Raw genomic sequence first — 278,871 nt, 5'->3', positions numbered from 1 at the left:
CTGGGACAACGCCACAGACGACCCCCGCGTCGCGCACCCCCGCGTCGCGCACCCACGCGGGCACACGTGCACACAGACACGCGCTCACCCACGCGCCATGTGCACGCACGTGCACGCACCTATGTCTACGTACACACGCACCCCGCCCTCTCGGAGACCAGGGGCTCACGTGGGACAGACGGCAGTGGACAGACAGTCTCCGGGGAGGCTGGACGGCACCACCACCCGGCCACCGTGGCCGTGGTCACCCAGCAGCTGCGGAGCTCGGGCCACGGGGCTGCTCAGGGGCGCTCTGCCCTGGCCCAGCCCAGGCTCAGTGCCCCCAGCCGGGCCAGAAGCTGGGTCTCCTGACACCCCCCTGACCTCACCCTCTTCACAAGTCCCCGTCTGGCCTGACTAGCTCGGCCATAAGAAATACCACAGATCCAGAGGTTTAAACAAGAGACATCCACGTTCCCTCCGTCCTGCGGGCTGCACGGCCGGGATCGAGATTCCGGGGGGGATTCTCCAGGGGCCTCTCTCCACGGCGTGTGGACCGCTGCTTCTCACTGTGCTCCCTCACGGACGTCCCTCTGTGCCTGTCTGTGTCCTGATCTCCTCTTCTTACAAAGACACCGGTTGGATTCGATGAGGGCCACCCTCGTGACCCCATCTTCCCTCAGGTACCTCCTGAACGGCCAGTCTCCAACAAGTCACACCAGATTAGGGCATCGCCTATCAATTTCGGGGCCACTCAGTTCAGCCTGACATCATCCTTTCCATTCCAGTGAAAGGAGTAGCCCGTCCAGCACAGCCAGGCACGGCGTGTCCACGGGCTCCGGGCATCCTGCTTGGCAAGGTCCATGGTCACAGTGGGCACCGTGCCCCCGGTTCTCCGGGAGGGCCCTGGAGGAGACGACTCTGTGCTCAGAGGCTCCAGGTAAAGGGGGTACAGGTGCCATTGCCCTCCTCGTCCTGCCCCACCGCGTCCACAAATGGGGCCGGAGGGAGAGGACGCTCGGGAACGGGTGGGGGGTGCTCACCCAGGTGCGGCCTCCCCAGGGAAAAGGCAGAGGCGGAGACCCTCCCCAGACGGTCCGGGCGGGTGGGCGCCGGGTGAGCAAAGATGTGAGAGCCGCAGCTACGGGGATTCCGGACCCTCCAGATCCAGTGCCCAAGGCCCCAGACCAGTGAGCTCGGGTCTGCCGGGAAATCCTGGGGGATCTGACACCAGAAAGGCCTGTGGGGCTTCAGGAAACACAGAGGAAATAGTGGCCCATGAGAAGCGGGGGACAGAGGCAAAGGGCCCAGAGCCTCCCTCCAGGATGTGACAGGCTGTGGACCAGCCCGTGGACCCCCGCCCTCGTGCCCCCCACAGCCGGTTCCATTCCAGCGACCAGGCGGAGGCCAGGGCCCCCTCCGTGCTAGCCGGGAGATCAGAGCGTGTGCCTCATAGTTAAAGAGACGCGACACGAGCCAGACGCGGCCCGGCCACAGGCCCAGACACAGCACCAAACATTTCCCGTGGAACGACACGTGCAGACATAGCCAGCTTGCCGCCCGCCCGCCCTCAGTCTGGTGCCCGTCCTCACCCGGGAGCCCAGAGGGCTGGGCACTGGGCACAGGAGTTCTCTCCCCGCCCCCGCCCAACCCCCTGCCCCGGGCGCGGACCACCGTCCTTGCCGGTGGCCGGGGCTCCCTCGGACCTCATGGTCTGTGACCTGCCACGCCTGGGGACACGGAGCGCCACCACAGGGTGCACTCGGGGCCGAGCCACATGCATCTGGCACTGGCAGTGAGGCGGGGGAGCGGGGTCTCAGGGGCACTGGGTGGGGCATCCTTTCTTTTTTTCCAGCGGAGGTGAGATTCACGCAGATAAAAGCAGTCGCTCTCAAGCGAGCAACTGCGTGGCATTTAGCGTGTCCGCAGTGTGGCGCAGCCACCACCTCTGTCTAGTTCTGGAACGTTCCACCCCACCCTCCCCAGGAAGGAGCCCTGGGAGTTGATCCCCAACCCTCCTCCCACCCCCAAAATCACGGACTTGTGTTCCATCACTGAATTTACTTAGTGTGGACACTTCATGTCAAAAGAATCAGCACGTGACCTCCGTGTCTGGCCCCTCGCACGTGTGTGGTCTGCAGGACATCAACACTGTGGCACCCACCACGGCTGCACCGCCCCTTACGGCAGATGGTGCCCCACGATACATCGTGGGTGATACGGCCACAGACAGACAGACGCCGGCAGCCGCTTACCCAACCTCCGTCGATGGACAGATACACACTCATTCGAGACTCCGTATTCAGTCCTCCCGGGTCTAGCCCTATGAGTGCGCCCACTGGGCCACACGCTAACCCCACTTAGCCTTTGAGGCCCCCCCAGCCTGCTTTCCACCGTGGCCGCCCCCTCACCTTCTCCCCTGTGGTGCATGAGGGCTCCACGTCCCTGGGCGGGGGTCTTCTGGCTATAAGCTGGCCACGTGTGGCGGGGGCTCCAGCGGGACAATTCAGGAGGTGGGAATCCAGGGAAGGGAAGGCTGAGTCCTGGGCAGGGTCCTCCGTGGGGTCCAGCGCCGTGGGTGTGGGGTCCGCCTACAGGCTCAGCTGTGGGACCCGGACCACAGCTGTGTCTGCGTTGGGACTGAACAGCCCCGCTGACGCCCCAGGCCAAGCCTGGCCATCCCGGCTGACGCCCTGGCCTCCGATGACACTCCCGGTCCCTGCTGATGCCCCCGGTCCCCAATAATGCCCCAGTCTCCACTGACGCCCCAGTCCCCGCTGATGCCCCCGGTCCCCACCGACGCCCCTGCTGGCCTGACCCGGCCAATGGACCTGCGCTCAGGCCCTGCTGGTCTAACGGGCCATCGGATGGACCTCCCTGCAGGAGGGACGAGGTGCCTTCGTGCTGCTCTGGCCCGACCCAAGCTCATTACCGTGGCCGTGGAGGGTTCCCCGGGTTGTTAGGCGGCCTCTCTGAGGGTGGTCACTGAGGTCTGGGCAGCGGCACGGAGCCCCACCCCCACCCCCACCCCCCGCCCGCACGTCAGGAACAAGGAGGCAGATTTCGTGGGTCTCGCCCATCAGGGGCAGGTCCCTGAGCTGGTGGGGGATGTGCTCGCCACTCAGTGCCGGCTGCCCACAGGCTCGATGCCACCCCCACTCCTGGCTGGGAACCCGGTTCCTCCCTGGGACGGCGAGCTCAGAGGCCCCCGTGCCGAGGGGCCCAGCTCCAGCCCAGACAGCACACGCTGCTGCAGGCAGACCGCTGTCCTGTCCCCTTCCCCAGGCCCGCGGGGCTTTCTGTGGCTGTCGGCTTCCCGGTCACCCCTCTGAGCGTCTGAGCTGATGCTGGACAACCAGCGGGGAGGAGTCCGGTTCACGCTCCAGCCTCCAAGCCCAAACGTGGGCACCGTTCCCCGATTTAACACGCACACCCACCCCCTGGCTCCCGTCACCCCATCGGGCTTCTTACCTGCACGCCTCGGCGCGGCTGGACGGGCCCCCGTGCCCACCGCCACGTGGGTGGTCCGCAGGAACCCAGACACCCCTTCCCGAGTCTCTGCGGCCACCTGCACGGCCCCCACCAGGTCAGGGACCTGCCCCCGGCATCACGGGCGAGACCCACGAAATCCGGGCAAGCAGCTAAAAACGCGCACGTGCTTCCACATTTCCGCGGTCCTTCCTGCCGTGGTCCTGGCTCGTCATCCCGAGGCCCTCGCCAGGTGCAGGTAGGTCCTCCCCCCCGCTCACAGCCCGGGGGCCACGGAAGCTCCAGAAGCTCGTGATGGACGCTTCTAGTTCCGCACAAACCCCAGCGAAGCCGCCCCCGCCGCCCGCGGCTCGGTCGGCTCCCGAGGTTGGTCCGGTGCAGCTTCTGTCCGCCCGAGATTCCATTTCCGCCGTTTTGCCGCTGCCCGATGGGGGTTTTCCATCATTTCTTCTCACTCCCAACCAAAATGTCATCCTTGGCAAACAGACACCTGTTTTTCTGCTTCAGAAGAAAGAAAAAATTTAAGGCTGCCCTTTCAAGCCATCTGATTTTTCAGAATTTTAATCAACATTCGGCGTGTAGGACGCGGCGCCTTTTTTGAAAAAAGCCGTATTTTCTCCTTGTTGAGAGAGCTTGCACTTCCTGTTCATCGGTGATGCCACGCTAAATCAACTTTGCATATTCCGTTTACCTGTGTATTTTATTTTATTTTATTTTATTTTATTTTATTTTATTTATGCATATAAATTATTATGTACCTAGAAACCTAACGGATTTAATTAGGCATGAGTCTCCAATTCAATCAAGACTTTTTTTCTTAAAATTGTCCTATCGCCCTTCTAACCCGGCGGCACGGGAGGAAGCCACCGCTCTGGGAGCACGAAGACTCTTAAACTGTGTGGACCTCATCCTGCCGTGATCGTGTGCAAGTGAACAGAAACTGAATTTTAGGGACTAACAAATAACGGGAAAGCTTGCTTTTTCCCTAGGGATCCGAGCACGCAGAAGACACCTGACCCTGAAACAGCCTGGGGCGGGCCTCCGGGTCTGCGCGTTGGGCTCCAACCTGTGATTTCTCACTGACGTGCAGGACTGATCCTGGGCACGTGTCCTGGGAGGGGCGGGGACGATTCCGACTCCGGTCCTCTGTGGTCCCAGCACACCTGGACTGCAGACAACGGCGGAGAACCCAGCGGACCGTCCAGCCCTTCTTCCTCCAGCTCAGAAGCAGGGCAGCCGAGACGCCCAGGTTCCCGACCTGTCTGCAGAGCGAGTGGCCACGTGACCCGGTTCTGGCCTGCTGGGAGGGAGCAGAATTGTCCTCGGGGCCGTAGGAGTCAGACTTCTCCAGAGAACCAGAGCCGACAGCGTGCACGTTGGTTTTTGTAAATACGCACACGGGTAGACCGATTTCGAGCAGCTGGCTCACGTGATTACGGGGGTGGGTCTGAGATCTGTAGATCAGGCCAGCAAGCTGGAAATTCGAGGAAGAATGGAGGTTGCAGTCTTGACTCTAAACGTGTAGGGCAGGCTGGTGGGCCAGAAACTCAGGCAGACCTTCTATGTTACAGTCCTGAGGAGAAACCTGTGTTTGCTCTTAAGGGCTTCAACTGATTGGATGAGGCCCACCGCATTATGAAGGCTAATGTGTTTTCTCAAAATCTACTGGGTTAAATGCTAATCACATCTAAAAAGAAATTACCTTCGTGGCAACATCCGCACTGACGTCTGACTCAACAAATGGGCACCGTGACCTACCTGAGTTAACGCATAAATTGGCCATCAAGGGGCAACGTGGCCACACCTGCAGCTACAGAAGCCATCTTGCAACCATGAGGAACCAAGGACGAGGGAAAGACTGAGAGATGGAGAGAGGTGGCCTTTAAGTCACTGAGCACAGGAACCGGCTTACGGGTCCTGTGTGTCCAGAACGTTCTGCTTGATCAGTCACGGGGGGTCTTTCACACACCAGAGTCAGCGAAAGGTGGCGAAAGCACCGATCTTCCTCACTCCCGAGATGGCGAGGCAACAGGCTGGAGCAAGGGCTCCGGGGTGAGGTCTGCTGGTCCTTGTCCAGCCGTCAGCCCGATGTGACGCCCGGAAGGCGCCCCTGACCCAGCGGTGTCTCCCTGACCTGTCCCGGCCACGGACAAGGAGAATGAGCCCACGTGGATGCACGTGGCACCTGTGTCGGGAGGCGAGGGGGCCGTGCCGTGGCCTCACCGAGTTTCGCTCTGTTCCTCCGTGGGACCTGCTCCCCGTAAAGACAGCAAACCACGCAGGCCCGTGTACGGAAATGCCGAAAGCTCGTTCATCCATTCCGCGATTTATTCCTCCTTCTGTGAACCGGTCAGGCCCCGGGTGTCTGGTCGGACGCGGACGGGACGAGAGCCCAGGGCCCGTAGGGGAAGAAGGACGAGGACACACGTCCCTCCGACTGAGCACAGAGAAGCGGGACGCGCCCGGAGGGGAGGGCCCCCAGGAAGCCTCTTGAGAGGACTCAGGCAGATGATGGCCGCAGACAGACGGGCCCAGGGCCGGACTCCGAACAAGCAGCCGACCCTCTGACCCGCACCTGTGACTCTGGGGCAAAATCTGCGTTGATAACGGATACGAACGTGGCAGTGACGCTGGCCAGGTGGAGAGCCCGAGCGGGAAGGTGGCCGGGCGGGGAGCGGTCCAGGAAAGACGCCAGCGACTCTGGGGCCGCAGCAGAGCTCAGAAACCCAGCAGCCAGACAGCGAGGGTCCCGCAGAGGCCGCAGGAGCCCGAGGAGGCAGCCCCGGTGCCTTGTAGCTTCCCGGCTGAGAGCATCTTCCTTCCCGTTTCGCACGCTTCTGTCTGGCACCTCAACTTCCTGTAAAAGACTAAGCTGACGTGGCGGGTCTGATGCGGTTTTCGGTGAACGGACTGGCCCACGACACCTGCAGAGCCGCCGACGCCCTCACAGCGGACACCGCGGTCGGGGCCGTGCCTACCGCACGCTCGCCTCAGCCCGGGGTGGCCCGGTGGCCGCGGTGGCATGGGGGGGGGGGGGGGGGAAGGACGGGCTGGCACGCGGCACCGCCACAGGGCCCCCGCCACGGCCGCCCCTCCGCCTCCGTCGGTCCCGCGTGTGCGTCACGGCTCTCCCGCCCGCCAGCATGGCTCAACCTTTCAGCCACTCGGTCTCGTCGCAAACACGCTCTTCCTGCGGCGAGGAGCGGGTGTTGTTTGTTCTAAGAGAGGCCGCACACAGAGCTGTGACATAAACACTAATAATTGGCTCTGTGACATTCTTAATAAAAAAGACACGTTGATTTCGTTGTAGTGGCAAATTTATGGCATAGTTTTCTGCTAAGTAAGAACAAACGTGATTCTGGGCCGCAGCCTCCCGTCAGTATACCGACACTGCCCTCTACGGACACCGGGGTTCCCCGGGGGCCCCGCGGCGCGTGAGCCTGGGGACGGGATCTTCCTCCCGGAGCCGCCTGGCGCAGGGGAGTCCCCGCGAGGGCCCGGCTGCCCCCCGTCCTCCCTCCTCGCCTCGTCCCCCGGGGGCGAGCGCGCCGTCCCCCACTAGAGCTGGGCTCCGGGGTCCAGGCCTCACCCGTGGCCCCGTGTCGTGGCCCCCAGACGTCGGTTCCGCTCCTCAGGGCAGGGGCTACGGGCTCTCAGCAAGCAGCAGATCCAGAAGTGCCCACGCCTGCAGAAAGAGCCGTGTGCACCCCGTCCACGTGCGGAGGAGAGCGGGCCTCGGCGCCCGGCGCCCACAGAGGTCTCCACCGTCAGGGACATGGTGCAAGGAAACGGGAGAGGGCCGGGTGACAGCTGGGTGACCCCCTTCCCAGAGGAGCCGTGTGCTGCCCTTCACCAGCTCTCGGGGTCAGAGGCCGGGACGGACGTGCAGGTAGCTGGTGACGGTCCCCACACGGGCCTGCGGCCAGCAAGGGGCTCAGGGGGCCGAAGACGTGCCCGCCGGGCCACTGTCCAAGAGACAAAACCAGGACTGCAGCTCCGGGCGTCACGTCCACACCTGAGGCTCCAGCACCTGCAGGGAGGACCAGCCTGGCTGGCCCGTCCAACTCGGGCCTCCCTCCCCGGGCCCCAAACCTCCCGACAGAGTGGTTCCCGGATATTCGAGGCTGGTCAGGTGGAAGTCCCCGCCGGGCCCCAAGCGCTGGCGCCACGGGCAGCCTGTCAGCCACTGGGAGCGGGGGCGGCCGCCCTGGACGCGGGCAGGCTGGTAGCCGGCCGTGTCCACCGCCTGCCACGCGGGGACCACCTGCTTGGGGATCCTCAACAGGGAAGGTCCTGCTGAATTCCCACCTGACGAGGTCTTCGTGCAGGAAATGAACACACAGGAGGCCGGCGCCCTGCTCTGCTCCACACTCAACCCTTCACACCCGCACCCCTGCGGTCGGCAGGGAGGGCCCTCTCCGCATGCTTCCGGCTCACCCGGCGGCCCCTCCGCTGCGGCAACGCCCCTTCCCCCACTCCGGGGCCGCCCAGACCCACCGCACCTGCACCCCCAGGCTGCTGCTGATCAGCGGGCCAGGGCAGAGGTCACAGCCTGGGACGTTCCGAGGCCTGCGTGACCCCCGGGGTGAGCGCCCTGGAGGGCCAGTCGTGGGGGACGCGGGGCAGGGCGTTTCCACCGTGACCTCACCACGTGCGCCGCGCTCAGTGCCGGCCTCCCCCGGGGCCCACGAGGGTTCGGGGCGCCCCGTCTGACCCCCACAGGCTGCGAGGCTGAAGCCAGGTTTGCCTCCCCACGCCCTGCGCACCCCTTCCTTCCTGGGCTCATTTCTTTTGTTTCCTAAATGCCACATGTGAGTCAGATCAGATGGGGTGTGTCCTCCTCTGACTTATTTCACTTTGCAGAACGTTCTGTAGCCCCACCCACATCGTGGCAAATGGCAAGATTGCATCCTTTTTCATCGCCGAGTAGTATTCCGTTGTGTAGATATACATCTTCTTCATCCATTCATCAGTCAGTGGACACGTGGGCTCCTTCCCTAATTTGGCTACTGTCGACCATGCTGCTATAAACATTGGGGTGCACATGTCCCTGCAAATCGGTATTTTTGCATCCTTTGCGTAAATATCCAGTAGGGCAATTGCTGGGTCCTAGAGTAGTTCTTTTTTTTTTTTTTTTAACATTCTTATTTATTTTTTAGAGACAGAGAGAGACAGAGAACAAGTGGGGGAGGAGCAGAGAGAGAATGAGACACAGAATCCGAAGCAGGTTCCAGGCTCCAAGCTGTCAGCACAGAGCCCGACGCGGGGCTCGAACTCACGGACTGCGAGATCATGACCTGAGCCGAAGTCGGCCGCCCAACCGACTGAGCCACCCAGGCGCCCCGAGTAGTTCTATCTTTAACTTTTTACGGACCCACCACACTCTTCTCCACAATCTCTGCACCAGTCTGCATTCCCACCAACAGTACAGGACGGTCCCCTTTCTCCTCATCCTCGCCAGCACCTGTTGTCTCCTGTGCTGAAGGATCCCTCTGATGCGGTTTGGAGCCACGTCCACACTGCTGACTTGCCTTGTGTTACGTGCCTTGTTGGGACCGCGTGGAGGGCGTGGAGGGCACGGAGGGCGGCAATCATAGTTTTAGTTTCTAGTAGGTTTCTTCTTTTTCTCTTCCTTTTTAGAAAATCGTTCTCTGTTTCTTTTTGCTGGGAACTGGCTTTTAAAAAACTTTTATAAATGTATAAACTGTAGATACTAATTAAAACACTCTTAGTAACGTTTCAGACCTGGGAATTATTTGTTCTCTAGAGTCACCTGCTACTGGTTTAACACATCCTACCCTCTACACGGCTGGTTTCCTGAGAGCCGGGGGTCCAGGTGCCGTGTGTGCACGTGGGAAGGGGGGGCCTGCAGGCACATACACGGTCTCCCAGCACGCTGGGGACGAGGGTCCGTCAGGCTGAGTGTCTGGGCCCGGGAGGGGGTGGCAGTGCCCGCCTGAGCTCCTCTCCGGGAGAAAACGGGCACCAGCCTTCACACAGTCTCTACGGGGAAGACGGGGCCACCGAAAGATTACGTTACAGATAAAACAATAAAATCATTAGAAGGAAATTTGATGGTAATTTTTTTTTTTTAATTTTTTTTTTTTCAACGTTTTTTATTTATTTTGGGGACAGAGAGAGACAGAGCATGAACGGGGGAGGGTCAGAGAGAGAGGGAGACACAGAATCGGAAACAGGCTCCAGGCTCCGAGCCGTCAGCCCAGAGCCTGACGCGGGGCTCGAACTCACAGACCGCGAGATCGTGACCTGGCTGAAGTCGGACGCTTAACCGACTGCGCCACCCAGGCGCCCCGATGGTAATTTTTTATAAGCTGGAATTTGGGAGAATTTTTCTTAAGACCCCAACTCTTAAAGGGACGTCAGATACCGTTTACTTTAACAAGTTGTGTGTTTCTGCACGGCACGGCCACGCTGCAGAAACACGGGTAGTGAGGGGACCGGAGGGCCGCGTGACGGACAAAGGGTCGCTCTCCCTCCTAGACAAGCCCTCGCCCTTCTTCCTTAGGAAGAGCCGAGCAATCGGTGGGAGAACAGTGAAGACGGGAGCCCGCCACTGGCGAGGGGGGCCCCCAGAGCCGAGGAGGGGGTGAGGGGAAGCAGACGGTGGCGGAAGCAGAGACCCCCTCCTGCTTTGGCGATCGGCCGCCCGACCGCACACTTGCTCACGGGCGCCGAGGGCGCAGGGGGATCGGTGCCCTTCACGCCTCTGGCCGAGGCGCGAATCCAAACCACCTTCGAGAAAGCTGTGTCTGCTGAGAAGTGAATGTGCTTCACGCCCGCTCACGCTCTGGGGGGATCCATCACGCGGAAAGACTAACTTATAAACGCGACATCTTCAAATGTTTTATTTATTGAGGGAGCGGCAAAGAGGGAGAGAGAGACTCCCAGGCAGGCTCCCCACGCTCAGCACAGATGCGGGGCTCGATCCCACGACCCCGAGACCGTGACCCGAGCCAAAACCCAGAGTCGGACACTCAACCGACCGAGCCGCTCAGGGGCCCCAAGCGATGACACACAGTCAAGGGTTTGAACTGGTGACAACTTGAAGCCCCGGCCTACGCTCCCGTGGCGGAAGGCGAGTAGAACACGGTGCGCGTCCCCTGCAGAGGCGAACGGCTCCTGACACGGCCGTTCCATTCCCGCAGAGCGTCAGGCCAGCGCGAGCAGTCCTCTCTCCGGAGGCTTTGGTAAAGCACACGCAATGGCTGTTCCCGTGTTTGTGACACGCGGACAGGCCCCCTAGTGTGTTAGCTGTGTGGTGGGGGGGGGGGGGGTCCAACTCAGAAGCAGCCTGCCAGGTGCATTAAGAGAGAGGGACTTTGCTGAGCAGTGGGCGTGGTAAGCCTCTGGTTCTGTTTAAAAGTGACAAGACAGGGGCGCCTGGGTGGCTCAGTCGGTTAAGCATCTCTCAGGTCGTGACAGATGCTTCAGCTCAGGTCATGATCTGACGGGTCTGTGAGTTCGAGCCCCGCGTCAGGCTCTGTGCTGACAACTCAGAGCCTGGAACCTGCTTTGGATTCTGTGTCTCCCTCTCTCTCTGCCCCTCCCCTGCTCGTGCTCTGTCTCCCTCTCTCAAAAATAAACATTTAAAAAAATAAAAATAAAAGTAACAAGACAGCCAATGCTCGCTTGTGTAATTTGAAGTGCACGTTTGCACAAGCGTAGACAGGTAATAACCCGACTCCTAACATCGCACCTCTGGAGGCTGGGAGGGAGGGCTAACGTTCTCATTACGCAGTTCGACTTGCCACGAGGGACACGCCCTGCTTTGGTAATTAAAACAGCGAACAAAAGCAAAACAAAAATTAAATGGAGTGAGAAAACCAGGTCAGAAGCAGACTTCTCTCTCAAGGAAAACACAGTCCTCTCTCCCTGGGGGACACTAGCCCGACTTGGGACGGACCCCTCAGGCGGGAGAGAGGAGAGCCAGGTGGCACGAGGGGGAGGGGTCTGCAGCAGAGAGGAGCTGGGAAAACCACGCGGGCACGTGTGTGCCAGGGGCCAGGCTCTGTCTGCTGTTTGAAAAGCAAGCTAGCCAAGTGGCCATCCACAGGTTGGCACGGCATGGGGACCCATGGCCGGGAGAAGCAAGGGGCACCTGTGGTGACGCTGCCCCGAGCTCCCTGTGTCCGGGTGGGTCCCGAGAGCTACCCCAGGATGGGGTGGGCACGTGGCCCACGGCGCCCAGGCCTGCGGCCCCCTCCGCTTGCACCCAGCGGAAGGTTCTGGGGACCTCATCCCCAGCTGCAAGTGCCATCGACGGTTCACCGACAGCAGGACCGGGCACGGCCTCTCTGGGTGGTCCCCACATCCAAGGCAAGGGGGACACGGCCCCGAACCTTCCGGCTTCTCTCGGTGACCAGCCCCCCAGAAACAGCAACACTCAGCACTCGGGCCCCCCTAGCCAATGGGATCTCGGTGACAGGGTGCCTGTCATGCTTCTCTGGCCCCCACGCCCTCTAGACACGGCGCAGCTTTCCGGAGGAGACCCCTCCGGCGCCCACAGCTCGCAGCACCGCTGGAGTTTCCAGACTGTCGCGTCCCCAGCCTGTCCTCCCGCCTGCTGCGGCCACCTGGGCCGATGCTGCTGCCGTGGAAGGGTGGTCGCGCCTAGGACCGAACGGACAGTGAGACTTCAGGGAGCCTGGTTTCCATTTTCAGGGGTTGGACTGTTAGGTTTCCTTAGAATTCGGTAAATATCTTCAAGATGTCTCAGCCCCATCTAAAAGGGCAAAGAAAAGCCCCGGGCCCCGGCTTCGCCCCATCCCCTCCCCGACCCGGCTCCCCTCCGAGGTCACGGACACCGATTACAGCCGCCCCTTCACCTAGAAACCACACACTGCGCACGCGCAAATCCCGTGGGGCGGACACCTGCCGCAGCCCCGCCCCCTCGGGCCCCGGGGTCCCGCTGGCCTTCAGAGGAACGGACCCCGACCCCCCACGTCCTGCGGGGCGGCCAGCGCCCTCGGCCGACCGCGGGGTGTCAGGCCCCTGAAAGAGGCCCCCAAGGGCCCTGGGCACCCTCCCCGTGAGGCCCTTCCCTCCCCCCCTGCGCCCGTTGTCCGCACCCACGCGGCTCCTCGCCCAGGGGCCCCTGTGCCCTCGCGGCTTCCCACGTCCCTGGGCCACCAGGGCAGGGGCCGCAGGTGGTGGCGCCGGGAGGGGGAGGCGTGGAGAGGCGGAGGCAGACACCGCCAGGGCCACAACGGGGCCTCCTGGAAGCACACTAGCGCCTCCTGCTTTCCCCCCAGCTCCATTACCCTCCCCCACCTCCTCTCCTCCTTAGCCTCCTCCCTCCCCCTGCTCTCCCTGCCCTTTCCCTCCCCTCTCTTCCTCCCCCCACCCCCTCTCCTCCTTAGCCTCCTCCCTCCCCCTGCCCTCCCTGCCCTTTCCCTCCCCTCTCTTCCTCCCCCCCACCTCCTCTCCTCTTTAGCCAGCTCCCTACCCTCCCCCTACTCTCCCTGCCCTCCCCCTACCCTCCTTCTCTCCTTCCCCTCCCCCACCTCCTCTCCTTAACCCCCTCCCTCCCCTCCTCCCTCCCCCCCATCCTCTCCCCCATTTCTGAAGGGCTGGCTGGCCTCTCTTGCTCCTTCCCTAAGATAATCTCCCTACAATATTTCCCACGGAGAATGAACAAAGTACTGTGTTCTCAAGTCTTGAAATAATGCTTTTCTCCCTGGGGTTTTGTCACCAACTTGATACATAATTAGGTTCTTTTGTTTTAGCTTGTTTTCAATTTTCGGGATTGCATTTTCTTCATTTTGCTTTAATTTTACTCTTTGTACAAAGCACAAATGATTCCGGAGCCAACCGTCTAATAGGACGTCCCAAACCCCCTAGGGGACCGTTCCTGATCTTTGTTTCAGCCTCCCCATGTTCCCTCTTGCATCGTGCGTGTGAAGGCGTGTGCACGGCGTGAAGGCGTGTGCACGGCGTGTGAAGTGTGTGCACCGCGTGTGAAGGCTTGTGCACAGCCTACGGCTATCACCCAGGACTTGGTTCCCCTCGGAGTGGGCACCGTGGACCAGGCGGGTGACACTGTGAGTCTTCGGGATGGCTTTTGTCACCTAGCTTTGGTGACCGCCACCCCCGCCCAGCAGGGGCCTGTCCAGAAGCTTCAGGGCGGGGGTGGGGGCTGGGGGGAGGGCCTGGACCTCCCCTCCAGGCAGGGTGTGTGACCCCGTATTGATGCAGAATCGTGCTGATGCCCAGCTTCACACCTGGGGGACGTGTTGCACAGCTGGCTCCACGCCTACGTCCTCCTGCCACCTGCTGGCTCTGTGTCAACCCAAGAGCAGCCTGGCACCACTCCCCGTCCCGCTGGCGGGGCCCACAGCTCCCCGTGATACTGATCTGCGTCTCCCGGTGGCTCGTGAGGGCGCTCTGCTTTCTGGGCCGCTGCCGTCCTGCCCTGGGAGCCGTCCTGTGAGTCTGTGGCGCATTTTCTCCTGGGCCGTCCGCCTCCTTCCTTCACGTTCTAACAAGTCATTCGTCAGCAGTCTGCGTGCAGCGTGTCCCCGTGCTCCCGTGTTTCCTGTCCCGTCCGCAGGCCCCAGACAGCAATGAGGCAAAGCCAGGCCCGGTCTCCAGACAGATGACAAGCGTGGGGTGTGAAACGAGGAGGCGCTGGCCTCGTTCTCGCCGTCCTGCAGCGGCCCAGGGAAGCAGCGCGCCCCGTGTGTCCAAGAAGCCGACCCCCTTCGGCTTTAACCGCGAAGGCCGAGCACGTCCTGAGTGAGCGCCTGGCCGCAGGGCCCTGGGACCCGCATGACTTATACATGCCTTGTCCACAGCAGAGCATAAATACTGCACCGTTGCCTGCATCTGTCGTTGTGCAGAACACCCTGAACTTGTGCAATATGAATTACGTTTTGTAATGGCCTTCGTGCCAGGGTCTTTGGGGACCATACTGTTTCTAGCAAGACAAAGCAAATGGCAAGATTCCTAAAGGGGCCCAACTCTTGCACACAGAAGCACATTCAATCTGACATCGTTACTCTAATGATCTCTTGTGTCGTCTTTTATTGAACACGAAGCGAGTTCTGCCCACCAAAGCCGTGTGTGTGGCTGAGCGTCCTCGAACGGAAACGCCAGGCCACGGTGGCCTCGTTCCCAGTTCCGGGAGAAGCCGGGGCCACGGGTGGGACCGTCTGTGGGGCCACCAGCCCGCACGCAGGTCACGGGTGGACACGAAGGCCTCCCTGTCCACTGCCCACCCCAACAGCACCTGCTCTGGGCAAGCCCCCCGCTGGCGAGGGGCAGTCAGTGTGGAGCTGAGCCCCGCAGCCCAGGCGTGTGCCCAAGGAGGCGGAGGAGGGAGGTCCTGCCCGGCGAGCCTGTGGGCGGAGGGAGCGGACACCCAGATGCTGGAGTGAGCAGAAGGCCGGCAGCCGGGGAGGGACCCTGTCCCCAAGGTGGCGGCTCCCCAAACCTGGCGTGAGGGACACTGACACTGGCAGAGACTGGATCACGAAAGACGCCACACCCGATCCGGCCTGGCCCCGCCGCCCCGCACCCACAGTCGTTCGTCCCAGCGCCCCACGCGCGCTCCCAGAGCCGCTGCCCGGACACCCCCCACGCGCCACCACCGGGAAGGGCCCAGGAAGACGGCAGGGTCACAACGCAGCCTGGATTCTCCTCAAAGGAGCAAACTGGACCAGATTTGGCCGGTGTCCAGACACCAGGGCAGTGGCGACAGGAAAGGGGGAGCAGGGTGGGCAGAAGGGCCTGCGTGGCTGTATCGCGTATGTGTGCCGTAGACGTAAACCCTACGCGCCCAGTGCGTGTGAGATGCGTGTGGTCACAGCGGCCCGCAGGGCGCCGTGGGAGTCTGTCTGTCCGTTGGCGCTCCTTGTCTTCCCTTATCTGCCAGTAGCTGTCTTAACTCTTCCCGGGACACGGACGGACCAGCAGGTCGACTGCCGGGAGGGCCTCGGGGATGCCCCCCGCCCCGGGACGGCACCTTCCGGGTCCTCCTCGCAGAGAAGACCGAGGTGAGTGGGGCCCAGCCAGCCAGGGGAAGCGGGGCTCGGAGAGGTCGCTCGCACGCCTCCCACACGGATACGCGGGCCACGGGACCACGATCTGTATCCGGCCTGTGACTCCTGGCGTGTCCCCCAAACATGTCCCCTCGTGCGGTTTCCACGTACAAAGCGGGAAATAAAACAGGGCCGCGTGTTGTGGCCACAGTGACCACCGGAGCAGGACGGATACCCCGGGCCTGTAAAACACAAGGCTTCAGTCACCTGGTGCTGCCGGATAAGTCACTCCAGAACTGGGTGGCTTCCGGCAGGCTGCCCTTCTGTGGTCCAGAAGCAGTGTGGCTTCACCAGGCCCGCCAGCCCAGGGTCCCCACTGACCGCGGGGGCCAGGCCGCGTCCTGGGAGGTTCTGCAGGCAGGAGTCGCTTCCAAGCTCCGGCCGTAGCTGCCGGAGGGGCTCACAGATCCGTGGTGGGTGGGCCTGACCTCTTGTCCTCCATACGTGGCCTGTCCACAGGGCATCTGGCAGAGCGGGGAGGGAGAGCTTCCTCCGCGGAGCCTCCAGGACGCGGCAGCTCGGGGGTGGCAGGCAGGGGCACCTGCCCCCGAGCTGACCTTCTTGGGGATCCCACGGTGTCTCGGGGACAGACGGTAGCCAGGGGTGCGCGGCATTACCTTGGACAGCGAGAGCCGCAAACCCAAAGGCCCACGGGACCCAAGGGGCCGGGACGCGGTCCTGTTGGCGGTGCGGCCGGGAGGGGCTCCCCGCTGGGTGAGCTGACAGCTGAGGGGAAGCGCTGAGGGCCCGGAAGTCACCCAGAGACGACCTGGGTTGGTAGAGTGTTGGGACGAGAAAGGGCCCCAATCCTGCTTCGTTACTGCCGGTGCTCAGTTTGGCCAGAGTGTAAACTCGGTGTCCCAATAGCAGGGGTGACGGTCACAAGTCCGCAGGCCCACGGCCAGCACCAGAAGCAGAGGCCAGTGCCCTTAAAGCATTGCAGTGGGCTGAGTCGTGTCCCCAAAAACACGTGTTCAAGTCCCAACGCCCTGTGAACGTGGCCTTGTTGGGAAATACGGTCTTTCCAGACGTGATTGAGGTAAGAAGTTAGAAATGAGATCGGTTTCGGGTAGGCCTTAAATCCAACGATGGTGTCTTTGCGAGGCTCCGAAAAGGGGAGACGCAGGCCCACGGGGGAAGGCCCGTGAGGACGGAGGCAGAGCGGGGGTGCGGGAGGCCGCCCGCTACTCAACACGGGGAGAAAACACGGCCCGTTCTTCCCGGCCCACGGCCCCCAGGGTGCCCACGGGCGTCAGACTGACCGTCCTCCCCTTGCCGGGCCACTCAGCCACGCTTCCCTCCCAAGGCCTGTGCCGCCACCTCCCGGGACACGCGGCTCCTTTCCCTGACCCCCCAGGCGCCGGGGCCGCGGGGAGTCGCACGTCCTAATGCGCTGTCAGCAGCGGCGCCCGGGGATGGATCGCGCGACACGCGGGGGCCGCACACCGCGGGCCGGGATGGCCGTTCCCCGCCCTCCAGAGGGAGATACGGCTGCGTGTGGATACCCCGCTAATGGGCCAGGAGAATCGCGCCCCAGCAGGGAGCCCCGCGCGTTCATACATCTTGTAAGGAGCCGAGATCCTAATCTGGGCAGCCTGCTCCCGCACATCCCCCACCGGGGGGAGGGGAAGGGCGGGGGGGACAGGGACGGGCGCCAGCCTCCCACCGGCCGCCGCTCACTGCGGGCCTGCTCTGTGCAGACGCGGGACGCGGCCGGCCCGGCCGGGAATGGTTGGGAGGGGCCGGGACCATCCGTCCGAGTCACTGCCCTCGAGGCCCAGGGGCTTCTTCCTGGAAGAGGAAGGCCTGCCCGGGGGCTGCTTCCACGACCCGTGCCCCGTGGCAGCCCGAGGGGTGGTGGTCTGGAGGAGAGGTGGGCAGGAAAGCCCTCTCTCCCCCAAGTGCCCCCCAGGTCGCTCTCCCTGGGGCCGTTAGTCCGGGGGGGCGCCTGAGATGTGTCTCCGGACCCGGCCTTCGGTAAGCGTCCCCTCAGGTGGGCAACGGTGACCCTTACCTGGCTCCACTCTGGAGGAGACACCTGTTCCCACCCGCCTCGATCCGGGAGGGACAGTGCAGTCTTCCTGCTGGGAGTCACTGGCAGGGCTTTCCTTTCCAGATTTGGCCGACTCTGACTGATACACAGTCCCTGGGGCTTTGCCTGGAGGATGGGGTCAGTGAGACTCCCGGTGGGACACAGGATGGGCCCAGAGCCACAGCTGCGGGGCGGGGGGGGGGGGGGGGGGGGCGGGGCTTTCCAGGGACCCCCCCCCCCACTCCTCCCTCAGCCATTTCCAGAAGAACGGCAATGGGAAATCGGCTCATTTACCAGAATTTCCATAACGAGCACGCAAACTTCGGGTCTGACTCTTCAGCAGGTCCGGAGACCCTCCTCGTGTTAAGCGTCTTCCCCTTTCCCGCACTCTGACTGCGGTCAGGCAGGTGGGGCGGCCGCACAAAGCAAGTCTGTCCTCTCCGGCGTGGCCGTGAGGCAGGGTCGGTCCCCACGGCGGGGAGGGGACTCTGGTCCTTGCGTCTCTCCGGCTCAGTGTCCCCACCTCTGCCCCCACATCACGGGGCGCCTCCCACGTGAGCCTGCCCCAGACTTGCCCTTCTTATGAGGTCACCGGCCCTGTTGGGTTAGGGCCCACCTGCTGCAGTGCGACCCCATCTTCTCCTGAAAGCACCCTGCTTCCAAAAAAGTAAAAGACGCCAACAGGTGCATTTCGGGGGACCCAGTCCAGACCCCCACTCTCACTGGCTTTCTCGAAGGCGGTGCCTCTCAGCCTCCCGCTGCCCTGGTGGGAGGCTGTGGTAGCTGCCTCAACAGATCCCATTTTCGGGCTGCCTCGGCCACCGAGGCTTCCTGCACCGTCCACAGGGGACATTCGGGGAACTTCTGGGCACCCAGGAGCTTCTTGTGCGCAGCAGTCCCTCCGGGGGCCCCGGGGCCTCTGTCCTTGTCTGCTGGGTCCCTCGCCCCTTGGACCACGTCAGGTCCTCAACCCCATGGGGGCAGGCCCTTCTTGGCCTCGTTCACCCCGTACCCTCACTGCCGTGTGCACAAGTCCTAATCAGTGGGTGCTCACGGAGGGAATGTTTGCTGGATGAAATAGCCAGGCGGTGACTGGGTCAGCAAATCGTTTTGCCGAACCTCATTGAAAATCAGAGAAAGCGCCCAGCTCAAGGACACGGTGAATGTGTAAACAGAGTTAGAAGCTTTCTGAAAACAGCAGACGTCTTGATGACAAAACCAGCTGTCCCCAAGCCCAGAAGAGCCAGATCTCCGGGAAAGGATGGTCTGCTGGATGTAACTCTGCGGCAGCTCAGGCCCCGGGCCGGCTGAGGACAGACTTCCGGAGCCGACCACGGGGAGGGCGCAGCGGGCCTGGCCGCCCAGCGTCAGCCCAGGAGGGACCCAGAACCGGGAGACAGGACACAGCGCCGTGCCCCAAGTCCTGTCCGGAAGGGACGGACGGCAGGGGAGGGGCCCTCCCCGGCCAGAGAGCAGGTGCCCGATCCCGGTGCTCACTCCGGCCCTGGGGCCGACGACCTTCTCTGTGCCTCTCAGCCGCCGGGTCAGGAGGGCCCAGAGCTGGACACTCGCACCAAACCCTGCTGGTGAGTCTATGATGCCGGGCCTCAGGAAAACTTCTCCGCCGCCCGGGCTGATTGCTGCTCAGGTCCATCAGGGGACGAAGGGGCCTCGCCTTTCGGTTTCCTCCAGAAAAGATCACGGCGGACTTCTCATGGGACCACTGTCTCTCCGGCAAGGGAGGCTCCCTCAGGGTGGCCGATGCTACATCTTTGTCTTTTTGGGGTGGTCACCATGTACCGGGAAGGGCCTGGCGTCCCCACGGCTTCATCTGTAAACATGGCCACACAGAGCACAGAGCACGGGCGGGCAGAAGTCTTGTCTCCTTGAGCACCTGAGGACCTGCCCAGCACGGGGACACACACGGACGCGGTGTCCCCAGACTGCAGCCCCACGGCCAGAGTGTCCTGGGTGCACAGCACCATGGCTCAGCAGTCCAAGACCAAGGTGTCACAGATCTGTGCCACGAGGGAGAATCTCCCCCAGACTGGGGGGGGTCCCGGCAACCCCAGGCCTTCCTGGGCGTGTAGACACTTCACCGTGTTACTGTCGCGTCTTCTCCGTGTGTGTGTGTCTCTGGGTCAGTCGTATTGGATCAAGACCCACCCCATGACCTTACTTTGACTTGATTACCTCTGTGAAGACCCTCATTCCAAGTGAGGTCACAGTCAGCTGTCCTGGAGGTTAGGACTGTGGCACGAATTTCCGGGAGGACAAAATTCCGCCCAGAACACAGGGCTTCCTCGCTGGGCGGTGCTAATGGCAGTGTGGGCACGAGAAGGGGGACGGGGTCCAGACAGCAGGACCACCCCGAGCCCTCGCCCCCATCGCTCACTAGTCCGGCCCCCCAACCCCTGTCAGCCTCAGGAACCTGCCGCGGCTTGGCCAGCACGCGACCCTTCCCTGCCGCGGGGCCCGGGTCGCTTCTGTGTGGCCCTGAAAGGCATCCAGGTTTCCTCCAGGAGTCACAGCTCTGCTCGGGCCAGGGCCCACCATCCTCCCCACATGGACGCCTACCCACGGCCGGGACATACAAGTATTTCAGCACTTGGGTCTCTCTGGTGACAGTCACCAGTGAGCCCCACTCGGGCTGCACATCAGGCCTCCTTTTGGTCTGAACAGAGTTTGGAGAAGGAGAGGTGCGCCCCTTCTGCTGGGGTGGATCCCTAAAGGCTGCCGAGCCAGGGCCAGCGAGGGCCACGTCCCCCAGGCCGCAGGAGCACGCCGCCGCGGTCCCGTCCCGCCGGCCGCTGTCTGTCACGTGGCCGGACGTCCCAGGATGAGCTGCATCCGTCTCCGGGACGAAAGGACAGGCGGAAGGGGGAACTGACCAGTCCCGTCCGTGAGGACGCTTGCTGGAATCAGGGAACACGTAACTGAGGAGAACTCGTAACCCTCTGCTACGTGCAGGGAGCACAAAACCCTCGGTGTGGCTGAGGGAAATAAAACCCAAAGGGAAAGGAGAAATCTTCAGATACTGAGTGTAAAAATCTTCTTGCTTCTGGAATACAAAAGAAGCACGGCTCAGTGTCAGTCTGTTCCAGGGACCCTCGTGTCTACGTTAGAGGCGCCAGAAGCACACGTTCGCCTGGAAACGAAAGCCGGGGACACGGGAACCGGGTCACTGACCGAACCCGAACCAGTGAGAAGCCGTGACTTATCCTCACTGTGCTTGGGTGTTAGAAGCCACAGTGCAGTGCAGCCAACCGGAAGAAACTCGGGTCCCTCGCAGCCACGACGAGCGCAAACACGCCTGCCTGGGCCACGAGAACATCGCCATTTCCCTAAACAGCACCTCTGATGAAAGTCCCCTTACACGGGACATCAGAGAACACACGGGGCTATCACAGGTCACCCGACCGGCCTCTCCCTTTTCAGGTGAGGCCCGGGAGGGGCCAGGTCGAGGTCACGGAGAGAGGGTGAGCACAAGGGCACGGGGACCGCACGCTGGTTTCCCAGGACCAACCGCTGCGTCCAGCGGGTCGGCCACGGAGGGGTGCAGGGGCCGGCCCCGCGGGTGATCGCACACACTCATCCCTGCACCCACAGTTGTCTAGTGAGACCCTGGGCCTTCTTAACAGCACTTCTAAGTTGTCAGCCCGTGGCCTGGAGGAATGCTGTGCACCCTGGGCACATGGCCCCTCTCGGTGCTGAATGCCCCACAACAGGGCTCCCCAAGCTGTTCCTCTGCAACGATAGGGCAGAGGAGTGCAGGCTCCCTCTCCACTCGTGTGTGTGTGTGTGTGTGTGTGAGAGAGAGACTTGCCAGCTGTAGAGAAACCAAAAGCAGCAAGAAGACGGGCCCCAGATAAACAGCAAATGATTTTTTGGTATCCGTGTGTCCCAAATACTGCATGGGACATACTTATACTAAAAAAAAAAAAATTCATTAGCTGAAACTCAAACTCAACCACGTGTTCTGTATCTTACCCAACACCCATACATGAGATGGCCCTGCAGATGGCAGAACAAGGAGAAGATAACCAGTTATGAACAGTTCCTGAGCTGGGCACCCCTCTTCCCATGAGGGCCGTGGCTCACAGCCCCGGATGTGGGGAGGCCAGAGGCCAGGGGACCTGCACTCACCTGGCCACCGTCCCCCAAGCCGCGCCGCAGGAATGGTCGGGGAGCCGGGTGCCAATGGACGTGTCAAAGCGCACCCCGTCCAGCGCCCAGGCTGTCCGGGGAACACACTCTGGGTACAAGATGGACTGTTGCTACTTTGACTTTCTGTGCCCTAACACACAGCTTTTATAACAATTTTCTCAGGACCCAGGGAGGATAGTTCAGGGGATCAGAAAGTGCCTCACTGGGACTTAGAGACCGTGCACAGTGGTGCCCGGATGGCTGCAGGGTTGACCAGTTGTCCTTGCAGCATGACAAATTACCCAGAACTTGTCAACATGAAGCCTGTAACTTCCTCACATCATTTCTCTGGGTCCGGATGTGGAGACAGCCAGGCTGGCAGGGTCTGTCTCGGGCCCCTCGTGAGGCTGCAGATGAGACGTGGGGGCTGCGGTCCCTCTAGGTCTTGACGGGTCTGGAGGACCCACATCCAGGGGCGTTCACTCACATGCCTCAAAAGTTGATGCTGGATGTGGACCGGAGGCCTCTGTTCCCGCCCCATGGCCTCAGGCTGCTTGCATGTCCTCATGACCTGCAGCCCACCACCAGCAGGGAGGCCCCCTGCGTTCCAGGAGAAGGGGCAGAAATCTCAAGGGCCTCCCTCCGGAAATCTCTCGCGATCAGAAGCCACACGCCCAGGGCCTGGCCAGCTGGGTGTGCCAGCCAGGGCCCCAAACCCACAAGCTCAGCCACAACTGGAACTCGCACCCACACCAGGACTCCCCTGAGCCCCACGGAGTCCAGACCAACATGGCATCCAGGGAATCACGAGTGACGAATGGGCGTGGTTTTGCAGATTCACCGAGGTGTGACTGACAAATACACATTGTACATACTTGAGGTGTAATGTGATGATTTGGCCTATGTATATATGGTGATGTGATTACCGTGACCCAGTTAATTTACACACCCACCACCTCGCCCAGTTACCGTGGTGCATGTGTGGGGGGAACACTGAAGATCTACTGCTAAGACCAAGGTCAAGGAGCTTTTCCCCTAAGCTTTCTTTTAGGAGTTTTATGGTTTCAGGCCTTACATTTCAATCTTTAATCGATTTTGAATTAATTTTTATGAATGGCATAAGATAAGGATACAATTCCATTCTTCTGCATGTAGACATTCAGTTTTCCCAGCACCATTTATTGAAAAGACTGTCCTTTCCCCATGGAGAGCTCTTGGGTCTCTTGTCAAAGATTAGTTGCCTATTGTGTGTGTGTGTTGGGGGGGGGGGGTGGTTATTTCTGAGCTCTCTGTTCCGTTGGTCTACGTGGTTGTTTTTATGCCAGCATCACACTGTTTTGATTACTATAGACTTGAAATATGGTTCAAGAAATCAAGAGCTGTGGTGCCCCCAATTCTGTTCTTTCTCAATATGGTTTTGCCTATGTGAGTTCTTTTGAGGTTACCTACAAATTTTAGGATTTCTTTTTCTATTCCTATGAAAAGACTGCTTTGGGTAGGATGGATCGTCTAACAATATTAATTCTTCCAATCCATGAACATGGGATATCCCTCCATTCATTCATTCTTCCATCCATGTCTTATAGCTTTCAGTGTTCAGATCTTTTACCTCCTTGGCTAAATGTTTTCCTAAGTATTTTGTTCATTTTGATGCTATTGTAAATGGTATCATTTTCTTAATTTCTTTTTCAGATGGTTTGTTCTTACTGTATATAAACACAACTGATTTTATGGGTTCGTTTTGTGTCCTGCAACTTCATAGGATCGGTTTATTAGAGGATTTTCTATATGTAAGGCAATGTCATCTACAAATAGTGACGTATTCCTTTTTCCTTTCTGATTTTACTTTTTCTTGCCTAATTGCTGTAGCTAGGACTTCCAGTACTGTGTTGAATGAAAGTGGTGAGAGTGGGCATCCTTGCCTTGTTCCTGATTCTAGAGCAAAAGCTTCCAACTTGTCATTATTGAGGATGATGTAGGTTGTGGGCTGTCATCTCTGTGTTTATTATATTGGGGTACATTCTTTCTATACCTAATTTGTGGAGTTTTTATCATGAAAGGATGTTTAATTTTGTCAAATGCTTTTTATAAGTGTTTCATTCTGCCAATGTCGTGGATCACCTTGATTGATTTCTGCATGTTGAACCCATCTTCGCATCCCAGGGATGAATCCCACTTGATCATGGTGTATGATCCCTTGTATGTCCTATTAGTCTTGATTTGCTAGTATTTAGTTGAGGATTTTTGCATCCATTACAGGGATATTGCCCTATAATTCTCTTTCCTTGTAGTGTCCTTGTCTGGCTAGGAATGAGCATAATGCGGGTCTCATAAAGTAAGTTTGGAAGTGTTCACTCCTCTTCAATTATTTGGAAGAGTTTGAGAGTGATTGGCATGAACTCTTCTTTAAATGTTTGGTGCAACATGAAGCCATCCATGTCCTGGGTTTTCCTGGCTGGGAGGTTTTTGATTACTGCTCCAATCTCCTTGCCTTCTATTTGTTCAGATTTTCTAGTCCTTTCTGATCCAGTCTTGGTAGGTTGTGTGTTTCTAGGAATTTATCCATTTATTTTAGGTTATTTGATTTGTTGGCATATAATTGTTCATAGTTGTCTCTTATGATCCTTTGTATTTCTGTGGTATCTGTTGTAATGACTCCTCTTCCATGTTTGTCACCAGAGACTAGGGAGGGTAGGGACCCTCTCTGGTCCCAGGGTGAACAGAACTGCCTCCAGGTCCTCGGTCAGCAGGGCTGTTGCTGGGACAAGTGTCTACTTCAATCTCAAGTTTGGTCTGTGAACAACAGGCCTGTTACCATGCTTATGGAAGAAGTGGCTCCCACCTGGTCCCTTGAAGGAATCCTGTCACGTCCTTGGGCAGGTTCCTACGCAGACCAAGGACTGCCCTTGGATCGTGGCTGAGCTGCCTCCAGGGCCACGGACGGGAACACTTCCCAGCAGGTCCCTAGGTGGAGAGGACCGTTCCTGGACTGCCACTGGGAGGAGCAGGAGGCAGGCTCGGGACTTCGGGCAGGTACAACTGCCCCCAGGGCCCTGGTCAAATGTAGCTGATCTCCAAAGGGGATGGGGCGGTTCCCAGGCTTGGGGCTGGGACTGCCATCCAAGAGTAGACATCCCTTCTCAAAACAACTTTACCTGGTCTGGGGTTTCTCGGGTCCCAACCTTGATCCTGAAGTGTGCTCAGAGGCACTTCTGTCCACAGGTGGCTGCCAAATTATTGCTGTGGGGACTCGAGTGTGGGAACTCCTACCCCTCCAGCCACCTGCTGACACCCAGATCCCAGTGGTGGTTGTCTGCAGCCCCCAGACTCGGCGATCTGTTACAGGGCGAGAGCCATCGGATACTCGGCCCTGCTGGGGGCTGTCGTTCCCCTGAGTAGAGGTGTCCTGTTCTGCTCACCTCCGAGCGCCCCTGCCCGGAACGCATCTGACACACAGTGGGTAGCACACGCCGGAAGCACCCTGCCTTCTGCAGCAGCCCCTCCCCCGAACAGCCCCAGATGCATGGAGCTGTGAGTGGCGCGCGTGCTTGCACACACACAGGCCACGTGTCTGCGCGAGGGCAGAGACCACGGGAGGCTGAGGCTGTCATTCTCGTCACACAGAGAACAAAGCCCTCGGGCTTGAGGAGCCGACCGTAAATACCTCATACGGTCAGTTGGAGGGGGCACCCTCTCATCTCTACCCGCCCTGCGCGCTTTCCAGTAGCGGCCCCTTGGCCACCCGTGTGTGGCATCTGACGCCCACGGTCCACCAGACCAGCCACTCCCGAGGCCAGCAGGGGGCTAATGCCCCGCCGCCGTCGTAGACGGCTAGAGGACTCTGGCCCGCACCCGTGTTCCTGCACCCACGACCAACATCACGGTAACGAGCCTTCCCGGGCTCCAGATCTCGGCCTCTCCCTCTGCTGGATTTCACTCACGCTCTACCCCCTGCCCGGCTACGGGCAGGCTGCAGCCTTTCTCCCCACGCTCCAGCCAGCACGGTCCCCACGAGCAACACCAGGCACGGCCTTCAGGGCCTTCTTGACCCGGGTATCACTGCAGAGAACCCTGAAATCCAGGCCCGGCCCCCTCCCCAGGTCCCACCAGAACCCCCAGGCCCCACGCCCACTCTCTGGCTCCTGGTTTAGACTGGGGCGTCCACTGTGGACCTACGGCCCTTCGCATGAGGACCTGGAAGGCCTTCTTCAGGCAAGCTCGGGTCCCGCCAGCTGCCACCTGTCTGATTCCAGGGGCTCCAGAGACCCGGGCCCCACATCCCCACCCCCACCAGAGGGCTGGCCGTGGCCGAGGATGTGGCTCACCCCGAGCCTGCAGCAGCCCAAGGGGGCCTATCAGCTTTCCTCCCAGCCAACCCCCACCCCAGGGCCCCTAACCCCTCATCTCTAGCACCAGGGCCCCAGATGGCAGTGGGACCTCCAAGCTCAAACTGAGAACATCATCTTTCAGGAACATGTGGTCCAGGGAGACTCCACGTCCCAGGGACTTGGCCCAGGACAAGAAACTCAAAACAGGCCAAGGCATCCCCCACCTGTGCCCTCTCCACCACCGCCTTCTGCAGGGGACCCGCAGGCTCTGGGAAGCCCCGCGAGAGCACGTCTATGGGACTCCCCCATGCAGGTCCGGGGGAAGCAGGTGCGGGGGCCCTGTTGTAGAAGGGCCTCGGGCATCTTGGACTCTCTCACCCAGGTCAGCTTGATCGGCAGGTGCAAATTCCACCCATGGTTCGTGCAGTAAGGCTTCCCCACAAAAGGATGTTCATTCCTCGGCGTGTGCTTTTGGGGTGCTAACTCTGTGCAGGAACACCGCCAAGAGCCAGGTGTCTGAGCCCCTCCTCACCCCCAGGGTGCAGACATGAGCAAGAAAGTCACAAGACGTGGGAAGGAAAGGTTGGGAGTGACAAGCATATGATGTGTGGCGGGGGACGGTGAGGGGTGCTCGGACCGTGGTCCCTCCACGAAGAGTCAGGGGAGACCTGAGCGGGAGGAAGGCGGGGTGTGCCGGTCTGGGTGGGAGAGCACACCAGGCAGTGGCCAAGCAGAGGCCCTGGGGCTGCCGAGGGGGCCACAAAGCAGGGGGGGAGGGCAGAGGGCGACGGGGACTGCGGGTCAGTGGGGCCTGGGAGACCCCGTGGGCCGGGGCAAGGGGTGTGGATTTTATCCCAGGTGCGTGGGAGCCTCTGCAGCGCTCGGCAAGGGAGTGACCAGCTCTGGGGTGGATCGGCCAGCATCCCTCCAGCTGCTGTGGGGACCGGCAGGAGGCTCCCAGGCAGGAGTAGAAGCAGGAGGCCAGTGGGCAGGGCACTCTGCCTGGATGGCAGGTCACCGAGGGGACCCTCCAATGGTGGGGCAGGGTCTGAGCAGGACGAGTAAGAGAGTTGGAGGTGCCGCACCTGGGGAGAAGGGCAAATGATGGGGCCGCGACGGCCATCCTGGGGCCGTGCTGTCTGTCCAGTGACCAGGGAAGCCGGTGCCATCACCCCATGACCCGGCAGGCCGGGCTGGGGTACGGGGTCTCCAGCAGGGCCAACCCACCTTGAGATAGGGCCGGGAGGGTGACCAGGTCAGGCCACCGTGGACCTTGGACTTGGCTGGGGGCCACGGGGGCAGACTCCAGGTGGTTCCAGTGGGGGGTGCTGACGGCCCCTCCTCTCTCCCCCTCTCCCCCCTCCCCTCTCCCTCCTCCTCTCCTCTCCCCTCCCCCGTCTTCCCCTCCCTTCTTCCCCCCTTCCCTCCTCCCCTGCCCTCCCTGGCCTCTGGGGCCTCCCTTCTCTAGGGGTGTCTTCCAAACATGCCTTTTACATCTGTCGCTTTTGCAGCCCACATGTTCACTGAAAGTAGATAGTATCAACCCCATTTTACATCCGAGAAAATGGGAAATCAGAGAAATTAACTGACTTGCTCAGGGCCGTGACCGGATGAAGATAGACCAGGCCTCGACAAGTTCAGGTGCGTGGGCGGGTGACACGCTCAGGGCTTCCTGGGGGGGCCCCCCGCGGCCCCCAGCCCCGCCCGGAGCTCCGGGTGTGGCTCCGCCCGGGGCCTGCACACGCTCGGAAGGCTGCGGGGCCGCGGGGCCGGGCGTCAGCAGGGGCACAGCTGCGGGGCCGCTCCGGCGCCCTCCACGCGCGCCCCTGCGCCGCCGCATCCGTCTTCCCTCGCTCCGTTTTTTTTTTTTTTTTTAAGAGAGAATGGAAAGGAATTTTGAAAACGAGAAAAGGGGGCGAAAGACGAAGGAGATGCAGGAGATAGAAGGCACACGTGGCGACAAAGAGACTATGACATAGTCAAATTTTATTAATGGCTCGCCCATATGCATTCGGAGGATAATTAACTATGCACAGGTGAAATTAGCTGATAGGAGTGGCTGTCTTGAGCAAATCGAATGAGCTCCGATTATATCAATAGTTTTCAACCAGTGTCCCTGGTTATCAAACCATCAAATAAATTTGTCCACTCTCTTCCTTTGGGGGGAAAAACTTTAATTATCCAGCCCTGGCGTATGGCAGGTCATTAATAAAACCTGTTATCAGGCTGCAGGTTCCCGAGTTTTACTGTTACCCATCTTTTATCTAAATAAACATTTGGGAAATGTCCTTAAAATTATTATAGATACTTTGCCCCTGCCCCGCAATAGGAATTTCTAAATGGAAGCCGGCTGCATTTGACTGCACAACGCATGGGTCCCACCTGCCCACGGCCCCCGGGACCGGGACCCAGAGCCGGGCTGCACCCGTATTGATGGATCTGGCGACCCTGCAAATGCAGATAAGGGAACCGCTTCTCCTTAATGTATATTTACGCAGCCTTTATGTTATGCATGCGTTCTGTATTTTCATGCCACATAGATCAATGACAAATGGAAGAACCGACCGGCCCGTGTAACACGGAAGGGGTCTCCCGGTCCTGCCTCCAAAGGTGCACGTCTACACAGTGTTCTTTTATTTAAAAAAAAAAAAAAATCCTTTAAAAAGTCTTTTTTTTATTCATCTCCAATAAAGTGACGGTCGCTCTAGAGAGGCCGTTCCGACTCATCTATTCCCATCACTACGCACAGAGCGGGTCACAGCTGTGACAGGGCTTTGCCCTTGGGCACTGGGCGTTCCAGAGGGGACTGCCAGCCCAGACTAGGCCAGGAAGCAGGCACACCGCGCCCACGGCGCCCCCCGCCCTGGCCTGGCACTCAGTGCCTAGTTCATGTCCACGGCAGCCACGGGGTTCCGCCACGAGTGAGTGCAGGCACCCCACTCCCTGTGCACGCGCCAAGATTTTACAGAACCTGTGGCCTGTCCAGCACATTGGCTGGGGACCGAGCAGCACAGGCCACATGAATCAAATGGCAAGAAGAGCGTGGCCCCCAGCGGGGGTGGAGGTTTGGGGAGACCAACCGCTTGACAGACCAGAGCAGTGAGCTCCGTGCAGGCCCGGGAAGGACGGGCACCTGCAGTGGCCGTGGTGACGCCTCCGCTTTTTCCGTCCGGCCCGGGGCTGCGTGCGGGGAACTCAGCTGTTGGGTTCCATCCCTCCCGCTGGAGCTCAGACTGTAAAGCGTCCAAATAAATTTCCCAGAACCAAACAGGTTCAGTCAGGACACGTGCGATAGGCACAGAGTTTACAGCGCATGCTTCAGAGTAATTTTCAGTTTTTCACCCCACCCTGGTAGGAAAGCTCCTCAAAAGTCCAAGCTGTCTCCCAGAGTTACTTCTTTCTTGCCTCTGGAAAGGGCCCCTGTCGTGGAATGTTTGCCGGCCTCGAAGGGCGGGGTAGATGTAGTCTCAGGATCTGAAGCACCCGGACCTCTGTGGGCCGAGCTCTCCCCGGAGTCCCGGCCGCCCCGTCGTGGTCCCCTGAGCCTGGGCCTCGGCCGCCGCGGCGCCCTGTCCTGAGAGAGGCCCGCAGAGCCGGGAGGCGGCTGCATCTGGAACCCCAAGGTGGAGCCTGGGGCTGGCCCCACACGGGATGTGAGGAGAACAGAGGCAGGGCCCCGTATCCTGATGCAAACTGCTCTTCCGTGGGAAGTGCTGGACCAGAGAAGTTCATTTTCCTCCCCTTGATCCTGACCTCAAACCCTGCCCAGCTCAACCCTGAATATACCTAATTACCCAGGCGCTTCAGCAACAGAGACCCCCTGCTTCTCCGGGTTCTGGAGGCTGGGAGTCCCGGACCCAGGGGTCAGGATCCGATGCCGTTGCCGGCTACACAGCGGCCATGCTTCGGACCCAGGGGTCAGGATCCGATGCCGTTGCCGGCTACACAGCGGCCATGCTTGGACCCAGGGGTCAGGATCCGATGCCGTTGCCGGCTACACAGCGGCCATGCTTCGGACCCAGGGGTCAGGATCCGATGCCGTTGCCGGCTACACAGCGGCCATGCTTCGGACCCAGGGGTCAGGATCCGATGCCGTTGCCGGCTACACAGCGGCCATGCTTCGGACCCAGGGGTCAGGATCCGATGCCGTTGCCGGCTACACAGCGGCCATGCTTACACGTTTTCCTGCAAAACCTCGGGCTCACATCCCCCCGACGGAGAGAGAGGCCTTTGGGGGAGCGAGGGGCTGGGGTGGAGTCCACGGATCATTTCAGTCCCGTCTTGCTTGATTACAGCCTGATTTTCCTCCCCGAGGTTCTGGGGCTCCACCTCCAGCGTGACCCCCACCAGCCACCTTCGCCCACCTCCCGGTGAGCAGACACTTCTCAGTAGGAACGGAACGGGAAAGCCTTGCTGAGGGCCCCCTGCGCATTCCCCCCTCCCCCTAGCCTTCCAGACCGTCTTGCTGCCCCGGGGCGGGTCTGGGTGGGGCGGGAGGAGTCAGGCAGGCAGGTGAGCAAAGCCCTGGGGTCTGGGGGCGGAGCCAGGCAGAAGGTCAGCGGAGCCTGCACCCCGAGGTGCCCCGAGCCCCGAGAGGGGAAGTGAGTGGGGCTGGGAAGCACAGCGTGCACCTGCCGAGGGGCTCCAGGATGGGGGAGGGTCGGCGGGCCCCTCCCCGCCCCGCCCCCGCAGGCGGGGTCAGGCTTGTAGAGTGAGGTGGAGGGGTCTCCAGCAGGATGAAATCGGACCAGTCCTGACCCCCCTTCCCCCCGCCCCCACCCCGGGGGACCCTCACCCAGACCCTCGCGCAGGGCACATGAGCTCCACACCCAAACCACGAGGGTCACAAGGGTGCCTGCCTGCCTCGCTGGGAAATCGTCTGCTGTGGGTCCCATTTACTCAACCGGCTCGGGGTTGGTCTGAAGCAACTTCAGTCTGAAGCATCTGCAGCTCCCGGGTCTAGACCGGCACCATCAATATGGCAGCGGGAGCCCACGCTCCCTGGACCCTTCGAAACACACCTGGTCCGAACCCAGAGGTGCCGGCTCCGACCTCAGGCAGGAAAGAACGGAAGTAAACTCTCTCAGCAGTGGTTGTCTAGTCAGTATGTGCCGAATACTTTGGATGCACTGGGTGATATAAAATGTATTATACAATGACTTCGCCCGTTTCTTCTGGCTCAAGTTGCACACGTGGCTCACACCATGTTTCCCCTGGACTGCGGGGGGCGTCTACGCCCTGGGACACAGGACACCTCCCACTCAGCGAGCAGAGGAACCAGAGCCCAGTCGCCAGGGCGAAACCGCCGTGGGGAACCTAGCCCAGGACTCGGTGGGCAAACCAGGAAAACTGCAAACTTCCCAACATGGTACCCAAATGAGGGGGAAGGGAAAAGTGGGGTCGATAGAAACAGACACAGAGAGACTGAGAAGTTGCACAAAACTCATCAGGGGGGTCAGCAAGGCTTTCTCAGGCTCCTTACTCCCTTCCCCTTAGTCTGTGTCCCTAGAGGAGGATGCCAGTGGGAGGGGGAGCACACAGGTTTATGCAAATTTATCTTCCCATAATTCCCTAGGAGGCCTGGGGGTAGCTGCAGGCCACAGGTGATCTCCCATCACTGCACTCAGGACAGGGGACAGGGGAGGGCACAGGAGATCTCCATCACTGCACTCAGGGCAGGAGACAGGGGGACAGGGGGCAGGGGGAGGGCACAGGAGATCTCCATCACTGCACTCAGGGCAGGGGACAGAGGGAGGGCACAGGCGACCTCCCATCACTGCACTCGGGACTGGGGACAGGGGGCAGGGGGAGGGCACAGGAGATCTCCATCACTGCACTCAGGGCAGGGGACAGGGGGACAGGGGGCAGGGGGAGGGCACAGGCGACCTCCCATCACTGCACTCGGGACCGGGGACAGGGGAGGGCACAGGCGACCGGCCATCACTGCACTCAGGTCTGGCACGTGATCTATCCCAGAAGCCCAGAATGTGTGAGCGCTTTCGACATCGCCAAACAGAAATAACCCTCTGGCCCGGCCCTGTGGATGTGGCTCCTTTTGGTTAGGGGCCACTCCTTCTAGAATTCCGTCTCCCTCATAACACTCCCTTTTTAATCAATTTGACGCAATCACGGCAGCTTGTGAACGCGGAGTCTACACATTTTGCTCCAGGCTCCACCCGCTATAACCTGGGCACTTACATGTTTACACTTAAGGTCTCGGCTGTGTTCTGAGGCCAATCGTTTTGTATTTTGCAATTATTTTGCTCTGCTCACTGCATGCTGTCTTTGGTGGTTATATAATTAAAGGGCAGAGATTTTTTTTTTCCCTTGGCTGCACAAGGTGAAAAATGTTAGCTATTTCCACACTTCAGAGAGCCAGCTGCTACAAGCATTAAAAATTACTTAAAACATAAAATTTATGGCATTGTGATCACAATGGATTGTGTCGTTGTAAATGAATTTCACTGTAAATTGCCATTTTAAATTAAAATATAGCTTATTAGGAATGGCAGGAGAGTAATACAGAAGGAAGTAAGGTTTTATATAATTGTCCCCAAAAGTCTGTCCCTCCAATAAGTGATGGCAAAGGATACGCCAGAAGCAGCTACTGCCTCTCAGCTGAATCGGGTTTGCTGTTGCACGCTGGGGCTCGCGGATTTCTCTTCCCCTCCCCCAACTCCGCTCCCCTCCCAGCCCAGGATTTATGGAGGGTCCACGATGTGCCTCGCTCTGAGGCAGGCAGTGGACCTACAAAAATGAGTAAGACACAACAAGGGGTCTAAAGGAGGGCCAGACACCACGTGGCAGACGGCGGGGGAGGGGCGGTGATGGCGGTGCATCCGGGGCTTTCTTTGAGCAACGGAGAAGGAGCTGGCACACTCGAGGAGACACACACGAGACGGCAACCTGATTGACCTACGGCAGCAGGTGTCTAAACCAACTGGAACTCAGAATCTTGGCAGTAGGAGGGGTTGGCACGAGGTCAAACACCCTTCTCTCAAGCACTTAGGGAAAATGGCTGCCTATTCCCTACTTGGACACTTCCGGTCGTGGGGAACTTGCCACTTTGTAAAACATCCCCTTTCATTTGGGGACACATTCAAGTCTCCTCCCAGCTAAAGAGCCTGAACATCAAGTCTCCAATTTGCATCCTTCCCCCGGACATCCCTGGATGAGTTCCAAGCAAAGCTCCATAATGGACGAGGCACGTCCCACAGGGTCAGGGCAGCCAGAAGGCGTGGGCACAGGGGCAGGGGACCCAGCAGGACCGGCTCCTGCGCCAGTGATGGGGTGAGGCCGACCCGACGGAGGGCCTTCACGAAAGGGGCTTCGTTAGAAAGGCCCTGCAGCCTTCCTGGAGGGCTACGAGCAGTGGACGGAACAAGTGCTGGAAGCATCCGGTAACATTCATCCACTCTCGTCTTGGGTGGAGGCCTCAGAAGCCATCCAATCCACCGTGGCAGGCTAACAGCTCCGACCCGACTCCTGCCGAGACACCGCACGAATGCTCACACCCCCAGTGACGTCCCACCAGAATCCGAGCAAGGCTCGCCAGCCACCCGGAGCTCTCTTCGTCCGAAGCAGCCCCAGCATCGTGTCCTCCCTGGATGGAGTCTCCTGTTCCGTCCATACCCTCTCACACCCTGGTCCGGGAGCCTCATCACACATCAGTACAGAAACTTAGATGTAAGTAATCCAGGGGGAAATGCTCATTAACCTATCCCCACGTTCCCCGGACATCTAGTTAGTAACCAATCAATGTCAGACGTCGTGTGAGGCATCCAGGATGCAGAGAAAAGCACGCGGTTCTTGTCCAAAGGAAGCCTCGACCGGCTGAGCTGAACGGACAGACGAGCAAAGGTACGCACGTAGATAGGAGCATAGAAGCCGCGACCCAGGTCTGCACAGGGGCAGTGGGTCCACAGTGTAGACACCATTCCAGCCTAAGGGGAGATGCTCCAAAAGCCGTGATGGGAAAATGGACCCTGAGAAGTAGTCTTGAAAGATGTGTAGGGCTTGACCGAGAAGACAGGAGCAGGAAAATCTCTAGAGGTAGAGGGAGAGGTGGGACTTCTGTCCCGAGAGAGAGGTTGGAAATACAGGAGACAAGGAGGAGTATGTGTGAGGAAAGGAGATGCCAGCCTTAAACACATTTTGCAACTCTTTCTCTGAACTCAGAAGAAAGGGTGCAAACAGATGGAAAACAATTTGGGTGCATTTAGCACATCTGGGGGGATTAAGGGAGTCCCATTTTGATACCCTTAATTTTCCCTAGGGGGGGGGGGGAATGTTTCTCTAAGACACGGAAGTACTGAGGTAGAGGGTCCGGGAAGAACACTCACAATATCTAGCACATTCTTGAAATACTCCTCTCTTTTCATTCTTTACCCACAGATGATGCAAGTGAGACACATCAAGGAGTTCAGAGTGTAAGGTCTCTGGGGTGCACCGTATTAGGGAAGAAGGAAAAAGAGATACCAAGCAACACTGGGGGACTGAACGATGGTACAGCAACGGTGAACGTGGAGACTGAGAAAACCACCTCCAGGAAGGCAACTCGGGCTTTCACCTCTTTACTCACATTTGTCTGAAAACATTTCTTACCCTTAAGATGAAACTTGAAAACTTCTTGAAAAGTTGTTCTTCTGGGTATACAAGAAAAGGCGACAATTATTTAGTGTCAGCACTTTGAAGATGTAGTTCCATTGTCTCCTGGCTTCCGTATTTACTGCGGAGAAGTCAGGTGTCGGCCTCGCTCTTTGGTTTCTAGCAGGTCAATTATGATAGGTCAATAGATCTTGAAAGTATTTGTCGTTGAAGATCTACTTGTCTTCAAATGTCACTGTATTACATTTACCTGCAGGGTTCTTTTTAGACACTTTGCTTTGAATTTGTGCTTCCTGTGCTAAGGATTCATGATTTTCACCAAGTTTAGATAATTCTCCTCTATTAACCCTCTGCATACTGACTCTCCCTCATCCTGTCGGTGATCAATGATCTACTTTGTGAACTCCAACCAGGTAACATATCAGGCCTTCTTACCCCAGCTTCAACATCTGCCAAACTCTATTCCACATCTTTTTATTTATTTGACTCTGTTGGCCTCTAGGTAATTTTTTCAGATTTGTCTTCTACTATTTCTTTATCTGTGTCTTCTCTGCTACTTAATTCACCTATCAAGGTTTTCTATCTACTGTTACATTTCAACGTTTATAGAAGTATATATGGCTGTTTTGTTTCCAGTACACTTGTTGCTTTCAGTTTTTGTCCATAAAAATAAGCTTCGTGCTATGTTTTATCTTATAGCAGCTTTACTGAAAAATAATTGACCTATGATAAACTGTATGTATTTAAGTGTACGATTTGCATGGTTTGACAGAAGAATGGGACCATGAAACCATTATCACAATCAAGATGATGACATATCCTCGGTTTGTGTGTGCCTTCACTTACTGATGGACATTTGGTGTGTTTCCAGTTCGGTCTACACAGATAAAGTTGTTCAGAATACTTACATACAAGTTTTTGTACGGACTTATGCTCTAGTTTCTCTGGGATAAATACCTAGAAATGAAATGATTGGATAAGTTGGTGGGTATATGTTTAACTTCTTAATAAACTTCCACGGTCTTCCGGAATGGCTTCATTGGTGACTTCTATCAAGTCTTTAGGAAAGAAATTACACTATTTCTACACAAATTCTTTCAGAAAATTGAAGAGGAGAGAATTTTTCCCCAGCTCATCTCAGAGGCTTGTCATTACCCCGATCCTAAAACCACACAAAGCCTTACGAGAAAACTACAGAAAAAGGTTTCTCATTAACCTGGATGTAAAACTTCTAAACAAAATTTTAGCAAGTTAACCTCAGCAATATATAAAAGAGATAAAATGTCATAATGACCAAGTTCACGTCAGTATCACAAGATCGGTCTCCCATTAGAAATGCACCTAAGTCACCATATTCACAACAAAAAGAAACCACAGAAGTTCAACGTATCAATTTTTAGGGACCCAATTCAATCCATAGTAGGATACCACTAGTTGAGAATTTTATTTTCTTGGGTGCCAAATATTTTTGTTTTTCTATAGATATTCTTGAGCGGTGTTCAAGACGAAGTTAAGTTGACACAGACTGATCCTTCTGGGTTCCGTGTTTAGGAAGAGTGAGGCAGGACCTGTGCCGTGCGCCGAGGGTCCGTTATTCCCGGCTACCAAGGAAACACTCCTCCATGAGCTCTGCTTGATGCACCACGAACCAGGAGTTTCCTCTCTGCCCGGCAGGAACGGGCAGTCTCCCTGGCCCTGCAGCATGTCGGACACTTTACGTCTGATCCCCTCGGAAGTTCTTCCTCTGGCCTCGCGCGGTCTCCTCACGCCCACGAGCTGATCAGCACTCTGCTGGACACCAGTGCCGACTGGAGACGACCTGCAGGCTCGGTGCTTGCGCCCGTGTGGACGCTCAGCTCCGTGCCTCCCGCCAGCCGCCCGTGGAGCCCCCTCCCCGCATCTCGGCTTGGAAGCCGTCTCAGGGTGGTAAGCTGGAGGGGTCTGTCTTCCCTCCCCGACGTCCAGTGCCCCGTACACCATTGCTCTGTGTACACGGTCGGGTTTTGTTGTTTCCATCTTAACCTCCTTCTTGTTACTCTGTGTTGGCCAGAATCAGTAGTCTCTGTTTAGTGATTTTAAACATCGTTTTTGTGGTGACTTTTTCTTTTTCACATCTGCAAATCGTCTTTTATTTACAACACTTGATGTTAGCCAAAAGGCCGAGAAGCGATTGTCTTTTATTTACGTAAACATGTCACACCCATGCGTTCTGATAATTCAGTATCTGTACCCTGCTTCTCTAATTCTGCTTCTCCATGCTGGCGATGCCTCTGTTATGTGCTTCCTTTCTATCGTGAGCTCGTGACAGACAGAATTTTCCTGGGAGGCATGAGCTGAAGGTGCATTCCTCGGGAGTATTTTCCTTTGTTTGTACCAGGCTCCTGGGGGTGCTAACAGCCCACGACCACTTTAACTTCCAAGCTTGCAATTTTTAAAACACACATGTATAAGAATTCAAGTCACAAACTTGCATGAGTATTAGCATCTGGTTTAAAATTCCAACGGTGTCCTGGGGCGCCTGGGTGGCTCAGTCGGTTGAGTGTCCGACTTCGGCTCAGGTCATGATCTCACACTCTGTGGGTTCGAGCCCCACGTCGGGCTCTGCGCTAACAGCTCAGAGCCTGGAGCCTGTTTCAGATTCTGTGTCTCCCTCCCTCTCTGCCCCTCCCCCACCTGTGCTCTGTCGCTCTCTCAAAAATAAACAGTTAAAAATAAATAAATAAATAAATAAATAAATAAATAAATAAAATGCCAAGGGTGTCTTGCTTCCCCAACACCAAGGTCAAGCCTGCAAATTGCCTCGTGGGACAACTTTTTCATCGGGTTCTCCCTCTTACTGGGGTGTCACCTTCCAGGCTCTCACTCCTGGCCTCTCACGCCACACGGCCATCAAAACGGAAGTTCCAGACCATGTAAGACACACGGATGCCTCAGGGCGGCCGCTAAATCAGACCGGCTTACCTCTCAGAGGATTGATTCATCCTGCATTTGGCTGCTGAGGATTTTCCTTCTTTTCTCACCAGTCTTATAAGTTGGCTGTTTGCAGATTAGTTGGCTGAAAGTAGGAAAGTGTATCAATTTATGTCGTCTTTCAAACTGTCGCAAGTAGAATGTCTACTACTTGGTCTTCACAGGTGACCCAGAACAGCCTGCCTGCCCTTGAACTCCGGTCTCTCTCCGTCTTACGCTCCTTCTTTAGGAGCAGCATGCGAGCGAGCACCAACACGTTTCGGTCAGTGGTCTTCGCCAGAAAATTAACTACCGTGGCCACTCGGCCGCCGGATGCCACTGTTTGCAGCCATGGCTACCGTACCCCTTAACCCCTCTGAACATCTCAACATTTGAAGCACATGGAGGGGCGCCTGGGTGGCGCAGTCGGTTAAGCGTCCGACTTCAGCCAGGTCACGATCTCGCGGTCCGTGAGTTCGAGCCCCGCGTCAGGCTCTGGGCTGATGGCTCAGAGCCTGGAGCCTGTTTCCGATTCTGTGTCTCCCTCTCTCTCTGTCCCTCCCCCGTTCATGCTCTGTCTCTCTCTGTCCCAAAAATAAATAAACGTTGAAGCACATGGAGTTTCCCAGAAGCACGTCAAGACCTACTTGTTCGGTAGGGCGGTTCAGTGGAACAAGTGTGTGTTGTGACATTCGCGCACTCTCCCTCCAAAGGAAGCAAGAGGTTCATTTCCAGCTGTACGGGACTCGCTTGTGTAGAACCAGTCCTTCTTCAGGGTTTTCCGTTGCTAAGTCGTTACTGTAGTTATTCTACTGTCAAAAGTCTTTTTGGAATTCTGCCCGGTACGTCTACTAGTAAATAGAATAAGTAGATAAAAGTGGCTAGAGGCACGCTGACACAACATTCCTTCTGACTCTGGGTGTGAGATCTGGTGCCAGTTTTCACGGTTATCTTTGGAAATCTTCTGTCTTCCCTGCAGAGCAACGACAAGGACCTCTGTTCCCGGTTTATCTGGCAGTGACATGGACGTGGCCAGTGTGGCCGTCGTGCGCCTCAGCGGAGGAGCCAGGTTGGCGGAATGAAGAAAGGACAGCAGACGAACTGCTCCGCAAAGGCGCTGGATGACCGGGGGTCGCCTCCCCGGGACAGGGGACGTCCACCCTACTGCACTTGCCTGGGCTCTCACAGCCTCGAGGGGCCAGAAGGTCCTCCGGTTGGGGCCGCCAGAGTGAACCCGGGGGGACGCCAGGGCTGCCGTCACCACCGTGGCACACGAGCAAGACGAGTTCTGGACTGACTCCTGTGTTACTCGCCTGACGCTCCTAGGGGCATTGTCAGTAGGTGGGAGTCTTGAGCTGTCCCTGAGCTGTCCCTGAGAGTGAGGACTGGAAGGGGAGGCTCTTCCCTCTCCCTCGTCTGGGGGCCCCTCTCGCCCGCCGCAGAGGACAAAGGGCTTTGACCGGCAGGTCCTCACCAGGCTTTTGGCAGAGGAGACCGTGAGCCGGGTGCGCGGCCGCCCCCGCCGCCCCGCTGTCCTCTGCCGACCCTCCGGTGCCCCGGCCCCCCCCCCACCGCCTGCCCAGATGCAGCCGCCCCCGCGTGGGGCTCAGAGACGGCAGGGCTGGACCTGACGAGCACGGATGGATGACGCGACTCCACCTGACTCGGCCCTCCCTCCAGACGCGCATCGGCCTGTGCAGAGAAGCTGCCGAGTGCGGAACGGCCCTCCGAGGAGGACGGGGAGCCGCGGTTATGTTAGAACAACCAACAACAGGAGACGAACCTACCAAGCGCCGCGAGCCTTTTGCTGACTTGGATTTCGTGCCTGAAGGACTCAGCCGAAACCACACGCCCAGCTCGTCCGCCAGCCGGCGAGGACCTGGGCAGAACCCAGCCGGGCCTTCACGGCTCACTTCCCCACTGGCAGAAAGTTCTGGTTGCCCTTCGGCGATGAGAGACACCAGGTTAGCCTGGCCCTTTAGATCCCTGCCCAACTCCACACTCTGGCACACCGCACACGCACACAGCACGCCTCGCACACACAAGCCACACAGACTGCACGGACACACAGCGTGCACATAACACACAACAGGGGGACGCGTGACACAGGCAACCCATACGTGTAACACATGCGGAATATGCACACGCGCTATCCACACGGAGACGTGATGAGACACACGACTGACACACGCGCCACACAGAAAGACATGACACGCAGTTACCCTGACACGCCCCACACACGCACTCACACACACGCACACATGCGCACGCACATGCACGCATGCTCACACGCGCACACACATGCACACACGCACACGCACGCGTATACACCCTCACGCACACATGCACACACACATACCCACACGTGCGCACACACATGCATACACGCACATGCACGCATATACACCCTCACGCACACATGTACACACACATACCCACACGTACGCACCCACATGCACCCACGCGCACGCACATGCACGCATATATGCACGCACACATGCACACACACGCGCGCACGCACGCATATACACCCGCATGCACACATGTACACACGCCCACATGCACGCACACACATGTACACGCACATGCACGCATATACACCCGCACGCATGCATGCACACACGCCCACCTGCACGCACACACATGCACACACGCACGTGCACGCATATACACCTGCACTCACGCATGCACACACACGCCCACCCGCAGGCACACACATGCACACACGCGCACGCACATGCACGTATATACGCACGCACACACACGCCCACACGCACGCACACACATGCACATATGCACGTGCATTCACACGCAACCAAGAAACTGAGCCACGGGCATTAGCCCTCCAACGTTTGTTTTCCAAAACAATTTCCCATGAGTTCTCTTAACGTAACGTATCGTTCTCTTGGTAAAGAGAAGAAAATAATGTCACCAGCGGTTAGGTGCCCCTCCTGAGGCAGGAGAAAGGGTGCTGAGATCGGGGGCGCCCTGGGCCCCCTGTGTGGACAGCAGGTGCCTGGGGCAAGGGGCCCCAGCGTGCTGGGCACGCCCCTGCCGCCCTGCGCACCCAGACAGGGGTGCCATCGCACAGGGCGTGGGGCCCTGGGACCAGCACACAGCCCCCGGAGATGCCCCCTTCCCCTTCCAGCACATGGCACTGGTCACGCCCCCCAGACTGCCTGTCACCTTTGCCAGCTTCCCTCCCGCACCCTGCACCGGAGAGAGCCCCCCTTTCACGTGAGAGGTTCCGGCCTGTGAGGGGCTGGTCCCCATCTCCGAGTCTGCAGACCCGGCAGGACGGGCGACCCGGAGTGAGTGTTCCCCAGCTTCCCGGGCACAGCCCACGCTGCCGGCCAGGTTTCAACCACACCCGCTGTGCTCTGAACTCCCATTTACAATCAGCCGCGAGGGAAGAAAGGACACTCGCGGCAACACCAGGGTAAGTCAAAGGTGCGGCTAGCGCGTCTCTAGACCTTCCGCAGCTTCTGCAGAGTCGCGCTCGGTCAGGCCAGGCGGCTTGTGTTGGGGCCGCGGGGCCTCCGGCCGCCTGCCGCAGGGGCGTCTCCCTGTGGTGCCACCCCGGGGGCGCTGGCTTAGGGGGTGGCCCCCGGCTTCTCCCAGCACGTGGCCGCCCTTGGCTGAGGCGCAGCCCGTGGCCTCCCGCGCACGCTGACCCCACCGGCAGCGGCCCCGGACCTCGCTGCCGGCATCCCAGGGCTCCACGGGGCCCCGCGGCGAAAACCAGTGTTTCCAGCCCCTGTGTTCCGAAGCTCCCAGGGGACCTTCCTCTGCAGTGTCCTCATTTACACGCCCGTAACAGCTGAGCAACATTTGGCTTTGCAGATGCACGGCCTGGAGTGAGAGAGTGAGCATTTCTCCGGACAGCTCGGAATCGGGGAGTCTGCTCTGCACCGCACGCCACGGGGGGTAAACGGGGGCCACCTGCATCGTTTCCCATCGACAGCGAGGACCATGCAGGGGAAACCTGCTAAGACTGTTCGCAAACACGTAGATAGAGCGTGCATCCCCGATCACCGATTAAGCGAGCTTAGGGACCATCGATGCGTGTCACTTCCCTGGGAAACTCCGGAGAGAGCCACGGGAAGGAAATCTTTCTTACTGGCCATCTTATCAACACGGGCCCAGTCAAACTGCACATCGCGGAATGTGCTGGAACCCACTTGCACGTGCCTGGGAAAGGGGCGTGTGTGAGAAACAGGCCCCTGTTTTTCTAGAAACGGCTGGCCTCACTTAGCGCCCGGCCTTCGCTTCTGGCTGGCAACAGAGGGGGCTCCGCCGGGTTCACTTTATTTCTGCAGACTTGGGGGGCGGGTATTTGGGGGTTCGTGTGCAGGTGTCTCCAAGACCACTGTCTTTGTGGAATTTATACATCAACCAAACGCCATGTACCTGCCAGCTAAGCTAAAACAGCGGAAAATTGGCACAGCCCTGGACATACTTTCCTACTCTCCTCTAACCGCCTGTGTGGGCATCTCCAAACCTAAATCGTTTCATTTTGAGTCAGTGAGCAGCAAGCAGGCATCCCGCCGTCCATGGCCAGGCTGAAGCTCCTTGCAAGACAAGGTACAGAGAAGGGCAGCTGACCGCCTGGGTCCACGTGCCCCGGCGTGGCTTCCCTGAGGGCTGGTCAGAGCAGGTCCCGAGAGCACGAGGCAGAGACAGGACCTATGGGCACTGAACTCTCACAAGCTGGGGTGCTTTCTTTCAGAAAGCAAACAAAAACCTCCCTTTTGGAATTGGTACAGAAACACACAAGAATGTGCACCTGCTTCTAGGCTCTTAAAGGGACCCACGACAGTGAGAGGGTCCTGTCTCCACAGCAGTGGAGTGCACAGATCTGTGCAGTGTGGTTTGTACAAGCACGGGGTTCGAGTGCGTCCTGTTTACTGTTGTGAGGTCAGGACCCAGTCCACACGAACTGTGGTGATTCGACGACGCTCATCAAGGCCCCAGAGGAGGCGCGGCTCCCGTGGCAAAGCCACGCTTCGCGGGGAGAGCCAGGACGCGGCTCCCAGAGCAGCACGCGACGAAACGGAACAGGGCTCGCGTGGAAGGGTTCCCAGGCCAGAAACACTCGCCCGTCTCCGTGCGCAACATTGCCCCCGCTTGGTCCAACTCACGACCAGAGTGTGCGAAGCATTCGAGGGGTCCGGCGTGCTCACAGTAAAAAGCCACAGAAAGGCGGGTCCCGCTGCCCCTGCTGAGGGCAAGTCAGGGGATCTTAACCGAAGGGGCCCCACAGGGCTCCCCAGATGGGGGCTGCTTTGTCTGTAACCCTCTCGAGAAGGACACAGCCAGGTCCCTAAATCGTGGGCACAGCCCCGCTCAAGGTCTCCCTCACCTCCGAGCATCAGAGTGCAGCTGGGGGCTCCCTGCCCCTCCCCAGCTGCTGTGTGGACAGGAGAGGGCCTTTGTTTTCCCCCTGCACTGGTCAGCATTCCACTTTCCCAAGCCTCCGACACACCTTTGGGATCAAAGAAATCTGATGTCAATCAGCCCCGTCATCCAGTCCCGCGGATTTGATGTGCTTTTAGATCCCATAACAGCCTCTGGATTCGGGCTTCTCATTCGGTTCCAGGCTGCAGAGCTCAGAGCCACGATGCCGGCTTGCCTCACCCAGGAGAGCCCAGAGCGTGGCAGTGGGAATGAGCACATCCGTGCACTCCCGAGGGGTGTGAGCCCGCCCTGCTGCACAGGCGTCTCTGAGTGGCCGTGGATGCTTTCAGCTGCTGCAGTCACAGAGCCTACTGGAGGGCCGGTGGTGGGACCCCGTGGCAGATACTAATAGCAACAGACGATTTTCATTTCTCAAGCCCATTTCAAATTAATAAGAATGTCCCTCTTCTGTTTTTCATCCACAAAGAGACTCCCTTTGCATATTCATTTAATGTTAAATTGATGGATTAAATTATACCAAGCTCAAAATCAATCCCGCACATATCCATTAGAATGGACTGAATCCCCCCGTGGGGACAGAGCACAGAAAACGCATTCAGAGACACTGATAAGTCCAGGCCCATTATATGTCATTTTAAACAAAGAGCGAAAAAAAGCCCTTTGGAGACGCTCTATCAGCTATTAAACAGAGACACCGCATGCACGGGGAGATTGATGGTTAGCATTTCCATCCTCCAAACGGTTCTCCCCGGGCTGATGATTACAGGGAACTGCTTCTCCGTGTCTCTGTCACAGTTCACAGGCAAACAGACGCCTGAGTGCTGAGCTCTGCCTTTGTCTTCCCAAGGCGCAGTCGGCTAACAGGTGCCAGGCGGGGACCTCCCACTCTGCACCCGCTTAGCAAGGAGATACACACGGCGTGTGGGAGAATCTTGTCTTTCCGTCTCGGGAGGCACCACGGCAGAACGTGCAGATCAGCGGCTGCCTGCCCCGACGGCCCGGGATGGGCGTGCTCAGGCTGCGGGCAGAGCAAGGGGACCACGGTCAGTGTCACGGCGGGGGGGGGGGGGGGGGTGGCTCTCGGGACTTCAGAGGCTGGAGGGACACCGCAGCTTCTATTCGGAGACACTGATTCTGAGTCTAGCTCTAGTGGTGAGAACACTCCGGCATCTCATCACCTCTTCCTCGTTCCCCATTTGGAATCCGCCACCATCGTCTTCCCAGACTTTCTCCCGCCCGCAGCTGGACACAGGGTTTTAGCCATCGGGTGATCCCACCGATTGGCTGCAAGCAATGCTCTCCATCAGGAGAAGTCGATATGTCTAGAATAAGGTATATTTCTTAAAACATCATTGGGACTTTTACTCCCAAGTGAGATGTGGTAAATAATCAGCAGGGTGGGGCGCCTGGGGGCTCAGTCAGTTAAGCATCTGACTTCTGCTCAGGTCATGATCCGACGGTTTGTGAGTTCAAGCCCTGCGTCAGACTCTGTGCTGACAGCTCAGGGCCTGGAGCCTGCTTCGGATTCTGTGTCTCTTTCTCTCTCTCCCTCTCTCTCTCTCTGCCCCTCATCTGCTCGAACTCTGTCTCTCTCTCTCTCAAAAATAAGTAAAAACACTAAAAAAAAAAAATTTTTTTAATATAAGCAGGGTACATACCACTGTAAGTCTAGAAGGAAAAAAAACTGGACTAAATGACAAAAATCAGATTTAAAGATTTTAGAGGGCAGTAGAAGCACTTAGAAGCAGATGAACTAGAACTTCGGTGCTAGGCCGGACAGGTAAACTGAAATGCCCTGTATTTGCACAGCACTTAGGAGAAAAAGTCGCAGTAAAGTGGGGGCACTGCAGCTCACATGGTTGTTCTCCTTTTGAAAACGTTCCCCAGATTTCGAGATCCCAGGAATCTAGATGACACAACGAGCACTGAGTGGCTGTCCTGAAATGGCCAGGACATGTCCTGAAATGGCCAAGCCCATGTCCCGTTAATTCCCGGCTGGATGGATGCAATCAGCCTTTACCCTATTTGCCTAATATGAAAGCGGATGAACCACCTGCAGGAGAAGTAACATCCATTTAGACTTGGTAGTTCTTTTCACCATGTGGCCCAGCACACAATCAAAGTTTGTGATCAATGCAGAGAAGCAGAAAAAAAAATAATAAATTAATAGATACAATAAAAAGTAGAAACATATTTACAGATTATTCAGATTTGGAAGTTATTAAACAAAACCTTAAAAATAACTCCAGGGGCGCCTGGGTGGCTCAGTCGGTTGAGTGTCCGACTTCGGCTCAGGTCACGATCTCGTGGTTCGTGAGTTTGAGCCCCACACCGGGCTCTGTGCTGACAGCTCAATCTGGGGCCTGCTTCGGATTCTGTGTCTCCCTCACTCTCTGCCCCTCCCCTGCTCCCTCTCTCTCTCTCTCTCTCTCTCTCTCTCTCTGTCTCTCTCTCAAAAATAAACATTAAAAATTTTTTTTAAATAACTCTAATAAAAATAATAAAGAAAACAGCCAAATAGATAATATGAGTTAGATACAGGATATTTCAACAGAAAATAGGAATCTATACAAAAGTATCTAGTTGGCATTCTACAAATGAAAACTGAAATATCTGAATTTAAGAATTAATTAGGAGGGCTTGATAATAGACTGAATATAGATAAATACACGATTAATTTAATTAAAAGACAGGTCAATAAAAAATACCATAACTTAAACTCAAGAGACAAGAAATAACAAAAAGAACAGAGCAGAGTATAAAGGACAGTAAAGTGTGTTAAAATGGCTACTTATCAAGTAATCCCAATTCACATGGAGAAAGGGACAAAATGGAATTATATTTAAAGGTACAGTGGTTGAGATTTTTTCAAAATGAATGATGCCAACATACAGATACGAGAAATCCCATGAACATAAATATAATAAGTAAAAAGAAACCCTGGGTGCCTGGCTGGGTGAGCTGGTGGAACATGCAAGCTTGATCCTGGGGTTGTAAGTTCAAGCCCCACATTTGGGTGTAGAGATCACTTAAAGATAAAAATCTTAAAAAAAAAAGAGAGAGAGAGAGAAAGAAAAGGAGAAAATCAAATCTGGACACATTACAGTCAAACTACTGAAAAACACTATACACTAACTAATTTGGATGTAAGTTTTAATAAATAAAATTTAAAAAAACTGTTAAAAATCAAATACAAAGGAAAAAAATCTAAAAATCAGCCAGAGAAAACTGACATGGTACTTTCAAAGAAGAAAAATAAGACTAATGAATGACTTTTCACCCCAAACTATGGAAGTCACGAAACAATGGAATGCCATCTATTTAAGTCTTGAATGGAAACGAGAAAAATGACCTATAATTCCATACCCAACAAAATATTCTTTAAATAGTGGAGACAAAATAAATATGTGGTCATACAAAAAATTCCAGAAAACTCATCTCCTACAGACATGTATTACAAAGCATAATAAAGCAAAATTCAGGGCTGAAGGAAAGGAAAGGGATTATCAAAATACATGAAGCAATGAAGAGCACCAAAAAGGATAAATTTCAGGGTAGGAATCGATCGTTTACAGCAACAACAGTAAAGACATTTTGCAGTGTTTCTAACAAAGGAGGAAGTAAAATGCAACACCAATGGCAAAAAGGCAAGAGGGGAAACATGATAGAGATCCTTTGTGAGATTCCTCAATTGCTGAGAAAGTTGTAAAAGTACTAATTTACGGTAATCTTTTATAAATCAACTATATATATTTTAAACTATTGGGAAATGAAAATTATATAACCATAAAGTCAGTAGAGGAGGGGAGGGAAAGGAAGTAGTAAAATACTTGCTTAATACAAAAGCAGGAAAGAAGGAACAAAGAATAGACAGCATGAACAGAAAGCAAATCACAAAATATTAGACAAACCACCCAACTATGAATGTAGTTAAATTAAATATTAATGGACTAAATATTTCAATTATGACAAAGTTTGTCAAACTGATTTTAAAAAACTTTTAATGCTTTTATTTATTTTTGAGAGAGAGAGAGAGGGAGAGAGCATGAACAGGAGAGGGGCAGAGAGAGAGAGGGAGACAGAGAATCCCAAGCAGGCTCCAGGCTCCGAGCTGTCAGTACGGAGCCCGATGTGGAGCTTGAACTCATGAACCGCAAGATCATGACCTGAGCTAAAGTCGGCCGCTTAATCGACTGAGCCACCCAGGCGTCCCTATCAGACTGTTCTTTTTAAAAGAAAAAAATCCCAATATGTGCTCTTTAAAAGGGACATATTGTAAATACAATAACATAGATGGGTTGATGTAAAACTCTGGGGAATAAGAAACACTAAAAAAAAAGAAAGGCACGGAGACTATATTAGTATATGATTAAAATATGATCTAAGGTAAAAGTTATTGTTAGAAGTAAAGGGAGAGGGGCACCTGGGTGCCTCAGTCAGTTGAGCGTCCAGCTTTGGCTCAGGTCATGATCCTGTAGTCTGTGAGTTTGAGCCCTGTGTCAGGCTCTGTGCTGACAGCTCAGGGCCCAGAGCCTGCTTCAGATTCTGTGTCTCCCTCTCTCTCTGCCCCTCCCCTGCTCTCTCTCTCTCTCTCTCTTTCAAAAACTGAATAAACATTTAAAAAAAAAACTTAAGAGAAAGTAAAAGGAGATATTTCATAATAATAAATGAGGATATAACAGGGAGATATTAAAAAAAACCTTAACGTGTATGCATAGATTAAAATATGAAAAGAAAATATACAAATGAAGAAATACACCAATCTACAATCATGGGTAGAAGTTTTAAGGCATATGTCTCAATAACTTATTGGAAAAAAAGACCAAAAATCAGTGAAAGTGCAGATTATAAATACACAACCAGCCAAGAACACAGAACAGACATATATTGGACATTTTACCCAATGACTTCAGAATATAGATTTTGTAAGCAGTGTAAATGGGACAGTTGCTCAGACTGACCACATGTGGCCATTAAGTAAGTCTCAAGCTGTATTTACAAATTGAATGCACACAGAGTATGTTCTCTGCTTGGTATAAGTAAACCAGGAATCCTAACAGCAACATACGGGTCAAAAGAGAAATCACAATGAAAATTCGAATATCGTTTCAATTGAAAGATAATTTTAAAAAGACACATTGGCGTTTGAGATGCAGCGAAAATACTACCTAAAAAAGGTATTTAAGTTTTAAATACATGTATTAAAAAATAGGAAAGAGTAAGAATCCATTAACTAAGATTCTTCCTAATAAAACTAGGGAAAAAACCTGAAAAATAACCCTAAGAAAATAATAGAAGAAAGCAAATAATAAAATGAGTAGTACAGATCAATGACACAGAAAACAGATATGCAACAAGAAAAAATAAAAGTCAGAAATTGATTCTGTAAAAAGATTTACAAAATTAATAAAACTTATAAAGAGTGGACAAGAAAGAAGAAATCACAAATTAGAAAGCTTGAAAGGGAAAAAAAACCTGTATCACTATGGACCCTACAGACTTTAAGAAGCTAGCATAAAGACATTACGAACAAGTTTATACCACTAATTTTGCAGCTTAGAAGTAAACAGATTGCTTAAAATCACTAACCAAAAGAGACAGACAAAATAGAAAATACCAAAAAACTTCTATCTATCAAAGGTGTTAAACAGTTATTTTTCTTTAACAGAATTACTCCAGATCCAGATAACTTCACTGGTAAATTCCTCCAAACAATCTAGACAGAAATAATAACATAATACGCAAACTTCTGCAGAGAATACAGACAGAAAAAAACATTTCCAACCCATTTTATGAAGCCGGGACAATCTGAATACCATACCCTGACAAAGAATAATACAAGAAAAGGAAACCTAAAAGACCAGTATGCCTCATAAACAAGTTATTAGCCAATCAAATCTAGCAAAGTATAAAGGATATACCAGGAAGGATCGATTTAACAGCAACATTAACACACCATGATCAAGAGGTTACTAGAAATGTAAGATGTTTAACATTTAAGATTCAACTAACTTGATTCACCATATTAGCACACCAGAAAAGAAAAAACATATTATCGTTTTGGTAATAAAATAAAAGGCATTTGACAAAATTCTCCTTAAGTTCAGAAACAAGGCAAAGACATTTATCCTCAACACTTGTATTCAACATTATGTATTATTGTTCAAACAACCACTAGAAATTATAGGTGAACTTAGGATACAAGGTCAAAATACAGAATCAACTGTGTTTTTATACGCTAGCAGCAATTAGAAAATAAAATTTTTAAATTTCCATTTATAATAGCATCAAAAATCCCCAAAATACTAGGAATGTGTCTATTTTATTTTATTTTATTTTATTTTATTTTATTTTATTTTATTTTTTTAACGTTTATTCATCTTTGAGAGACAGAGACAGAGCATGGGCAGGGAAGGGGCAGAGAGAGGGAGACACAGAACCCGAAGCAGGCTCCAGGCTCTGAGCTGTCAGCACAGAGCCCGACGCGGGGCTTGAACTCACGGACCACAAGATCATGACCTGAGCCAAAGTCGGAGGCTCAACCGACTGAGCCACCCAGGCACTCTGGTATGTGTCTTTTTTAATGTGCAAAACTTCCACATTGTAAACTATAAAACGTTTCTGAGACAAATTCAAGGAGACTCAAACAAATGGAGAGATAAGGAATATTTTAGATAGGAAATTCAACATAACTAAGATGTGATTCTCCCCAAATATATCCATATTTTAAATACAGCCCTTTTGGGGGTGCCTTGCTGGCTCTATCAGTTAAGCGTCTGACTCTTGATCTCAGCACAGATCTTGATCTCAGGGTTGTGAGTTCAAGCCCCACGTTGGGCTCCACACTGGGCATGAAGCCTACTTAAAAACAAAAAGATACATACATACATACATACATACCTACATACCCTCTTAAAATTCCAGCAGTCTTCTTTGTAGAAATTGACTGGCTAATTACAAAACTTATATTTAAAAGAGCAAAGAACTTAGAGGAGCCAAAGTACTGAAAAAGACCGGAGTCCCAGGACTGCACTGCCTGCCTTCAAGACTTACCGAAGCCCACGGTAATCAAGGAAGTGTGGTGCGGGCACAGAACAGCAAGTAGTTGAAGGAAGCTGGGGAAAGACACAGAAATAGCCCTACATTCAAAGGACTAAAGCAATCTCACGGGGAAATAAAAGACTTTTCAACACATGGTTCAGGAACAATTGTATATCCACACACACACAAAACGAACCCAGCCTGGCCTCACAGCATACACAGAAATTAACTCAAGGTGCATCACAGACCTAAATGTAAAAGTGAAAGCCATAAAGCCTCTAGAAGACAGCACGGAATGCCTTCACATCCTGGGGACAGGCAAAGTACAGGAAGCCATAACCATTAAAAATGGATAGTTAGATGGAATCCAAACCTCAACTTTCAAATGAAGAGTCAACCTGTATTTTGGGAGGAAATGTTCACTACGTATATTTGACGATGAGTCGACATTCAGAATATATAAAGAACAAACAGCATCCGCAGCTTGTAAACAAAGACCACAATGAACATGCCACCCAGTTAAACGTCTGCATCACTGAAGCATATATGAACGGATAACAAGTCAGTGTCATTACTCATCAAGGAGGTGCAAATTCAAACCACAACCAGTCCCCCTTCAGAATGGCTAAAACAAAGAAGTCCAACAATACCGAACATTCGTGAGGTTGGGGAGCAAAGGAAATGGCAGGAAAGTAGACTGGTACGATCGTTTTGGAAATGTCAGACCACATCTTATAAAAAAAACAGACAACGACCCTGTGACCCTGGAACGCACTCGGAGGTATTCACCAAAGAACAGTGACAGCACATATCCACAAAAGGATGTGTCCACGAGTGTTTACGGTAGCTTCCCTCACGAGGGCAACAAGTTACATGTAGCCTTGGTGCCCAGCAACGGGAGAATGGATCAACAGATTAATACACTAGGACAAGAAATACTACCGGGCAACAAAAGTAATGAGTCACCAACAAACACAACCCCACAGATGCACATCAGACACATGACCTCAAATGACAGTGGCCAAACACAAAAAGCACACGCCGAAGGACGCTATCTAAGTCAATCTGCAGCACAACTTGAACCGTCCTACGGAGAAAACAAACCCCAACACTATTACTTGGGGCCCGTGGGGGGTGGTACTGATTGGAGGGGGAATGGAAGAATCCCCTGTGGTGGAGACAGGATTCTGACTCGTGATACAGGCCTGTTTTGTGCAGACATATGCATCTGTCAAAAATGACTACATGTGCACTCAAAAATTGTGCATTTGACTCAAAACAAAACCGGGCACGTAAATATTTGACTGTACTTAGTTACATACACACCGAGATATTTAAGAATCTAGTGTGTGCATGTCAACTTCCTTTGAAACACATCAAGATTTACAATAAACTGATAGGTGGGATAAAGAGATGGAAATACATGTGATAGACCAAATACAGAAAAATACCCTAGGCAGTGAGTGCTCATTATACAACTCTTTCTCTTTTTTGTGTTTGAAAATTTTTATAATAAAACGTTAGGAATATAAACAAAAGTTTTCATATTAATAAAATAAAGGGGAAAATGATGTAATCAGGCCAACAGATGCAGAAAAATAAAACTCAATACTAGTTCATGTTTCAAACGCCTACCACACTAGGAATACAAAGAGAGCACTTCATTAATTAAAGAGCACCTTACACACACACACGCACACACACACACACACACACACACACACACACACGCACTACAGCAGCTAACGTCAGCCTTAATGGTGAAATATTGAACAGTTTCCCCCTGAGGTCAGGAACAGACAAGAATGTGCTCTCACTACTTCCATTAAAAAATTGCTCTATGGGCCCTATCCAGAACAATAAAAGAAAGCACAAATTTAAATTAAAAAATACATATATAAATGTAAAGTTGGAATGCAGCAAAATTGACATTGCTCACATGTTTATGTACATAAAAAAATCTAAAACAGTCTACAATATTAGAATTAAATTTGCAAGACCACTGGATACAAGGCCAACATAGAAAATTCAATTAGTAATATTTCTATATGCTACCAACAAAATCACTGGAAAATGAAATTAAAACAATACCAATAGCATCAAAATATACGGCATATGTGCAAAACCTATTCATTTAAAACAAAACACTGCTGAGAGGCATTAAAGATGACCTAAATAAATGGAATAATATAACACAGTTAGACTGCAAAATGAAAAAACAATTAAGATATTAATTTTTCCCTATATTTCTCTATATACTGAACAGAATTTCCGTCAGAATCCAACAAATTCTTTTGTAGAAACCGACAAACTGATTCTATACTTTATGTGGAAATGCGAAACATCTGGAAAATCATGGCCATCTTAAAGAAAATGAACAAAGTTGGAGGTCTTGAGCTACTCGATTCGGAGACTTCCTACAAAGCTACAGTAGTTAATTCAGGTACTGGCAGGAAGATGGGTATGTAGTCCAATGGGACACAGAGAGAATGTAGGGATAAGAGCTGTTTGTAACATTCACTTATTGTCCAGTTAACATTTGTAGGCTCTGTAGTGATGCCACCTGTCTCCTTCCCGGTGGTATCCCTGTTTCTCCCAGTCAGTCCTGGCCCTTGCTCTTCTCACGGATTATCTCAGTGGGTTGACAGCCTATTGACCTATGAATTGAGTCATAAATTGACAAAAGTTAGCAATGTCTTTGCTGGGCACCCAAAGATTCCAAAAGAGAAACTGAGGGTCCTGTCTTGACTGGTAATCACTCTTCTCGGTGGACTCACGACATACTAATTTTCAGGTGTCATGAAACAGATACATGTCGAAAGGACTCATTATAAAAATACAAGGCTGGGGGACACGGTGGTAGACAGGGGAGGAAAGCCGCCTACACCTGGTGACAGGATGTCCAGCCTCCCAGCGGGGTGAGGGTGGAGGCCGTCAGGACAGGTTGAGGACCCATCCGTATCATCTGTGAAGCACACACTCGAAAGCTGTAACAACACAGCTCACAGCGGCACGAGGCCATGGTCTCAGCTCATCTGCCACGGGCATCTCTTGACTTGGAGGCGGGGTGGGCCCAGGTTTCTCAGGGCTTGAAACATACATTTTGGGCTCCTCTTCAAGATGAAGCACTGAAAACTATGAACGGAACATTAGGGACTGCCTTGGAAGGGGCCGTGAGAGTGGGGGTCCTGAAGCTTGAACCAGACTGGAACCAGACTGGCTTCCTAGCAAATCCACGTGCAGGGGGAGCCAGGGGGCCCCTCTCCCTCATTGCTACTGCACACACAGGCATGCACACACACCCAGCCACGCCGCATGGGAGTGAATAAGGTTGGCCTCCCTGCCTCCACGGTAGAGCCGCGGTCATATTCTAGCATCTGGGCACGTCCACACCCTTCTCGAAGCCTGAGGAAAATACACATGCCAGGTTCTAACATCTTCCGGGACGCCCGACCCATTGAGACCAGCAGTTCTGCTCCCCCACGCTGCCCACGCTGGGGGCCTTGCAAGCTGGGTTAGGGCTTCTCTACGGGTTGGTAGAAAGTGGACCGGAAAAGGGAATCGGAAGAAAGAAGACAGCCGAGGAGCAGTGGGAAGGCTGACCGGTTTTCCTCAAGTCCTTCCATGCGTCGTCACCCAGGGACCGGAGGGCTGGCCTCACGTGCGTCTCAGGGAGCCACAGCCTGGCCACCCCAGTCCCCGAGGCCGCTAGGCTTTGCAGTGTTGATGCAGTGAGTGTTTAGATCCCCAAGCTGGATGGATCCCCAGGTTAGGACGACACATCCTACATCCTGCAGAGAAAATGGCCTCCTGGCTTTGCTCTGAGAGAAGTTTCTGTGGAGGGACGGACGGAGAGAATGTAGAGCTCACAGACGAGCCAGGGGCCCCCAGGGGCTGACACGCTTCGCTCACTGAGCCTGTGGGTCCGTGGCTTCACAGGTCAGCCCAGATGCAGGGGCACCGCCTGGGCCGTGGGGGCGCAGGCTTGGTCCCCGGGCTTCGGGGACCTGAGACCAGCAAGTGACCAGTGACCCCAGCAGACAGAGGTCAAGGCTCAAACCTTGCAGAGCCGTGTTCTGCTCTCTTGGCCAGTGTCTCTTCGTGAGGCTGCAGACACTCCCTCTAAGGGGCAGACTCCACGCACTCGGCTGTGGGCACGCAGCCACAGGGGGTGAGGGGCCCTTGGGGGATCGGTGTCACTTTCATGGGCCACCCTGGGTCCCCTCAAGGGAGGTTAAACACAGGTACAGTAAACCACACTGGAGGTGTGCGGGGAAAATCACTGCCCCCCCAACAAAACGTTGCGATTCAGGGGCTGCACAGTGTGGCCCCACGTGTCACCTGCAGAACCAGAGGGGACACAGGTCTCCAGGCTCTCAGGGTGCCCCCCGGAAGCCGTGCCGCTAAAAGCTTCCTGCGCGGCACCCGGCCGCTTGTCTGTGGTCTAGCTCGCCTGGGCTCCTAGGAGGAACGTCACCTCTCTGCTTGCGGCTGGGGTGATGGAGCAGAAGAGTGGCTGGTGGGTTATTTATGAGGCGCGGGCTGCACGGCAAGGCCATCTAAGAGAATGCGGTCACCCAGGCGGGCTCCCGGGAGAGCGGGCCAGGCCCGGAAACGGGGCTCGCAGCTGCCGGCTGCCAGGCTCTGCCCTCGTCCGTCCTGAGCCGTCAGAGAGCCGTGGTCCAGGGAGAAAGGAAAGCCCTCGGGGCTGAACGTGCAGTGTGGGGTCCAGTAGCACACCTGCTAAACCGGCCCGGCCCCAGCCCCGGGGGCCACCAGCCCTGCGACACCCCCACCCTGACGCCGAACAGCAGCTCTGGGCCCTGGAGCACTAGTTTAGACTAGACGTGGGCCGCGACGTGCCAGCTGGGCCCTCTTCCACCGAGGCCTCCTCGCCCGTCACCTTGAGTGCTATGAGAGTGCCCTCTCGCACCCTCGGCGACCACAGGCCCCACGGCCACCCTCCACCGCTCTGCTGCCAGCTTGGGGACGCACGCAACGCTCTCTTCCCACGGACGCTGCTCCCTTCCGGAGGCTGAGCCCTTGTCCTCTTCCCAGTGGGCAGTTGGATGACCCCTGGAGACCACAGGGAGCCACCGCCCAAGGCTGGCCCACCGCTGCGGGCCGCCCGGCCCCGGGGCCTTGCTGCTCACCACCTGCCCACCCTGCCGTCTCCGGCCTCTCCGTCCATCGACTGCTCCCCACTCAACCAGAGGCTGAGCTGTGCAGTCCACGGGCAGACACAGGTGAGACTCAGGGGCAGCCCGCAGGCCGCGCGGACGTGGGGTGACACGGTGTGATGGCCGTGGCGTCGTGGGGCCATGATGGGGAAAGTAGGTTGCTTCACTGAATCGCTTATCTCTAGTTCTGCACCAGACTTGCACACAACACCGCACGCCTGCGCTCACGCGCACACGCACGCACACACGTGCAGGTAGTCAGAGGCGGGAAGGCCCGCACGTTTGCTACAACATTCTATTTCTGGAAGCCCACATCGCTTCTTACTTGACATTCTCTTAATCTTAGTCATTTGTATGCAGTGCTTAAGGAAAACAGAATGTTTAGGATGTGAAATGTCACAGCCAAGAGCCTGCCGCAACGGAGCCTGTCACAAGAGGCTCTGGAACCATCCAGAATTTAAAAGAGGCATCGCTAACTACGTCTGGCAGTTTAGCCTTCCCGTGGAGTGCCCAGGGTAACCCCCAAGAAGCACTGTGGCAAAGCCACGTCCTCCAGCGGGCGGCTGCGTATGGCTTCCTCCAGCTCTTCAGAGATGCACAAAATCAACGGCAAACGCCTTTGCACGTGGCCCAAAAACAGAGCAAACAGTGAAGTGCAAGACTGGGGCAGAACGGGTCTGTCCCCGGGCGCTTTCCTGCGAATTCTGTGAAGCTGCGAGTGGAGCCAGCGCCAGGAGACTGGTCTCTTGCCTTTGCACCTGGGCGTGAACAGGCCCGGCAATGACCCGCAGACGCCAGCCTCCTGTCCCTGTCGCGGCTGCTCCCCTCAAGCCCCTGCTTTGCCCCCTCGGTTTCGCCAGGTTTTAAGAGACGGTGATAAACGGGTCGAAGCAGTCCTGGGCGCCACTGTGATCTCCCCTGGCTGCGGGCACCAGCCACACCGTAGCAGTAACGCACGCTGGCTCAGCTCGGTTTTCCTGGACGTTACCCCGAGAGTTCGTCTTTAAGCTCTCTGACGACGGACACCGGGAGGAGAGAGGGTCCTTGTTTGATCTAACGCTCTTAGAGAAAGTGTGCTCTAATAAGCTGGGTCTGACTGTGAGTCAGGATTCAGACAGATGGGAAAACAAGTCAGGCGGGGTCTGATCTCCAGCGTAGACACCAAGAACCGCGGCCAAGACGGTCGTTCGAGTCAGAGCAGCAGACTGTGAACTACACACCGCGATGAAAACACCTGCAAAGCGCGCGCCTGTCCTGAGCCGCGCACGGCTCGTGTTGCCCGCTTCTCTCCGTCGGCTCTGGTGATTCGTGCCTGGCTGCGCATTTGTCCTTTTCACCGAAGCGGCTTAATTTATTGTCGTAATTTCCCACAGTGCGTCCTTATCGATTTAATTTATGAAACGTTGTGGCGGTGGCCCCTCTTGCGTTCCTGAGATGGGTAACTTGTGTTCTCCACCTCTTTGCTTGATCAGTTTACCCGAGCCTTATCGTTTCATTGACCTTTCCAAAGAACAACTTTTACGGTCATTAATTTTCTCTGGCTGTGTTATTGATTTCTGATTTTACCTTTATTATTTCTTCCTTCTACTTACTTTGAGTTCAATTTACCTTTCCTTTACTGAGTCTTCAGGTGGAAGCTCGGCATTGATTCGAATCTTTTCTTTTTTCCTAATATAGGTATTTAAGGTTATAAATTTCCATCTAAGCACTGCGTTCTTGCAGACCATGAACTGCTCATTATCACTCATGCGAAATGTTTTTCATGCCCTTTGTGAGTTCTTCATTGAAACAATGGTTATTTAGAAACACATCAGTTAATTCTCAACTGTTTGGAGATTTTCTGATGCCTGTTTGTTCTTGATTTCTAACTTCAGTATTTTGCGGTCAGAGGACACACACTGTGTGATTTCAATCCATTTAAATGTGTTGGGACCTGTCGCCAGGTGTCCGTGTCCCCTCCTCCACAGAGCGTGCCTGTGGACGGGGCAGGGCTGAGGTCTGTCGTCTCAGCTCTGGAGTGCCGGGTAGACGGTACCGCCGGCCAACCGTGCACCTGCCACGGGGCGCTGCTGACCCCGCCACAGCGAGAATGGCGGGACCTTCACCTGCAATTCTCTATTTGTCTAGTCTCCTTTTGTCTCCATGAGTTCACAGCTTATGTCGCTATGTACTCAATTTAGTTAAATTCAGTCGTTATCTATTCAAATATTTCCGCCCTTCCTCTTTTCCTGGTATTCTGATTACACACATACCAGGCTTCTTGATGTTAACCCACAAGTCAACAAGGAGCTGCTCTTTTCTTAGCCCTGGTCTTCTTCTTTCCTTGCTTCAGTCTGCGGACTTTCTGTTCGTCAGGTCAAGTTCACTTTCCTTCTGCAATTTCCAAGTTGGGGTTTCGTTGGGATCCTGAAGTTTCTAGACCAGCATCTCCGAGCAGTTCTGGGAACCCCTGCCCCTCACACATTTCCTCTGATCCAACCCCTCTGAGCCCTGCTTGAGAAGCTTTGATTAAATACATCTCTCATTTCCTCAGTCACGCAATGAAACTTGCCTACTCTGTATTTCCCTTTTTTATCTCTCTGCTCGGGGCATATTTGGGGCCTATTTCATAATTTACTAGTTCTCTCTTTCGCTGTGTTAATTTTATATTAAACCCATCTATTGGGTTTTTTATATACATCAGTTTTTTAAATACATCATTTCTAAAAGTTCTACTTAATTCTTGTACAAATTAGCTATGCCACTTTAAAAATTTTCCTGATCCCTGCAAATATTTCCAACCCTGTTCTTAACTTGTTATTTTATGATCCATGGTCAATGATTCCAATTTCTGAGTCCTTTATGGACCTTCTTCATGGACTTTGGCTGAACAGAGATGTGTGTCTCAAGGTTGATGAGACTGTATGACTGTGGGATCGAGGAAGGACATTTTCCCCTGGTCAGTTCAGAAGAACTCCATTAGAAAGAAGGGAGAGTCAGGGCACCTGGGTGGCTCAGTCGGTTGAGCATCTGACTTCGGCTAAGCTCACGATCTCACAGTTTGTGGGTTCGAGGCCCATGTCTGGCTCTGTGCTGACAGCTCAGACTCTGGAGCCTGCTTCGGACTCTGTGTCTCCCTCTGTCTCTGCCCCTCCCCTGCTCACTCTGTCTCTCTCTGTCTCTCTCTCAAGAATAAAACATTTTAAAAAGTTAAAAAAAAAAAAGAAGAATGAGTCCTGACTCTATTTTTAGGGTCTAAAATGACAATATCAATAGTCGTTCACATTTATGTTGCACTTTTAAATGTCTACAACCATTTAAAATTTTTAATGTCCACAAAATCTCCCCGTGAGTTAGAGTCTACTCTCTCTTTCTTGGACAAAGACACCAAGATCTGGGTAAGATGACGTCTTGCTAGATTCCTGCAGGGAAAGTGACAGAGCAGAGAGCGGGGGGAGAGCAGGAAACTCAGATGCGGTTGTGACACAGGAAAGCCAGGTGTCAGCACCAGCGGAGAGCTGAGCGGGTGACGACCCAGGGAGCAGGTGTGGCCGCACCGGATCCGGCTGGGCCCGAGCCCCGTCCCGGCCCTGAGTGTTCGACCTCAGCACTCAACACTCAGCTAGTCGACCTCAAATCACAGTGTGCCGCGGCATTTGAATGATACGAAAATACATCTTCGAGACACAAAATGCTGTTTTCTGATCTCAATTTTTTTAATGCTTACAATTTGAGGAACTCCTACCTAAGCTTCTTTTTATCTCCTACTTCAATGTGAAACAAATGGAAATAGGTTTTTCGTGGGAGCCTCTATACGACAAATGCCAAGCCTCAAACCTCTCTCTGGAAAACAAACCTCACGATCTCTATCACGGCGCGGTCTCCCCTCCGCACATGACAACACCACCCCGTCTTCACGGCTGGCCGCACACATCACCCTCTCGGCCGATAAGACCCCCCCCCCCCAGCCCTGCAGAGTCCCCGTCCCCCTGAGCAGCCAGGCACTCGGCGCCTGCCTGCCTGAGTCACTCAACAGATGGCACCAGGACGCCTTCCCCGGACACCGCGGTGACCGTCACTTCCCTGCTGGACTATTAGCACCTGGAGGGTGAATTCACATTCCTTTTTAGATGTTCTGCAAGATTTCTACGGCTACTCTCTTGTGAAGAAAGCAGATTTCAGATACAAACTAGCTCTTACTGAGCGTGGAGTGTGTGACAGGCCCTGGGCGACGAGCTTTGCATATGTTATCTCAGCAAACCCTCACAAGGCCGAAAGAGGTGGCATTTCAGGCTCAGAACTCACCTCACGTAATGTCCTCCAGGCCAAGGAGAGCTAGGATTTTAATCCTGGTGAGCACGACCGACCCCTAGCGCTAGCTCCGGATGACCCAGCATGTGGTTTTAAAACAACACGTTTCCATGACGGTGAATGAACTAAGGAAAGTTATACTATTTCTCAGCAATAGGTCACGGTTCATCACTCGCCTCCACCAGCGAGGGGTGTCCCTCCAACCCCCCGGGGGACCCAGCCATACTTTCTAGGATCAGCACCTTCTTAGAAAACAAAGCCCAATACATGACCATAAACAAGAAAAGGTCATCGGTCCCTCGGAGGCGCAGTCACAGGCCAGGCCCTCACCTGGAGGCTCACCCTCCGAGCAGCAGCACAGTGGTGAGCGGGTGCAACACGGCGGCTCCTGTGGGCTCTTGGGGGACAGTGAGCCACCTGCCCGCTGGGCGACGGCACGTGGGGGGCTTGGAATCAGCCTGGTGGGAGTATTTACACCACAGCATTCAGCAAAAACGACCAATCACGCTTCTTCTCCCCAAAGTCCAATTGCTGGAGATTTACAGGCACGCTACCAGGGTAGACTAAGAAAAATACAGTGCTCATTTGGGTGATCTTCTTCATAAATTGGGGAAAAAGATAACGAGAGGGAACATATTTGACAAGAGTTGAGAAATGGATAGGGCACCTGGGAGGCTCAGTCAGTTCAGCGTCTGACTCTTGATCCCAGCTCAGGTCTTGATTCCAGGGTCATGAGTACAAGCCCCACGTTGGGCTCTGTGCTGGATGTGAAGCCTACTTTAAAAAAAATGGGGCGCCCGGGTGGCTCAGTCGGTTAGGCCTCCGACTGCGGCTCAGCTCACGATCTCGTGGTTTGTGGGTTCGAGCCCCAGGTCGGGCTCTGTGCTGACAGCTCGGAGCCTGGAGCCTGTTTCGGATTCTGTGTCTCCCTCTCCCTCTGCCCCTCCCCTGCTCGTGCTCTGTCTCTCTCTCTCTCTCTTTCTCTCTGTCTCTCTCAAAAATAAACATTAAAAATTTTTTCAAGTGGATAAACGGAAGAGCGAGAAGAGTAAGCCTCCTAGAAAGCAGAACTTCAACTCTCAATGGCAGGAACACGCCCTCGGTCCTAGACGCCTGTCAAGGCTTTAACGCTGGGATCCACACGGCTCCAGCAGGGCCACCCGAACCACCGACCTGGGACACGCGGGGCTGCCCCTGGGACAAGGAAGGCTGGGTGATACACGTGAACTGATACCACCAGCCTGTCGAGCTTTCGCTTTAAGAGAAGCTCGATGAACGGGATTCTCTGGCCGCCCTACCTTTTTCCAGCTTGCTGCTGGCTCCGGGAAACAGAAATTTCCTCCAGTTCGACCCGCGAGGCATCAGAGCCTGTCTGGGCAGTCGCTGGAGCTTTGGGGGCCGGTGCCAAAGGCTGTGCCTGGTACTTCAAGCATGAAATCAGGAAAATCTTCTAGCTCGGGTCCGTGACATTATTGGTCAACACTATAGAAGAATTCAAAGCCTCTCTATCTTTTCTAACCACACGGCCCACGCTTGGGCGGTTCATTGAATAATATGGCGACGAAATGCCTTAGCCTCTATCTCTCCGCACCAAACACAGAGCGCTCTCTTGGCGCTAGGACAAGGCTGCCGCGGAGCCAAATCTCACCCGAGAGGGGGAGCCCCAAAGTGCTGCAGGAGAGCCCGTGTCCACCCCACGCGTGCCCAGGTACCGGCCCCCTTTGCCCATCTGCTCTCCGTCTCTCGGGGACCAGAGAGGCCTACTCACCCCCGGAACCCTTATCGTGCCACCCGGCTCATCACACTAGTCCCAGAGGGAACACACTCGGGTAGGATGAAGTCCGGCTCCGTTTCCCGACTGGGGAGGAGCGTGCTTTGTTCTCCGATGGTTGGGCAACAGAGGTGTTGTTTGGAAGAGGGCGCCCCAGCACAACACAGGCAGGCTCTCCAGACGGAGTGTCTCTTCCTCGCGAACAAACGACGCGAACCCTCGCTCCTCCTGGAGGGCGCAACGTCACGATTAACTACGCAAGTGACACCGGGTTTGGAAATACGGAAAAGTACGTCACGAACGTTTCAACTGCCACCCAGTCGAGCCTTCATCGTCTCTAAGCAGATTCACCATCACGTGCAGGGCCCCTTTCCGTACAAATAAGCCCCCGGGGGGCGGACTAGAAGCACCGGGTGCCAGGCTGGTGGCAGGGCAGGGACAGCGCCTGCGTGGGGCCCGCGCACGTAGGTGAGGAGTTGCGCTCAGTATTATCTATCGTCTGCGTCCCTTTCCTTCAGGAACAGCACGAAAAAAGGACTCCGGTTGTCCTCATTCCCGTCTCCCGCCTCCTCTCGCGCTCTGAGCCCGCGGTGAGCTCTCCTTCGGGCTGTTAGACACCACCCGGGATAACGCGACGTCAAGGTGGGCACCTACGTTCTTACCTGGTGAACTTTCCACGTGACTCTGTGTGCTGGGTCAAAGCCATCTTCGTTTCGAGATCGACGGAAGCAGACTGAGGACTTCGACAGGCTGTCCGCTTCCCCGCTACGTGCACCTGTCCCCGGTGAGCCTGCGTGTTCCAGCCTCCGGCCACGCCGACTCTGCCTGCTCAAGGTGAAGCAGAGTCTTGAGCAGGTGTCTGCTCAAGGTGAAGGCAGACAACTGGGGTTTGGGGGGAGGGAAAGGGAGCCCCGCTCATCACTTTCTCAGGCTGAGACCGTCTCACGGCCAAAGCCTCCGTAGGACTCAATCCTTACCCTTAAACCTGAAGGCCGAGCGAGGGCCAAGGCACAGAGGTTCCCACGTGGATGGGGGAGGGGGGCCATGCATCACCTAAGACGTGCAGAGGTCACCCCCAAGGGCCCCTCCGTGAGGGTGGCCGCCCTATGTGCGTCACTTATTTGCCTCAGTGCAAACCTGGAACAGCTTCCTGGGAAACGCGATATCCCTTCGGGTGCATCTTGCTCAGGATTACTGTTTACGGTACGCACACCCACGCTTCTGCTAAAAGGAGAAATCTCCGTGCTGTTGCGGGAGCCCCAGGCCTCAGGAGGGACCGGCAGAGTTATGTCCCGGGCGTGAGGCCAGCGCCCCGAGCGGGGTTTTCCTTTCTTCTACAAAGTCTCTCCTAACTGTTCACCCATGCTTCCACAGAACTCCACGTCAAAAATCACAAAAATTTTGGGGCGCCTGGGTGGCGCAGTCGGTTAAGCGTCCGACTTCAGCCAGGTCACGATCTCGCGGCCCGTGAGTTCGAGCCCCGCGTCGGGCTCTGGGCTGATGGCTCGGAGCCTGGAGCCTGTTTCCGATTCTGTGTCTTCCTCTCTCTCTGCCCCTCCCCCGTTCATGCTCTGTCTCTCTCTGTCCCAAAAATAAATAAAAAACGTTAAAAAAATAAATAAAAAATAAAATAAAATAAAATAAAATAAAAAATCACAAAAATTTTAAATACCATGTGGCATTCCAGATTAGATGCTGGAGCCAAAAACGGGGGGAAAAACATATTCTGGAAAAACTGGTAAGATCAGAACAAAGAGGAGATCAGTTAGCGGATGTCCCCAGGCTGGTTCCCTAGTGGTGATAAGTGTGTACGGGGCCCTGAGAGAAGAGGCATGAGAAGTCTGTTCTTTTTCAAAGTTTTCTGTATATCTAAGACTATTCCAAAATAAAAGTTTACTTCAAAAAAAGGCAACCTAACCTGAAAAGTCAATGTAATTACTTTATTACTTATTTCCATAAAGGATTACGACATCAGCACGGTACTTCCCCTGAACAGATGGCTGTGTAAGTCTTCTGGCTTCACTAAGCTTTGTACGAATTTATTTAATACAATTAATTATAATATAGAGCATCTTTTAAATAAATTCATACAAAGCCAACTTCTCAGCTAATTGGCTACCTGAACACAGGAACCTAATCACCACCATGTACTAATTGAAAATACAGTATTAAATACACACACACACACACACACACACACGCGCGCGTTAAAATCCAACAAGTAAAACAACCAGGAAATGGTACTCAGGAAATTTGCTAAGTATGTTGACCCAGATTTAAGGAAGTTACTAACACCTTCCAGAATGTTCCCCCTTGAAAAGCCGGCATATGTTGGCTAGATCCTTAGGACATATCCCATCTGTGAGGACAGGACCCACGGACAGGTGACGGGGCGTAATTCACCAGGCCAGCACACGGGAAAGCAGCTGAACACAGAGGGCCAGGCGGGGACAGGATGCACAGGACAGGGGTTCTCACGTGGCGGGAGAGGGCAGCTCCAGAAAGGAAGGGGGGAACAGGTGCACCGCTTCCCCGGTTGGCCAGGAGAGCCGGCCTTCGCTCACCTGCAGAACGCTGTTCACCTGCAGAATGTGCCCGTGGCCTCAGCTCCCGTGCACACTTGTTGGGCCGCACGAGGATCATCCAGCCTGAGCGCAGACAGTCCTCCTCAAGAGGGGCCACGGGAGGGGCGCCTGGGTGGCGCAGTCGGTGAAGCGTCCGACTTCGGCCAGGTCACGATCTCGCGGTCCGTGAGTTCGAGCCCCACGTCGGGCTCTGGGCTGATGGCTCGGAGCCTGGAGCCTGTTTCCGATTCTGTGTCTCCCTCTCTCTCTGCCCCTCCCCCGTTCATGCTCTGTCTCTCTCTGTCCCAAAAAAAAAAAAAAAAAAAAAAAAGTTGGAAAAAAAAAAAGAAAAAGAGGGGCCACGGGAAAAGAGACACCGTCCTGCGCTGTGTCCCAAAGGTAGCAATGAAGAAACTAGTGTGTGCTGGGGCGGGGCAGGCACCGTTCACAATAACACACATGTGTCTATGATAGGGTCCTGCTATGTGACAATCCGGACACAGAACTCAAGACGCAGAATCAGAACATGTTTTTGGAAGAGAACGCCCTAAGAATCAGAGTCCCCTTCAGGCGGCTTCCACTCTTTGCTTACACATTTTGAGAAAACAAACTGCAAAACAGATAGATGCCCAGGGCCCTCCTTCAGGAGGCATGTTGCCATGTCAGGGGCAACAGGAGGGACAGAGTCAGGCAGCCTCGGGCCACTGTAGTCTTTTCAAACTGCAGGAATTCTGTGAAGTGACGAGTGCTGGGCGTGCCTCCTTCCAAAAGTTTAGGAAAATCAGTTTTACACAAAACATAAGCAGCAGAGGATCAAGGTGAAATCAGTAGGAGAATACCGACTCATCACACGACAAAGGACACGGGACACAACAGCGTCCCTAGAGATGGTGAAGATACACGTGAAGACGTGCCCACACCACAAATATAAACTATGACCTCCCGACTCCAAAACCAAGTAAATGCCACAGATGAATGTTACGCCATGTGGGGACGAGAGCGTCCAACATCAGACAATTCAGAAATGAGCTCATATTGCCGAGGATGTAAGAAATAAGGGAAAACATCCCAGAAGCGAGGAATGAGCTAAAATACAAGGAACACAAAAATGAGTAAGTGAAATAATGACAAGACAATTCGCATTGGAAGGGGGAGCGTTTTCTTAATAAAAATAGGTGAGGAGATGGAGAGAAATTGAAAGAAATACGAAAGAGGAATAAGGAAGGCAAAGACAACCCCACACGGGACAGCAGGTGCCAAGAACAGAGCAAGGGGAGGGCTGGGGGTCGTTGGCCACAGAGCCGGGCCCTCCAGGCCTACGGTGACTACGCCCTGGAGACCCAGGGATCCTTGCGGGGGCTACGGTTCGCCAAACTGCCTCTCCACACACACACACACACACACACACACACTCACAGTGGCTATGTGGGCGGGTGGATGGTACGCAACCTTACTATGGTCACCAGTTTGCAATACTGTCATCTGTGACTTGCTTAATGTTATTTGTCAACCACGGCCCAATAAATTCGGGCAGGGAGAGGGCACCAAATGCAAAGAACACCACATCCAACAAAGATTTCCCCAAATACCTTTTTTAAAGATTGGAAACACCACACAGCAACCACCTGGCTATGGCCTTTGGCAGGGCTCCCCCAAGGACGTCCTCCCTCCCCGTGGCCACCCTCAGCTTCTTAACTGAAGCTCTGACCGTCCAGCCACCCCAGGCCCCTCCAGATGGACAGTGTCTCCCCTACAGTGGCTGTGGCTCCTGTCTTCTTGGGCAGATGGCTGTCCTGTCACCAGCCCGCAGGGTCCACAGTCCAGCCCGCAGGGCTCTGACCTGAGAGGCAGCTGAGGGACACACACTGCCCAGCGGACATCTGCCCAGGACTGCGTCGCTCACAGGGACCCGCAATCCCCTGCGGGGAGCAAAGGGCTGTGAGCCCCACCCTGCTTCCCCGGGACTGACCCTGACCCCTGAACCCCGGGGAACCCCCCCCCCCACCAGACCCCCCCCACGACCCCACGTCCCCAGGACTGACCCTGACCCCTGACTCCAGGCGGACGCCCTGGACCGCAGGTCCGTTCTCCCCGCACGCGCTCTCTGACCTCACGCTCCCCCACCCTGGGGTCCCGTCTCTGCCGGAAACGACACCCCCAAAGTGGGGCTGCGCGGGTGGCCCGGTTCCAAGGGCAACGGCGACACCGCCGGGCTGACTCGAGGAGCGCACCCTGGGGACAGGGGCGGCACAGGGGCGGGACTGTGCGGGGAGGAGGAGCCCGCGGAGGCGCAGGGTGGGGGGTGGGGGGTCGGCGCAGGGCCACTGCGCAGCCGCGGAAGGGCTGTGCGGGGCGGGGCGGAGAGGTCGCGGGGGAGGGGCGGGGGTCTCCGAAGGTATTAAGGAAGGTGAGGGCGCGGGGAGGGGTAGGGCCCTTCTCCGCCCCTCCCGGGGTCTGGGCAGCTGCTCCGGGATTCCTCCTTCCTCCGGGTCACCCGCTGCGCCCCTTCCCACCCCCCACTCTGTCCTGGAAAGGCCGGGAGCTGGCTCCCTTCTAGGAGGTGGCTCAGCAAGGCCTGACCTGGGGGCGCGGGGTCAGTGCCTGGCTGAGCAGAAGCCCCTCTAGCCCAGCCCCGCCCCTTCCAAAGGCTCCGGGCACAAGGCACCTGTCACCCCAGGTCCCTAGGGCAGCCCCTGGCCCGGGACGCAGGATCCCTCACCTCCTCTTGGAGGCCTTTGGGGCCTCTCCCCCTTGGGGGTGAAGAGATCCTGACTCCCTGAATCCTGCCTCGGGTACCTCCCTCCAGGCACCTGGCCCTGAGCCGCCCCCTGGGGTCCTTGGATCCTAATGTAAAGGCAGCTCCGGAGAGCCCCCTGCCCGACCTCGCAGCTCCTCTCCCACTGACCGAATCTGCCCTGGGACCCCCTGACGAGGCGCTCTGGGAACCCCAGGCGCAGACACTTCCTCAGTTGCTCCTGAAGGGAAGGAATTGCAGGTGAATACTTGGTTTCCTGAATCATGTTCTGAGATTTCAACCACCAAGGAGTTTACGACTATTTTTGGTAAATTACGCTATTTTGGGTAAATTTTTAGAAGTCCCCTATTCTCTCCCAACAACTATTGCTGCTGTTCATTTGCACGCTACTGTGTACGGACATTTTGTGTCTGTGGCCCCGACCCCCACAGCGATCCTGAGAGAGCTCTGCCGTGACAAGGGTAGAGGCGGAAGCTCGTGGACACCTAGCGTCTTTTCACAGCCACGCGGCAGCTGAATTGCAGAATGCAGATTCGAGCCCAGGCCTACTTTGTTCAGAAGGCTGCTTGGATTCACCACACCCAGCTGCCCGTCACCATATGTCCCGGAGAGTGTTGGCAACTCAAAAGACAGACCTCCCGTCTCTGCATCACAAAACGGTTAAGATGCTGGAATCTGTTACCGCAGCACCACGAGTGAGTGGAGGTCAGGCAGGACCTGGAGGTCAATTCTCTACCGACACCGCAGTCCAAAGCTTCTGGAAAGCAGAAGGGCCCCGCTCCTGCTCCAAGTAAAATGCTACCTTTGACTGGAGACACCTAATTCCAGGTGTGCCACGCAAAATGCAGTGACGGGTACCAAGGAAGCCAAGAGAAAATTCAGTGCGTCTGTGAAGCAGAAAAGCCGTGAGGAGGTAACCACTCGCATCTTTAGGGACATTCCGAAGAGCTCTTTGACTGGGGATGTCATCTATTCAACTCAAATTTTTCCTCTTTACAGATAAATAAACAAAATCGGACCTTATAATGAAAAGAAAATTGCCAGCAGAGAGGGGAATTGAATGATCTATAAATTAGACTGTGATTTATATTTCACTGACACAAACTATCCATCAGCTGAATGACTTTTAAATCAATGCTATAACGCGTAAAATGGCACAGCTTCAATATCGGTCCCCAACTTCATAAATCAAAGGAGCAAGATGGGATCAGATGGTGACCACCCTTGTCAACCACTCAAATCATAAATTACATTCTCAGACGGCTCCTGCTGTGGGTCGAGGGTGGCATCTTCTAGCACGGGCAGCCACGGAGGCAGGCGAGCCCTTCTTGTCACCGCGGCCACCACGCTTGTTCTCCGGGGAAGCCCGCAGCCCCAACACGCCTTCTGCCCGGCCGGGGACGTCAACGGAAGGCCGTGGCAGGAAATGGATTTCCATCATGCTATTGAGAATGGTAAAAGTAGATTTGGTTACTGTACCCCCTGAAGATGTTGATTTGGAGCTGCTGGCCAGGCTGTCCACTTGCTGTGTCCATTGAGTCCAGAAGTCTGGGTCAGTGGTCCTGGCCTACAGCTCGGCACCAATGGCCAAGTCACCCAACCTGTCCAAGCCACAAGTTCCTCGTCATCAGAGAGGGCTGGTGATTTGTGTCTTACAACAACACGTGAGAATAAAATGGAATAAAAGCAGACGGGTGCTCAGGATGGAGCTTTGCATGTTACTGCCCTCAGCTCAATAATAATGCGCACCGGTACCCACGGGGGGGCCCGAGGGGGCGCGCAGAGGCAGAGACTCCCATGATTCCCACACAGATCCACTCGGCTCAGTAATAATGTACACCTGTACCCGGGGGAGGGGGAGAGGCAGAGACAGAAAGAGGGAGAGAAGGGACTTGCTCGCTGAGCGTTTTGTGTTGTTTTCCTCGAACACAAATTGAATTCTGAGAAATATTTTCGTTTAATTTTTTTGCACTAGTAAGATGATCACAAGGTATTCCCTTTATTTGGTCAAGTTGGTGAGTTATATTGATCAATGGCGTAAACCCTACTTTGGTTCCAACATGTTGTCATTTCTATATTTTGCTATAATTGGATTTGCAATAATTGTTCAGAATTTGGGGCCTATGTCCGTGAGTGAAATTGGTTTCTGATTCTCGCTTCTGATAATGTTCTTAGCAACTTGGTACCAGAGTGGCACTACCTTCATCGTACAATTTAGGAAGTGCTCTGGATCCTTAGCTCTCCAAAGGCACGTGCGTGAGATCGGCATCCTGTATTTATTAGATATTTGGAAGAAATCACTGAAGTCAGTTGGCCTTACATTCTCCGGGTATAAAATATTAAGTTGCATATTTTATTAACAGATTAGAACTATTCATGTTTCCTATTTGTCCTCATGTAAGTTCTGACAGTTTGTGTTTTTCAAGATATTTTTTCCTTTCATCTCTACTCTATCGAATGTACTGACATAAAATTGTCAATAATATCTTACTATCTTTTTAACGACTAAGAATCTATTGCACTGTTCCCTTTTTCATTCTTAATCATGGTGTTTCGTGTTCTCTCTCCATTTATTTTGTTTTCAGTGGCCATGTTAGTGTTAGTAATTTTATTAATATGTGTAAAGAGGTAATTTTCAAGTTTGTTAAGTTTTTCTATTGTGTAAATATTTTAAAATTTTATTGATTTTTCCTTTGGTCTTCATTATATCCTTTCTTTTGCTCCCTATGGATTTATTCTCTTATCCTTTTCCTAGTTTCCTGAGATGGAAGTTTATACTGTTGAATATCTACTCTTCTTTTTTTTCCAAGATATGCATTTGGAGCTAGGAATTTCTTAGCTGTTCTCCACAGGTTTGTTATGTCTTATTTCTGTTATCATTCTGTTCAAAATGCTTTCTAATATTTTTACTTTGTTATTAACTTCATTATTCATTATATTAATCACTTTATTATTAATAGTAATGAAATATTTAGAAGTATGTGGCTTAATTTCCACATTTTAGGGAATTTTTAATTATCTCTGAATTTTTACTTCTACTTTAATTCCAGATGGTCAGAGAATAAACTCTGGTATATTTTCAGTTACTTGAATATGGTCTGTTTCTAAATTTTTTCTTTTTAACGTTTATTTATTTTTGAGACAGAGAGAGACAGAGCATGAACAGGGGAGGGGCAGAGAGAGAGGGAGACACAGAATCCGAAACAGGCTCCAAGCTGTCAGCACAGAGCCCAACGCGGGGCTCGAACTCACGAACTGTGAGATCATGACCTGAGCTGAAGTCGGACGCTTAACCGACCGAGCCACCCAGGTGCCCCAAATATGGTCTGTTTCAATAAATGTTTCTTTTGGACTTAAAAAGAATGTGTGCTCTGCAGTGGTTAAGGGCAATGTTCTACATAAGTCAGTTGGGCCGACTTAGTTCATTGTGCTGTTGAGATCTTCTCTAATTTTAGTGAGTTTTTGTCTCTTTATTACTGAGAAGTGTGTTAAAATCTCCAAAGTGATTGTGATTTGCTTCTTTTCCTTTTAGTCCTGTCAGCTTCAGCTTTCTCTATTTTGATGTTGTATTATTAGGTGCATACAAGTTTAAGATCATTGTGTCTTTGTATAGAATTGACTTTTTTACCATAGTGAAATATTCCTTCTCATAGCTATAATACTTCCAGCCTTAAAATCTATTGATTTAGCTACAACAGCTCTTTTTCATCAAGTGCTTGCAAGGTGTATCTGAAAGTACTCATGTTCCCTGACAAGCACGAGATAAAACGAAATGGTTGGTTTTGAAACATGTTGCCAGGATCCTAGACGGTGGGTGCCCGGCTCTGTCAGCTTGTGTTCAAGCCCCGAGAGGAGCAGGGTGATAGGACTCACAGCCAGGCCAGCCCCACCTGCTCTACTGTGACTGATTAGAATCGGGAACAGTGTTCTGGCATGGGGATAGTGGCTTTGGGGAAAGTCTGAGGCCTGGGAACCACAGGCTGATTCTTATCTAATGTGTGGTCACTTCTTCCCAGTTTGTCCAGGAATGTCTGGGGTTCCTGAGGCACGGGGCTCTCAGTGCTAAAAGCAGGACGTTGCAGGAAAACCAATGTGAGTTGGCCGTCCTGCCTCTCAGCCCTGCTTGGGTGGTCTTGCCCCTCCTGTCAGGCTGCACTGGGCTTCCTGCAGTCATGGCCACTGGCCCACCCAGAGCGGATTTCTCTGCCCAGCATGCCCCATCTGGGTGGTATAGACGCACGTACGTGTGTTTGCTCGTTCACAGGCCCTTCCACACTGAGAGGGGAGCGGTGGTGTTTCCCTTCTGGAAGAGCTGAGCCAAGAGGCGGCCCCGTGGGCACCCACCTTGGAGGCCCCTGGGTGCCCCGCTGGAGGGAGCAGGGCTGGCCGTGGTGTGGGCTGGGGGGCATGGGACCGCAGGTGCGCCCCTGTCACCGGGACCGGAAGGCACCGCTGGACGAAGACATTCCCTGTTTGTCGCCCGCTCTTCCTCAGACTCTGGCCCCAGCCGCCAGTGCCGCTTCATCAGGCTCTGCGGAACCCCCCCTGGGAGCAGCGCACAGGAGCCTGGGTGTCCCTGCTGCAGGCCCCGCGTGCTTCTGGCACCCCGTGAACTTTCAGCTGGGAGGCATCAAGAAAAGCTCGCCCACACTTTGTGAGTCTTCCACGGCCTCCTGCCGCCTTCTCCCTGGTCTGAAAACTTCCACGAGGCCGACAGGGCAGAAACCGCGGCCTCCGAGTGTCTTCAGAGCCACAGGGACTCTCCGGGGCAGAAGGGACGCCCCTGCCGGCGCCTCCCTGGCCGTCCGGGGCTCGGGGCCCAGCGGCCGCCGCGACAGCCCAGCCGGCTCTGTGCCGAGCTCCGCACGGACGCGGCGCCACGCGGCCCGTGGAGGCCGGGTCCTGTCTCTGCTCGGGCGCTGGCAGGCGTGGTCGGGTTAGTCGCCAGACAAGTGTTTTCTGCCACGAGCATTCCGAAGCGGTTCCAGCGAAGCTGGCAGAGAAGGTGGGAGGTTAAGGGGAAACGGTGGCAGCCAAAGCCACGGGTCAGGTCAGCGCGTGTCCCCGAACAACCGCGGGCTTCCCGGGGCAGGTGAGTCCGTTGCGGCGAAGGGGCCAGAGGCGTGCGGCCGACGCGCCGATGGCAGGACAAAGCCGCGGCCGAGTGTGAGGAGCCCCGCGGCGGCTGTGAGCCGTGCGGGGACGTTTCCCCGCGGGGACCGCGCTCGCCCACACAGCGATCCGGGCGGCGGGACACGCCTGTGCCCTCGCATGGCACGCGTCTGCGGCCCTATCTCAAGAATGGAAGGAAGGAAGAACTGAGAGCCGTCAATGCTGCTCCCGGAAGCCGGGGGCAGCGGCAGGGACTCGGTCCCATCAGAGCAAAGTGGTGGCCTCGGTGACACAGCAGCCCCAGAGCCGACCCGATCGGAGCAGCGGGCACCCGAGGCGAAGGGCACCTGACCTGCGTTCCCTCATCTCGGCCGGGTCGTCGAAAGCGTCCGCTCGCCGGCTGTGGCTTCCCAAAGTCCGGCAGGAGTAGGGCACCGTCGTGGAGGCGGGGCGACCACGCTGCATCCAATCCCTGTTCCCATCCCTGCGGCATCGCGCCGGCTCCGCCTCGGGCCTGCGGCACCAGGGCCCCCAGGCTCTGCCTGCGCGAAGCCTGCACACGCGCAGAGGCCGCGAGCTCAGCGTCCCCGTCGCGTCCAGACAGCGGGGAGGGGAGGCTTGGCGGGGAAGAGACACCTCTGGGTCTGGCCCCAGAGGGAGAATGGGGAACACCGCCGCGCCCACAGTTGGGCAGGGCCCCCCACCTCAATCATGGTCCCCCCACCTCGGGCAGGGCCCCCCACCTCAATCAGGGTCCCCCCACCTTGAGCATGGGTCCCCCACCTCAGGCAGGGCCCCCCCAGTTCAGACAGGGTCCCCCCCACCTTGGGCATGGGTCCCTCCACTTCAGGCAGGGCACCCCACCTCAATCAGGGTCCCCCCACCTCGGGCATGGGTCCCCCCCACTATGGGCAGGGCCTCCCACCTCAATCAGAGTCCCCCCACCTTGAGCATGGGTCCCCCACCTCAGGCAGGGCCCCCCAGTTCAGACAGGGTTCCCCCCCACCTTGGGCATGGGTCCCTCCACTTCAGGCAGGGCCCCCCACCTCAATCAGGGTCCCCCCCACTATAGGCAGGGCCCCCCCACTTCAGACAGGGTCCCCCCCACCTTGGTCATGGGTCCCCCACCTCAGGCAGGGCCCCCCTAGTTCAGACAGAGTCCCCCCCACCTTGGGCATGGGTCCCTCCACTTCAGGCAGGGCCCCCCACCTCAATCAGGGTCCCCCCACCTTGGTCATGGGTCCCCCACCTCAGGCAGGGCCCCCCCACTTCAGACAGGGTCCCCCCCACCTTGGGCATGGGTCCCTCCACTTCAGGCAGGGCCCCCCACCTCAGTCAGGGTCCCCCCACCTCAGGCATGGATCCCCCACTTCAGGCAGGGCCCCCCACCTCAATCAGGGTCCCCCCACCTTGAGCATGGGTCCCCCACCTCAGGCAGGGCCCCCCTAGTTCAGACAGAGTCCCCCCCACCTTGGGCATGGGTCCCTCCACTTCAGGCAGGGCCCCCCACCTCAATCAGGGTCCCCCCACCTTGGGAATGGGTCCCGCACCTCGGGCAGGGCCCCCCACTTCAGACAGGGTCCCCCCCACCTTGGGCATCGGTCCCCCACCTCAGGCAGGGCCCCCCCCACTTCAGACAGGGTCCCCCCCACCTTGGGCATGGGTCCCTCCACTTCAGGCAGGACCCCCACTTCAATCAGGGTCCCCTCACCTCGGGCCTCGATCCCCCCACTTCGGGCAGGGCACCCCGACTCGGGCAGGGACCGCTCACAGCCCCCACCCTTCCCAGGGCTCCTGTCCTATCTGCGTGCACGCATTTCAGAACCACGGTGCTCGTGAAGATTCAAGTCTGTTTCTGTGTCATCGGGTGGCATCTAAGGAGAGCAGGGTGGGTGGCTCCGGATCCTGCCAGGGCCCCTGAAATCACCACGGGGTCTCACCTGAGTCTTTGGGGAAGCTTGAAGGTCAAGACCCTTCGTGCTGGGCCTGTCAAGTTGCCCAGGGCCTGGACTCTGGGCTGCTCACTGGGGGCCGGTGAGCTGCCCGTGGGGCTGGCTGGACGAGGTGGGGACAGAGAGCGGCCGTCCCAAAGCATGAAACAAGGCAGAGTGGGGGGCATCTGTCTCAAAGCCAAACGTGAGCATGAGGGGAGAGCCACACTTCCGTCAGCCTTGGAGCTGAGGCCCCGCTGTGGTTCCAGTCGGGTGTCGGGGCCTGAGGCCACAGGCATGTGCAGGGACCGCCATGGGGCCGTGTGGGCGTCAGGAAGCTGGGCCCTCACGGCGGCTCCTTGGCCATCTGTTTCCCCGATGAGAAGGTGGAGGCCTTGAGAAGGGGGACACAGGACAGGGAGGGCTGCTGGGAACTCGGGGCAGGATGACATATGACAAACCCAGCCCTCATCCCCACGGGGCGTCAGTGGGAGGGGCTCCACCTGTGGCGTGCCCTTGCTTATTGATTGACTTTTTCCGAGCACGCACAGTCCTCCTGTGACTTTGAAAGGAGGTTTTATAATGATTTTTAAGTTTATTTATCTTGAGAGAGAGAGCATGAGCAGGGGAGGGGCAGAGAGAGACAGACAGACAGAGAGGATCCCAAGCAGGCTCCACACTGTACTCAGAGCCCAGCGTGGGGCTCGATCCCACAAACCGCAAGATCACGACCTGAGCCGAAACCAGGAGTCAGACACTCAACCGACTGAGCCACCCGGTGCCCCTAAAAGGACGTTCTAAATGTTCTGGACAAAGCAGTGCCACACCGTGCTCACAGTGCTTTGGGGTAAAAGTCACGTGATGCTGAGGGGTACCTGGCCACCTCGGCACAGTCCGCCAGGGACTGAGTTTACAAAATTCTGCTCCTGCCAGAAATCTCTACGACTCTCCATCCAGGGGTTCCCTGGCTGCTCAGGCAGCCCACCGAGGGCAAGGGGATGAGCCCCCTAACCTGGGGTGGCCTCGCCAAGGGCTGGGGATGAGCCCCCTGACCTGGGGTGGCCCCGCTGTGGGCTGGAGACGAGCCCCCTGACCTGGGGTGGCCCCGCTGTGGGCTGGAGACGAGCCCCTGACCTGGGGTGTCCTCGCCAAGGGCTGGGGATGAGCCCCCTGACCTGGGGTGGCCCCGCTGTGGGCTGGAGACGAGCCCCTGACCTGGGGTGTCCTCGCCAAGGGCTGGGGATGAGCCCCCTGACCTGGGGTGGCCCCGCTGTGGGCTGGAGACGAGCCCCTGACCTGGGGTGTCCTCGCCAAGGGCTGGGGATGAGCCCCCTGACCTGGGGTGGCCCCGCTGTGGGCTGGAGACGAGCCCCTGACCTGGGGTGTCCTCGCCAAGGGCTGGGGATGAGCCCCCTGACCTGGGGTGGCCCCACTGTGGGCCGGAGACGAGCCCCCTGACCTGGGGTGGCCTCGCCGAGGGCTGAAGACGAGTTCCCTGACCTGGGGTGGCCTCTCCGAGGGCTGGAGATGAGTTCCCTGACCTGGGGTGGCCCCGCTGTGGCCTGGAGACGAGCCCCCTGACCTGGGGTGGCCCCGCTGTGGCCTGTAGACGAGCCCCCTGACCTGGGGTGGCCTCGCCGAGGGCTGCCCACCACTCCTGTCCCACGGAGGGTGCCCCGGGCGACAAGGGGCCCACCGCGCAGGAACGAAGGGTAAGCACACCTCCCTGGTGCCTGGAGCAGGGCTGTGCCCACAGAGCCCGATGAGCAAGCTGCTGTGGAACAGGATTAGGCAGTGGAAGGGGACCTTCTGCCCCGACCAGCTCCATAGGGGCCGGAAGGGAGGGGCCGCAGAGACAGGGAGGGCAGATGGACACCACGTGGGCGACCCCAAAAGGCTACGCTTCGCCCCTGTCCTCTCTGCAGGGGGCCACACCAAAGCCAAAGGAGCAACAGGGCAAACCCAGCCCTGCTTCTTCAGCCGCCGAACCTTTCGTGCTCCGAGGTCGGGGCCTGGGATTTCCCACTGCGGTGGGTCCCGTGTCCCCTTATTCCTGCTCTTCCCCATGTCTCCCAGACCCCTCGGGTGTGGCGGCCCCCCCACCTCGGCCCCCTTCACTGCCCACTTGGTCCCCTAAAGAGCCCGCAGGAGGCAGGTGCCTTGGCTGTTGGGCGCAGGGTTGCTGGACCCACGGAGGGATCACCAATCATTTAACCGCAAGATGAGAAGATTCAAGAAGACGTCATCAGCCCTACTGTGTCCCCGCAAAATTCATACATTGACTCTCTAGCCCCCAGCACCTCAGAACGGACTCTATTTGGAGACAGTCCTTAAAGAGGTGATTAAGGCAAAACGAGGTCGCTAGGGCAGCCCTGATCCCACAGGACTGGTGTCCTTGTAGGAGAGGAGGTCAGGACACAAGGACAGGAGCCGGGCTACGCCCCCAGGAGAGGAGCCTCAGGAACCAGCCTGCCCCCCCCCCCCCCCAGCCTGCCTCTGGACATCCCACCCAGGGACCACGGGACCACCGGGTGGCAGACAATGACTTCCTACTGTTGAGGGCGCCCACCCATGGTGTTCCTACCCCCGCCCTCCGGGACTAATGTGGGGAACAAGTGGCCATTTCCAAGTATCTGGGGAGCCCCCACGTGGAGATGAGTAGACTCGTCACTGCCAGGTCCCACGGGCAGGACTGACGGGAAGGAAGGCGTCCGAGCCGTAGCTCATCCCCTGAGCGCTGGCTCCGTGCCCGGCCCAGAGGCCCCGGGCACATGGGTTAACCAGCCCTGCTCCTCCCTCAGAGCCACCCTCCAGGCAGGGCACGGGCAGCCCAGGGCCAGACATCACCCCCCCCGGGAACGTGAGCTGCCGCCATCGGGCCCGGGAGGGGACGCTGACCCCGCGGGGGGATGGCCCCGGGCAGGAGGAGACGTCAGGGGGGCGCTGGGGCTGTGGGAAGGTCGCCAGCAGCTTACGGGGCTTCGATGGGGCCAGACTGTCACGGGCCTTACTGACCTCTACCCCGCAGGCCCTGGGGTGGCTCCAGTGCAGGGGAGGCCCACAGGAAGCCAGCCGGGGTGCCGGTGGGGGGCGTCCAGGGGCCGCTCTCCCTGAAATGGAGCACCCCTGCTGGCTGCAGCCTCTCGCGGGGGTGCCCCGAGGGAGCCGGCCTCTGAGGTCCCGGCCGCCCGGGCCACAGGTCCTGTATTAGAGAATCTCGGAGCGAAGGCCTCGCCACAAATGGGAACGGAGGGCAGAGTTGAGCACAAGACGTGGCGGCTGAGAGCCCGAGCTGCCGGGAGACCATCTCCCTCCGTCCAGCTGCTCCGGACCGAGACGCTGTGCGAGGTACCGCGCTTCACGGGCAAAGTGCCCAGACGGACGCGCTGTTCCCTGCACACGCAGAGCGGGGCATCCGGACGGCAGGAGCCCCGCGGAGGGCAGGGCTGTGGGTGTGGACCCGGGAGGAGCCGGCTCCAGCTCGCGGGCCCGGGAATCTCAGGCCCACGTCGCCCTCTGATCACTGAGCTTTGTAAGGCGGGTCGTCTGGGCTGGCGCTCACCTGCAGGGTGGGAGATCCGGGTGTGTGCGAACACCGCGTAGACGCTGGCGGCGACGGCGAGGGCTGGCGCGGGACGGGGTCACAGGCCCCGATACGCACAGTCCTCCCCCCTTGAGTCTGCAAACATCACAGCTGGAACGTTACACCTGATGATCCCGGGGAGGCGCCAGCCACCCCCCCCCCCCCCCAGCATTGAATCTGTGCTACTTGCTCGGTTTCGCCTGGGTTGTTGCCAAAAGTAACAATGTTTCCCGCCCTATTCCTCGATACAAGAGACTGTACACGCCCGCACACACGCACACACCTGTACACGCCTGCACACGCACGCATACACACGCACCTGCACACGTGTGCACACCCAATACCTATACCCGCACACACCTGCACCTGCACGCGTGGACACGCTTACACACGCCTGCACACACACGTCTGCACACACGTGCACAGGCACACAGTGTCCAGAGCGTGGCCGAGGCCCTGGGTGTGAACTGCCCGTCCCTGGGTCCCCCCCACCGTAAGCCTGCCGGGCCTCGGCCCCAGCTGAGGCTCTTCCGTCCACAGCCTGGCCACAACTGTGGCCGGAGAGTCTGCGTGAGCAGGGGAAGGACACGGATGGCGGACTGTCCTCAAACTAGGGCCACTTGTGTTCACAAACTTCTAACTCCCTTTCCTGGTTGCGGCCCTAGCTCCATGTGGCCTTCCCCGCTGACCTGGGCGTGCTCTCGCTGCCCCCATGTCCCAGATGGCAGTGCCCGCCTCCGTCAGACGCCTGGCCCGAGGGCAGGACCTGGGTGGTGACGGCCCCTACCCAGCCAGGGTCAGGCGGGACGAGCAGGCCTGGTACCAAAGCCCCCAGGCCGCCAAAGTGTCTCCAGTATTCACCTAACTGCCAAGTAGCTGCTGGGAACTGAACCGCGTCCCCCCGTTTGGAGATAGGAGGTCACCTAGGTTCGATGAGGCCCTGAGGCTGTGGCCCTGACACGAGGGGATCGGCGCCCTTATACGAAGGGGCACCATGGCGCGCTCTCTCCCTCTCTCTGTCTCTCTTCGTCTGGCTCTCCCTCTGTCTCTCCCCCGGACTCTCTCCCTCTCTCCCCCTCCCTCTGTCTCCCCATCTCTCCCTCTCTCCCCCTGACTCTCTGTCTCTTTCCCCCTCCCTCTCTCTCCCTCTGTCTCCTTGTCTCTTTCCCCCTCCCTCTGTCTCCCTCTGTCTCCTTCTCTCTTTCCCCCTCCCTCTGTCTCCTTCTCTCTTTCCCCGTCCCTCTCTCCCCCTCTGTCTCCTTCTCTTTCCCCCTCCCTCTGTCTCCTTCTGTCTCCTTCTCTCTTTCCCCCTCCCTCTCTCTGTCTCCCTCTGTCTCCTTCTCTCTTTCCCCCTCCCTCTCTCTGTCTCCCTCTGTCTCCTTCTCTCTTTCCCCCTCCCTCTCTCTCCCTCTGTCTCCTTCTCTTTCCCCCTCCCTCTGTCTCCTTCTCTCTTTCCCCCTCCCTCTCTCTCCCTCTGTCTCCTTCTCTTTCCCCCTCCCTCTCTCTCCCTCTGTCTCCTCTCTTTCCCCCTCCCTCTCTCTGTCTCCCTCTCTGTGTCTCTGTCTCCTTCTCTGTCTCCCTCTCTCTGCCAGGTGAGGGCCCAGCAAGCTGGCAGCCGTCCAGGGCCAGAACAGCCTTCGCCAGAGCCCGATGCTGCTGACACCGTGATCTTGGACGTCCGGCTACAGAACCTGGACCAAGTGTCTGTTGGCCAGGCGCCGGGTCTGTGGGTTCTGTTCCGGCGGCCCAAGCGGAAGGAGGCGGAAGTCACGTCTCAAACCCACCAAATCCTGCCACCACACTGCCTGCCCTGTTTAGACGGAGGGGGGGCGGGGAACTCTGGCCTTCTGGGTGGCGACGAGGGGAGGCCGCAAGAAAAAGGCCACGGAAGGGAGCCCGGCTGCGGGGTCGCCCTGCCCGCGGGAAAGCCGCCCGTGTGAAGCAGACACCCTGCCCGGCCGGCGGGGCAGGGGGGAAGCGGGAGAGACCCTGTGCCCGCGTGGCCGCCGTGTCCCCGAGTGTCTGTGGGCATGTCCGCGCTTCCTGACCGGGCTTCGCGACAAACCCCCGCCCCCCTCGGAGAGAGAAGCGCTCTTGCCGGACCGTCCCTTTGGTGGCCGGAGCCACGGCCCCCCTTGGAAGCAATCAAGCCCGTCCTCCAGGAGAAAGACACTTCAAAGACAAAAATCCTCAATGTGCCGGGAAAAAACCAGCAAGCTGGGACTCCCTGAGGGAGGAGAGAGGAGAGAGGGGAGAAACGCCCTCTCCCTGGCTCTCGGGAGCATTTAAAAGTTAAGAACGGAATTTTGTTTTGTTTCTAAGACTCGCGTTCGTCAAAAAGATCTCATTTAAGGCCTCGCGGTTTTGAAGGTCAACACTGTGTCGCAGTCGAAATTCACTGCCCTGAGCCACGGACGAAATTAGGCGGCCGTAATCGGGGGACAGCAGGTGGCCGGCCCTGTGTCCGCAAATTGCATTTCTCTCCCCGAGAAATCCCTCTGTTGTGATGCGGCCGGACGAGGCCCCGCACCGTCCACACCACCCACCCACCCCGGGGCCTTCGCCCTCGGCTCCCGCCAGGCCCCCCACGCCGGCCGCCAGGAGCTGGGGCGCGCTTGCCTCCTTCTAAATTAAAATTGTAACTCGCTCGGTCCCATTTACACAAAGCCTCTGCTTTGACACATGCAATTACTACGAACACGGGGGCAACATGATTGCTAAGGGCTCCAGAAAGAGAGTTTAATCAGAAAACACGGAGTCGTTCCGGCCGATTTATAATTTCACTGCTCGCTATTCCTTTATGTTCGTGTGTGTTCAGATAATTAGATACACTGGTTCTTGCTTCCCGAGAGGCCAGAAAGGGCAAAATTCCTATTCTTTTTACATTAAAAAGATTAAATTATAATATAGAAAATCTGTAACTTTGGGTAGAAATGACAAATTCACACTACATTAATTTCAGTGGTTACAAAATGTTACAAATAATTTGTGCATTCTTTCTTCTCTTGTAGGTGCGTGTGAATTAATTACCTACCCGATTTCAGTGTCTTTCAATGTCTTCTCACAGACAACCCGAAATTAAAAGAAAATAGGGTTTGATTTCCATTCACTGAGATGTGTTTTAGCCGTGTGACCGTTTACGTCTCTGTTCACAAACACGAGCACACGGGCAGTAACAGCCCCACGCACGAACACAAGCACTGCAGGGCCAGCACGGTCCATGGGAACAGCAGCGTCCACGGGGACAGCACAGTCAGCAGCGTCCACGGGAACAGCATGGTCCACAGGAACACCACGGTCCACGGGAACAGCACGGTCCATGGGAACAACACAGTCCATGGGAACAGCAGTGTCCACGGGAACAGCACAGTCAGCAGCGTCCACGGGAACAGCAGCATCCATGGGAACAGCACAGTCAGCCACATCCAGGGGAACAGCATAGTCCACGGGAACAGCAGCGTCCATGGGAACACCACGGTCCATGGGAACAGCAGCGTCCACAGGAACAGCACGGTCCACAGGAACAACACAGTCCACGGGAACAGCACAGTCCACGGGAACAGCACAGTCCATGGGAACAGCACGGTCCACGGGAACAGCAGCGTCCACGGGAAGAGCACAGTCTCAGAGACTCCCGATTGTGAACCAAAAGTGGCAAGCTTCAGTCTGGATACTTTGCAGACAGGAGCCAACTCACCGTAGCCACAAGCCGGGCCGCTGGCACCCCAGGTCAGCAGACTCCACAGGAAAGTATCTTCCCGAGGGCTCTGGTGTGCAAGCTGCACATGAGGAGGGGTCTGGCTGGGCGTGAGCGGCATCAGGCACCAAAATCTAAGCCGAAATTGCAATGGGAATCCTGTGAACATTTCGTTTACTTTTCAGAGTCACATTCCTGTCGCACAAAAAATTGATCTTCATGATGGCTCCTAAATAATGGTGGCTCCAAGGGGCAGCTGGGTGGCTCGATTGGTTAAGCATCCAACTCGCGACACTGGCTCAGGTTGTGATCTCAAGGTTGTGGGACTGAGCCCTGCCGTTGGGCTCCTTGCTGCGCGTGGAGACTGCTTGGGATTCTCTCTCTCCCTCCCTGTGCTCCTCCCCCACTGGCGCTTTCCCTCTCTCAAAATAAATAGATAAACATTTTTTTTAATGGCGGTTCCAAAATGCCAAGTTCAAATGAATTTTCACAGAAGTCACCAAAGTATAAAAAAAAATGAATATACATCCCAGGAGGGTTAAAATGCCAGGAAAATGGGCAAAGAACTGAGCCGATCCTTGGAAAGAGACAGCTGATGCCTGACAAGCCGCTCACCTTCGGAGCCGTCAGGGTCGTGCAGGAGGAGCACCCGGCCCGCCACAGGCTGGGTGACCCTCGCGGCCACTGGGACGCCACATGGCGGAACCAAAGTGAGACCCGCCCACCTGTGACCCCGCAGTAACCGCCCCAAACCTGGACGCCCCAAATGACACAGGCTTGTCCCCTCACCGTTCCGGAGGCCAGAGTCTGAAATCGGAGGGCGTCGAGGTTTGGTCCCTCGAGCTCGGAGGGGAATCTGCTCCGGATGTCTCTCCTCCGGCTTCTCGCGGCTGCTGCCTGGCCCCGCCCCTTGGCTCGTAGATGCGAAGCCCCATCTCTGCCTGTGTCTGGGTCTGTCTTCCCGTGGCGCACTCTTCCCTTCCTGTAGGGACACCAGTCACTGGATTTAGGGCTCACCTCCCTCCAGGATGGCCTTATCTTAACCAATTACATCCGTGAGGGTGTATTTCTCCCAGAGAAGGTCAAATTCCAAGGTCTGGAAAAGGATATGAATCTGGGGGGACTAGCATTCGGGACCCATTTAGACAATCCAGGGCGATCTGCCCGTCTCTACAGCTTTAACTTACTGCCATCTGCAAAGTCCCGAACCATGTAAGGGAACGTAAGACTTCCAGGATTAGGACGCAGACGCCTTTGGGGGCCGTGACTCAGACAACCACACGGTATATACCCAGCAAATACGCCCCCGTGTCCGGCCACAGACGTGCTGGAAAGTTCATGGCAGCGCCGGTCTTCAGCCAAGAGCAGAAACTCCCAAATGCCCATCCACAGCAGAGGAGTGACAGTGGTTCACTCACGTGGCAGTGGACAATCTGTGCTCACGTGGCTCGAAGAAAGACCCTCACGAACTCTGTGTCACGCCAAAGCCAGATACAAGGGAGCAAACGCTGTAAGACCCCACGTGTGTGTTTGAATCTGAGATACGAGGGGAGGGACAGCTGAGCGAGGGTGGTAGGCTCAGGGTAAGAGCTGTCCCCACCCCCAGACTGGGAGGGAGCAGGGGATTCCTGGGGTGCAAGTGACATTCTGTGTCTTCCCCTGGCCACTGGCTTCACGGGTTCAACAGAGTGAGTGTTTATTCCTACGATAAACCCAAAAAGTTGTCAGCCGTGTCCCGTCCTGCCAAGGACAGCACCGGCCTTCCCCTGTCGGCACACAGGACACTGCTTGACTCCAGCCCCCCCTCACCGAGCCCCCCACTGCTCTCTGCCGGGTCTCACGGCTCCTGGGGGCTGGGTGGCCTGTCCCCCGCTCGGCTCTCTTGGGACTCGCCGGTCTGGGGCAGCCTCTGGCCGGTCCTCCCAGGGGAGAGCTTGGCTGACGGGCAGGCCCCGAGGCTAAGAAGTCTTCGGGGACACAGAGGGTCTTTTTAGGTAAAAACTGCGGCCAGTGGTCTGCCTGCTGCTGGGTCTGCTTGTTCCTCGTCCTTCCATGGACCTGGCCAGGCACGCTGGGGGTGGGGGGTAAAGGGCCCGGCCTCCTCCCCGGCCCTCTCCGAGACACAAATCAGCTGCTTCCCAAACCCGGCGCCTCAGCGGGGCCCGTGTGCAGGTGAGGCGTCACCAGGGGGCGCTGCCGGCTCGATCACGGCCGGCGCCTGGAACTTGACCCGCGGAGCCTTGTGCGGAAGCTGTCAGAATTCCAGAAACCACGCCGGACTGTGCGTGGACCGGCCAGGGCTGCAGCCTGGGTTCAGCAACAGCCTGGGAAGAAGGCAGCGTGGGCTTCAGTCACTCCGCACCCCAGAGGCTGGCCCTCCGGGAGAAGCCCCACACCCTCTCGTGTACACTCGTCCCCCCAGCATGCGCACTCTCGTGCACACGCCCGCGAGCACACTCACACGTGCACACGCCCGCAAACACACTCACACGTGCACACACCCACGAACACACTCGCACACGTGTACATGCCCGCAAACACACTCACACAGGTTCATATGCCCGCGAACACACTCAGGTGCACACGCCCGTGAACACACTCACACAGGTGCACACGCCTGTGAACACTCACATGTGCACACGCCCATGAACACACTCACACACGTGCATGCCCAGACACAGGCACGTGGATGCATGCGTGGACACACAAGCATGTACATACTCGATGCACACACAGCCACACATGACCCCAGACACACACTCATGCTTGCACATGTGCACACTCAGGTGTGTGCACACTTGCTCACACGCACTCCAGGTGCAGATACCCTGCCGTGGAGGATGGGGCTCTGCTGGGGGATGAAGGCTGGGTCAGGAAAGCCGGAGGAGGCGGCGCCCCACTCCTGTCCTGTCCCCTGTCCCCTTGGTGTGGACGTCTGCTTCGGGCGGCCTTCTCCTGGAGCCTGAGGGAGGAAGAGGGCGCCCTGTGCCCCTGTCCTGGTCCCTCCTGACGGAGCCCGAGCATCCCAGCTCCATGCGGCACCCACACTGTCCACTAGAGGGGAGTGTTGGCTGCGGCTCCAGGGACGGGGCTCCGAGCCAGGCCTGCAACGTCCTAACTGTGGAAACACAGCCCGCCTTTTCAGGCCTGGGAAGGCCGGGAGCCCACCGTCCACGTTGGCCTCCCCAGTGAACCACGTCCTGCCCCCCATAACCTTCTCATTCACTGTTATTCAAAGGTGGTCCCCACACATCCCAGCAGGGACCCCGGGCCTTTCGAGGACACAGCTTCCTGGGCCCGGGCTGACCGAAGGGGCCTCTTAGGCACGGGACAGGGAAGCTGCGGTGACCTGGGGAGGTTGGGGGTGGGCACGGGGGCGCCTTCCCTGTCCCGGCACATCCCACCTACAGGGCCCCTCATCCCGTGGACAAGCGGTCTAACTGGCCGCACGGGCCGGGTTGTGGAGAGGAGGAAAGGGCCCGAGGTTCCCCGCCCGGTGTCCCCACTCCTGCACCAGTGCCTCCAGGCCCGTGTCTGCCCCGGCCAGACCGCAGATGACCAGGAGCCGTGGGGACACAGGGCCCTTCTCTCCTCCTGCAGAAAAAGCTGGGGCGTCAGCACCTCCCTCAGGAGCCTGCAGACCCACGTGAGTGGGAGTCACGCTAGGAGCAGCTGGCAGGTCCACGACTGGGCAGTGGCCATCACGGGCCACGGCTGGTGCCAGGCGGGCCTTCTAGGTCAGTGTGCCGACCCCACGCAGGCCGCTGTGACCCGAGGGTTGTTGGAGTGGAGGCCGTGGGAAGAAGCAGACGGGCCAGCTTCCATGAGGGGCCCCCTTTCGGTACCGGGGGTGGGGGACTCACTGAGCCCAGAGCCACCAAACCCCCGTGGGCTGCCCTCGTCCTCTGATGCTTCCCCACATGTCTGCCCTCCTTCCTTTGCTTTGTCCCTTATGAATGTATCCTGCTTTGTCCAAAGGGGTAAAACCCTCCACGTCTAGCCATTTCGTGGGGGGGTTTCTCTCCTTCCCACGAAGCCACTTTTTGGGTGCGACAAGCTTTTGAGAAACTGTGTCCTCGTGAAATGCGTCCTTTCTGCCGAGAAGCAGGAAAAGTGAGGTGGAGGGAGAGGGCGTCGTGTGCGCTCGGCCGGGCTGCTGTGGGAGGCCGACTTTGCCAGGGCCGGGGGCTCGGCCGACAAGGGCTCCGGGGCCAGCCGGTCAGAGAGGGCTCGGCCCCCGGAGAGGACACACCGGCCCCCCCCAGCCCCCGCACACGTGCCCTGGTGTGCACAGACCTGGCACATGGCCCTGGGGGACCTACCTGGTCAGAAAGCCCTTTCCTCAAGGAATAACCGAGAAACCGGGATTGGGTTGAAAATGTCCCAATAAACAGCATGATTACGAGCTTCCCACACTGCTTCCTAACTTTCTACCTCCATGTAGCCTTCAGAATGAAATTGGAATAAAGCTGTGTCTGTAATTCAAATATATTTTCACACTCAGCGTTAATTATAATGTGGTGTTTATCCAAGTTATTGGAATGTCTTCAAAAACACTATTTTTGATGCTTGTCAAATATTACAGGGTTCGGATTTGCCAAAATTCATTGAACTGTTTGAAAGACGATGCACGATGTTTGAAAGACACATTTGAGTTCCTGTTCTGCTGCGGTGACACCGGCGGCCTGGTCCGGACACCTGTCCTCTCACCGCATCCGTCAGGGACTGGAAATCCTCTGCGTAAAAGGCCACACGGCACGTGGTGTAGGCTCTGTGGCCACATGTGGTCCCCGTCACACACCGGGGTTGTCTGTTCCCGCCAGCCTTCACGGCTGTGAGACGTTCTTGGGCCCCGAGGCATCCGACTACTGCCAGTGTGTGTCCAGCCTGCCCGCCCCAGGGAGTCCCAACGGCAGATTACCAGCAGGCCCAGAGGTAGGCACTCTTCAGGCTCTCGGTCCACACTGCCAAATTCCTTCCAGGAAAAGCACAGTCCTGGGGACTCTCACCGCATCCCCTGAGTATTCGCGACCCTGAGTGGTCTGGTTTGCTATCACGTTGCTAATTTCCAAGGCAAAAGCCAATCCTGTCTCGCGTCTCGTCCGACGTCCGTGACTCTACTTGTCCGTGTGAAGGATGCAAAGGGTGACGTGCGTCTTCCCCGGGCACGGAGCACCACTTCCCCTGGGCCACGGAGGTCGTGCTGTTTCCAGTTTCTGTTGGCTTGGGGCCGTTGTGTTGCAGTGTTTTTAAACTGTCAAAGGTCTTAGCGCCTGTCGCTAAATCTAAATATTTTCATCTTCCTGTTTCTTTTTTACTTTATGCTTCAAGCGATGGTTGGAGCCCAGAAATCCCTCACAAAGACCCTCCAGGTGGGCTCGGGAGCCCGGACAGCCTGAGCCCCCCACCGAAGGTCCAAAGGGAACGGAAATTCTCACCTGTTGCGCAAAGCAAACGGTCCCACGGTAAACGTCACACCCAGGCGGAGACGTCCTGATCCAAAGCACATTAAACATTTAGCCATTTGTCACGGCTGCATTTTCGGCCTTTACCTGCCCCCACCACGCTCACGTCTGGGCTGCATGCCCGGAAGCCTGGGGTGTCGGAGGCTGCCGGGCCGGCCGGCCCACTGCTCCCGATTCTGATCCCCCAGGAGAGAGGAGGCAGAGCTGGGTCCGGGACAGGGGCGCAGGGCCGGGGGGGGGGGGGCGTGGGGAGAGGGGCTGCCTGCCACGGCCCACGTGCAACATCTGCCCAAGTCAGGGAGGCTTTGCCGGGACCGAGCGAGGCAGAAGCAGGCCAGGAGTGGACGGCGGACAGGCAGGATGCTTCTGGCTGGCGGCAGGCGTGGAGCCGGTTTTCGTGTAAGGGGGTTTGATGACGTTTGCTCTGTCAACGTGGCTTCGCATAAAATCCACTTTCAACCCCACAAGAGGCAGAGAAATGAAATAAACCGAGACGTGAGGGGCCCCTTGTCCCGGCCCCCCCACCCCCACCCCAGGCTTCCTTCTGGTGCCGAACGTAGCCCCTCCCGGTGTGAAAGATGCTGCCGGCCCCCCTTCCCCCCGCCCCGTCCACCCGCGTCCCCACCCTGGAAGCCGAGCAGCTTTACTGACGGGTGGGGTCTCCCTCCTCTGCCGGCCGCCCCTCCCTCCCGGCCATTCCTGAAGAAGCTGTTCTGTGATCCAGAGCCCCGTCCGGCTGGGCGGCCCGTCCCCCGGGGATTGCCTGCCTGTGCGCCGGTCACCCCGCAGCTAAGGCTCCCGGGTCTTCTGTGGGGACGGCAGCCCTGGGGGGACGGCCTTGCCCAGAGGAACACGCCGGGTGCGACCGTGAGATTCAGGCCCCCCAGGCGGTCCGAGCTCAGGGGGCCCAGGACGGAAACAGGCTCACACGGACGCCTGGCGGTGGCCGTCAGAGGTCATGCCCACTTGTATCCACACCACAGTCTCCCCAGCCTTATGAGAGGCCAGCTGGCCACGGGGACCCAGCGTGTGGCCAGGTCTGCTGGGGACGATTAGCCCCAGGAGCCCGGGACCTGGCGTGGGTAGAGCAGACTGGGGCATCCTGTCACCATTGACGTCCAGGGACACCCGTGCCTCCACCCCTCGGGCCTGGGGGGCCGCTGCTCTGAAGCCATCGAGGGGCCGGGGACTGAGGGCCACCAGTGCCCACGCCAACCGACCGGGTCTGCCTCAGGCCTGAGGCCCGTGTGCCCTCTGCCCAGACGGGGGTCCCTCCCGGCTCCGCGTCCACAGGACAGAAAAGGCATGGACCCGCCCTGGCCGAACTGACGGACAGGGAGCACTAAGAACAGGCCGGAATTTACAGTCCTGGAAGCCTGCCGGGGCCCTTCCATTAATTCATTAATTCCATTATTCCATCCATAATTCCATTAATTCAACCAAGTTTTGTCCCGCTCCTGCCAGGTGCCGGAGGCCCGGCCACAATGTCCTCACCGCCATCGGACCTCTCTCCTCAGCTCAGCGTGTATGGCAGGCTGAGCCAGAAAAGTTCAATCCTGTGCCGATCGCCGGCCCAGGAGACCGGGGACAGCTCAGTGGGGCCCCCCGAGGGTCGTTGGCGGACCCTCCCCGGTGCCCAGAGGCAGGCGGGCTCTAAAGTCACCTTCCCATTCACCCAGAAGAGGGGCGAGGCTGAGGGGGGCAGTCCGGTGAGTCCCAGGAGCTGCCCCCAACCGAGGAGGTAAGATGTCCTCTCCAGCCCCGGATGACACGGCTGAAACGTCAGGAAACCGCGGTGGGACAAGGTGCAGGTGGCAGGAGAGCTCCCGAGACCTGTGGGCGGGGAGCAGGGGTGAAGCCGGGGCCCCGTCAGCCTCCCCAGCAGCCGCTCCCCTGCTCTGGGCCCGCAGGGTGCCTCCGCCCCACCTCATTTCCCCCCCCCCCCGCCCCCCATAGCTCCCGCCCTGCAGCGGCTGTGCCCCGTGGGGGCGGACTCTTGGCCAGGGCCTCGTTGACTTGGTAACGAGAACAGAACAGTCCCCGGTCTCATGCTCACAGAGACCATCAGGGGTCAGTCGTGCTCAGACTTAGACTCACCGCCAGCAGAGCCTGCTTCACAAGGATGTGGAGAGCGCCTGCCAGGGCTCAGGGCCACCCTGGTGCTCGTAGGCGAGACATCTCCTGGGGGCCCAGGATCCAGGCGGGGCCGAGCTCCCCGTCGAGCGGACGGAGGCACGCAGCGTGTTGGGGTGCCCCCCACCCCAGGTCTGGGATATCGCTGGGCACTGAAGGTCCAGGTGGGGCGAGCCCAGAGGCCTACAGGGGACCTTCTGGGAAGCAGAAAAGCCATGATCACACGCAGGGTTTCCAGGGGGCCGGCGGCCCCTCCCTCGCCTTCCCGCACACTCTGACGGCCACCGAGCCGGCCCCAGGTCACTGCTGGCCTGAGATGGTCGCAGCAGAGTGGAAACTGTGCTACCCCACCCCCACAGGTGTGAGATGGAAGGAGGTCTGGGGCCGGGGAGGCGGGCGGGCGTCCGCTCAGAGAAACTGTGCGTCCCGCAGGCGGGTGTGGGTGGTTGTCCGCAGGCTGGGCCGATGTCAGAGCAGCCCCTCTGAGCCCGTCGGTCCTCCCTCCTCATCAGCACGGAGCCGGCTCCAGCCGTGACTCAGAGTTGCCAGCTGGTTTCTATCCCGCCTCTCTGTTCCCCAGGCAGTGTCTCTGAGGTCAGGAGCGTCCCCAACGTCCGTTCTCTAAGCGGCTGAAGGACTATCCATCGACATCTGAGTAATCTAAAAAGTTCAGCGTGACAACAGGCAGGGAAGTCAAAACTAAAGACACGGGGGGCTCGGAAACAGAACTCATAGAGCGTTGGGGGAGTGACGTCTACTCTCAAAACTCCCACAGATCGAAGAGGGACACGCGGCAGGTAGAAGGAATGAACCAGTCACTCAAAGGAGGAGACGGGCCCGCAAGCACGAGAAGCTGCCTGGACCGCGAGAGCCGCCAGGAAACACACATGAAAGAACGAGCCGCCGTAGGGGGTGGTCTCCAGGCCGCGGGACCCAGGGTGAAATGCTGTCCTGGGTGGCGAGGTCAGCCACCTCCAGGAGGCAAGGTGAGCCACCTGTGGAGCATGCTGACCCAGCTGCAGAGGAAAGTCCCGTCTGGGCACCGCAGCCCGTCTGAGACCCCACCAGGCCCCCGGGACCGGGCAGGACAGGTGCACGCCCCAGGAGCCAGCCTGAGGCAGGAAAGGCCAGGAACTTTTCTCTGAAAAGAGAGCGAGGGAGTTCCCCATCAGGGGGTGGTGACTCAGGTGAGCGTCTTGGGAGCTCGGAGGGACAGAGGCACTAGGACACACAGACGATAGACAGGTGCAGGTGCCTGAATATGTCCAGGTGCTGTCCAGGTCCAGGTGCAGGCGCAGGGGCCTCCAAGAAGGCCGACAGAAGAGGAACACGCCTCAGGGGCCACGGCCCTAGGCGGGTGACACCACCACCACGTGCTCACGTTCATATGTGTGTCGGCAACGCCCTCAGCCTGGGGCACAGGGGTGGAAACTTCCAAAGTTGCCCTTCTTCTGGGAGCTTTTTTGACACCAGCCCCTGCACAGTCTCTGGACAAACCCACGGGGCAGGCTCACTGCTCTGGGACAAGGGGCAGCAGACACTCCCCGGGCCTACCCGCCGGCTGGACCCACGCAGCCCAACCAGGGAAAGCGGGGAAGGAAGAGGGTCCCCAAAAGAGCCACTCTGGGGCCCCAGGGAGACAGCAAGCCCTCCCGCCCTCTTCACCCACACGTTAGGAGACGTCAGCAGCCTTCGTGCTGTCGGGACATCCCGCCCGCACAGGTGATTGCCTGCCTCCTTCCAGGTAACCCTCACGACCGCGCTGGTGGGCACCCCTGTCACCTGTGCGACAGATGAGGGACTGAGTCCGAGACATCGGGAGGCTTGGCACGGCTGACCCCTCCCAGACCCAGGACCTGAAGCAGGCGGGCTTCCGGTCCTCCCAGAAGCAGATCTGATGTTTCCTCTGGCGGTCACACGAGGGACAGGGGAGAGAGCGCACCAGCCAGAGTCCCCAGGGGAGCATCAGGACGTACACCCAGGAAGAGACTCCTGGTGAAGAACTGGCATCTGTGGAAGCTGACAAGTCCCACGATCGGCAGGTGGCCAGCTGGAGGCCAGGAGAGCCGATGAGCCAGTCTGAGAGCCAGCAGGCTCCAGACCCAGGAACACCTGCTGTCTTAGCTCGAGTCCGAAGGCCAGAAGGACCCACGTCCCAGGTCCAGGCAGTCAGGTGGGAGCAACTCTGGCTCATGGCCTTTCTGTTCTTCTTCTTCTTTTTTTTTTTAAATTTATTTATTTTTGAGAGAGACAGAGACAGTGCACGGGGGAGGGGCAGAGAGAGAAGGGGATGAGAGAGAGAGAGAGAGAGAGAGAGAGAATCCCAAGTAGGCTCCGTGCTGTCAGGGAGGAGCCTGATGTGAGACTTGACGTCATGACCATGAGATCATGATCTGAGCTGAAACCAGGAGTCAGATGCAACCGACTGAGCCATCCAGGTGCCCTCACAGCCTTTCTGTTCTAGTCGGCCTTCCACTGATTGGATGAGGCCCACCAACACTGGGGAGACCAATGTGCTTTATTAAGTCCACTGAGTCAAGTGCATTCGCGGCCCAGCGTTGCTCCTGGAAGACCGGGGAGCAGGCCTCTCCCTCTGGAGGAGACCTTGAGCAGGACAGGGGGGCAGAGGGGCTCCGCCGACGAGGTTCACAGGCACTTCGCTGGCGGCGGGGGGCGGGCCCACCGGCTCCTTGGCAGCAGGGGGCGTGGCCAGTGGCTCCGTGGCGGTGGCAGTGGCGGTGGCGGCGGGGTGGGGGGGGGGGGGGCACCGTTCAGTGGCGGCCGGGGGCGGGGCCAGCGGCTCCTCGGCAGCAGGGGGCGTGGCCACCGTGCCGTGGCGGCCGGGGGCGGGGCCAGCGGCTCCGTGGCGGCCCCGGCAGCTGCCACGTTGGCACAGGTGCGCCGTTCACTCGCTGTGGCTTCTGGCTCCTCTGCCGGGTCCACGCCCCTCTCTCCGCCCGCCCGGCCCCCTCGGTGGGGTCGGGACCCTCACAAAGCGAGAGTGGACTCCGGCACGGGAGGAACTGGGGGAGGCAGCTTAGGGGCTCTGCTTCGTGAGCAGAACCGACCCAGCACAGAGACAGGGGCCTGGGCTCAGGATGAGCCGAGGCCACGGGAGCCACGGGGGAGTCGGGGCTGGGCGTTACTGTCCCAGCTTCACCGCGAGGAAGGCAGACAGCAGTGTGGGCTGCGAGCCCCTCCCAGAGACCCGACAGGGAGCGAGGGCAGGTGGGCAGAAAGGTCGGCGGACCCCGGGGCGGGACAGCGCCGGCCCCTCCGTGGTTATTGTCTAGCCCCGCAGGGACCACGCCGTACGCGCGTAGCGCGCGGGTCCGGATCCACGGCCTCCTCCCCACCAGGCGCCGGGCCGCGCGGGGTACTCGCTGCTGTACGTCCTCGCGCCGCGCCGGGGTCCGTGGCTGGACAGGGCCACGCACCTCAGTCACTGACCAGTCGGCCCAGAGCCGGCTCGGGACTCGGGCCTCCTGCCGCACACCGTGCCCGACTCCAGGCGCGTCACTCCGTGCGGTTAAAGGTGTTAGTGCGACTAGAGCAGCGTCACGCCCAGGCCAGGTCTCTGCCTTGTCCCGGCTCTGACCTCGGCCCTGGAGAGCTGTACTCACCAGACTGTCTTGACCTTTGTGACCTGCCAATGGTGCTCCTGCTCTCGGATAAACCAGAACGAGGTGACACTGTTGGCCGGGGGCGGAGGGCGGGCGGAGACACAGGCGCCCAGAGTAGAACCAACTGTTGGAAAGTCAAGCTGAGACAGGTCCTGGATCGTTCTGGATTCCCGCAGTCGGTTGTCAGATGGTCACCACGAGCGCGTCGCGGCCTCACCTGGCCCCCGCAGCCTCGTCCCCCCTCGGGGACCGTCGCCTGTGCTGCTCCGTCCCTGCTGACCTTGGACGCGGGTGGCTGGGGTCTGGCCCGGTGGGTGCCCCCGAGCCGAGCACTGACAGAGCCACGGAACCGTGCAGGCTGAGGAACGGCATCTGGAGTCATTTCCGGGACTCACATCCCGAAATATGTCCGAAATGCCCGGAACCAGCAAGGGCGCGCTCGTGGAGTCCGCCGAGCAGATTAAACCACAGAACAGTGGAGCCGTCGGTCCGTCCAGGCCTGGGTGGTGGGTGCAGGTGGGTTCGCGCAAGGAGGGCTGGGTGGGGGTGAAGAGAAAAGCACCGGGGGCGGGGGGGGGGGGGGGCGGGTCCCGGGACCCCCCCCCGAGGTGGGAGCAGGGAGGCTGGCTTTGGCGAGCAGCAGGTCGGGGGACGGTGGCGGCAGAGGCTCCCATGCGCACCCAGGACCCCCCGCCCCCGCCCATGGTCCTGTGGCTCCCACCGCCCTGGGTGCGGGACCGCCCAAACCGATCACGTGTCGGGAAAAGTCAGGAGACAACCTGAAACGGAAGAACAGACGGCCGTCTATACCTTTCCGGCCGCGTATCTGAGCCGCCTCGCGTCGCTCGTCTCTGGAGAAGCAGAACCACGTCGTCTGCTGAACTGGCACTTGACGGTCGCCCTCTGGGTGGAGGTCACTGGTTCACTTTTTAATACATTTACTTCACTATTCCTAACTGGGTTCTCCTTTGGACCAGATCTCAACGCCTTATCGGTTCTCCTGGTGATCGGTGAGTCGAACGAATTCTTTGACAGTCGGCACTTTTTTAAAACAGGTTTTCACGCGCCCTTCTCTGCACACAATTCTGCACGTTTAGAAACGACACGGTGGCAGACGGGCCAGAGCAGCACACGAGTCACTGACAGAGGCCGGTGTGACCAGGGAGTTTAGTCCGAGAGCCAGCGGGGCTTCCTGACACCAGACCCAGCATCAGACAGACTCAGCTTCCCTGTGACACCTGTGTGGACCCAGCACCCCCCCCCCGAGAGGGGTCTGGGGGTTCTCGTTCCCTGGAGAGAGGTCCCTCCCGAGACCACAAGCACAGAGCGTCTTTTCCGACTTCCTGGCCGACAAGTCTCTCCGTGGCTCCCAGGGGAGCAGGTTAGGGGCGCCAAAGGCAGGAACGGCTCCGGTGGCCCCACCCCCCTGGAAGCAACACCTGGAGGGCCGACACAGGAGACTCACTCCCGCAGCATTGCTGGGGGGGCGGGGGGGGCGGTAAGCAGCCGTAATGAGGGTGGAGACTTCCAAAATTGTCAAGCTTACAATGGGTGGGACCGGAGTCTGCTAAACGCCACCCAAAATGCCACCACGGGCCCTCGAAAACGGCTACGAGCTGGTCACATTCAGGGACCCTGACCGATGTTCCAGCTAACCTCCCTGAGACCCAGAGCCCTCCCCCAGCCCCCGTGCCCCGAGCGCCTCCTGCTCTCGGATGGTTTTCTCCCAACAGGTGTGAGTCAGACGAAAGCTAAGAGGCGGTGGAGGGATCCGTGTGGATTTGGTCACGGGTGACCTTGGTGTGGCCTCAGGATCACCGCCCGCTGCTGCGGGAGCGCCGATCCCACCAGGGTGACGGTGGCTGGGGAAGACGCGCCCCCCACGGGACGCCCAAGTGCCTCACACGCTTTAGATGCCGCAAAGACGCTGCCACAAACCCTTTCTCGTAGTGATTAGAGCACAAACCTGTTTCATCGACAGCCGAAGTTTTTGGGAACCCAGCTGAGCATCTCTGCTGAGTCCCTTTGTCCGGTGTCCCTGAAGGGTCCCAAGGCCCTATGTCCCAAGGAAGAAGGAACCCTTCTGGGTTAGCCTTGGACTGCTGGATGCCCGCCAGACAGAAGGGGGTCCCCACTGGCTGTCCACGTGAGCCCGCCCTACGGCGCCCACCTCACACCCGCCCTCCGAGGGGCAGAGGGGCCCTTTGCTCGCTCACAGCCCTCTTGGCCCCGGGCAGGGGCCCCGCTCTCGTTGGGCTTCCGGCCAGGTGTCTCCCGTCGCCATAGTGACACAGACACAACAACCAAGGAGGGAGCCGCACCAGGAGCCGCACCAGGAGCCCCACAGGGCACAGGGCACAGGGCACAGGGCTCCAGTCAGTTCCACTAACGGAAGGGCTGCTGGAAGCCAATCTGCAGCCACGCCTCTGCGTCCACGAAGCAGGAGCCCGCACTCTGCTCTCGAGGACCACGGAACCCGTGGGGCCACTGTAACTAGGCACCACAGACCTGTGGACAACAGGCCTGTTTCTCAGCAGTCTGGGAGCGGGGCGTCAAGATTGGGGTGCTCGCCCACGGAGCCCGTCCCGCCACAGGTGCGCACCGAGTCCCCTCCCGTGTCCCCTACAAGGACCGCAATCGCCGATCCCACTCACAAGGGCTCCCCTGGCCGTCCGGAGCCCCAGCCCCCGAAACCGTCACCACGGGGGCTGGGTTGTGAGTTGTGAGGAGACCCCCGCATTCAGGGCGCAGCCACCGCTGACAACGCCAACCAGGAGGGGTTCACGGACCCGTGGCCTCCCGCTGGGGAGCCGGGACCGGAACCAGCTCGGGACCACAGCCGCGCAGACCACGGGAGGTGCCGGAGAGCGACGACCCCGCGCCGGGTGGGCTGAGGGGCCGGGATGTCTCTCGTCACCCCGAACCTGGGAGTTCCCCGTCCCGGTCTCTGCAGATGCCAGTCCTGTGCTCTCCCCGTGGCTCTGGAGTCCCCTGCCCCCACGAGCGCCTGTGTGTCTTCCGTGTCCGTGACTCACTCTGGGTATTTCCCGCTGGCCCGTCTCCAGCCCACACGCTGTCTGCTCGGCTGTGTCTAAACTGTGTCACACCCATTCACTGGGCCCGAGATTTGTGCTTATTGTAATGGTTGGGAGATGTACTTAATCGTCACTGCTATTTCTTTGCTGCAATTCTGAATCTCGCCTTTGTTTGTCTTCTGTGTCCTTCAGCAATGTCGCAAATGTTGACCTCTGCCTCCGGGAGCCCCTGTGTCTGGACCCAGCGTGCAGACGCTCCATTGCCCGTCCTCTCTCTCGCTGACGCGTATGCACATCTCCCCGTGCGCCTGTTAACTTCTTACTTTGGGCCCCAAATTCTATTTGTAAGGTTTTAGAAAGAGAATCCGCGGCCAGAGCAACGGTCTGGTCCTGCAGGGAAGACACCAGCTGTGCGTGCGGCCGCCAGCCGAGGGCTCGATGTGATTGCTGTTGGCTTTCTCTCCACTCATTACATTCACTGGGAGACAACAGCGCAGGGGTGATTTCTCCGGGGAGGGGGGGGCACGGGCTTCTCTTCTGACACTTTAATATCACACATTGATTGCCAAGAGTCTGTAAACATCAAATCGATGGCGATGTCTCTATAATACAGGGTTTTGGGTGAGAAGTGTGAAATCGCCCATCAGTTGAACAGTCGTCCCTGGAGTTCTGGGTCACGTGTGCTTGGGGCCGCCTCCCGGGGACAGAGTGGGCCGGGGGAAGGGGGGCTCTCACACGCCAGTGCCCTGGGCTCCTCCCCTTCCCAGAGTCCTGGGGGAGGGGGCGGGGGATGCAGGCTCTTGCCCTTAGGAACGACCCACCCTGCAGCCCGCATGACCCCCCAGGTAGAGAATCCTTCCCTCAGAAGAAATGGGGACTGTCCCCCAAGTGAGACCACTTGGGTTACAGAGCATTTGGCGTAGTCAGCGACTCCCTCGTGGTTTGGGGCTGATGAAAAGCCACTCAGCTCTAGTTCCAGGATTTGTCCTTTCTAAGGCGACTCGCAGAAAGCCCGTCGCGATCGCCTCACCAGCGTCGAGGCTGAGGAAATGCCGTTCTCACCCCTGAGACGGGAGCCGGTTCTGCGCTGTGGGGACCCACCATCCCGGGACGCGGGACTCCTTGCACAGACCCGCACAGCCCAGGGCAGAAGGGGCCGCCCGTATCCCTGAGGAACGTTCAGGAACGTTCACCCCCGCGGGGCGCGGGGGTGGGGTGCGGCTCCCACATCCCATCCAGGCTGCTTTCTGTCACCTGCCTTGTTACTCACAACCACTGCTCATTCGCCTCAGGGACTGTCGGAGTGGAATTCTCACTGTCTCTCTCTCTCTCTCTCCTTTAAAATTAACCCGTTCTACAGGAAAGTATCACCCTGGACTAGGTCTGCTCAAAAAGCCACTACATGGCTCCGCATCTCTCTAAATACTTGTTACTTAGAAACATCAGATATTTGTGGAGAGCAGGCAGGTGTCAGGGACCCGAAGATGGGGGTGAGCGCGTCAGGGGACCGAGGGCATCCTTGTCTTGCAGGGAGAATCCTGGCAGTTTCCGAATTTACATTAAAAGTCTTATGCTTTTCCGATGCCCTGAACAGTTCCAGCCCAAACGCGTGAATGGTGTCAAACTAGCCACTGGGCGGAATTGTATCTGTGCGTTAGATCCAGCACTCCGTGATGCCTGCGACGGCCAAGTGGGAGGGAAGGAAAGGTCACAGCGGTGGGCGTCAACGCCTCCTAACACGACTGCCCTCTGGCTCCTGGAGGAGAAGCCCTGGAGAATCAACACAACGTCCTCCGCAAAGACACGGCTTCCGAACCTTCCGGCCTCGTTGCTGTCCACCCCCTGCGGAAAAGAACCATCCCTGGATCGGGACCTCAGGGGCCCCTCACACGTGGGGCTCGGCTGACGGTGACGGGAAGGTCTCTCGGCTACACCGTTGCCGTAAAGACCCTGATGAGTCCAACCGTCTCCTGTCATTAACCACAGACCATGAAACTCGTCTGTTCGGAAGCCCCAAACGTTTGCACACTCTGGCTCACAACTCCTCCTCCTGAATTAGTGTAGAAGTAATCGGGAGTGCCCACTGGGTTCATGCAGAAAGACGTTCGTTGCCAAGTTCACAGTAATGAAGAAAACTCACGACCTCTCCCGCCGAGCCCGCTCTGGCATTGTAATAAAACGCACACCGGGAAATAGCGTTGCCGCACTTAGCACTTAGTAAACCTCAGCGCTTCATAAACAATTCAGTAGAAATTTTCCTTCTGCTTCCTACACACAATAATTACCGAACGAGTCCAAGCAATCAAGAGAACGGCCAGATACTTCAGAGCATAATTTTGTTGTGATTCTGTGAACTCTCACTAAAATGCGATGTTTCCTCTCCTTCCCCTGAGACGATTCTGTCTTTAACTGGCCCATTGGTGCCAGTTACGGTGTCACCGGGTGTTCTCAGGGCTGCCGGGAATTAAGGATGCCCCAGCACCCAGTGCTCCGTTCTCCACGTGCCCCCTGCCTTCGTGCCACACCCCACAGCCAGGCTCGCGGGAGGAGGGGGCGCAGTGATTAGAACTGAATTCTCACAAAGAGACTCCCGGGACCAAGTCCCTACTCCACTCGGCCCCGGACGAGGTCCGAGGCCTCAGGCACGTCCCAGGTCACACCCTGTGTGCCCACCAAGCACCTGATTCAAGTCGGTCATGGCCCCCGATCCACCGACCCTACACTGTTTTCCTGTCCCCCACCCTTCCAAGGCCCCGACCTGCCCGGCGGGGAATTTCAGGCTCAAACGTAGCAGGAGCCCTGTGGCTGTGTGTGTGTGGTGCCTCGGGCACCCGGGCGTGGCCTCCACAGCCTCCTGACCCTGCCCCCTCGGCCCCTCCCAAGCACCGCCCCTCCCCACGCACGCCCCACACATTGGCCGCAACTCGAGGCCGACGACACCACGCGTCGACGGGTCCACCAGTCGGAACCCTCACTGACGGTGGGAACGTCGAATGTGCATCCACTTTGGGAAGTGGTCGGGTAGGTTCTTATAAAACCAAGAGGGCCCCCGACCTTGACCCCCTGGCCCCGCTCCTGGGTAGTCGCCCAAGAAGAAGGCAGGCTACGGAAGAATGCTCGCGGCAGCTTTCCCCTGACAGCCAAACACGGAAACAAGCCAAGTGTCCATCAAAAGGCGGCTCGATGAGCGAACTGGAAGCGAGTCGCACGATGGAAGGTGTGCACAAGGGGGGAGAATCGAGTGCTGGTGCCAGCCACCACCCGGACGTGTCGCGCACACGGCGTGTTAACGCTGTGTTCCGTCGGTTGGTCAGCTGCCCCGGTTTCTCGCTCAAAACGGCAGTGAACGTTTACTACCTGCCAGGGTCCGTGGGCCAGGACCGCGGGAGGCCTGCCTTGTGGGCTGTAGCTGGGTGTCCCCTGCGAGGCTGCAGGACAGATGCTGGTCAGGGGCGTGGTCAGCGCGAGGCCTGCCGGGGCTGGCAGACCAGGACGGCTCGCCCCTGCGTCCGGGGCAGGGCGCTCGGGGCTGCGGGAGGCAGGGACTCGGTGGCCCCCGCGGGGGCGGCTACAGGTGCGTGCCACGGGATTCCGGCTGGTGGAGCTCGTGGGCGGCCGCCGCTCCAGGGCCATCGAGGCCACAACAGCGGCTACTCTGGGGTGAGGTGGGGTGACCCGGGGGGTGAGCGCGGAGGCCCGGACGCACACGGGAAGCGAGTGACCACGTACGACCTGTGCTCTGTACTGTCTGGACGCCAGTTCACTTCAGCGTAACGTAGGAGTGAAAGCATACGGCTGGCGCGTGTCGTGACGAGTCCCTGTGAAGGGACACTGGACCGGAGGCCGGGCGCCGAGGAAGCCAGCCTCAGGGGGAGCGCGGAGGCTCGCAGGGGCGTTTGGCAAGTGCACGTCCGAGGGGAGACTGGACACCGGGCCGTGAGCCCAGCGGCCGTCCGGGCGGGCGGCGCTTGGGAGGTCCTCCCCCGGGAGACCCCGCGAGGGAGCCCCCGGCGGCTCCCGTCCCCCTCCCCGTCTTCCAGCTCGGCTGACATCTGGCCCCCACCGCAGACACCCTGAGCCAGATCCAGCCCAAACCTTCCGGAACCCCAGGCCCACGGAGCACGAGTGACGTGGCTGAAAGCCACCCCGTGTGGGAGGCTCCCCGGAGCTTTGACCTCATCCTCCTCCAGCGGCCACGCCGGACCCCAAGGACACTTGTGGCCTTTTGTGTTGTGACACGTTGCAACGCGGCTCTCAGGACCGTGTTTGAACAAATCAGACGGTGAGGATCACACTCAGTGCCCGTCCCCAGCGGCACTGGGAGGTCTGGATTAAAGTCGTCGTCACAGATGCCGACCGCGTCTTGAGAAGCTAGAGGTCCCGCGGCAGGCGGTGCGTGACCCACCTGCTGGCCGCAGAGGCCGGGCCGGCCCCGTGTCCCACCGGCTCCCTGCCCGTTTCGATGCTTACAGGCAGCCCCCAGCCGCTGACGTGAGCAAGGGCCCGAGGACAGACCGAAGACAAGGACACAAGAAGAGAGAAAGCAACTGGCAGGGCCGAGGGCTCCTAAGCGGGAGCAGAGGGGCCCCCGGGCCAGCACCGCACTTGGCTCTGTGCTCGAGGTTCCCAGCACGCCGGTCCCCTAAAGCCACATGATTTCAGATGGTGTGCGGGGCCCTGGGGGGCTCACTCAGCCCAGAGGGACGGTCACCCTCCCAAGCGCTGGGTGGGCTCTCCAAAGGGTGATGTTTGAGTGTCCTGGGGCCACAGGAACAAGTGACCACACATCGGTGGCTCAAAGCCATAGAAATGTGTCTTCTCCCAGCCTGGAGGCCAGAGTTCGGACATGGAGATCCTGCCTCTTCCAGCTCCTGGTGCCCCAGGCGTCCCTGGGCTGTGGCCAGGTCCCTGCCTCCGTCGTCCATCAGGTGGCCTCCCCGTGTATGCACCTGATCTCTGCCCTGCCCCCTCATAAGGACACTTACGATGCATTTAGGGCCAACCGGCTAATCCGGGATAATCTCCTATCTCAAGATCTCTAACTTAATCACATCTGCTGAATCACATTTTGGCTATTTAAGGAAAGGTCACCTTCCCAGTTTCCGGGGATCAGGACGTGAACGTGGCAGCTGTGAACAGCCCACCACGGCGAGGGTGTGCGAGGATTAGGGACAGCCACGCCAGCTTTCTGCCAGCTGTGAGCAGAGGAACAGATCTGCCCAAGTCGGAAGCAGTGGACCCGTTGGCATCACATCAGACGGTCTCCGGTTTTCCGGGAAGCCCGGAAAGCGAGGCCTAGAAGAGCACAGGGGTGCGGGAGGCCAGAGGCCAGCCGAGGACCGGGTCCAGGAGTAGCCTGGGCAAGGGTCCTGCCTCAGCCACTGGACCCTGAGGGCTCCCAGTGACCCGGCCACCCACCCTGCAATGGATTCTGCTCTGACCCCGCTCTCGGTGTGTACGGGGTCCACGGGCTAATGCCTGGGGAGCCCCAGACCACCAGGCCCCTTCGTGGGAGGTACCCCTGGGTGGGAGCTTCCTGGATCAGGGGACACGGAAGGGCCCAGGTAGGGGTAAGTTGCAAATGCAAGGAATAAAAGACAAAATATATGAAGACCCCAGGGCCCCTCCCCTGCAGGACCCAGCCACGCAGCAGGAAGGCAGCTGGCGAGGGGGAAAGGTCTCCGGGGACCTGACCCGCCCGGCCACCACTAGGTCCCTTCCCCGGCTGGCCGGGCGTCACCTCTACTGGGGCTCCAGTCCGCATGGCTCACCTCCGCTGACTCCTGAGCCACCGAATCTGTGTGGTGGGGTCCCGAGTGGGGCTCCGGGAACCCGGGGCCACCAGGCCGTGCAGAGCCAGCATCCGCTGTCCTGGTTCCCTCCGGGGGACGCCTGTACCGTGAGCCCTCAGGGCAGGGCTGCCCAAACGCAGAAGGGGGGGTGGACGCAAGAAGGCCGAAATGACAAACATCTGCCGCAGATGTTGGGGTGCGGCCCCCACAGAGGTGGCAGGAAACCCACAGGCGATAAGAGCTGATCTCTAAGCAGTGTGTCCTCATCTGTGGCCCCTATGTCACATACCTCTAGCGTTGGCTTTTCTTCTATTGCGAAATTCTGAAAGCTCGTGACCCTGTCACTGCGCGTCTCGGGGCACTGCCCGAACAGCCGCCTGAGGCCTCGGGAATAGGAGCACACCCGTGTGTGGAATTGTGAGCCGGAGGACAGGACCCTGGCCAGCCCCGGGTCACAGAGCACAAGTGACCGTGAGCACTGAGAGCACCGATGACGGTCGCCTTCTCTGCGGGAAGGGGCTGCTCCCCCGCACCTGTCACCATCCGCCCCTCCCCGTTTGTAAACCAGGAGTCGCCCTGTATGTTTTCCGTGTGTTAGTGAAACACAGAAAGGTTAAGCACCAAACCCAAGAAATACCTAAATCGCTGGACAGATGTGTCATGTTCCCGAGGGGCGGCGCTCGGCGGTGTGGAGCGTCCACTCCGCGAATTCACTGTAACCCTAATCGGAATTCCAACAGAATCGGAGCCCCAGGATCCCCGTGGAAGAACTACCAAGTAACAAAGAACTAGCTGATGCCGCGAAGCGGGAAGGGGGGAGGGGACCCGCCCGCGAGCTGGTGCAGACACAGTCATGCCAACGAAGCAGGTCCGATCACCGCATGACTTTCATGACTTGCAGATCCACGGAGGAAAAATAAATTGCTCGATAACCTGTATTTTGACAAATGAGTGTACATTTGGTGGGGGGGGGGGGCGGGGATGATACCCCAAAGATGAACTCCGAATACTTTAAGACCTAAACACTGACACACTACAAATGTGTCAGAAGCAAACAGAAGACAGTGGGTTTACAATCTTCGATCTTCGGGAATTCGGTCCTTCTTAAACCAGCTGCTAAAAAAAAGGCCCACCAGACAGAACAACCGGCAGAGGGACCACACGGAAACGCGAAACTTCTAAAAGACAGTAGGTCAACAGACTGGGGAAATGTGCAACACACGCAGAGATCAGAACTGCCATCCAGCACGTGCGAGGAGCTCGGGAAACCCAGAAAACAGGGCGGATGTGCAACAGGTGACAGGTCACAGGCAGGCAATTCTCCGCGGAGGACGTGCCCGTGGCCAATGGCAAGCGAGCAAGTCCTCAAACTCCCCACCTCGCAATGAAATGCAAGTTAAAGTCACAACTCTTCGCTGCTCAGACTACAGTCATCGGGCCTTCCCCCAGGGGCAGGGGAGGCGGGTCTGCGGTGACCCCCCAGGTGTCCGGTGTGAGCGTCCCTCCTCGTGTCCTACAAGAGACTCTCCAACGTGTAGCTGGGGGCGTCCGTGTCCCGGCCTCCCCGCACCTGCTCAGCCACGGGGCTGGGTCCCAGTCACTGGCTCGTGATCGGGGGGGGCGGGGGGGGGGGTGTCTCCGGGTGAATGTCCTTAGGGAAGGGGACACACCTTCTTCCTTTTCCCTGGCTGGTTTCCGGGGGGACATGAGGACTGCATCTGGAACACGGGGCCCTGCCGCCGGCTGAGATGATGGAGCCCCGAGACGAAGGGGGCAGGGCCCCGTCTGACCCCTGAGCCCCCGGCAGCCAAGCCAGGACCATCCTCTAGATTTCGTTTCTGTAAGTCCTTGCTCCTTCTGATGTCCCGTCCACCACGGCTGAAGCAATCCTTACCGCCACAGGCCCTCCTCTCACTGTTGCTGAGAGTGACAGTGGGGGGGGGGGGGGCAGGGGGGCATTTGGAATTAAATGTAAACTGTGGATAGTGGCCTGCCTCCTGGTCCTCAAGCAGTGTCCCCACTTTCCTACCCTCTGTTACGCCAGAAACGTCCTCCTGGAACCATCACTAAAATAGCAGACTTGACCGTGGTCCAAATGGCCGTGGCCAACGGGGCAGTGGCATTGGTGGATGGAGACAAGATCTGGGTTTGGTCGTGGTCGGGGCAATGAGGGACATCATGTTGGGTTGTGGTCACCGGGTCCCGATGTCACCTCCAAAGCAGCGCCCCATGCGGTCAGCGGATGGGCTAATGGTGTCAACGCAGGGGACAGGGAAGGACGGCAACGAGGGGCCGTCCCACCCGCGTGGCCTCTTTGGGACCACGTGAAGGAGCCACGCGGGGTTGTGCACCTCCCCACTGGGGCAGACGAGCCTCGGATCGGGGTGTCTCCTGGCACCCCCCAGCCTCCTTCCGCAGGGAGCCGCGTGGACACGTGGATCTCGGGATTGGTTCCCGTGCGGACACTGGACAACGGTGCCCGGCACTTTGTCTCCTCGTCAGAGCGGCAGGAAGGCTGGTCCAGTTGTGGGTTTCTGTGCGCTCTCCCAGGCAGGACAACCCGATCATTTTCCACTGAACGGACACTGGAGAGATTCACTAATTCAAATCTTCTCTTCTTCTGAACAGAGCAAATCGCTCACTGAAACAGCTCAGGGACCGGGCTCAACCCCGACATGGGGACCCCGGCCAGCACAGTCCTGCGGTGACCCCGCCTCACAAGCTCTGGGCCCAATGGGGCAGGCCAGACACCGGCTCGGGGGCCCAAGCTGGGACCGAGGACAGTGTCCGATGGGAACGCAGAGCCAGCCCCGAGGCGTGGCCGGCGAAGGCAGGTGGAGGCGGCCACAGTGCCCCGTGTGAGCAGGCTGCGTGAGCCCTGGAGCTGAGCCAATCCCGCCCCCCCTCGGCGTCACCAGAAACTCCCACAGGATTTCTCCCGGGACGGAGCCGCCCTCCCTCCCGTTCTTCCTCCGTTTCTTTCATCCGTCACCTCCCGGGCCCCGGCCCTGGCCCCTGCTCGGTCTTCACGGAGCTCCGGGCCTCGTGGCCGAGGCTGACGGTCCACAGATGAGGCAACATGGAGGGCGAAGGCCACGGGAGAGGGAGGGCAGAGGGTGCTGACGCCTCAGGGGACGGAACGGTCCCCAGTGTTTGGGAGACAGGGCGTCCCCACGGGAGCCGGAGGAGGGGTCTGCCCACGTGAGACACGGGTGGGCTCCGAGGGACCGGCCGTCAGTAGTTGTGGCTCCCACGTGGCTCCCTCGTGGCAAGGCGGAGGACACGGTCACGAGAACCTCACACACCGAACGACGCGTGTCTGTGGAGTGTCGCACGCAGAAGCCACACGCAGCAGCAGGGGCGGGTCTCCGGGTGAGGTGGGGCGGTGGTGACAGCCAGGCGGGGCATGGGCGACTGCCGTCCCGGCCATCCAGGTAGCCGCCACAGCGATGCTGGGTCCCTGCGGACACACCTTCTGAGTGCTTCTGGAGACGTGCTTCCCTTTTCTGAGCAACAGAAGGAAGGAGGCGCTGTCGTCACGCTCCGATGGTGACCTCAGCATGCCACTTGCAGCCCGGGCCTCCTTTCTCTCTGGCCGGGACACTGACGGCGTTCCTATCTCATCCCCACCTGCCCCCGCCCGGGACCAGCAGCGCGGAGGGGTCGGCCCACGTGCACGCACCGCTTTGCCCCGTGTTCTCTGATTTCGTGTCCAGTTATAACTGAAAATCCTAAAACCAGGGGAGAAAATACACCCGCCCGTCCTGTAGTTCTGCCCCAAGGCCACGGCGACCCAGAGGCACACTCCATCCTGGTCTGGAACAAACCCGCCTCACGGCTGAGTCCGTGTGAGAGCAGCCAGCTGGAGGGTTTAAACAGTGCGACGGGCTGGCTGTATTTCCAGAAACTCCGGGCGGTGTAGGTGAGGTTGCCAGAAACTCCCAAAGTTTGCTGCCGGCTGGGCACGGCCGGCGGGTCTCACCCTCGCACCCTCCCCTGCTCCCCACGGGTCCGGTGGAGGGGCCACCGTGTGGGCGAGCCACCGTGTGGGCGAGCGCTGTCCCGGCGTGGCACGTGGGGGCCACACGCGGCCTCGTCAACCTGTCTGCCCGGCACTTGGGGAGCTTGTCCGAGCAAAGAGAAAATATTGATTCAGAGCTTAGCAAATAACGCTATCGATCGAAACAGGTCTGCCTTCACGGAGAGTAGTTTGAAATCACAGCGATTTTAAGGTAATGGTTGGTTTTGAAATGCTCATTTAGGTGCATTTAAGTGCAACTGTTTTCAAAACGTTATGGTATTACTGAGAAAGCTTTCATGACACAGGGCAAATAGTGTCATTCGTGTCCTTACCACCATCACCAGAACTCAGATCAAAAGCAGGGCACGGACGGCCTCCGCCGTGCCGCTGTCGCCGGCCCCTGAGGGACCCCGGCCCCACTCGGAAGCCACCACTCAGCTTTGCGAACCACGTGGCAGGACGTGGGCCCTCGCCACCCGGTTTCCTCCTGTCTCTGGGCACGTTTGCAAGGCGTCTGTGGCTATCATTGTCACATCGCGGTGCAAACCGGGCACACGTCTTCGTCCGCCCTGTTGTTAGCGGCACTCGGTGGCCTCCGGGCTGAGGCTGTGAACGTTCCCATCCGCGTGTTCTGGTGAGCACACGTGTGCGCCTGCGTACCCCGGGTGTCCCCGCGCCCAGCTGCACACCCCCGTCCACGATCCTGCCACCAAAGATTTCTCTTTTTCACCTTGGCCATTCTGGCGTGGAACAGAAACTCTTAATTTGGGTGTAAGTCGAATGTGTCTACGTGCAAATTTGTTTCCGGAGCCCCTGTTTCTTCCAGTGTCCCCTCAAGAGCCCACACCGGTACCTGTGGCAACGTGAAAATAATCACATTTCCGGTAACATACAGCTCCAGCCTCGTTCTTCCTCAAGTTACGTTGTCTGCTACTGACTCTTTGTATTTCAATATACATTTTAGAAATGGTTTTTTGGGGCGCCTGGGTGGCCCAGTAGTTGAGATCTGACTCTTGATTTCAGCTCGAGTCATGATCTCACAGTTGGTGAGTTCAAGCCCCACGTCGGGCTCTGTGAAGACAACTCGGGGCCCGCTTGGAATTCTCTCTTTCCCTCTCTCTCTCTCTCTCTCTCTCTGTTCCTCCCTGGCGCACAAACAGACTCTCTTGCTCTCTCTCTCTCAGAATAAGTAAATAAACTTTAAAAATGGTTTGTCAATGTCTACATACACACACGTACTGAGATTTTCATCTGGAACACCTAGGAGAGAATTAATATCTTTAAACATGAGGCATCCTGTCCATGACCATGGTATATCTCTACCCTTTAGGACTTCTAAATTTTTTCTGAATGATGTTGTGTAAACGTTTATAAATGATTCTGTACATCTTTGATTCTATTTTGTTCTTGGTTATTTTATTATTTTTTGGTGCAGTGTAAAAATTGTTTCTCTAATTGTCGCTAACACAAAAAAATACAACAAATTTTAGGAGTGCCTGGGCGGCTCGGTCGGTTAAGCATCCAGCTCTTTATCTCAACTCAGGTCTTGATCGCAGGGTTGTGAGTTCAAGGTCCATGTTGGGCTCTGTGCTAGGCATGGAGTTTAAAAAAAAAAACAAACTACAACAGGTTTTAAAATAGAACTATTTAGGTCTGCAGAAACATTGAGCAGAAAGTACACAGAGTTCTGTAGACACCGCCCTCTGGCCCCGCCTCCACCAGCGGTTTCCCTTGTCTGTGCCGACACTGCTACAGTCAATGAGCGGTGCTGATACATCACGAGTAATTAAGGTGCACAGTTCGCGTTAGGGTTCTTCCTGTCGCAGGTCCCACGGGTTTGGACAAATGGGTCATGACTTGTGTCCAGCAGGTAGTATCACAAAACCCTAAAAATCCTCTGTGCTCCACCTTTTCATGCCTCCAACCTCCCTCACCGCTGGCAAACGCTGATCTTTCTACTGTCTCTGTGGTTCTGCCTTTTCCAGAATGTCACGGAGTTGGAATCATACAGTCTGTATGTATTGGGGCGTCTGGGTGGCGCAGTCGGTCAAGCGTCCGACTTCGGCTCAGGTCACGATCTCGTGGTCTGTGAGTTCGAGCCCCGCATCGGGCTCTGTGCTGACGGCGCGGAGCCCGGAGCCTGCCTCGGATTCTGTGTCCCCCTCTTTCTCTGCCCCTCCCCCACTCGTGTGCTGTCTCTCTGTCTCTCAATAATAAATGTTAAAAAAAATATAGTCTGTATGTACCCTTTTCAGACTGGCTTCTTTCCCTTAGTGATATGCATTTAAGGTTCTTCTGTGCCTTCAGTTGGCTAAGATTTTAACTTTTCATGCGTCTTTGCTCATGAGAGAAATCGGTCTGCAATTTTCCTCTCTTACATTTTCATGAGGTTTTGTGATCAAGGTTATGTGAGTGGCAAAAAAAAATATATATATATATATATAACATATAAATATATTATATTTTATATAATATAATAATAATGATAAATATATATAATATATAATTATATAATAATAACTTATATATAAATTATAATAAATTATTATAATATATATAAATTATAATAAAATATTATATATATATGTGTGTGTTTTCTCCTTTCCTATTCTCTCATAGAATTTGCTTAATGTCTATGCTCTTTCTTTCTCAAACATTCGGTGGATTACATGAGTGGATTCACAAGGGAGCATCATTTCCTTTCTCAATATACATCCAGCTTCTTTAACAGACACAGGAGCATCCCTGCTTCTTTTCTGTCTTACGTCAGTTCGGTTAACCGGGTTTCTCAAAGTGAGTGGTGCCCATGACTTTTATCTCATTGATTTCTGCCCTTGTATCATTTACTTCCTTCTGCTCATTTGGAATTTTGTTTTCCATTTTCTAACTTTTCCAAATGGATACTCAGATTATTGATTTCCAAGCTGTCTTATTTTCTAACACATTTAAGTCTATGAATTTTCCACTAAGTATGGTGTTAGGTGAATCGCGCAATTTTGTTGTTGTTGTTGTTGTTGTTTTTCTGTATCATTCAGTTCCAAATAGTTTTAAATTTCAATCATTTTAGATTTTTCTTTCCTCTGCTGCCGGAGGAGATGCATAGGTTATTTAGAAGAGTGTTGCTTATTTTTAGCTTTTTAGCTAAAAATTTTTAGCTAAATTTTTAGCTTCCTTGTATCGGAGTCAGAAAACATTTTATTATTTCAGAGTTTAAATATACTGAAACTTGTATCATGGTCCAGCCTGTGATCAATGTTAGTAAAGGCGCTTAAAACGAGCGTGTGTCCCGCAGTCTGGTGAGCGAGCAATACCCCGTAGATGTCAATTAGACACAGTTTGATAACTGAACTGTTCTGCTTGTCCTCAGTTCCTGGTAAGGGTAGATTCAAATATCCAACTACGATTGTGCATTTGTCTATTTAGGGGTTTTTGTTTTGTTTTGTTTTGTTTCTGCTTTACATACCTCTAAGGTTAAGTTATTCGATGCGTCAAATTTAAAACTGTTAGGTCATCCCTGACTGGCTCCTGACCATTGCGGGTTGTCCCCTGTCCCCTCTAACGCAGGCACTCTGTTCCTCGCGTCTGCTCTGTTCCTCATGTCAACGCCGACTTCGTCTGACATTATTTCAGCCACGCCCGCTTTCTTCGGTTAAGGCCATGGTATAACTTTTTTCTCTTCTTTGATAACCTTTTCAAGCTGATGATCCTCGTGTTAATGCAGTTAACGATGATGTAAAATATGATTACTGGTATAATTCAGTCTAAATCTACGCTTTTGCTTTTATTTTCTTTGTTACCCCACCTGCATTTCGTTGCTTTATGCCCTCTTTCCTTCCTTCAGATTAAGCAAACACTTTCGTCATTCTGTTTCACTTCTGCTAGCCTGTGGTCGCTCGAACGGCCTTGCACGAAGGGGGTTTGGCAACATTTTCCCGTCCTGGTTCGTGAAGAGTCAGGCTGCTTTCTCACATTCAGTCCAGCTGGCCTCTCTGTCTGCCGGCCTCATCGACCCTCCCGAGTCACGATCGCCCCTCAACTTGCTGTTGTGTTGTTGTTCGGTTAACGACTTCTTCACGCAAAAGGACAGCGAAACACAGGAAGGAGAGGGAACACGAAGGCGAAGGGCGAAAGCTTCGCCCACTGGGCAGCGGGTGGGATGAGGGGGCGGGGGAGGGGACACAGGGCGGGCTCTCCGCTGCTCAGTGAACTTCCAAAAACCTAGAGAAGACAGACAAGTGTCCTCAGTGCCAGAGACGTCACCAGGCATGTGAGCGTGTGGGCGTGCCTAGTTTATGACACAGCAGGTGGTGGCCGTCACGGGCTCTGATCAGGCCACGCTGCCTGCTGCAAAAGGAGGTGCGGCCTCTGCTGCTGCCAGAGGAGACGTGGTCATGGACCCTGTTGGACTCGGTCACCTACGTCCCCGTGTGCTCAGCTGTGCTCCCTGCCCAGAAGCCCCTCCCAAGCTCACACTCTTATCCCCTGTCACCCACCGGCTTTGTGTTTCCCAAAATCCTGCAAAACCGGGAGCTGGGCTCAGGCAGTGACCCCCAGGCGTCAGGGCCCTAAAATGTCCGGGGCGCGACCGTCAGAGTGCAGACCCCCCAACACCACCGGCAGTAGGACCCAGTCGGTGGGGCTGGGACCCGTTTCTCAAACGCTGCTGGTCCGGGGCCGACCTTGAGAACGATAGACTGAAAATGTCCTGTTAAATGAATCGTCGGGATCAATAAGAGCGTGGACCGAGCAGACAGCTCTGGTTGTTAAAGCTTCCGTTTTCGAGTGAAAGCTTTTATAATAAAATACGTGACCGACATATCTATTCATTACAGCGGACCCGGTCGGAATCCTTCTGGGAGGAACTTCATTATTGATTTTTTGTTCTTCAATGGGATAAGACCAGCCTGTATGTTTTCAACAGAATCTCTAATTCGGACTCTTCAATAACGAAAACCAGGTCCCCGGTAACCCCCCAACAGCGAAGTCCGGGCGTAACTCGCTGCAGTCACGAACCAGGCCTGGCGGGCACGTCCGAGTCGTATCTTATCTCCAGTACAACTCACTCAACAGGTACGACGTTTCCCACTGCAGGTGGGCACGGGTCCAGGGACAGAACCACGGCCTTGCCGTCCCGGTGGGGCGAGGCAGGGGAGACCCTCTGCTGATGGGCAAGTGGCCGTTCAGGTGGGGTGGCCGTCTGCCTCCCTGAACCCCATCCAGAAACACCCCCCCAGACACACCAGGATAATGTGTGACCCACTATCCGGCCACCCCGTGATCCAGGCAAGTCGGCCTGGTTAACCATCACACCGATGTGTATTCCCACAGGTGGTCCTGCTTCTGTCTTGAGAAAGTGCCATTGGATGTGGCAGGGGTAGGAGCTGGGACGCTTGGGGCTTTGCCATGAACCGGGCAGGAGTGAATTTGCCCTTTTACATCTGAGACTTCACGTGGTTTTGAGGGCAGCTGGCTTCCCGGCTTGGTGCTTCCCTCCAAGTATCTGCTTCCAGAATCTGATATGGGGCTTTCTGAGGGCTGGTGTGGGGGCCTCTAATTCCACAGCCTCCTGGCGGCCCCTTCCTGCCCAGGAGGGACCAGCCTTCTCTCGGGTGGACTCACCGCGGTCGCCTGTGCTCTGCTGCCCGTTCCTTGTTCCTCAGGGCTGTCGGGGGAAAAGGAGCAGCCCCCAGTGTGTCCGTGAAAGAGTGGGCTTTTCAGAGTGTCCAAGGCTCTGAAATGCAAGTTGCGGGTGGGGTGGTCTGCTCGTAGGGTTGGGGGGGGGGGGTCCTGGATACCTCCTGGGAAGCTCAGACCCAGAAGCAGCCAGCCAACACCCGTGTTCTGTCTTCTTTAGAAACTGGTGCTTGGGCGCCTGGGGGGCTCAGTCGGTTGAGCATCTGACTTCGCTCAGGTCATCAGGTCACTGTCTGTGGGTTCGAGCCCCGCGTCGGGCTCTGTGCTGACGGCTCGGAGCCTGGAGCCTGCTTCGGATTCTGTGTCTCCCTCTCTCTCTGCCCCTCCCCTGCTCATGCTCTGTCTCTCTCTCTCAAAAATAAATAAATGTTAAAAACAAATTTAGAAACTGGTGCTCAACTTAATCATTCAAGTGCATTTGCAGTTGAAGGAAACTGTGACCCTTTTAAAAATCTCTGTAGCCTTGGCGTTCCAAACGGGACTGATTTACCAGCCGTGACCTAACCCGTTATTTCCCATAAAACATACACCCGTCAGAGTGCACTGACCCAAGTGACCACGCGAGACAAATACACCCGAGAGGACAGCGAGCGGCAGCTGGGACACACTGAGACCATTCTCCCCTCTTGACCATAACTCAAACCCCCCAAATGAAGGAGAATTTACGAATTTTATTTTTATATACGCTCCTCAAAGACGTTTAGAATAAAACGAAAATATTCCAATGCGTGTGAGCCGTCCTCCAGGTAAAACGTCAAATCTGAAGAAACGTATCATTTGATGGGCACATAGCAGTGAAACACTTAACGCCCACACACATCTCTGCGGCTTGCCCCTCACGAGCCCGCACGCTGGCCCAGCGGACACGCGACCGTTGCCGGGCGAGACACGGGGCTGGGTTCCTGGGGCCTCTGGCCCCGTGTCCCTCAGCCATCCACCCCCGACCTTGTTGGTGTGTTTCCGTTGAAAGGCACCGTGTGGAACGTCTGCCGTCAGCTCTTCAACCCCGGACGCCCGGCCCACGGCCCGTAACCAGGCCTGCGAGACGCGTGGCCGACGTGCGTTTTCTGTGCGGGGCACGTCACGGCCCCCGGCGCTCGGGGCCACCGGGAAGCACTTCTGCTCCACACCCAGGAGCATTTTAAGCCAACAAAGGCGCCAGCAAAAAGCACAAAAAATGCACAAAGCACGCATCTCGGTCGGCTGTGTAACGGCCACCCGTCAGAAGGAGCTGAGACGGAAGAGCCAGGCCTCAAGGTCCCGTCACGCCAGCACTGGCGCAAACGTCCTCGAAGGCGCCACGAGAGTTGGTCTGAGGGTCACGAGGAGGTTTTGGTGAGCTGGCGGGTTGGCAAGTACGGACACGGAGCGTGACGGGCACCAACGGGGCTTGTCCCTCACTCCTCCCGGCGGGGACCTAACCTTCACCCCGGACAGGACAGCTCCTCCTGGAAAACGTGCCCAACCGGGGTGTGCGTGTCACTGGCACAAAATACACACAGGACGAGGGCTCAGCGGTGCCTACGAGGCAGGGCAGGAGCAGACACCCCTCTTCCCAGGGCCACGGTCCGCCAGCCAGGGACACGTCCGTCTGGAGCCAGCAAGCCGGACGGAAGTCTGACCCCAGCCCAGTTCCTGGTGCCAACTGGACCTGCATAAATAGTCCCTCCCGATGCCAAAGGGCCTCTTGAACCCGCACCGCCACTCCGACGTCCGTGGCATGGCGGGCCAGGCGAGAGACCACAGACGCGGAGCCCCGCGGGGAGCCGTCCTTCGCCCTCCGGGACTCGGGGGGCCTGTTTCTGGTGAGAGGAATCCCCACAGCCGGCGACGGGGCCCCCGCGGACGTGCCAGTGGTCAGTTAATGTGCAGGAGGGACGGGAGGCAAGGGGGGAGGGGTGGCGGGGGCTACCCTGGCCTGCTTCCAGGAGGAATCTGCTGGCCGAGGAGACGTGCTCAGAGGACACGAGATAACACGGAGCAGGAGAAAGGAAGACAAAGGAGAGACGCGCAGACAGACGTCAGACGCCAGAGACGGAGGCCAGACGGAGGCCACCACGCATCTGAGCGTTGTCTCGGTGGGTGGCCACGCCTCGGCCCGCCGTGCCTGCCTTGGGAACCGTTGAGCAGCATAGCCCGCGTGGTGTGGTCTCCTGACCCAAAGCCTACAAGAGCTGTCCTGGGGTCCACGCCGATGTCAGCGGTTGGATCGGCAAACTCACGGGGCGAGACAGCTTCCAGGACAGAAGCCCCAGGCGACCAGACAGGCCGTTGGGCTCCCAGGGCCGAACGGCGTCCTCTCCTGCGGGTGGGCTGCACATAGCCACACCCCGTCGGTGTGCACAGGGACCCCGAACATGCCTGAGCCAGAGGTCAAGGCTGAATCCACAGTGAGCTGTCCTCCACGGCCTTCCTCCCAAATCCCACAACCCCAGACCGTCCACGAGAAAACCCACTAGACACATCCTAATCGAGGGACATTCTCCAAAACACCTGTCCGGCCCTCCTTAAGATGGTCCAGGTCCCCAAAACAAGGGAAGTCTGAGAAACTGCCATTGTCCAGAGGGGCCTGAGGGGACATGATGTCCGGATGTCACATGGGACCCCGAGCAGGATTCTGGGACAGAAGACAGACACCGGGTGAAAACCGAGGAGATCTCAGGCCGCCCCAGGGGGCTCAGTGGGTTAAGCATCTGACTCTTGGTTCGGATCGGGTCGTGATCTCACAGCGTGTGAGTTCGAGCCCCGAGTCAGGCTCTGTGCTAACAGTGCGGAACCTGCTTGGGATTCTCTCCCTCTTTCTCTCTCTGCCCCTGCCCTGCTCTCGAGGTCTCTCTCTCTCTCAGAATAAATAAATACATTTTAAGAACTGAGGCAATCTGAACAAAGTGATCACCACTATCCCCCAGTGAGCAGGTGTTGGCAGTACAAGTGGGGCGAGTGAGGGTCCACGGGAACTCTCTGCTGCCGTCTTCTGTAAATGCAAAACAGACCTCAAGTAACAAGTTTGCTATTTCTCTCTCTCTCTTTTTTTTTTAAGCTTCTGCATCCTCCCTTATCCACTTTGGTTTTTTGGGGTTTTTTAAATTGTTTTTAATGTTTGTTTATTTCTGAGACAGAGAGAGACAGAGCATGAGTCGGGGAGGGGCAGAGAGAGAGGGAGACACAGAATCCGAAGCAGGCTCCAGACTCCGAGCTGTCCGCACAGAGCCCAACGCGGGGCTCGAACCCACAAACCGTGAGATCGTGACCTGAGCCGAAGTCGGTCGCTCAACCGACCGAGCCACCCAGGCGCCCCAACAAGTTTTCTTTTTAAAAAGTGGATGATTTGTATGGAAACCAATGTGACAATAAATTTCATATATTGAAAAAAAAAAAAAAAGTGGATGATTCGGGGATCCAGGCTTGTCCCCAGTGCTAAGTCTCCCCGGAGCCACACCCTTCTCACTCGGTGGCCACACGGACACGCCTGCCCCTCACAGTGAGAGAGGAGCCTGCAGACGAGCAGGGGCGGGCAGGGCCCCGGAGCCCCAGCTGCACAGGACAGCACCTGTCGACGTCACTGGGGAGAGTGTCCTGGGCAGCGCCTGCCTTCACCCCAGCTGGCGCATCCCCCCCTCCCCCCGGCAGAGCCACCCACACACAGGCAACGACAGTGCATGAGGTGTGGAGCCCAGGCGAGCCGCGGAGCAGGGTCATGGCTGGCCTGTGGGTGCTGGGGAAAGCCATGCCTACAGCCCACCTTCAGAGTCCCACTCCCACCGCCAAGGAAACCAGAAGGAAAGGCGGAGAGGCCCCAACAGGGCTCTTGCGGGAAGGCTTGCCAGCGGGCACGGAGGAGGGGACCTGGGAGGGTCCGCCTGCCGAGGAGAGCCCCTTCCCCGGCCTTTCCTTTCAGAGGACGGCATGCTGCAGCCTCCTGGAGTGTCTCCATCCCGGGTCCCTCACGAGTAAGGCACGTGATAACCCCCAGCCTGCACGGCCACGGCCACCAACAAGATCCTTGTGTCAGGGGCGCCTGGGTGGCGCAGTCGGTTAAGCGTCCGACTTCAGCCAGGTCACGATCTCGCGGTCCGTGAGTTCGAGCCCCGCGTCAGGCTCTGGGCTGATGGCTCGGAGCCCGGAGCCTGTTTCCGATTCTGTGTCTCCCTCTCTCTCTGCCCCTCCCCCGTTCATGCTCTGTCTCTCTCTGTCCCAAAAATAAATAAAAAACGTTGAAAAAAAAAAAATTTAAAAAAAAAAAAAAAAAAAAAAGATCCTTGTGTCAAACACAGTGCAGACTATAACACTTGGCTGTCACGGGCGTGATCACCGCATCATGATAAGGCTCCTGGTTAAAGCCAAACTGTGAAAGAGGAGTGACTTCTGGTATTTTATCGCAGAAACGGAACACCGAGCTCTAAAGTGGTGCCCACGTCAGAGGCACCAGAGTTGTGTAAATTATAATCTTTCAAAAATCAACTTTGTCTCAGAAATCACTTCTCTGGGAGGAAGGGTATCAGTGGGCCAGCCGTGGGCCTGAGTCTGGGGGACAGTCCGAGGACGGGGCTGCCGGGACAGGAGGGTCCCCCCCGATCCCCCCCCGATGCCCTCCCGACCCGCGTGGCTGGCGGCACGGAGGTGAGGTGGGCAGACCCGTGGGAGGCGGGGGCTGGGTTGGCTCTGGGCCGGCCCCCCAGCCTTCTTCTTCCATCGGAATCGGAGTGGCTGGAGAAAAGTCCAACCCCCACAAAGGGGTTTTTCAGAATCCCGGTGGGCAGAGTGAGTCACCCCGGGGCAGGCAGGGCTGCACGGTGGCTCAGCTTGTGACTCTGACTGTGGCCCTGGAGAAGGAACTGATGTGACTGCATTCGCTCCCAGTCGCCTTTGCTCAGCAGGAAGGAGGAAACGGGGCTCGAGGTCTGGTGCGAACGCTGCGTCTGAGCTCCCCTTGTCCCCAGAGGCCCTGGGCAGGGGTGCTCGTGTCCGTGGAAAGCAGACTCACCTCGATCCGCTGGCACAGGTGCCCTGTGGCCCAGGCCCTCGGGGATGGCGGAATGGTGCGCACCCCCGCTCCGGAGTCCCGGTCACCCTCGGGGACACTGAGCCCCGACCTTCACGTCAAGCTGGGCGTCTGAAGAGGAGGGGGAGTCCCAGACAAGGACGGTGTCTGGCCGAGCTCCAGGACCGCAGAAACTCAAGCGGAGAGAGCCCAGGACCTGGCTTCTCACGCTGACTGATGGCCAGAACTGGTGCAAGCAGTCACGTGGAATCACGTTGAGTATTCTGGAAGTCCCACGTTCCAGAGCTTCTCCTAGCCTCGCTCTCACTGCAAGAAGACAGCACTCCCGGAGCGGAGCAGACGCCTTCAGGCAAATCCCCGCGGCCTTCCTTCACTGGCTGCCCACCCCGCCCCCCGTCAGCCCCCAGCAGCAGGGCCCCAGACTCAGCCCCGACCTCCCCTCTGCTCAGGGGTCCACGTCCTCCAAAACCCCACTCAGATGAAGCCCCATCCGGAGCCCCAGGGTCTTAGCCCCAAGTGTCCAAGCAGACAGCGACAGTTGAGGCACCCTGCAGACCCCCCGGGGCAGGGAGGCCAGGAGCCTGAGCTCCAAGTGGAACAGAGAAGCAATGTCTCCACCCGACAGGCAGGACGGGGGAACCCGGGGAGCCGAGTGGCCATGAGACAGCCTCCCGTCTCCATGCCCCAGCGTGCCCTGTGTGGACACACCCGCGTCCTGGTCCTGGGAGCGGCCCAGCCCTGGCTCTGGTCCGTGGCACGTGTCGCTGACCTGCTGATTTTGAAGAGTCAGCTGACGCGCTCAAGTACAAGTTCCTGTCTGCAGCAATCGCCAGTGCTCACGGCCCACAGTCGCTCGAGGGGCGGTGGGGACACGGTCCCTCCACGGCCCCCAGATGCTCACAAACGGAACCCACATGCCATGGTGGCCTGGGCACCGTCCCCTGCCCGGCTTAGGTTCCCCAAGTGAAAGGCCGTGGCTACAAGGAGCTTCTGCTGGGGAAGGGGCTGTCCTGACATGCAGTCACACGGCCCTGGCCCTGGACACCCAGTGGTCTGGGGCACCTGGAAGCTGTGTCCGTGAGCGGCTCCGTTGACCCTGCGGAAGAGCAAGAAACTCAGGGGAGTGAGCGTCTGCCCGCTAGGAGCTGGGCAGAGATGGCCCCTGCCGCACCCAGCTCTTCAGGGCACGCCCACCGAGGCCCAGAACCTGACCTGAACCCAGACCCTCCATACAAGGTGCACCGCTGACAGGGACGCCTGCGTGTGCCCCCCCAGGACCCTCGTGCTCTGGGGGTTGCACCCTGTGCCCCTGGGGGACCCTTGCGTGCTGGGGGACGTTCCCTGAGCCCCCTGATTAGCATTCAGGGAGGCAAGTCCCCTGTGTCTGCAGCCTTTGCCGTGGAGGGGAGGGAAGGGGGAAGGGGGAAAGAGGGGAAGGCAGGGAAGGGGGAGAAGGGGGGAAGGAGGGTAAAGGAGTAAGGGTCAGAAGGGTGGGAAGGGGGGAAGAGGGGGAAAGAGGGGAAGGCAGGGAAGGGGGAGAAGGGGGGAAGGAGGGTAAGGGGGTAAGGGTCAGAAGGGGGGGAAGGGGGGAAGAGGGGGAAAGAGGGGAAGGCAGGGAAGGGGGACCAGGCTGCTCCTCCCGCCACAGAGACCCTACCCTGGGAGGGGGCCGCCCCCCCGCCCCCGGCAGCCTGGCTGAGGCTGAGGTCCCGCTTGCTCACGTGAAGGCCATGTTGCATCCCGGGGGCCCACCCCGGTTTCGGGGAGAGCCCCGACTGTGTCCCCCCAGGGCCCCTCCCGCCTGGGCTCACCTGGGGGCTGACCCCCTGGTTCAGGGTCCCCTGCACGCTCCCTCCAGAGGTGGTGCTGGGGGTCGGCCAGCGGCCGTCGGCCCGGCCCCTGCTCGTCCCTGGCCTGACTGAGGCCTGCGAATGCGCTCTGTGTGTACAGCTGGACCCTAACGGTTCCGGGCTTCGCAGGCCGTTCTGTGTCGGCCACTCATCCTCAAGTAGCCGCCCGGCAGCTGGCGTTCCTGGAACACTTCGTTCGCTGACCCCTGACCCATGACGGAGGCCTGTCCCCGCCCTGGACCTGCTCGCTGAGGGACGTCACCAGTGAGCAGGCCCCGGAGACCGCACCCGACCCAGACACGTGCGCCCACGGCTGGACGGCAGGTGGGGCGTCCTGACTCGGCAGGCGCGGGGTCCCGTCGGGCCAGGCGCGGGTCCTTGCAGGATGTGGCTGCCTAGCGAGTGTCAGTTCCACATGCCACACCCTCAGCACCTGGCTGCACAGCGGGACCTGGTCTCCTGGGCGGGGCACCCGCAGCGGCCGCCCCAGCAGCCTCGTGGCCTCTGGGCCCGAGGGCTTCGCCCGCCGGGTGTGGGTCCCGCCGGCCTCACTTCCGCCCGTGGCCCCGCCGGCCACAGGACGCTGTCCACACGGCGGGTGGGCGCTGGGTCCCGCCCCCGTGCGCTGAGCTCGGGATCGTGGGCGTCCTCCCGCCCGCGTCGCGGGCGCGTCAGAGATGAGCAGAAGGCAGACGGTGCTCCCCTCGCTCGGGGGGCGGATGGAGCACTCAGGTTAAAGAGTGAAAGTTTACGAGCAAGGACTGGCCGCAAAGGTCAAATGACCCTGATTTCAATAGAAAAGCGTTAGGGGAGAAAGCCTTGTGTGCCCAGATGCCCACCGCAGGGAACGCAGGGTGCCGAAAGGCACCGGCGACAGCTCCTGCCTCCCAGGGCCCGGCCCCCTCGGGTCATGCCGGCCGCCAGGCCTCCGGCGGGCTGCCATAAAAACAGTAAAATTCGCCCGCGCGTGGGGCCGAGGGACCGAACCCCTCATCCCACGGAGGAAAAGTCTGAGGAGCGTGGGCCCGGCCTCAGTCAAGGACACAAAGTGACCCGGCCCTCGCCGGCCCCGCACCTGCGTCACACGGGGCTGGGTCTGCAGAATTTCTGTTTGGCACACAGACCCTGCATCGTGACGCCTCCAGGCTCTCCCGCCCTTTCCCTGCCTCGCGCTGCAGAGTTCAACCCGCTGCCCCACCTGCTCCCAGACACACTCGAGAAAAGCAAGCAGGGCAGGACCAGGCCCGAGAGGTCGCGCTTTGGCTCGCGTGGCCCTCAGCCCCGTGGGAGGGCGGGCGCCCTCGCAAAGCCCCAGGCTGCCCCCCCCCCCATGCAGCCATCGCCCAGGCTTGCCCACGCTGCACCCCGTTATCTCTGTGTGTTGGGAGGGGCTCATCGGGACCCAAGAGACAGGAGTGGGGGCCATACACACAGGGGTCAGGGGTCACTGCACCAACCCTCTGGACACCACGCTCCGGGGCCACGTCCCAGGCCAGAGGCACGAGGTCTAAAGGGAGAGAGGAAGGGGTGTGACTAGGGCAGGAGAGCACCTGGGGGAGGTGCCTGGAGAGAGGAGGCCCAGGGGGTGAGGTCAGCCCTGTTTCTGCCCCGGGGGTCTGGGCCAAGTGGCACTTTAAGGATTGTGCCCGAGGAGAGGAGGAAACGTGTCCCTTCCTCTCCTGCTGAGTCCCGAAAGGGGCCCGGGGCCCCCCGCACGGAGGGGTGCCACCCTTCCATCGGGACCTGAGTGCATTCCTCTGAACAACAAGCACCTTCAGAAGATCACCCACAGCCGGCAAGAAGAAACATCCAAATGTAAATATCTGAGACGGCACCGTGACATCGCAGAGCGTCCCGGCATCTGCAGCCCGACCCTGAGTGCCCTGCCCTCACCGGAAACACTGGCCTGGGCTGGGTCCCCGGGGAGGGGGCCGATGGCGTCCAACTTGCTGCCGGGACGCAGAATGTCCAAACAGGCCCACCCTCCGCCCCCTCCCGCCAGGGGCCGCCCTGCGCTCTTGTCATGACCCAGCCTCCTTCCGCAGCCCTGCTGGGGCACGTGGTGCCCCAGGGCGGCCGTGTAGCCCTGTGTGGCAGGCGGGGTCCCTCTCCGGGGCTACACCTGTGACTTGTCACCTACTGTCTGTCTCACCTGTCCAGGGTGGGGGCGTCCGGGTTCAGGCCACTCTTAGGACAGGACCCCACCCTCCCCACCTGGGTGCAGAGTGGGTGATCACGGCAGCCCAGCCCACCGCAGGGTCTCCCTGGACGCACTGTCCCCTGGGGCACCGGGCATCGGCGACCCCTCCCCCTTCCTTCCAGAGAACCATCCAAACAGCTCAGGAGTCAAAGCCAAAGAAACAAAACGGACCAAGAACTAAAGGCAACAACCCAGGCGTCGGGGGGAGGGCGTCTGCTTCCTGGAACCGGGCTCCCCGTCCTGAGCACGTGGGCTGACCTCCCAGTGACAGCAGCAGAGTGCTGGCCAATGCCCACCCCCCAGCACTAAACCCAGGGTTCGTGCTGTCGAGCAGGCCAAGAAGAGGTGGCTGTGAGGGGCCGCTGGACTCCAAGCACCCCGGAAAGCGTAGGACGGGACTCCTCCGGGTTCACCTACTGAACCAGAATCGGGGTGCCCTCAGTTCCTCCCCGCCCGACGGGATGGCCTAATTAAAGAGCTTTCTCTCAGCAGGCGCCTGTCTCTGATTCGTCACCCACAGCCGTGGTGACGCAGGGACCCTTCTGTACAAAGCCTGTCATCGATGGAACAGAGGCTTTTGTTGCCCAGAGATTTCCAGCTCTGAGTGATCTCACTCCATAGACCGAAGACGCCTGGCCAGCGGCCAGTGGGGGACAGAGGGATCTGTGTGTTGTGTTGGGTCAACATCACAGCACAGCCACGGCGGGAAAGTGGGACGGCTGTTCATAAAACTTGGACTCGTGTGAATGAGGTTTCTTTCTCCAAAGCAGCCAAAATGCCAGTCCACGCTGAAAGCCCGCCAGGGCTGCGGCATGTAGATTTAAAATAAAGTTGTTATAGGATCAGAAGCTAAGATAAATTCTTTTTTCTCTTACTCTCCTTTAACGAAGCTGAATGGAATAATTGAGATCAAGTCCTATCTTTCAGACACGCATTCGGCTGAGAATGTCTGTGCCGGACGCCAGCCTGGACTAACCCCTTTGCTGACATTGTAAACGCCCGAAAGACCATCCCCCACAGGCTCTGACACTGCTAGACGCGGGCGGGGCAGACGAGCCGCCACTTCTCTTTCCCTCTGTTTCGAAAACCCAGGCGCCGAGTCTAAAACCAGATCCACGAAAATTCTGTTAGCGGTGAAGAAAACCTTCCTATCGGAAAAGCAGTTTCAATCTCCAACGTAAAATAAAACTGGAAAGCCGAAATTAAAAATGCAAAAGCCATAGTCTCATTATCAAATCAAATCAAACTAAAACCCTAACACTTCAGTTTATGACTGAGCCCTCGAAAGCTTCCTCAGCACCACCCGCCTCCTCGCTCGCACCGGACCCCCCTCCCACTTTTCTAAGCAGACCCCAGGGTGGTCCCCTCCCTCCCCATCCCCTGTCCCCGCTCTTGGCCGCACTGGGTTTGTTTGCCGTGGCTGAAACTTTCCAAATCACGGTCCGCCATCTCTGCCTGTCAAAGCCTGTCCATTCGGTCGCTTAGAAACATCTCGGGCCCCATTCAAAGTGCGGCCTGGGAACCCCCACCCCCACCCCCGCACTCTGCCTCCCATTTGTGCTTACGCTGTATTTCAGTGCTTCTAAAAAAAAAAAAAATCCCCATTCAACTGTGGCTCTCGAGCTACGCCGGGGCATTCGTTACTCACACCAGCGGGTGCGTTTAGTTCCCGGTGGTTAATTTGACTCTGTTCGGTGCTCCGTAGGTGACCACGCAAACTTAGGTTATCACTTCCCTCCTTGATGCCCAGTTTCCATTTTCTCTCAATTCCACAATAAAAGGTGCCCTCCTCAGTGAGGTCTCTCTGGGATGTATTCCCAGGGGTGTAACTCCTAGGTCACAGGGCCTGGACATCACTTGCTGGATGTTTGCGAACTGTCCCCCACCCCAGGGGGGCTGCTCTCCTCCTTGTACCGTGTCGCCTCATAGCCCCCAATGCTTGGCCTTGTCAGAACCCCCAGGACTGTGCAGTGGCGGGGGGGAGGGGCGCACCTCCAGCGAGCGCAGGGGCAGACGCACCTCCTAGTCCTGCGCCTCTCAGACCAGCAAACAGGAGCGTCTTTCATCTGTGTTTTCTGCCGCGGGGGCTTCCTCTTCTGGGAATTGCCTGTTCACGCGCTGTGCCCATTATTTTGTTGTTTGTTTTCCTGTAAGCTGTGTACAAGTTCTTCATGTTGTGTGGATGCTAATCCATTTGTAATGGTATCCTTTGTAACTATTTTTTGCACAATTTGTGGCTTGTATCATCAGTGGTTTATTGTAAGACTTTTACACTGTTGTCTTACTTAAATGTATCAATGTTTTTCTGTATGACTTGTGCTCTTTGTGGGTTTCATAGGAAATCCTTCTCTATCCCAGATTCATGAAGATAAGTTCATGAAGAAAGATTACACTTTCCACATTTAATCACTCATGTACTGTGGGGCTGGGCTAAATAAGACCGTGTGACTGGGGCGCCTGGGTGGCTCAGTCAGTTAAGCATCTGACTTCGGCTCAGGTCATGATCTCACGGTCTGTGAGTTCGAGCCCCGCGTCAGGCTCTGTGCTGACAGCTCAGAGCCTGGAGCCTGCTTTGGATTCTGTGTCTCCCTCTCTCTCTGCTCCTCCCTGGCCCGTGTGCTCTTTCTCTCTCTCTCTCTCTCTCTCTCTGTCAAAACTAAATGAATAAACATTAAAAAAAAAAAAAAAAAAAAGACTGTGTGACCACAGCCAAAACCCCTTCATCACTCCAGATCCCCACCCAGCACCTTCCAGGTGCTGGTTCATGTCAGGAAAGGAAACAAATAAACGCCCTGTCCTCTGGCGCTGACCCGCCCTCCGAGGCTGATGGCCAAACAGCGTCACGTGTAAGTGGTCAGGAAAGAGAGACCCGGGCAAGGGGCGCCAGGATCTGTCCCTCTGGCCACCACGCCCGCCAACTGGAGGTGACGAAGCTTTACACCAGCCACGCGCAGCAGCCCTGATCCTAAACTGGGAGCGGCTGTGGATCCAGGCAGTTCCCCCAGGAAAGGCGGCAAGAGCCCCTGTGGAGAAGCAAACCCCCATTGTTGTGGATGGTGGGGTGGGGTCTGTGTATGGAAGGGAAGGCTAGTTTCCATGAAGATTTCTGCAGAGCTGAGACCCTTATCCCACGCTAGCGAGGAAGGGTCCCCGACGGACGTGTCACGAGTGGGTCACTGTGCTGGGTTCGTCTGGCAGGGAGGCACACAGCTCAGCAGGGAGCCGGGCTTCTGGAGGTATGGGCAGTGCACCCCAGCCCTGGGGTCTGGAGGCCGGAGGGCAGCTCTGAGGATGGAACTTGGGCTGGGCCCATTGGGGGCCAGCGGGCAGGCCCTGGAAGCCTCTTTGCGGGTGCGGCCAAGTGCAGCCTGGACCCCTGCGGCCGACGGGGGACCCTCGCTCAGATCGCACGCTGGACGGACAGGCTGATCTGGGCCACGCTCCAAGCCCCTGCTGTGAGATCACGACCTGGGCCGAGATCGAGAGTCTGACGCTTCCCCAACGAAGGCACCGGGCGCCCCTACTGTGACTTTGGACAAAGGGGACCACGCTTGATTCAGCTCACTGTGCTCCTCAGAACCCCCAAGGCGGGAGGCTCCCCTCTGGGCCCGGCCAAGTGGAGAGAGTCCTCCCACGCCCCCCAGTGCCCCTCGCTCTGAGCCCCAACCCTGGAAACGGCATCCGCGGGCAGGACGAGCAGAGACCTGCTGCATCAGCGGTGTCTTGATGTGCCCCCTGCCCCGCGTCGGCTTCTCCCAGGACCCGACCCCCACCCCGCGCCTTGTGAGGTACAGGGTGGCTGCAAACAGCAGGGGCCACGTAGATGTCCGCGTGTGCAGCCGCTCGTGCATGGGGGACTCGGGACCCCTTGTCACGGCGCACCTGTTGGGAACCAGGCACGAATTTTTCGTGAGCACTTATCCCGGCGGGAGGTGGGTCTGGAAGGGCCCCGGGGCGCACTCCGCGGGCGCCCCCCGCGGCCTCTCCCCGGGCGCTGCGCACAGGGGCAGCTGCGATCACACACGAGACCGGCTCCCCTGGGTCGTGCTGCTCTGCTCTGTGCTTCTGTTTTCAAGGTGGGAAGTCATGCTTCTGTGCTCGGGCTTCTGTTTTCAAGGTGGGAAGTCAGAGCTCCCTTAGTTCTTACCGCCTCCCGCAGTGGGATTCAATGTCTGCAGGTGCACGCGGGAGGCCCCGGGGCCCTGACTCCCGCCCCCACGCGCCCAGCCCGCCTCCTCGGGACCCAGGCCCGGGACCACGCAGGGAGGTGTTCTCTTCCTAAATCTCTCTGATGGTGACAGAACAAGCCAGGTCTGGAGGCGGCCACTCCCACAGACACCGGGATGGAACTCGAACTCAGAACCGACGACCTTCCGGCCCGGCTGGCGGGCTCCACGGAAGCCCAGCACCCCACGGCAGTGAGGTGGGAGGTGGCCTTTTCCGATGAGGGCAGGCTTTGCCTTTGCAGACATGGGCCCAGCCACCTGTTCATACCTGACAGACCCAGGCGGGAAGGGGACACGACCTGGCCAAAGTTCCCGTCCTGGTAAATGATGGTGCCGGACCCCCACCTGCACGCAGGCCGCCCCCCGGGAGGGCCCCTCGTCGGTGTGCCTATTTACGCATAGTGGGACGTAGAGCCTTTGTTAAGTAGTAACAGACTCCAGAGTCGAAGTGAAGAACCCCATTTGCAACCCGGATCTAATTCTCGAAGCCGTGTGACCGAGTCCCTCCCCTTCAGAAAAGAATCGACACCCGCACTGACGAGCCGCGTCAAGCTCAGAGCACCGAGGATGCGGGCATGTGCCCTGGCCACCCCCCAAGCCCCCCGAAGGCGGGAAGTGAGTGCCACATGCTTGCTACGGTGGCTCACGTTCAGCCTGTGTGCCATGCGTCAGACCCCATCCTGGGCACTGCGGCTGCACTCACCTTCCCGGCCCTTCGAGAACCCTCCAGACCGGTTCAACCCGACCCCACCTTCCAGCCAAGGAGGGCACGGGAGGCGGACGGAAGCACCACCTCCCCCCCCACCCCCCAGGGCTGCAGCAGAACCCGTGCCCACGGCCCCAGGCCACCACCTTCTCGGGTCACAGGATGGAACCCGCATAGGGAAGCAAAACTGTGGCCTGTGCGAAACCCTGGTCACAGGCACGGTGCTGGTTACGAGAAGCTTTCTGGGGCAGTCCTATGAATTCTGAGCACAGAAGGAAGGAAGATCGCCGAAAACACTGTCAGAAATCATTACCTATGGGGAGTTTTGTCCAAAAGGACAACTGAGCCAGACCGAGCTTAGACGTTGTTTGTCGTGTTGGTAGGACCCACCCTCTGTGGCGGGGCCCACGCTCTGCGGACCCCCATCGAATATTCCTCTCCAGCTGGGAACAAGTACCAGGGTCGCCTCGAGTTACCAACACATGTTCTAACTGGGGATCATTCCCCAAAACCACATGATGAACAAAACACATCCCGTGTCCGTTTTGATTGAGCAAACAGCCCAGGGCTCAAGGACGCCCCCCCCCCCCCCACCATGTCCTGCCTCAAGCACAAACACCCGCTTCCTTGTTTGAAGATACGCTCTCTCCCGCAAGGCTTCAAAGTTGAGTAGCTTATCAAAGGCCTCCGATCCAATAAGAGAGTTCTTGGCCTCATCAAATGTTGAAAATATGTACAAGGATCCTCTTATGGCCAAATCCTGACGTGAAGAAGTCAGATCAGGTGATTTCCAGCCTCTGTTATGAGAGACCAAATGCTCTCGCTCAGGATGGTTTCCGTGTTTGCTAAAGCACGAGCCACTTGTGAAAAGCACACCTCCTTGGGGCCCGGGTCACCGCGGCTTGGGCGTCAGTGCACGTGAGGTGATGGGAAGAGGGCAGGTGTGCACGCAGATGCAGTTTTGCTTTCACGTGCCAGTGCCCACGCACGTGACGGCTGGACACCCGTGGCTCCCCTGCCCGGCCCACCCCCACCTGCTGTGCCCACTCACCTCTGAGGGCGACTGAGGCACATGATACCACCCAGCTGTGTGACAGGCTCTGTCCAGGAGCCTGCAGCGGGCAAGATAGGGAGGGGAGGAGGGAGGAGGGGAGGGACCGGCTGGATGCAAGGGGGCAGGGAGCCGTCCCGGCTCCACGTGAGGTGCCACCCGCCCAACGGCCCGGGTCTGGGTTGTAGGAGCCTTGCCTGCACTGGGGCGGCGGGCGTCCCCACCTCCTCGTGCATTGCTATCTCCCGGCCTCGTTCCGGGTCTCAGGTCCTCCTGCCCGGGACCCCTCTGGGCCCGCCAGCAGGAGCTGTTCCTCTCTGCAAAGCGCCAGGACTTGGCGGCAGGCCCCCAGCTAGGTGCCAGGCAGGCCGGGCAGGCTGGCTTCACCCTGGGGGGCCATGTGCTTCTCTATCAACAAGGAGGCATCGCAGGGAGGAGAGCCAGCGGGTTCCCGGGGCCCGGACCACTGCCCCCGCCTCACGGCGCATCTCCCCCCTTGGAAACTCGCCCTCCCCCCAACTAAACAAGATCGCTGTCTCTGCAAATTGGCAGAAATAATTCGACACAGCATTTTTCAAAGCCAACTAGGAAGAATTACTGTAAACGATTGTTTTTCACGCCGGATGGCTCCTTTGAGAATAACTGTTTTCATATTTGTGGGGTTTTTGACATTTGGGGAAGCAGAATTACATGTAAACATTTGTTCTGCAAACCCAAAGTGTGAAGAAAGTTGTGCTCAAGCACCAAAAAAAAAAAAAAAAAAAAAAAATGCTTCCATGCCTCTGAGTTTCAAAACCCTCTTAAATTTTGATGAAGGCCCATGGAAGAGATCATTACTTCAGATCACGTTTTACACGAGGATCGGTTTTTTTAACGTCAAGGAAAATAAAACAGACGACAGACGACGTGGCTAAGAAGTGTGTCGTGTGGATGAGTTTTTTAATCTCCGGGGCCCTTTAAAACTGCACCTCCACGATAGTCAAAACCTACACATAAAATATAACGTCAAGCATCTACGTCCCTATTTGATGTCAGATGTCTGCATATTTGAGGGAAGTGGTTCTATCTGGAATCCAAGTGTCGCAACAATAGGACCTCTCTGTGGAAAGCTGCCTGCGGAAATGGATGACCACGGGACAGTGCCCACCGGGGAGTCCTGACACGTGGGCAGAAAGAAACACCCCTGGAAATGAGGCCAGAGCCTTCTGTGGCCCTGGCTATGATCTTGGTCCCTCAGTCTGTTACGCCTCAGTTTGACTACCTATGAAATGGCCCTATTTCACTCACAGAAGGTGTCTTGGAAACTATCCTGTTCCAAACAAATGAACTTCACGTAAAATGCACGTGGGCTGCACGGGTGTACTGAGAGCCATACGCACACGAGGGGCCGGGGCTAACAGGACCCCCAGGTCTTACCAGCCAGACCTGAAGGAAGTGCGGAGCTTTGAACGAAGGTGTCCAGGCACAGGGGACAGCAGAGGGGAGAGACCTGAGGCTACCTGCCCGCAGGGCTGGGAGGCCGCTCCGGGAGGGGCCGGGTGGAGGGGCTCCCGCCTTCCCAGTGATGGGGGAGGCATTGTCAGCGAACAAGGAGTTGGTCCGTCCCGCCGGCCTGTGGAAGGACCCCTCTGGACGCAGGCCCCGAAGGTCTGCCTTACACAGGCCTTTCCGTTTCTGCGTTTTGACACCGGGCCTGCTGACCCTGGCGGGTGGCCCTTCCCGGAGCTAGTAACTCACCTCTCACATGCAAACCAACTCACCCCTCCTCTCTGTGGGCTCTCTACCCGCCCCCCCCGCCCTGCTCACCCGGCCTCCTCTGCGTCCCCCGGGGAAGCCGCAGTGAAGGGCGTTGCCCCCTCGCCCTGCTGCCTCCTGACGGCCCCTGGTGCTTCCCGGGGAGCACCCCATCCCCATGCCTAGAGAAGCACGAGGAAAACTTCATCCTCTGTCCCACGTCCACGTCTGTGTGTCTTAGAGCACCAACCTGAAACAGACTCCAGGTACCCTTACAACACATTCTCGTGAAGTGTGCAGTTAGCACATTCCAGAACAAGGCTTCCAGTGGACTTTTTAGCGAAATAGGACAGACTTAAAAAGAGGCGGCAACAGGAACTCACCCTACCGGTCACCAGCGCACGATTCCAGAGGCGCAGCGGTTAGAACAGTGTGGTGCCACCAGGAACTAACCGTGAAATGGAGCATCTGGAAATGGCTTCACAAGCACTTGTGTTCGTGCCCAAAGGAGCCACAGGCCGGGGAGGCGAGCGGATGATGGTGTCGACTACAAGGTCTCGGTGCAGAGGAGAAAACGTGCGGATGGGTTGGAAACACCATGAAAGGCAGAACTGAAAAGAAGTATCAGAAGGAAACAGAGGAGAACGTCTCTGAAATCTGTAAATAACTCTGAAACTCCGCAAACAGACCCAGAACACTCAGCCCCACGCCCGCGACCACGTCCTGTGCTCTCGGTCCATCTGTGGAAACATTTCTCTCTGAACCTGCCTTCCTCAGACAGGAGCAGAGTAAGAACAAGGGGCCACAGGGACACCGCTAGCGCTTCCCAGAGCCTGGCCCGCAGCTCTGTGCGCCAGGGTGTGTTCCAGAAGGTTCCTGGAGAACGCCGCGGGATTTGCCTTCCGAGTCCGGGTCCGAGGGCCCAGCTGGCAGTTTTTCCAAACTAAGAAACTAAGTCCCAGAGATGAATGTCTTTTTCCTTTCACTGAAAGAAAACTGCATATAACCCCTTGCCCAAGCCCAACTTCTCCTAGTCAAGCCTCCAGAACACTCTGGGACTTCTAGAATATTCCATCACAGGATTAAAACTGAAGCAAAGAAAGTATGAAGCAGTGTAAGACAATGAACTTCCCTGGACTCATCCCCTTGGGCCCTCCACTCCTCACCCTTCCTGTTCATGGACCCACCCTTCTGGGCCCTCCACTCCTCACCCTTGCTCTCCATAGACTCACCTTTCTTGGCCCTCCACTCCTCACCTCTGCTCTCCATAGACCCACCTTTCTGGGCCCTCCATTCCTCACCTCTGCTCTCCATAGACCCACCTTTCTGGGCCCTCCACTCCTCACCCTTGCTCTCCATAGACTCACCCTTCTGGGCCCTCCACTCCTCACCTCTGCTCTCCATAGACTCACACTTCTTGGCCCTCCACTCCTCACCTCTGCTCTCCACAGACTCACTCTTCTGAGCCCTGGACTCCTCACCTTTCCTGTCCACAGACCCACCCATCTGGGCCCTCCACTCCTTACCCCTGCTCTCCTGGCTGTTTTCTGCCCTTGTTGGCCTTTGGGGTTTCTCCACGGATCTGCTTGTTGGGAAGGAGTGGAAAAGCCCTCTCCTTGTTGCCTGTCCCTGGATAAATTCTCACACTGTTCCACCAGCTCCCAGCTGGGCTCTTGTGTCTGTGATCAGGGCAGTTGGCAATTGAATGCTCAGAGGTCAGCAGTGTGCCCACGGCCATGCAGGCAATGGAAACAGCGCCCACCGCAGCCCACAAGGGCTACCCTGCCATCACGCACAGCAGAAATGTGGGCACTGCACCAGTTTCCTTCTCCAGATTTGACAAGCGAGGTTTGGAGGAGAGGTCACCTGCCCCAGTCCAGCGTGAGGCTTCGAAAGGGTTTGGGGACCTCGCCCCACTCTTTCACCTCTATATAGGTGAGGCTGTGGAGGGTGTCGTGGACCACCGCAGAGTCACCGGCCTCTCTTTTGTCCTGTGTTCCTCTCTCCATCTAAACACAGGAGGGCCCCCAGCAAGGTCACACTTCACCTTATCAGCTGGCCAGGGTATCAGCTAGATTATCAGAGGGTTGATCGCTTCCTGACCTGCTGCCCAAGCAGGGACAGGGCTGGGGAGCCTCACAGGGCATGGACACACCCAGGACCCCATGGCCAGGCAGTCCTACAGTAGGGTCTGGCCTTCCCCTAGTCCCAGAGCAATGCAGGAAGCATTCAGACTACTTCCTCATGATTTCAGGCATCATGTGAACCGAGGGGCTGCTGGACTGTGTCCAAGTTGCCCTCCCTCACCCATGCCCGCTGCCTGCTTCATGGGTCACCTCCTGCCCTTCAGGGTCACAAGGACAGTCACATACAGAAACTTAGCCCTGCTCACCACGTAGCATTTGCGGTAAATTTTAGAAATTTATAAATTTTGATACCTTTTGCCCAGTTAATACTGTGCCACAAATGAAGGATCCCCAAATGCCTCCCCTTCGTGCAAGGGAGTAATTCCACGAACTGGAGTAATGAGCCAACAAGAAAGAATCCTTTGATTCACGACCCTGTTGAACCGCTGGGTCCCATCAGCAAATGCCTCTGTGCACCCCTCCAGCGGATGGCACTCCCCGGGTGGGAGACCGTGCCTCTCGGGGCAGGCCCGCTCTTGGGGTGCAGCTCGCGACGGGGACGGCGGGCACAGACGGACCCAGCAGCAGCGCCCGGAAACCTCCTTTCCCTCCCGCCGCCGCCCACGGAGGTCAGGTCCCAGCGAGGGCAGGCAAGCAGGAAAAGCGGCAGGAGCTGGGTCTGGGCCCGTCCCTGTGGAGCTTCGACAGAGTCGGCGCGGGCCTCTGCACGTGCGGCCTGGCTCGTCGTGTCCCTCGGGATTTGGGCTGGGGCTGGGGCTGGGGGTTGGGGGCTGCCGCAGGACGGGGCGACGTGGCGGGCCTCGCTGCGCGGGGGGCCAGGCCCGGCCTGAGGGTCCCCGCCGTCTGGCCACTGCGGGAGGGGCGCCGCCGGAGCCTGGGCGCCCTTCAGGACCGACGGTCCGGGACGCCCCGCCACCCACTGCGGGTGGGGGGTGGGGGGGGAGGGCGGGAGCCGAGGTCAGGCGCAGGGCGCGGGCGGGGCCGCCCTCCGGGCCCTCGGGGGCGGGGCTCTCGGGACGCCCCGCCCCCGTCCGCCCAGGCCTCGCCCCGCCGGCGCCCCCCGCCCGCCCGCCCCGCCCCCCGCGTCACGCCGCCGCCGGCCTGCGCCTGCGCGTCCGCCCGCCCCGGCCGCCGCGCATCCTCGGCCCGCGCCCCGCGCCCCGCGCCCGCTCTGCGTCCCGCTCCGCGCCCGCTCTGCGCCCGGCGCCCGGCTCCCTGCGGCGGGCGGCGGTCATGAGGCTGCGGGCGCGCGGTCCCCGGGTCGCCCCCGCCTCCGGCGCGGGGGCCGGCGACGCGCGGCGGCTGGCGCCCCCGGGGCGGAACCCCTTCGTGCACGAGCTGCGCCTCGGCGCCCTGCGGAAGGCCCAGGTGGGTGCGCTCCCGAGCCCCTGCGGCCGGGGAGGGGGTCTCGCCGGCCTGGCCCCGCGGCCACCCCGCCGCCCCCCGCGGCCCGCGACCCCCACGCGGCCCTGCCGCTGGCCGCGCTCACCCCGTCCCCGTCCCTTCTGGCTCGCCCCCACCTCCCCCCGGGCCGGGCCCCACATCCCTTCTCCCCACGCCCCCTTCCCGCCATCCCTGCATCCCCGTCGCTCTGCGCCGCGCGGTCCCCCGGTCCCGCGTCCCTTCCCGCCGCTCGCAGGCCCCACGAGGGACAGGCGCGGCCCCCCCGCCCCCGGGATGGGACTTTGTCGCTTGATGAGCTTCTCGTGTGGGGACCTCGTGGCTCCTTCGAGTCCGCGCGAGGTGCCTTGAAGGGAGCGGCAGGATGTCCGCCTCTGCGTTTGCAAGTTGTGTTCTGCGGAGCGTGCAGGGGGGTCCCTCCGGGTTCGTCTGTAACGGAATCGGCTTTATGTACTCTCGGTTCCGTGACGGGAGGGAACAGTGTGCAGTTTTGTTCGCGGCGCCCTCTGGTCCTGGCTGAGGATGGGGCCTGCAGGAGGCAGTGGGGCCCCACACTGGTCCTTTTCCTTCACATCGATCCAGGGTTTCCAAGGTGGGCTCCATTCCCTGACCCGGTGGGGTGCGCCCCCCAGTGGGGTGCGCCCACCTTGATCCGGTGGGGGTGCGCCTCCCCCTGACCCGGTGGGGCGCACTTCCTGGCAGTGTTGGGCCTCTGGTTGTTCATTGTGTTTGCGTTTCTGTAAGACTGCGCTCAGTACAGCCTTTCCTTTAGCTCCAAAACCGTAATAGAAACAGGTACAGATTTAGGACTTCAGCTGTTGTCCAGTTGACGGAGAGTATATTTTCCGCTGTGACAGAACTTTTTCGGGTGACACTTAGATGTCTTTAATGCAAAAAGTTATTCACTTGCAACAATATCAAAGTGAAAAGTTCTCGAACCCGGTCTGAAGTTGTCGTGGGCTGCCTGCTTTTTCTCGAAGCATCCTCTAGGTGGACTTGGTATTGTGGTGGGAGAGGGAAGGGTGGGCACAAGGTTGAGGACAGAGGAGAGAAGGTCGGGTGGCATCCCTTCTGGTGACGGGAGAAAGCAGGGCCATCCCGGTCGGCTCCTGGGCCTTGTCCCTGTGTCTGTCTGGAGCCAGACGCCAGTCGCTGCCTGCCTGTGTGGTCTTTGGTCCCCCTCTGCTGCGTTCCTTGGCTCGCGGACTCGAACTCCTCACCTGCGGTGCCCTACCCAGCTGTGAGGGGGTTAGGAGCGCAGCAGCTTCCTCTGGGCTCCTGAATGGCCCCCCCACCGGCCGACCCCCTTCGCGCCTGTGACCCATGGCTCTGAACCCTCTGAGGGCGACCCTGGGACTGAGCCCTGACGCTTCTTCCGGGTGGCTTCCAAGGCCCTGCCCCACCTGCAGCCTGACCCCTGGGCGCCAGCTGCTGTAAGCCTGCATCTTCCTGCCTGTGCCTCCTACCTCTGCATCCCTGTCACTTTTGCAGCCTGGCCCCCGTTACTGTGGACGGACAGGGGCCAGGTCTGTCCTGTCCCAAGCTATGTGCTTACTGCTCAGGCGAGGTGCACTGTAGACACCCAGCTGGCTGTAGAGTGAGTGAACGAGCGAAGGGGGCCGGATGTAAGAGCCGAGCCAGAAATCCCCCACACCCCTCAGGCCCCGGTCGCAGGGTCGTGGAGCCGCCGGGGTTTGGAGCAGCTCTAGGAGCTGTTCTTTAGCGCCAGGCAGAGATTCTGGTTTTAGATGTTGGCTCACAGCTTCTGGAAGACACTCAAGAAAGAACAGGTGAGCGGACTGTTTCAGCCCCTCAGAAAGGGAAGGTTACTTTGTGTACACCTGGTTGCGCTCTTTCAGAGGCCGCGTCAGAATATTCGCCAGAATCATCCTGGTGTATTTATACGTTGGTGGCAAAGCTGTGGTTACTGTTCAGCTGTCCCCAGTGTGGTCTGGAGTATGTAACTTGTAAAGGCTAACTTCCGAGTTTCGCTTTGCAGAAACATTTTGCTTTTCACAAAGCAGTGCTTTGCGAAGCTTTTTACTTCTCTGCGAAGCTTTTTACTTCTCTGCACCGTATTATGCAAAGGTTTCCACAGAGGAAACTAGCCTGTGCAAGCATACAAAGCCTGCCTCCCGAATCAGTAAATAAACCGATCCAGCAGTGACTGAGACAGCCAAGGGCCGCTCAGAGACTCACCTAAATTCCGAGTGAAGGGAAGGCGGTGAGGGCGCCTGCCCTCACCTGTGCCGCTGGGGAGGGGCTGTTAGTCACCTGCAGGCTAATGACCAGGCCATCTGTCATTTAGTAACAGATTTAGCAAGGAGCTTAAGTATCTCTTTGGGCAGAAAATAACTCGTTAAGACATGAAAACTGAATAGTAGGGAATTGGTTAGCCTCGTGCTGATGTGCTGTTTTGGGAGTCCTAAAGCGGTGTCTGTCCCCTGGGTGTTGGGGGTTACTTCCTGTTGGAACCCCCAGGTGTGAGTGCACCCCACTTCCAGCTCTGATGTTTCCTCATTTCTGAACTCCTGTGACCTGGGCCAGGGTCGGGGTTAGGATGTACTTCCCAGAAAGCAGTCTGGCTTCCTGTACACCTTGGAACGGAGTCCTTTATGTGAGGACACTGTGGGGTTCACCCTCTCCCAGTTAAATCCACAGAGAGCATTGCCGTGAAGGCTGAACGCAGGGACAGGCTCCAACCCAGCACATTTGCAGGGAGGCCTGTGTGCAGTTTTAATCTCCCAGAGGCAGGTGATCTTTGTCCCCAAGTTCTGTCCAAATACATGAGTTTTGATGAAGGAAGGAAGGAAGGAAGGAAGAGAAAGAAAGAAAGAAAGAAAGAAAGAAAGAAAGAGGGAAGAGAAGAAAAGAAAAAAAAAGGAAAGAAAAGAAGGAAGGAAGGAAAGAAGAGGGAGAGAGGCAGGCAGGCAAGCAGCAGGTGCCCCTGGTTTCAGCCTGCATCCCGAGTCAGGTGTGGCCCTCCTGGGGCCGGGGGTCCCACACCCCGCACACTTCCAGGCCTGGTGGCTTCCAGCTGCTTCTCTGACCTGCCAGGCTTCCGGGCACCCACCCCAGTGCTCCCGCTGCCCCTCTGTCTGGGTACTCCACGCATGAGACCGTACTCTGCTGAAGAGCGTGAAGGGGTGGGTAAAGGGGAGGGCAGCTTGACTCTGGTGTTCGTGAGCCGCGGGTGGCAATGGAATTCCGGGAGGAACGTAACATGGGAATGAGGATTTCCAGGACAGCAGGCGTCGCGTGGGAAGACACAGAGGGCCGGCTGCAGCGGGGCCCGGGGCCCCCCCACCAGATGCCTGGGAGTCTGAGGCTCTGGAGCGGGGCCCTGGGAGCCTGGGAGCACGGCCTCCGTTGGTGCACGTGTGGCCCAGTAAGGTGCAGCGTCCTTGCCGCTGGCCGGCAGCGCAGCCCCCGAGGCAGGGGGTGGAGGCCCCACGCCCGTCCTGGTGTCCCAGGTGAGTAGGCTCCACGTCCCCGGACGCCCAGGCGGGCTCAGTGCCCATGAGCCCTGCCCTCGGGGACTGGCTGTCTCTTCGAATGCACCAAGAGCCGCCTGTAACCCGGTTCTCATTTTCCGGAAGGGCGTGCACATCGCACTTAACTGTGGCTAGAGTCGAGGAGTGGGGAAGGGGGTCCGGGGTGGGAGAGACTTGACTTTTCATCCTGCCTGCTCTCTGGCCCTGAAGCAGAGTCTTAATGTGTGTGTATGCACACACACGCGAGTATGGACGCATTCATACTTCATTTCAGTCGTGTTTCGCGTTCTTCTTCATTTCAGAGTACTGAACAAAGTGCTGTCAGTTTTACGGCTCGTTTTAGAAAACGGAGGTTTTGTCCCTGACACTGGCCAGTCAAGCGCCCTGTTGCAGAAGCCGGTGCTTGCCCGCCCTCTGCCGCCCCGCAGGCATCCACCCACCAGAGGCCTCGCCCCAGATGGTGGAGAAAGTCCGAGGACGTGTCCTGAGCGCTCTGTTCCTGCGAGTCTGAGCAGGACTCCCACAAATCGTGTTTCACAGAGCTTCACCCCTACCCTGCCAGAGACCTGGGGCCTCGCTGGCACTTTGCTCCTTCACCTTCCTGCCCCCGGGGCCTTCCGCCTCTCTGACCTTCACGTCCTGGACCGAACGTCCCGCCCCCAGAGCTCGCCCCTCACGGTTTGCTGCAGTGGGTCGGGACGAGGAGTGTTTCCCACATTTCTGGTGTTCCGCACGCCGTTAGTAAGTCTGCAGATTATTTTGCAAAGGAGGCCAGAGCGAAGGGTGTGTCTGAAGCCTGAGGACAGTGCTTGTGCTTCTCAGGCCCAGTCAGTCATCCTGCAGCCCTCCCTTTCACGATGGGCAGCAGCGTGACTGCTTGGCACGTTCCCGGTGTTTTGTGTTTTCCCCGTGTGGTAGCCTTGCACACTTCAGCGAGTGCACCTCTGCTAAATGCTGCCCTTAAACCCAGACGCAGCAGTGGCACCTGCCTCTTCCAGCACAGGGTCCCCTCGTTCTCTCACACCTGCTGATGCCCCACGAAGCTGCCAGGGACCGGCCTGGGCAGAGCCGCTGGCTCCGGCAGTGCTCACGCGTGGGACGTGTTCCAGGTGCCTGGACACCGTGGCCTTTTTACTCCCACAAGTCTTACTTCCGTGTTAGAGCCAGCGTAGTGGTTTCTTTTCCCACATAAAGTCTTTCTGCAGGACATCTTTAGCAGTGTTAGTATTTGAAACCCGTAGGACGGGGGCACAGAGCTGGGCTCAGACAGAGTCCCTGAGGCCTGGAGGGCAGGTCTGCTCCATATAGAGCATGTCCAGAAGTGGCCCTGCTCCGAGACAGCCGGGAATCCGAGGGCTGAGGGCCTGGTTGGGATCAGGCCCTGAATGTTCCCAGCACAGGGCCCACAGCGGAACCCCGTCCCTGTAGTGCTAAGTCTCTCACCAGCAGGAAGGAGTTGAGTCCTTACTCACTTCTGTGCCACGTGACTCACGAGCTCCACGTCCTCGTGGGCCCACGGAGCTCAGCAGCTCCCAAGCTCAGAGTCCCCCTCCCCCGCCCCCCAGAGCAGCCACGGCCACTGTTGCCTCCCGCCCCCACCCCACGCCCTCCCATCCTGTCCCGGTGGCTTTTGTGTGCTGTGCCCAGGAGCGCTTGGACCAGCCCACTCCACACTTCCCCTTCCCCAGGGTAGTTGGGGCAGCGAGCTCCCAGGCCCCTCTCCACCCCTGCCAGGCTTGGTGTGAGACCCACCCTGACCCCACAAGTGTTAGGGTGGGCCGGGAGCTCCCTGCAGCTGGGGGGTCAGAGGCGGGATCCTCCCTACATCTGAGGGAGGACACGGCCAGGATGTTCTGGGAGCTCCCTACACCTGGGGGGACAGAGCCAGGATCCTCCCTGCAGCTGGGGGGGGGGGGGAGAGCCAGGATGCTCCGGGAGCTCCCTACACCTGGGGGGTCAGAGCCAGGATCCTCCCTACATCTGGGTGGGCAGACAGCCAGGATGTTCTGGGAGCTCCCTACACCTGGGGGGACAGAGCCAGGATCCTCCCTGCAGCTGGGGGGGGGGGGGGAGAGCCAGGATGCTCCGGGAGCTCCCTACATCGGGGGCGTCAGAGCCAGGATCCTCCCTACATCTGGGTGGGCAGACAGCCAGGATGCTTTGGGAGCTCCCTACAGCTGGGGGGGGGGGGGGGGACAGAATGTACCCTCGAGTCTCCTTGCAGCTGGAGAGGGACTCACACAGCTGGGGGCTGGAGGCGGCATGTGGTTAAGGGGCTCCCTGCAGTTGGGGGACAGGGCCTGGAGGCTCCCCAGGAGCTTCCCGCAGATGGTGCCCTGGAGCCATAATTTTGGGGAAGCCAGCTGTTGGGGGTGAGGTTGAGCGGAGATGTCCTGGGGGCGCTCGGTCTGTGAGGGGAGTGGGGTAGGCGGTGCCTGGACGGGGGTGTCTGCGGCTGGAGGCGGGGCGCCGTAGGGCTCCAGGAGGGGCCCCTTGCGAGGGACTGACGATGTGCTATGACCCTGGGCCCCACAGGCTCTGTGGATATTTGCCGAACGATTGGAAGCCTCTGGAAATGCTTCAGCTCTTGAATTTCAAGATTCTTCTATTCAGATCCTGCCGAGGGCCCTAGAGATAAGGGATTTCCTGGGGCGCAAGGCCAGGTGTGTCTGTGGGGGTGAGCAGCTGGGGGGACCGGGTCTGCGTCTCTCAGGTGCGTCTGGGTGGGGGGGAGGGAGGATTGACAGTTACTTATTTTTCTCGGTCTTCTGCCCCCCTGCTGCACGCCAGCCCCGAGGCCCCCACCAGGCAGGGCAGGTTGGTGCCCCTCGCACATTCCCTGCCCCTCGGACTGCGCTCTGCTCTGCTCTGCTCTGCTCTGCTCTGCTCGTGGCTGAAGCAGTCCTGACCGTGAGGCGAGCGACGGTAAGCTGCTCCCCAGGACCCTTGCGCCCCCTTCCGTGCCAGGACACGCCCCAACCTGAGACACTGCTGTTAGGAGCTGCGGGCTGTGTCCTCGGATGGATGGACCTGACCTGAGCGTCACCTTGTCAGGACTGAGCTTCAGGGCCGGGCCCTGCTGTGTCCGGGGCAGCGGCTGTGGGAGGAACAGACGCTTCGTGGGCAGGTTAGCTCACAGCTCCTGGTGCGGCCAGAGCACAGGGACTCAGGTGCTCATCCCCAAAGGCCCCGCTGCATCCTGACCCTGTGCTTTGCTTCTGAGCCTCCTTTGCTCAGCGGACAGGGACAGGGGGCCTTCTCCGTGCTCCCTCCCTGCTCCCGCCTACTCCCTGGTTGGTTGGTCAGGTCCTGGTCCCTCCCCTTAGCCCCCTTAGGTTGGGGGAGGCACTGTGCCTCTGGGGGCGGGGCGGCCCTCCCCTCCCAGTCCCTCCCTCACCAGGATGTGCCGCCCCCTCCCCCGCAGTGCCTCACCAGGACGTGCCCCCCTCCAGCTGTGCTCCCAGCCTGGGCTTGTACCCATCTGTGGGGGAGAGGGCTCCCGCCACCCTGTAGGTGGGAGCTCTGCCTGGAAAGCTCCCTTTCTGAGGACGTGTAATTACAGGGTGTCCTGGCCCCACAGGTGAGACGCCTGTGGAAACGGGTCAGTTGTCGCTGAGTTCCTACAGTCTTTAAATAGGGATCTGGGGCCAATTCCTGCTCTGGATGTGAGCCTTGTCCCCAGAGTGGAACGTCCAGCCCAGAAATCTTACTCTTTATGGTGTTTCGGCTTCTGTCCCGCTGGTCTGTTCCTGAGCACCTGCCAAGAGAGCCAGGCTGGGGCGCTAAGTTCTCAGGGTGACCCGGGACCCGTGAAGGGCCTCTGGCCTGCCTGGAATTTCACGTCTGGGGGGGCACAGGATTGGCAGCGTGGAGTCACAGGGACCGGGGGGACAGAGCTCTGGGCTCTAGCTCAGGGGTCCTGAAGACCCTGAGGAAATGAGATTTTGCGTGAAACTCTGTGGGTGGGAGGGGCGAGGAGAGGCGGAGGCCGAGGGCGAGGGCGTTTGCTGGCCATCTGAGCCGGGGAGGGGCCGGCAGCGAATACCCACAACCGCCCCCTCCCCCACGCAGGTAGCGGGGAGCTCTCCCATCCCCTCCCCTGGAGGATAGGTGCTCCCTCCCCTCCCCACCCCTGCCCGCAGGCAAGCCCTCTCCCCCGCCTGCTGCTGCCCGCAGGGCTGTGAGCCAGCCAGGGCTGTCCCCACTGGTGTGCATTCCGTGTGGGCGTCGGGAGCACGCTGGCTCTGGCTCTCGATAGATACTTGGCGTGCGTGCACTGGCCCGGTGAACTTGTTCTCCAGCACATGTGTTCTGCCTACTCCCAGCCCGAGCCGCTGCCCGCCCCCCCCCCCCCCCCCCAGGGCTCCCTGCAGGTGCACTTGGGCTGAAACCCTGATGTGGCCCGGACGAGAGCTCAGGGAAGCCCAGACTGGGGGGGACGGGGGCACACAAGGGGCCCTGGGAGCTCAGAGGTGCTCAGGTAGGAGCGGGTCTTCAGTGGAGGGGGCATCGTGCCGCTGCCCAGCAGTGTGCTCTCAGGGCTGAGCGCCAGCAGGGGAGCCTGGGCAGCTGAGGTGGCGGCCGTGACAGTGACAGTGCGGCGGGGGTCTGGGGGTCTTCCTCTCTGCCCCCAGGCCCGTCCAGTCCTTCATTCTCTTGTCTGTGCAGCAGGGACACCGAGGTCCCTGCTTTCCCAGGCCTTTCTCCACCGGCCGCTGCGTCCCTCCCCTGCCTGGGGGCCCAGCCCCTGGTGGTTTTTCCTGGGGACCTGGAGTCTGTGTGGCAGGCATCTCCTGATGTCCCCGAGTGCCCTGCCCGCCCCCTCGGGGCCCCCCGTGCCTCCGTCTCTGCTACATTCACCGGGGGCCCTGAACTGCCCTCCCGGCTGCCCGCTGACCACGCGCTTGGCTTCACGCCTCCCTCGCCAGCTGGACTGTGTGTGGGCCCTGGTGCCGGGGGCCTGCACATGGGGCCCCATGAAGTGCCTGGTGACAGACCAGACACAGGCCTGAGCCCCTGCAAGGCTCTGACCTCCGCCCCCGGACCCTCAGACGCTCGTCAAAGGGCAGGTGAGGAGGACCGTGTAGTGCAGATTCCCTTGGTTACAGGGCGCGTGCCCCGGGGTGCCGTGGACAGAGCAACTCTGATCCCACAGGGAACCGCACAGTTGTTTGCTGCTGCCCGACGAGCCAGGCCGTCCAGTGCAGTGTGTCAGGCACGATGTGTGTGTGTGTGTCTGGGAAAACGGCTCTGCCGTTGGATTGCGTTGCAGGTTGCAAACTCAGAGTGAATTACCAAAAGACTGTCCTTTTGCAGAAACTCCAGGTTGGGTGAGTGTATTCGAAATGAGGTTTGAAAGCTTCTGGACAGACAGGACCGGGGCGCCGGACGGACAGGACCAGGGCTGCCTGCGGGTTGAGGGAAAAAGCAGGTTTTAGGAACGCTATATTTAATTTTAGGTTTGAGTGGGAGAGCTGAGAAAAAATAGCTTCTGTGTAGCGGTGAGCGTGGCCCGACAGTCACACGGCCGGACAGACGGCTTCAGAGTGAAGGACCGTGGGAGCCCAGGGGCGAGAAGACTATCACCTGCACACATCAGCCAGGAAAGGACGGTCAGTCCGATGGGGATTTGGCACCAGAGTAAACAGAATGACAGTCACGCAGGAGGCCCAGTGAAGACAGAGCTGTGCCTCCGACGTGACCCCCCACGTCCCTGCGCCGCCCCCACCCCGGATTTCTAGCCTCGCTCCGTGTTTTGTCTTTTCGTGGAGGGGAGTCTTTGCATGAGAGCAGCCGCGTGTGAGGACGTGGAAGCATTGTGGCACAGTTCAGGGCGCGGCTCCCTCCGTCTGCTTTCCAGTAAGGAAGCTACTGGAAGGAGGTGGTCATCCCCACCCCTGCCGCGTGCGTTTGGGGCACAGTGTGCTCCCCGTCCCCTGCTCCGTCCCCCTGTGGGGACACAGAGGGGATGTGCTTTCTGAGGTCGGCTTGCTGGGCAGGCATCTGTAGGGCACTGGGTCCGCGTGGCCGCTCCCCTTCCGAGGCTCCGAGGCCGGGGGTTTGTGCAGGGCAGCGCTGGACTGCCAGCTGATGGCTCTCCTGTGACAGTTGCCGGACGTTTTCTAAGTTCTTTAGAAGGAAACGTAGATGTATGTGTTTTGTTGCTGCGTCGAGGGACAGTGGCCCCAGGGGACATGGCTCTGCGGACCGCCTCCCTCCTGGACCAGGCTCGGGGGGCAGGGGGACATTGGGCATTGGCTTCCCAGTTTCGGAATATTCTGTCTGTTCTAAATCAGGATTTTCAAAAACAACTTGCTTTTGAATTTTTAATTAAGTGACGGCAAAGAGAAGAGAGCGATTCCCCAGGTAGGGTTCTCCTCTGTTTATCCCACGTTGCCCTGGTGATCTTTCTGTAGACTTGTATGTCTCATCTCTCCTCTCCTCGTGGAAAGAGCCTGGAGCGACCCAGGCCAGCCCCCCAGGGTGCTGTGTGAGGAAACTACAAGACCCACCCCGGACGCTGGGGTGCCCTCAGCCCCTGAGCCCTATGCAGGCTCTTTTCAGAAGATGAGCCCCGCTAACCCCTGAGCCACCGGGCCTACCTGATGGGGCTAGCTGGTTCCCTCTCAGTGTGGCTCCCGGAACCGCAGCCCTTCGGGGACTTGGTCCTGAGGCGTCCCTTCAGCCAGTGAGCTGGGTCTCTGGGCTGGGAGCCCCCCAGTGTCCACAAGTCTGGGACTTCCCTGCTTGGCCCTGGGAGCCCGTCCTGCTGGGTGTGGGCAGGCCACCGCTCAGATGGCACCTCACTGCCAGCTCAGGGTGCCCGTGGTCCCCCCTGGACCCTCTCCCGTGTTCACTGTATTTGTAGCAGCCCCATTAATCCAGGCTCCACCATCCCCCCCCCCCCCCGGGCCTCGCTCCTTCGGGATTGTCTCCCTTCCCTGCGCTCACTGGGCTGTTGTTCTGGAGGAACGTGCCGTCCGAACACTGGGGTCTAACTGATGTGAAGGTGGTAGCCCTGTCTCCTCCCCCGGGAGCCGGTCCCCTTGGGTCTGTCCCCGAAGCTCCTCCCCCAGGAGCCAGTCCCTTCTGGTCCATCCCCGAAGCTCCTCCCCCAGGAGCCGGTCTCTTCTGGTCCATCCCCGAAGCTCCTCCCCCGGGAGCCGGTCTCTTCTGGTCCATCCCCGAAGCTCCTCCCCCAGGAGCCAGTCCCTTCTGGTCCATCCCCGAAGCTCCTCCCCCGGGAGCCGGTCTCTTCTGGTCCATCCCCGAAGCTCCTCCCTCTGGCTGGCCACCAGCACCTGTCACACAGCGACCATCGGCTCAGTGTCCCCTGGTGGCACCATCCAGCTGTGCTGTTAGCAGCAACACCCACGCGAGCGGCTCCCAGGGAGCTGGGCCCGCCAGCTGCACACACAGGCTCCCTGAGCCGTCACCCGTAGCGCCTTGTCACGCAGCTTCGTGGGAGAGGACGGTTGTTCGCAGAACCCCAGGTGCACCTGGCCTCCACCACAGCCGGTGGGCCCCGGGGCCCTGTGTTCAGCCTCGTGGCCACGGTGCCGAGCTGTGGTCTCCCACGTTCGCTTTCTCGTTCGTCTGTGTCCAGCAGCCTCCAGGAGGGGCGTGTGTGGCCTGCGGGCTGATGGGGTGCTCGCCGTGTGTGAGCGTCATTCCCCGAGACTTTCTAAGCCGCTGGGTGGAGCTAAGTGCAGGGTAGGACCGTGTGTCACCGTGTGGCCGGCAGGCGCCTCCGTGTGTGTCTCCTGTTTTCTCAAATCACACGGAGGGTGCATCTTTCTCTGCTGCATTTGGGAACACGTTCTCGTGTCCTTTGGATGGTGGTGGTTATCCTTTCTGCAGTTAAAGCACGCTGGCCCCGGAACCCGGTCTCCCTGCAACCTGCCCTCCCCCCGACAGCACCTTGCACCGCGGGCTGGGGTCCCTCGGTGTGCGCTGGGGGCGCACGGTATCTCGGTGCCTGGCCAGCCTGTGCACGCCCTGCGAGGACACGTGTCCCTGCAGTGACCTGGCCTGCCACAGGGCGGCACAGGTGGAGACACCGGGGACGCTTCCTCGTGTGCGCCCGAGGTCTTTGTCTCTCGTGCACCCTGTCGGCGGTTCTGTGTTGATTGTGAAACACAAGGCACTTGGACCGGCTTGCGTGACGATGATGTCGGTGGTCCTGGTGGCCTTCGTGGCCTTGGCAGAGAGGAGGGAGTGGCTGCCACGTGAGCCTGAGCGGGGGTGTTGTGACCACAGCTGCAGACACCAGATCCGGTGCGGTCACTGGGAATCGGGGAACGTTTTACGTTAGAACCGTCTTCCTACGGGAGGTTTGAGAGAGACGCCAGTGTGCGTGCTCGGGTGCTGACCCCACAGACCTGCAGCTTTAAGAGCAGGTGTTTATCTGTCCCGGTCCTGGGAGCTGGGAGTCCGAGACCCGGGTGTGGGCAGAGTGGGTAACTCCTGAGGCCTCTCTCCTTGGCGTGGAGGTGCCGTGACTTCCGTGAGTCCTCACCGGCCGTCCCTCTGTGCGTGTCTGTAACCTAGTCTCCTCTTCGTATGAGGACACCTGTCCTATGGAATTAGGGTCTGCTCTGGTGACCTCATTGTACCTTAATACCCTTTCCAAGGCCCTGTCTTCAGTACGGGCACGTCGGGAGGTGGGCTGGGGGTTGTGGCATCAGTACGTGAAGGGGGGCCCACGGTTCAGCCCCTCACACTGAAGCAGAGAAAACGTAGTGAGCCCCGTGCCCACCCTCGCCCACCTCAGCAGTCTCCAACTTCCGGCCTCTCTGGCCTCGCCGATGCCCGCTCTCTCCCTGGTCTCACTGATCCGCAAGCAAAGCCCAGACTTGACCTGTAGATGCTCACGGGTGCGCATGTCTCGAGCAGGGCCGCGGGCATCAACCCCGGAGCCTCACACACGTCCTCCCCTGGAGCCTCCTTCCAGCTCCTTGCTTTTATTTTCTTACGGTGTGTTTGGGGCTTTTGTCCCTGAGCGTCTTGCTCTGCGTTTTACCGATCGCCTCCCCGTGTCTCCCGTGTCTTCTGATCCAGAATCAGGAGGCTCTGTTTCTGTTGGCTTGTCAGGTGGCTCATCCACACGGCGCCCGGCTCACATGTCTGTCTCCGTCCACACAGGCCCCTTCACGTGGGTGTGTGCGAGTGGTGGGGTTCCGGAAGCCCGCGGGGACACTGCCGGGTTCTCCCTGTGGCCGCCCCAAGGGACAGTCTCGGGATGGACGGCACAGTGCCTGATTCTTCGTGCTTGTTGGCCCGGGTGCCACTCGGAGCTGGTCTTCTGGGGTCCGCGGAGGCCCCCGGTGAGGTGGGGCGTGTGCGCCTGGTTGGTGGACCCGTGAGCACGTGTGAAGTTCCGTTTCCGCATCGATGGCTCTTGCCGTGCTCACAGTGGCATGTCTGCCGCGGGGGCTCCCGGGCCCAGGGACCTCTGCCCGCCTTCCCTGTCTCCGCTGTGCCGCTGGGCTCCAGGTGCCCCTTCCACGTTTTCTGCCCCTGCCGGGAGTGCCTTTGCCCAGGAGCCCTGGTTCCGTCTGGCAGGAAATAGTGCCGGGAGCCTGCAGGCGGCCGTGAGGGTCTCCTTGCGCCTGGGTCTGCTCCAGCGGGGACTCCAGACAGAGCATACCGGGCCGGAACAGCTGCTCTGTGACTCAGGGCAACCGTGAGCCTGGAGGGCGGCGTCTGTTCCTGGGGACCCCTTTCCGATGGGACCGTGTGTCGAAGCCAGCTTCCAAGGAGCGTGAAGCGACTCAGCCAGGGACTGTCACCGCGGGCGCCCCTGGGACTGGGTTATAAACCCTCAGCTCATGGGAGGGCCAGCCTGGCACTTCTGAGGGTGACTGGGGCTCCCGACAGGGACAGGCCGCAGCCCTCGGAGCCTCTTGGAGGGGACGCGGGTCCCGTGTTAGCAGCCTTTTCCTGCTTGGTCTGCAGCGTTCCTCCCCGTGTGCCACTGCTGCCCTGGCCCCCGCCCTGTGCCATCACGGGGCGGGGGTAGCGTTCTCTCCCCGAGGCCCCGCTGACCCCGCCCTCCGGCCCAGGGCCGCCCTGAGGGGGGCTCCGGTGGGAGCGGGCACTCCCCAGCCAGGGAGTGCAGCACAGAGCTGGGTCTTACTCAGCTTGTGGGGAGCGGAGACCCGCTCTCTCCCCGGGGCCCCCCTCTGCCTCCCGGCACACTCCCGCTGGGGAATGGGATGCCCCCCGCTGGCTCCGGGAAGGAAATACCGTGTCCAGCCTAGTTGCTAATGACAGTGCCTCCCGAACGTTGAGCCGGAACTGCCTGGAAACCGCGCAGTTGGCCCCTTTCGTCTGCTTGTGGCCCTGTTTGTTTTCCAGTCCAGCCAGGACGTTCTGAGCACGCGTTTCCTCGGCCCCAGCACACTTGAGAACGTCCGTGTGGCCGACACGGCTGCCCTGCCTGTGGTCCTGTGGCTGGAAACTCTGAGTGTGCTCCGACAGGCTGGGCACGGGGTGTGGTGGACAGCGAGGGCACCGGGAGGCGGCCGGGCCTGGGAAGGACGCAGGTGGGCCAGAAGATGCAAGGGGACAGGAGGGTCCAACCAGCCGGTAGCCTGGAATTCAGGAGAAGTGGCCATAGCCCACAGAACGTTCTGGAAGAGGCTGTAGGAAGCCTTCCGAGTCCTGCCCCTTCTGGGGACCGTTTGCCTCTCCGGGGCGGGGCTGAGCCCAGTGGACAGCACGTGGGCCCAGTGCTGGGGCAAGGTCAAGGCAGGGTCATGGGGTCCTGGGGAGCAGCCCGGGAAACACACGGGGTCTTAGCCCAGGTGGCCGGGGCCCTCCTGCACCCCACGGGGCCCCCGAAGGTGCTCGCTTTCCCCAAGCCGCTCACGTGGCCCTCGTAAACCCGTGTCCACCTTCTCCCCGTCCTTCAGGCCCAGCCAGGCGGTCACTGCAGGCCTGTGACGCTCACTCACCACACTGTGCAGGAGCCCCGTCTGTGAGCTGGGGGCCTCGGCCCGTGCCGGGCACTCACACGCCCCCTCCCCGCTCGCCGTGAAACTCGGAAACCAGGTGGTGTTCTCGGGATGCGTGCAAGAGGTGTGCGAATTGTCATCACAGTCGGTTGTGGTCGCTCACGTGCTGTGTCCCGGGTCCAACAGCTGCTGGCCACCCACGGGAACAACGTGAGGCGCGGCACACGTGCCCTGACCCGGGGTACCGGACGGGTCTGGGTCACCCCTGGAGGGAGCGGGACGCCGCCCCCCGGGGACCCCTCGCCGCCCCATCACCGTCCTCGTCTGTGGCTCTCAGAGGCACGGGGCGGGGCTGGCGCTCCCACGCCCTCCAGGAACCCGTGTGGTTCCGTCTTTGTCGACCCAGAGCGGGGGGTAGGCCCGCTGGCGGGCAGACAGCATCGTGACCGCACCCTCGCAGTGTGAACACTTCCTGGCGGGCTCTGTTCACGTGCTTTGCTGCCCGGTCGTCCCTCGGCCCGTCCCGCGCGGGCAGCAGGTGTAAAGGCCGTCCGGGGCGCCCGTAGCCAGCCGTCCGGAACTTACCGTGGGGCTGGAGAAAGCTGGGCGTTCTCAGTGTGGCAGTGGGAAACGGGACGCTTCTGAAAATACCGCTCTGTGCTTTTACCTCAAGAAGTTAAGAGGGACGTTAGAGTCAGCGTAAGAGCGGGGTGCCTGTAGGAGCTAAAATTCATACGACCGACTGACTGTCCACGGGGACGGTAAACCCATCCAAAACTGGTTCAGTAAACAGACTGATAGAGTAGAAAAATACCGGTCAGCGTAGGCAGAAGAGTTTCAGAGGGCACGAACAATGCTGATTACACGGCAGGGCAGGGTGACGAGAGGCACGGGAGAGTGCCACGGGCAGCTTCTCAGGTCTCTTGAAGACGCGTGCGGGGTGGGAGATTGGTTAGGGGAGAAAAAACCTGCTGGGGACTCCCAGAGAGGATTTTCTCAGTAGCAGAGGCACTGAAGGATCACAAGAAGTGGGACACCTAGGTAAGCGATAAAAATCAAATTAGAACAGTGCTTGTGTGTGCATCTCCGTGGAAACTCCCCCGAGAGGCAGCTCGCTGGTGTGCAGAGGGGGCCACGCCACGGGATCGCCGGAGGGAAGCTGTGGGTCAGGCTTGCCCCCGACTCGACCCAGCGACGCATCGGTGAGCAGACTCAGCAGTTCCTTAAAAAATCCCCGACTCTTGGTTTCGGCTCAGGTCATGGTCTCACGGTTTGTGGGGTCGAGCCCCACGCGGGGCTCGGTGCTGACAGCGGGGAGCCTGCTTGGGGTTCTCTCTCCCTCTCTCTGCCCCCCTTGCTTGTGCTCTCTATCTCTCAAAATAAACATGAAAAAAAAGAAACCCCAGCGCTGTGACCAAGGTTCTCAACGTCTAAAAGCAGCATGTGGCGGACGCGGGCTGAGCAAACAAACACTAGAAGCAGGAAGGACAGCGGGTCGCGTTCACCCATTCGTGACGTAGAGCAAACCCAACTCCCAGAAACCCAGGGGCGGGACGGTACTTTCTCGTCAGCAAAGCACATCTGCTAGAGCCCAGAGCAAGTCCGCACTTGGTGGGAAACGTCGTCACCAGCATCAACCACAGGACAGCAGATGTGATGTCTGTGCTACGTTCACTTCCTCACCTTGTGGGGCCACTAGACGGTTTAAACTCACACACACGGCTTGTCTCCCACCTGCTGGGTGGTGCTGCTCCTGACAGGGGACCCGGGAGCGCCTGCAGAGAAACCGCAGGGCCGTCCGGTGTGGGTAACGGACGAGCAGGGGGGCGGCCGTGGGCCGTGCAGCCGGTCGGCCGGGAGCTGGGAGACGTCGCTGTGCACTTTCTCCTGGCCTGTCTTTTCTGTCCTCCCTGCGCCCAAACCTACACGTTCAAAGCGTGTGTTACTGCAAATAATTGTAAGTTGCATCTGTTGATCACCAATCCTTTGTAAGTTTAGGCTTTGCCATCCGTCCCCTGCCCTGTTTCCTCCCTGATTGCTGAGATGCTGGCCCTCTGAGACTGCGTGTGTCCCCAGGCGTGTGCCCCCAGGCGGGGACCACAGCCTGGTTCTGTGCGCACGGGCGCTTGGTTTTAGGAATGGCCATCTGTCCACCGTGTTCCTGCCCTGACCCCTCTGGTGAACCATGTGCCCATCCCCACAGAGCCCCTCCCATGCTGTCACCCCGACCAGACTGCCCGTTTGGAGGTGGGCTGGCTGTGCCCCGTTCTCTGCTGGGCTCCCGCCCGTGATGCCCTGGGGCTGGAGAGTCACGGGCGTCCCCAGTGCTCCCTGAGCTCCCACATCCGCCTCACCGCGGGGAACCCCAGCGCTGCAGAGGCGTCCCCGGGTTGTGCTGGGGCTCAGGCGTGTGCCGGGGCCGGCCCCAGAGGGGCTCAGGTGCGGGACTGTGGGCACCGGGGTTGGGGGACGGCGGTGCAGCCCAGAGCCTCGGCAGGACGTCCTGGCCACTTACCGCCACGTGTGAGGGCAGGCGTGGCATTTCCACGCCAGCTCCGGGGCTGGCTTCCCGTGCGGAGTCCTCCGGTTCTGGAATGACCTCGCCTCTGTCTTCCCAGATGGCCTTCATGACGCTGACACTCTTCCCCATCCGGCTGCTGCTTGTCCTGATCGCGATGCTGCTCGCCTGGCCCTTCACGTTCTTCGCCACGCTGGGGTCCTCGGAGAGGGAGCCCGAGCCGTCCCCGGCCTCGTGGCGGAAGTAAGTCACCCGTCTGCAGGGCCACCGCGTACCCCGGCCTCTCCGGCCTTCCTCCCCGGCCTGGGCCCGGAGCACGCCAGGCTGCCCTCTCCCGGCCGGGACACCGCCGGCCACGTGCCCCCTTCCCCTCGGGGAGTGGCCGGTTCCGCCCCTGCCGTGCCCCCACCGCACCCCTGCCCTGAGGGGGTCCTTCGGGGCCGGGCTGCTGTTGGCGTGTCCTCAGCACAGAGATTCCCCGCGGGTTTCCGTGTCCCCAGCCCTGCGAGGCTGTGTGTCGGCCGGCATCTGTCCTTCTCGCTGGTCTGGTCTCCCCGCAGGGTCCAGCGACCCTCCCTGCTTCGTACACCTGGAAGGTCCCCTGCGTTTGCTCACCAGATACTGACAAAGGAGAGCCGTCTGTAGACGGACGAGTTGTGAATACGTCTCAGCCAGAGACCCAGCGTGGACCTCAGGAAGTTAAATGAAACCACAGTGTTTTCTTGTTTCTTCCTAAAGCTGTTCGCAGAGTATACGCGTTAGTAAATGAAGGTGGCGAGTGTCAGGAGGGCTGCGAGAAGTATTTCCAGCGTCCTGGAAGTTGTCGTTTCTGTCGTAAACCCGGAGACTTCCCCGCTCTCCACACCCTAACGCCTCCCGTCAGCCATACGGGGCCCTTGAACGGTCTGTTCAGAAAGAGTTACTACTAGGCCTGCACAGGGGTCAGCAGAAAGGTGCACACGCCAGGTCCAGCTGCACTCGGTTTACCAACAGCTCTGCCGGAGCCCAGCCACACCCGCTGACCTGCGTACCGCCCAGGAGGGTGGAGTCGCCAGGGCAGACGGAGCCCAGGGTATTCGCTCCCGGGCCTTAAGGGGTTTGAGGGACAGGCTCGACTTCCCGCACCGGGAGCGTGTCTGCTCTCTGCTCTTCGGGAACACCATGCCCACGGCCGGCAGGCGGGAGCTGGCGGGTCCTCGGCGCCCGTGGTCCCGACACGCACCTGTCGTGCTCACACAGGGCACTGACATGCGGGGCAAAGACGGCCAATTTCAAGTCGAGCGTTTGCTGAGCCAGTGAGGAGTATGGTGTGGCCGTGCCTGGGGACGGTCCGGGTGCCTGGGGGACCCCTCACACAGGGTCTTTGTGTGCACCCCCTGCCGTGTTTCACGTTCTTGGACCATCATCGGTGCCAAGTGAGCCACGGTCTGTCTCCCTCCCGGAGGTCCCAAAGGCAGGCCGTGACCTGTTCCCATTCTGTCCCCAGCACAGCCCCTGGCCCGGGGATGCCAGGAAGCAGGTCCCGAGGGAGGGACAGCTGCTTGGCATTCCTGTCCACTGGGGTCATCACTGGCTCTGGGGTCCTCGTTCTGACTTTTTGGGTTTCTTAATTCTCTTTGAAGAGCTTGCTTAACCTGGAGGGTGTTTTTCAATGTTTTAGCCCTAAAACAGGGATTTAGTATCAAATATGTAATCAAACAAAATCTACACCGAATAGAAACCAGAATTTCAGTGTCGCTAGGTTGAGAATCCATAGCTAGAAAGCAGAATTTTTTGTAGTTTTTGACAAATTACAAGTGATTTGACTAAAAATTTGAGGTTTGAGTCCTGATAGGTTAACACGACTTCCTGGCATTTTTGTCTTAATTCCTTCCTTCTTCAGCTCTGGGCTGGGATCCCCTCCTCTGTCCACACACACAGTGCAGATTCTGTCTTTTCAAAGTACGGGACTCCGGGCTGCTCTCCATTCCCCGTGCCCACCCCGTGCGGCTCCACGTGGCTCCTTCGGTGACAGATGGGCCACTGCCTCCCAGGTGCCTCGTGTGCCCAGAGCATGCCTGAGAAGTGTCCTCGGCAGTGAGAAATAGAGGTGTCTGTGTCCATGGAGACCGCACGTCACTGTGCACACATGTATGAGTGTGTATACGTTTATATGTGTCTGACCAGGAATACATGCCTGTGTGGGAGTGCAAGCATGTGTGTGTGTGTGTCCAAGCATGTGCACGTGCATATGTGTACCTGTATGTGAGCATGTGTGTATGTGTGTGTACAAGCATGTGCATGTGCATATATGTATGAATGTGTATATGTGTGTGTGAGCATGTGAGCACATGCGTACACACATGTGTGGGCATGTGAGTGTGCGTGTGTTGTGTGTGAGCGTTTGTGTGTATGTACATGCACGTGCAGGTGTGTATGTGTGTGCACACGTGTATATGCGTGTGTGGGTGTGTACATGAGTGTGTGTGTATATGTGTGTACAAGCATTGCATGTGTATATACGTGTGAATGTATATGCATGTGTGCAAATGTGTGCACGTGTATATGCGCATGTGGGTGTGTGCATGAGTGTGCATGCGCATATGTGTGTACAAGCATGTGCATGCGTATGTGTGTGCACATGTGCAAGCATGTGCATGTATACATGCACGTATAGGTATGTACGTGAGTGTGTATGTGTGCATGTGTGTTTGTATACAAGCACGTGCATGTGTATATATGTGAATGCATGTGTATATGCAAATGTGGGCATGTACACGAGTGTGTGTGTGTGTGTGTGTGTGTGTGTGTGTGTGTGTGTGAGCGAGCCATGCACAGCCCTGTGCTGGGTCTGGTGCTGGAGGGAAAACACGAGTACCATCAACACTGAACTCCTTAAAGGAGAACGTGGAGACGAGATGCCTGATCCAGGGACTCAGGAGTTAGGAGGAAACGGATTAGTGCGCACGGGCCTGTGCGGGAGAGTCGTGGGGTCGGCTGGGAGGTGTGCAGCTTTACACCTTGCAGAGCCGTGCGGGTCTGAGCGGGCTGATGCTCCTCCGTCCGGGAGGGTCTTTGCCGAATGTAAGCTCCTGCCATTCGGACTTGCTAAAGCAAAAGCCTTGGGGCTCCAGGGAAGGGAGGAATGAACAGTCTCACAAGACACTTCCAATCGCAGTCGTGGAAACAACCGGCCATCTTCTTGCAAAACCCGACCAGCGGGCCAGCGGTGGAGGATGGTCCTCGGCGTTGCCTCTTGGGCCCACTCACGTGGTTAGGAAGGGCCGGTGGTAGTCCCCTTGGGCCACCGCAGCCACGTGCCACAGGCTGGGGAACAGCGCGAGGTTGCGGGGGCTGGAATCGGGCAGATCCGGCTCCTGGCCTGCGCACGTGCTCTCTCGAGGTCCTCACCTGGCGGGCAGCTGTGGTCTGTCTCTCACGGGACACCTGTCCCATCGCGCCAGAGCCCCGCTCTTAGGACCCCATCGAACCTCCTTTCCAGTTACAGACTCTCGTTCGCCTGTTGCTAACGGGATGCTGAGCCCGAGCATAGCCTGCACTTCTGCCCCCTCGTGTCCACGCTGCAACGATGCTCTCCTCCTGGGGGTCCCCGAGCCCCCGGCCCCCCCCCACACATTCCTCTTCTGCTGGGTGCAGCGACTTTCTGCAGGTTGGGGCGTCGTCTGTCTCCTCAGCCTGGTTTGGGGTTCTTTTTTTCCCTTGTTTCTTTTCTCCAAGATTTTGTGGAGCATCGGGGTCTTTTCTCAGAGGACAAGCAGGAGAAACTGAGGCGCGTTTCATGTCCGGGAGTCTTTGTTTTCCCCTCGGTGTTGACGGGTAGCTTGTCAGGGCGCAGACGACGGGTTCCAGACCTTCCGTCCCCGGGGCCGCGAAGATGTGAGTGTGCCGTGGTGCCCGGGTAGCCCATCTGCTCTTCTGGAAGTTTTGGCATCTTCTGTCCGTCCTTGGGAATTTGAAAAATTCTCGAAGGAAGTTGTAGGAGTCTGTGGTTTCGTGTTAAGTTTTTCGTGTCCAAAGTGCCGTCCTTTCTTCCCTGCCTGTTCCCGGGGGAATCCTGCTCACTCCTCAGCTTCCCAGGGAACTGGCTGCTTCTGCAGCAAGAGACTGGATTTGCCAGACTGTTGCCTCGTCCTCTGCTCCTTTCACAGCGCCCCGTTCTGCATTCTAGCAGCTCGAGGACGGTGTGGACCGCAGCCTCTCCCCCGGTCGGTCTCTTCTCCATCACGGGGCTGGTTGTGCTCACGTCTCAGGTTCTTGGGCTCCCGCCTGGGCGATGCAGCAAGAATGCCCTTGTGCGTGTAGATCTGTGTCCTGCCTCTCTATTCCCAGGAAACGCTCCGGGCACCTCAGGCTTGTCGTTGCTGCCTGAGCCTGGCCGGGAGGCGTCGGGCCAGGAGGCCTGCTCCACGTCCGCAGGCCGGCTCTTCCCAGTGGGCGGTGTCCTGGGGATGGCATTCCCCGAGATCTCAGAGAATCGTCACGGGTGGTGCATCCGCCCGCCCCGCCCGCTTCTGCTTAGTGCCCTCTGGCCTGCTGGCCTGAGGGGTGGTGGGTGTGTGTCCCACAGAAGCATCAGGATTTGGTCCCCACTTCCCACCAGCCCCCCTCGCCTGCACCCGACCTCCCGGGACTGGCTCCCCTTCCGCCACAGCCTGCCCGGTGCCTCCTTCCTCACGCATCCGCAGGTGTCGGCCGGCTCTGATTCTTGTACGTGTTCCTGTTAGGAAAAGTGGCACACACGCACACAGACACGGTTAGCGGTGTGCGCTTGGACACGTAAGCAACTGATCACACCCGGTTGTGGGGATGTGTGAGCCTGGCCCCCAGCAGTGTACAGCCACACCGGGATTGTTCATCCCCTGCAGGCGACGGCGGCTCAAGGCGGCCCCGTGAGGGACTGCTGCTCAGAGCCGTCGGGCCTCGTCTTCCAGAACTCTCTTGAGGGGATCCGTCCCGTGAGATTTCCGGCTCTTTTCTGTCGCTCAGTCCTGTCATCTGCGTCCACACAGAGGTGACCCCTTCTCGCCGTGGACTGCACCGTGGACAGCCCGTGCCACTGGCCCCGGCGTAGTTCCGGTGACGTGGAAATGCTGGTCAGAGATTACGACGGAAGGATGTGCAGATTCAAAATGTCTGTATTCTCGTACATCTAAAACTAAATAGGAAGCAAATTCAGTTCATCTAGGCTGACTTTTACTTTCTTTCCAAAGTCATCGTCCACCTGATCTCATCTAGAAAAGGCTTAACAGCGTGGCATCTGGTCCTGGGACCACGGGCAGCCTGAGGGAGGTGGGACCGTGGTTTCTCACCGCAGGCCTCTGCTCCTGGTCTCGGCCTGACTTCGCTCCTGATTTTAATTGCATTTCGGGTGTTTTAGCGGGCTGATGTTTCTTTAAAACCTCCGTGCTCAGGATGCGAATCTGTCACCTCCCAGTGCTTGCGGCCCCGGAGTCTGTGAGGTCGGGACTCTGTGTCTTTACACTGCTGTGGAGCGTGGCACAGCCACTTCCGTTTTCCTGACAAAGTCACAATGTTGCACATCTACACAGAGGGACGAGAGCACAGCACCTGTTTTCTTCCCTCCTCCGGCCGGTGCACGTTTCGGATCAGCCTGGACGGCACCCTGGATGGCCTGACAGGTCGGGTCCACGTGCACGGGGCCGGCCTCACGCTCACAAGCCGCGACGGAGCCGGCCTGCGACCCCCCTGCCCTGCCTCGGTTTGACCACAGCACCTTCTTTTGCAGGGTCGTGGACGTCCTGCTCAAGGCCATCATGCGTGCCATGTGGTTTGCCGGAGGCTTCCACTGGCTGGTGGTGAAGGGGCAGCGGGCCCCACCCTCTGAGGCTGCCATCCTCACTCTGGCACCCCATTCCTCCTACTTCGACGCCATCGCCGTCACCATGACGATGTCCTCCATCGTGATGAAGGCAGAGAGCAGAAACATCCCAATATGGGGAAGTGAGTGAGCTCCCCGTCCCCATGTGGGGCGTGAGTCCCCCCTCCTACTGGGAGCGAGTCCCCTCCACCTCCTGCTGGGAGCGAGTCCTCCCCCCTCCTGCTGGGAGCGAGTCCTCCCCCCTCCTGCTGGGAGCGAGTCCTCCCCCTCCTACTGGGAGCGAGTCCTCCCCCCTCCTACTGGGAGTGAGTCCTCCCCCCCTTCTGGGAGTGAGTCCTCCCCTCCGACTGGGACTGAGTCCTCCCCTCCTACTGGGAGTGAGCCCCCCCACCTCCTGCTGGGAGTGAGTCCCCCCCCACCTCCTACTGGGAGTGAGTCCTCCCCCCTCCTACTGGGAGTGAGTCCTCCCCCCCTTCTGGGAGTGAGCCCCCCCGCCTCCTGCTGGGAGTGAGTCCTCCTCCCTTCTGGGAGTTAGTCCTCCTCCCTCCTACCGGGAGTGAGTCCTCCCCCTCCTCCTAGGAGCAAGTCTTCCCCTCCTGGGAGTGAGTCCTCCCCCCTTCTACTGGGACTGAGCCCCCCCACCTCCTGCTGGGAGTGAGTCCCCCCCACCTCCTGCTGGGAGTGAGTCCCCCCCCACCTCCTACTGGGAGTGAGTCCTCCCCCCTTCTACTGGGAGTGAGTCCTCCCCACTCCTACTGGGAGTGAGTCCCCCCACCTCCTACTGGGAATGAGTCCTCCTTCCCTCATACTGGGAGTGAGTCCCCCCACCTCCTGCTGGGAGTGAGTCCTCCCCCCTCCTGCTGGGAGTGAGTCCTCCCCCCTTATGGGAGTGAGTCCCCCCCACCTCCTACTGGGATTGAGTCCTCCTCCCTCCTGAGAGTGAGTCTTCCTCCCTCCCACCGGGAGTGAGTCCTCCCCTTCCAACTGGGAGTGAGTCCCCCTTCTGGGACTGAGTCCTCCCCTCCTATTGGAGGTGAGCCCCCCCGCCTCCTGCTGGGAGTGAGTCGTCCCCCCTTCTGGGAGTTAGTTCTCCTCCCTCCTACCGGGAGTGAGTCCTCCCCCTCCTACTAGGAGCGAGTCCTCCCCTCCTACTGGGAGTGATTCCCCCCACCTCCTACTGGGACTGAGTCCCCCCCACCTCCTGCTGGGAGTGAGTCCCCCCCCACCTCCTGCTGGGAGTCAGTCCCCCCCACCTCCTACTGGGAGTGAGTCCTCCCCCCTTCTACTGGGAGTGAGTCCTCCCCCCCTTATGGGAGTGAGTCCTCCCCTCCTACTGGGAGTGAGTCCTCCCCCCTCCTACTGGGAGTGAGTCCCCCCACCTCCTACTAGGAGCGAGTCCTCCCCTCCTACTGGGAGTGAGCCCCCCCCACCTCCTACTCGACTGCAGCCTGCCCCTCAGGTCCACTGCTGTCCCGTCCTCCCGTCCTGTGGCCTGTTCCCACACGAGTGCCTCCCTTCCCTTCCAGCTCTGATAAAGTACATCCGGCCGGTGTTCGTGTCCCGGTCGGACCAGGATTCCCGCAGGAAGACCGTGGAGGAGATCAGGAGGCGGGCACAGTCGAATGGAAAGTGGCCACAGGTAGCACAGTCGCGTGTTCGGCACACCTGTCCTGAGAGATGTGAACTTAGAGGTGGGGCTGGGCGGTGGGGACCCAAAGGGCCGGGCCCCTGTGCCCCTGGGCTGCCCCACGCTTGAGAGCGGCCGCGTGGCCACGTGAGCCGTATTTTCCAGCGTCGGGGAGACTTCTATTATGTCGCCGGGGTCAGCGTGAGTCCCAGTGATTGCAACTCCGACTGGGGAGGAGTTTAACCGCGTGTGTGGTGTTGCCGCTCTGGCCCGGCCCGGGTCCTTCCGCCCACGGCCTCATCTGTGTGCCTTCGCTGCCTGTGTCTCTGTGGGCGCCCACTCTGCACTGGCAGTGTGTCCCCGGGCGGCAGCACCTGGGCCTCATAGCAGCTGTGAGCACACCCTCGCGAGCACACCCTCGTGAGCACACCGCTCGTGAGCACTCCCCTTCCTGAGCACTCACCCTCGTGAGCACTCCCCTCATGAGCAACCCCTCATGAGCACACCCTTGTGAGAAATCCCCCTTGTGAGCACCCCCTCGTGAGCGCTCCCCCTCGTGAACACTCCCCCTCGTGAATACCCCCCTTGTGAGCACACCCCTCGTGAGCACACCCTCGTGAGAACTCCCCCTTGTGAGCACCCCCTCGTGAGCACTCCCCCTCGTGAATACCCCCCTTGTGAGCACACCCTCGTGAGCACTCCCCCTCGTGAGCACACCCCTTGTGAGCACACCCCTCGTGAGCACACCCCCTCGTAAGCACTCCCCCTCGTGAATACCCCCCTTGTGAGCACACCCTCGTGAGCACACCCCCTCGTGAGCACACCCTTGTGAGAACTCCCCCTTGTGAACACACCCTCGTGAGCACTCCCCCTCGTGAATACCCCCCTTGTGAGCACACCCTCGTGAGCACTCCCCCTCGTGAGCATACCCTTGTGAGAACTCCCCCTTGTGAACACACCCTCGTGAGCACTCCCCCTCGTGAATACCCCCCTTGTGAGCACACCCTCGTGAGCACTCCCCCTCGTGAGCACACCCCTTGTGAGCACACCCCTCGTGAGCACACCCCCTCGTAAGCACTCCCCCCCGTGAATACCCCCCTTGTGAGCACACCCTCGTGAGCACTCCCCCTCGTGAACACACCCCCTCGTAAGCACTCCCCCTCGTAAGCACTCCCCCTCGTGAATACCCCCCTTGTGAGCACACCCTCGTGAGCACACCCCTCGTGAGCACACCCCCTCGTAAGCACTCCCCCTCGTGAATACCCCCCTTGTGAGCACACCCTCGTGAGCACACCCCCTCGTAAGCACTCCCCCTCGTGAGCACACCCCCTCGTAAGCACTCCCCCTCGTGAATACCCCCCTTGTGAGCACACCCTCGTGAGCACACCCCCTCGTGAGCACACCCCTCGTGAGCACACCCTCGTGAGAACTCCCCCTTGTGAGCACCCCCTCGTGAACACTCCCCCTCGTGAATACCCCCCTTGTGAGCACACCCTCGTGAGCACACCCCCTCGTGAGCACACCCCTCGTGAGCACACCCTCGTGAGAACTCCCCCTTGTGAGCACCCCCTCGTGAGCACTCCCCCTCGTGAATACCCCCCTTGTGAGCACACCCTCGTGAGCACTCCCCCTCGTGAGCACACCCCTTGTGAGCACACCCCTCGTGAGCACACCCTCGTGAGAACTCCCCCTTGTGAGCACCCCCTCGTGAGCACTCCCCCTCGTGAATACCCCCCTTGTGAGCACCCCCTCGTGAGCACTCCCCCTCGTGAGCACACCCCTTGTGAGCACACCCCTCGTGAGCACACCCTCGTGAGAACTCCCCCTTGTGAGCACCCCCTCGTGAGCACTCCCCCTCGTGAATACCCCCCTTGTGAGCACACCCTCGTGAGCACTCCCCCTCGTGAGCACACCCCTTGTGAGCACACCCCTCGTGAGCACACCCTCGTGAGAACTCCCCCTTGTGAGCACCCCCTCGTGAGCACTCCCCCTCGTGAATACCCCCCTTGTGAGCACCCCCTCGTGAGCACTCCCCCTCGTGAATACCCCCCTTGTGAGCACACCGCTCGTGAGCACTCCCCTTCCTGAGCACTCACCCTCGTGAGTACTCCCCTCATGAGCAACCCCTCATGAGCACACCCTTGTGAGAAATCCCCCTCGTGAGCACCCCCTCGTGAGCGCTCCCCCTCGTGAACACTCCCCCTCGTGAATACCCCCCTTGTGAGCACACCCCTCGTGAGCACACCCCTCGTGAGAACTCCCCCTTGTGAGCACCCCCTCGTGAGCACTCCCCCTCGTGAATACCCCCCTTGTGAGCACACCCTCGTGAGCACACCCCTCGTGAGCACACCCTCATGAGAACTCCCCCTTGTGAGCACCCCCTCGTGAGCACTCCCCCTCGTGAATACCCCCCTTGTGAGCACACCCTCGTGAGAACTCCCCCTTGTGAGCACCCCCTCGTGAGCACTCCCCCTCGTGAATACCCCCCTTGTGAGCACACCCTCGTGAGCACTCCCCCTTGTGAGCACACCCCTTGTGAGCACACCCTCGTGAGCACTCCCCCGCGTGAGCACACCCCCTCGTAAGCACTCCCCCTCGTGAATACCCCCCTTGTGAGCACCCCCTCGTGAGCACTCCCCCTCGTGAATACCCCCCTTGTGAGCACACCCTCGTGAGCACTCCCCCTCGTGAGCACTCCCCCTCGTGAGCACTCCCCCTCGTGAGCACACCCCTTGTGAGCACACCCTCGTGAGCACACCCCCTCGTGAGCACACCCCTTTGCACACTCGAAGGAGGCTGTGTTGTGTGTAGGTCTGCACTTCCAGACTTTAGTAGAACCTGTGCTTGGAGAGGAAATCCGTCCGGGTATGCCTTCGTCCTGTGTCTGACCTGTTTCAACGGAGTAGATTAAACATCTGAAGTATGTCAGCAGCAGAGAAAATAGATTGTATTCTGAATTATGTCTAAGATCCCCCTTTTTTCCTTTTCATTTCTCCAAGATCATGATTTTTCCGGAAGGAACATGTACCAACAGGACGTGCCTAATTACCTTCAAGCCTGGTATGTAGGGGTTTTTTTTTAATTTTTTTTAACATTTTATTCATTTTTGAGAGAGACAGAGCATAAGCAGGGGAGGCGCAGAGAGAGAGGGAGACAGAGAATCCAAAGGAGGCTCCAGGCTCCGAGCTGTCAGCACAGAGCCCGACGCGGGGCTCGAACCCACGAACTGTGAAATCATGACCTGAGCTGAAGTCGGACGCTCGACCGACTGAGCCACCCAGGTGCCCCTGTAGTTTTCTTAATTCCACAGAGAAATTCCTCCTCGAGAAAGCAGGGGAGCCCTTGCTCCCACCGGTGCCTCCCAGATTTCCCACAAAAGTACACCCCAGGCCGGAGACGCTCCTGCGGGACGGGCTGTGAGCCTGGGGTTCCCCTGAGATTTCACAGCTGGCAGCCATGTTGAGGGTCCCTCCAGGCACCTTAATAAGACTTCTGACCAGGAGGGTGAGGGAGAAAAGCTCACGTTAACTCCAAGACCAGCATGAGAGGCGCCAGCGCGGGGCCCGCGGCTCGGGAACTAGGACGCTGCCCTTTCCCCCGCAGGTGCGTTCATCCCAGGAGTTCCTGTCCAGCCTGTGGTTCTGCGGTACCCGAACAAACTGGTGAGCATGTTTCCCGGGGATTCCGGTGATTTACCTGGGAATGAGAGTTTGAAGACGTTTCAGGCGCCGTTTCTAGTCAATCCCGACGTTCCAGAACGCTTCAGTATTCGTGCGTGAAGTCCTGTTTTTGTGGGTCGTGAGCGGAGGCCCTTCCTCTCTGTTCGGTCTGATGGTTTGATGTGAGACGGGCCCCCATGTCCCCAGGAGCCTTCACTGCCTGTTTACCGGGAAACATTAAAATTAAGAGTACTTAAGTTCTGAAAGGCTGGAGACGGCAGGAGGGAAAGGAACTAAGTGACTTGGTATTTAACACGCCGTTGTCGTGCGTCTGGCTCCGTGCAGAGGTCTTTGCTTGTGACAGAGCAGAGTAAAAGAAGGGGCGTGTGGGGCTCCGAGTGCCTGGGTGATCCTGACGGACCCCCAGCTCAGGGGAGGCAGGGAGCTGGACGAAGCCTCAGCAGGTTCTGGTCACAGGCCCCCGTGCCCTCCGCTGCCACCTCTGCAAGAGCATCTCACTTCTGCCAGAACCCCTGCCAGGGGGACGTCCCTGTACCTCGACAGGCGTCGGGCTCTCGTAGCTGAGACTGGGCCACAGGGACTCGTGTCCTTGGGCCCTGCCTGGGCACTGGATGCGCTGGACTGTTTCTTGACGGAGGACACAGGAGGTGGGTTTGTCACACCGAGCTGCGTCTCTGTCCCACTGTGTCTTTGTGACAGCAGAACAGAAACTCCCCAGTCGCAGCACGGTGGGGTCTGGAGTTGCTGGTACGGATGGGGGCAGGATTGTGGGTGACGTCTGTGGGCGTGAGGGGCCTGGCCTACCTTCTGCTGGACCAGACCCCGTGCCTTCAGGTACAGACGGACACAAAAGAGGCCCCCAGAGTGGCCAGTGAGTAAATGTCACAAGCGGAAGCCACGGAAACTGACAGGTGGCGCAGTCTCGCGGTAGGTGACCGGAGAGGTGCGTGCGTCAGCCGGCGTCTGAGAGAGAATCTGTCATCGACGTGTAGAATTCTAGGTTTTCCGCTTCTTAAATTTGCTTTGTCAACTTAGGTTAAGCAAACTGCCTCCCCTGGGTTCTTCTAGAAGCATTCAGCCTGGCTGCTTTGCAGTCTTTTCTCGTTGGTCTGTGTCGTCCTCTTCAGCTGCATAATTTCCCGGAAAACCGCCACTGACCACTTTGCACCCGGTCCTGTGCGGAGGAGGGTGGGCCAGGGCCCCGGGGTCGGCGGCCGGAGAAGCCCCTGAGGTTGGGGTCGGGGAGGGGAGGGTGTTCAGCAGCCTGTGGGAAGGACTTCAGAAGAAAGCCCATTGGGGACCGGTGTCAGGGTAGAAACAGGGTGTGTGTCCTCTGACGTCCATCCCCGCCCAGTGCTGGCACAGCAGCGAAGACCGAGGGTGGGGGGCGTCCACAAGTCTCGGGGTGCTGGGCACACACAGGCCCCGCGGTGGGGGTACAGGTGGGTGTGGGTTGGAACGCGCCTCACGCGGTAGGGACCGCTCCCGAGGCCCGCACAAGGCAGGCTCCTGGGCCGTAGACCGAAGCTGCGGGACGGCTTGAACAAGGGACAGGACGAGGGATTCACCGGCCCTGGAGCCGTGGGAGGAGAGGAGTGTGTCTAGAGCGGCCCGGAGGTGATAGCCACCCGCCTGCCCCCTTGTCCCAGAGCAGACTGGGGAAGAAGAGGGCGCCAGCGTCTTGGTGAGAGACGGGCAGGTCGAGGCCAGGACGGAGGGCGGGCACACGCTGGGTCAGCTGTGACTCATCCTGCTCCTTTCTTGCCCCCCAGGACACCATCACGTGGACGTGGCAAGGACCTGGAGCGTAAGTGAGACACCGTGCGCTCTCACGCGTCCTGTCCTCCCCAGAAAGCACAGTGGCCACTCAAGCGACTGGCCTGCACTTTGGCCTGCGTTGTGCACACGTGGGAACTCTGGACGCGTGACCCGCTGCTGTTCAACAGCAGTTCAGTTCTGCCCCCTGTGCAAACCAGGTGTACAAACCTGGCCCGTTCTCACCCTCCTGGCGTCCAGGACCTAAGTTCGTTGTGGGAAGGTAACTGGGAGTGGCTCTCCTTCCCACTTGCGCCTGTCAGCTCGGTGACCATCGTCACGTCTGACATCTGCAGCTGCCAGGAAGGGAGGGGAGCTGCGGGGACGGCCCCCGTCTCGGGCCCGGGGGCTCCAGGACAGCAGGCCTCCCCACAACGCCAGCATTTGAGCTGCTGTTTGGCGGTGGGAAGGGGCTGGTGGAGCCAGGCCCCCAGGCCTTGCCAAGGCATTTGGAACGGGATGCTGGGAAGACTCCCTAAAGGGCAGCGTCTGCGCCGGCGAGGGGTGGGGGGGGAGTGATAGCGTTGCGGGGGCTGGAGTGTGGAGGGTGGGTGGCAAGAAGCAAGAGGGAGGCTGGGAAAGGCAGGAAGGGGCTCCTCTGGGCTGTGGCGGTCAGGCTTGGGGGTGGCAGTGATGGGGCAGAAGTCGGGTGTGCACGGGGTTAAGAGGGCGCTTGTCCACTGTGGAGGGTGAGCGATGGCCCGAGGACGGGACTCGGGTGGCTCCCCTTGTCCGACTTCTGCAAAGAACAGGCTGGTGATGCTGGTCAGGAGCTCTAGGGCCGGGCCCGGAGAGGTCCGCGTCCCTGGGGACGGCCAGGTGGGGGATAGTGTCAGGCGAGGTGTCCTCGGCTGGAGGACACACGGGGGAAACGTGGCACTCAGGGCAAAGGAGAGCTGCAGGGTCGGTGCATTTAGTAGGGACGGGGAGGTCCCCTGTTCAGTAAAGGTAGCCCCATCCTCCTCGCTGCTGCGAGGTTCGGGTCAGGCTGTGGGAGGCTCGGCGTCCGCTGAAAGAATTCACTGCACAGTGGTGCCCTCTGCAGGGGAAGGCATCCGGAGGTTCTGCTCCGGAATCGAAAGTAGTTTAAACAAAATCGAGAATCCTTTAACCAATGCTGTAAATCTGTTTGTTCGTTTTAAGGTTGAAAATCCTGTGGCTCACGCTCTGCCAGTTTCACAATCGAGTGGAAATCGAGGTTTGTATAGATGCGGTGTCCTCTACAATGTCATGTCGGGGTTTATAAAGGTGGGTACCGTAGTGTTGGCGTCGAGGTCTGCGTAGATGCACCGCGATACGGTGTTACGTCGGGCTCTATACGGATACAGCGTCGCACAGGGTCATCCTCTGTGCAGATACGGCTTAGGCAACCTTCACTGGGGTGTATACAGATACAACGTCGTATTAACGTCTGTACCAACAGATGTGATACAGCGTCTGCAGGTAAAGTTGTATGTTGACGTCTACACGGATACAGCGTTTCACAGTATGTGACTGGGGACTCTACGGATACGAGTTGAGCATTGTTACGTCCTTGTCCGTACAGATGTAATACTGTGTTGGTATCGTGCAAACACAACGTGACGTTACCTGTGTGGACGTGGTGTTAGCGGATACTGTGTCGTATTTGTGTCTGTGGAGATGTGTTGTACGACGTTGGGGTCTCCACAGACACAGTGTTACTTACGTGTTGTCGCGGCACATATTATACAGTGTCACGTTGTGTCTCAGTGTTACACGCATCTGTCTTGCTTTGTAGCTCCTTAGAGGTACTTCCCGTGGCTTTTCATCAATCACATTGTGTCTCTTGCATGATTTTGAATCCATTTAGGTAGGATTTTAAAAATCCACAACCGTCTTTTAACACGGTTAGCAAATTGGCGCATACGCAGTGAGTTATGTTTTGGCGTTTTTACGTGGTCTGATACTGGCGACTTCACGTGGCACGTGTCTCGTACTGCCGTTTTCTGTTTGATGTTGGGTCGGATCGCATAACCTGCCTCCCGGCTTGCAGCCCGTTGGGTGTCCCCGAGTCACGACTCCTGTTCCCTCCGCTCTGTTAAATAGTCACAATCGTGCAGCCTGCATGTTTCATCCAAGTGCATGAGGGAGGAGGGTTCCTTTTTAAGAAGGGAACCAATAGGCTAGTCCCGCACCGCAGAGTAGGGATGGCCCGTTCGTGGCGTGGAGGGTGTCACGAGACAACTTCCTTCCGGTAAAAGTTGTCGTGTTGCACCGAACTTACCGATGAGCCTGGCTTTCGGCCGGCCTCCGGGTTTGTTACTTCAGGAGAACAGAAGCCACTTAATCACAACAGGCTGAAGCAAAGGGTCCCCGGCCCACGTCCGAGGGTGGCGGGCCTGCCCCTTAGAACTTTGTATGTGGCTCGTGTGCCGGTGGCCCGGAAGCAGCCGGTGCAGGGGCCTCGGAGGACCGCGCCTCTGGTGAGAACTCCATTTCACGCCTCGTTTCTGATGTTCTGAGTTCGAAAGACACAACGACTTTTTGAAATCGCTCTAAGTGTCTTTACTCACGCCATGCTTGCGGGTGTCCGTGAGCACCTGTTGTGACTTCCACGGCGTCCAGTTCACGGTGCCGGGCGAATGAAGTCACGTGACGGGGACTGCTGGGGTTTCGGGATGTCCTTGTACCGTCAGACGTCTGTGGTAAAGAGAGAGGGCGCAGTGACGCCTGCACACAGTGGGGCGGCAGCAGAGCGTGGGACTCACTCGTTTAAAGCGCCGCTCACGCGAACGCACACTTCCGTGGGACGGTTTGTCATAACTGAAAATGCGGCGGATGTCAAATCTGGTGCGTTTTCACGAGGAGATAGTTTGTCGTGTTACCCCCAGCACCAGCTGAGGCCTTTCGAGAGGAAGGCACACGAATAACTTTTTTGCATCCGTAGAGGAAGATTCCGTGTGAGATTGTCATCCCGTGCGCCTGCAGGCAGGGGGCGCTCCTGCCGAGGAGTCGTGGGTTGTGAGTGTCCACACACGTGTCCGTGCGTGCGTGCACGCGCACCGTGGCCACTTTGAAGATGGTTCTCACGGAAAGTGCTTTGACAGACCTTAATCGTGTCAGACTTGCGACCGTCACCTCCGGTGGCCTGGTGATGCCCGTGGAAGTAACTCGGCCTTCTCTGTGCTCAGTTCCTTCCCGTGTACAGCCCCTCGGACGAGGAGAAGAAGGACCCGGCCCTGTATGCCAGCAACGTGCGGCGCGTCATGGCAGAGTGAGTGCTGTCCCTCCCACGCCCCGGGCGCGGGCCCCTGCCGCCACCCTGGTGCCCCTGTCACTGCCCGAGCATGGCCCGGGGCTGCCCCTCAGCCGCCGCTTCCTCCTGAGCCCTGGGAGCAAACTAGCCAGTAGCCGTAGGAAAACGGTCTCTGCAGAAGCGAGCGAGGGCCTGTTGAGGGTGCACACGGGCGGGGGGCGTGCGTGGCCACTCTTTTCGCACCTCCGGTGGCCGTGGGGTCACGGTTCTGCCTCTGCTTCGTTGCTGAACTTGGTGAATTCAGACGTGTGGGTGGGAACCAGTCAGCCCGGTGCCGGGTCTGCGCCCGAGGGCGAGGGGCCGCACCGCCTGGGGGCCCACGGGGCTGTCCTGTGTGTCAGCTCTCTGTTCACCCGCTGCAGTAGCCGTCAGCCCTCTTCCTCCCTCTTCCCAAGTCTAATCCCGGAAGATAAAGCGCTTCCGCAACGAGTGTGCGTGCCCTCAGGGAGTTTCTCGCTTCTGTTTCCACATCCTTCCCGGCTGTTGTGGACGGGGAGACATCAGCCTGCGCCCTCCGCACCCCCTCCCCCCGTGTCCCGTCTCCTCTCTCCTCCTCTCTTCTACTCCCCGGCAGCAGGGGCTGCCTCTGTGTGGCCACTGAGGTCCCGGGAGGGGTTCTCAGAGCTCAGGGGCTCCGCGGGGTCCCCGGCGGGAGGTCTGCGTGGCCTTGGAGGCGTTTTCACAGGCACTTTTGCTGAGCTGGTGTGGCCTGGGTGTGAAGTCAACCCTGTCCCCTCACTGTATACAGATCGCACCCCTGTGGCAACATATTCTGTGGGACTGTATAAAGCAGAACCCTAACCTGAACGCACGTAAATTCGAACTCCGCGTGTCCACACGCCCCTCAGAAAGCTAGGCTGGGGACAGAGCCCAGCAGATGGCTCCGGTCCCCCTGGGTGCCCAGCCACTGGCAGCCCGTGTCCCTCCCGCTCTCAGAATCCCGGACACGCAGGCAGCAGCTGGCCACCAGGATGCGCGTGACTCAAGGCAGGGCGTTCGGTGACACCTTGGTTCAGCCTCTCCGTAAATAATCCCTATGGAATCGAAGGCTTGACGGGTGTGAGTTTTTAATTCCCATTCAAATAAATTAGCCATTAATGTTGATGAGTATCTCACAAACTCTGCCTGTTAACGGAGGACAAGCATCATACGTCGAGTGGCAAAGGGCAGAGAACCCAGAAACGGGGATGTGGGGTGTCCCCTTCCTGGTTCCGGACCCACCTGGGAACAGCCCGGGTCCCTGAGGGACAGTCTAAGACGCTCCGGGTACATTCCGGCTCCTGTCCCCACACGGGGATCATAGTAGCTGTGGGAGAGCCGCTTCAGAACCCGCTTCCTTACCCACGATCTCTCGTGGGACCGTCTTGCCACGAGAGGCCGTGGCAACGGTGGGAGGTGCTCTCCGTCATTAGGGGAGGGGCCCAGGGTCCAACACTTGGTGTGAGTTTTCTACCATCGAGGTTTCCTTTAATGGGAGACGCACATTTTTCAGAAGCCTGATGCAAGTCTTTAGGATGGCTGAGCCCCGCCTCTGACCTCAGGGCACTGTCAGTCTGATGAGAGCGGCCCCTCGCCACCGTTAGACCAGCGGGACTTCCGGGTGAGACCCCCCCCCTCGCGGGGCGGTGTCCTCTTGGAGGCACCCGCCGGCTGCCTGGCAGGGGGACCGTGGTAATACTGTGCTAGCCACGAAGCCTGGGGCCCCAGGGTCCAAGTAACTGAAATTTGGGGTTTGCTCATAAGCTTTTCTGTTTAGTGCCACGTGTGGACTTGACACGTTGCCTTTCTGTGCACGTCGGCGTGCTGAGCACCCGCCACCCCGTGGCTCCGGTTACGGGCTCGTACGTGGCGGGTGCCCACGTGGGCTTGCGTGAGAACACTGGTGCAGGCTCTGGGGCGAGGGCTGCAGCCAGGGCTGATGCTCTGGAACCACGCCGCCCCTGCTCAGACCCCCCATCCTCCCCTCCTTCCTCCAGGTGGGGTCCGTCTGTCCTGCTGGGGCCCCACCAGACACCCCCATCTTGGGGGGATGCAGGAGTGGACAGGAGGGGGCACTTGGGAAACCACAAGGGTCCTGGCCCAGAGGGAGTTTTCAGTGGGTTCCTCCCACCCGGCCTTCCCCGGCTTCACCTGCCTGAAGGCTACTGGGTGCCAGAATCGCGAGGGACAGCTGTGCTGTGCCCGCAGGATCCAAAGGGACAGAGCGCTGGGCCGGGTGACGAGCCCCTGAGAGGCAGGCTTGAGAACTGCTCATCTGCTTATTAGAAATTTTCACATATTCGTGTGCTTTAGTCCAGTTTTTACAAGTTTTTTTTCTTGTTTATTTGTGAGAGAGAGAGAGAGAGACAGAGTGTGAGCAGGGGAGGGGCACAGAGAGAGGGAGACACAGAATCCCAAGCAGGCTCCAGGCTCCGAGCCGTCAGCCCAGAGCCCGACACGGGGCTCGAACCCACCGACCGTGAGATCGTGGCCTGAGCTGAAGTCGGACGCTCCATCGACTGAGCCACCAGACGCCCCACTTTTTAAGACTTATAAATGTTGGCGTACTTCCGACGTGGACGGTTCATCCTGCTTCTGGGAGTTCTTTGTCAGCCCCCAGCGCCACAGACACGCCGTGGCTTTCTGGTGCGAATCTCTTCTCCAGCTGCCGTCGCGTGGTCGTCCAGTGGGTGTCCCTTCTTGGGAAACATGTTCTGTCCTTGACGGCACACCCACCCCGACACCACCTGTATTCATAGCAATTTCTTCCCGTTGTCGAACTGAAACAGGTTTTCACGGGGCCACAAGAGTACCACAGAAACGTGGCTCGCACATAAACCTCTTAGACCCAGAGGCAGGGATCGCCGTCCGCAAGCGTAGGTCTTCGCGCCCCAGCCACCGTGCGCCTCACGTGGGACGTGTGGGGCGGCAGGTGCTGCTGCTGTGTGGACGAGGCAGGAGCCACAGGGGAGGGGCCTGTGAGGTGGGGCCGCTGTGACTTTAGCACTGGTGGGGTTTTGGAGGGGTGGGGGGTCCGGAGCTGACGGCCAGGAAAGAAGTCTTGAGACCTCTTCGGCGCCAGAAGGGGATTTCGCCGAAGCGCGGGGACAGGGCCGTGGGCAGGAAGAGCATGGTGGGGCGGTTCTGCATCTGGGAGTTCGGTTTGTAAAGAACCCAGGAAGGCTGGCAGGAGGGCTCTCATGTGCCCAGGAGGATCCCAGGAGAGGAGGCCTTGCCGTTGTGAAGCTAAGGCTGTTTTCCCCCTGGGGAGGCATTACCACTGGGACAGTAGGGGGTTCTGGGCAGGTGTTCTCCTCTGGACCTGCCGCAGGCCTCTGTCCGTGGGCTGCAGGTCACGAGGAAGTTTGTTTTTTTTTTTTTTAATTTTTTTTTTTTTAACGTTTATTTATTTTTGGGACAGAGAGAGACAGAGCATGAATGGGGGAGGGGCAGAGAGAGAGGGAGACACAGAATCAGAAGCAGGCTCCAGGCTCTGAGCCGTCAGCCCAGAGCCTGACGCGGGGCTCGAACTCACAGACCGCAAGATTGTGACCTGAGCTGAAGTTGGACGCTCAACCTACCGAGCGACCCAGGCGCCCCGGTCACGAGGAAGTTTGACGTTACCTGCCACTTCTTCTTCGTTCCCACAGCGCTGTGGGGGGTGATGTTGGGGCTGCAGGGAACGGAGCCTGCAGGCTTCTGGAGATCGGGCTGTTGATAAGGTCGCCTTTTCTTGTAATTTACTAAGATGTTTGCAAACCGACTGAGACTCACGTCCCGCAGGGCCGTGAACTCTATCGGGTAACTGTGTGCTTTTTCCTTCTCTCAGCTTTAGGGCAGCCGGGAGTGTATGAGGAATGTCACCCGTGTCCCACGGGGGGAGGGGAGGGGTGCCAGCTTCGCCCTCAGCCCGCCCCACGCCCTCCCCAGCGCCGGGCTCCCGGGGTCACCCTGCACGGGCTCCTTGCTGTGCCGCTTGGGGGGTGCTGACGGGGTGCCCTCCTCTCCCGCAGGGCCCTGGGCGTCTCGGTGACCGACTACACGTATGACGATTGCCAACTGGCCCTGGCGGAAGGCCAGCTCCGTCTCCCCGCAGACACCTGCCTTCTCGAGTTCGCCCGGCTGGTGAGGGGCCTGGGGTGAGTCTGCTTTTTCTCACTCGAGCTGTCAGCCCGGAACGGCCCTCCCTCGAGGCTGTGGCGGGTTTGACGAAGCTCGAGTGGTTTGCTCAGCGACAGGAGAGCTCTGAAGGGCACTGCCGGGATGCTGCTTCTAAGACGGGAAGCTTCCGGAAACTTCTGTCAGGCCCTCGCAGGGGCCCCCACCCCTGCAGTTGTTGGTGATCAGGCTGGAGACGGCAGTGGGCGCGGAGGGTCCGCGGGGGCCGTCGAGCAGATGAAAGGGCTTGTTCTCAGGGTTTTGGGGGGTTTTCCAAATACCCACTTCAGACCCCCAGTGCTCGGCAGCGGTCTCTGCGGGCTCTACCCGGGAGGACCGTCGTGCCCGAGGGTGGGTCCCCACAGCTGGCGGGGCCTCGTTCCCGTAGACGCCGAGGCAAAATTATTAGAACACTTTTTTTTTTTAAACGAACTTGCCTCTTGTTGTAAAAGCAACTTCACTCTTTTCTTGAATTTTCTAAGAGTACATTTCCTGTTCTTAGCATGCTGTAATTTTATCGAAAAATGTCCTTCCTTCTCTTTGTGTGTAGGTTGAAACCAGAAACACTGGAGAAAGATCTGGATAAATACTCCGACCGGGCCCAGACGCAGGGGGGACGCAGGGTGGGCCTCCCTGAGTTCGCCGAGTACCTGGGCGTCCCCGTCTCAGACGCACTACAAGACCTGTTCTCCCTGTTTGATGAGGTGGGGCCATAGCCCTGTGAGCGGTTTCGAGGCAAAACCTCCAGCCTTTCCGTGTATATTGCTTTGTTATATGTTTGAGATGTTTATATGTTTGATGTTATATGTTTGAGATGTTATATGTTGAGATGTTTGAAGCATCTCTTGGAGACTTAGGAAGCAGGGCGGGAACAACCCCTCCGCGCCCGTCCGACCAGCCCGCCCGGAGTTTTCTCCCGTGCTGTTAAACGCACACAGAAGTCGGACGTTTAAGTTAACGTCTGCTGATAAACATACCTATGGTTTGGGGTTTTACGGCGGGACCGCCAAAAACCTAGTAATATCAGTGTCCCCTTCCCCAGAAATCCAGAATTCCCAAATAACGGGCCTGTTTCCCCATGATCGGCACGTGGGGTCGCCACGGACCTCCCGTCCAGCGCGAGAGGATCCCCCAGCACAGCGTCCCTCACCCCCGCCAGCCACGCGTCACAGTCGGGTCACGTGTCGTGGCTGGACCGGGGGTCCACGGCCACCCGCACCAGCTCGGCCCTGGGGGTGGAGCTGGGAGACCACACGCCGGGAGCCATGCCTGCCACGCCTGCTCTTTCCCGGATGTTGGCGTCGAGGGATGGACCCCCGTGGCGGCCAGTCCCACGGCAGGCCATGTGCCGAGCAGCCCCTTCAGCCACAAATGTGTGTGAACAGCACAGCACGCCACGTGAATATCACAGCGTGTTCTCTGTGGCGACGTGCCACGTTCTGTGCAGCCTGGCCCGTGGTGGGACCAAGGAGAGGCAAGCGTGTGACTCGGGCACGTCAGACACGCCGCAGGCACTCGCGGGTCACGGTGACAGGCGTCCTGCTGACGCGTCGCAGCGCGTGGCCCCGTGTGCCGCCGTCACAAACCGGCGGGCTGGCCTGGAGGGGCCCCCTCACGGAAAGGCCGCGCGCTCCCGTCGTCGGAGCCCCAGCCGTGGCGGTGTTTTCACGCTGGCGCTTTGACACGGCGCGTGCATCGGGTGGGGACCCGCAGACCCCCCGTCGCGGCACGCGGCTGGGTAGGTCTTACTTCCCACCCCGGGCGCCCAGTGGCCCTGCGACACAGACACTCCGGTTCCACACAAAGACCCTCAGACCCAGAAGCTAAAGGGCCGGGAACGCACAGGCTGAGGGGCCCGAAGTGAACTCACCTGCCCGGCCCCTGAGCTCGCTCAGGAGGCCACCCCGCCTGGACCACGGGCGTGGGGCCATCCCAGGGAAGCCTGTCCCTTCCCTTCGGGGGACGGCAAGGGACCCTTGTGCCCCCACCCCTGTGCCAGGAATCTCCCCACCCTCGAGGCCTCCACCTCCACGTCCGACCCCCGGCTCATCCCACGCCCCGTGGCGGCCTGCTCACTCAACAGCAGCCCGGCCCGCAGGCTTCCTGGGGACGTGCATCGTGGGCGCACGGCAGGCCAGGCTGGGTGCCCACCTTTCCACGTGCTCACCTAGGTTCTCGGGGCACAGATGAGAGCCTTGCTGTCTGCTGGGGTTTTTTCTAGAAGGAGAGCCTTAGGCAGCGGGCACCGCATTGCGTGAACTTTCCGGAGGAGAATTCACGTGCTGGTCGCGTAGACTTTGAGAATCAACTGTAACGTCCTAAAAGGGTGTGTGCTGAGATCACCTTGTAAAAGCCAGTCGGCCGTGAATGTTCTTACAAAATACTCGTTTCGTGGGGCGGCTGCGTGGCTCATTTGGCTAAGCGTCCAACTTCAGCTCACGGTCCGTGGGTTCGAGCCCCGCGTCGGGCTCTGTGCTGACAGCTCGGAGCCTGGACCCTGCGTTGGATTCTGTGTCTCCCTCTCTGCCCCTCCCCTGCTCACGTTCCATTTCTCTCTCTCTTTCTCTCTCTCTCTCTCTCTCTCTCTCTCAATAAAACAGATAAACACAAAAAAATTTTTTTAATATTCATTTCATGTAAGCAGGTAATAGCAAATCAAGTGGAACTTTTTTTTTTTTAAAGTTTATCTTGAGAGAGAGAGAGAGAGAGAGACAGAGAGAGAGAGCATGTGCACACACGGGAGGGCCCGGGAGAGAGCGAGAGAGAGAATCCCAAGCGGGCTCTGTGCCGACTCGGCTCCATCTCAGGAACCGTGAGGCGTGACCTGAGCTGAAGTCCGGAGTCGAACACTTAACTCACCGAGCCACCCAGATGCCCCTGACCTTTCCGCTAATATCCAGGGATTAGCGTTAACACCCCAGCACCGCCCCGCACACGCGCGCGGAGGGACCGAGCGGCGCCCTGAGGATGTGTCTCTTTCCCAGAGTGGAGACGGCACGATGGATCCTCGGGAGTATGTCGTCGCCCTGTCCGTCGTCTGCCGGCCGTCCCGGACTCTGGACACCGTCCAGCTGGCGTTCAAGGTAAGCGTGGAGTGCGTATGAGGTTAGTTTGTAGGGACAGTGAGGCGCGGATCACATCAGGCCTGCCGTACCCGATTACGGGCCCTTGCGGTACGGACGGACTTCCTCTCTGCCCAGCTGCCCTTCTCACGTAAGCTCGTATCGGCCGTCGTTTGTGAAAACGCCCAAAACGTCCTCAAATCCATTTCCTCCTGCAGTCCGTGATCCACACTCACAAGAAGGGCGCGGGGTGGGATCTTTGTGAGTTCCGGGGCGCCCGGACAGGGCCGCCCTACGCCGTCCATCGGGCGCAGCCCGCACCCGGTCCGCTCTCCCACCGCGGCCTCTTCGTCAGCGCGTCGGCTCAGGCTGCGGAGCGGCTGTGTGCCCAGCGCTGAGCCTTCCACCACATCCCCGGGATCCTGAGAGTCTGAGAAACACCCGTAACGGGGTCCCGGCTCACGTGCCCTCACCCGGCCGCCTCCCCCGGACACTGTCAGCTGGGATGGGGCTGGGCCGGCTTCACTCCCCAGAAACACAGTTTTGTCAGGGTCTGAGAACGGCTCCTTGTTACAGATGCACCTCCTGTTCTAATATTTTTTGAAGGTTTTTGTTTTTGAGACAGAGACAGAGCGTGAGCAGGGGAGGGGCAGAGAGAGAGGGAGACACAGAATCCGAAGCAGGCTCCAGGCTCCGAGCTGTCGGCACAGAGCCCGACGCGGGGCTCGAACCCACAGACCGTGAGATCATGACCTGAGCCAAAGTCGGACGCTCGACCGACTGAGCCACCCAGATGCCCCCAGATGCAACTCCTGTTAGCCAGACTCGTGAGAGCCTGATGTATAAGCCAGGCAGTGCTTGTATCTCAGTGCTGGGGTCCCACTGGGCGGGCAGGCTAGGCTTCTCAGGCCACTGAAGGAGGGGGAGCCCAGGAGAGGGTGGCCCCCGGCTAATGGGCAGACCGATGGTGACCAGCCCTGGGGTGCTCACGCTGCGGTTGGCAGCTGGTGCCAGCCCCACAGGGACTCTCTCAGTCACTCGCCAGAACCTAAGCAGAAGCTGTTGGAAAAGGTCAGTGGGTCAGCCACCCCCTCAAGGTCAAGCACGGTGATGGCACATTCATTTCATTGAGCACTCACGCGTCCCACCACCCGGAGGCCCCCTGCTAGGGCAGCCGGGTGTGGCGCAGGCCTCCGTGCTCCTGGGAGTGGGAGCCGTGGGGTCAGGGCCTCTGCACAGTTGGGGGATCGTGGGTGACACCGGCCTCTGCCTGCAGATGTATGGGTCACAGGACGGCTGCGTCGATGAAGGCGCCCTGTCCAGCATCCTCAAGACTGCCTTAGGCGTGGCCGAGCTCACCGTGACCGACCTCTTCCGGGCCATCGACGAGGAGGAGACAGGGAGGATCACGTTTGGTGAGCGGCCCGGGCACAGGGGGAGGACGGCTGCATTGTGCAGGCGTGTGCCCAGGAGGCGGGCCGCGGGAGACACCATCCATGCTCGCCAGGGCCCCGCGCTGTCTCGGGCTACACAAGATTGTCCGAAGGAAGATTCTTCCCCAGACCCGGCGGGGATGGGTTAGGGCATTTGGGATCTGATCCCTGCAGGGAATTAACAGGGCCAGACTTCAAGCCCAGGCTCGGAACCCCAGATCCATGCCACCCCCAAGGGCAGCGGGCGGTGTGTGCTGAGGCCGGGCCGTGGCCGCCCACGGGGGTCCACGATCCGGGTTCTCTGTGGAGGCGGGGAGCCAGACCCCTCAGGACTGACCGCTGCAGGGAGGGGGTGGGGGGTCGGCTCATCGCTTTCGGCCACACAAAGTGGGACAGCCAAGATCTTCGGGGACTCAGACCTGAAACCCACCCGCAGGCCAAGGAGGAAGGGGGAGGGGCAGTAGGACCCCCAGAAGGCAGCCCCCTCTGCACACCAGCCAGTGCGCACGTCTGAAAGTGAATGTTTCCTCGCTAAAAAAAAACAGTAGACATTTGCTCAGGAAAGGTCATTGTTCGTGTCTTGTTTGGATGTGTTTTTAAATTGCATCCAAATGTCAGACACGTTTGTTGGTTTAGCGTGAGCGTGTGTGTGTGTGTGTGTGTGTGTGTGTGTGTGTGTGTGTGTCCATCTCCGCCTGAGGGCAGGTGGTGGTGTCCGGGCGCACTGAGGCGTGGTGATGACGTGCCAAGTGAGCACCTTCCAGAAAAGCCCTCCCACACCCAGACCTAGAGCGTCTCCAAGCCGTTGGGGCGCCCCGGGGGCACTGCCCACCCCAAGACTGGGTCCCAGGCCTGGGAGACGACGCGGGGGCTCAGAGCCACTCAGGTGATCGGCCGGGAGGGCGACCCTGCTGTCTCCAGCGCATGGACGAGTCCCCAGTGGCGCCTGCCTCGCAGGCTGTCAGGTCACGGTGTGGACACCTTGTCCTGCCTCTGAGCCGACTCCTGGGTGAACAGCGGCTCCTTTGCACGTGTCAAGCACCTGGAGTACGCCTGCGCCTCGAAGAGCACGTTCGCCTTAGATTTCCCCAAGGCGGCAAAGCCGAATGGCTCTGAGCCCTGTTCATGCGCAGCCCCCCTCCCCCCCATGGACCCCAGCCCTCCCCCCTCCCCCCCATGGACCCCAGCCCTCCCCCCTCCCCCCCATGGACCCATGCCCTCCCCCCACATGGACCCCAGCCCTCCCCCCTCCCCCCCATGGACCCCAGCCCTCCCCCCTCCCCCCCCATGGACCCATGCCCTCCCCCCTCCCCCCCATGGACCCATGCCCTCCCCCCTCCCCCCACATGGACCCATGCCCTCCCCCCTCCCCCCACATGGACCCATGCCCTCCCCCCTCCCCCCACATGGACCCATGCCCTCCCCCCTCCCCCCACATGGACCCAGCCCTCCCCCCTCCCCCCACATGGACCCAGCCCTCCCCCCTCCCCCCCACATGGACCCCAGCCCTCCCCCTCCCCCCCACATGGACCCCAGCCCTCCCCCTTCCCCCCCCACATGGTCCCAGCCCTCCCCCCTCCCCCCCCACATGGTCCCAGCCCTCCCCCCTCCCCCCACATGGACCCAGCCTTCCCCCCTCCCCCCATGGACCCATGCCCTCCCCCCTCCCCCCCATGGACCCATGCCCTCCCCCCTCACCCCCCATGGACCCATGCCCTCCCCCCTCCCCCCCCACATGGTCCCAGCCCTCCCCCCTCCTCCCACATGGACCCCAGCCCTCCCCCCTCCCCCCACATGGACCCCAGCCCTCCCCCCTCCCCCCACATGGACCCAGCCTTCCCCCCTCCCCCCACATGGACCCCAGCCCTCCCCCTCCCCCCCCCACATGGACCCCAGCCCTCCCCCCTCCCCCCTCCCCCCACATGGATCCAGCCCTCCACACACACATGGACCCAGCCCTCCCGGGAGGGTGTGAGATGTAAGCTGGTTGCCCATGCAGAACCAGGCACAGGGGCCCCAGGTTCCGGACATCTGTCCCCCTATAACCCAGACGCCCGTCTTTTCAGCCGACTTCCGCAGGTTTGCAGAAGCGTTCCCCGACTTTGCAGAGGACTACCTCTACCCTGACCAGACGCGTCCTGAGAGCTGCCCGCGGACGCCCCCAGCTCCAGCCCCCAACGGCTTCTGTGCTGACTTCAGCCCTGAAAACTCGGGCGTTGGGAGGAAACCTTTCCGGAAGAAACTGGACTAGGATGAAGGTTTCTGGCAAGATGAGGCGTCTCCGTGGCCCAGTCACCACCCGCCTCCACGTGGCCGTGCGCCCGCCGGCCTCAGGCCCATCCACAAGACTCGGGCTCGCCACCCTGCTCCTCCGTGGACAGCCCTGCGTGAGGGAGGCCGCGTGGCCGGGTACCTGTCCCCGTCGCCCGGACCATCCTGGCTCGTTTCCACCACGGTCTCTGCCACGTCCCCGTTCGTGTCCCTTCTCGGCGGCTCGGCCGGCGGACGGGCCTCCACGTGCACGCGCGACACACACTTGAGACCAGGGCACGTCACGCGCGTTTCCATCCCAGCACAGACCGTCCGCTGACCTTGGGGGGTCACAGGCTGGCAGGGCCGCATCTAATTTTAAACGTTTCTGTATCTGTGGGCGCTCACGGGCGTTTTATAAACTTCGTTTAGATACTTCGGGAAGCTCACAGCGTTTTTTAAAAAAAAAACAAAACTTGTTTTCTACTTCATTTTTCCTTTCAGGGCTAGAGGATATTTATTTACGGGCCCTTTTGTGATCAGGCCTGAGGCTGTGTGGGGCTTTGACTTCAGCCTCTTGCCGGCCTCTCTCCACCAGATCCACCCGTGTCTGGGTCCCCCACACACGTGGCCCAGAGCTCCCATCTGCCTCTTTAACCCTTTTCAGACTCCTCTTTTCTACAGACCTTACCAGCCTGGTGTCTCCGTGTAACGGGACGTGATCTGCCTCCCCGCCCACACAGCGGCCTCAACGGTGGTGCTGGGCCGGCAGGGGGGCTGCACCGGGCCAACGGGCCGGGCCCGCTGGGAGGCCAACCCTCGCCCCTGCTCCCGGTGCTGGGTCCCACATGTGCGGGGGGAGGAGCTGTGGGGGAAGGGAACCATGTGCAGACCGCGGGAGCCGGTGCCGGGGGGGACAGCCCGTGCGGATGGCAGGAGGTCCGGGGAAGGCCGTCAGGCCTCTGGTGAGCCCGAGGGGAGGAGCACAGCCTCCAGACACAGGAAAGGGAAGGTTCCTGTCGCCTCTCCTGCCCGGAGCTCAGCCCGATCACTCCCTGGACACACAGCTGGAAACCTGTCCTTAAAGCACAATATAAGCCCCGCGGTCTCCACTCCGTTCCCTGAAGCAAAGCCTCTGGGTTTGCCTAGGGGGAAAGTTCTTCTGAATTTCTAAATAAGTTGTATTTTGTTCTTGGGCCTCTGCGTAGGAAGTGACCGCCAGGCCCCAAGTACAGGAAAAAGCGTTTGTAACCTCCCCAGGAGTTCTCGGTGCGCATTTCCATCCACGGCCACGGCCATGAGTGAAGGAAAAGCCCCCCCGGCCTCGGCTGCGCCCCCTCCCCGACCACACCAGCGTGACAGTGCCAGCTGGGCGCCCGCGGTGGCCAGACACAGCCTGGCGGTTCACGGCGATCCGTTTTGTGACTGTAGATGCATAAAGTTTTGTTTTTAAAAGAGAAAACGTACAAGTGACAGATTGAAGGAGGTGAATAGACGAAGATATCCCAAGGGGAGGCCCCTCCCCGCCTGCGCATGAAGGGCTGTTTGAACGGAATGCCGCGCGCGTTTTCAGGAAAAAAGCCTCTGATAAGCAGACTTGGGATGGATGTTTGTTCCTCCTGCTCTTCGTGCGGCCTCGCACCTGCGGGCGTTCAGAACGTGGACGTGGATGGACCCCTTTTGTGGGAGGTGGGGACGGAGACGATGGGGGCCCCGCGGGGACCGGGGGTCGGGGGTGGGCTCCGTGAAACAGCTTTGGTCTCCACTGGAATGAGTAAAGCGTAAAGTCGTACGTACCCGAGGACGCGCTTTGTCACGTGTCGTTCTTTATCGGGAACGCGACCGTAGACGGTTCTTGGGCCACGACCGAGAACCCGTCACGATGGGGTTTCTCGGGGCAGGTTTGGAAAGCCCCGGAATGGAAATTCTGCGGCTGACACCTCGGGAACCCAAACGTGTGCGGCCGCCCGCCTGCCCGGTGGGTCGGTTCCTCGGATTTCGCACACACCGCACACGCTCCGCCTGGCGCAGCCACGAGAAAGGGTCCGGCGCTCGGGCCTCTTCTCAAGGCCGTGAAGGGCTCAGAAGTGGAAGAAGAGAAACGGCCAGGTCACGACCGTCCCCAGAAGTAACCGCAACAAGACGGTTAAGTGGCTGCTCGCTCCAAGGCGGGAGAATGCGCCACGGCCCTGCCCGGTGAGACGCGCCAGAGAAGCCGGCCCCGCCGGGTGGGCTGGGAGGGTGCGCCCCGAGGTGGCACTCACCTGTGAATCGGTTTTTACTTCTTTGCCCTGTTTCTTGTGGTAACTGGGTGTTGCCTCTGAAGGGGTTCAAGTCACATTCGAAGCGGGGGGCTTCCGGGTGTAGCGGGAAGCAGCAGCCGCCACGGGCTGTGGGAACCGTGGCGGTGACAACGGTGTGGGCCTGCCGCGGCCTCTGGGCACTCGGCACATCCACGTCCCCGCCGGGCACGGGCTTGACGGGGACGCGCACCCTCGGGAAGTCTCCATCAGGGACCAGGGGCAGAAGAGGCGTCTCCGCGGCCCCGGCCAGGCCCCTGCTGCGCCCCCAGCAGCCGCCGGTAGGAGAGCGCCAGACCCCGGGCCTCGGCTGGTGGAGCGGCGCTCTGAACGCTCCACGGGCACTGCCCGTCCGTCCCCTGTCCGCTCCCGCACGCGCCTCCCGTCCGGGGTGCTGCCCCTGAGCCACCGCTCCAAACAGACGCGTTACCTTCTCCCCGGGACTATCCCCGCCCGCGGGCCTTCGCGTCCAGTCCTGGGCAGCGTGAACGCGGACGCGGTCACACACCCCCCCCCCACCCCCCCCCCCCGGATGTTGTCTAACAGAACACAGAGCTCACGTCCACCGCCGTTCACGTTCCCACACACAGCACGGGAGTCCACGGAGTGGGGGGAGTGAGTGAACGGCCAACAACCTGCGGCGTGTGCTCCGTCGCACGAGCACACGCCGTGCACGCGCACACACCAGGCCAGGAAGGCGTCCGCGTGGCCGCTTACGGGGTTTCCCACCCGCACGCACGTGGCCTTGGCTCCCGCCGTCCCCGGAAAGTGAGTGTCCTTACCTAGCGGAGCATCTCCGTCCCGAGGTATCTGGAGCCTTTATCAGCCACGATCTTAGTGATGAAAGTGCCCAGAGGGCCACGGGGCTCCGCCCTCCCCGTCCTGCGGGGGGGGCCGCTGAGCTCAGTGCGGGGGAGGGGGGGGGGTCAGCTGTGTCCCCAGGCGGTGGCGCTCCATCCTTAGGAACCATGACCTCAAAGCGAAGGAGCCCAAAGCCGCGAAGAGAAGCGGAAGTGCGTGACCGGCCTCCCGGGAACGAGGGCATCCGGCAGGCCCCCCCCTCGCCCCGGGGGACAGGCCACTTGCAGACCCGGCGGTGTCTGGGCAGCGAGCCGGTCCGCCGGGCGGACGGCACAGGGAGGGGCGGGGAGTCTGCGCAGGAAACACGTCAGCGCTGCTCCCGCTTCCCTGGCCAGAGAACCACGAGCAGCTGGAATCGGCTTACCGAGTGGGGGGGGGGGGGGGGGGGGTCTGTCCGGAGGAGGCACCCGCCACGAGACGAAACCACACCAGCCCCCCCCCTCCTTACTACCAGGTGTCAGAAGAGCCGCCGCCCTGCCTGGGTCACAGGAGTGTCTCCTGCTAGGAAACAGCCCTCGGGACACGCCCACATCACGGGTGCCGCCCGGGCCGGGTCCTGGTGCCTCGGGGCTCCTTCGTCCAGCAAGGCCAGCTGCTTCCCGGCGGGGGGAGCTCGGTAAGAGCAGGGGTGCAAGCGCACGCCCGGGCTTCCTTTGGCAAAGCCCCGCCCCTAGTGTCACACACGACACGCCGTGCGGAAGGAAGCCCCCGGTTAAGTGTGCAGACGGTGCTGGCAGAGGTGCCCAGGGCAGAGGAGACAAACGCATCCCTGGAAGGAGCGTATTAAATGAGGACACGGCCTCCCTCGGTGAAGGAGGATCCAGGGTGATCGGCCGGACTCCAGGGAGCGGCAGCACCTCGGGGGCCACGTCCGGGACCTGCTTCTGTCAAGGGGGAACCAGTGTGACCACATCGGCCCCAGGGGGGGGGGGGGGGGCTCCCGGTTGACCAACTCTGCTTCGTCTCAGTCCCCTTCCAGGGCCGCCCTGTGCAGGTGTCCACACGCTGCGTTGGCTGGGAGAAGAGGCAGCCGCCGTCCACCCCGTGTGTCCTGCCCTGGACCGAGTTCCAGAGACCAGACCCTCTGGGGAAAGTATTCTAGAGAAAATAGCCGTGTGCGGTCCCGGGGACACACGGGCCAAAAACAGAAGGAAACATTCAGTGTTCTGTCACTTGTGATGGAGTCCTAGAACGCAATATCAGGGCAAAAAAATTACTTGACAAAATAACAGCCAGGATTTTTGCAAATCTATATACTCAGGCATCCAAGAAACACAAGAGGCCACAAGCAGAGTAACTATAACAAACATACAGCAAGCCGCACTGTAAGAAACAAACAAAGGCCACTTACAGAGAGACCGTTGTCCAAGCAGCCAGAGAAGGGAAACCTCCACGGCCTGCACATGGAGACCGTGTGCATGAGGACTGTGCACGTGGAGGCCCTGTGCACGAGGACTGTGCATGAGATTGTGCATGTGAAGGCCCTGTGCACGAGGACTGTGCACGTGGAGACCCTGTGCGCAAGGACTGTGCACGTGGAGGCCCTGTGTGCAAGGACTGTGCACGAGGACTGTGCACGAGATTGTGCACGTGGAGACCCTGTGCGCAAGGACTGTGCACGTGGAGGCCCTGTGTGCAAGGACTGTGCACGAGGACTGTGCACGAGATTGTGCACATGGAGACCCTGTGCACGAGGACTGTGCACGTGGAGGCCCTGTGCATGAGGACTGTGCAGGAGGACTGTGCACGAGATTGTGCACGTGGAGACCCTGTGCACGAGGACTGTGCACGTGGAGGCCCTGTACGCAAGGACTGTGCACGTGGAGGCCTTGTGCATGAGGACTGTGCATGAGATTGTGCATATGGAGGCCCTGAGCAGGAGGATTATACACGTGGAGACCGTGTGCATGAGGATTATGCACGTGGAGACCCTGTGCACGAGGACTGTGCACGTCGAGACCGTGTGCACGAGGATTGCAAGGATTTGAAAGTAGGATAGGATCGATGTGTATCCTAAGCCCCCAAAGAAACAAAAATGTAGAACGAAGAAGCCAATAGCAGAAGTAAAATATATTTTTAAATAATACTTTATCCAAACTAAGCAGGAAAGTGAGAAAAGGGAACAAAGGACAGACAATCAATACAAACAGAAAACAGATAGCAAACGGTAAATTTCGATCCAACCATACCAATAATTATATCAAATATAGACTAAAAAACTCCTAAATACGTTGCCACGCCAAATTTTTTAAAAACCTAACCATTGCTATTTAAAGGTATATCGACAATGTTTAAATGGGAGGTGCACGTAGCGTGCAAACATAACCGTGAGGAAGTCTGTGCGGTCAGGCTGTGGTTCCAGTGAGTGTGGAGGTGAGGGGTCACCTTCATGACCGTCGAGGGCCCCGTTCAGTCGGCAGACACAATAGCCCCAAAGGTGTATGGACCTAACGACGCGGCTCGAAACACACTTAGCGAACGCTGGCAGAATTAAAAGGAGAGATCAAGAAATCAGCAAATCTAGTTGGAGGCTTGAACACAGCTCTCTTGGTAATCAATGGAACCACCAGGGAAAGAGACATAATTATGGAGGAAATTCGAACAACCCCGTTGACTAAATTGACCGAATTGCTCGTCCAAGCGCACGTGAAGCCGCAGACAAAACAGATGCGATGCTGGGCTAGAAGGTGCATCTCCGTAAACTTGGAAGTATTTGCACCGTGAGGAGCATGCGCCTCCTGGGACCGAGGCTGCAGAACACGGGCTCCGCCGGCTGCAGCCCAGCCCACCTGACCACACCGGAGACCGGGTGTCTCCCGGGGGCCGAGCGGGGCTCCTCCCCGAACGCGGGGCCAGTCCCTGCCGGGTGATACCGCCAAGGGCTGGTCGGGCCAGTTAATTCTTTTGAAGTGAATAGAAGTTAACTCGTCCACAGTTTTGCTCCTAGTGGCTGTGGAGGAACCAAGACCGCCTTGGGTCACCCTCCCTCCGGGAACAAGCCGTCACGGAGGAGACACTGAGGAGGCACCAGCCCTGGACGAACGCTGCGCTGACCCGGCCGAACGCAGCTTAAAAGCACGACCTGGAAGAATGAGCGGGCTGTGTGTAAGTGACTTACCTGCGGCCGCAGAAGTGCCAGAATACTCTCAGGAATGCAAAATTGTGCAGCACCCGACACGGTAAAATCCACAACGCCTGCCATCCAGTCGGAAATCACCGGGATGCAGGAAAGCGGAAAAGAGATCTCTCGTCAACAGAACCAGCCCCGGCAGGGACTCGGGTGATCGGATTTGCGGACCAGGCACTGACCGCTTGTCTCACTACACAACCGTATCACCTGCTCAGGAACCTCGTGGAGCCAACATGCAACGTGTTCAGTGGAGAATTAAAAATATCTTTTGAAAGACACAAATCTAAATTCTAGAGAAGAGAACGACAGTGTTTGAGATGCAAATGCACGTTTGGGATTAAGGATGGGTTTGACATCGCAAAAGACGCGGCAAGTAAACTTGAAGATAAAGCCGTACGAGCAGCTCAAAACGAAATAGAGAAAAAAGAAAGAATTGAACCTTGCATCAGTGAGCAGTAGGAGCTCAAGCTGGGTCCCCAGAGGAAAAGGGCAAAGAAAAATATTTAAAGAAATAACTTTCCAAATCCGATTCAAACTGCAAACCCATGGATCCAATTTGCTCGGTGAGCTCTAAGCACAGGAACCATGACAGAAACTATACCAGGCACATCATGATCGCTAAAAGACAGTGGGCCGAGGTCTTTAGGGTGGGGAGACAGAAGACCACCAACCCAGGATTCTTTACTCAGAAAACAGAGAAATAAATGTTTTTTGAGAGAGAGAGAGAGAGAGAGAGCACACACGAGTGAGCGGGGCCGGGGGGGTGGGGCGGGAGGTGGACAGAGGGAGAGAGAATCACAATCAAGCCCAACTCGAGGGGCTGGATCCCAGGACTCTGGGATCATGACCTGAGCCAAGATCAAGATTCAGACGCTCAACCGCCTGAGCCACCCACCGCCCCGAGATGTCTTTAGACTTAAAAAAGCTGAAAGAATTCATCGCCGGCAGACCCTACCCAAAAGAAATACTAAAGTTAGTCCTTAAAGCAGAAGGACAATGATACGGTTTTGAAATCTGGACCGACAGAGAATGAGGTCCAGAGATGGGAATTACACTTCTTTTTTCATTATTTAAATCTTTTTAAAAGACAATCGACGGCCTGAAGGAAAACCGACTCCACGTGCTTGGGTTCCCAGCGCGCAGAGGCTACACGTTTGACCACAACATCACAACGACCGGGAGGGGAAAGCAAGTGCCTGCAAAGTCCTCCCACGGTGTGAGGAGGGGGTCACATCATTCAACGGAAGACTGGGACGGGCGCTGAAGTAACACAACAAAGAGACATAGCTAATGATCCCAACAAGAGGGGAAGTTGAATTTTAAAAAACGACTCGACCCAAAAGAAGGCAGAAGAGGAGGAAAAAGGGAACAGAGAACGCATTGGAAAAATAGAAAACAAATAGCAGATGGTAGGTTTGAACCCAACCATATCAACATTCCCATCAAACGTAGATGATCTCAACACCCGCTCCACCCCAGTGACAGGAGAAACTAAGGATTGGGCTGAAAAGCAAGACCTAACTACATGATGCCTGAAAGAAACACCCTTGAAATAATGGGTTAAAGGGCAAAGGACAGATGCCGACGCTACTGGAAAGAAGGAGGAGTGATGGTCCTAGCATCAAAGTCAATTTCGGAGCAGAGGTTATTAGGGTTCAGCTCCCCAGGAGGACGGAACGGTCCTACGTGTGTGACCCACACAGAGCTTCACGATCGGTGGGACCGGGACACGCGGGGCCGCGGGAGAAACGGGCGGGTCCACACAATCCCCCTGGGGTCTCGGCACCCGCCTCCCAACCCGGATTGGACGAGCGTGCGGAAGCGCACAAGGATACAGATGACAGAAACCGTAAAACCAGCTTGCCCTGTTTGAGTTTGCCTATCACCCAGTGACACAGAATATACCTTTTCAAATGCGTGTGAAGCACCTACCAAGATCGTCCGTACTCTAGAATGTAAGATGAGTCCCAGCAAACTTAAAAGGATCCGAGTGTGTCCTCCAATGAGAAAGTAAGTAAATTAGGTACCGATACAAGAGATACATCCAGAAAAGAATAAAATATACACAGAAAATCCTCAAATATTCGGAGACTAATTTGGCACATCTATAAATGACAATGGTTCCAAGAGGAAGTCAAAAGGGAAATTAGGAAATATTTTGAAATGAATGTAAACAAAAATATTTCAAACTTTACGAACTTTATGGCATCAAATGCTTAGATTTAAAAAGAACAAAGGTCACGAACGAGTGACAGCCTCCACCGAAAGCAACCCCAGCAGGATTTTTTCATGGAAATTGGAATGTTGACTCTAAAATTCATACAAAAATGAAAATGACCCAGAATAGTCAAAACAGCTTTGAAAGAGGACAAAGTTGTGTGACTTTTATTACCTGACGTAAGAATGCATCACAACACAACAGTGACCAAGATAGTGCTGTGCCAGTCGGCTCAGCCGCCATAACAAAAACACCATAGACTGCATGGCTCAAACCACAGCAGGTTATTTTCGCACGGAGCCAGGAAGTCCAAGACCAAGGTCTGTGCACTTCAGTTCCTGGTGAGAGCTCTCTTCCTGATCGCAGAGGGCCGATGTCTGGCTGTGTCTTCACGTGGTGGGCGGGGAGAGGGGTCATCCCTTGTTACGAGGCCACAGTCCAACTGGACTGATGACCGAATTTAACTTTGCCTCCTAAAGACCCCATCTCCCGTACAGTCACCCTGGGGTTAGGGCATTTTGGGGGCGGGGGGACACGATTCGTCCATGGCAAGAGTGGAACCAACAACAAAATGGAGGAATAGGTCAAGGAAACAGCCGAGAAATAACCCCACACCCACATACAGGGCAACGAGTTGTTCAACCAAGGTGCAAAGGCAGGTCAGTGGAGAAAAGATGTCTTTTCCACAAACGGAGCAGAAGCTACGGGCTGCCCACCTGTAGAATAGCGAACTTTTGTCCTTATCTCGACCATGTCAGTTAAAATGGGTCATCTACCTAAATGTGCAACCTGAAATTTCAAACGTTTCAAAGAAAACCTTGGTGAAAAATTTTGTGATCTTGGGTTAGGCGAATATTTCCCAAATACAGCACTTAAAAGCAAGATCCATAAAAGAAAAAAAAAAAAAAGTAAATGAGGTTTCATCAAAATTAGTGTCTCGTTTTTTGACAAACTCCATGAAGAGAATGAAAACATAATCCAAGACTGGGGAAAGGATTTGCAAATTACCTATCTGATAAAGGATTTATAGCTGAAGCATGTAAAGAACTCTTAAAACTCGAGAATAATGTAACAATCCAATGTGCAAAATGTCTGAACAGACACGGACAAGAACTTGATGGCAGCCACACACAGGGAGATTGCTGAAACATCTCTGTCGCTAGAGAAATGACAACTTAAACCAGGAGATACTATTACCAATTAGGACAGCTGAAGTGAAAAAGACTGACCATACTAGGTGTTGCAAGGATGCGGACCAACCGAAACTCTCATACGTGGTTCACAGAAAAGTAAAATGGTATAACCACTTTGCAAAACAACCTGGCAGTTTTTAAAAACAGACACACATCTACCAGACGACTCAGCCGCTCCACAACTAAGTGCTCACCCAGGGGAAATGAAAGCAGATGTCCATACAAAGTCTTGTACACAAATGCACATAGTAGTCTTATTTATAATATCCTAACGCCCGTCAACAGGTGGAGGGTGCGTGGGCAATGCTGGAAGTATATAGTATTTCAGCAAGAAAAGGAATTAACTGCTGATTCACACCATGACATAGAGTCCTCTCAAATATGCTGAGTGGAAAAGAACATATTAAAAAACAGTGCTTACTATATAGCTCCAAGTATATAAGATTCTAGGGAACATAATCTAGAGCTACCGCATCACAGGTTGCCTGGGATGGGGTGGGGTAAAAATGGATCACCAAGGAAGGGGGAGCTTGGGAAGGACGAACATATTCATCATCCCGATTGTGCTCATGTTTCCACAGCCACACAAATAACCTATCAAACTACACTTGAAATGTGTTTGTTGTGTATAGCTCAACAGATCTGTTTCTTTTTTAACATTTATTCATTTTTTAAGAGACAGAGAGACAGAGCACGAGTGGGGGAGGGGCAGAGAGAGAGAGAGACACACAGAATCCGAAGCAGGTTCCACGCTCTGAGCTGTCAGCACAGAGCCCGATGCAGGGCTCGAACTCACAAACCGCGAGATCATGACCTGAACCAAAGTCATACGCTCAGCCGACTGAGCCACCCAGCACCCCAACAACAACGCTGTTTTTAAAAAGAGGACACAAGTGGCAAAATAATGACAGAAAAAGTAAAATCGGTTTTGTTAGGATGGTGGGATTATGAATGGTGGTTCCTCTGTCCCCCACTTTCCTTCTTCTTTTTTAAGACTGTTTTGGCTGCAGTTGTCATTTCCATCTCCATATATTTTCTAGAATCTGTTGGTACATTTCTTCAAAAACAGCAAGATCGGATTCTGGTTAGTATCCAGTTGAATCTCTACGTTAATTTGAGAACTAACATCTTAATAGTGAGCCTTTCCACCATGAACATGGTATACCTGTCCACTGATTTAGGCCTTTGTAGTTTCTCAGCGACGTATTCTAGTTTTTAACACAGAGTAGGTTTTTTACGAGATCTGCACATATTTTAGGCCGAGGCATTTGTTTTGGGTGGTACTGCAAGTGAAAGTATTTTAAATTGTATTTTACAGTTGATTGCTGCTGGTCTATAGAAATACAATTGACTTACGTTACACCCCACGACCTTGCTAAATTCACTTATTAATTCTAGTAGTTGATTTTAGGATTCCTTAAGACTTTCTGCATAATTATGCAGTCTGCCAATAAAGATTTTGTCATCTTCTTAATTTCCTTTGAAGTCTCTTACGATACAACCAAACCATTAGCCAATGCCCGTGAGTCAACTGAGACCTCTCTCTGGCCATCCCTCCGTCTTGGCTAAGTAACGGCCTGACACACTGCTTGCTTCTCTGCCCACTGGGAACGTTTCCTGCACCGGTGCCTTCTGAGTGTCCCTGTAATGCTGCAGCCCTCCACCTCCTAGTGGGGTCAGTGTGTAGTCTACAACATATGGGATCCCCGTGTGCTTCCTCAGGCAGCTATGAAGCTAGAGGTAGGGGCTACACTCGTGCAACAAGAGCGGGCCCTCGTCCGTGCAGCCTCGTGTGTCTTCAGCACCTACTCGAGCATGATTCCGTAGATATAGCTTCCATTTCATGATGGCAGGTTGCTGTCAATACCAAACTTTATGGGTTTGTGAGTTGGTTTATGATGGGCTGTTGCGGTTATGTGCTCACTTAGAGTTCCATAAGTTTCTGCATGACTCAGGAACACACCCATTCAAAAGGAGAATAAGTATTTTAAGAAGACTATTTGGCTATTCTCCAAAACTCTACATGTCTGCACTGTGGTCACCTACAGACGCTCCACACCAGAGGCTCCGTCTTCTAGAAACCCCTCCCACCCTATTGGTTCTGCTGAGAGGGGGTCTCTGAACCCGCAGCATTAGTACCACCCGGGAACTCGTTAGAGATGAAAGTTCTCAGGTTCCACCTTAGACCTACTGAATCTAAATCTGAGGGTGAGCCCTGGAGATCTGTGCTTAATGCACCAGAAACGCAGTTTATTTAGGGGATTTCAATACATGCTACAGTCTGAGAATAATCACACCCTTACGGAACCCTTCCTGCTCTGGGCTCTCCTCGAAATTGAACACATTGGGGGTAACTCAGGAAATGGGTCAGAGACGCATTCCCAACTGGAAACCCCAAAACCCAAAGACGTTCACCACATATGCTGATTCTTCCTTAGAAGTAGATCGCCAGATGTAGCTAGCTTTTATTTGGATGTGTATCTTGCCCGGTCCCAAACTGTAGACCCACAGAAATTTCACCAAGATGGCAAGCTTTGGAATATTTATATTTCTATTTTTTCCCGATCCTTAGTATGCTTGTGTCTCACTGAGGCATCTTGGTATTTTCTATTTCTTGCTCACCTGGTTGATTCAGCACGCCGTTGGCGGTGTGGACCAATGTCGTGCGCTGTGGGGTGGGTGACAGGCGATAACTGTCTGTGGACTGGACGTGACGCTGAGCTGGAGGGTTGATATAGTGCTGAGACGGGGGGCGTACTGCTCTCCCTGCCATGTGAGGGGAAACTGGCCTTACGGTCTTTCCGCATAACTGTTGGGGTGGGGGGCATTCACTGCATCGGTGGCTGCATAGACCAGGATGTGAGTTGAGTTACTGCAGTTAGGAAACCAGCCCTGAAGGTGGAGCTGAGCCCTCACGAGCAGGTAAAGCAGGTGGTTCTGAAAAGGTGCCAGGGGGCGGCTAAGAACTGAACAGGTGCCATCAGAGCTGGCGGCATGCCTCTGGGGGGCAGTGGCTTCCACTTTGCCTCCGGCTGTCTGGTCACTTATGACTGTCTCTTACCGGCAAATTCTAACCTAGAACTGTATGGGGCAGGGACTCGAGGACATAGAATTCCTGGTTCCTCCCTTGTGGTGCAGAGGAGATCCGAGAAGCAGGCGGTGGTGAGGTCAAGATGATAAAATAGAAGACAGAGCGCGTGGGGTCCTGGACACGGGGGCGTGGTGGAGGAGAGCGTGTCCGAAGTTCCCAGAGTCGAGGTCATGGGAAATGCCGGGACGATGGCTGGGGCCAGCTGTTGTACCGGGCAGAGGCAGGAGGCTCTAAATCCCAACTGCCTCCCAAGGCTTAAAAGATGTAAAGGTGATTTATACTTTTGCTGGAGAGTTTGGAGTTGAATTAATGACAGGAGCGTGGAAAATGAACGAATGAGAAAACAGGTAATAATTAATTCAAGGGACAGCAAAAAAATTCCACGAAAGGAGATGAAATCCTAGGACGGTGCAGCTCGGTGTGAATAACATCAACACCTCAGTCCGGAGCTGTTGCCCACAGACAGTCTGTGCGCCTCCAAAACTGGAGCCTCAACTCCCAGGGGCCCCAGTGTCGTGCTCTGGCCGGAGGGGTCTGGGGAGCTGACTGGGGGTAGACGAGGTCATGCGGGAGGGGCCCGCGATGGGATCAGTGCCCTTTCGAGGAGAGGCCGGGAAGTGCACTCTGTCCATCCATCTCCACACCCACTCGGCTCTCCTCCCCCAGCACCCCTCCCCGCCCCCCACGTGAGCGCGACCCCTAGAGGCTCTCCGGACGCAGACCTGCCCGGCACCCTGACCTCAGCCTTGCGGACTCCAGAACTGAGAGAAGTGGACGTGTGTCCGTACGTCTGAACTCCCCCCACCCCCCCCCCCCACCGTGTGCCTCGGCTTCCCTTGTTGGAAAGAAAACCTTTCTGTCCTTGTCCTTGTTGATTAAAGCTCTGTCGCTCGGCCACTTCTTTCCCTGAAACCCGAGTTGTTGAGCCCGTGTGGGGAGAGGCAGCCCTTGAGCGACGGCCACGGCCGGGTGACGCATTCAGGGTGGTCTGGCCCCATCTTCTGAACTCCCTGTCACCTCCCCGAGTTCTAGGGACTGAGTTGTGTCTCTGTCACAGTCACGTGTTGAGATCCTACCCCTCTGGGGGTGCTTAGGTCATGAGGGTGCAGGGAGCTCCCTCCAGGTGCAGACGCAGAGACCGCTAGGGACCAGGACCCTGGTCGCCACTGAGTGCCTTGACCCTGAGTTGACAGCCTCCGCAATGAGGACAAATAAATTTCTTTGGTTCATAAGCCTCCCGTCCTGTGGTATTTTTATTCCTGTGGCCACGCAGCCTGAGGCCCCCAGTCTGCCTGGTTGTGGTTGGGTCTGGGAGAGCAGTTCCCGGGGCTCCGGGGAAGGGTCCTGGGTTAGCAGGAGGCGGGGTGAAAGGCAGAGAGGGCGGCCTCGGGGCTGGGGCTGGAGCAGTGCCGGCATGGTTCTGAGGGACAGGGATGCTCAGGTCCCCTCTCACAGAGCGCCGCTGAGCGACCGCAGGGGGCCCAGACGCACGGCGCAGCCCCGACTGGCGAAGACGCCCCGCGGCCGCGAACGCACAGGGGGGAAATCAAAGGCTCCCCAGGAGGAAGGTCACGCCAGAGACTGGGTCCCCCCGGAGGCGGCCACTCACCTGGACACCGTTCCCCGCACCTCGGGGTCCTGCGCCTTGGTGGTGGCCTGGAACATGTACAATCTCGTCGCGGGCACGTCGACAAAGATTCCGGGCCTGTTGGGTCCCAGAGTGGGGCGGGCACCGACCGCCGCGGCTCTCCAGGCCGCTCCGGAGAAACCGGCTCCCGAGGCGCACCGTTCGGGCCTATGGTCCCAGCGGATGCGCGGGGCTCCAGAAGGCCCCGGGCGACCGCCAGGTACCTGGCGGCCCAGAAGCCCTGGCACGGGGTCCCAGGGGGCAAGGAAGTGCCCCGGGCGGCTCTAGCAGGTGCAGGGGTCAGCCCCGCGGGGCCGGGGACGCCGACGGGACAGCACCCGCCGGACCCGGGACCCCGCGCCGCCGGCCGAACCTCGCTCCGCGCGAGCCCCGGCTGGGAGACGCCCGGGGCGCCGGCCGCGGGAAGGGAGGCTGCTGGGGGAGGAGTCGGTGCCGCCGGACGGTTGGGGACCAGGGTCCGCGCAGCAGAGGGACGGGGCGAGTCGGGGCGCCCAGCTCGGCCCGCGAGTCCCAGCGCTGCGCCCGGCGCGCCCGCCGCCCCGCTCCCTCCCCGCCCGCCGCTCCCCCGGGGCAGACGCGGGGACACCGAGACCGGTTCCTCCGGGCAGCCGCCGTCTTGGGTCCGCGGCACCCGGAGCCCGGACGTGTCCCCGCTCCCACGCGTCCGAGGCGCCGGGATGCGCGAGGTCCCCGGCGGAGAGGAGCTGCGCGGGCTGCCGGGTCCGGGGGCGGGGGCGGGGACGGGGGCGCGCCCGGGTCTGGTCCTCCGCCCACCCGGGGCGGGGAGGGGGCGGGGCGGGGCGGGGCGGGCCTGCGACACCATAAGAGCCCCGAGGCTGCGACCGCCCGGCGCTGCGGGACCCGAGCCGGCGCTGGAGCTTTCGCGGGCGCCCGGCGGCGGGACCCCAGCGCGGCGACGAGGCCGGGGCGGGCAGGTAAGCCGGGGCGCATCCGCGGGGCGCGCCGCTCCCCCCGGCGGACCCCGAAGCCCTTGGCCCGGAGGCGCGGAGCCGGGGCGGGCACCGTCGGGGCCCCGCGGGCTGCGGACCGCGGCGTCTCCAAAAGTGGCTGACGGGGGCGTGCAGCGACCTTGAGGCGGTGCCGACAGGTGTGCCGCGAGGAGGCGGCGCGGGGACGATCGCGCCGCGGTGGCCCCTGGAGTGCCGGGGGGGGGGGGGGGGGGGGGGAGGGAAGAGGGCGCACAGGCCCGAACCGGGCGAGGCCGGCGGGAGCGAAGCAATCACCGATCCGGGTGATTTTCTCGGCCAGCGCCTCGTCTCGGCAGGAAGACTGTGGGATTGCAAAGAAGGGGTGCGGGCGCGGAGACGCGGGGCTCCGGGCCCAGGCTGAGGGTAGGGAGTACAAGAGCGAACGGGTTCATCAGCCAGCGCAGTGCCTCGTTCTGGGCACAGAGCGAAGCTTTCTGAGAGGCCACGCCTTGCTTTCTGTACCCAAACCTGGCCCCTGAGGCCGTGGCTTCAAGATTTGGGTCTGCTCGCCCCAAATACCAGCGTGGGCTTCTAGCAGGCAATCCGGGGTGTGCCTGTAGTGGGGGGGTGGGGCTTGCTGTGGGCCGTGGGCACCCTCCAGCCCTCCCTGCTGCACCCACAGGCCAGTCCCACTGGTCCTCAGTCCCTGCAGAGCCAGGCCCGGGTTTCCGATACATCTCGGGAAGGCTGGGTTTGTCGCTGGAGGAGAAGGGGCCGCACACAAGTGGTGGGGAAGTAACTTGTATCGTGAGTCCTTGTTCCAGTTTGAACGCAGAGGAAAATGACGCCCATTAGAGCCAATGTCGGTTATTCTGCTTCAACCGGGGCATGTGTGTGCGCAAGTGTGCGTGTGCATGTGTGTGTGCATGTGTATGCACGCGTGTGTGCGCGCACATGTGTGTGCGTGTATGTGTGCACGTATATATGCGTGTATCTGTGTGTGCATATGTGCGTGTATGTGTATATGTGTGTATGTGTGTGTATATGTGTGGGCACGTGTATGTGTGCATGTATGCGTGTATGTGCATGTATATATGTGTATACGTGCGTGTGTGTGCATGTGTGTGTGTGTGTCTGTGCGTGCGTGTGTGTGTGTACACGCACGTGTGTACAATGGAAACAATCCTGATGGACCCCAAAGCCAGGGGTCCTGTTTGAAGGCACCGTCGCAGCCATCGGGGCCACCTGCTATGTCTGTGCGTAATCCTTCTGTTCTAATTATGCTGCGCGGAGTTTTAGGAAAGTATCTTGGAAGCAGTTCCTTGGGAAAGTTTCTGGCCAGGGGACCCCGTCTGCCCCCAGCTAAGTGACGACAGTGCTGTGGTCTGCCCGCCTGCAGCGGGGGCGCCCGAGTCCCCGGCCATAGGTGGAGGGCATCACGGGGGCATTCCACGAGGAACGGAATCACCGTGGGCGACCCTGGGGGTAAAAATTTGTTCTTCACCTTTACTGTGTGTGTCAAGAACACATATGCACCTGCTATGAAGACTTAACTTTTGAATGCTGCGTGAAGATTGTAAAATGAGTCCCTGGCAATGTGGGCAGAGGAGACGTTTTGCATTATTATTAAAAGTGCAATCACGGGCGCCTGGGTGGCTCAGTCGGTTGAGCGTCTGACTTCAGCTCAGGTCGTGATCTCACGGTTTGTGGGTTCAAGCCTCGCGTCGGGCTCTGTGCTGAAAGCTCGGAGCCTGGAGGGTGTTTCAGATTCTGTGTCTCCCTCTCTCTCCCTCCCCCTCTCACGCTCTGTCTCTCTCTCTCTCAAAAAAAATTAATAAATATATAAACCTTTTTTAAAAAGCAGACTTAGAGATGACACAGTGTTGAACTTTGATAGGAACAGAGAGGGTGCTGAGGGGGGAGCAAGGCAGGTGTAGGAACAGAGAGGGTACTGGGGGGGAGCAAGGCAGGTGTAGGTATAGAGAGGGTTCTGGGGGGGGGGGAGGAAGGCAGGTGGCAGGTGTAGGAACAGAGAGGGTGCCGGAGGGAGGGAGCAAAGCAGGTGTAGGTATAGAGAGGGTGCGGGGGGGGGGGGAGGGGAGAGCAAGGCAGGTGGCAGGTGTAGGAACAGAGAGGGTGCCAGTGGGGGGAGTAAGGCAGGTGGCAGGTGTAGGAACAGAGAGGGTGCCAGTGGGGGGAGTAAGGCAGGTGGCAGGTGTAGGAACAGAGAGGGTGCTGGGGGGGGGGAGGAAGGCAGGTGGCAGGTGTAGGAACAGAGAGGGTGCCGGAGGGAGGGAGCAAAGCAGGTGTAGGTATAGAGAGGGTGCGGGGGGGGGGGGGAGGGGAGAGCAAGGCAGGTGGCAGGTGTAGGAACAGAGAGGGTGCCAGTGGGGGGAGTAAGGCAGGTGGCAGGTGTAGGAACAGAGAGGGTGCCAGTGGGGGGAGTAAGGCAGGTGGCAGGTGTAGGAACAGAGAGGGTGCTGGGGGGGGAGCAAGGCAGGTGGCAGGTGTAGGAACAGAGAGGGTGCTGGGGGGGGAGCAAGGCAGGTGTAGGTATAGAGAGGGTGCCGGGGGGGGGAGCAAGGCAGGTGTAGGAACAGAGAGGGTGCCGGGGGGGGGAGCAAGGCAGGTGTAGGAACAGAGAGGGTGCTGGGGGGGGAGCAAGGTAGGTGTAGGAACAGAGAGGGTGCTGGGGGGAGGGGGAGGAAGGCAGGTGGCAGGTGTAGGAACAGAGAGGGTGCTGGGGGGGGAGCAAGGCAGGTGTAGGAACAGAGAGGGTGCTGGGGGGAGGGGGAGGAAGGCAGGTGGCAGGTGTAGGAACAGAGAGGGTGCTGGGGGGGGAGCAAGGCAGGTGTAGGAACAGAGAGGGTGCTGGGGGGAGGGGGAGGAAGACAGGTGGCAGGTGTAGGAACAGAGAGGGTGCTGGGGGGGGAGCAAGGCAGGTGTAGGAACAGAGAGGGTGCTGGGGGGAGGGGGAGGAAGGCAGGTGGCAGGTGTAGGAACAGAGAGGGTGCTGGGGGGGGAGCAAGGCAGGTGTAGGAACAGAGAGGGTGCTGGGGGGAGGGGGAGGAAGACAGGTGGCAGGTGTAGGAACAGAGAGGGTGCCGGTGGGGGGGGAGCAAGGCAGGTGTAGGAACAGAGAGGGTGCTGGGGGGAGGGGGAGGAAGGCAGGTGGCAGGTGTAGGAACAGAGAGGGTGCTGGGGGGGGAGCAAGGCAGGTGTAGGAACAGAGAGGGTGCTGGGGGGAGGGGGAGGAAGACAGGTGGCAGGTGTAGGAACAGAGAGGGTGCCGGGGGGAGGGAACAAAGCAGGTGTAGGTATAGAGAGGGTGCCGGGGGGGGGGGGGAGCAAGGCAGGTGGCAGGTGTAGGAACAGAGAGGGTGCGGGTGGGGGGAGCAAGGCAGGTGTAGGAACAGAGAGGGTGCCGGGGGGGGGGAGCAAGGCAGGTGGCAGGTGTAGGAACAGAGAGGGTGCTGGGGGGGGGAGCAAGGCAGGTGTAGGAACAGAGAGGATGCCGGGGGGGGGGAGCAAGGCAGGTGGCAGGTGTAGGAACAGAGAGGGTGCTGGGGGGGGGAGCAAGGCAGGTGTAGGAACAGAGAGGGTGCCAGGGGGGGAGCAAGGCAGGTGGCAGGTGTAGGAACAGAGAGGGTGCTGGGGGGGGGAGCAAGGCAGGTGGCAGGTGTAGGAACAGAGAGGGTGCTGGGGGGGGGAGCAAGGCAGGTGGCAGGTGTAGGAACAGAGAGGGTGCTGGGGGGGGGAGCAAGGCAGGTGGCAGGTGTAGGAACAGAGAGGGTGCTGGGGGGGGAGCAAGGCAGGTGGCAGGTGTAGGAACAGAGAGGGTGCCGGGGGGAGGGAACAAAGCAGGTGTAGGTATAGAGAGGGTGCCGGGGGGGGGGGGGGGAGCAAGGCAGGTGGCAGGTGTAGGAACAGAGAGGGTGCCGGGGGGGGGGAGCAAGGCAGGTGGCAGGTGTAGGAACAGAGAGGGTGCCGGGGGGAGGGAACAAAGCAGGTGTAGGTATAGAGAGGGTGCGGGGGGGGGGGGGGAGCAAGGCAGGTGGCAGGTGTAGGAACAGAGAGGGTGCCGGGGGGGGGGAGCAAGGCAGGTGGCAGGTGTAGGAACAGAGAGGGTGCCGGGGGGAGGGAACAAAGCAGGTGTAGGTATAGAGAGGGTGCCGGGGGGGGGGGGGGAGCAAGGCAGGTGGCAGGTGTAGGAACAGAGAGGGTGCCAGCGGGGGGAGCAAGGCAGGTGGCAGGTGTCTGTCCCGAGGTTTCCACGGGCTGTCCCGCACCCCCACAGGAACTTCCCCTCTCCTAGTGTCCTCCACCTTGGCCGTGGCGTCTCAGGTGCTTGGCACGTGCTTGTTCTGCCCGAGTCTGCTCTCGCGGCGAGGCGCCCCGCGGTCCGGGCTCCTGAGCCGCTGCCCTCCTGTGTGTGCTTATTTCCTATGGTGGCTGAAGGCCGGAGGAGGACGCACCGAGTCCGAGTCCCCAGGCTGTGCACGAGTGAGAGCCAGCGCCCAGAGGTGCCGATGTCTTCCGGCGTGGCCCCAGCTAAGGAGCCCGACGCTACGGGCCCCAAGGCCGTGGAACTTGTCCTGGTCAAGGAGCAGAATGGGGTGCAGTTCGCAAGCTCCACCCTCATCAACCCCACGCAGACCCCCGTGGAGACCCAAGAACGAGAGACCTGGAGCAAGAAGGTCGACTTCCTCCTGTCGGTGGTCGGCTTCGCCGTGGACCTGGCCAACGTCTGGCGGTTCCCCTACCTGTGCTACAAAAACGGCGGCGGTGAGTCCGGCCCAGCCCCCTCCGCCTCGCTGAGCAGCCGGGGCGCAGGGTCCCTGGGGGTGGGGGGAGCCCGCAAACACGGAGGCAGAGGCGGGGCCGGTGGCCGGAGCAGGCGAGGAGTCACCTTGCGGGGAGCATTCTCAGGTGCCCGCAGAGCGGTACCCTTGGCCGACTTAAACCAGTGTCCGCGAAGAGGTGCGGAGGCCCTTGAGTTTAGAGTAGCGGAGAAAGTCCCGAGGCGATCGCACGTCCCTCCCCCTGCCCCGAAGCCAGCCAGCCCTTCCCCCACAGCTGCCTCTGGACTAGAAAACGAACACAGGCACGGGTCGCCCAAAGCCCTCGGGCGGAGAAGCCCCTCGAGTTGGTGGCCGCTCCCCGTGGTCACTCAGTGCCGCACACGAGGGCTTTGGAAGAACCTCCGTGGGAGGCCCTCCCGGCCCCCACCCCGTGCTGAGGGGAGAACACTGGGGCCCAGGCAGGTGCAAGGAGCCGTGGGGCCTCCCTGCCTCCCCCTCCCCACCCCAGGACCGGAGCCGGGGCAAAGCCCCCTCGTGTGGGCCAGGGCCCATGAGGCCCCGAGTTTTGTGCCTAAGACGGGGGGGGGGGGGTGGCTGCCACAAGAGGGCCAGGCGCCACCCTGGAGGGACCCCGGCTCCTCACGCGGCACCTGTCAACATAACCCCCGGCCGAGGCAGGCTGTGAGGACGGAGAGCTGGGGGTGGGTGACGGAACCCACGAAGGGCAGGACTGGACATCAGCTCCCGGCGGGCAGTTACAGCTCACGAGGGGCGGAGGCCGGCGTCTGCAGGGCAGGGGGGAGGCCGGACCCAGGAGCAAAGACGGTGTGTGGGCAGGGGCTTGATCTGCTCTGCTCTTGGGTTGATTTCAAGCTTGGCCCAAGGGACGGCCGGGGTTTCAGTGGGGGGGGACGTGTCAGGGCGCTGATGACAGTGGGGGCCAGGCAGGGAGGTAGGGGGCTCACCCAGCCCAGCCAGGGACTTCCCCTCGGAGGGCGGCCACGCAGGGAGCTTCAGGGGGAAACCGGCGGGAGATGGGGGAACGCGGTCGTGCCCGCGACCTGGTGTGGGTGGCGCTGGGCTGGCCGCACCCCGGGGAGCACACGGGCCCGTCCGCAGCACGCGGGCTGACGCGCTGTCCTGTCCCACAGGCGCCTTCCTGGTCCCCTACCTGCTCTTCATGGCCATTGCTGGGGTGCCGCTCTTCTACATGGAGCTGGCCCTGGGGCAGTTCACCAGGGAAGGGGCCGCGGGCGTCTGGAAGATCTGCCCCCTGCTGAAAGGTAACGGCGGGACGCCCCCACACCCCGCCGTGGCCCGGCCCAAGCCGCGTGCGTTCGCTCCCGCTTTGCTCCCCGTCTCTGCCCCCGGACGTACCGTCTCAACTCTGGTCCTCCTTTCAACCTGCGATGACGGGATTCAGGAGCGTGTGTCGCCGCCGTGAGGCCTGCCGTCCGAGAGCCGTGTTGTCGGCGTTTACGCGCTAGATAGGAAAAAACACCGTCTGTCTGTCGGTCTGCCCTCTGCCCGTCACGGTCCGTCCATCCACCCGTCGTCTCTCTGCGTCGGTTGGCCACGGCCGTGTACAACCCCCCCACGCGCTGGGCGGCCTGAGGAGTAGACGTTTGTTGCCTTACGTTTCCGGAGGCTAGAAACCCGAGGTCAAGGTGTGCTGGTAGAAGGCATTCCTCCTGAGGCTGTGAGGGACAATCTGCTCCAGACCTCCCCCACACGCGTCTCTATAACTCTAAGGACGTCGGTCACACGGGACTGGGGCCCACCCTCACAGCCTCAACTTCCCTTGATTTCCTCTGTGAAGACCCTGCCTCCAAATAAGGTCACACCGTGGCATACCGGGGCCTAGAAATTCAGCAAGCGAATTTTGGAGGGGACGCAATTCAACTCATCACGTGATCTGTCAACTGTGTCCGTCTGTCTAACTGTCAACCACCTATCACCTACCGTCCAGTATCTATCCACCTGTCATCCGTCATGTATCAACCACCTGTCATCTGCCTGTCATCCTTCTTCCATCCCCTGTCCCCCATCCCCCTGTCCCCCATCCCCCTGTCCCCCTGTCCCCCCATCCCCTGTCCCTCTGTCACCCATCCCCATCCCCCATCCCCTGTCTCCCATCCCCCCGTCCCCCCATCCACCCATCTCCCTTCCCCCATCCCTCTGTCCCGTGTCCCCCATCCTCCCATCCCCTGTCCCCCTCTCCCCCATCCCCCATCCCTCCATCACCCGTCCCCCCACTTGTGCATCCCCCATCCCTGTCCCACATCCCCTATCCCCCATCCCCTGGTTCCCTGACCCCCCATCCGCCCATACCCCATCCCCCGTCCCCCCTCCCCTGTCCCCCATCCCCCATCCCCTGTACCCCCATCCCCTGCCCCCGTCCCCCATACCCCAGTCCCCTGTGCCCCCGTCCCCCCCATCCCCCATCTGCCCATCCCCTACCCCCCCATCCCCTGTCCCCCATCCCCTGTCCCCCCATCCCCAATCTCCCGCCCCCCCATCCCCTGTCCCCCATCCCCCATCCCCTGTCCCCCCGTCCCCTGCCCCCGTCCCCCATCCCCCCAGTCCCCTGTGCCCCCGTCCCCTGCCCCCCATCCCCCCATCCGCCCATCCCCTGTCCCCCCAGTCTCCTGTCCCCCATCCTCCCATCCCCCATCTCCCGCCCCCCCACCCCCTGTCCCCCATCCCCCATCCCCCATCTCCCACCCCCCCCCACCCCCTGTCCCCCATCTATCTCCATCTATTTCACTTTCTATTCTCTAGCGGGCCACCTGTGTGTATCTAGGGATCTAGTTTTGTGCTGGGCCCTCCCTGCAGTCTCCTGCTGAGATGCCAGGGCGCCACGAGGCAGGGGCGCCTGGTACTGAGCCGAGGTAGGGTGCCTGGCAGCCAGGTCCTCCGCGGTCGCCTCCCTCCACCTTCGTGAGAAGCCCAGGGAAGGGCCCTCTGTGTTGTCCCCATCCCGGAGACTCGGGCACCAAGAATGATGTCCCTGGCCGGGGGCAGCGTGGGATTGAGTCCCGGCCGTCTCCCCCTGAGTGCGGCCTCCAGGCCACACCGCGCCTGCGGAGCCCGTGGCTCGGGGAGGATTCGTGGGGAGACGCGGGCGCGCTGCTGGGTTTCATCACGAGAACGGCTGCTGAGAGATCAGTCCAAGGACTTCCCGAGAAATCCTTGAAAAGTCGGTGTGTTTGCGGGAGGACGGAAGCCCCCCTGGTCTCCGGGACGCGCGAGGATGGGCCGGTGGGTCGTGGTCAGTGATGGCAGCTGCCGGGGCCCGAGGAGCGAGGACGGCGCGCGGCCGTGTGGCCGGGGCTCCGGGGGCACCGCCGCCCGGCAGCGGAAGCACGGGGACTGGCCTGGCCCGATGTCCCCTCTGGCGCTGTGCGGGTTTCCTTCTCAATGGCCCGCTTGCCGAGCTTGGGGATGGTAGCAGCTTGTCCCTCCACTACGTGACCGGTGGGTCCCCCAGACAGAACTCAGGAGAGGCCTGCCACTCCCCCCCCACCCCACAACCTCAGAACGAGGCCCGCGGCTGTGGCTTCTGGTGCCGGGCCTGGGCGTCCCCTCTGCGGGGCCACACCAGAGGCCGGACGCTGGTCTCTTCCTCCGTGAAGCCCCGATGGAGGGATGTGGCGGGGGAAGCAGCTGGCGCCGGCGCCGAGAGCAGACGCCGCGGCGTCTCCTTGCGGGCGCGGCGTGGACGCGGCCGGAGCGGCCCATCTCCCCGGCCCGCGCACCGCCAGCGCCGTGGTCAGTGCTGTCCGTGCGTCCTCGGGTGACCCCCGGGGGGCAGTGCGGGGCGGGGGTGGCCTCCCGCTGCCGGCTGCCTTGTTGGCTTTGCGGGCAGCGGCCCTGTGCGTCTGCAGCGTGTCTGCTTCTCACGTGCTCCAAGCCGGGGCCCCCCGCTCCTGCCCGGACCCCCGAGCACCCACCGCCCTGCATCTGTATGTCCTGCCAGGGGAAGGAAGCTCTCCAGAGAAGCTGCCGACATAGATAGGTTTTTATATTGCAGTTTATAAAGCGTCAATAGTGACTGATTCCCGAAGATCTCAAAGGACGACTTAATCCTTCTTTTTTAAAATTTTTGATGTTTATTTATTTTTGAGAGAGAGGGAGAGAGAGTGTGAGCAGGGGAGGGTCAGAGAGAGGGGGAGGCACAGAGTCCGAAGCAGGCTCCAGGCCCGAGCTGCCAGCACAGAGCCCGACGCGGGGCTCGAACCCACAGACGGGGAGATCATGACCTGAGCCAAAGTCGGGCACTTGCAGACTGAGCCCCCCAGGCGCCCGTTAGGACGACTTAATCCAACGGAGGGGTTAATAGGAAAACGTGAGCCCGGTAGCAGGAGCTCCAGCACCCTCAGGGAGAAGGGGAGCCCAGATGTGGGGCGTCTCACCTCCCTCCGGCCCAGAGCACCCCCGGGCAGACACCGCTTCCTTCAGATTTCCCTCTGCCCCACAGCCCCACGTCCACACTGCATGCAGCCCAAGACACCTTCTGTCCAGTTCTGGACACCCATCTGTGCGGAGGGCCGTGCTGGGGCTGCGTGGCCCCTGTGGGTGGACTCTCTCTCTCCCCCTGTCTCTCTGTCTCTCATCTCTCTCCGTCTGCCCCGTCTCCCTTCCTGTCTCTCTTTTTGTCTCCCTGTCTCTCTCTGGGGTGGGGGGTGGGCTCCACCGGGATGCCCCCGCTTAGGTGGCCCAGTTACCTGCCAGACACAGACCTGCCTCCCGGTGCTTTGGAGACACGGCACCCTGTTTTGCCGAGTGTGAGACAGTTGTGATATTTTCGGTGTGATTCATCAAACTCTTCTTTTTAAAAAGAATTTAAAGTAGCTTAAAACGAGATAAAATACACACGGTTAACTGTAAAGGCTAAAGTTTATAAAGTGAACATAAAGAAGTACTGAGGAAAACAGAAGCTTCAGAAACCAGACATTAAGACCCGTGGCTGGAATTCACGGTTAGTCCCGGGGTCCCAGGAGCAGGAACTGAGCAGGAGCCAGGGCTGGGCGTGGCGGGTGGGGAGCAGGGGTGGGAGGGAGCAGGGGCGGGGGGGGGGGTGGGTAGCAGGGGCTGGGGGGGAGCAGGGGCAAGGGGGAGCAGGGGCGGGAGGGAGAAGGGGCTGGGGGGAAGAAGGGGTTGGGGGAGCAGGGGCTGGGGGGGGAGCAGGGGCGGGAGGGAGAAGGGGCTGGGGGAAGAAGGGGTTGGGGGGAGCAGGGGCTGGGGGGGAGCAGGGGCGGGAGGGAGCAGGGGCTGGGGGGGAGGAGGGGCTGGAGGAAGGAGGGAGGTGGCGGAAGTGGGCGGGTTTCCCATGTTTTCCTGGGAACTCAGGACAGGGCCCCCTGGGGGACGCTGTCCTACGCCATCCGCGACAGAAGAGTTCTGTCAGGTGCAGCTTTATTTGAGGCTCCTGCAAGGAGGAACATCGCTGCAGCCGCCGGGAGGGGGCCCAAAGTGACACGAACGGGAGCGTGGTGATGGTGGCCCAGCCCGTGGGCTCGTGAGGCTGTGTCCACCTGGGACAGACTTGGAGTGACCCCACAAATAGCCCACCTTCACAGCCACCTTCCTGGGGACTGGGCCCTCTGCCCAGGCACGTGGGCACCTGGAGGGCCGCCCAGGGGAGGCGACCCTCGTATGTGGGAGGGCCTCTGGTGCCCGGCTGCCACGGGGCAGGCCCTCGTGCTCTGGGAGCCACATCGGCCCACGGCGACCTTGTCACGCTGGCAGGAAGGTGGAGAAACCTAGCTTGGAAGGGGGCTGTGCGCGGGGCACGGGTGCAGGAAGGGCCGCGGCCAAGATAACTCTTCCTTCGCAAGGTGGATCTGGATCTGCTTCGGGTTGGTTCAGAGGCTCCCTTGACTTCCCCAAGGGTCAGGCTGCACACTTTTAACCTCAGAATGGTTTCAAGTCAGGCATCCACAGTCGGCCCCCTGCCAGGGAGAACCTTCTGTGATGCTCTTCTAAACAGCACGGCTTCCCAGCACCGTGGCTTCCCCACAGCACGGCTGCCCGGGCAGATTCGCTGTAAACCGTGGCCCGGCCTCTCTCCTGGGAACCCAGGGAGCAGAATTGCAATATAGCTTGGTTTAGTGCTGACCAAGTCCACGCTGGAGAAGACCTTGCACAGAAAATTGTGTTGTGGTCACCACTGCTGCTGCACACGTATTCCGAGAGGGTTTGCACAACAGGGCCCGTTTGACTTTAGGGCCCTCCCGATACGGGATCTGTTTAATGTACGTGCACCAATGAATTTTACTGCCTCTTTCTGCTTCCGGGGTAGGAAGGCGACTTCGGTGCAGTGCCCTGAGCATTGAATTACTTCTGCTCAGGGTTCCGTTCATAAAAGACAACCCAAGCCTCTTCCTATAAACACCACCTCGAAGGCATGCTCCCCGCCCTCCTGCCCCCTCCCGGCCACGAGCAGGCAGGACGGGGACGTAGCAGCCAAACAGACTTTAGTAAAGCAAGCTGGAGGTCTCGTCCACACGAGTGCTGCCTGCGAAGCCGAGACGCAGAGCTGGAAGGAAAGTAGCCGTGCGTGGGGCCTACCGCAGGGAGCCGCCGTAGCAGGACCGGGGCAGCCTTGCCTGCTTGAGCAAGGGCACCTTGGCCGGTGGGCGGAGGCCAGACCCATCTGCCGTGAGTCAGGACAGCACAGCCCCAAAGACCGCTTGTCACTCTGCCCTCGTTCACGAGGGGCCAGGAGCCCCTCGATGACAGATCCCAAATGCCAGGTTTCGTGACACTGGAAAGGTCACTTGAAAAGGCCATCAGTGGCCTCAGGAGACTCTGGATGCTCATGCATGGCCCCGGGTGACTCCAGGTGGCTCTGGGTACCTATGAATAAACCCAGATGACTCTGTTTGCCCTGGGTCGTCTTGAGGGGGTGTGAGCAGCCATGGGTGGCCATAAATGTCTCTGAGTGGCTCTTGGTAGCTGTGTGTGGATGTGGAGGACCCTGGTTATCTAATGGCCATTGGTGGCCCTGGATGGCTCTGGAAGATACCGGGTATTCTTGGGTGACCTGTATGGTTTGGGGTGGTCTCTGCTGGGTCTTGGTGGTGCTCTGCATTCCTGGGTGTCCCGGATGGTCCTACACTGTGATGGGTGGCACTAGATGATTCTGATGGCTGTGTGTGGCCTGGGGGCCCTGCATGACCATGTTGATGCTGAGCGGCCGCATGTGGTAGTGGATGGCCACAGATGGCCCTTAGTCACACTGTCTGCGGGTACCTGGTTCTGCCAGGGTGGCCCTGGTGGCCCTGCATGTCTCTGGGTGCACAGAGATGGCCATGGCTGTTTCGGGGGGTTGGGCACCGTCCTTTTTCTGTGACCCTGGCAGGAATTCTGGCATCTGAGCACTCACTGGTTGTCTCCGGTACTTAGAAAAATTGCCGGGCGTCCAAGGTCCAAGGAGCCGGCCTGGGGAGGGGAGGGCCTGCTGACGCCGGGTGCCCCCGCCCAGGCGCGTGCTGACGTCATGTGTTCCCTGCCCAGGCGCGTGCTGAAGCTGCGTGCTCCCCACCCTGACGCCGTGTGCCCTGCCCAGGCGCGTGCTGACGTCATGTGTTCCCTGCCCAGGCGCGTGCTGAAGCTGCGTGCTCCCCACCCTGACGCCGTGTGACCCCACCCAGGAGCATGCTGACGTCATGTGTTCCCTACCCAAGGCGTGTGCTGACGCCGTGTGCCCCGCCCAGGCGCGTGCTGACGTCATGTGTTCCCTGCCCAGGCGTGTGCTGACGCCATGTGCTCCCCGCCCTGACGTCGTGTGCCCCCCCCGCCCGCCCTGACGCCGTGTGCTCCCTGCCCAGGCGCGTGTTGACGTCGCGTGCTCCCCGCCCCGACGCCGTGTGCTCCCCGCCCCCGGCGCGCGCTGACGGCGTGTGCTCCCAGCCCTGACGCCGTGTGCTTCCCGCCCCCGGCGCGCGCTGACGGCGTGTGCTCCCGGTCCCCGGCGCGCGCTGACGCCGTGTGCTCCCTGCCCTAGGCGTGGGCTTCACGGTCATCCTCATCTCCCTGTACGTGGGCTTCTTCTACAACGTCATCATCGCCTGGGCGCTGCACTACTTCTTCTCCTCCTTCGCCGCGGAGCTGCCGTGGGTCCACTGCAACAACACGTGGAACAGCCCCGACTGCGTGGACGCGCGCTCCACCGGCCCCGGCTCCGGCCCCAACCGCACCCTCCACACCACGCCCGCCACCGAGTACTTCGAGTAAGTGGGGGTCCGGGGACACGGCCCTTCCGTGGCTGCCTTGGGCAGGGCGGGATGCGGGAGCCCCGGGGGGTCGGGCGCCCCGGCCGCGCTGCTGCCCGCGAGGTGTGCCGAGGGCCCTTGCCCTGTGCCGCGCCCCCGTCCCGTGCCCGTGGGCTCTCGGGGGGCGCCATGCCGAATCCCACCTCTGGTGGCCCAGCGACGCTCTCGCGGGGTGAGTCCTCGGCAGCCTTGGTGTCTCCAGCCTTGTTCGACACGCTGACTGTTGCTTTTTCCGAGATGTTCTGTTCCCGGTACAACCGCAACATTAGTTCTGGTCTGAGTCTGCCCTCGGTCCCCACGTCCAGTGGCGCCCCCGGTGCCCCCCCTTCCAGCCCCTGCCCTCCGCGCCACTTGGCATCCACCAGCTGCGAACGCGTCACTCTGGCCGAATCTGTTCTTCTCGGGGTCCTTTCTGCCACGGCTCCTGCCCCCCTCGCGCTCTCATCCCACGTGGCCCGACCCAGCCTGGAAGGGCCGTCAGTGGCCCGATGGGTACATCGCTTCTCCTCAGAATGCGCACACTTGCCGAGGACCCGCTGTGTCCCGAGGCCGCCCTGCCGGGGCGATGCCGACCTGGCCTTGGCGGACTGGTGTGCCAGAGACGCGTTGGTAAACGTGGGCGGGCCGGGTGGCATGTGGAGCTCTAGCGCTGGCGGCTCCGGGAGCCCCTCCCGGTCCCCGCGTAGCTCAGGCTGCCCCAGCGTCCCCACAGGCAGCTTCTTCCGGAGATGAGCACAGGGCATCCCGGGGGCTTCCCGCTGACGCCAAAATTTCACAGCCAGTGGGACGTTTCTTCTGGGGACTGAGTCTCGGCTGCCCGCTTCCATGTATTCTGTTAACGTTTCTATGTGGAAATGAGTCTGCTCACAACTTAGCAAAAGGAACTTCGACCGGCGAAAATAAAACAACTCTGGTTTCACCAGCAAATAGGCACGTTTGCAAAACACGCGTGGAGTTGAAAACCGTGAGCTGAGAGACACAGTGTCTGGGTGCCTAGGCGTCAGCCCCGTCCTTCCGAGAAGACCCAGGGACTGGGCAGGTGGATCTCCATTTCTGTCCCGGAACGGTTCGAGGAGGCCTTTCCCGGGAGAAAGGGGCCCCGTCCCGGGCACAGGGGAGACAAAGAGCGCCTCCGGGCAGCCGGGAGACCCGACCCGCGGACGTCCGAGACACCGCCAGCAGGGAGGTGGGTGTCCTGGATTTGAGCTGCGTTTCGGACACTGAGACTCCGGACGCTTTGTTCTGGGATTCTGAGCCCCGAGCGGGGACCGAATCTCTGTCGTGGAAAGTGGCCTCGAGGGGCGGGGACAGGTCAGGTGGGTTGGGAGGGTCTGGGGCGATGCCGGGAGGATGCTCTCCCCGGACCGTGGCCAGGAAGAGCAGTCAGGGCGGGTGACCGTCGTGTGCCACGGGACTTGCTTGTGTTTTTAGGACGCCGTCGGTGGCGGTTGGCGAGTGGAGGAGAGTGAACGGGGGGTTGAGGGGAGCGGGGGGGCCGTGAGCCCCGCCAGCTCTCCGGGGTGGCCGGCTGGTTTCAGAGGTCTGTCTGTCCCTCTTGACTTGCCCAAGAGACGCCGGCCAGGCGCGTCTGTGAGAAAGGAGAGCGGGGGAAGTTTATCTGATGTGTGGGTGGGACTCGCAGTGCGACGAGGAAGCGAGAATTGCCCAGAAAAGGAGGAGTCGAGTTTGCCGTCGCTTGCCGCTGTCTCGCTAACTGCTCCGTTTCCCAAACGTGACGCTGACGGGCCGGGCCCCGGCTGCGTGTTCCCTCCCCCTGTGGCCCAGGCTCAGCTTGGCTGGGATCAGAGGTAAGGGGTCCGCAGGGGACCCCCTGCACCAGAAAGGGGAGATGAGGACCCAGTGGCGCGCGAGCACCTGGGGCCCCGCGGTCAGGCCCACCACGCTGAGGGACGCTCAGCCGCTCGGTGCTGGCTTGGGTCTAATCCGTCGCTACACCAACAAATTGGGGACTAAGGTTGCGTGCTGAGGCGTCTCTCGCTATTTCGAGATGGCTACCCGTGCAAGTTTGAAGTTTGGAGAGCTCACGGAGGCTGGAAGGTGCCAAGTGACGCCATTGGGGGCCACCTGTCTTTTGTTTGGAGGCGTGGACGGACTCACGGGGGAAAGGACTCCGCCAAGCACGTGGCTCCTCCTGAGACCCCAGAGTGAAAACTGATGGTGCTGTTACTCTCGTCACATCTTCCCCAAGAAAGCGGAGCCCCAGAACCGCTGTCCTCAGCAGCCCCTGCGCCAGCCGAGGGTCCCGGTTTCAGTCCCTGGTGGGCGTGCCCGAGGAGACCCTGCAGGCTCGGAGCAGAAGCCAGAGGCTCGTGGCTGTGGCTCCCAGGGCTGAGAAACCGAGCAGGGGACTCGCTGGACGGCCATGAGGGCCGAGCCAGGACTGCGCCCGTGGGCTTGGAGGCCCCCAGACAGGCTCGTGTAACTCCAACCACTTTAAACGTCCCCGAGTCCCACAGACGCTTCTCAACACCACCTTCGCCTACTTTCCGCTGTAAACTAGAGAGCTGTACGTTTAAAGCTACTTACACGTTTGCCTCTAGGAGACGGCTTTAGCTGCTCCCCCAAAGCTCCTTGTGCTGTTTTCACTTCCATTCGGTTCCAAGTATTCCCTGATCTGCCTGGTAATTTCTTCTTTGACTCATGGGAGATTTTGGAGGCGTTCCCATTTAGTGTCGAAAATTTTGGAGGTTTTCTACATACGCTTCTGTTCTTGATTTCTGATTTAATTCTGATTTAGTGACATAATATACGTATAAAGCCTCATTGTTCCAAACTCTACTGAGACCTTTCGCGCCTAGCGTGTGGTTTACGCTGGTGGGTATTGTGGGTGCACTGGCACAGGACGTGAGTCCTGCTGTCGCTGGGAAGGGACTTGCACCCCCGGGTCGTGTGAGCTCCTGTGCCACCCGCCGGGTCTTCTGCGTCCTCACTGTCCGCCGTGCTACCGGCTGTGGGACGTGCTGTGGGAATGTGGGCTGTGCATGTGCCTCCTTGTCTTGATTCCATCGGCTTCAGCTTGACTTGTGCTTCTGGGACTCTGTGGCGAAGAGTGTGTGTGTGTGTGTGTGTGTGTGTGTGTGTGTGTGTGTGTGTGTGTCAAGTCTTTGAGCGGACCCATTTCCATATAAAACGTCCCCCTTGGTCACGTTCCTCGTCCTGGAGCAGCTTTGTCCAGCAGCAGCGTTCCTCCCCGGCCCCCGATGGGCCGTGTCTGCACTGGCACCTTTTCCATCCTGTGTTTTTAACCCACGTATGTCATAGCGAGCGCGCGTTTCCTGCAGGCGGCGTTGAGATGGTTCTTGCTGTTTCTGCAGAACAACCACCTCTGCCTCGTCATAGGGCTTTCCGTTCAATAATCACCCACGAGGTCGGGTTTAAGTCTTTCGTCTCCATGTTTTTCCTGTGTGTCCCATCTCTTTGTGTTCTGTTTCCTCTACTTGTCCCTCCTTTTGAATTCATGAACACTTAGGCTTCCGTTTGAGTTACACCGTTGGCTAATCAGCTCTAGCGGCTCTTTGTTTTAATTTCTGTGGCTGTTTACCGGGTTTATGACCCACATCTGTAACTCGTCACGGTCTACGTTCAGATGGCGTCGTGCCACCCCACGTGGAAACTAGGAGCCTCACAACAACGTGCTCCCATTCTCACTCCTGCCCTTTATTGTCACAGATTTTGTTTCCACAATCTGTTATAAACTCCACAACATGTCGCTACTATTTTTGCTTTAAACGGTCCGTTGTATTTCGAGTACGTCTAAGTGGAAAAATACCTTTCACGTTTACGAGCACATCCGCTGTTTCTGGTGCTCTCCCTGCCCTATGCAGATCCAGATTTCCATTTGGGCATCATTTCCTCCTTTCTGAAGGGTTTCCTTTAACACGTCCTACAGCATAGACTTGCTGGCAACGAATTCTCTCTGCTTTAGTTTTTCTGAAACATGTTGCCTTCTTCTGGGGGGAGTTCCATAAATTGTGGTGAACTATACATAACAAAATACATCTCTTTAACCGTTCTAAGCGTGCGGTTTAACATTACACAGTCACAGCACCGTGCAGCTGTCACCACCACCCATCTCCAGGACTTTCTCGTTCTCCCAAACTGAAGCTCTATCCCCGTGAAACACTAACTCCCTCCCCACCCCCACCCCAGCCCCTGGCGCCCACTATCTTGTGCTCTGTCTCTATGAATTCGATGACCGTAGGGACCTCATGTAGGAAGAATCGTTCAGCGTTTGTCCTCGTGTCTGGCTTATTTCACTCAGCGTGATGTCCCCAAGGGCCATCCCTGCTGTAGCAGCTATCCGTTTCCTTCCTTTTAAGGCTGATCGCTATTCCACTGTATGGATGAACCATATTTTTCTTGTTCATTTGTCGATGGACACTTGGGTTGTTTTTCTGTCTTGGCGCAATGAACACAGGGGTGCAAGTATATTTTCGAGTTAGTGTTTTCGTCTTCTTCGGATAAAGTTGACTTTTCATTTTGTTGGTGGTTTCCTATGCTGTGCAGAAACTTCCTAGTCTGATGTAGCCCCACTTTGCCCATCTTTAAATCGAATTGTTTGGGGGGCATTTTGTTATCGAGATACAAATCGTTCCATATTCTGGTTGTTACTCGCTTACCTATTTTCTCATTCTGTGAGTTACCTTTTTCTCTGTCAGGAGTGTCCTTTGATGCACAAAATTTTTGTTTTGATGAAGTCGGTTTATCTATTTTGTCGTTGTCGCTTGTGATTTTGATGTCATATCAGAAAACCCATTGCCAAACCCAAGGTCACAAAGACTTGCCCTTTTCTTCCAAGAACGTTATCATTTTACCTCTTCCATCCAGTCCTTTTCCCGTCTCGACTTAAGTTTTGTGTTGTGGTTGTAGGCCATGTGTTCTGCCTGTGTGTCTGCTAATTTTCTTCTTCCACGTCGGACGTAGTAAGTTTGACTTTTGCATTAGGTTTTGTCGTCTTCCTTTAAGGACTGTTAGTTGCGTTCTGGCGGGAAGTTAATTTGCTCGCGGAGAGCTTTATCGTCTTGACGCCGGTCCGTAAGCTGTCTCTCGGTGGTTCTGGGCACTGCCGTGTGGCGCTTCGGGGCCTCCCCTGAGCTCCCCGTGTGACCCACAGGTGCCCCGCCCTGGCCTGTGGGAGCCCCTGGGTCCTGCACCGTGAATTGGTGGACACGGGGACGCGTCCTTCCCAGACCTCCGGCCGCCCGAGCTTTATCGACACTGCCGTCACTTGCGGTCCTTGGGACACACCTGCTCCAGCCTCGGGGACGCCCTGCCAGACAGGAAGCTGGGGCGTTACTGGGCTCACCTCATCCCTTGCCTTCTCCTGGGGGGGGGCAGCCCTGCATCATCTCCGGTCTCGTCTGCAAACACACGTTTGGTGTCCTTCGTCCGGCTTCCGATTGTCTGCCACGTCGCAGACCGGTACACGTGTGTGAGGCCTTGCAGGGAGGCCGAGGTGTGACTGGGCCTTCGGCCACGCGGTCTCCCTCGGTGCTGTCGTCCCAAAGAGACTTCTGTTGGTGAGGAGAGGGCCCGGGTGAAGTGGTCTGGCTGGGGGGCCAGGACGCGGGGGCGTCAGGCAGGGCCAGGGCTGCGGGGAAGGGAGAGGAGAAGGAAGTCGTTGGAAATCGTGCTGCCAGAGGAGGCCCCGGGGAGGACAGACTCAGGGCAGGACGGGCAGGGCACAGCTGCCCGAGCGTTGTTGCCCCAGGGATCTCCACTCCTGGACCTCACACAGAAGACAGCATGTGTGTGTGTCGGGTCGGGGGCTCCTGTCACGTGAGGGGTGGCCTGCACTCCATAGAGGAGAGAGGTTGATGTGACACTTTGGTGGTGCTGAGGGAGCTGGGAGTGTCGAGTTGGGCTCTGTTCGTGCCCGTCACCCCCTCCCCCCGCCACGAAACTGTGATTCCGGAGTCTGAAAGCCCGGATTCCTCCACCATGGCTCCGGGACGCCTATAGCTGGTGGGAAGCTCTGGGGTCCGCAGATTTCTACCGTGGGCGTCGGGATTCTTCTCTTAGGACCTCGGCAAACCTGGGCAGTGATGGCTCCTTTCATAACGGGGCCCCTGCGCTTCCTGGAGCAGCGGCACAGCCTGCCGTCAGGGTCAACCCGAAATCCCGGCCGCCGAGGCCAGGCAGCGGGTGCACGGCGAATGTGATGGTGCCGCCGCCTTCCCCGCGGGCGGTCACGGGGACCTAAGGGACTACGGTGCAGGGAGGCGCCCAGGACCCCACAGGTGGCCACGGGAACTAAGGGTTCTGTGTATCTAAGGAGAAAGCCTGTAAAGAGGCGCCCAGGGGGGCGTCTGGGTGGCTCAGTCGGTTGAGCGTCCGACTTCGGCTCAGGTCACGATCTCGCGGTTTGTGAGTTCGAGCCCCGCGTCGGGCTCTGCGCTGACGTCTCAGAGCCTGGAGCTGCTTCGGATTCTGTGCCTCCCTCTCTCTCTGCTCCTAACCCACTCGCATTCTGTCTCTGTCTCTCTCAAGAATAAATAAACATTAAAAAAGAAAAACATCTTAAGAGGTGCCCAGGACCCTCGCACACGGGCACGGGATCTAAGGGGATGCCGCGCAGAGAGGCACCCGGGACCCCCGCGGGTGTTCGCAGGGATCTAAGGAGAGACCGGCCCCCAGGGAGTGCTCCGTGGGCCACGAGTCCCGCTGCCTTTCTTCGTGGCCTCGTGTTCTGCCCTTAGGATGGGTTCCCTCCACGAGACGGGTTCCTGGGCAAGCCTGGAGCAGAGTCGTCCTGAGTCCGTCGCCCGCGGAACCCTGCTCGAGGCAGCTGGAGCGTGAGAGCGGGCGCTGCCAGCCGTTCCGCCGTCCCCTGAGAGAGCGGCGAAGGCGTGTGTGTGACCCGAGCTCAGTCTCGTTTCTGCCGAGGGCGCCCTGGACCACCGCGCAGGGCACCACATCACCGAGCACCTTCCCTCTGGTTTCTGCAGCTCCGCAAAGCGGGGGCGCTGAGCGCGAGAGGTCGGGGCTGGGCTTCTGCGGGCTCCCGGCAAGATACAGCCCTGGAGGGCCCGGGCCCCGCGCCCCAGCCGCGCTGGTGGGCCTGACCCTTCTGAGTGGGGTCTCCGGTCCCATCGGGCCGGGGGATTTCCGCCAGGCCTCTTGGGGGCGGGGAGTTCTCTGGGCAAGCTCAGCTTTCCGGTTCCGGTTCCGGGTAGGGAGGCAGCACCCCGAAGCACCCGCCTGTCCCACCCTCTCCAGGCGAGGCGTGCTGCACCTTCACGAGAGCCGTGGCATCGACGACTTGGGCCCCCCTCGGTGGCAGCTCACATCCTGCCTGGTGCTGGTCATCATCCTCCTCTACTTTAGCTTGTGGAAGGGAGTGAAGACTTCTGGGAAGGTGAGGCCTTGCCCACTAGGGAGAGGACACACGGCCATGCTCGGGGAGTGAACTTGGGGGCCGCGGTTGGGGTGGGGAGTGGAGAGGTGGGCCGTGGTACGTCGGGGAGGGCACAGGTGGCTGTGGTAGGTTGACAGGTGGACAGGCGGCCGTGGGTAAGGAATGGCGTCAAGAGAAAGGCACTCACGGCAGGGTGTTTCCAGCGTGAACGCAAGCACACATAAATTGGTTTTTGCCGATGAAAATATTTTGGTGGTTATCTGGGCACCCAAAGCAATTTTGACCAAAACGTGCATCGCTTGCTGTATGCATGGAGTAGGATACCAACCCCCGGGAGCCTCTCGGTGAAGACGGGTTCCTTTCCTCCCTCCGTCTCCCAGCCCGGAGTCGGTCGGCTACACGCCGACTACGCGTGCGTTTGCACACCCAGTGCAAATTCACTCTCACTCGTCAGAGACTCAGCCGCTCCCGCCCACTGCTGCAGACCAAACGCAGAAGAGGAATGTCCCTTCTCTGCCAAATGGTCTGTTCCATTTTAATCCCTGGGAAAGTTACAGGGTAGAGGGCGTTAACGGTACGCTGCAGGGAGACTTTGCTGAGCTGGCATCCTGTGACTGTTTGGGACGATGGGTTTCCCATCCGGAGGCCACCAACCACGGAGACGCCGTGCCCGCCCTGCCGGGGGGTGGCCGGTGACGCCTGGTGGCACTCTGCTCTCCCAGGTTGTGTGGATCACGGCCACCATGCCGTACGCCGTCCTCTTTGCCCTGCTTCTTCGAGGACTCACTCTCCCTGGGGCCGTCGACGGCATCCGAGCGTACCTGAGCGTAGACTTCCACCGACTCTGCGAGTCTTCTGTGAGTACGGCCTCGCTCGTGGCCCCGCTGTGCGCACGTGCTAGCAGGCTCCGTGCCGCGGGGCTCCCCCCGCGTTTTGGGGCAGGGACCCCGAAGGCGGCAGCGGGGCCGGAGCCTCTTACTTGCCCTGCTGTGTCCACCGGCCCCAGGCCCCGCCCGCCGAGTGCGCCGTCAGGCCAAACAGAGGGGCCTGCGGGCACAGCAGGGAGCTGAATGGACCCGATAAGAAAGTTGGGGGAGCAGGTCCCCTGCTCAGTCTCTGCAGGAACAGAACAGAAGGCTGCTTCCACCCGGCACCTTCCGCGTGGCCCACCCCTCTCCCAGACAGAGGCCCTCGGCTTCCTCTGCCCAGCCTGTGCCAGCAAGTGTGGCCACGCACCTGGAATGCAGCCCGAGCTCTGGCTCCCTGCTCAGCACGGGTGCACGGACCAAGGCCCCCTCCTGGGGGAGCCAGACCTTGTTGGTGACTCACGTATGGTGCCGTGGCACACGGGAGCCATCTAAGTCACGCCACATCAGAAACTAGGTCTGCGGCGGGCCGTGCGTTTCTCCAGCACAGGACGCGTTCGTTCTGTGTGCAGATATTGGGGGGCGGCCTCGTGAAGGGAGGAAGCCTGGCCAGGCCGTGGGACAGAGGTCTCCCAGGACGGGGAGAGAGAAGCCACAGCGGCATTTTAGGGAAACAAAACCCAGAAATGGGGGTGGCCATGGGCAGAGGCGGGCGGTGATGGAAAAGGCATTCAGGGCAGATCATTGAAAATTCGGGTGCACTAGATTTTTAGCAGATGGTGGGGACCCCAGTGGCTGCCCGGGGAATGGCCTCACGGGGAAGGGCGGCCGGGATTTGGGGGGACGAGGCGGGGGACCGGGGGCCTTTTGGATGATTGTTGCCCGATGCCACTAGGAGGCGGTGAGAGTCAGGTGTGGCGCTTAGCCGCGAGGAGGGAAGGCGCAGCCCCCAGGTAGAAATGGGGGCAACAGGTAGGAGGGAAGGCAGGTGCAGCTCCTAGCCCCCAGGGAGCAGGGGAGTGGCGGGGCAAGGTTGTGCAGCTGCAGCAGCGGTGAGAGGCACCCACAGGCAAGGGCGGGGTGAGCAGCACACAGCGGTCCACGCGAAGACAGGCAGCGAAGCCGTGAGAGCAGCAGGCGGGTGCTCCGTGAGAGCGAGGAAAGCGGGAGAGCATCCACATGGTGGAAGGCCGATGGGCAGACACGGTGTTCTTGCAGGAGGAGGAGGCTGTGGGTGTCAGAGGCCAGTGGCGGGAAGAGGAAGAATTCGAAGAAAATAACATGAGAACGACGTAAAGAGGCTAGTACTTCGAGCAGGAAAACCGGGCAGTGCGCAGGAAGAAGCCAGACTGATGCTGCGGAAAGACGCTCATGTGTGAGGCAGAGAAGAGGAAATGGCAGACGTGAGAGGTTGCCGAAGGTCAGGTAGATGACGGATAATAGAAGGAAGGTAGAATTAATAGATAAATGGATGGATAGATGCATCGATGGATAGGTAGATAGGTCTGTAGGTAGGTAGGTAGATGATGGATGGATGGATGGATGATGCATGGATAGATAGGTGGGTAGGTAGATAGATGATGGATGGATGAATAGATGAATTGATGGATGTTTATAGAAGTAGGTAGGTAGATGCATATATAGATGATGGGTGGATGGATGGATAGATGGGTAGGTAGGTAGGTAGATGGATAGATGATGGATGGATGGATGGAGAAGTAGATGGGTAGGTGGGTAGATAGATGGATAGATAGTGATGGATGGATTGGATAGATGGATGATGGATGGATAGATAGGTAGGTAGATGGATAGATGGATGATGGATTGATGGATGGATGGATGGATGGATGGAGAAGTAGATAGGTGGATAGATGAATAGATAGATGATGGGTGGATGGATGGGCGGATGGATTGGATAGATGGATGATGGATGGATAGATAGGTAGGTAGGTGGATAGATGGATGAAGGACAGAGGGATGATGGATGGATGGATGGAGAAGTAGATAGGTAGGTATGTAGATAGATGGATAGATGATGGATGGATTGGATTGGATAGATGGATGGGTAGGTAGATAGGTAGGTGGATAGATAAATTATGGATGGATGGATGATGGATGGATGGATGGATGGATGGATTGGATAGATGGATGATAGGTAGATGATGGATGGATGAATAGATGGATTGATGGATGGATAGATGATGGATTGATGGAGAGATAGATAATAGATGGATGATAGATGTTTGGATAGATAGATGATGGTAAAACAGGTGATAGATGGTGGGTAGTTGCTAGGATGAGTGGATGGGTAGACAGTTCGGTGACCAATTGACGGACACAGAGGACGGGTGATGGATAGATGATGACTATCTTGGATCAGTCAGTGTGACCCGTCCTCTCCAACCACTCTGTCAGCTCAGGGCCAGGAAGGGACGTACACCAGGACAGAGCAGGCCCACGGCCCCTGGACTCTGGTGAGCCCGAGGTCCCGAAGAGACAGGTCCCTGCGATCTCGGGTCCAGAGGGCAGAGCCACTCCTGTCCTGCTGTGGGGTCCCGGCTTCCCTTTGCAGCAGCTCCTCCAGGCCTCCAGTGGGTGCGGCAGAGATGGGGCCTCACTGGCTTGCCGATGGTGCGGGGGTGTCCTCCCAGGGCTCCTCAGGCCCAGGCGCTGCCGGTATTTCCAACCCTCGACTCTTGGTGGCCACACACAGACATCCAGTGACCCGGGCGTCCTTCCCTGGGGCGTGGCAGCGGAGCCGTGCCCCACAGGTGCACCCGGGGACGTGGTTGCCCAGGCTGGCCCAGATCAGGTCACTGGCTCCCTGGCAGGCCCCCTCCCAGGCTCGGCCCCGACCCATCCCCCAGGGCTCGGTCCGAGGGGACCTGCTGGAAGCCCAGCCGGCACCCTCACTACTCTCGGGAACGTCTGGGGCGGGGCTTACGCACAGGCTCCTGGCAAGCAGACAGGGCAGAGAGAGCGTCTGCCCCGTCCCTTCCCGTGTCCCTGCCCTGTCCTGACACAGAGGCGGCCCTGCATCCTGAGGTTCCGTCTCCGGACCCCCGTGCGGACAGGGGGCTCCTCCTCGGGGGTCAGCATCCTCGGGTGCATCCAGACCCTCGCTCCTCCATCGGCCGACCTTGGGGCCGCTCCATGGGGTGGGCCAGGTCCAGGCGGGGGCGGAGGAGACCCGTCCTGGGAGAGCTCCCCTTCCAGCGGGGGAACAGAGGTCAGGAAGTGAAGGAAGGAAGGGCGGTTCCAGGTCAGCCCAGAGTGGCTGCCAGGTGGGTCCCAGGGTGGGTCCCAGGATGGGTCTCGGGCTGGGTCCGGAGCTGGGTCCCACGGGTGGCAAGGAGCAGAGGCCTGGACCGAAGTCCGGGAGGCACATCCTGGTTGGCGAGCCGCACGTGCAGAGGCCGGGTGCACGCTGACCCGGCCAGGGCTAAGCAGGAGGCAGGAGCCCCCGGTGACCTCAGCTCCCGCCTGCAGCCGCCTGGCCAGGCCAGCTGACCGGTGACCGGCACACGGGGGCACGGGAGATGGCCGAGCAGGCGTCCCTTGGCCCACTGCCCACTCAGCCACCCTCGGCCTCGTGCTGAGGCCCAGCCAGCTGCCTGTAGCACACCGATCGTCAGAGTGATCCCAACACCCTGAGCGTGCCGCCCAGATGACAGGAGCCCTGCTGGTCCTGAGCGTGGGTGGACGGCCGGCCCCCGGCAGCCCTGGAGGCACTGCCTGAGGGTCCCGCCCACACGGGCCACCACGGCCCACAGGGTCTTGCAGACACGGGCCCCGGAACGAGCCAGCCCCTTCAGACGGCAGCTGTGGCCTCGACTCTGCGGGGTGGTTCCCCCAGGGAGGGGGCCAGCTGCTTTCCACCCCCAGCCAAGGCCGTGCGGGAGCGAGGCGGTGCCCACCTCCCCGAGAAGCTCCCGTGTCACCTGGACGCAGACGCTCCTGTTGGACTTGAGATACCGTATCGGTCCAGTCATCGGCCACACGCCTTGTACACGTGCGTGCAGCCCCGGTGTCATCCGTGCTGGGCCGAGCAAGCACACACCAGTGTCTGAGTTGCAGTCAGGCCTCCCGGGCCCGTCCACGTGGGTCGCTAAGTGTATACCGTGTGCCACGGGAGAGACATAAAGCCGTGTCAGCGGGCACAGGTCCAATCGAGGCACCAACGTCCGTAGCATTAATAAATGAGTGACGGGTCTGGCCGCGTGGATGACCTCCTGACATTCCGGGGGAAGCTGCAAACAAGGCCCTAAGACACGGCCCCTTTGCGTGCTGGGCTCTCGGGCCAGCGACACGGCAGGGTTATTCCCGGAGACGGCATTTGCCGCCGATCATGTGGTCGCTGTGATTTGCTGTTGGTAACGATGTCGTGTTTAAGTTCAGCCTTGTTCCACGGCCCCCGGTGGCGGTCTTTCGCATGGTTGCCTGTGACAGCCACCTCTCCTGAGCCCCTCCTGTCCCCTCTCTCCTCCCCGGCCCCTCTGGCCCCTCTCTGTCCCCTCTGCCCTCCTGAGCATGCCCTCTGCACCCCTGCCCCTCCCTCCCCACTGCCCTCCTGAGCGCGCCCCCTGCACCCCTGCCCCTCCCTCCCCTCTGCCCTCTGAGCGCGGCCCCTGCACCCCTGCCCCTCCCTCCCCTCTGCCCTCCTGAGCGCGCCCCCTGCACCCCTGTCCCTCTCTCCCCTCTGCCCTCCTGAGCGCGCCCTCTCTCCCCTGTGCCCTGCGCAGGTCTGGATAGATGCCGCCACCCAGGTGTGCTTCTCGCTGGGCGTCGGCTTCGGGGTGCTGATCGCCTTCTCCAGCTACAATAAGTTCACCAACAACTGCTACAGGTGAGACCCGAGCGCCTGGCCCTGCCCCAGAGCCTTCCAGCTCCCAGCTTTGGAGAGAACGTGTCCCCACACGAAGGGAGGGAGTTTGCTGTTTGCAGAGCCTCTGAGCCAGGATGGCTTTTTAAGTGGGAACTAAAAGGCAGAAGTTACAGGCAAAATGTCGATTTTCCCTGTAAAGGAGGTACAGAGAACACACGAAGTGGCTCTTCACGCCCCCGGGAGGAAGCCCCTCCCACTCCCCCCTGAGGATCCCCCTCCTCCAGCCCCAGCTGCCCCTCCCCCCAGTGCCCAGGCTCAGGCCTCCCCCGAGACCCCCCCCCCCCCCACGACGAAGCGCCCACGTGTCTTCCCACCGGTCCCGCACCGAGGGAGCGGAGGCCCCAGACCCGGTGCAGGGCACCCGGGGAAGGCCCGGTGAGCTGCAGCCACATGCTGGACCCCAAATGGTTGCAGAAACCAAAGCAGGTTCATCTGGGACCTGCTTTCTTTGATCCTTATGGGGTCGAGTTTGTTTTCTTCGCGTCATGGGGACAAAGACTGCACTGAAAATACAGTGTGCACGGCCAAGTGGCCACACACGAGGGAGGACAGCCTCTGCCCAAGCCCACCTGGTCCTCACCCGGGTCCGGGCACCGTGCAGCCGCCCCTCCTCCACTCTGGCGCCCGATGGGCTGCCCCTGCCCTGCTGTCCTCCAGCCCTCTCAGTCCCCAGCCTTCAGAGCGGGGCCCCCGGGCCGGCGGTACGGGCACCCCCACACTGGGAACCAACAGAAGTACAGCATCTGGGCCCCACCAGACCCTCCCCCTCAGAACCTGCATTTTACCAAGATCCCCCCCGAGGCATCTAGGAGCCCTGCCAGACATGGCTGGGGACACCCTGGGCTGTCCGTTCTGCACCCCCGGAGTCCCAGCATTGAAGGTGGGCACCGTCTCACCTTCGGTGCCGGGGCTGCAGCCTGGACACACCCGGAGCCTAGAGCTGCTCGGCCAAGGGTCCCGCCACCGCGAGCACCAGGCCGTCTGCGGTACAGCCCGTGGAGAGGCTGGCAGGGTCCCTCAGGGAAAGCGCCCCTCCAAAGCCACCTGCCCCAGACGCGGTACGTTAAGAACAATGGCAGGAGATTGTCGCTGCGGCAGCACGTGGCGGGGCTGTCTCGTCCCCCAGAGACGCGGTCATCACCACTTCGGTCAATTCCCTGACGAGCTTCTCCTCCGGCTTCGTGGTCTTCTCCTTCCTGGGGTACATGGCCCAGAAGCACAGCGTGCCCATCGGAGACGTGGCCAAGGACGGTGAGTCCCCCTGGGCAGGCCCGGGCGCCCCCAGCTCTGCCTGCTCCACGGCCCTGGCCACCCCACCCGGTCCTCCCAGCGTTTACCTCGCGCAGTGGGAGGGAGAGCCGGGGCCTCAAGTGCAGCTCACGGGAGTGTCACGTGTTCCAGAGCGGAGAACCCACTGTACTCGGTGAAGCGATGCTCCCGCCGCCCCGCTCCCTCCCCGCTGCCCACGAGCTCCAGCCAGAGGCCTCAGAGCTGCAGCACCAGGCTGTACCGCCCAGTCCCTGGGGTGGGACCTGGCACACAGCTCCCCCCTGGACCTCGTTGGCACTTCGGCGGGGGGCCCTGCAGCTCGGGGTAGGGTCCCTGAGCTACTCCAAGCCACACAGACGGCAGGGCTGGAGAGAAGCCGGGTGGCTTGGGACAGATCTGGAAGGGATGCGCATAATGGCCGGAGAGATCCTGAAGTCTCAGACACACAGGGCAATGGAGACGCATGTTCCCAGCCCACGCCCCCAGCCGACCCGCAGACAGCAGGTGTGTGAGTGCAGAAGTGGCCACAGGGGGGTGACACGGGGAGCAGGAAGCGTGCCCGGAGGCCGGGCTCAGGTGTGGGGTGCAGACGGGGCCCCCTGGGCATTTGTGGGGGCTGCCCGGTCCTGGCACGCGGGTGCAAAGTCCCGGCATTGATTGGGTCGGTGCGGGACTCCAGGGGCTCCTGAGATCACGACAACCCCTCACCTGCCCAGGACTGCCTGGCGGGTCAGCGAGGAGGACTCTACCCCTGCGCCTCTGTCCTGACCCCTCGCTCCCTCTGGGAAGGCACCTCTCCTCCTGGGGGCTGCTCCTCAGGCTCGGGAAAGCCCTGAGTCTCACTGACTCATTTCCTCCTGGGTCTTTTCACTCGAGTCAGGGGCAGGGCAGCTGCTCAGGGAGGGGAGGAGGGGAGCAGAGGGCCGCCCCGCCTGTGCCCGCCGCTTGCAGCCATCACCCCGTCTGGTCCTTGTGGTGCTGAGGCCTCAGACTGCCTCCATGAAAGTAAGAGGCGGAGGTCCGGCCTTCCGGGACTGGCAGGGAGGTCAGGGGCTGGGCGTGTGCTTCCTAAGTCCACACTCTTTCCTCCAGGAAAAAAATCCAATAAAGGCAGGAGAAAGGGAACATACTGCAAATAAATACAGAGCGGTGAAATTTACTCACTGCTGCATTTATGCATTTCTCCTGCTTTTGCCCTTCTTTATGGGAAATAGTAATCGCTTACAGAACCCCCATTAACCCCTGAGCGCAGAGTGAATGTCTTCTATGCGTTTCCATGGCCAGCAAAGTAAATGTCATTTAGCTCTAATTCTCGAGAAAACAGGGTGAAATGTTAACTGAGGTTCAGAACCGAAAGGCAGAGATACTGATACCACGTTCAGTCGGGCTGACCGCCATCTTTCTGGGTCCAAGGCTTAAGGCATTTGGACTTCGGAGCATCTCTAATGAGCCGCCCCTCACCCCCATGCTGGGGACTGTGCCCCTTCCATGGGAACAGGAAATGCAGGGAAGCCCAGGTCTGAGCACGGGGTCCCACGCGGACCCTGGGACACCCTGGCTGTGGCCGCTCTTCCATTTTCCACCAAGATCCCTCAGTGCCCCAATCCCGTCAGCTGGGGCCCGCCACGGCCCTGCTGGAGACTGAAGGAAGATTCGGGAAGCTGTAAGTTATGTCCTTACACGCACAGGTGCAGCAGGTGTGCTAGTGCCCGTGAAAATAGTGAATTACCAGTTTCTCGTGGGAATATTTTTACTTTGGGATCATTTGAGACCACACCGCACTGAGTCTGGTCGAGTCCCGCGCGGCTCCCATCCCCGCCTCCCTGCCGGCTCGGAGCCCACGGCCTCCACACCCACTCAGGCCGCACCCACCGGGTAAGAGGGCGGGAGTGTGTGTGTCTTGCACCCAAAGCAAGGGGATGATCCCCAGGGCTCAGATGTGAGCAGAAACCTGCCCCTTCGAAGCATTCGCTGAGCTGGTATTTTCTATATTCATTATGTGGTTTTCAAAGATCACACACAGGGCGATTCGTTGACACAGAAAACCGCTGACGTGATGTTACGGGTGCCATAGCGTGAGCGTGTTCGTGTGTGAGCGTGCGTGTGTGTACGCACACGCACGAGCGTGTGCAAGCTTTTACGTGTGTGGGCACATGTGTGTGGGCACGGGCATGAGCGTGTGAGCATTGTGTGTGGGCACACCCGTGTGAGCACGCGTGTATGAAAACGTGCATTTGCGTTGGGGCACGAGTGTGTGTGTGGGTGCGTGTGTCTCCAACGTGCAAGGGAAAGCCGACCCGGAGGTGTCCCTGTGGTTGTCAGGGCCGCCGGGCAGGTCGCCGGAGCCCCTCCCGCCCTGTCCCGTGTCGGTTCTGCCCCCGTTTCCTCTGCAGCCCCCGCATCTGGCCCACCGAGGGACTGGAGGAGCGTGGCGCGGGCCCCCGGGCTGATTTCGGGTTTCCGTTTGCCGGAGTCCTGGGCCAGGCGCCCACCGAGTCCTCAGGAGAGAGGGCTCTTCCGGGAAAACGGGGAAGAAGGCGATGGGAAGGACCCTGCCCCCTCCCCGGGCCGGAGAGGCAGGAGGCTGCGAGCCAGTAGCGAGTGAAGGGTCTGCTTTCAGGGCCCGGGCTGATCTTCATCATCTACCCCGAGGCGCTGGCCACGCTCCCGCTGTCTTCGGCCTGGGCCGTGGTTTTCTTCATCATGCTGCTCACCCTGGGGATCGACAGCGCCGTGAGTGACCCCCCCCCCCCCCCACCTCGTGCACCAGAGGGGCCCTGCCCGTCACAGCCGGGTGCCCTCGAGGCCCCCCCACAGAGTCTCTGTGCTCACCCCCAGCCCCTGCCTGGCGGGAGGGAGGGACCCCACGACCGCTGGAGACCCTTCCGGAGGCGGGGGGGCTGGGCCAACTCCCCCTTCTTCCGCTCGGGGCCACCAGCCCCGCCCTGTGCCTGAGTCCCACAGACCCTAAGTGCACCCGTGCGGGGCCAGCGGCAGGGGCAGCACAGGGAATGGGGTGAGGACCACCCAGAGCCGGGGCCGGCCCCTCCTACTCACCGTTTTCCGGGACCCCTGAGCCCCCCGGGAGGGGTGGGCGCACCTGCAGGGCAGGGCAGCAATGGCGCCACAGCCCGGCCCCAGCCCACCGAGTATCTTGCCCGTGGCCCCGTGCGTGTGCGCGCGTGTGGGCGTGGGTGAGTGCGTGTGCGTGTGCGCTAGGGAGGCAGCACGTGGGCCTACAGGACTCCCTCGGGCTCCTCTGTCCCCAGTGCCTGCTCGGGACCAACAGCTGAGACCTCGGGGTCCCCATGGCTTCCTGGAAGGTGCAGAGAACCACGAATCCCTCCCTGGTTGTGGGTCACGGACCCTCGTCCTGGGCCCCGTGTCCCAGCCATCTGGTCAATGCCCGCTGGGTGACCACGGCCCCGGGCCCCACAGCTGGTGGGGATGAATCCCATGAACAGCACCTCCCGGAGGAAGTGGTTTCGACAGAGTAGGGCAAAGAGGGCCACCAAGTAGGAGGACGCTTGGAGGACGCCCCTTCGCGATGGCACACGGAGTCCGGGAGGTTGTCCCAGTGAGCACGGGGCCCGTGGCCACGCCAGGTCTCCCCAGGAACCAAACAAGCCGTGCTGTGGGGAGACGTCTGTTTAGAGTAGGCGGGCGGGGCTGAGGTTTCGTGGCGGTGCCACGGGTGGTGTGCTGTGAGTGCTTGGCCCACGTTGGCCACTCGGGGGTCACCGCGGGGGACGGCGTCCGCCCCCGGGTCCGCGTTCCAGCGGCCGAGGGCACTCGCACCCCGGATGCCGTGCGGCCCCCGCTTGTGTGCACACCCCGGGTGTGGGTTCGGTGGGCTTTGCGTAGACCGAGGCCCGCCCGCAGTGCCGCACCCCTGCTGTTGCTGCAGATGGGCGGCATGGAGTCGGTGATCACCGGGCTCACCGACGAGTTCCAGCTGCTGCACCGGCACCGGGAGCTCTTCACCCTCTCCATCGTCCTGGCGACCTTCTTCCTCTCCCTCTTCTGCGTCACCAACGTAAGTACCGGCTGGCACTTGGCCTGACCATTCTCATTATTAGCCCTTGGAGCCGGACAGGGGGCTGGTGCCACCAGGCCAGACAGAACCGCGTGTCCGAGAGCCTCCCCCCAGACAAGCCGTGACTTGTAATGACGCGGGTAGTTGTGGTCACACGTGGGGTAGCCACGGTCACATGTGAGTAGCCGCGGTCACACGTGGGGTAGCCCTGGGGCATGTGAAACAGCCTCAGGTTACTGCAGCTCCTGGACGCCCACCCCACCCCCACCCCCCCCCCCCCCCCGCCACCCGCCGGGAAAATGCCTGTGGCTGAGTACCTGCCTGTTGGATCTGTGGGGTTGGGGGCTTGGGAGAGGCCTGTCCGTGAGGACGGGGGCTCCCTTCCCACGGAGGCCCTACTGTGTTTGGCATTTGGTTGCTTTTCATCTCTGATTGCACCCAGAGCCCCAGGAGGGGAGGGGAGGGGAGGGGGAGGGGCGGGGCGGGGCGGTCCTTCCGGTCTCTGCACAGAAGGCACATCCCCGAGAAGCTGCGTGTGGACTGGTTTTCAGTGCCTGCAGCCGGCCTGTGTGGGGAGTAAGAACGTCTATAGGCCGAATCCACAGGCCAGGTGTATGTTTCGGAAAAAGCGTTTTTGTGAGCGAGGGTTCCGTGGGCGGGGCGGGGCGTGCCACGCCGGACACCGCCAGCTGAGCGGGCTCTCCCCCTCTTGCAGGGCGGCATCTACGTGTTCACGCTGCTGGACCACTTCGCGGCCGGCACGTCCATCCTCTTTGGAGTGCTCATCGAGGCCATCGGGGTGGCCTGGTTCTACGGTAAGGACGGAGCCTCCGCCGGGGCTGGCTCTGTCCCTGTGCTGCCTCCTTTCCCACAAAGCCGCCTCGGAAAGGGGTGCGTGTGGACTCCCGGAAGCTGAGCGTCGTGGTTCCCATAGCGTCACCGAGGACGGGAGGCTGGGGAACCGTCTGCCGGGCGGGGTCGATGAGGACGGTTCGCCTGGATGGCGCGCACGTGCTTGCCGTGGTCAGAAGCTTTCAGTGTGGCCGCCTGATCGTGCCGTGCAGGCGTCCTAGCTGGCCGCTGGCAGAGGAGGGCTTGTGGTGACTTGGGGACGCTAACGGCTGGTGGAGGTGAGGCGACCCACAGAGAAACAGGCCCGTTCCTTCCTGGGGAGCCTGACCAGCGACGCAGTTCACCGAGGTGGGAGGTGATCGGAGGCTTCCAAAGTGCCACCGCTGCTCTCGTGCCCGGCGTCCCCGCCGACCTGGGTGGCAGACCTCCCCGAGTCAGCCGCTGCCTCCTGAGTCCCAACTACGAGCCCCTTGTGGTTGGGAGCCGCTGCGGGGCAGGCTGCCCCCAGACCCCTCCCGGGCTGCCGAGCTGTGTCCCAGGGCGCCCAGGTGTAGTCGTGACAGCCACGGGCACCCGAGCTGGAGAAGGCCCTACCCTTCCCTGTCCCGGACGGTGGGGCCATGGCGCTGGCCCCACCCGCCTGGCCGGGCTTCTGAGGGAGTTAGCAGAGAAAGTTCCGTGCGGCAGGCGCACCTGTCCGTGACCCTGTGCGACTGAGCCCTGAGCTAAAGGTCTGTGGTGCCACACCAGGGCGGCTTGTGCAGGAGCCCCAGGGCCCCTCGAGGGGCACATCTCTGCCTCAGAGCCACAGACGCTTTGGCCTGAGGAGACACGTGGGCTTTGAGAGCCTTCCTGACAAGTAGCTTCTATTCCAAGAACATTTTTCCTATTCTCTTTTCTACAGAAAAGGGAAACCTCGAACTCTGTGCTTTCATCAGCACCTGGAGTCAATGCTTTATCACTTTAAGCGGCGCTCTCTCCCCCACCCCCCAATTGAGCCTCGCAGTGGAAGAGAAAGCGCCTCAGACCCACCTCCGGTCACGAGCTCAGTGCTGGTGGAGGTGCGAGGGGCGCCGGGGACCGCCAGCTCCCCAGGCCTCAGGAGACGGAGTCCGCGTGGTTTCTCCAAACGGCAACTCACGTCCCCCGATCTAAGCGCACAGCCTGTGTTGCTTGTGTGGCTGCGTCGGTGTGCGGGGCTCTCTGCACCAAGCATCCCGAGCCGACGACCAGGTGCCAGGAGGGGCCGCGGGGCCAGCCTTGGCTCTGCCCGTCCCCGTTCCCCTGGTCCGTCCCCGCGTCTGGGGTTCTGATGATGGGGTTGGCGTGTGCGGAGGGAATTCCGAATGGAGGTGTCTTCTCGTGACACCCCATCAGACTCAGAGCAGCTGTGGTCGTAGGAGCAGAGGCCAGACTCAGGGAGGGAGAGGTCACTGTTGAGGTCTAGAGAAAGTGCCAGTTCGTTAGGCTTCCAGCAACAGCTTTCCTTAAAAGATAGTGATTGTGGACGTAGGCTGGCACACCATCCAGCCTCGAAAGGAAGGACATCGTGACGCCCGCTGGGGGGCGCCATGCTGAGCGAGACAAGCCAGGTCAGAACGGGTGGTGGAGGGGAGTCAGCACTTCATGGGGTCAGAGCTTCAGTGTGTGTGTGTGTGGGGGGGGGGGGGTGAGGTTCTGGATACGACGGTGGTGACGGCTGCACAGCAGTGTTGAGTTAATGCCTCTGAACTCAACGCTTAAAAATGATTAAAACAGTCAATTTTACGTCATGTATTTTACCACAGTTTTTTAAAGGGAAAAAGGAGCAGTTGAGGCAGAAAGGCAGGGACAGCGTTGGGGCCTCACACGTGTCCCTCGGTGATCATGATGGTAGAGGAGCCCATGTCACCCGTGTCACAACAGTGAACGTGCATGGGGACCTTGGCCAGCAAGACCAGTGGGCGGTGTCGAGGGGGTGGGGTGGGGTGGGGAGGGGAGCACCCCGGCACAGGCCCAGGGGGTGGGGTGGGGAGCACCCCAGCACAGGTCCGGGGAGGGGGGTGGGGAGGGGAGCACCCCAGCACAGGCATAGGGATGGGTGGGAGTGGGGAGGGGAGCACCCCAGCACAGGCCCAGGGGGTGAGGGGCGGGGGGGAGCACCCCAGCACAGGCCATGGGGGGGGAGGGGTGGGGGGAGCACCCCAGCACAGGCCCGGGGGGTGAGGGGTGGGGGGGGAGCACCCCAGCACAGGCCCGGGGAGGGAGGGGCGGGGGGGAGCACCCCAGCACAGGCCCAGGGCGTGAGGGGTAGGGGGGCGAACACCCCAGCACAGGCTCGGGTGGTGGAGGGGGGTGGAGGGTGGGGGGGAGCACCCCAGCACAGGCCCTGGGGGGGGAGGGGTGGGGGGAGCACCCCAGCACAGGCCCAGGGGGTGAGGGGTGGGGGGGGAGCACCCCAGCACAGGCCCGGGGGGTGAGGGGCAGGGGAGGAGCACCCCAGCACAGGCCCGGAGAGGGAGGGGCGGGGGGGGAGCACCCCAGCACAGGCCCAGGGCGTGAGGGGTAGGGGGGGGAGCACCCCAGCACAGGCCCAGTGGGGAGGGGCGTGGGTGGGAGCACCCCAGCACAGGCCCGGGGGGTAAGGGGCGGGGAGGGGAGCACCCCAGCAGAAGGGCGGGGGGGGAGCACCCCAGCACAGGCCCGGGGGGGTGGGGGGGGAGCACCCCAGCACAGGCCCAGTGGGGAGGGGCGTGGGTGGGAGCACCCCAGCACAGGCCCGGGGGGTAAGGGGCGGGGAGGGGAGCACCCCAGCAGAGGGGCGGGGGCGTGGGAGCACCCCAGCACAGGCCCAGGGGGGAGGGGTGGGGAGGAGAGCACCCCAGCACAGGCCCAGGGGGTGGAGGGGGGTGGAGTGTGGTGGGGGAGTACCCCAGCACAGGCCCAGGGGGTGAGGGGTGGGGGGGGAGCACCCCAAAAGAGGGGCGGGGGGGTGGGAGCACCCCAGCACAGGCCCGGGGGGTGTGTCCTGACCAGCCTGCTTGGCTCCCTCCGGCCCAGGCGTGCGGCAGTTCAGCGACGACATCCAGCAGATGACCGGGCGGCGGCCCAGCCTGTACTGGAGGCTGTGCTGGAAGTTCGTGAGCCCCTGCTTCCTCCTGGTAAGCGCCCCGCGTGCGCACACGGCTCGGTCCGGGTCTCTCCGGGGCCGCACCCGCCTGGGCTTTCCCCGATGATGGGAGGCCGGGGTGGGGCCTGCACGCTGGCCTTAGCCAGAAGGGCGGCCTGGCCCCGAAAATCCTCTGTGGCCTCCTGACGGCATCCCCGCTCCCCCTCCGGCCGCACTGAGAAGCCTCAGCACCGGGTCCCCCGTGCATCTCACCTCTGCCGCGGGGGCGAGGCCAGAGAGGCCGGCGAATCTGCACCTCGGGGGTGGGGTGCGGCACAGGGGCTCTAATGCCGAGGACGGGAGTGACTCGGGCTCTGTCACGAGCGCCCCCCTCGGGACTCTCCCCGGGCACCACTGGCACGTCTGGGAGCTGCCTGGCTTGTGTCATCAGGCCCGGAGTCGCCTGTTTGATTAGCACAGGGTTACATGGGTTCAGCAGGGATCGTCCCCGGCTGCTTCCTCAACAGCAGAGCGGAGCAGTCGCGGACCGAGGCCCGGTGGCCCAGAGCACCTGGACAGGTGACCCCGGGAGGCTGTTCGAGGGAGGTCTAGGGCTGAGCTGCTCACCGGGACGAGCATCCTGACCCCTTGGCCCTCCGCCCGGCCCAGCGGTCCCCGGCTGCGTGTCTGCAGCTGCTGGCGGTTCAGACGTGCCATCCTGGGCCAGCCTGTGGCTAGTGAGAGACGGAGACAGAGAGAGACGGAGACAGAGAGAGACAGAGAGACTAAGCCAGAGCCAGAGCCAGAGAGGCAGGGAGACGGGAGGAAGCGGGAGCCCGGTCGCCAGCACGGACAGGGTTTCTCCCCCAGCTGCACCCAGACACCCCGAAGCCGCCGACGGCCCCGGCCGGCGCCTGCCTCCAGACCCTCGCGGTGGCACTCTGAGAGCTGAGGTGGCCGGGGCGCAGTGCGCAGGGGGGGGGTCTCCTGGACACGGTGACACGGACGGCGTGCGCCAGGCACGGCCACCAGGGGTGAGGGGGCGCGCAACCTCCACCCCACCCCCCGCCCTCGCGGAGGGGCACGTGAGCGCCCCCACTCTCTGAGGGGCGCGGTCTGCGGGGCCCGGACCCCAGAGCCACCTTGCCCGGGAGACCCTCCCCGTGAAACCCTCGCTCCCGGGCCACCTGGTCTGCCAGCCGAGAGCCGCAGCGTGAGCTCTGCCCTCACTTTTAGTTTGTGGTCGTGGTGAGCGTCGTGACCTTCAGGCCCCCGCACTACGGAGCCTACGCCTTCCCCAAGTGGGCCAATGCCCTGGGCTGGGCCATCGCCTCGTCCTCCATGTGTATGGTGCCCGTCTACGCGGCCTACAAGCTCTGCAGTCTGCCCGGCTCCCTGCGGGAGGTGCGTGTCCACACGGGCCCCACCCTGTCCCGCCCCGCCCCCGCCGGGAGACCACCCAGCCCTGTGGGCGTCCACCCCCCCCCACCCCGCACCTCCAGCCCTGCTCCTGCTTGTGCACCCCCACGACTTCTGACCTCCAGGAGGCGTGGAAGGGGCGGGGCCGCAATGGAGAAGGCAGGTGCAGGAGGAATCGCGGCTGTCTATGTGCGGGTCCGTGGGTGCGCGTGTCTCACGTGCCTTCCCGTGCGCGCACGTGTGTGTACCTGTCTGTGCACACTCGTGCTCCACAGAGCCTGGTGAAGGTGGGAAGGCAGCGGTCAGGGGCTGGGGCTGGAATCGGCGCCCGGTCTGTGTGGTGGGGGTTGCCCTGGGGCCCCCCCATCACACACACGCTCCTCCACCTGTAAAGGAGGGGGCGGGGGACCAGCCACCACTTTATCTCCTGGCCCGGGATTCCTGGAAGCAACAAAGGACCCAGGCCTCCTTGGAAGGAACAGCCCGAAAGGTCGCTCCGAGGCCACTCTGTGCCCGCGTCCCACACGGTTTCCTGGGGAGAGCGGGCAGCCGAGCCCCGTTGCTGCGCCCTGGCCAGTCCGGGGACCCTGCTGGGGCCACACGGCTCCCCCACAGGCTGGAATGAGCAGGCCTGGCCAGTCGGGCCGGGTCTGGGGCAGGCACGGCCCCAGGTCCCTGGGATTCCCCGGAGCCTCTTGGGAGGGAGGGACAGAGGGAGCCCCAGGGTCACCGGAGCCCCAGGCAAAGCAGGCTGGCATGATGCAGGGAGACCCCTCACTGCCTGCGGGGCCCAGCCTGGGGCCCTCTCTCAGCCTGGAGCAGGCAGGGCTGCAGCTCCAGGGGCCAGACTCCGAACACAAACCACATAACCTCTCAGTAGGTGAGGCAGGTGGGCTGTGGCGGCCATGGAAGGTCCCCGGCCCAGAGACTCCCAGGGGGAGTATGTGCCATTCACTCACCCGGAACCCACGGCCAGCTTGGTGTCGAGACAGAAACCTGCCCTTTCACGCGGGCTGGACTCTGCTCCAGGGTCTGGGGAGGCCAGGCCGTCAGCCCCAGCCTCACGGCGTGTCCGAGGGGCCTGTGCACTTCACCGAGCGCACGCCTGTGCCCACGCCTCCCCTTCCCTTCTAGAAACTGGCGTACGCCATCACACCCGAGCAGGAGCGCGAGCTGGTGGACAGCGGGGAGGTGCGCCAGTTCAGGGTGAGTGCCCCCCCGCCGTCTCGGGCCTCCCTGAGCCACGAGGCCACGTTCATTCCCTGAGCAAACACTGGGAGTGGGCCGTGCGGTGCCGGGCCTGCCCCCCGAGCACCCCTGTACCGGGCGGGGCGGCAAGGGGGCAGAAAGAGGGAGCAGAGGGGTCGCGCGTGGGGTGCGGGCCCCGGGAGGGGGCCTCCCGTGTGAGGGAGGGGGTGCCCCACCAGGGACCAGGGAGGGAGACGGTCTGAAACAGCTCAGAGCCTTGCCCGCCCTTGCCCTTGGGGGGCAGGAGGCCAGAGACCGGGAGGTCTGGAGCCCGACCTGAGGGGGTCACTCAGGCTGCTTCAGGTTGTGGGGGGGCTGCAGAGAGGCAGGAGGGCGCCCGGGGTGGGAGGAGCCGGGTCCCACGGGGCCCGCGGCAGAACTGGGTCTGTCCCGTCCTTGGATTTCTTCCATTTAACTTTGGCGAGTTTCTCAAGTGAGACCCTGGGCCCTCCGTCTCCAAGCCCTCTTCTTCCCTAACAAAGCCCTCCACCACGTTTAACCTGCTGTTTTCCCGATCACTTAGTGCTAAGGGTATTTTAATTTTCATTGTGACTCCTCCACCCCGCGAGGTGCCTTCGAGTCCCCAGATGTGCAGGGATGTCTCCTTGATCTGCCTGCGGTCCGTGTGTGAAGCAGTCGCATTTCGCTCAGACGTCTGCGACCCTGTTCCTGGAAGCGAGTGCGGGCCTGTGTGCGGCTGAGCCCCTGACCCTTGGCAGACGCTAGCGCATCCTGAGATGAACGTGCCCTCTAGCCGCTGACGCGCTCCCCCTTCCGTCCGCCCCGCTAGGCTGTGGTCGCTGCAGGCCGTCTTGGACCCGCTCTGCCTTCGCCTTCGGCTTGGCTCGCCCAGAGCACTGGGAAACACTAGAATATCCCACCTGGGGAGCGTACCTGTCCACGTTCCCCCTGTAGCTCCAACAGATTTTTGCTTTATATCCTAAGGCTGCTTCTGAGGTAAAGACACATTTAGGACGGCCACATCTACCCCGGGACTTCACACGTCTTCTCTCCCTTGTGGTGCTTTTGCTGCTAAAGTTCTCGGGGGCTGAGATGAGTGTAGCTGCACCAGGTTTCTCCTGAGTCTCCCGGAAATATCTTGTGTAATCCTTTAAAATTTTTTTAATGTTTATTTTTGAGAGAGAGAGAGAGAGAGAGAGCACAAGCAGGGAGGTGCAGAGAGAGAGAAGGAGGCACAGAATGTGAAGCAGGCTCCAGGCTCCGAGCTGTCAGCACAGAGCCCGATGTGGGGCTCGAACCCGCGAACCGTGAGATCGTGACCTGAGCCACCCAGGCGCCCCTCTTGTGTAATCTTTTAACTTTCAACTTTGCGATGGCCTCAAAATGTAGGCCTCTTTTGCAAACCTGGGGTACACCTGGAATTTTTTGCTCTGACAGAGAGGTTTGTCCGTTTACATTTGTTGTGATTATTAATGTATTTAGGCTTGATTCCATGATCTTTTTAACTCTTTGCTGCATTTTTAATGTTTCTTTTTTCCTTTATTACCTTTTTATGGATCGCTTTTTGGAGGATTTGCTCTTTTTCGCCTTTTTCCCCTTTTTTCTGTTTGGAACTTACATACTCATATACTTTACTTACATAATTACACTTTATTCCTTTAATAGTTACCTTTGAAATCATACATACGTATCTCACTTTAAATATATAAAGTACCCCCATCCTTAATATTCCAAGGACTTATTATGCGATTAGCGTCCGATTTCTGTCTTTTTTTTAACCCACAGATTAGACAGTTATTATCACAATTATTGCTGTGTTGTATGGAAATGCTCTCTTGGGTTAACGTGCATGTTGGCTGTTGATTTTTCCTCCCGACGTTTTGGCATATACATCGCCCCTCTGAGGATCGTTTTCTTGCTTGAAGAAGCAATCCTTCAGACTTGCCTTTAAGGAGGGCTCCCGACAAGCTTCCCGACTCTTGTGTGTCTGTGAACTTGATTCTGCCCTTACTCAGGAGACCGCTTCCGTGCGCACACAGTTCTCGGTGGACAGCTGCCGCCTTCTGGCATTTTGAGGCTGCGCTCGGCGGCTCCCTTTGCACAAGACATCGTGCGTGTCCGGGGTCGGTGGACCGGTGGGTGTTGCCGGTTCTGGGAACTTTGCAGCCCACACCTTCCACCCTTGCCCGTTGCCTCTGTTCCCCTCGGGGCTCCAGTTGTGACACTCGCCCGGTCCTCCGGGTCTCGGCTCCCTCAGAAGTTCCGTAAACTCTGCGACACAGGCACGAGGACGTACAGCGCCCTCTTCTCGTTCGTGCACACACAGCTCCTCCTGTTAGATTTATTTGTCTAAGTAACAAAGCCCCGCGAACTGCCACACAGACGCCACGCTGAGAAACGCGTGCACCTGCCCCGCCCCTCCCCCCGCCCCTGAAGCGAACACGGTCCCCACCACTTTGGTCTCTCGCTTGACCTCTGCACCGTGTGGTCCCCGCACATCGTAGATACTTCCGTGTCCCTGAAAAGCGGACTGGTCCGAAGTGGGGCGTCCCCGTGGAGCTCTAGGGCTCCAGCCCCTTCCACCTGCCTGCCCTACACGGCCCTGCTCTGGCCCCCGGGGACCCCGGCGGGCAGTGTGTGTCCCGGCCAGGACTGCGGACGCGCCCTGCGGGTCCCCCTGCCCCACCCGCGGGAGACTCCGCGTCTTCCCGCCCCTGGTGCGGCCGCGTCAGGAACGAGCCTGCATGTTCTCGTCTCGAAGCGTTTAAAACCTACGGTTCTTGCCATTTAGCGATCGAACGGCTTGTGCTCAAAAATAGGCCGAAGTAACAGCTGCATAATAGCAGGTGGTGACATTTGCGGAGGACTAAATACCACTCTTGTCGGTCTTGGCCTCCCGGAGCGGAAAGTGGGGCCTGCCCCCGACTCCTCCGGGGTCGAGCAGACACAACGGAAGCGCAGGGCGCGGCCGTCCACGGGGACGGGGATCAGAGGCGGCCCCGGGGCGCCCGGGGCATCGCCGGTCGGCCAGCCGGCGTTGTCCGCCCGGCGGCTGGCGTGACACACGCCCCGGGGGCCCCGGCCCCCCCACCGCAGCCCTGCTCTCCGGCCGCTCCTCGCCAACGGGTTTGTTTACCTGTCTCTCTGAGGCTCGGCGTGTAAGTATTCACGTGTGGTTTATGCACGTGTATTTACATTACGTGGAAGGCTGTTCACGCGAGGCGTGTTCCTAGAAGCTTACCGTGGGCGTCCGGCCCGTGGCGCCCCAGGCCAGCGTGCCCGGCTGGGCGTGCTGCGTGGCGGCCGGGCGCTCTGCTGGCGGGTGTCTCGGCCCGAGCGGGGCCCGCAGCCCAGGAGCCGCCTTTACCCAAGTGGCTCCCCGCTCTGCTCCTGAAGAGGCCGTTTCCTTTCTAGCTGCGCCACTGGCTCCTGGTGTAGAGGACGCAGAGGCCGGGGGGCCCCGCCGCGGGAAGCCGGGCTTCGGGAGAGACGGCTGCTCGGAGGGTCCCCCTTCTGCATTCCCGGGACCGCACCACGCAGAGGCTCAGCCCTGACCCCCTGCGCCCCTTCCTTGCCGCCAGGACGGGACTGGCCGTCCGTGCTGTGTCGCTGTGATCGCTTGCCGTAGATCTGTGCCGTCCCCGCAGGTAGAAGACGTCCGTCCGTCCGCGTTCCGTGTGTGCCCCGCCAGCTCCCCTCCCCGGCCGCCCTGCAGCGCGGGTCCTGCTGTCGCCCGTGTGTTGAGGAGAAAAGTGGTAATTGTGGATGCCAAGAGCCCAGTGCTTGTAACTTCCTGGGTGTTCCGTTTGGGCTCAAATTAAGAAAGCCCGCTGTCATATTTCGCCTCATTGTGCAGAAGGCACAGCGGGGAAACCGCACAAGGCAACAAACTGGGGGCCACCACGTGTCTCCACGCCACGCACCCAGTCGCTCGCGGCCCCCCGAGGGCCCCGGCATGTGCAGCGCAGATGCTCTGTATTTCCTTCTAGCCGAGAGAAATAAAACTCCGGGGGGTCCGAGTGAACCCCAGTCAGCCGTGGCCACCTCACGTGGACCCCCGGCCGTGGGAGAAGGCGTGCTCCTCACGCGTGGAGCGCGTGCCCACCTGGTGGGCCCTGACCACACAGCGTGCCCGTGGCAGGCGGCCTGGAGACCTGGGCCCTGGAGAGGAAGCCCCCCGGGACTTGATTTCTCGCAGGCACACGTCGCATCAGTAACAACACCGTTTACGTTAGGGAATGGCTGTTTTAAATCCTTTTTCCCTGTGAATCAAAGCCAGTTCTCAGAACGCAGGGTTGGTTTCTGAACATCTGCTTGCCAACGTTCCAGTTGTTGGTTAAGGAATATCAGCCACGCCGGTGCAGACTGCGGCCCGCGTTGCCTGGAGGGAAGCAGCTGCAGAAGTCAGAACCCTGCCGCGTGGTGGCCCAGCAAGGGGACCCTGGTGCCCGGGGCCGAGGAGCTCCCCGCGCAGGGAAACCAGCTCGTGGACTGTCGGGGGTCGTGGCCAACAGGAACCGGGTCTACCTCCTTCTGAGGAGCTGAGTACTCTGCATAGATAACGGGTGTCGCATCTGTCTGTCTGTGTCCGTGGTAGGCATTTTGTGTGACGCATCACCAACAATAAATCCATGTGGGAAAAATCACCGTAGCTCTGTGGCTACCTTTTCTTGGCTGGAGCTGTGGCCTCACCCACCTGGTGCCTGAGGCTCTCACTCCTGACTCGGTTCTTCTAACCCAGCTCCTCCCTCACCCACAGGGAGCACAGCTGGGCCTCTGGGGAGCAGGCCTTAACCCGAGCCCCCCGCCCACACCTACAGGTGTCCCCGGTGCCCACTGGCTCAGCCCCACCCTGGCCTGACTCTCCGGAGCCCTCATGCGCTTGTCCGCTCCCCTGCAGGCTCCCCACCTGTCCAGACTCCAGCCCTGCAGTCAGACCACCACACCCCCAACCCAAGCCCTTCTTCTGGGGACAGGACACCAGAGTCCTGTGTGGCTCCCTGCCCTTGGTCCCTGAGAATCTCTCGTCCAGTCTGTGGCCAGAGGGGTCCCTCTAGATGCCAGTCAGCTCTGCCCCTCAGCTGGGCCCTCCCGCCAGGCTGTGACCCACCTCCCAGGACACCGGTCACTCCTACAAGGCCCCCAGCCCTGCCCCCGGCCGGCGGATCCCGCAGGCACACCCACATCAGGGCCCTCCTGCCCCCACCCATGTGACCATGCTTGCCCCAGATCGCCCTCCCCAAAGAACACCTGGCTTCCTTCAGGGGCCGTGGGACACGCACAGAGGGTCTTCCTGTCAGTTCCACGGCCCCAGCCACGTGCTGCTGACCCAGGCCTCGACCATCCGGAGCTTCCTGCGCTGCTTCCCCGGGGTCCTGTCTGCTGCATGGCTGCAGCCCACCTTCCCGGGCCCCCAGGTGTCTCCACCTCTGCCAGCCTCTGGAGGTCGAGGGTGAAGACGAGCCATCACGACGGGCCCCGGTGGGACAGAAGACCTGCCCCAAGGGGATGAGCCACGTGGGCCCTAGCGTGGTTATGCTAGGTCACCAAGGTGCCTCGGGAGCCGGCAAGGTCCACTCTGACTCAGTGTCCGTGGCCTCCGGCAGCTCAGGCAGGACCCTGGCCTGTTCTGTTCCTGCTGTACCCTCCCCCGGGTGCCGGTGGCCACGGTCCCCCACGGGGAGGCCTCTGGGCGTCACATACCTGGGAGAGCGGTGGGGCCAGAGGTCTTGGGGTGGGAAGGACGTCCGAAACTCCTGGAGGCCAGGTTGTCTACGTCCCTGGACACACAGGGACACGCACGTACACACACTGTGCGTGCTGCACATGCCACATACGTGAATATGCAGACACGCGGGCTGCCCTCTTCGTACATGCCCCCCCACGGCACGTGTACGTGGACACACACACCACGCACGCTGCACACATCACACGCGAGCACGCGTGTGCACGTCCACGCGCTCTCACGCCCGGTCTGCAGCAATCAGCAGAGATCCTCCAGAAAGCGAAGCGCGTGCAGTGCCTTTCTGGACGGTGCCAGGAGCTGCCTTCCCAGAGCCGCGCCTCCCCAGAGCTGCCGAGAGACCCGGTCTCCACAGCCCTTGGGTTATGACGGGAGTTTCGCTGGTGTCCTGGCCCCAAGTGTCCGGGCTGGGGTCCTGCCTAGGCAGTCCGTGGACAGACAGCCGTGGGCTTCCCAGAGCTGAGCCACGTATGGAGGCGACGAGGGGCTTATCCCTCGAATATATAAAGAACTCCTACAAGTCAATAAAAACGGGACGTTGTTGCTCAGTGGTCAGTGTTGACTCTCAGTCCAGTTCTGACACGCGGGGGTTTTCCCCACGTCGGGCAGTTCTGTGTGACCCCGGCGGGCTGTCTGGAGGTTTGGCTACTCCTGACACCATCCGCCAGATCCCACAGGCTCAGGGCTCGGTCCCGCAAGACGTCCACTTCCGCTCTGGGTGAGTCACGAGTGCGGGCTGTCACCCGCGCTTCTGCCCGAATGGCCACAAGTCAGAGGTTCCCACAGCCCCCTCTTCAGGTTCAATGCATTTGCTCGAGTGGCTCACAGATCTCAGAAAACCAAAGAGCACTGGTTTGTTACCAAGGATGTCAAAGGTGACAGGTCAACAGCCAGAGGAAGACATACACAGGGCGACGTCCCCAGCCAAAGGATTTCTGGGATCTGGGCCCAGCACGGTGCTGCACGGAGCGGCCCCGTCCGCCAGCCGGGATGCCCCCTGGACCCCGTCCTTCTGGGTCGTGGGAGGCTTCACCGCGCACTGTGGCGGACTGAGTCACGGGCCACTGGCCGCTGATCCAGCCCCAGCCGAGGCTCCCCCAGAAACCAGGGGTGGGGCTGAACCTTCCAACCCTCGATTCAGGGGGTTCCTCTGGCAACCAGTGCTTCTGCGGGGTTTCCCACAGTGCCCTCGTCGAGGAAGCCCAGCGGGGCTGGAAAAGGGCTGCGGGTAAGACACACACTTCGCCCTGGTGGCTGCAAGTGATTCAGGAGCCGGGGACCAGGGACCAAATGCTGTAACACAAGATGCTCCCATGACTCTTCTCTCAGGAAACTCCAAGAGGTTTTGGGAGCTGTGAGCCAGGAGCCCCGGATGAAAACCAAACGTACACAAGTATGTGCGTAAGGTGTAAGTTACAACGTCACGAAAACCCGGTAGGGAGACGGGCGGGGCGGGTGCAGAGCAGAGGACGCGTGTCCCCGTGGCCGATGTGCCTACGGAAAGGTACTCAGGCTTGTTAAAGAAACGAGGATGTGCGAGGCAGACCAGCGGTGTGTGACACCGCCCGTCACCTGCCCTACCGGCAAAATTTGAGAAGTCTGCCCCCCGCCCCGTGCCAGTGAGCAGGCAGGGGCAGGGAGCCCCCGTGCATTTCGGGCAGGAAAGCAAATGAACACATCTACTCGCGAAAGCGTTTGCACGGCCTACAAAGTCGAACGTACCGTCGCAAGCCCAGTTTTGGGTGCTCCGGGGCCCCACCCCACGTGCGGTATTTCTTCTGCCACCAGGTGTGACCGTTCCCCACCTGCCCGGGCTGCAGCCTAGCAGTTTAGGTCCGGAGCACCCCAGGGACTGCCTCGCCCACAGATGCCTGGCATTCAAGGCCCGCCCGGGAGTGGCCGGTTGCCAAGCCCCGGCTGAGCCGGGTGTACACGAGCCGGGCACCCCACCTGAGGCAGAAGTGTGCTCCGGGCCCCCCGAGGGTCGGGCCGGGCTCCACTGCACCTGAAACCAGACCTGTTCTTGGCCACCCCTCCCCCTTGCTTTCTCCTGAGGGTGCTCCCCTTCCGAATCGGGCGCACCCCCGCGTCAGGCTCTGCTGCTCAGGAGTCCCAACCGGGGATGACGTGCCCCCCCAAATGCCACAATTCCACCCCCAACTATGTGCCCCCCCAAGCGTGCGCACATCTGTCAGGAGCACGTGCGAGTGCTTACGAACGCACAAGGGGACCAGCGGAAATGCCAGTCAGCCCGGGGAGTGAGCACGGTCCAGCTTAGCAGGAGAGGACCTGTGGCAGATGGCAGTGACCTCGGGGGTGGCATCGGAGGTGAACTCGTGTCCCCCCAGCATGTCAGAGCAGGACCTTGTTTGGAGATGTAATTACTGTTACGCTAGGGTGGTTCTGGAGCATTTCCGTGGCCCCACGCACTCGACAGCACAAGTGGTTGTCATTACACATGTGAAGTGGTGTCCTACGTGGGAAAGACATTTAACGGGACGTAATTAGTTAACGCGAGGTCATAGGAAGGAGGTCCGTGTAACCCACCGTGTCTGGTGACCTGCAGGGGGAGGAGAGAGACGGAGACGCAGACGCGCAGGGAGAAGGCCGTGTGACCACAAAGGGACAGTATGGAGCGATGTGGCCCCAGACCAGAGGTCACTACCAGAAGCCAGGAGAGGAACATGGGATAGAGGAACTCTCTCTCAGGGCCCTGGGGAAGGGACAGCCCTGCCAGTAGCTTGCCTTCAAACTTGGACTCTAGGATAGTGAGAGAGTATGTTTCTGTTGTTTTAGGCCACCCGGCCCTGGCTGTTCTGTGACAGCAGCCCCAGGGAACTAGAATAGGTGGTGGGTTTGCCCAGCATGGGAGATCAGGTTCCCTGTCACCACCTGCTGGGGTCCACCTCGCCGGTCTTCTCCTCTGCCTGTCCCTCTGTCTAGAACAATCTCCTTTCCACTCCCATCCCCCACTTTCTAACCACCGAACCCTCACACCATCCCTGCTTCTCTTGGACATCACCTCTAGAAGTCTGCTCTAACCCCTGCTCCTGGGCTCAGCCCTGGTCCTGCTTCTTAAACCCTCCACTCTCCCCAGCTGGCCCCAGCAGGCGCCCCATGGAAGGGGAGTGCTGTCTCTCTCTTCAGTGGGCTGGGAGCTCCCCTGGGAGCAAGGACTGAGGAGTCGGTCTTATCATTTCTGCCAATGTCTTGAATAGGCCCCGTGCATGGTTCATAGTGGCACTTAATATATATCTACACAAAAATGAGTTAATGGGTGGGCATTTACATGAACGGGTGGATGAACGGATAGGCGGGGATTTGGTGAATGGGTAGATGGATGAACAGAAGGATAGGTGGAAGAAGGGGAGAAAGGAAGGAAGAAGGAGTAGAGGAATGGATGGGAGGGTGGGTGGGTGGGTGGATGATGAATGGATAGATGATGGAGGAATGGATAGATGAATATGCAGATGGGTGATTGATGGGCAGGTGGTTGGGTTGTTGGATAGTGAATGGATGGATGGATGGATGGATGGACGGGTGGATGGTTGGTTGGATGGGTGGATGGATGGTGGATGGATGGTGGATGGATGGATGGGTGAATGGTTGGATGGATGGTGGATGGATGGATGGAGGAGTACTTGGATGGATGAGCAGGTAGGTGAATGGATGGATGGATGGATGGATGATGGGTGAATGGACGGACAATGGATGGATGGATGGATGGTTGGTTGGATGATGGATGGATGGATGGATGGATGGGTGGATGGATGGTGGATGAATGGATGGACGATGGATGGATGGATGAATGGTGGATGGGTGGGTGGATGGATGGATGGATGGATGAATGGTGGATGGGTGGATGGATGGTGGATGGATGGATGGATGGGTGAATGGTTGGATGGATGAATGATGACGGATGGAGAAGTACTTGGAGGGATGAGCAGGTAGGTGGGTGGATGGATGGATGGTGGATGGATGGATGGATAATGGGTGAATGGACAGATGATGGATGGATGGACGGACGATGGATGGATGGGTGGATGGATGGATGGTTGGATGGGTGGATGGATGGACGATTGGATGGATGGATGGAGGAGTACTTGGATGGATGAGCAGGTAGATGGATGGATGGATGGATGGACAATGGATGAATGGATGGATGGTGGATGGATAGATGGATGGTAGATGGATGGTGGATGCATGGGTGGTTGGATGGGTGAGTTATTGGATGAATGGATGATGGATGGATGGAAGAGTACTTGCATAGATGAGCAGGTAGGTGGATAGATGGATGGATGGATGGATGGTGGATGGATGGATGGAAGGTAGATGGTTGGATGGGTGGATGGATGGTGAATGGTTGGATGGATAGGTGATGGATGGATGGAGGAGTACTTGGATGGATGAGCAGGTAGGTGGATGGGTGGGAGCACAGATGGTGGACGGGACTATGAATGAGTGAAAGGTCCTGTATTACACCTAAAAGTCTGTCGTTCCGGTCCAATCTCAAATCCCTGCTGTGGGACTGGACATGAATGCTATATTTAGCATTTATTCTCCAAGGACATGGCACTCTTTAATACAAGTGAAATTAACCTCAAAACCCTGAAGCCATGTTTTCTCCCCACACTAACCTCCTGCAGAAAGCAAGCTCCCTGGGAGGGAAGAGCCTGCCCCTGCCCCATATCCTGTCTACGCAGGTCTCAGTCCCTGTGTCCACGCTGCACTTTACCATCGGATTTATGCTCTTCACCAAGTGACCTTTAGACACAAAGTCTGGCTGTTAAAGCCCAGAAAAGCCATGTGATTTTTCCTTTGAGAGAAGCATTTTAATAAAGTTTCTGTATCCGTGAAATAGGTGATATACGGAGTAAATGGATTCTCCGTGTTTGGCTTTTCTTATATTTATTCCACAATCCCGCTTTAATCTCTGTAGATGCATCTGACCAGCCAAAGTTCATGGCTTTTACCTGCTTCCGGATTACTGACAGCAGACAGGTTGCCTTTTTTGAGATACAGTTAATTAGTAAGTCCTGTGTGCCGCTGTCCCCATGGAAGACACTGCCTGCTGCCCTCTTCTTCCCAAAGACCCCTGGGTCACAACCGCAGCACAAAGCCCGGGGCACCCGCCCGCCCCGCAGAGCGGGGTCCTAAAACCCAGCCCACCTGACTGCACAGAGAAGGCTCACCCCAGGGCTGGGAAAACAAAACAAAAGCCAGCGGCTCCCCCACCTGTGTCTGCAGGTGGGGGTGGGGGGTTGCCTGGACTCCCCCCCCCCCCCCAGCTTCCCGGTGCGGAGTTGGCTGGGCGGTGGGGACAGTCCCATCAGCCAAGCCCGAGAGCCATGGCCTTCTTTCAACTGCCATTTTTGGTGTCCTTACACAGAATGGAAATGGCAGAATATTTCAATTTAGTGAGTCTGGCTTCATTCTTCATTTTAACAAAACAGAAAACACGAGTCAGTGCACCTGAGAACAGGGCAAGTTCCACTGTGTGGAACGTGTGCTTCAGGTGTGTGCACATGAGAGAGAGCGAGCGAGAGAGGATCAGAGACAGAGAGAGATGGAGAGACACGGAGACAGAGCAGGGGAAGGGGTGGCGAGGCAGGAGGAAGGGGCGGGGAGAAGGAGAGAGGGAGACACGAATTTTCAGGTCAGGTTGAAGACTCGGGGCCCTGCACCCCCTCCGTAGGGCGGGCGACCACTTGATGTGCTCAGGACGGTGGGTCACCCCAGGCCCCACTCTGCCCCTCGGCCCAAGCCGGCAGGTGGGGAAGGGGAAGGCCCAGGGCAGGCAAGTCTGAGAAGGGACCGGGTCCCGAGGGGTGGGGGTGGCCAAGAGGGGGATTTGAGGACAGCAGACTGCCCTCGTTGTCCGGGTACACGACAGAAAGGCAACGGAGCCCCGGTGGACTGGGGGGGGGGGGGGGTGCTGAGTTACCCCCGTTTCCCTGGGCAGAAGGCCTCCCAGCCTTTAGTGTAGGAATATGCACCGCTGTCTGCAGCAGGAATCAAGGGCCCTGGGGCCACAGGTCACAGACACCTGCACGCACTGGCCAGGGGTCGACAGGTGAGGGGAATGGGTGCAGAGCAGAGCAGAGGCTGCTGATGTTAGAGAACCGTTCAGTCACATAGAAATGCAGCCTGGTGTCGGCCGGTACCTCTGTGTCTCCGGGGAGGGAAGCCAGAACCTCTGACTCCTAAGCGAGTGTAGGACGCTGTGTCAGTCAGGATCCTTGGTAGGATCTGTCACCTCCACCCAACTAGAGGACCCGGGGCCACTCACAGAGGCCCCTGGGAACGGCCGGTTTGTGCAGGGGACACGGGAGCTGGCCTAGGGGCAGGCCTCCCCACCACCCCTGCCCTGGCACCCAGCCAGCACCTCCCACAGCCACCGCCAGAGCCAAGATCGCAGCGGAGGCTGGCTAGCCGTGGTGCACGTCCTGGGCACCCCACAGGAAGTCACGCAGGGACGGCAATGCCCCCACGGCCATCCACCCCGCGCTGGCTGCGGCGTAGCCCAGAAAGGGCAGAGTCCCTTTCTTGTGACTTCGCTTGGTCTGTTACAAAGCCGTGAGTCTGACACCCAGGGGAACTTGCTCAGAAACTCAGACTCTGAGTCTCCCCAGGCTCCAGTCTTCCAGCAACGTACAAGGGACCAAAGACATCCCTCCTGTTCCTCCCGGCTTCCCCCTGCTCTCCCCGAGGGGCTTAGACTACCACGGGACCCTCATGACACTGGGAACTTCTGCCCTGAGCCGGCCCCTGCTCTCGAGGGGGTGCTGTTTTCCAGGAAGGCTGCCCCCCTGGGGACGGCTGCCTCAGGTGTCCCTCCAAGCACACAGGGTGAACAGAAGGCATGGGAAAAAATAGCACAAACGCTATTTGCTTAGAAACCTGGCTTTTCCAAACAGAATGCAAAGGACTTCTGTTTCTATAACTGAACTTTAAAAACCCAGCCAGCATTGACTTATGCACTAAATGTATTTGTCTAGAATTTAAATAATTTTACTTATTCCAGGAGCTAAATTCCTCTCTCTTCAAGTTATCAGTTGTGTGGATGAAGGGTCCGGCAGACGCTTCGTCGGGTTCAAACCAGAACGCCTCCGCCCTGGGGCCTCACTGCACGCTCCTTCCCCGTCTGGATCAAAGGCTAATATTTGGAGAGGCTTTTCGACAAACGCATTCAAAGGCGGGTTACAATCCACCAGCTATCAAACATTCGGATATCCCTTAAGCCTTTTTCACACAAGAAACTTCAATCGAAGATTCTAAAAAGTTCTATTATACACAAAATGATCATTTTAAAAGCTGAGAAGGAAAAGGTGATAGTCACCTACAGATCCATTCCAGAAGGCGGCAAACTAACTCTTCCAGCCACGGGCGGGGGGTGGGGGGAGAGTGGGGGCGCTCTGGGGTCTGTGCGCCGAGGGGGACGCACCGCAGGGGAGGACAGGCCTCTTCCACTCCCTCTGCTCCCTCACCGTGCCCGGACAGCTGTCAGAAGCCTTAGGGGAGCTGAACCCTAGCAAGGGGCCTGACAGGTGGGGGCGTGGGTCCCGGCCCCAGGACGACGCTCTGCAGGCCACCGGCTCCTGAGAGGGTGTTTCCAGCACATAGAAGGGGTGGGTTTTTAATCCAGTGAGTAGCTTTCTGACGGCTCCGCGCGACCTTCTACCTGGAGATGCAAACAGATCGAAACTACCAGCTGAGCTGTCCTGCTGGCCACGGCCAGGGGCTGCCGCTGCCCCATGGGTCCCGGCGACGCAGCCTCGGCAGGCCAGGGGTGTGTGCAAGAAGCTGGCCCCGGGGCTGCTGTGCCATAGGTGCGCTCATTTGCTCCCGTCCCCTTCCCTGCGCCTCCCTCCCGGGGCAGACGCAACGCCACAGCCTGTCTGGTGAGGTGAGTTAGCCTCCCCCACACACGCCAGCCCACCGCCGCCGAGGCCAGCTTCTCTCCACGCAGCCAGAGCCCCCGGGAGCCAGCACCCCACCTCCTGGGCACCTGCCCCCAACTCCGTGCCCCTCGGCCCTGCCTCCCACCTCCCCCCCCCAGCCCCTCCTCGCCCTAAGCAGTGGCTCTGGGGCCTGTGGGGACGTCCACAGGCGGAGGGATGCCTGACCCCCAACCCCCAGCAGGCCCAGGCCGGGCGGACATGGGTTTGGGGGTCCCACTCCACGCTAACAGGGATTTAGCCAGTATTTTGGCCATATGCTGCAAGACAGAGGGACGTGTGTCTGGACACTGTGCCCTACTTAGGAAATCTCTCTTCGCTGAGAGATAGGAGTTAGCAAGCCTGAAATTACTTTGTGCGTGTTCTCGAACCGAGCAAGCAGCAGATAATCAGAACCCGCTGCATCATTTGCAGGCGGAGCACAAAATGAGCATCCAGGGGCCCTTTTCAAAGCTCATTAAAGGGTCTCAGGGTGGCGGCCGTGGAGCTCTGAACAAAGTCCCCGCAGAGCGCGAGGCCCTGGGGGTAGGAGGGTGTCGCCTCGGGAGACAAGCAGCAGAGAGAGGGAGAGGCTGCAGGGAACGGATGGGCTGGGTGCCTGGGGGGTGGTGCAGGGTAGCCCTCAGCTCTGTTCCCAGACAGCCTGGGGTCTGACATCCACCTGTGCAGGGCGGGGTTGGCTCCGGAGCTGAGACCAAGGAAGTGCCAGGAGGCTGGGCCACGTGAGAGCCGCAGGGCCAGGGTGCACCCCGACGGCAGGGCTGTGGGAAGCACCCAAGCCGGCCCGAAGGTTCCACAGGCCAGGTTTGCCACAGTCTGTGCAAAGCTAACAATGCCGGTAGTGGCCCGGAGCCCCCCGTCCCAGCTCCGGCTGCCACGGGGAAGTGCCTTAGACTGGGGAGTCTGCAGACACATTTATTCCTCACGGTTCTGAGAGCAGGGCCTCCAGGCGCCACCCTCACTCACGTGGGCGGAGCGCACACTCTGGCGTCTCTCCTACGGGGGCGCTGATCGCACCCTGGGGCCCACCCCGGGAACCCCGTCCCACCCAAGCGCCTCCGGAAGGCCCGCCTCCCGACCATCACAGCGAGAGTCAGGGCTGTGGCACATGAGTCCGGGGGACACACCTGTTCAAGCCCTGGCACCACTGAACGAAACAAGTGCCCACGAGTCCACAACAGAGGGAAGGCGGGGCAAGCTCCTCCTTTGGCAGAGTGCTGGGGACAGCGGAACCCGAGGCCAACGCCAGGGCCAGCGATCGAGCCGTAGGCAGGACCCCCGGGGGCGTTAAGTCAGCAGGCAGGTCCTCACAAGGTACCGAAGCGGGAAGTGGCAACTTTGCAGCAGGGAAGCCGCAGACGCCGGGTCGCCGAGCGGTCAGGATGACCCAGCGAGCGCCTGGCCACGACGCTCCCAAGTGGGGCCCGGCAGGGCTTCAGCAAGACCGCCAGGAAACAGCAGACGGGCCCAGGCTGGGACACGTACCTCACCATGGCCGATGCCCCCCAAACGTGCGGAGGACGAGGCTCCGCCCCCGGGGGAGACCCAAGAGACACTGAACGCGGTTGTGCCCTGGGTCAGGTCCCGGCCCGGAAAAGGAGCGCAGGGCAGGCTGCAGAGACCGGTCTCCCGGCCGCTGCTGTCGGGGAGCCGCTGTGGAACACGTCCGTCTTCCATCGGGTTTTGTAACGTATTTTGTAAGTAATAATTTCAGAGTGAAAAGCTGGACGATAAAACCATTAAAACAAAGATCTTCTCTGGTCCTCTGAGTCCATCCCACGGAGGACACAGTGCCATGCTCCGCGTCACTGGGACAGTTCCCTTCTCTCGCTCAGTCTCCCCGCCTCCCACCACACCTGTTAGTGGTGGAGTGGGGCCCCCAAATCCACGTCTGCCAAGAACCTCAGAGCAGGGCCTCCTCTGGGAACATGGGACCGCCCCGGAGCCGGCTGCGCCCTGGCCGACCCCCCGCCCCCGGCATCCTCGCAGGAGGAAGAGGGACACGCAGACTCCTGGTGGAGACGGGTGGAGAAGGGCTGACACAGCCACAAGCAGGGACACCTAGGATGCCAGCAGCCCCAGGAGCGGGAGGGAGGCCCCCAGGGCTTTGCCCTCAGAGCCCCGGCAGCCAACGTGCCCACTCCCCACTCCATGGCCGTGGACTCTGGCCTCCAGGACTCAAGGGACCAGATCCCTCTTATTCTGAGCCTTGCAATCTGTAGACGCTCCGGGGACAGCTCACTTCGCCTACATCCACACTAGCATCGGCCTGCTTCCTTCTCTCTGATTCTACGTGTGTGGACCTCCCGCAGAGGCCCGGCCTGCCAGCCCTGCCTCACCTCCCACGTGGCCGCTCCCCCAGAGTTTCGCTTCCCTGTAACTGGATGAACACTACGTGCGTTAACACCTTCTGTTTTCACTTCGGTTCACTCTCAGGAGACAGCTGCCTGCTCCTTCCACAGCCGTCCTTCCCTCCGCATCTGGACGTCGCCGGCGCTCTCCTGCACTTGGACGTTCCGGCCGTCTCCGATCCTCACTGCTACAAACACCACCACAGCGAGTGCCCTGTAGCGCAGGACAGATGCCAGCATGGCCAGCCTTGGGGCTGTGGGGACAGTTCGGTGGCCGCAGCCACGGCCCCTCCCCAGGGCAGCAGCGTGCCCCGCGACCTGTTTCCTCATGAGATGCCTTGGAGGGCACCAGAGCACTGCCCTCGGTGCCCTCAGCGGTGGGAACCTGCTTTTGCACGTGAGGTCTGCTTGCCCACGTCCGGGGCGCTGCAGGGGTGGGGCGGGGCGTTGTCACGAGGGGTGGACATGTTTGAAGCCCAGAACCCGTTTCCGCAGCCCGGGGGTGAATTGAGTCTGGTTACAGATGTTTACCTGCGTGCCGTGTCGCTTGAGAGGAAAACCCTCCAACAGCAGTAAGCAGATGGGCATAAACTGCCCGCCCCGAGGGCCCCCAAGGCCACTCTGAGCTGGGTCAGTCCCTGGAGGGGCCAGGCAGGGACGTGCATGGGACCCCTGCCCAGCCACCACCAAAGCACCCAGCGCTCACTGGCCCAGCTTGCCTGACACACGGCCCCTCCTGCCTATCCTCACCCCGGGTCTCGGGCACCACGTCTGGGACAGGCCACGTCTGAGTTCCCGACTCTCTACCCCCATCACAGATGTGCTGTCACCTTCCTGGCTTCTGTGGTTTCTTCTTCTTGGTGTGACTGCTGCTGTAGGTGCGTGGCCACCCATGGTGCCACGTGGGCACAGCTGGGGGACCCTTCTCCTCACTGACTGGCCCCCGAGTCTGCAGGTGCATGGGGGCGCTGCTGACCACCCTGGTGCTCCCTCTGCTCCGGTCCAGCCCGGCTCCTGCGGCTCCGGGACCTGAGACACAGCCACGTTGGGGCCTCCCGCCTGTGGAAGCCCCAGGACTCCGCAGCCACAGGCACATCCACCCCTTCTGCATGGCTCGGTCTCTAGAGAGGCAGGACCCTGTGCCCTCCCGAGGCACCCCTGGCCCTGCTCTCCTGCCTGGGGAGGACTCGCACGTCACCAGTTCCCCCTTCCTTCCTTCCAGATCCTCGCGTACCCACCATCCGGCCCTTCACACACTAGGGGGTGGCAGGCGGCATGAGCTCTGCTCAAGGGGCGGCGTCGGTGGCCCGGCCCCCAGCCCCAGATGCTTCTTGCTTCAGTTTCCTCGTGTGCAAATCGCTCCAACGTGGGTAAGTTGTGGGCGCTGAACTGAATCCATGCATGTTGTTCTCAGGACAGCGCCTTCACATGGCGTCTCTTCCTTCCAGACCAGCGGACAGGAGTGTCGGGTGCCCTGGGGCCGAACCTCAAGTTAAGAGCACCACCTCCGAGGCCCTGCTCCACGCGTGCACCTGGCGTGGTTGCCGAGGGTCCACCGGTGCCCCTCGGCCTGTGGCAGCGTGTCCATGCTCCCGGGAGGCCCGGTGCCCTGGCGCCTGGGCTTACCACGTGGGAGGTCCAGAGCGGTCATTACCACTCGTGACCAAGGGGCAATTACACCGGCAATCAGAGCCCAGGCTGGGAGTCGGGGAAATGTCAGCATGGGAGACGAGGAAGCTTGATCAAGCATTAGGCACAGCCTCCGGCTGACTTCTTCCTGCCACTAAAAGAGCTGTTTCCATGAGCCGGTCGGCCTCCAGACATTGTTTGGCGGCCCGTGTGTTCCAGAGAATAGAATCCATTATTTGTTCAAGACAGGTTTCCTGAGGTAACTGCGAACCCCAATATTGACACTAAGTCGTATTAAAAGCGTTGCGGGAAGGCCAGCCTGGCTTTTTGTAAGATAATAATAGTGCTCGTGTGTTCTAAGGCTGAAACCTGTAATCTCGTTGATTTTCCACCGGGAAATGGGGCTGTTGATGAGGCCTAACCCTGGGGACCATCGGCGCTGCCCCGAGGGCAGTGGAATCAAGGGACCCCTCCCCCCACCCAGCTCCCGACACCTGAACAGGCCAAACGTCCTCCTGAGACCTCCTAGCAAGACACTGGACCGCCCTTTCTCCTGAGACCCTCCTGGGGTGACACTGGACCTCCCCTTTCTGACACCAGCCCCCTCCAACAGGAGGCTGGGGAGCATCTCCGGGGACCAGCGTGCACTCAAGTGTCAGGGACGCAGGGGGACACACAGTCCTGGCTTGGCCTGCATCTCCCCCCTTCCCACGACCTCACGTGCCCCCGGCATTTCCTCCGACCCTCAAAACAACAGGGATTAATTACGGAGACACACTGGGGGGATTTGCAACAGAATTGAGGGCTGCTATGGAAGGAATCGTTTTCTGCAAGTTCGTCTGTTGAAGCCCTGACTCCTAACTCCTTAGAACGTGACTGCGTTTGGACGTCAGGTCTACAGAGGTGGTCAAGCCAAAGCAGGTCACTAGGGTGTCCCTGATCCACATGACCCGTGTCCTCCTAGGAAGACGAGACCGGACACAGACACGCACGGGGACGGCCAGGTGAGGACACAGAGTCGGCACATACAGGCCAAGCAGAGAGGCCTCAGGAGGAACCCGCTCCGCCCCCACCCGAGTCCCAGCCTCCCAGCCTCCCAGCCTGCCAGCCTCCCAGCCTCCAGCACCGGGAGAAGTAAATGTCTGACGGCTAAGCCGCCCACCTGTGGGACCCAGTTACGGCAGCCACGAGAACTCACTCAGAGCCCAGGGCCTGGCCCTCCCCTCTCTTACCCCAGCCCACCCGACACCTCGCGCACAGGCGTTCTAACCAGCGAAGATGACGGCGGTGGTCCACGCAAAGTGGCCACTCCTCTGTGCCAGGCACGACTCCGGGGGCCTCTGATCCTTACCCTTCCTGACCGCTCTGCCGTGGGCGCACTATGCTGACCGCCAGGAAGCCCACACCTCACCTGAGAACGGGGGCCACCTTCCGGGCTCCCCGGCTGTGGCCGCCTGACTTTCTGAGATAACGCGAAGAAACCCACTTGATCCCAGAGAAGATGCGCAGAGCTGGGCGCCTACCCCAAACTGCCTCTGGCAGCTGTTCTCTCTAAGGTGTGCACCTAGGTGGCGCCTCAACTGCAGTTTCCAACTTCCCGGACCCAGCAGCCCACCGACAGGATCTTGTTTTTACTGGACGAGCCCCGCAGAGCCAGTCTCCGATGCACTGAGACCCGGTGGCCTGCGGCGGGGGCTGCTCCTCAGCTCAGAAACACCGCAAGCGCACCACGGCCCGGGACCCGGAATAGCCACAGCTCCTGCTCCCGAGGCCGCTTATTCCCCGCGATCAGGGAAACAGAAACGAAAACGACCCCGAGTCGAGGGACAGCATCTCACCTGTCAGACCGGCAGAACTCCACAGGCCGGACACTGTCCTCTGCTGGCACAGCTACAGAGAAACAGGTTTCCTCAGCCTTTGCCGGCAGGATACCAGCAGCCTGCCACCCGAGGGGAGGCGCCGGGCAGCCGCTGGAGAAGCGTCCCCACGTCCATCGTTAGAATCGACAGTTCCCCGTCCAAGGATCTACCTCAAAAACACACTGGCAAATTAAGACATGGAAAAACGTACGTTCGAGGTCACGCGTTATAGTCCAAGTTTTCATAGCTAAAGGCTAGAAACAACTCAGGTGTCTATTAACAGGGAGGTAGTCGAATAAACTGTTACACCCCCCAAAACGGAGAAGCGTGCCTGCACAAAGATAGAAGAAAGAGATCTATCTGCCACATGGGGTTTTCTCCAGCACACGCAAAAGATTGTAAAACTCAGTGGAACTTCCAGAAATGAAAAACAGAACAACTGAAATGGAAAATTCACAGGATAAGCTTAGCAGTTTGGAAAATACAAAAAAGAGTCAGTGAACCTGGATACATAACATTAGAAAGGATCCAAACCTAAGTATGGGAAGGGGGAAAAATTGAAAAACTAAACAGACCTTCCTCACCATCGAACAGCGTCAAGCTGTCTGATATACACACAGCTGGACTCCAAAGAGGAGGCAGACCAAATATTTAAAGGCTTCTTGGCTGCACATTTGCAAATTTGATGAGACTCCCAAAGTAAAGGAGTTCGGTAAGCATCCAGCGGGACAGACAAGAGAAACCACGCTACAGCACGTCACCGCCGAATTGCTAAAAAGGCAATGGCTTTAAAAAAATTCTAAAACCAGCCAGAGAAAAGGGATACACTCTAGGCAGAGAAACAGGACCAGAAATAACTGTTAATTTCTCATCAGAAACAACACAGGCCAGAAGGTACTGCAACAGTGTGCTTTCACATGAAGAAAACACGCATGTCAACCCGGGACTCTACAATTACTGAAAATACCTTTCCAAAAAACAAAGGCAGCCCAGGGGCCTGGAGTTCCAGCCGGTTCCTACCACGTTCCCCCAGTCACTTGCCTCCTCTTTCCTTGGAACGTGACAGAAGCCACGGCGTCCTTCGCGGGTGCAGCGCCCGAGACCATCTCCGAGACCACGACAGTGCCCGTCGAGCGGGTCAAGCTGCCGCCGCAGGTGCAGGGTGCCAGCAAGCACATCGCCACAGACAGCGATGCAAGGGCATCACAGGCTGTGAGGTTCGTGTCCCCAAGGAGCAGGGGGTCCTGTCCTCCTGGCGTGGTCACCGGCCAACGTCGTCAGATACTTCCCCACCCAGGCTCTCAACTTCGCCTTCAAAGATAAACACAAGCGGGTCTTCCCGGGTGGTGTGGACCACAGAGCCCAATTCGGCGCTACTCTGCAGGGCATCTGGCATCAGGTGGTACCGCTGGGGCCACATCCCCGTGTTTTGTGTATCCTCTGGATTTTGTTCGTACCCGTCTGGCAGCTGATGCGGGCCAAGCTGGACCAGAGAGGGAACCCAGGGGCCTCGACGACTGCCTGGGTGAGATCTACAAATCCGGTGGGATGGAGGGCCTGCACTGTGGAGGGTGTTCTCATGTCCCGAGCTGCCTACCTCAGCGTCTGTGCCGCTGCAAAGGGGTCGCTCCCAGGTCCCGAGAATACACACACGTTCCTCAGCCGGATGACGGCACGACCCGTCACAGCGGCTGCGGGGCTCACTCCCATCTGTTTGACGCTGTTCATCGGACATCGGGTCCACAGGCTCGCTTCGCTGCCCGAGCAGGACACCCCGCAAGGAAGGAGGCAAAGCTTTCTACAAGGGGGCTAGTCCAGCGTTCTCAGATGCATGGGGCGCTTCTGCGCTTGTCTCGTGTGACGAGTCGAGAAGCTCGTGCAAGTTACGCTAGTGTTTCCCCCTGTGAACAGGCATGTTGTATCAGAGAACATCTCTTGAGGATTCTTGACGGACTTTTGGTCCTCTGTTTATCAACGATAACTACTGGTTGGAAATGGGAAGCAATGACGTTCGTCTGACCCTTTTATCTCTTAAGGCCATTTCCGTGATGGTGGGACTCCGTTGTATTTTTTTATTTCAGTCACTCCTGAAATATAAATTTGAGGAAATAAAAAAATGAAGGCAGGTTAAAAGTATTTTCATTCAAAAATGGTTGACACAATCCACCGCCACTGGATGTACGTCGTAAGAAGTGCTTTAAAAAAGCCACGGAAGCAAAAGAGTAAAGAGCAGCTAGAAATCAAGACACGCACGAAGGAGCCGAGAGAGCAGGTGGGTGCATGTGAACCGATGTCAAGCATCTGTGCTCCTGCTTAACTTACTCAAAGCACAGCTGACCGTTTAAAGCAAAAAGGACGATGTTATCGTGGACTTGACGGCATACATAGAAGTGAAACGTATGACAAGTTAGAAGGAAGCAACAGGAGAACAGACTAGAACTTTGCTGTCCAAAGTTGTTGCGGCCCATAGCAACTTTTTTCCTTCTTTCCAGCGATGTCTTCTGAGACACCAATAATAAAATAGCAAAAAGAAACTACACCAAAATGAAAAAGCTTCTGCACGGGGAAGGACACAGTCAACAAAACTAAAAGACAACCTACAGGATGGGAGAAGACATGTGCCAATGACATAGCCAATAAAGGGTTCGTAATCCAAAATACATAAAGAACCTAATACGACTCAATACTCAAAACACAAAATTTCCAACTAAAAAACGGGCAGAAGACATGAACAGGTATTTCTCCAAACACAGAGATGGCCAACAGACACACAAAAAGATGTTCAACATTCCTCATCATCAAGGAAATGCGAATCAAAACCACAATGAGGCAGCACCTCACACTCCTCAGAATGGCTAAAATCAAAAACAAAAGAAACAACCAGTGTTGGTGAGAATGTGGATAAAAAGGAACCCTCGTGCACTGTTGGTGGGAATGCAAGCCGGTGCAGCCACTGTGAACAGTACGGCGGCTCCTCAAAAAGTTAAAAATAAGGGCACCTGGGGGGCACAGTCAGTTAAGCGTCTGACTGTTGATATTGGCTTGGTCATGATCTCACGGTTCGTGCGACCGAGCCCCGTGTCAGGCTCCGCGCTGTCACCCTGGACTCACATTTGAGGGGCCCTGGGAATGAACAACAGCCTCACCGTGCAGGAGAATGGTTAGCTTTCAAGGGTCCCTAACCAGACACCCACGCGCAACACGTGAGTATCCCACCACCACCCAGCAGCGGGAGGGCTAACCCTGTACACAAGAGCTCCTATAAGGAACTGACAGTGGGATCCGTCTCATGGGTGGGAAGGAAAGTCCTGTGGGAGCCGTGCCCTTGCTAGGAGGGCCAAGCATCAGGCAGGTCCGGGCTGGACACTCGGGAGTGATCTGCAGTCTAGAAGCTGGGTCCCCAAGTCCCCGCACGGCACCGGGTTTCTATCTGACCTTCCAGAAAGCCATGCAAGGCATTTATTTATTTATTTATTTATTTATAGTCTATTTCGCGAGAGAGCGAGTGCAAGTGGGGGAGGGGCAGAGAGAGAGGGAGAGAGAAAATCAGAAGCAGGCTCCACAGTCTTCTCGGAGTCTGATGTGGGGCTTGAGCTCACAAACCTGAGCCACCCAGGTGCCCCCGTGCAAGGGCTTTTTATAGCTGTGACATAGGTAAACTGAAGGACTTTGTAAAGATCTGCTTTTCACTCCTTTTCCTGATCCTATTCCTGCTAGGACCCACATCCCCACTTTACACACGCCTTGTAGCACCAACAGTGTGTGTCCTCCTTACAAGGGACAAGAAGTCAACATTTATCTCAAGTCTTCCAGCACAATAGACGACATCTAAGGAAGAACCAGGTGAGAATAACCAGACCGCCAGGAACAGACGTGTGGACGCCAAGGCTCCCTGGCTCTGAGGATAACTGACGAAGGGCAGCTGGGGGACTGAGGGGACCTACACAGCAGGCCCCAAGCAAGAGGAGATTCTCTCCTTTCCTTTCCGGAGTCTCCCAGACACTCCGTACCTGCATTCTGTCTATACCTTCAGGACACTCTGCACTCACCTCCTGCTGGCTCACATTCAATTTCTATCCTGCAGAGGGCCGGGGACACTCGTGCCTGGTCCCGCAGGACCCCCTCTGGATCCTTGGACCTGACCTGCCTGCATTGGCTTTAGATTCATGAGCGGCAGGACACTCAGCGTCGGGGTGTGGCTTTTGCCCCCAGTTGCCAATAAATCTCTACACCTGGGACAGAGTACAAACCAGATCAAAAGTCAGTCTGAGAGAGAGAGGAGTATGAACCTCAGCGTTCTTGGGGCTTTGCGGCCCCTTCCTGAGGCCTGGCTGCATCCTGGCCTTCAGATTCCACGAGACCCCCCATGTCCCTCGTGTCCCGCTGATGCCCTCTTGTGCTCACACAGCTGGAGCTGGTCTTTGTTCCCTGCAGACTAATTAGCCTGGCGTTCCTTCCTACACTGTGTAGACCAGAGCAGCGACAGCAAAGCCGCAGGGTGCGAGCAGGGGCTCCTTAGGTGTGGCAGGAGCACGATGGCTCAGGGGTAAAGGTGGCTCTGTGGCCTTGGTTGCAGAGGACTGGTAAGCCTGTTAAGAAGGGTGGATTTTACACTCAGGGTAAGAAGAGGCAGGTTTGCTAAAGCAGAGGACAGACCAGATAGGGGAGGGTGGAGACGGTCTGTGACACACCATTCCATCGGTTGAACCAACAGAGCCAGGAGTGGATTCTACAAGGGAGAACGTGCGGAGGAAAGTTCCTAGTGGCCCCCCAATCTCTGGCCCAGATCCTAGGAGCAGGTGGTCCAAGGCCTCCCTGCACTCAGCCTCAGTGCCTTGTTCCCGGAGGTCTCCATCTCTGCATGAAGTCACATCCCGTCCACAGCGCATCTACTGCCCTACGAATTCCCGCCCAAGCCCCCACCCTAAAGCAGTTTGCCTCCTCCTCTGAAAACCAGGACTAGCGCTTGCCATTTCTCTAGGTGCCTCACGCGAGTCTCCCGCAATCAGGCAGGAAAAGCAAGCCCCTGCAGAGGGCTGGCCCGCGGCCGGGGGAGCTGTGCCAACTTAGCATGGAAGCAGGAAGGGCGCGGGCCCGCGGGCGAACCGGGACAGCTTTCCCCCGAAGGTTCGCAGCGCCGCCGAACCTGGGACTAGGAGCTACAGCCCCTGGCTGAGCAAGCCCGGGTGCGGGCAGGGGCGCTTCAAGGGGAAGACCCCTCCCCAGGCCCCCCTCTCTGCGGTGTTGTTTCTTCAAAATCGCACCGCCCCCCCCCCCCCCCCCAAGAGGCTCCTATTGAAACAACCACCTGAAATCAGGTCTCTAATTTTCGGGAGTCTATTGACCATTTTCCTCTGTTTTGACGTAACTCCAGACGTAGAAAGGGTTTCAAGAACACCACACGGTCTCTGTATCGCCTCCAACCAGCTTTCCCAAATGTCAACATTGCACCCACTTGTGGGCCCGGTAGGCCTGGGGACAGCGCAGTCCCCACGGCTGGGCGGTAGGGGGTGGTCCAGCCAGTGTCCGCGGATGTGGGGCGGTGCCTTGGAGACCCCGCGACCCCAAGGCGACGGCTCCCCTTCGGCCCCCGGTCCGTGCCCCGCCTCCGCCATGCTCCGCCCCCGCCTCGACCCGCCCCCGTCTCACCGCCCCTCCCCACCGGCCCCCTCCGTCCCCGGCCCCTCGCGACCGCCTCGCAGCCGCGCCGCCGCGCCCCATCCCCCTCTGCCTGGCGCCCCCTGCCGGCCGCCTCACCACCCGGTTCCCCGTCCCGCTCCCCTCGCGACCCCTCCGCCCTCGACAGGCCCCAGCCCAAGCGCCCGGAACCCGCGAGGCAAGCCGGGAGGAGGACGCGGGCGGGAGCCGTCACCAGCGTGCGTCGCGCCCCTGACGCGTGCGTGCGTGCGCGTGCGTGGTTGGCTGGACTGCGTTTCCCAGGGGGCCGCGCGGCGCGCCCACTTCCGGCGGGAGGCACGGGACCCGGAAGCGGCCGCGGGGCGGCGAATCCCGCGGCGACAGGTCGGTCGGAGGGCGGCGGGAGCATGCTGGGCGGCCGGCGGCCCGCGGTGCGCGGTGCGTTCGTTCCCCCGCGGCGGTGGCGGCGGCGCGAGACGGCTCTTGCGTGAGCGGCGGCGGCCGGAGTGGCCGGCGGCGCGCCGGGCGGGCGGCGGGGCCCGCGGCTGCGAGGCGGGCCGGGCCGGGGTGGGCGCCGCTCTCGGCCCGGGGGGCGGCGGCGCCATGTGGAGCGGTCGCAGCTCCTTCACCAGCCTGGTCGTGGGCGTGTTCGTGGTGTACGTGGTGCACACCTGCTGGGTCATGTACGGCATCGTCTACACCCGGCCGTGCGGCAGCGACGGCAACTGCATCCAGCCCTACCTGGCGCGGAGGCCCAAGCTGCAGGTGAGCGCCGAGGAGGTGCGGCGGCGGGGACTACCTGGGGGCCGGGCTGGGGCCCCTTCTTGCCGAGCCAGGTCCAGGACGGCCCCCCAGCCCCACTTGCTCCAGGTCTTGGTGCATGGTGGCTCCGGGAGGGCTCGGGGCGCCGCCCCCTTACCCCTCGTCCCGCCTCTTGAAGGCGCCCGGGTCCCTGCCCTGTTCTGCTCAGCTGCACGCCTCAGTAGCTTGTTGGCAGTGGACACAGCAGATCCCTTCCTGGCGCGATGGGAGCTAAAGTGAAACTTTTTCCCATTTGGTAGCTGGTCAGATTGCCACCGCGGGTGTAGCAGTTGGATGCGTGTTTTCTGCCGAGGGGGGGTGTGGGGGGTCCTTGCAGAGCTAACTTTCTTGACGCTCCTTTCCAGCTCAGCGTGTACACCACCACGCGGTCCAACCTTGGTGCTGAAAATAACGTGGATCTGGTCTTGAACGTGGAAGACTTTGACGTGGAGTCGAAATTTGAGAGGTATGATTGGGGGACAGCGCGTGCCAGTGATGGGGTAAGTGCTGGTAACGTTTAGGTTGTGGAAAAGGCAGCGTCATGTGTAAGGAAGTTAGCGTGGAGAACACTGTTCCCTTCTGTCTCGTGAGTGGGGCGGCTTTTAACTGCCCTCGTTTGTGATACGTAAACTAGCCAAGTTTTGCTCTACGTGAAAGTAGGAGGTGATGAGTTTGTCCCTTAAAAGGTAGCTTCCAGGGGCGCCTGGGTGGCTCAGTCGGTTAAGCGTCCGACTTCGGCTCAGGTCACGATCTCACAGTATGTGAGTTCGAGCCCCGCGTCGGGCTCTGTGCTGACTGCTCAGAGCCTGGAGCCTGTTTCAGATTCTGTGTCTCCCTCTCTCTCTGACCCTCCTCCGTTCATGCTCTGTCTCTCTGTCTCAAAAATAAATAAACGTTAAAAAAAAAAAAAAATTAAAAAAAAAGGTAGCTTCCAGTGTCCGACGGTCCCAGGATGCACGGCAGCCATGGGCGTTTCCAGAGGAGGAGATGAGGTGGGGGTGACGTGGCTTCCCACAGCAGACAGCTTGTCTCTTTCTTCCTGGCGAAAGTTGCCAGTTAGGTCAGCGTAGTGATGCAAATGCTCAGGTACGAAGAGGGAGCGTGGGAAGTTATACTTGCTGTGTCGTTCTAGTTTTAAGATTTCAGAAGTAGAAGTCGAAAAGCAACCTGCTTGTCCGGGGTCCCCTTTTTTCCTGTGTGTCGTCTGGGTGATTTCACACAAAATAGCGGGAATGTGCGGTGCGTCGGCACGAGCGTCCTCTGGCCAGCCTGCCCCGTTCGAGAGCTGCGGGAGGCCGTGCAGCAGACAGGGGAGATACGTGCGGTTGGGGTCAGCCACTGCCTGCCTGGCCACGTGAGCCCTGTGACCAAGGCGAGTTCCTGCCTCCCCTGAGCGCTGCGAAACGTAGGCAGGAAATGCTGCCCGTGGTTTTAGAAAACGGTCTGTGAGCATCTGCACTTTCAGGATTTCGGTAAAGTCTTTGCAGGTGGGTGCGTTTTCGGTACGTCTGAGCTAAAATTAATTTGAAACGGCATGATTTATAGAGGTACTTGGGTAACCCGTGCTGTGTGCACGTACAAGGCAGCTGACACGCACGTGCTTGTAAAACGGTCGTTTCTTTTGTTTTAGGACGGTTAACGTTTCCGTACCAAAGAAAACTAGAAATAACGGGACGTTGTACGCGTACATCTTCCTCCATCATGCTGGCATTCTGCCGTGGCATGATGGGAAGCAGGTGCACCTGGTGAGCCCTCTGACCACCTACATGGTTCCCAAACCGGAAGAGGTCAACCTGCTCACGGGTGAATCCATCACACAGGTGAGTGTGCCTGTAGGTCGCCGACCGACTGAGGCCTGCGCTCTCCCTGTGGAGTTCACACCCACAGGTTTCTGCACGCGCAGCTTACACCGGGAGCTGGGGTGACCGTTGGGAAGGGAAACAGCGTGATGTAGGGACAAGCACGTCTGTCTTTCAGCAGAATTGCTTCCTGTGACTCGCAGGTAAATTTGATGCCAAGTTAGTGACGTAGGCTCTAAGCGGTGCAATGACAGGTTACTTCTCAGGCCCTGGGCCCTCTCAGCCTCCAGGGAGTGTGTGTGCACCCCATCAAGGTGTGGGGCCGCGGCCTTCGCTCACAGCTGGGGGACTCACTGCCCCGTGTGTAGGGCAGGACGGCACTTGGGCGCGTCTTCTCAGTTGTCATTTGTGATTACGGGACAGATACCTGTACTGCACACGTCCCATACCACTGTGAAAAGCCGTGTGTACGAGGCGACTAGAGTGGCTTAAGTGGTTATGGACGATACTGTGGGTAAAGCGGAGGAATTCTGTCTTTGGGTCTGTGCGGACCAGAAGGTGAGCTCGTTTACAGATGGGAAGCGTCTGTGAGGCTGCCCCATGCTGGGTCTCCTCGGAAGGACTCCCTCGGCTGCTGTTTCTTGGGGGGACTGTACGGCCCCGCCTCTCGGGGCCTTCCTAGGGAGTCAGTGAGGTGGTGGGTGTCAGCGTGAAGTCATCTCTGCAACATACAAATAAACGTCTGCGGTTCGTATTACTTAGAAAACCATTCTTGACGTAACTTACCGGAGCCGTATTCTATCTATTTTGGTGGGAGATACACGAAATGGTCCTGCAGGGTGGAATTTGTCAGTTAGATCTGGGAGATCTTCCTGGCAGTCGTAGCTCCTTTGCTGAATAGAGCTCTGTGTGCGACTGACGCCCAGCCCTGACCCTGTCTTTGCAGACGACGTGACGGACCGGGCCTAGGGCCAGTGTCCTCCGTCTCGCTGCCAGCTGCAGGGGCTGTGAGCTCCGATTGCCTGCCCCCTCCTGCAGGTGTCCCGGGACTCCCTCTTCTCATGGTCCCCGCTCAGGCTGGGGATCTAAATGACAACCCTCTGGCTCGTGTTAAGAGAAGGAAGTGAGGGGTGCCGCTCTGGGGGAGCGGCGGTCATGCCTCCACCCGGCACTGGGCTTTCCCTGCTGAGCCACTCATTTCCTTTAGCAGCAGATAGAGGCAGAGAAGAAGCCACCGAGTGCCCTGGACGAGCCTGTTTCTCACTGGAGACCAAGACTGACACTGAACGTGATGGTGGACGACTTTGTCTTTGACGGGGCCTCCCTGCCTGCCGACGTGCATCGGTACATGAAGATGTAAGCACCGCTGGGCCCACCGGGGAGGAGGGTGGCTCTTCGCAGCGCACGCCCCCGTGCCCAGCCTCGAGCTGGCGGTGCAGGAGTGGCCCCGGTGTGCGGGGTGTGGAGGACACCTGGGGGTCCCTGGCCCACCAGAATCCAGAAATGGGGGCCCGCAGTGCTGCCTCGAGCACCCCTGAACCTCTCGAGGTCTTGCTGGCAGAGACTGCCACCAGGGCGTGAGACCGTGTCGTGCTGCACCCCCTGAGACTTTTGTCCCATCTGCGTACTGATTACCTCTGTTAGGACCGCGTGTTTCGTTTTAACTTGACTTGTTTACGTTAACTTAAAAACTAGTCTCTGGATCGTTACGTTTAGTCATTAGCATCGCTAGTTAAACATAAGCGTTGAAATTGTGTGAATAACTTAGACCGCCTTGCATTTTGGGGGAGCCCGCTGTTAAAGTAAGATCTGTTACCGATGTCACGCAGCACCTAAAAATGGTTGCAGTAAGACTTGTCTTCCTTCACGTGTTAGTTGTAAACGTGCTATCGTCGTGAGGGTTTTTTCTTTTTAACGCGTATATGTCATTTTTGAGCGTGCAGAACAGTCACGTAATTAGAAACGTAAACGGTACAAAGGGTCACGGAAAGCCCCCCACTCCTGTTCTCTGGCCCCCACCGCCTCCAAGGTACGGAAGGCAGGTGGGTTTTTATTTCCACTCTCCCTCTGCATCCCTGACCATCCCGCATCCGGGCACAGATGGGCCTGTCACTCTTTTGCGGCCTGGATGGTGTTCCGCTCTGTGGCCACTGGGGTTTCCCTCCCACGGCTGTGACTTCAGGGAAGAACAGCTGGTGAGAGCCCTCGGCTTCTGTGGGCAAGGTGTGTCCTGGGGCTGTGTGCCCAGAGACACCCGAGGACATGGGCGGGATTTCTCCACGCTGCGTCTCCGAGCCGCGTCTGATTCCTCTAATAGTGAAAGTGTTCATGGTGACTCTGGGAACTGCTTGATCCCCCAGGATCCAGCTCGGGAAGACCGTGCACTACCTCCCTATCCTGTTCATCGACCAGCTCAGCAATCGGGTGAAGGACCTCATGGTAAGTGTGGCTCCTCTGGGCTGCTGTCGCCCCGCAGGAGCTTGCTGCGTCTTTCTGACTTGGCAGAGCTGTGCTCCGGGTCTGCCTCTGACTCCCTTCCTGAGCCCCTGTGCTCTCTGTGGTGGAAGGCTCTGGAACAGTTCTGTATTAAGTGCTTGGATGGCGAGTCTCAGAGCTCATTGGAGAGCCGAGTGTCGCTCAAACAGTTCATGCGGGTTTTTCCATCAAGCCCTAGTTGTTTGGCTCAAAGGCACAGATGGGCTCAGAGGGGCTGCTGAGCAAACTGCTCCCTTTAGAGCTGGCCCCACACAGTGTCACCGCCTGTCTTGGAGCCCGCAGTTGTTCCCCCCGACCCCGGGTGGCCCTGGGCAGGGCTGAGTGTGGGAGTGGAGGGGAGCTGGCACCCTGCCCTGCAGGGTGGATTGGAGGGCCAGTGCAGGACGGCTGACTTCCGGGCAGTGACAACAGCAGTGACCGTTGACACGGAGGGTCACCTACGGTGCCCCAGGCACCGTGCCGAGCACTTCACAAACGTCCCCGGGGTCTCGCCCCATGGGCTGTGGAGCTGTGGCACGAGCCGGACCGGTCGCCCTCCCCGTGACTCCTGGCCGCCATCCCAGTCTGTGGGCGTTTACCACGCGCTGGAGTCCGTGCTCCTTGCTCACAGACGAGACAGCCTGGGCACGGAGAGCTCGGGTCCCCGTGGGATGCACGGCAGTGAGCGGAAAAGGAGGCACCTGACCCGGGGCCCAGCCTCGCGGGCCCCCGCCCCAGCTCTGCCTCCCCCTGCTGACCAAGGAGCTCAGAAATGACCGTCACACTGAATTGCTGTTCACTGAGGCCCCACGGGGTCCTTAACACGCGGGGTCCTGCGCTTCCTTTGGGGGTGCCACCTAGACCTACGGGGCTCGTCGGCCCCGGGCAGACCGTCATCCTCCCTCCTGCTGTGTGCAGACCTGGGGCCGGGCCAGTTCTGCCGAAGCGCGTGGTCAGCTCTCCGGGGGCCCGGGGCTGCCATGGTGCGGGCAGTGGTGTGGAGAGGCTGCTGGCTGGCTGGGCCGTTGGAGCTCCGAGGCCGCGTCTGCAGGGCGCCTGCGCTCTCCTCATCATGTGGGTTTAGTGGCCTCGTGACGTGGCACTGCTATTTGGACGTGGAAACAAGCTCACGGGCCGCCGGCGTTTCCTGTGGCGTCTTCGTGACACGAATGCTTTGTCTGGATCAGGGCTGCTTTCTGGAAGGAACGCCATCTTTGGGGAACAGCTAATCTGCTGGGGTTTAGACAGTGGCACCTGTGTGGGTGGGGTTGGCCCATGCCTGCCTGCCCTGGAGCCAGTGCGCCACTGTGGTGTGAGGGGGCCCGGTGCCTGGGCCCCAGCGCCTGGGCCTGGCGTCTGGTCAGTCCTGCTGAGGGGGGGGCCCTGGGCCTGGCATCTGGTCAGTTCTCGTGGGGGGGGGGGGGGGGGGCCTGGCGTCTGGTCAGTCCTCGTGTGGGTGGCCTGGTGCCTGGGCCTGGCATCTGGTCAGTCCTGGTCCACTCCTGTTGCTGGACTGGCCACGTCGGTGTTCACCCAGGAGGGTCTGCCGAGTGAGCTGTGGGTAGAATCAGGTGGCACCATGTTCACACGATGGGGCGTGTGGTGCCCGTGGACTCACCGGCCCCTGGAGGCGTGGAAGGCCGCTGCAGCCAGCGTGGGCCGCCAGACCCCACGACCACAGCCGCTCGCAGCTGCCCCTTGCCTCCGCACACACTTAGGTCAGGTGTCACATCTTCCTGAGGCTTTCTGTTGTCCCCTGCGGGGGCAGGCCAACCCTCCACAAGTCAGTCTCTCCGGGAGCATTCAGCCCACACACCGGGGCCCCACGTGCCACCCGCCAGGTTTCCCTTCCCTGCGGAGAGGTGTGGAGGCTCCGTGGGGCCCGTGCCCGGCTCGTCCGCAAGAGCAGGTTCCTGGTGCATGCCGGTGCTGCTCGTGCCGAGAGGCTGGGGTACAGGGCCAAGCCGACACGGGGGTTCGAGAGATACGGGGTTCAGGTGGCAGAGGAGACGAGAACACGTTGCTCAGAAAAGCTTTGAGCCCAGGATGAGGGCGAGTGGAGAGAGGTGGGAGCCTCGCCTCCCCCCCACCCCCCGCCCCCTGGGATGGGGAACAGACGGTAGTCGAGTAGGCCCAGGGGTGCAGCGTCGGCCTCCGGTGCACGGAGCCGTGGTCGGTGGGGTGAGCCGTGGGGTGAGTGCCCGGCAGCGGGTGGGGGCAGGCGGCGGACCTGGGAAGGGCGCGGCCTCACTGCCCTGCTGTCCTTCCCGCCAGGTCATAAACCGCTCCAGCACCGAGCTGCCCCTCACCGTGTCCTACGACAAGATCTCACTGGGGAGGCTGCGCTTCTGGATCCACATGCAGGACGCCGTGTACTCCCTGCAGCAGTTCGGTGAGGCCACGGGCCGACCTTTACTTCCGGGTCCGGGAAGCCGTGCTCAGGCTCCAGCCTCGGTGCCTCCTGCTGGTGTCCTTGACCGTGGCTCCCGTCAGCGCGTCGGGTTTCCGCTCTCAGTGCTGAGAGCCGTCCTCGTCTGTGGCCGTGAGCGTGAGGCACGTGTCTGGCGTCGGATGTCGCTGACCTGGCTCGCCTCGTGCTGTTTCCTTTTCCGTTCAGGGTTTTCAGAGAAAGACGCTGATGAAGTGAAAGGCATTTTTGTCGACACCAACTTGTATTTCTTAGCTCTGACCTTCTTCGTCGCCGCATTTCATGTGAGTGGGCACCGGGCCGGGGGTTTGCGTGGTGCGGCCTGGCGACCTGAGACTTTGTGGCCGCCACGCTGGGGGTCCCTCTCCCGGCTCAGGACGGGGTGTCTGCACCTGGGGCGCTGATCACCTTAAGGACTTGGGGTTTGTCTGCTGGCCCTGGAGGTCATCTTGAAAAGAAATCCAGACTCCACGAGATCAGTGAATGGCTTTGCAAAATAAGTATCTCATCGTATAATTCTAGCGCAGTGGTTTCGATGTTGAAAACCCAGCCTTTGCGTAGAATCCCTTTTTGAGCGTGGAGTCTTACAGCTGGTGGAGGAAAGCTGTCCCCCACGTGGCAGCCGTGCTAGATCTGAGGTCAAGGTGGGCAGGCGTGGGCCCCCAGTGCCTGGAGATTGGCTGCCAGTCTGGCTAAACTTCCCAAAACCATGCTGGGAAATAGTGGTTTTGTTAAAGGAGCAGGGTGTGAGAATGAGCCCGTGTGCACGGCCTGGGCACCAGGTCAGAGCCGGCAGCACCTGGCGAGGGCGCCGGGACGTGTGGCCCACGACGACGGCGGTCAGATGCCCCGCGGTCCCGGCATGCTGGGTGGGGCACGAGGCCGTGGGTTTCCGAGGTGTGGCGTGTGGCATCCGCCTGGCTGTGTCCTTGCGATCCGGGTCCCGTGCACACCTGTGCTCTCGCTCGGCAGAGACGAGCCGTCGGAGCGACACGAACTGGACGTTGCCATCCTCTTCTCTTTCCAGCTTCTGTTTGACTTCTTGGCGTTTAAAAATGACATCAGTTTCTGGAAGAAGAAGAGGAGCATGATTGGAATGTCCACCAAAGCAGGTAGGCGCCCTCAACTTTCGGCCGTTCCCAGAGCGCCGTGTCCTGTTGATGGATACGGATCTCTAGGCTTCACTTTGGAGCTTGGGGTCTGCGGTCGTCTCTGGTCCGTGCCAGTCAGGGAGCCGGCTCTCGCGCGGGCGGCGCCTGCGAGCCTGGACCCTAACATGGTGCGGAGGGGCTGTCTGTGGCGTGTGAACCCGAGGCCACGCGCCAGGCCCCCCCCGGCAGTGACACCAACGCGGGATCTTGGCCTCCATCTGTTTGGCTGCTAATCAAGCGTCTCAAGAGGCAGTTCTTTTCCTTCCACAGAAATGACGTGCCCAGGGGTGGTCCGGGCACCTGGGCTGGCCCCCGGTGTCAGCCGGGTCTCACATCCTCCTGTCCTCTGGTGTCCTTCGGGGGGCACAGGGCCCCTGCTGAGTCCTCCGGCCCTTCCTGGGGAGCAGCCGTGAGCGGGGCTCGTGGGTCCCCGTCGGTGCACACGGGGCAGCCAGGTGTCCCCCTAGCAGGCACCCACGGGGGTTGGCCCCGCCGCTCCTGCCCCGCGAGAGGCCCTTAGGAAGGTGCATGTTTTCAGTCAGTTGTAGCGTTTTGTAAAGTTCGGTCTTCATGGAGAAGGTATAGTTTTTAAAAGATGAGTTTCTCACGGAGCTGGGAGGGAAACAGGTAAGGGGAAGAGATCAAGGAGGCGGGTTCTAATCCCCACCAGTGACCCCTCTGGTCAGCGTGCTCTCTGTGTGTTTGTGTACCTGCACACACGTTTCTGTAGCAAAGGGGAGCTTGCGTTCCGTGCTGTGGCCTCTGTGGTCGCTGTAGAACATTTGCACGTCACACACACCTTGTCCGGTGCAGTGGATGGAGGGGGTGAAACCCTTGAAGCTTTGTGTACGCTGTGGGGGGGGTACGGGTAGGGGGGTGAGTGTGCACGTGGGGGGGTGGGGGCGTGATGGGACCTGTCAGGTGGGGTGTGGACAGGGCGCGGCCGGCCGCTCAGCGCAGCCCCCTGCCCTGCCCCCAGTGCTCTGGCGTGGATTCAGCACAGTGGTCATCTTCCTGTTCCTGCTGGACGAGCAGACGAGCCTGCTGGTGCTGGTCCCCGCGGGCATTGGGGCCGCCATCGAGGTGAGTCGTGTGGCTGTGCTCGGCCGCACCCGGTCCCGAACCACGGGAGAGACGTGGCCCTGCCGGAGGCAGGGAGGGGCGTAGCAGCTGCCGCAGTTCCGGAATGCCAGAGCCCGGCTGCCAAGGGCCCTGTCGCTGGGGTTGGAGCTTCTGCCCATCACACCTGTCCACGCGACGTGTTTTACCAGGGCAGGCAGGGAGCCACACGACTTGTGCCGCCCACCGCATGAGGCCGTGTGGGACGTGGTGCCCCGTGACAGCCCGGGCCGAGCTGGGCTCGGAGAGCGGTTCCGTGGGGCGGGTGGCTTTGGGCCGGGACACGGCGGGGAGCAGAGGGGGTGGCGGGCTGGGATGTTCTCTGGCCTCCGGGGCTGCCCTGTCCCGGGCCTCAGCCCCGGCCACAGTTCTCCGCCCTACCCGTGCGCTGTGGGCACCGGCACGTGTGGCCGTTGGGCCAGAGACCGCACTTGGTCTGCCCGTGAGCCGTGCCGCGAGGACCACCCCCCCCCCCCCCGTAGCCACCCGTCACAGCGCGGAGACCCAGCTCACCGGGTTGTGGAGGCGGGTCCCCCGAAGACGGCAGGACTCAGGGCAGAGGCGAGGGGCCTTGCAGTGACCACCTGGGAGAAGGGGCCGGTGAATCAGGCAGGAAGGATGGGCCGGGAAGGGGGCCCGGCCCAGAGGACGGCAGCCAGGCCGAGTGCCGGTTCCCTCGGTGCAGAGGGCGGCCGAGCTCAATGTTGGCGTGGAGCCCATGAGCACCGGTCAAGCCTGCTGGTGTGACCAGTCAAGGCTAGGGGCGCAGGCAGGCACACACTGTGGTCCGTCACCTCCCGGGGGTGAGTTCTGGGGACTCCTGGGTCTCAGAGCCGTGAAAGTGTGTTTCGCGTTCTTTCTTTCAGCTGTGGAAGGTGAAAAAGGCCTTGAAGATGAGTGTTGTTTGGAGAGGCCTGAGACCACACTTCCAGGTGGGCATTTGTGCGGTAACAACTGTCCCCCCAGCCCATCTGCCCCTGGACGCTCTGTGCCTCCCCCCGCCCCACTCCTCGTCTGCCCCTTGGGTGGTCTGTGCCTCCCCTCACCCCCCCCCCCACCCTGTCTGCTCCCTGGACACTCTGTGCCTCCCCTGGCCCCCGTCTGCCCCCCTGGACGCTCTGTGCCTCCCCCCGCCCCACTCCTCGTCTGCCCCTTGGGTGGTTTGTGCCTCCCCTCGCCCCCCCCCCCCCCCCCCCCCGTCTGCTCCCTGGACGCTCTGTGCCTCCCCTGGCCCCCGTCTGCCCCCCTGGACTCTCTGTGCACCGCCCCTGCCCGCTCCCACCACCCCATCTGCCCTGGACGCTCTGTGCCTCCCCCCGCCCCACTCCTCGTCTGCCCCTTGGATGGTCTGTGCCTCCCCTCGCTCCCCCCCCCACCCTGTCTGCTCCCTGGACACTCTGTGCCTCCCCTGGCCCCCGTCTGCCCCCCTGGACGCTCTGTGCCTCCCCCCACCCCACTCCTCGTCTGCCCCTTGGGTGGTCTGTGCCTCCCCTCACCCCCCCCCACCCTGTCTGCTCCCTGGACACTCTGTGCCTCCCCTGGCCCCCGTCTGCCCCCCTGGACGCTCTGTGCCTCCCCCCGCCCCACTCCTCGTCTGCCCCTTGGGTGGTTTGTGCCTCCCCTCGCCCCCCCCCCCCCCCCCGTCTGCTCCCTGGACGCTCTGTGCCTCCCCTGGCCCCCGTCTGCCCCCCTGGACTCTCTGTGCACCGCCCCTGCCCGCTCCCACCACCCCATCTGCCCTGGACGCTCTGTGCCTCCCCCCGCCCCACTCCTCGTCTGCCCCTTGGATGGTCTGTGCCTCCCCTCGCTCCCCCCCCCACCCTGTCTGCTCCCTGGACACTCTGTGCCTCCCCTGGCCCCCGTCTGCCCCCCTGGACGCTCTGTGCCTCCCCCCGCCCCACTCCTCGTCTGCCCCTTGGGTGGTCTGTGCCTCCCCTCACCCCCCCCCACCCTATCTGCTCCCTGGACACTCTGTGCCTCCCCTGGCCCCCGTCTGCCCCCCTGGACGCTCTGTGCCTCCCCCCGCCCCACTCCTCGTCTGCCCCTTGGGTGGTTTGTGCCTCCCCTCGCTCCCCTCCCCCCCCCCGTCTGCTCCCTGGATGCTCTGTGCCTCCCCTGGCCCCCGTCTGCCCCCCTGGACTCTCTGTGCACCGCCCCTGCCCGCTCCCACCACCCCATCTGCCCTGGACACTCTGTGCCTCCCCCCGCCCCACTCCTCGTCTGCCCCTTGGATGGTCTGTGCCTCAGCTCGCTCCCCCCCCCACCCTGTCTGCTCCCTGGACACTCTGTGCCTCCCCTGGCCCCCGTCTGCCCCCCTGGACGCTCTGTGCCTCCCCCCGCCCCACTCCTCGTCTGCCCCTTGGATGGTCTGTGCCTCCCCTCGCTCCCCCCTCCACCCCATCTGCCCCTGGACGCTCTGTGCCTCCCCCCGCCCCACTCCTCGTCTGCCCCTTGGATGGTCTGTACCTCCCCTCACCCCCCCCCCCCACCCTGTCTGCTCCCTGGACGCTCTGTGCCTCCCCTGGCCCCCGTCTGCCCCCCTGGACACTCTGTGCCTCCCCCCGCCCCACTCCTCGTCTGCCCCTTGGGTGGTTTGTGCCTCCCCTCGCCCCTCCCCCCCCCACCCTGTCTGCTCCCTGGACGCTCTGTGCCTCCCCTGGCCCCCGTCTGCCCCCCTGGACTCTCTGTGCACCGCCCCTGCCCGCTCCCACCACCCCATCTGCCCTGGACGCTCTGTGCCTCCCCCCGCCCCACTCCTCGTCTGCCCCTTGGATGGTCTGTACCTCCCCTCGCCCCCCCCCCCCCCCCCGTCTGCTCCCTGGACGCTCTGTGCCTCCCCTGGCCCCCGTCTGCCCCCCTGGACTCTCTGTGCACCGCCCCTGCCCGCTCCCACCACCCCATCTGCCCTGGATGCTCTGTGCCTCCCCCCGCCCCACCCCTACCAGCAGTCACCTTGTTCCTTTGTGTGCCGGTCGCCAGCCCATTCTCATGTCCCAGAGTGTCTGCCCTGCGGCTGCTAGCTGTGCCCCAATCAGACGCCGCACTCGGGGGCTGGTGATCCTTGGGCCACCTGGCCAGCCTCCGGCTCCGAGCCCCCCCTCGGCAGACACAGGTGGCATCGTGCGGTGGAGGCCGGTCCCCTGGCAGCCCTGAAGTCTCCTGGCGGGCCAGCGTGGGCAGCGGCTAGTGTGGGCCCCACGTGGGCATCCCCGTCAGGGACAGAGTGCTCCCCCTGCCCTGACGGAATGGGGTGCAGGCGTGCTGGGCTCTGGGCCCTCTTCCCGTGCCCGCAGGCCAGTGTGGTGCTGCCCGGTGCCCCGTCCCCGCTGGAGCCCAGCACGTGGTGCTGCTCTGGGTTGGCCCTTGCCCCCGGTGACAAGATTTTGCTGCGCCTCCGGGCAGACGGGCTGGGCTGGGGTGCAGCAGCATTTTGGGGTCTGTGGTCCTGAGCCTGACTCCTGCTGGGATGGACCCGGATCCAGGGAAGCTCAACACCCTGTCGAGGACGGGAAACTGGGGACCGGGACAGAGTTTGTCCTGTTGGGAACTGCCTCTGTGAGTCTGCCTTCACTGACCTGAGTGCAGTGCAGGGGTGTGGCCATCACCGTGATTGCTGGGGGGGTGTGTGGCCCAACAGGACACACTGGCGGGTGTGCCTCTGCACACGCGGCATGTGTCTGGGCCCCGGGTGACCCTGATTGCGGGGAGGTGGCTGTAGGGGGCCGCCTGGGCTGAGCCCCCTGCACCGCACAGCTGGGCTGTGCGCACCTGCCGGTCCGTGTGCAGCTGTCCCCGCCAGCGGCCTGGAACTAACGGGACTGTGTTGGGTTCTGTGACAGTTTGGCACTTACAGCGAGTCCGAGAGGAAGACAGAGGAGTACGACACTCAGGTGAGTGGTGGGGGTGGGAGGGGATGCCAGTCAGCCTGGGCTCTCGGACTTGGGGGCAGGCTCCGGGGCGGCTCCACGTCCCGGCCTCGCAGGAAAGCCGGGCCCGGTCTTCGCGGGCGGTCGGGAGGCCTCCTCCTCTCCTGTAATGAGATTTATTTCTGGGGAGTTTGCGGTACGTGCTGTGATCTCCCGTGGTCACCGAGACCCCGGTGACCCTCATCATCCCCAACCCCCCTGTGCGGGTGTAGCTGCAGCTTTCGGGTTGCCCGGAGACGGCTCCCTCGTGGGGACGGTGTTCCTTGCCGCTCGGACGGGCACGTGTTTGTGTGCCAGGGCCGAGGCAAAGCTCAGGGTCAGCATGGTGACGAGCCCCAGCCCCCGAGGGCACTCCGTGCACACGGCTCTAGCCGGGCGTCTCCAGATCCGTTTCCCATCGCTCCTGATCAGTGACCGGGTGTTCACAAGCCGGACGGATGCTGTGAACGTCCGTGCGGCATCAGGCCTAGCTTCTGGAGCCTCGTTCTGCAGGCGTCCGCCGTCCCAGCACCGTCCCGACTCGGTTCCCCAAGGTCGTTGGCCTGTGTGCCCTCCTTGCCGGTTCCCCTGTCCGGACTCAGGTCCCCAAGGTCGTGGCCCATGTGCCCTCCTTGCCGGTTTCCCCGTTGCGAGTTGGCTTGTCACAGAGGCTCCATGTTCCCGGCAGGCCATGAAGTACCTCTCCTATCTTCTCTACCCCCTGTGCATCGGTGGCGCCGTCTACTCCCTGCTGAACGTCAAGTATAAGAGGTAGGACGTGCCAGCCTCCGTGCTTCAGCCAGGGATGCCCCTGGGCCTCCGTGCCGGGCCTGCCCCTCCTCCCCCACCCACCCCGCCCGGGAGACACACGGCCCGGCCAGAGGGCACAAGGCCGGCACGTGGTATTCCCCAGGCCTGTTCCCCAGCAGCAGGCACGGAGATGCAGGTGTCCGGGCCCTGGTGTCAGGAACGAGGGCGGACGTGTCTGGCGAGGGGAGCCTAGGGCGGGTGGCCCGGCCGCTGCGTTCGGGACACGGGAGCCCCGGAGACGCGACCCTGAGGGCTGGGGGTTCTGACGGAGGACACCGGCCAGCTCAGCCCTGCAGCTACCACCTCACGCTTGCGCTCCGGGAAGAGGGCTGTCCCCGCGGGTCCCCCCACCAGCACTGCGGTTTCCGGGGGGACGGGCGCCGCGGGACAGAGGCAGTGATCACGGTGTCTCTCTTGCAGCTGGTACTCTTGGCTGATCAATAGCTTCGTCAACGGTGAGTTGTGGGGATTCGGCTCCGCCAGTAGCACCTGTGGCTGTTCCTTGTGGTTCCCGCACGTGGCCCGTGTGGTTCGAGGACGGGCAGGCAGGGCCTCTGCTGCCAGCCACCCCTGCTCCCTTTGGCGGGGCCCCCCCGACACCTGGTCTGTCTGCGGTGGCCCCGCTCAGGCTGCCCGTGAAAACGGTTTGGGGCGGGCGGGAAGTAACGCCGTCCGACGTGCAATTTCCGAGGGCGGCCACGGGGTCCGTGAGCCCTGTGCGTGGGCTGGGTCTGCATCCTCGGAGGGCACAGACCCAGGACCTGACGGGCCTGGCTTCCTCGCGGGCACTCGTGGGCCCGAGCCGTCTGCGCAGAACACGGTGACAGGCAGCCGCGCTGGGTGGTGGGCGGGGCCGCTGGCAGAGAGCCGGTCTCTGAAGATGGACCCGGGGCCACCCCAGCCTGCCATCCTTCTCCCCAGGGGTGTACGCCTTCGGCTTCCTCTTCATGCTGCCCCAGCTCTTCGTCAACTACAAGGTAAGACCACGCCCTCCCCGCGCTCGCCCGCGTCCTCCCTACGCCGGCCGCTGATCTGCCGCGTCTCGCCCCCCAGATGAAGTCGGTGGCGCACCTGCCCTGGAAGGCCTTCACCTACAAGGTCAGTGCCCCCCCCGCCCCCCCCCCCCCCCAACTTCTCAGGGCCACCACGCCCAGTGGAGGGGTTTTCTCAACCGCGGGCCCCCTGGTGGTGACTTAGGGACGCTGGTTCTCGAGCTGTCACAGCAGCACGAGACGAAGCCACATTCCTTTTCGGGGACACGCGCGAGAGCGCATACCCCCAGCCACCCCCAGAGGCCCACGTCCACACGCGGACGCAGACGCTGGGCTGGGGCACACCGGCCGGGCTGTGAAGTGCCGTGACACGCTTGTCAGGGCAGGTGGAATTAAGGTGTGTTTTCCTGTTCGTTCTGTGAAGTAAGACGAGTGGCTCCGAGGAGGAAGAAGCCGGGGTGTTCAGGGCAGCCCTCGTGGGGGTGCAGTATGTGGAGAACAGGGGTGCGCGAGGGGGCGCCTCGGTGTCCAGCGTCCTTCCGCACTCGCTCCTTTTCTCTTGTCTGTTGTCGCCGGGACCCCGCTGAGCGGTGAGAGGGTGATGGGCCCCGGCCCCTGGGTAGGTAGGCGTTCGTTCGGGAGACCCTGACGGCCGGTGTTCACACCTCCCCCGTCCCGCGTGGCAGGCCTTCAACACCTTCATCGACGACGTCTTTGCCTTCATCATCACCATGCCCACCTCCCACCGGCTGGCGTGTTTCCGGGACGACGTGGTGTTCCTCGTGTACCTGTACCAGCGATGGTGAGTGTGGCCGCCCCTCCCGGGTCTTCCTTGGGCACGGAGGCAGTTTGCAGGTGGCGTGTGTCACCTGCAAGGCCGAGTGAGAGACCACCCCACGGCCTAGTCGGGAAGGACGGGTCTCTGTCCGAGCGACTCGCTCAGTCCCGTGCCCCCCCCCCCCCCCCCCCCCCCCCCCCGCCCAGCGTGGCGGCAGTCGCCACGAGCACTGTCTGGAGGGCGCGGAGGGGCCGTCACCCCCGGGGCCTGGGGACAGGCACGGAGCTCCGTCCTGACAGTGAACACACGACAGGCCGGCACGAGGGGACGCCAGACATCCCTCCTGCGGCAACTTGGGGTCTTGCGTCCTAACTGCTGGGACTCCAGCCCCTTCGCGGATGGCAGAGCCCGGGGGCCTCTGTCCTTGCAGGCTGTACCCCGTGGATAAGAGCAGGGTGAACGAGTTCGGGGAGTCCTACGAGGAGAAGCCCCAGCGGAAGCCCCACGCGCATTGAGTCCCCACCCGGCCGCGTGCGGTCAGCCCCCGTGCGGCAGGGCTGGGTTGTCGGCGGAGTATTTTTGGACGCTTCTGGTGGAATTTCCTGGACGTTACACCGTGTGCATTGCCAAAACCTGAACGTTTCCCGTCGCCCCCCGAGTCCCTCTGCGTCGTGTCAGGGAGGGCTCCAGCGGACAGACTTCTGGCCCCCGCATCAGGCTCTGACCATCGGAGGCTCGGCACGGAGGGTGGGGAGCCCGGGCCAGGGGCCTCTCGAGGTGTCCGTGAGCGCTCCCCACACGCGCAGGTGGCTCTTTAAGTCCATTCCTTGGAGACTGGGATCAAATGGCTTTTTTCCTTTTTGTTTAAAATTTGACTATTTTAAAGCTTAATGTACGTATGTTTCTATTTTAAATAAATTTCTTTGGCTGTGACGTTTTTCCTGGCCCGGTGGAGCGTGTCTCCTCTGGCTCACTTTTCCTGTTCTCAGAAACCCACGCACGACGTGGGCTCACGTGTGCGCTTGCCACAGCAGCGGAGGTAAAGACCGCCTCCCCAGCTCTCGAATCGCAAACGTTCCTGAATCTCCGGTGTTGAACGTGTTTTGCACGGTCACCACCAGTCCCCCAGACGGTGTTTTTCAGAAATGCTCTGGGTTGAGGCGGAGATGAGCTGCGTGGCCGGGCGGGCCTGTGCTCCGTGTGGTTCTACGTGTCCGTGAGCACGCGGGCAGTGTGTGCCGTGGGGCTGGCTTTGAACTCCGTCTTCTGCTGTGTCCACCCTGGCGTTCTGGGCTCCTCCTCCCAGGGTACAAGGTGGGGCCAGTCGGGGTCTGAGGAGGCCCAGGCTGAGGGAGCACGTGTGCGTCCTACCTGTCCCCACAGGCCACGCGCACTGTCGCGGGGGTCTGTTCGCAGTGGAAACCACACGTGCGTGCCACTCGGGAGCCTGCGGCTTCTGGCTCAGCTGTGTGAGCCGCACGCAGTGAGGGTAGGAAAACAGTTCACGTCACCCTGATTCAGTTTCGGTGTGAGCACGCGTCAGGAGCCCGGTAAGGAGCGCACAGCGTCCCCCGGGGACTACCCGCCTGCTGCACCCACAGGGCCAGCTGCTCAGAAGAGTGCAGACGTCCCTGCGGGCTCGGCCTGGGGGCACGGCACCTGCCGGGTGCTGGCTGCGTTGTAAGTGAGAACGTCCAGGTGTCCACCTGTGCATGGGGCCCGCGGGGCCTGGGAGGTTCCGCCGAGGGGGCCCCTGCAGGTCCCGGGACAGCACCACCAAGTGGCTTTCAACAGCACGCGCACGCACGCGCACGCACCCCCACCCCGCCTCGCGGTCGGGTTCCGCCGGAGACCCCGGCCAGAGCCCAGCCTTTCCCAGCTCCTGGAGGGGCCGCGTCCTCTGTCTGGGTCCCTCCCTCCGCACCCGCTTCCCGCCTCCATTCTCCCATCCCCCCTCCCCCCTCCCTGCACTGTGGTGGCCACGTCCGGCCATGGGGCGATCCAGGGCCGTCCCCCCCCCCCCCCCCCCCCCCCGTGTCCGGGCCGTACCGCAGTCTCAACTGCCCTTCCCAGGGCCTGGGGTGGCACGCGCCTGCCGCGGTCCTCCGGTGCCTCCTTGGCGCCCCGCCTCCTCCTCCACCCTTGTGTGTCCTGCCGTCCAGAGTGCCTTTCTGTGCCCCACACTGCGGGGGAGCACTCCCTCCGTCTCTCTTCACACGGCACAGGGACGGTGGAGCAGGAGCACGTGTGTGTTCTTGTACCCACCACCCAGGTGGGGCTCCCCCATCCCTCCTGGCTGCTCGTCCCCGGAAAGCATTTGGCGACCTTTGTGCCCATCGGCTCCTGGGCCTGTTCCCAGCCCCGCCCAGAATCCCACGCTCGACTCTGGCTGCCTGGCTGCTTTGGTTCAGGATTCTCCCTGGCCTTCATCCCAGCCGTGGCCGTGGCATTCGTTTATCCCACGTAGTCTTTAGCAGACGGCGGACAGACGGCAGGGTTTGGCCCACTTTGGTATTGGGAGTGCGTGGGCGTGTCTTCTATGGACACGGGGGGGGGGGGGGGAGGGGGGGTCCTGGCGAAGCAGAGCCGACGCCCCCAAGCCCCGCGCGGCACACCCGCCTTGCACCGAGTGCTGCCATCTGGTGCCCACGAAGGGCGACCTTACCGAGGCCTGGGTTCGCATTTCCCAGGCAACAGGTGGTGCCGAATGCCTTCTCATGTTCTTCCTGTCCACCTCCACACATTTCTTGGATGAAGGGCCTGTTCTCTCTCTCCCTGTAATCCTGTTTCTAACCGCATTCGTGCCGCCCTGCTGGCCGGAGCGACTTCACATAAGGCCAGGAGTGCGCGTCCCTGTTTTCTGCTCTGGAAAACCTCCCTTTTGTGGCCGCTGGAGCCCCCGGGCCCCGGGCTTCCTTGCTGGCTTTCACCGCTGCCTGCGTCTCTGCTGTGGTGAGAGTCCCACACGGGCATGCTCCTCTGGAAGTTCTGTTCCGTCTGTCTAAAGAATTTGTCCATCCGGCCTAAGTTGCTCCTAGCACCCTCTTGTGCTTCTAGCCTGTGGGGCCGTGTCTGCCCCTCCGCCCCTGGGTGGTCGTGTCCCCACAGACTGGGTGGCGAGCCGCTGGATGACTAAGCGGGCAGGTGTGCCGCGGGAGTCACACGGGCGGCCCTCAGACCCCGCAGCTGGCAGTGGAGCCGGCGGGCTGGCGGGGGGGGGGGGGGGGGGGTCCTTCTAGAAAACTGTCGGCCTAAACGGCATTTGTTCCATCCTGGAGACGGAGGCTCGGATGCTGAGGCCGCAGGGCCGGCTCCTTCTGAAGCAGAGGGGGAGTCTGTTCCCGCCTCTCTCCTGGGCCGAGAGACGGCCACCGTCCTCCCCACGCGACGTTCTCCCTGAGTGTGTGTCTCCAGGTTTCCCAGTTTGATGAGGACGCAGTCACGTCAGGTCAAGGCCCACCGTGAAGACCTCACCTGGGCCCGGCCGCCTGCAAAGACCCCGTTTCCAAACAAGGTCACGCTCGTGGCCTTGGAGGTCAGGATGCCACCACGACCCTAACACCTTCTGACATAAGCATTTGTATTTTTGTCTTAATTAATCTGCCTTTGTCAGTTTTACTGTTATGGGTTTTTCCAGAAAGAGTAAAAGCTTAGCTTTGCTTGTTCTTTATATTTTGTTTTCTCCTTCACAGATTTCTGCTCAGGTCTTTATTACGGGTTTCTCTGTATGTTTATCCGATGTATTTCGATACCCTCTTCCATACTTTTGGAGATGGTTAATTGGCTCATTAATTTTCGGCCTCTCTTTTTCTCAAACAAGACATTAAAATTGTGTTTTGGGAGTTTCTACTTCTGGACAGGGAGAGGCAGCAGGGTCCCATCCAAAAGGACGACAGTGGGACAAAATATGTGAAGTGACTGTCCTGAAAAGCTGGACATCAGACACGGAGGGCGGGGGGTGCGCCGGGGCCCCAGGTCTCCCTGCGAGAGATGGGGCTGGGAGTCTCGGGGGCCGAGGCGACCAGGGTGCTCAGCACCGGTGCTGGATGGGAGGGGGCCGCACGGGGCCCCCTGCTCGTGTGTGTATGTCAGGAAACGACAGCCACTGGCCAGGATCTGAAGGAATGATCCGTGCAGCTCACACACGAACTGCAGTTGAATCAGCCAGAGCAGAAGCCTCACGAGTCAGGAGCACTTGCAGGGGTCCAGCCTCAGTATTTGGGGGGAAACTTAATCGCAAACTAAGCACTGCTTCTGTCCCACCAACAAAGTTTAAAGACAACATCTAAATGGATCAAGCTGTTTCCGAGGACTTAGCGTTTCCCAGTAAAAAGCTGAAAAATACCCTTCATCCAACAAGGTGAAATTCACAATGTCTGCATCCAAATTACAGATCTACAAAGAAGCAAGAAAATGAATCCACAAGGAGAAAAGTCGGTCAACTGTAGCTGAACCAGATACGGAGACAAGGTTATTGAAGCAGTTGTTAAGCAGATTCTACATGTCCAAGTAGCTAGCTGGGAGATTAAAGAATTTAAGTGGAAACAGGAAAATACATTGGGCAGGATCGCTGGAAGATGAGGTCTTACACGAGAAGAGATTAATGAGTTTTAAGACAGCAACTGTGTGAATGAAACAAAAGAGTGAGGAAAGACAAGAAAACAGCATCCGTGAACTGTGGGGGCACCTTGGGGGCTGCCGTGTGTAAGCAGACCTCCCCCCAGCAAGGGAACAGGAGCTGGGGAGACATTTGAGTAAATGATATCTGACAACCTGTCCGATTTGATTAAAAGATTCAAGAAGCTTACCAAAAACCAAGCAAAAGAAACAGGAAGAAAACTAAAAACTGTGCCAGAGAAACAACATGGATGATATCCAGAGGAACAGCAAACAACACAGGAGATTTCTCACAAGAAACGATTCAAGTTAAAAGATATTTTTAAAATACTGAAAGGGAAAAAAGCCTAACTGAATTCTTTACCCAATATAAGTAAATATAAAAATATATTTATTTAAAAATATATTTAAAAATTAAGGACTTTTACAGACAGAATCTGGAACAGCAAATCTGTTCTATAAGAAGTGTTCAGGGGGCCTGGGTGGCTCAGTCGGTTAAGCGTCTGACTTTGGCTCAGGTCATGATCTCGCAGTTTGTGGGTTCGAGCCCCGCGTCGGGCTCTGTGCTGACAGCTCAGAGCCTGGAGCCTGCTTCGGATTCTGTGTCTCCCTCTCTCTCTCTGCCCCTCCCCTGACCTTGCTCTGTCTCTCTCAAAAATAAGTAAACATTAAACAAATTTTTTTAAGTGCTCAGAGGAGTCCTTCCAGCAGCAGATGGAACTCTGACCTGAGAAATAGTAACTATTGGGCAAATATAGGCACTTGTTTTCTTACTGCTTAAGTTGTTTTAAAAGATAACAGGCCACTTGAAGCTGACATACAGACAATGTTCTGTGGAGTTCCTCACACGTGGAAGTAACATGTCTGCAACGGTCGCACAGGTGCAAGGAGGGCTGTGCACGGACACTCGTGAGGTCTCACGCTGGATGTGAGGACTGATATGTTCTCGGGTAGATGAAGAGAAGTTAAACACGTTCTATAAACCCGACAGCAGCCTCTCAAATATACAGTTACTGCTATTAAGCCAAAAAAGGAGATAAAATCATCATTGAAAAGTACTCGATGCAAGAGAAGGCACAAAAATATGAACAGAGGAACAAAGAACAGACGGGACAAACAGAAAAGCCAACAGCAGTGCAGATTTCAACCTGTCACAGCAATGCTCACAATAAATGTAAATGGTGCAAACACCCCAGTTAAAAGGCAGAGACTGCCAGACTGCATGAAGAAGTAAGGCCCAGTTGTGTGCTGCATATAAGCAAGCCACCCCTTGGAAATACAAGGACACAGACGGGTTCAAAATAGAACCCTGAGAGAAGACCCACGATGTTAACACTCACAGAAGGGAAGCTGGGGTGACTGGATTAACATCAGGAAAGTAGATTTTAGAGGAAGAATATTACCAGGAAATAAACTCTTTGCATCAAAATAAAGGTATAATAAGTTCATCAAGAGGACAAGATAATCCTGAACGTTTATGTGCCCAATAACAGAGCTTCAAAATATATGAAGCAACAGTTGTCAGAACTGCAGGGAGATGCGGGCGACTTCAGTGTCTCTCGGTGATCGATGGGCCGATGCAGCAGGCACACAGCAGATACGCGAGAACACGGAGCGGTCGACCTGCGTGACCCACAGAGACGCACCACCCAGCACCAGAACACACACTCTCCTCAGGAGCACACAGGACAGTTACCAAGAAAGACTGTTCTGAGCCACGAAACAAGCCCAAAGAAGTGTAAATGGTTCCACTCAGACACATTCTGTTATGTTAGAGGCCAGAAACAGACCTCTGGGAAACCTCCAGATATTTGGAAATTAAATATCACACTCTGAGATAACCCATGGATCAAGGAGGAACTCAAAAGGGAAATTGGAAGGTATTTTGAACTGAATGAAGGTAAAGGTTGTTATGTTTTGATAGTGAGGCCAAAGTCCAGCTGAAGCTGCCTGTAAAGGGACACACCTTGTGCTAAAAACCTAGAAGAGAGAAAAGGTTTCAGTGTTCTCAACTTCCACCTTGAAAAACTAAGAAAGTATGGGGTGCCTGGGTGGCTCGGTTGAGCGCCCAACTTCGGCTCAGCTTGTGATCTCATAGTTCATGAGTTTGAGCCCCGCATCGGGCTCTGTGCTGATAGCTCGGAGCCTGGAGTCTGCTTTGGGTTCTGTGTCTCCCTCTCTCTCTGCCTCTCCCCTGCTCATGCTCTGTCTCTCTCCTTCTCAAAAATAAATAAACATTAAAAAAAATTTTTTAAAGACACCAAAAAAGCAAATTAAACCCAAAGTAAGTCAAAAAATATAATAAACCGCCATGAAACAGAAAAAGTAATTCCAAAAGTTAACAAACTCAAGCCTTGTTCTTGGAGAAGATGATACAGCTAAGAAACCTGTAGCCAGGCCAAGCAGGAGAAAGGAAACCACGCATTCTGATATCACGTGTGAGGGAGACGGCCTCACTACAGAGGCCACATGTGTTTACAGAACAGTAACAGTATGGACAACTTTATTCCAACATGGCCAACGATCCGGACAGATGCACAGACCCCTGGAGACACACAAACCACCAAAGTTCGTGCAGGAAGAACAGGTAACCTGGGTAGCCCTCCATTTATTTAAAACGTTGAATTTGTAGTGAAAATCTTCCCACGACGGAAGGACAAGATGGCTTCGTGGGTGGATTCCACTGAAGGCTGCGGGAAGAAATAATAACGCCACAGAGAGTCTTCCAGAAAACTGAAGAGAATGGAGCGCCTCCCGTCTGGCCGCACCCTCGTGTCAAAGACGTTGCCGGAAAAGAAAACTATGGACGGTGCCTGCCGAACACGTGACTCCAACCAACCACTGCACCCGCCACCACTCGCGTCCCGCGTCACACTCGTGCGTCCGCATCCCTGCTCACATCGCCTTCCATCATCAAGGGCCTCCCTCTCGAAGTCCATTCTTCAGAAAGTTGGCTGCTGGCAAAATCCTTCAAGGTTGGTTCAGATGAAAATGTCCTAATGCCCCTCATCTTTAAAGGCCACGTGTTTCCCGGGTGCCCACCCCCACACTGTCGGTGGGTCCTCCTCAGCCTGCAGTCACGCCGTGTTCCTCTGTCCATCCTGGCAGAGTATTCATGTCTTCCTTCAACAATAGAGAAATCCCAGCCAGTCTCCCCGAGAGCGCCTCTCCCCTCTTCCTGTTCTCTCCTTCCAGGACTGTGGTCTTTCCTTCCAGGACTGTGGTCTGTTCTGACCTCTTAATCGGTTGTTTCCTGTGTCCGGCCTCCTGCTCTCTGTGCGTCTTTCAGTCCTGTTTCCCACGTTGCTAAGTCTCTCTCCTTTGGTACCTGATTCTCCCTATTTAATCTTGTATTATTTGCTAACGCATATAATTCCAGACGTTCTATTTGACTCCCTTCAAGCCGCCTGGTCTGATTTCAGGGGCTGGCCCTGTACTCACGCCGTACCTTCCGCTGTCGTTCCCAGATGCAGAAAACAAGTCCCGCTACAATATGGACCCTTCCCAACAGCTGCAGAATTTGCGTATCTGGTTCTGCTGCTTTGTTGTTTGACCCTGCTCACCCTCGGTCATGCTTTGTCGTGCGCTTGGAGGGTTTTGATTGTGTGTTCACATGTGGCTGACGGCAGGAATCCTGAAACCCAAAATGTTGAAGACTCCTTCCAGGAGGAGCTGGAGCGTGGCCGTCCACATCTGCTGGGAGCCAGGGTCTCTGTGGACATGTGATGTGTGGGTCTTCCCGGGGCCTTGAGTCACACAGGTGGAGAGACCAGATAAGGTAGATTTCTGAAGATTACAGTAAAAAGTGTAGACTCTATTCCTGGAGCCATGAGCAGATGTTAACAAGGACAACCATACGTGCCGTGTTCTTATCTGCTCTTCAAAGTCGTTCTGGATGCCGCGGGGCTCGGGGGGCGGTGGGGGGGGGGGTGTTGGTGAGCGAGATAGGAAGCCTGTTGCAGCCGACCAAGTAGGAGGTGAAGCCGGGGAGTCGAGGACGTCTGGACCAGTGGCTCTGATCGTTATCCTTCACGGCGGCAGAGCCGTGCCCCTTGTGACCACGGGAGTTCTCGGGGAACAGGCAGACGCCCGGGTCTGCTGCCGTCACCTCCTTCCCTGCTCCCTGTCGTTCCCCACCTCGTGCCGACGGCGACCAGCGGCCAGTCACTGGTTTGCCCCTTCCTGAGTGTCCAGGAAGTCAGCCTTGTCGCTGGGCCTTGCCCGCCAGGGAGCCGGGATGCGGCCGGCGGGGGCGGGGGGCGCGT

At 59.1% G+C, this 278,871-nt stretch overlaps 3 protein-coding genes, 4 long non-coding RNA genes and 1 pseudogene across 14 annotated transcripts; 5 read left to right on the top strand and 3 right to left on the bottom strand.

Annotated features, from left to right (window-relative positions):
• Positions 1-40,005: 40,005 nt before the first annotated feature.
• LOC132680644 (uncharacterized) lies at positions 40,006-66,140 on the bottom strand. 2 transcript variants are annotated; one of them, XR_013554544.2, is made up of 3 exons: positions 65,896-66,140; positions 61,952-62,114; positions 40,006-44,025 (listed from the first exon to the last, which is right to left on the bottom strand). It is a non-coding gene; the product is annotated as an uncharacterized LOC132680644 (long non-coding RNA). The 2 variants fall into 2 exon arrangements; XR_009610644.3 differs by lacking the exon at positions 65,896-66,140 and adding an exon at positions 63,854-65,227.
• Positions 66,141-94,408: 28,268 nt separating this feature from the next.
• LOC144615884 (uncharacterized) lies at positions 94,409-97,444 on the top strand. Its single transcript, XR_013554543.2, has 2 exons — positions 94,409-95,473; positions 96,846-97,444. It is a non-coding gene; the product is annotated as an uncharacterized LOC144615884 (long non-coding RNA).
• A 33,290-nt stretch (positions 97,445-130,734) lies between these two features.
• Positions 130,735-176,783, top strand: LPCAT1 (lysophosphatidylcholine acyltransferase 1). Of its 4 annotated transcripts, none has more exons than XM_078444161.2 (14): positions 130,735-130,978; positions 148,082-148,224; positions 153,728-153,942; positions 155,347-155,459; positions 158,447-158,507; positions 159,051-159,109; positions 160,900-160,934; positions 162,086-162,140; positions 164,095-164,177; positions 168,212-168,337; positions 168,907-169,060; positions 171,341-171,439; positions 172,695-172,833; positions 174,918-176,783. In XM_078444161.2, the coding sequence occupies exons 1-14, from the start codon at positions 130,844-130,846 to the stop codon at positions 175,100-175,102; spliced, it is 1,602 nt and encodes a 533-aa protein (XP_078300287.2). In that variant the 5' UTR covers positions 130,735-130,843; the 3' UTR covers positions 175,103-176,783. The 4 variants fall into 4 exon arrangements, with proteins under 4 accessions (XP_078300287.2, XP_078300288.2, XP_078300282.2 ...); XM_078444162.2 differs by lacking the exon at positions 130,735-130,978 and adding an exon at positions 132,700-132,801; XM_078444156.2 differs by lacking the exon at positions 130,735-130,978 and adding an exon at positions 133,910-134,157.
• A 13,603-nt stretch (positions 176,784-190,386) lies between these two features.
• Positions 190,387-233,200, top strand: SLC6A3 (solute carrier family 6 member 3). The gene is made up of 15 exons (XM_078444120.2): positions 190,387-190,477; positions 194,930-195,256; positions 196,425-196,556; positions 203,285-203,510; positions 210,792-210,930; positions 211,653-211,787; positions 216,539-216,642; positions 217,808-217,932; positions 220,571-220,683; positions 221,858-221,986; positions 222,702-222,801; positions 225,878-225,978; positions 227,163-227,330; positions 228,480-228,551; positions 231,969-233,200. Exons 2-15 carry the CDS (start codon positions 195,001-195,003, stop codon positions 231,990-231,992), a joined length of 1,824 nt encoding a protein of 607 aa, XP_078300246.1. The 5' UTR covers positions 190,387-190,477; positions 194,930-195,000; the 3' UTR covers positions 231,993-233,200.
• Positions 230,185-231,969, bottom strand: LOC145715565 (uncharacterized). The gene is made up of 2 exons (XR_014137815.1): positions 231,691-231,969; positions 230,185-230,886 (listed from the first exon to the last, which is right to left on the bottom strand). It is a non-coding gene; the product is annotated as an uncharacterized LOC145715565 (long non-coding RNA).
• A 12,681-nt stretch (positions 233,201-245,881) lies between the features above and the next one.
• Positions 245,882-249,986, top strand: LOC132682463 (ADP/ATP translocase 2 pseudogene; annotated as a pseudogene).
• Positions 249,987-251,551: 1,565 nt separating this feature from the next.
• On the bottom strand, positions 251,552-253,738 carry LOC132680640 (uncharacterized). The gene is made up of 3 exons (XR_014137814.1): positions 253,403-253,738; positions 252,144-252,326; positions 251,552-251,737 (listed from the first exon to the last, which is right to left on the bottom strand). It is a non-coding gene; the product is annotated as an uncharacterized LOC132680640 (long non-coding RNA).
• Positions 253,739-254,053: 315 nt separating this feature from the next.
• On the top strand, positions 254,054-270,922 carry CLPTM1L (CLPTM1 like). Of its 4 annotated transcripts, none has more exons than XM_078444126.2 (17): positions 254,054-254,496; positions 254,898-254,998; positions 256,163-256,352; positions 257,539-257,687; positions 258,692-258,770; positions 261,081-261,198; positions 261,424-261,518; positions 262,262-262,346; positions 263,365-263,468; positions 264,371-264,436; positions 267,344-267,394; positions 268,098-268,180; positions 268,640-268,674; positions 269,141-269,196; positions 269,273-269,317; positions 269,898-270,013; positions 270,196-270,411. In XM_078444126.2, exons 1-17 carry the CDS (start codon positions 254,335-254,337, stop codon positions 270,359-270,361), a joined length of 1,701 nt encoding a protein of 566 aa, XP_078300252.2. In that variant the 5' UTR covers positions 254,054-254,334; the 3' UTR covers positions 270,362-270,411. The 4 variants fall into 4 exon arrangements, with proteins under 4 accessions (XP_078300252.2, XP_078300255.2, XP_078300258.2 ...); XM_078444129.2 differs by having other exon boundaries at positions 257,542-257,687; positions 270,196-270,410; XM_078444132.2 differs by lacking the exon at positions 270,196-270,411 and adding an exon at positions 270,420-270,922 and having other exon boundaries at positions 254,056-254,496; positions 257,542-257,687.
• Positions 270,923-278,871: the final 7,949 nt, after the last annotated feature.

Source organism: Panthera onca, chromosome A1 (genome assembly GCF_046562875.1).
Source record: "Panthera onca isolate mPanOnc1 chromosome A1, mPanOnc1 haplotype 2, whole genome shotgun sequence".
Classification (NCBI taxonomy): Eukaryota; Metazoa; Chordata; class Mammalia; order Carnivora; family Felidae; genus Panthera; species Panthera onca.
Note: the sequence above shows the minus strand (reverse complement) of the source record. Positions and strands in the feature narration are given on the sequence as shown.

Coding starts and splice junctions, on each gene's coding strand:
- SLC6A3 (XM_078444120.2), top strand. CDS start 195,001: ATGTCTTCCGGCGTGGCCCCAGCTAAGGAGCCCGACGCTACGGGCCCC. Junction 210,931..211,652: donor GAGTGAAGACTTCTGGGAAG/GTGAGGCCTTGC, acceptor CTGCTCTCCCAG/GTTGTGTGGATCACGGCCAC. Junction 222,802..225,877: donor CGGGGTGGCCTGGTTCTACG/GTAAGGACGGAG, acceptor CCTCCGGCCCAG/GCGTGCGGCAGTTCAGCGAC.
- CLPTM1L (XM_078444126.2), top strand. CDS start 254,335: ATGTGGAGCGGTCGCAGCTCCTTCACCAGCCTGGTCGTGGGCGTGTTC. Junction 268,181..268,639: donor CTGAACGTCAAGTATAAGAG/GTAGGACGTGCC, acceptor TCTCTCTTGCAG/CTGGTACTCTTGGCTGATCA. Junction 269,197..269,272: donor AGCTCTTCGTCAACTACAAG/GTAAGACCACGC, acceptor CTCGCCCCCCAG/ATGAAGTCGGTGGCGCACCT.
- LPCAT1 (XM_078444161.2), top strand. CDS start 130,844: ATGAGGCTGCGGGCGCGCGGTCCCCGGGTCGCCCCCGCCTCCGGCGCG. Junction 164,178..168,211: donor GTGCGGCGCGTCATGGCAGA/GTGAGTGCTGTC, acceptor CCTCTCCCGCAG/GGCCCTGGGCGTCTCGGTGA. Junction 171,440..172,694: donor CCGTCCAGCTGGCGTTCAAG/GTAAGCGTGGAG, acceptor CTCTGCCTGCAG/ATGTATGGGTCACAGGACGG.